The 240,947-nt window shown below is 45.5% G+C and overlaps 4 protein-coding genes across 5 annotated transcripts; 2 read left to right on the top strand and 2 right to left on the bottom strand.

Annotated features, from left to right (window-relative positions):
* Window positions 1–33,163: 33,163 nt before the first annotated feature.
* On the bottom strand, window positions 33,164–52,045 carry LOC119655979 (sialin-like). The gene is made up of 8 exons (XM_038062212.1): window positions 51,266–52,045; window positions 51,022–51,173; window positions 35,014–35,250; window positions 34,653–34,958; window positions 34,473–34,595; window positions 34,257–34,413; window positions 33,953–34,194; window positions 33,164–33,886 (listed from the first exon to the last, which is right to left on the bottom strand). The coding sequence occupies exons 1-8, from the start codon at window positions 51,282–51,284 to the stop codon at window positions 33,683–33,685; spliced, it is 1,440 nt and encodes a 479-aa protein (XP_037918140.1). The 5' UTR covers window positions 51,285–52,045; the 3' UTR covers window positions 33,164–33,682.
* A 14,111-nt stretch (window positions 52,046–66,156) lies between these two features.
* LOC119655051 (sialin-like) lies at window positions 66,157–72,205 on the top strand. The gene is made up of 8 exons (XM_038060737.1): window positions 66,157–66,275; window positions 66,333–66,493; window positions 67,258–67,494; window positions 67,555–67,860; window positions 70,742–70,864; window positions 70,926–71,082; window positions 71,615–71,856; window positions 71,919–72,205. The coding sequence occupies exons 1-8, from the start codon at window positions 66,272–66,274 to the stop codon at window positions 72,054–72,056; spliced, it is 1,368 nt and encodes a 455-aa protein (XP_037916665.1). The 5' UTR covers window positions 66,157–66,271; the 3' UTR covers window positions 72,057–72,205.
* A 7,430-nt stretch (window positions 72,206–79,635) lies between these two features.
* On the bottom strand, window positions 79,636–82,260 carry LOC119654366 (2-hydroxyacyl-CoA lyase 1). Its single transcript, XM_038059711.1, has 5 exons — window positions 82,210–82,260; window positions 81,479–81,674; window positions 80,416–81,419; window positions 80,092–80,327; window positions 79,636–80,022 (listed from the first exon to the last, which is right to left on the bottom strand). Exons 1-5 carry the CDS (start codon window positions 82,258–82,260, stop codon window positions 79,803–79,805), a joined length of 1,707 nt encoding a protein of 568 aa, XP_037915639.1. The 3' UTR covers window positions 79,636–79,802.
* Window positions 82,261–123,963: 41,703 nt separating this feature from the next.
* LOC119655727 (neuropeptide-like 1) lies at window positions 123,964–240,691 on the top strand. 2 transcript variants are annotated; one of them, XM_038061764.1, is made up of 5 exons: window positions 123,964–124,405; window positions 231,231–231,326; window positions 231,387–232,134; window positions 232,372–232,477; window positions 238,348–240,691. In XM_038061764.1, the coding sequence occupies exons 1-5, from the start codon at window positions 124,328–124,330 to the stop codon at window positions 238,811–238,813; spliced, it is 1,494 nt and encodes a 497-aa protein (XP_037917692.1). In that variant the 5' UTR covers window positions 123,964–124,327; the 3' UTR covers window positions 238,814–240,691. The 2 variants fall into 2 exon arrangements, with proteins under 2 accessions (XP_037917692.1, XP_037917693.1); XM_038061765.1 differs by lacking the exon at window positions 232,372–232,477 and having other exon boundaries at window positions 238,348–238,551.
* Window positions 240,692–240,947: the final 256 nt, after the last annotated feature.

The following is a 240,947-nucleotide window of genomic DNA, read 5'->3' as shown; positions in this document are numbered from 1 at the left end:
TCAGTCAAATTTTTGATTTTTTCAATTCTTAGCTTGGAACCGTTTGTCACATTATTTCGGGCTAGTTCCCGTGCTCTCCCGCCTTACAAAGTCTTAAAATCAGGGAATTCCTTTCACCAAACCGGAGGGGAGAGGAAGAAAGGAACTGTCCGTTCAAGGAACTCCCTCCCATCCGACTCCTCCATCGCTTATACTCAATCTTCTTTGCAAAGAGCAGAGCCCGAACATAATGCCCAACACGACCCCACTTCTTAGTGCTCCTCAGCATCTCCTCGAAAATGTTGTCTGGAGAGAGAGACCCCTTGTGTAAAGTTAACTGCCGACGAATCCAATCCCATCTTCCACAAGAAAGATAAGTGTGATGGTCGTCGTCCACAAACCCATTGCAAAACACACAATCAGGAGATCGTGCCTTTCCAATCTTATGCGGGTAAGACTTAAAGCCTCCATGCCCACTTAGGAACTGGGTGAGGAAATAGTCAGTTCTTCCGATTCAGCTATGCTCCTAAGTTGCTAATGAGACGCGCAGTTCATCTGCCTCTAGTCTCATTTAGTCAAGGTAGTTGCCACTCATCTAGTGTAGGTTGCCGTTCTTCACAATCAGCCACCTCTCTTGACTCTTCTCCCTTGCGCTTGTGTATTCCTTCACGCTCGTTATCAAGAAGAGCAACGGGGGTGACCACCATGACAGCCGGTTCAAAGACAGCGCGGCAGGCAGATGCCACTCGCAAAACTACGCGTCTCTGTACTTGTGCAAGACGCTTATGATATACCTCCTGACCAAGAGCGTCAGCCCATACCTCTGCGCCGTAGAGCAGAATAGACTGCGTTGAATTCACCAGGAGACGTCGCCTGCTAGACATAGGACCCCCAATATTTGCTATTAGCCAACTTAAGGCCAAAACTCCAGATGCAGCCGTATCCCGTGGTAGTCTGATCTGCTCGAAAAAGCTTATCTTTGAGTCAAGAGTCAGTCCAAGGTATTTCATCCTTGATTTCGACTCGATTATCGACTCGCCGATCCATATGGGATGCAGAGTCGGAATGCTCTTTTTATTCGGGATGACTACTTGGTTTTTTTCAGTGCATCGATATGTCAAGTCTGCTTTGCGTGCAGCAACAAGCGCCGCGGCATAATCTGTATAACCTCTCTCATCTGCATGTTGAGTCAAAGCAGACTATCATAGGAAGCGTTCCAGAGGTCCAGCTCTAGGATGGTTCATTGTGCTACCCCTCATGTGTCCTCCATTCTCCTTTGACCCTCTAGCGTCTCATGGAGCAGGGAGCGATTTCTCAGATAATCCCTCAATATCCGTAAGCGGTAGTTCGGTACGTAGAAAGTATTGCCTGTGTGCCTAGAATGCCTTTCTATCTTACGGAATTAAAGGCATTTCTGAGATCAACCGTTACGAGGAATACCTCCTGTCGAGGTCGGCGGCTGTGTACTTCCGCTCGACGAACGGCATCCACGAATTGCATGACAGCATCAACTGCGGATCCCCCCTGCTTTAAAGCCAAACTGCCCAGGAAATAAGTCCCCGGTACCTCGGCTGTTCACTTCAGCGAGTCTACTTCTGATGAATTTTTCGAGAACTTGTCCAGCAGAACCAAGCGTACAAAGTGGCACCTTAGGGTCTCCTTTTCCTTTGCTGATCAGCGCAAGCCTTGCCACCTTTAAACCAGGGGGAAAATGCCCTCTTTCAGGCAAGCAAGCGTTGAATGCTCCGAGCAGTAGGTCTGGCCGATGTTGTAGCACCAGTTTGTATACTTCTGCTGGGATGCTATCGGGTCCTGGCGTCTTCTTGCTGCTTCTTCCAACTCTTCTCCTCGGCGGTCTCCGCACTGCCATCATCATCCTGCTCGGGGTGCGCAGGGAATAGTGTCCGTACAATGAGGTCCATCTGTTCGGCCTTAAGTGAACAAGGTTTTTGCAGGGTCCCGATTTTCCAGGTTACCAGTTTGTTACCGAGTCCCCGTGGGTCCCTATTCACCTCGTCGATCAAATCTTGCCAGCAGCGAGCTTTGCTCTGATTGGTGATAGACGGCTTGCCACGGCCCGATGCCCTCCTGGGCATGGAAGCTCCGCGAGACATCGTTATCAGGTTCATAACTGAACTTACGATAGTCTCAGCTACAGTGCCATCTCCCCCAGGAAAGTCCTCCAGCGCGGTCTCACCTGTTCCAAGAGTTTCGATAAACTTCACGGTCTTCACCTTCGCGACGATCCATGCGTAGAAAGAGCTCCAAGGTGGCGTACACTGTGAATTTGTGTCAACCACCAATATATTGATGGTCATTAGCCGAAAAGTCTTCCAGATCTCGCGACCCGTCCACCAGTGACACCAGTGATTCCGACGCGAAAGTTACATCGAGTGCCGGGACGTTGAGGTGGATCCAGTATTTAAAACTACAAGTCTTCTTCTTGCCGCTATTTCGAGAATTCGTTTCCCTCTGGAGTTTAGCTGAGGCATATTCCATTTAAGTGGTCTGGCATTGAAGTCACCTTCGACCTCGATCTGCGCCTTTGTGCTCAAGATAGCGTCCTCCTGAGCGTCAAGTCTACGTCGAACGTCCGGCATCGTCTCGTTCGGCGTTAGATAGGTGTTAGATAAAACGTTACCTCCAAACATCGAATCCAGACAAAACCGTACCCACGACCCTGGGCAAGAACCCTAAAATAGGCGCCATTATAAACGCATATGGCAGCAGTACCTGTTATGTCGGGGCGCCATGAAGCCGGGTTCCTGTTTTGTTTTTGTTATTTTTTTACTGCTCACTGTTGAGCACTAGATCAGCTTTGGTTTTCGCAGCGAACTGCGCCAGCAACTCGTGAGTGGTTGCAATCCAGAGCATATTCATCTGTAGGATGCGGATCATGTTGATCAAGTCCTAGCTCTTTCCAGTTCTGCTCTGAAGACTGGATACCGTTCGAGCCCGCAGTGTGCGCAACGTTCTCACCTGACGCCCCACGATCCCTGCGTATCACGTAACTTTCCTTTTCGTTGCAAGTATTCACCTTACGGCCTGCCTCACTGCATCTGCGGCATGTTTCCCTCCTGCCCATAATGCAAAGATCTGTAATATTTAGTTGGGGCGACCCGGATTCGTATCGAACAAATCACCGAACCGATTCTGATTTTCCCGCTGTTAAGAAGCTTCCTGGCGTAATGCTCCACAAATTCCACCACAGCGAGTTTTTGACCCTGGGAGTTCGCAGAGGGGATACCAATTCGGATATTGGTCATTTCTGGACATTCGTGGTTGATGGATTCAAGAGAATACGTGGGTTCTAGGCTAGATACGAAAGCTTTTTCTCCAAGTATCCCCTTGACTGCTTCACAGAACGTACTTTTATCTGTTGTCCTTGGGCCTAATTCGACGAGGGCTGCACTACCCTTCGTTTTCTGAATGCTTCTTTGGGCTTGATGCTACGAAGGATTTCGTTGAGGACTTCTGCAAAAGTCGTCTTCCGTCGGCTGAATAAGCAGAGCTGGCGGTCTTTTTTCGGTCCTCCACCCTTCGTATCAGCCTTAATTTTAGACAGAGGGTTTTCTGATGGCCTGGTGTATTGTTGCCTTATATCCTCTTCGCTTTCTTATTTTGAGCCCTGAAGAGTACCTGAATGAAGTCTCCTTTAGATGCCCTTCCCCCTTTTGCCCCCCCCCCCTGTTTTCCGTTTGCGGTGTTTTCAGGGGGGGGGGGCGTGGTTATTTCTGTTTTTCGCGCATCTTCTGTTACACTCCATGTCCACCTGTAATACGAAATTCTGGCCAAGAGGTCCTTTAGTTCCATCAGCCCATTTTCACACTTTTGCTGATGTTTTTCTGGAGGAACGGCGCAGACCGCATGCGGTTCACAACTGCGACGCATTTTTTAATAAGCCTTTCCTCCTTGGCTTTCGCAGGAATTGTCGACAGTACTCTCACTCGGCTTATTTCCGAAGCCATCTGGTAGTTTCCACTGTACTTCTTTCCACGATAACAGCATTCCATGGTACGGTCTCGGTTGCCGTCTCCGTTGCAAGTGTCACATCCCTCTGCGAGTCTTCTTTTCTGTTTGCGTATCCCGATGTCTCATCGAGTATTTCAGCCCTTGCTGTGTCCTTTGCTGGATGCTGGGACGAGAGTCGCACTTTCGTGCTGCTTACAAACGCAGCCAACCCATTCTCCATTCCCACTACCTCCTCATCTATATTTTCTTTATTCGCTATTTAAGTTAGTCAGGAGCGGGTATACCCTCAGAAACAAAGCCCCTACCCCAGTTCCCTGGAACCCGATCTACGCTTAGCTAATCCCGAAATTCGCGGAGGGATCAGCGGTCGCTCGGAGCAATGTGGTCTTGAATACATCACAATAAGAAACTTCGTTTTAGTCCAATATAATTGGCAACCTTGTCGTGTTTTTGCGACGATAAAAGGAAGCGTTTTTCCACCTGTTGGCACTTTCGGTCACGCTGCTCCCAGGGCAGAGGTGAGGCAGCGTTTGATGAGTTGCCTCTGCCCTGGACGAAACCGAGAGTCACTTTCTGATTTTCTCGATTTTTAATGCTTGAGGTTCTACGCTCCGAACTAGGGATCCATGGACTAAAAAACGTGGGAGTAAGTTGCTCCTCATTTAGTCCGGTTCACCATCATGTGGACGTGGACTTAGGATCCCGCATATCCTAAACAACTACCTATGTATATGAACTTACCTAAAAAATCCTTGACCGTCCTTGACCGGACCATCAGAAGATTTACATCCACCTACACATTCTTTCGTGATGCGATATGCTGTGCCACTATTGTTTTTTTGCGGTGGCTTCTGGCTCCCTGAAATTCCCTTTTATAGCGGCACACACTACCTTGCACGAGATTTGACGTGGTACCGGAACTCAAGCGCATCGCGTTTGCCCTACTTGTAGCAGCAATATGAGCCTTAAGTCCCCTTTGCTTGACTTCATTTGTGCCAAAGAAAGGAACATTTTTGGCAGATATACAAAGATATACAAAAGGACGCAGATATAAGGAGAGATAGCCCGTTTTACACAAAATCCTAAAAAGCTCATTATTTAAAACAAAATTATGTACCCAAATTTTATTAGTTATGGTTGTTTGATTAAACAATGAAAATATCAAAAGCTCAAAACAGATTTGGTAAACATTACAATATTTATTATAACGGAATCCCAAAAGATCATAAATATGTATTAATTCTAACCATGTCTATTCCCAGATCAAAAGCCCCGATGACTTTATCATGAGATCAGTTGGGAATAGATTAAGCAAATAATCTTTGGTAAATATCGGATACATTATTTAGAGATACAATTTCCGTAGACAAATTTTAAGGAAAATCGGAACAGATCATTATTACCTATCGTGACCATGTCAGTCAATATGAATGATTGGGCAAGAATTGAGGCTAGAAACCTCGATGCATTCATTGTATAATTTTACACAGTCACGCTACACCTACTCTCATTTATGATAATCTCTGTTTCGACTTCTATCATAATTCGATAGTAATGGGCCAATGGTTTTATCGTCAAAATGATGAAATGGGATAGGTCGGAAGAAAAATTACAATGATTTTTGTTTGCATTCAATGAACATATGTACATTTACTGAAACTAAAATCGATCTTAAATGTTCAGATGTTTTTCCCTGTGCCTTTCGACAATTTTATGGAAATTATTTAAATTGCCGAATATTTCTGTTCGTCATACATTATTTTCGGAAGAAAAAAGACATGGCTCACAAAAGAATTTGTTTTCAGCGTCGCATTCGTTGAGTTAATCCACAACATCATACAATTTACTAAAAAAATAACGAACGAAAAACTTCTCTTCGTTTTAATATTTAACAGTGACGTTTATCATCAATTTCTCGAACGCAATACAAAAGACTTGGATAACAGATCATCAATCACACAAAAATGCATGCTTTCACCTTCCATTGATTCAATAAAGACACCACTTCCAAATCGACAACTACTAGCACTACTTTTAACTTTAAATCGGATCGGATCAGATCAATACACCGAAGCATTCATCCGCAATCAATTCTATTGCACCGGAGATAATTTTAAAACACCTCCAAGAGAATGTAGTTCATCCGATGGGCTCCATATTATTAATGAATTCGCGATGAACGCCCGTCAATGAAATGAATAGGTTTTAAAATGCCGCTCAAGGAATATGTATCATGAAGAAGACACTTTGTGTCGCTGCTCTGCTCTTCCTCTCTCAAATTCCTGTGTAGAAGCAACATTTGGAGCCGTGTTATGACTTTTACAGTAGCTAAATTTGTTAGATTTCTGTCATTCATCATTATCGGCGCAACAACCGGTATTCGGTTTAGACTTGCCTTAGTAAGGAACTCCAGACACCCCGGTTTTGCGCCGAGGTCCACCAATTCGATATCCCCCCCTCGTTTTCTTTTTCTAACAGGTTAAAGAGGACGCACGATAGGACCTTCCCTTGTCTTAGATCGTTGTTGATGTCGAATGGTTTCGAGAGTGATCTTCTGCATTTATCAAGCGTCCCACATTGATCAGGGTTAGCCTAGTCAGTCTTATCAATTTCGTCGGCAATTTTCTCATGGTCGTGTACAGTTGTATCCTGGCTATGCTGTCGAAGGCAGCTTTAAAGTCAGTGAAAAGTCATATTCCAACAGTTTTTCCATTGCTTGCCTCAGGGAGAAAACCTCATCTGTTGCTGATTTGCCTGGAGTGGAGCCTCTTTGGTATGGGCCAATGGTGTTCTGGGCGTATGGGGCTATTCGATCTAACAAGATAGCGGAGAATATTTTATAGATGGTACTCAGCAGCGGAACAGATAATGCCTCTTTGCCAGTCGTCAGGCATTGTTTGCTCCACACCTTGAACATCACTTGATGAACTGCTTGGTGTACAGAGTTGGCCGCCTTCATATTTAACCAATTGGGCTGTAATTCCGTCGGCTTCTCGAGGCCTTGTTCAATGCTTGGTGGTGGCAGCATTTGTCCGTCGTCTTCAGTTGGCGGAACCTCTATCTTGCCGATATTTTGGTGGTTGAGGAGTTCTTTAAAATATTCAACCCATTGTTCCCATATGTCCATTCTGTCGTAAATCAGTTTTCCCTCTTTATCCTGGCATCGAGGCTTCATCCTGCTGACTTGTTGGTAAAACTTCCGCGCCTGGTGCGGTTGCTGCCAGTACTTTTCGAGTTCATGGATCTGTTGGTTCTCCCAGGCTTCATTTTTCCGTCTGTGAAGTGACTTCTCCGCTTGACGAAGTTCGTGAAAAGCCTTTGCGAGTGCACGCGTTCGTTGAGAATCTAACATGACTCGGTATGCAGCTTTTTTCCGTTTCGGTACTAGCTTACATTCTTCGTCGAATCAGCCGTTCCGACTTTCCTTGTGGGGCCAAGTTTGTTTATGACCCTCTCAATGATAACGCCCTTCAGGTGGTTGTGAAGATCATTTGTTGATGCTTCATCTTAAGAATATCTGTTAGCTGCAATTATTGCGCCATCCACTTTTAACTTATAGGTGTTACGGAGGGCTGAGTTGTGAATGGCTTCAGTAATCACTTTCACCTGATTGTCAGAGGGGACTATTAGCAGTGTTGTAATTCGAGCCCAAAGCACAATGCCAACGAGATAGTGATCCGAGTCTATATTACCGCCCCCCCCCTATATATGTTCTGACATTCATCAAGGCTGAAAGGTTCAATCAGTACGTGGTCAGTTTGGTTGAAAGCGGCCCCGTCTGGAGAGGTCCACGTATGTTTGTGGACCGCTTTCCGGGCAAACCAGGTACTTCCAACAACCATTTCGTGCAATAATGCAAACTGAATAATCCGGAGTTTGCTATGTAAGCTATGGGAGCCAACGTACCGCCTGAATATGGGCAGCTCGCTACTCGCCGCATACCTCTCTTTAAAATACTTTCGTTTCTGCCCTGAGGACAGGCCGTTCACCGTGTTCATGGACCACAAGTCCCTTACTTTCGCGTTTAGACAAAAGCCCGACAAAGCGTCGCTTCGCCAACTTCGGCGGCTGAGTTGTATCAGCCAGTTCATTTCTGATATCCAACACCTATCTGAAAAATACAATGTTGTTGCAGTTCCCGCCGTGATAGATTATGCGGCAGCCGCCGAGGTACAAAAAGACGACGCACAGCTTCAGAGCCTCAAAGAAAACTCCAAATACAAGTTCGAGGAGTTTCCTATTTTCGGCTCAAACTCATATTTACTCTGCGAGACCTCAGATAAGGGGCCCAGGCCATTCATTCCGGCCGATTTTCGCAGGGAAGTATTTCATGGAATACACCATTTTGTGCATCCCAGGCATCAGGACGACGAACCGGTTAGTCACTGCAAAATACTTCTGGCCGTCCATGAGAAAGGACGTCAATTCCTGGCCAAACAGTGGATCGCGTGAGAGAAGTGCAAACTCACCGAGCACGTACATTATTGGCCGTTTGCGAGACTCGCACGGATTCAAGTATTCCCTCACAATCATCGACAGATGGCCTGAACATTACGGCGCAATCATGTGCTGAGACCCTCTGTCGAGAGTGGATTCCACGTTCGGTGTTCCATTCGCTATCATCACGGACCAGAGAATACAGTTTGAGTCTACTTTTTCCTCGGAATTAGGTAAGCTCCTTGGGTTCAAATGCCACAGGAGTACAGCAAACCATCCACAGTCCAATGGTATGTTGGAACGTTGGTACCGGATGTGAAAATCCACCTTAACGGCATGTGACGATCCGTCGTGGTTGCGGTCCTTGCCTTTCGCCCTTCTCAGCACAGCCCACCCTCCTCCCTGCGCCTGCCTGCCGACCCTGTGCTGGACATCAGAGCAGGGTTAAGCGCATCAGGAATGTTCTACCTACTCGGGGACCCGGTTTCGAAGATGCGGCCAACTCCACCGTCCCGACACGCGACATCGGAAGTCAACACCCACACAGCGAACGTCCTCATTCGGGTGGATGCTCCTCGGAGGCTGCTGCAACAAGTATACGAGGGCCCCTTTAGAGTGCTGGAACGAGGCGAGCACTCGTTCAATGGGGTCTCCTTGTCGAGGTTGAAGGCCTTCAACGAGCCGGTGGCGCGCTTCAAAAAAGCGCCCGTGGAGTGTCGGATTCGCTCAGTGACCCTTATTGGCGGGATCACGTGGTCGGATTGCTTCGCCGAACCCGCGTGGTTTCAGCTGGGGGCGAAGTGATGTGGCGGCATATCGTAGGCGGGAACCTGAGTATTATTTTGAATTCGCCTTAGCCGCTGCATTCAATGGCCATAGAAACAGCTGACGGCCTTGCACAAGACTGGGGTGGCAAATGTCAAGAATGACATTGGGACTCTCGAGCCCTGTCCGTTGACCAGTCAAGGTCGATAAAAATAAAGTTTTTCAAAAGTTAGTTTATCTAATTAATGAAATAGTAAATCTGTGTAGTGAAACATTTTACACTTAAAGAGTATCTCTAAAAGAAAAAAACGTTTCTTGTAGTTTACCGGGGGTAAATCAGTACGGACGACGAAATTAGGTGTTATGGCTTAGGTGGCCCTGAAATTCGCGGTGGGCTAGATGCTTCCTCCGAGATACTTGTTACTGTTGTCTCATGGTTGAGGCTAGCTGCTAGGCTGGTTTCGTTGAGGCGGCTGGCGTAGTAGTCACGTTAATTGATTCCGTCTTTTAAAGTTGTTGTTGGCGATGTCGTGGCTACTGGTGCGTTAATGGGCTGGAGGTTATTTTCGGACACGATCCCCCGAAAGTTGCCCAAATAGTTGCTACAAGGGAGGGAGGGAGCACCCGTCGTCGCATTCTTCAAGACCAGCTCTACCAGGAACTTTTTCCTGTCGAGTGCATCCTCTAGTTTCGCACTTTGTTTCTTCAGGAACGCAATTTCGTGGTTCTAGTGTTAGTTAAATAACCAATAATAAGGCAAGAGGTACGATCCTCTTTAAGTCCACCCAACTAGTGGCCTATGCTGACGATATCGACATCATGGGAAGAACCACCCGAGACGTACAAACTGCCTTCATCCAGATCGAGCACGCGGCAATCGGCGCGAGATCTTGGGCTGCACATCAATGAAGACAAGACAAAATATATGGTGGCAACGTTAGCACCGAAGACGAACCAACCAACAACATCAAACCGCACTGGTCAAACGGGAAGAATAAAGATAGGAGACTACAACTTTGAGACCGTTGACAATTTCTCCTATCTAGGGTCGAAAATCACAACCGATAACAGCTACGATGATAAAATCCGCGCACGGTTGCTGTTAGCCAACAGAGCCTATTTCAGCTTACAAAAACTGTTCCGCTCGAAACGTCTCACCATAGGGTCAAAGCTCTTACTGTACAAGACTATGATCTTGCCAGTCCTCATGTATTCCTCGGAAACTTGGGTTCTTAGCAAGAAAAATTGCGAACCCTTGGCCGCGTTCGAGAGAAGAATCCTCCGAAGAATTTTTGGCCTCCTACATGAGGATGGACGATTCCATGATCGTCCGGTTGTGGATAAAATCCGGCTCAATAGGTTACGGTGGGCGGGTCACTTAATCCGTATGGATGAGGATGATCCCACCCGGAAAGTCTATAAGGGCAATATCTATGGTAGAAAAAGAAGACGAGGCAGACCCTGCCTAAGATGGAGCGATGGCGGGCGTCAGGACGCCAGACAGCTTTTAGGGATATCGAATTGGTGGACCTCGGCGCAAAACCGGGATGTCTGGAGTTCCTTATTAAGGCAGGCCTAGACCGGATACCGGTTGTTGCGCCGTTGATGATGATGAGAGCCTCCGCCAGCAGCTTTATGCAGACACAGGGGAGCTCTCTCCAGACAACATTGTCAGAGAGATGCTGAAGAGCGCTGGCAGCTGGAATCGTATTGCGTACTATGTTCGGGCTCTTCTTATTACGAAGAAGATTGAACTCGATCGGTGGAGGGATCGGACGGTAAGGGGTTCCCTGAACTAACAACAACTCCCTTCCTCCCCTCCCCTCCCATTGGTGAAAGGAATTCCCTGACTTGAAGGCTCTCAAAGCCGGGAGAGCGAGAGGGCTAGCCCGAAGTAATGTGTCAAACGGTTCCAGGCTAGTTCTCTGATGACAGGGAGGTGTTTAGTTGGTAGTCCGCCAGCGTACTGTTGCGGGAGTCCAATACTCTGTGCGTAAACGCATTCACCTACCCTACTCCCAAAAAAAAAAACCATCGTGAATATGGCGTTGTGTGCCACAGAGAGTTCTCTATTATCGATCGTTATTGTCGTAAAGTTCTGATACGAATTTTTGTTTGTACTGCGTGTGACTGGAACTACCATCGAAATTAGGGTTAGAGAATCCGATGGATCTAAACTTTTAATGACATCCTTTTGAGCTGACAGTAGACGATAGGCAGTACTGTCTAAAATTGATTGTAATGATACCTCAGCTTCACTTTCTTTTAATGAAATGTTTCCTGGCTAACATTTTAATTTTTCATTTTGGACAAGTTTGTAAGGTGGGAATATTTGCTTCGCATAACTTCGGATTAAGTTATATTGTTTTCTGGATAACTCAACTTCAATTATCATAGACAGGACGTCAATTGCAAATATGTTGACTTTTGAGCATATATATCTTTTATATGTTTTTGAGCAAATCCAAGAATTTTGGTTACTTTCTTGACCACGTCTGCTTCAAATTTTTTACCCCTCGCCCTCAATTGCATTTGCATAGCATAAGCTAAAACATCCGGGTGATTTCCATCATGCAAAGCTGCTGTTTTCCTGCGTTTCGTCTAATCGCTACTTGCTTGGAAACTAATAGCGGCCAACTGCACCCACCTCTTGAATTTCGGTTGGTTTGAATACGTAGGACACTTCTAGCCATTTCTTTTCTGTTTGAAGAAATTTGTCTTTATGTCTATTGCAACTTATCCACTTTAATTTTAATTACCTTTTAAAAATTTTTGAAGTTATGACGTGCGGATTCAGGCAGGACTTCCATGCATCTTCAAACTTTTTATCAAATTGTGTTTGTCTAGTTTGGAAAAATATTTCGCACATTTTCTTTCTTGTGATGGAAATTTGAGTGCAAGAATCGTCTAAAATCGAGCAAAACGCTGCACAAACTTTTTTCCACTAAATTTATTTTTTTCAATTTTTAAATTTTGCGCAAGGGGATTTCACTTTTTCTTTCACATTTAATTTATTTGGACCTTCTATTGTAACACTATGTAATGATATGAGTGGAATTAGGCGATCAAGTCGATCATCCTGAGTGGCCGATAACGACCTAGAGGGCAGAGCTATCCCAAAAAGCTAAACAAATTGGCAATATTGACCGTGAAGGTCTGTCCACAAAGATTAAAGCTCTATCAAAGTGCTCGGTCGACACGTTCTTGCACGCCTCTGTGCTAGCTAGGCTCGGGAATGTGGGGGGGTCAAATCCGGGTAGGTCATATCTAGTGTATCGGACCGCTTCAATACGGTAACTTTAGGAGTTATTGTGGAAGACGTTGTCGTAACGCCTGCGCAGTCACGTGCGTCCAATGCAGGAACGCCCTGATGACTGGGGCTGGGCTCTGGAACTCGACAATTTGGACATACGGGCTTACGAGTGTTCGGGCGCCCGCAACCGAAACAAAAGACTTTGGGATCCTCCCAACAGTCCTCAAATAAATGTCCAATCTGCCGACAATTCCAGCAGACCAAGTCCAAATCACGATTCTGAATCTCAGACTGAGGATTTCCTGAGATGCTCTTTATGTCAACACCCTCTTCAGATTCAGCAGAATAGCTGTGTAATTGGTGAGAGAGCCTGCTTGAGAGACGCTCCTCTAAAATTTCGCTCTGCTGCACTAGCCTATTGGCTAGCGAATGCACAGCTTTATAATAACTGTCGAAATCTTCGGATGGACCTTGCATGCGCTCCCTCATCAGTTCAAGGATATCCCAGTCATCTAGAGAATCCTTAAACTCATGGCGAAGAGCCTCACGAAAAGAGGTCCACTCGATTCGTCCGACAGACTGGTGATAGTCCCAGTACCAATCTGCTGCTCTGTCTCTGAGAAGGGTGTGTACATAAGTACACAGCAGGCCGAAATCCCCCTGTAAGGTTGTGTTGGTCAAAGCCTCCACGCGGAACAAGAATTGGTTGATGGGCAAAGTTTTCGATGTGCCATCAAAAACCAAGTTCCAGGATGCCAAAATTGAATACACACGATCTGCTGATTTTGTATTAAGCGGTCGTGCCTGGCATCCATACGGCGAATCGTCCTCGTCAGAGTCGGTAAAATCGTACATATAGTCGAGTCCGGATCTGTCGTCATATCGTTGAAAGTTCTCGGATCCGGACCTGTCGTCAAGTCCGTAAAAACCAATGTCACGTCTATGGTCATGTATGTAAAAATTGTCATTATTCTGTCCATAGTCACGTCTGTCCGCAAAATGTACTGCACGAGTTGAAGCAAGCTGATGTTGAGCTGCCTGATGCACTGAGTGCGTGTTCTGGTTCGAGTCTCGAAGCGCAGCAAATTGCTCTCGAACCGATCCTTCAACTCGTGAAGCGACCGTCGCCCTAGTATCCCGCGTGGAAGGATCAACCCAACCCACAGGATCTCTCCTCGCCGCCTCATGCCACCGTCAGTCGTCACGGCATGTTGGCAGGTCAAGCTCAGCTGAGCTCCACTGACCTGGAGGTAGCGTGGAAGGAAGGCGATAAAGGTCGCGAGACCAGTGATCTCGTTGATGTGACATATCGTAAAAAAAATAAATAAACTTGGAAACTACCAAAAGGAAGTCCAAGAAAAAAAGAAAAAGAAGCGAAATTACAAGTTGCAAAAGCAGAAAAAAAAAAAAAACGAAGTATATAAAAGAAAGCAAGAAAAAAGTGAAACTTGTCGAATCAATCGAAAAGAAAAAGAAGCGAAAAAAAAAACAAAAACAAGGCAAAAGAAAGAGAACAGCGAAAAATAAGAAAGAAAAAAAAATGTATTACGAGGACTCCTCTCTCTCTAAATGTTCACTCCATATTCAACTCCCGCAGAACTCTCGGATGACTAAAATGCCATCCCAACCTCATAAATTTTCTCATCTGTGTGCGGAACTTCCACACACAGTGTTTTCCAAGAAGAGACAACAATCGAGTTGCTCCCCGTCGCGGAATATTAAATAAAAGAACACAAGCAAAAAGGAATCGCGAGAATTCAATCTTCCTCGTCTGGAGTCAGAGAACAAAGTGAAGATGAATCATTGAGGACGGAACGGCACAGCATATAGCCGACTACCTCCGTATTCCATCAAGGATCCATCTCACCCGTCACTTCATCTCTACGAAGAAGAAAGAATATTTAATTTTCTTCAAATGCTGAAACGAAGAGATAGCCATTTCACATAAAGGTAGGGAAGGACACTCCTCAGAAGCTCGGACGGCAATACCTTTCAGCTTATAGCCGCAAAGGCCCGTAGATCCAGAGGCTTCTGGGAGGCAATCACCTACGAGACGTTAAGTCTCAAGACAAACACAACAAACGACTAGCTCTTTTGGTATTCTACCAAGGATAGGGCAGGAAACTGTACGTTACAAGGTGGGAAAGGAAATTGAGGCTTAGGAACACTTGCTTCCGGGGAAAAAGGCGTGAAACCTAAGACTAGAAATCTGAAGACAAGTGTACGTGGAGCCTAGCCGGGAACAATATTGAGAATCTATTGATTCTCTATCCGACACCACCAAACGAAGTTGTGAGCCGGAATAGGCTATCTTCCACTTGATTCAGGAAACCTGTAAATAATAAATTAAGCCTGAATCCAGGAAATGTTTGGCCCCACGTTGGGCGCCATTTGTAATGATCTGAGTGGAAAGATTGGAGGAGGAACGGGATTGAATTTGGATGAAAAAAAGGAGACGAGAAGAAAAAGAGGAACAAAAAAGTGAATTTTTTAAAGTCTTGGAGAGGAGAGAAGAAGATCCGGAAGATGTGAAGGTTTTCGCGAGCGAAAGAAAAATTCCGTGAATAATTTCAAATCATGGACAAATCGTTCAATCGGTAACAAATGATAAATGCACAGTGATTTAGGGCAAGAAAGTAAAGTGCTTTGCGTTGTGTAACGGGATTGGTTCATTTTCAAACGTTGGGGATAGATTCCGGAAAGATTTTGATTAATAGAAAAAGACAGATTTTGAACGGCTGGGAAACGTGCGAGTTCGAGCATGGTATAATCATCGTTTCGGTGGGAGTTTGAGCAGTGCGCCTGCTGGATGACAAGTGTTACATATATATATATTAACACATATACACACATATATTTGTATTAATGATTAATTGTACTTAATTGTTTTTTTATAAAATTTTTTTTTAGAACCTGTTACACCAGCCGCCAACCGAGCTCGGAGGGACGACCTGGGTGAGTCCTGGTTGTTATTTTCCTTTTATTTATTTTTCTTTTTTTTTGTTTTTTTATTATTATTAGTTAAGTTCTCTTTGAATTTTACCATATTTTTTTTCATTTTATTTTTTTTATTGTTATGATAAATGAACTCTGATAAATAATGAAGATTGAATAATACTATCGTAGTTTGAGGACTTCCTCCTTTTCTAATCCTCCTTTCCCTCCCCGCGGAACTTTTATATGAAGGGACATCCTCTAAACGAATCACTGGCCGGAGGATGTCGAGGAAGGGCGGGAACCTCAGAGGCCGCGCCTCGCACAAGATCTGAGGCGGAAGAGACGGTGATCCATCGTGGATCTTCCCCTCCTTGATCGCGGCACTCGGGTCCGGAGACTTACGGCTCCACGCGCGCGGTCGAGCCGGTTTTTTTTTTTATTTTCCAATTTAGCTCGCGTTCTGGTTTTCATTCGATAGGCCGTCGCGAAATCCTACTTAGAGTCGAATTTAAAATCCGGTGCGAACCCACGCATCGGAAAAAGGCACGTTGTTTTTAGTAATGAAGCGTGAGGGATCAAAGCGCTCAAAGGACCCCCCCACATTCCCGAGTCTGGCTAGCACAGAGGCGTGCAAGAACGTGTCGACCGAGCACTTTGATAGAGCTTCAATCTTTGTGGGCGGACCTTCACTCAATTTTGCCAATTGGTTTAGCTTTTTGGGATAGCTCGGCCCTCTAGGTCGTTATCGGCCACTCAGGAAGATCGACTGGATCTCCTATCCACACTCATATCATTACAACTACATTGGCGGATTTGAAATCCCCTTGCGCGAAATTGAAATATTCACATTCAAAAATAAAATTGACTGGTCAGATTTGAATGCAAATTTCTCCCTAATTTCGTCATTAAAATTGTTTTTTTGTATTTTAATTTATTACATACCATTACTAGAACTCGCCATAGTAATTTGGAGCAGAACTTGTGAAAGATAAGAAACTGACGAATATTTGCTTTTGCTACTTCGAATATATGTAATAATTAAGTCTAATACCAGTGGGAAATAGCAAGGACTAAAAATGGTGAAAGTAAATAATTGAGACTAAACCTCTTTACTTGATGATTTGCCGAAATGTTTACATTGTTTCAGTCATATAATAAATTCAAAATAACATCAAATTAAAATTGAGGTTTTGAGCGCTATTTCCGAAGAAAAGGCCCCAGTGTGGCGTCGTAGGCGCGATAGAGCGAGACAGGATCGGAGGCTCGGTGGACTCGTTGCATGGGGGCCGCTGGATTAGGGGTGTAGAGCCAGTGGAAGCAACCCTGATGTAGGAGGGCATTGCAGGCGAATTCAATACAGAATGAGAGGCCTCTTCTGAAGATGTTGTTGGCGCTGTCATGGCTGCTGGATCGTGAATGGACATGGCATGGCATTCTTGAAGACCAGCTCTTTTAGAAACTTTTTCCTGTAGAATGCATCCTCTGGTTTCGCCTTCTGTTTCTCCAGGAACGCAACTTTGTGGTTCTAGTGTTTGTTAAGTAACCAGTAATGAGGGTTAAATATTGTTTTATTGGATTATGATAGAATATCAATTAGATATTATATGCGAGTAATATATATCGAAAAAAATATGACAACCTATTTGAGGATATAATTTCTGTCATTTCTTCAATTTAATTCGTTGAGATTGAAGAAGTCTATTTGAGGCACGAGGTGCAGATATGAATAATGATCGATTATTAATCATCAATTTATTCAGTCTAGTTGAGTAAGCATTCTATGATATTGATTATCGTAAATTTCGCAACAGACGATGAAAGTTATTTACGATGCTGTAAGTACAAACGATTTAGCGTGTGCATCTGATATTGAAAAGATTTCGATTTCACTAAAACCATTAACTTGTCGATATTGTGAGTGTCAATTAAACCTGAACAGGTAAAATTAGGAAAACTTGATTTGTGGTCCAAGTGTCCCCAATAATCATTCAACTGTTAGACTATCAACAAATGAAGTCGCAACCGATAAAAGGCAATGAGGAACAATTTTCACCTGGCATATTTCCCCACAATTTCTCACCTTTTCTCGTCAATTTATTATAGACATTATTATTTTGTTTATTTACCTTGGTAGCGTTTTAATACAAAGTACACACGTTTATAAGGTAGCACGCGCTGAAGACAGCGTTTGAGTTATGCTGAGAACCGCTCAGAGTCTCTTCCAACTGACAATAGTCGTGTTATCAAAATTTTATCACTTTGAAGGTAGCTTTAGCTTTAGATGTCGAGGTATCCGATGCTATGCTAGATAGATAAATTGTTGAGTGCCATTGTCAAGGTAAGCATCTGATAAAATTGTTTTTCACTGGATTAGGACTACTTATCTCAGATTGGCACGCGGATTTGAAAAGTGCTTCATGGTTTTTTTTTGCATGTTAATGGCGAGTTACAACGAATAATGTTGATAAATTGATATTTCAAGAATTCGAGAGGACTTTCTGACCAACACTAGAAGATATGCCTTCGCATACGTAGATCTGGCTTTGTCTTTTATCCGGAAGTAACGCTAACTTGTTCGAATAATTAAGTGGGACTGATGGGGATCGTGACACAATATTCATGTTTATACAACATATTAGATATAAATTACGTGAAGATATCTAAAATTTTTTCAGTTCGTTTCTATCCCCGTTTGTTTATACATTTCAGACAATAACAGAACAGATACACGTGATAGTATGAAAAGATAGTGACAAGTATGGCTAATAAACAATCAAAGTGTACCAATTGCTTGGAAACTACTATAACTTCAAAGCAGAATGTAATGCTTGTGGTAACGATTGCATGTCTGGAAAGCAGCACGTATAGATAAAATCGGGGGCACTTGCTTGTTAAATAATAATAAAATTTCCATTTTTACAACAGCCATTGGCAGATAGAGAACACATTTGATTCGATTCTAATTTTTATGTTGACATGAGACTAGATGGTGAAAGGATAGACAGAAAGAATGATTTTCAAAAGCCTCCAAAACTGATGCCATGCTAAAATCGACAACCAAATTTTTACAGACTTTCAAAAGGTTTTACCGATCACGAAAAAAAAATCTTCTCCCTCGACGATTACTTGTCTTGTGTAATGAGGTAGCTCAGTAAGGAGGATCCTCCGGGAAACCAGAGGTGACACCTGAAACTAAGTGGTAATCAAAACCCCAAGCCAAGGTGTGACTACCGTGCCGAGGGCTGAATGGTGTGAACGGTGAACTTTGGGTACCAGGGGATCCCTAGTTTTTACTGGCCACGTCTTGGCAAAAAGGGGTTCAACCGAGATCGACTTATCTTCCCCAGCAAATCTAAGGCCATGGCAAACAACTATGAAGAAATTAAAAACCTAAACAACATAATACAAAAGCACTTCAACCATGACGATCCAATCCTTAGTGAAGGCGCACTCGAGAATCTTAGTCCACACTCAGATTTTCCACTTATTCAAGTGAGAACAACCCCATTGTGACCCAATTCTTAACGGATGAGTCGAAGCAGGCCCCTTCTGCTAGCACTTCTGGTCCCGTGCTCCAATCGGCGCCACCTGCTGAGGCTACAGTCTTACCTACGGGTAAGCATTTGTCTTCGGGCAGCAAACAGCCTCCGACGAAACGGCCTTCAGAAAAAACAATGCCTCCGGGCAAAAATCATTCGTGCAAAACGCCTTCGTGCAAATCGCCTTCAGGCAAACCGTCTTGGAGCAAATCGCCTCCGGGCAAATCGTCTTCCGGCAAACTGTTTCCGAGTAAAACATAACCCTCGGGTTCTGCCAATGTTGAAGGAAAAGGATCATTGGGAGCATCTGCGGCTAAGGGCAAACTAAAGCGCCAGCGATCTTCTGACGATCCCCACTCTTCTGGTGAAGAAGGTTCGGCTAGCAACTGCCAAGTTTTCATTTGCACCAAAGGCTACCGAAGCCGATGGATGGGTCTTGTATAATGACACTAATCCATCTGGTGGCTTCCTCAGGGATCGTCAACGATCCTTCATGGGTCGTTTACGATACGGGGAGTGGCGTCCTCGAGGTGCCCGAGCAAGTAGTTCTGACCCCCTAGCTGGCATAATACTTGCGTCCTAGGTAGTAGCCTCGAGAAAGTTTCTTGGTGAAGAGCGAACTGCTAATGACCGATACACGCCGGGACACACTGGGAGTCCCCGGAACCGTCGACAACTCCCTGTCGACGTCGATGGGGTGATGTGAGCCTAGCTCTGCCAAGGTGGTAGTTGTGGCGTGTATCAGGAGCCAGCCCCTTCGGGACCCTGGTCGGGTAGTGTGCATTGAACCGGTGTTAGTAGACCGCGTTGCCCCGAGCGAGCGCTGATCCATCCGTAAATTCCGGGATCAGCTAAGCGTAGGTCAGGCCTCAGGGAACTGGGGTAGGGGTTGTGTCCCCGAGGGTATATCCGTTCCTGACTATTGCGGCCCGCTCCCTTGCACACGATGCGCTGGTAAACAACTCAAATGGAGAATAAAAACGAACGAAACGAGGAGATAGTGGAAATGGAGAGTGAGCTGGCTGCGTTTGTTCGCAGCACGAAAATGCGCCGTTCGCCCCAGCGCCCAGCGAAGGACGCAACAAGGGCTGAAATACCCGACGAGACATCAGGACGCGCAGACGGAGAGAAAGACTCAGAAAGTGATGCGGCACCTGCAACACAGATAGGAACCCAGATCATACAGCACAGTGCTGTAATTGGGGAAAGAGGCACAGTGGAAACTGCCGAAGCTAATAAAATGGTTTCGAATATAAACTGAGTGGGAGGACTGTCGATTACTCTGGCGCAAGCGGAAGAGGAAAGACTTATTAAAAAATGCACGGCGGTTGTGAAGCACATGCGATCTTCGACGTTCCTTCAGAAAAACGTCGGTAAGGGGGTGAAAAACGGGCTAATGGAACTGGAAGAGCTCCTGGACAGGATTTCATACTATAGGTGAACATGGAAAGTAAGACAAAATCCGCAGGAAGCAGAAGCAACCGCGCTTCCCGAGGGGAACACCATGAATACCAAACGGATCGCTGACAGCCGATTGCAGAGCGAACTTGGTAAAAAACGAAAGGAGGAAGGGACATCTGAAGGAGACTTCACTCAGGTACTCTCCAGGGCTGAAAAGAAGAAGGCGAAGAGGATCAAAAGGCAACAACACGTCGCGCCATCAGAAAAACCTCTGCCTAAAACTAAGGCGGACACGAAGGACGGAGTGCCAAAAGAAAAGGTGGGGAGACGAAGGAGGACTAGACCGCCAGCTTTGCTTATTAAGCCGACGGAAGGCAAGACTTTTGCGGAAATCCTCAGCGAAATCCGTTACAAAATCAAACCCGAAGACAACGGAGCGGAGGTGTCTTCCATACGTAAAACGAAGGGTGGTGGAGTCTTAGTCGAACTAGGCCCGAAGACTATAAATAAATTCACGTTCTGTGAAGCAGTCAAGGGGCTTCTAGGAGAAAAAGCTTTGGTTTCTAGTCTGGAACCCACGTGTGCTTTAGAAATACGAGACCTTGACTGTCTCACGGAAAAGAACGAGGTAGAAGAGGCCATCAAACGCGAATGCCCGGAGGTAACCAATGTCCGGATTGGTATCACCTCCGCAAACTCAAGAGGCCAAAAACTCGCTGTGGTGGAAGTTGCCGAGCAATACGCGAGGAAGCTTCTAAACGGCGGGAAAATAAGAATTGGTTGAGTAGTGTGTAGGATACGAATTCGGGCCGCCCCAACCAAATGTTACAGATGTTTGGATTATGGGCACACATCTGCAAACTGTCGGGGACCTGACAGAAGGGCAACATGCCGTAAATGCGGCCAGGCAGGCCATAAAGCGAACAGCTGCAATGAAAAGGAAAGCTGCGTCCTATGCATGGACCGTGGCGACTGATGAGAGCATTGCGCACACTGCGGGATCGGGGCGTTGTCGTCACCTGGAAGTTATTAGGCAGCAAAGCAGGGGGGAGAGCCGATAGGTTGGGAACGTTCCTCACTATCGGCTTTCCTGAACCGGATATTAAGAAAGTTCAGGACAAACGGGCTACCGGCTCTGCTACGGCTTAGGACCGTCACATTACAAGTGTCGGCTCCCAAAACCATCAAAGGGGACGTGCAGCTCATGGTATCTTTATCTACCGTAGGTGGGGTGCCATATCTCTCAGATAAATTTGTAGCATTGTAAAGCGGCGACTGCATTTATCAGTCATCGGATCGATGACTGCAAGACATTTATATACCTCATACAAGAACCATGGGTTGCTGGTGGGGAAATTAGTGGCTTAAACTTCCAATATGCTGACTTCTTGTCCCAATGAAAGTGATAGAACCCGCTTCTGCATGGTGGTTTCAAAAGACCTTCAAGCTATCTTGGTTAACTACCTATGTGATGGTGACACTATAACGATCAATTTGACCATAAAAAGGCAACAGCGAGAGAAGGAGATTCTATGGCCCTTGGGAAAAATTCATCAGAGCTCCCCAATATGCTAAAAGTAATGGCATGGGAATAATAGTAGAATGTGATGTTAACGCTTAGCATATATGCTGGGGAAGTTCCAACATCAACGAGAGAGATCGCAACTACTGGATTATCTTGTAGGAACCGAATTCAGATCCTCAATTTGGGCAATGAACCCGCTTTCTGCGATGTGGTTAGCCAAAAAGTCATCGACATCACGGTGGCATCCCTTGACGTTACGGCGCTTGTCCGAGAGATTGGGCGACGTACAAAACAGAATTAAGCGAAACAGAGGAAAATGACAAGGGTGCTCCTCAACCGAGCTCTAAAGCCAGATTCAGCCCCTGGCTGGGTTCCATTACCAAGAGGTTCAAAAAGCTCTAAAAAAGAACATAAGGTCGACCAAATGATCGTCATGGAGACGCTTTTGCGAAGAAATCAACTCTCTCGAGGAAACCCCAAAGCTAAAGCGGATCCTTGTCAAAGAACGTAGCCAACAGTTGGGTTATATACGTTTACAGGGTTATCTTATACAAACGCTACATAAGGTGATTGCAACATACAGCAAAAAATACTTGTAAACTTGAGTCGCCTAGCGCACAAGTAAAAACTTAGAAATTGCCTGCAGACATACTGCATATCAAATTTCACTTGTACGAATAACTTACTTAGAGATATTGCAAGTACAGAATTTTACAACCTGTGGAGAAAAATAACACCAGAGAGGTCGTTGAAATGAAAATCTACCTTGGGATAAAGTAAGTGTGAGAAAATTACTAAATGAGGAATGGCACGTTAGCGTGAGTTCGACGTGCCCATTGAACGGTGGATACAAAAAAACACCGTGGTGAGCAAGGCAAAAGATGTATTGAATTCTGATAGCTGCTGCATCGTGCCGATACTGTATGCCAAAAACGTATTCAACTCCGCCACTGGGGCTGAATTAAAGGAGCATGACTGACACAGGTGTTCCTAGATATTTGGCGAACCTTGCCGATAATTACCTGTCAGGGAGAACTAGCTCTTTGGTACAAGAGGGTGTGGCCTCCCAATAGCATATATTGACAGTAGGGATACAGCAGAGCTCGGTACTAGATCCCTTGGTGTGGAATGTCATGTTTAATGGAGCGTTTATTCTTCCATTCCAGAGGAAACTCCGATTCGACTGTAGCTGTTTGGGCACAGCACCAAGAGGATGTGGAGGTTTGCTCGACGGGGACATTGCGAGTGATAAAAGCCTGACTGGGAAGTGCTGTACTGGCGAATAAGAAAACGTAGCGGTTTTAATTGCAAACCATAGAAACAAGAACACTGTCAAGGTGAAAGTCAATGGGCATACGGTCGCCTCTAAGCTGACTAACAAATACCTGGGTGTGATGATTATTATCAAATTGAGCTTTTAATAATAATAATCGTTGGCGCAACAATCCATGTTGGATCAGGGCCTTGAAGTGTGTTAGAGCACTTCATTCAAGACCGTAGCGGTACACTAGGAGGCAATGTGGTCAGCATTGCGCTCGCCCGAGATTATTACCCTGATTTGACACAGGTACTCATTCACAGCTGAGTCGACCTATTATTATTCTGTTAAGGGGAAGTCGCACCCCGTCCTTATAGAACTGTTGTGCCCCTTTTAATCATCATCATCATCAACGGCGCAATAACCGGTATCCGGTCTAGGCCTGCCTTAATAAGGAACTCCAGACATCCCGGTTTTGCGTTATGTAGGCTCCGGAATCGTCCCCTTTTAATCATAGTATCCTATAACCGTTATTAATTTTAGTATATTCCTTACGTCCAAAATCTTTCATCTGCATCTGGTATTAAGTGTTCTCTCATATGCCTCGACCTACTTTGCACAAGTGCCGGACAGAACTTGCTAACAGTAGCCGGCGGTGACTAGTAAGAATTCACATTATGATTCGGAGGTTCTTCTTGGTGAGGTTTAAGTAATTCTTCGTGCGCTTGAGTTCGTATCCCCCAATAAGCACTCTGGATTGCTCCATTTTTGGTAAACCCGCCCAGTATACTTCTCTGAACCGTTTCTCTTAACTTTTTAAAGTCATAGCCATGAACCCATCTCCAATTTTACAGAAGTGTTCTGGCCGGTGTAAAGGTGTCCTTGCTCCCTTCTTGGCTAGTTCGTCCGCTGCCTCATTTCCTACCAACCTAACATGGCCTAGAATCCAGAGTATCCAGACCTTGTTGAACGAGCCGAGTGTATTCAGTCTCTCAAGCATTCCCATACCAGTTTAAAGTTCACCTGGTTGGACCTAAGTGCTTTGATCTCTGCTTGGCTGTCAGTCAGAATAGCAATGTTCTCCCTTCCTGTAGTTCCTTTGGAGATTAAAGGAGGTACATCTGTCTATGATGTATATTTCCGCTTGGAATATGCTTTTTTGCTAGTTTCCAGTTCTTCTTTCTTCCTTTTAATTCGTTGTTGGGGTGTTAGGCAGAATGTTGTCGCCCGCCGCCGTGGGGTAGGACCCCGGGAAAAGGTATACTCTGAGAAATAGGTATACTCTGTCCTCCTCATTCTCGGTAAATGTCCCATCTTTCTTCTTCGAGCAGATAGAAGATATTGCCCCGTCTTTGGCTACAGCTTTGTAAAGCCTGGTTGCTTCTGTGATTTGTTCGATCCCTTCACAGAATTCCCTGAAGCTGTTCCATTTTGCTTCCCTGGTCAGTCAGTGCATTTCTGTACCTCGGCCAGTCCCTGGTTCGTTTTGCCCGGTTGAAGAGTTTTCGTATCTCTGTTCTCATTCTGGCTAGGCTCCTGTTTCACCAGGGTACATCCCTTGATGACTTAATTGTCTTAGCTGGATAGCTGGCCTTATATGCATCAATGACGACTGTGTTGAGGTTTTCCACCACTGTTTCTAGTTCCAGTTCGCTCCTGATGCCACCACTTCCTTGAAGGTGAGCCATGTTGTTGCTCAGGTGCGTTGCATAGGAATCCCAATCCATTCCCCTAGGATTCCTCATCATTCTTTTTATTTCGGAGTTGCCCTCAATGTCGAATCTGATTATTTTGTGATGAGATATAGAGGGCTCATCCGACACCCTCCAATTCCTGACCAGCCCGTTCATTAGAGTATTTGCTAAAGTTACATCTAGTACCTCTTGTCTAGTGTTGGTCACAAATGTTGGAGTGTTCCCTATGTTATATATTTCTAACTTATTACTATGAAAAAGACAGGAAGGTAGGAAAGTACTGTTCGATTGGTGTCGATGTTTCTCCAAACTTCGTGATGGGCGTTGACATCGCAGCCGAGGAGAAGTGGTAACGCCCTCTTCTCACAGTACTGGTGAAAACCAGTTGAGCGACTAGCCCGATGTCGCGACTGCCTCTCGAGTGCTCCTCCCGGCTTTCAGTGAGATTTTGATAGCCATAAGGTCCTCGGGCAGGAACTCTGAAAGACATATATATTTTAAACCAAGAGCTGGTTTTTCACAGGAGAAGTCCCAAATTACCTGCATGCTTCCTCCTTACAGACCGCGAATCTGCCCCCCCCCCCCTGCCCACCTGAGCCTGCACTATTCCAATGTTCTCTTTGGAATTTGCCCTTGCAATTACATAGATGCAGCTTTCGCATGGTGGAGGTTTAACTGGGCTATCTGAGTGCTGGCCATTGGCCCCGTTATTGTTTCGAGCTCTTCTCCACTGTCGGAGTATCACCCTGCTGGCACTTTCCTGCATGTCGCTGTTCACCTTAAGCCTTAGAATATCTTCTTCTGTTCTTCACTGGGTAGCAGGTTTACTTCTCTAGCTGATCCAGTCCTTTCCGCCACTATGGCTTACGAGAGTTCTTCGGGGAACTTGGTATGCTTTCCATGCAGTATCTCCTCCGAGGGGTCTTTCCTCGAGTTTTCATTGTGCGCGTGCACTGGTATGTTGCCAAATCGGTAGTTGATATGGCAGGTCTTCGATAATTTCCTACTCCTCACGAGTAAGTATTTTCTCGGTAAACATTTTTGGCAGGGTGGCCTGTCGAATGCCATTGACAGCACTAGCATAGCTAATTCCTGATTCCTATCTTCAGCTCTGACCTACCCGGGTTTTCTCCCCTTTTGGGTTCAGGTTTGGATTTTTTGGGAGCATCCCCTTCATTCCCTGCTTTTTGGGCAGTGGTCTTTGTTGGTTGTTGTCTCTCGCAGTATTCCAATGTTGACCTTGGATTTACCGATTGAAATCCCAACTTCTCCCTTCTTGGGGGTAATCACCTGGCTCTTAGCATTGATGTGCCTCCGCCTGGTTAAGAATTTGGGGTGCGGTACGGGGTCAAACTTGTTTGGTTGTAGTTTTATTAATTTTTGTGACATTAGGAGGTTCGCCGTGCCATAGCCCTCGGTAGTATGCTAAGGTCGAACTTACTCACTGAGGCGACCAGGTATCAGTGAGGCTCCGTTGGAATACAGTCAGTTACCCCCGACTGCAAACTATCCAATGGGCACTATTCGTATGACACCCTGGATTGGGGGAGGTGTTTTTCGACTCTCCGGTTTAGATTCATAGCATTTTGTTAATAGTAGAGTCACTTCGTATAGTGTGACTATTACCACTCATTAACGGTTTTCGTAGACGAGAGGCATGGCCCTCGGAAAGCCACACATCACCCTAGAGGAGAGACAGCTCAATTTCAAAGAAAGATTCTGGCCGCAGCTATATTTCGCGTCAGTCTATCCTGTAGTGCATTGCTTAACTCCTGGTAGCACCTATAGTGTACGTATCAAGAGCCAGCAACACTACTATAGGCTTTTAGACAGAACGTAGGAATGCGGCAAGATCAAATTTGTATGGCCTCTGGCAGCACACATGAGACGAGTTTTTGAAAGGCTGGCCGTACAGATTCATTCTCAATATTAGGGTGTGGTGCTTGTACGGAAGCACGGATAAACTAACTATCACGGTGTTTGCCATAGATAGTGTTTGCACCGCCTTAGGCTGGATGATTCGTCGAATTCTCCTAGATGCCTTTGCCTAGTGCAGGATGCAGTGTATATCATGTTTCACTACCCATGCATGGAGAAAAGGAACCTGGATCGCTGGGAAGGAATGAGAGCCTGGAGAGTATTGTTTCGAAGATGCTGAGGAGAAAAGTTCAAAGGGCGACAAGTACGAGTGCAAGCCAAACCCATCCCGCGAGTACCTAAATGATGTTCCCGTTGGGATGGTCCTGAAGAGACAGGGGTGGTTTTAGCTCAGATAACCTAAGGGCGTCCTGGAGTGGACGTGTTTTTCTAAGATTTTTACATCTGCGTGTACGAACAAAAAAAAATTAGAAAGTTTGGGGGGAATCTTACTAAAACTAACAAAGATATAGTACGTCGAAGTTGTCTTTTTCATGTGAGTTTACTTTACCCTAAGAGGGTAAAGAATGCCATGTATTAGATTTATATTCAAATTTTAAATTTATATACGTGTTAAGCAATATTCTTATGCATGAATTACACAATACCTTTCATACCTGAAGCGCCCATTTTCCCACTTGTTAAGGTTTTTACCCACTAAAACCACCCCCGACTCCCTCCCTGCCCCGCGGGACCACCATAAGGTATTACATCACGGGGCGGAGTCAGCTCACTCTAGCTTTGTCACCTTTCTTCCACACGCGGCGCACGTGACCGCGCTTTTCTCCTTTCCCCTGCCTTTCGCAATTTATCTTGAATAGATGCGATCGTGGAGTTGACCGCATCCCAATTCTCTTGATGTGCTAGCATAATCGGCACTAGATTTTCTGGTACCAGCACTTCTCCTAGCGTCTCCTCTAGATTCCTCTTTTCTTCCACAAATTTCGGGCAGTGGAAGAATACATGCTCTGGGTTCTCTGGAACTCCATCACAATTTGGACAATCGGGTGAGGTCTCCAATTTAAACCTGTGAAGGTATTGGAGATATCCTCCATGTCCCGTGAGAAGCTGGGTGAGATTATAATTAATCTCGCCGTGTCGTCTCTCCAACCACTCCTTGATGGCAGGAATGAGTATATGAGTCCACCGACTCTTTCTCGAGCGTTTCCACCGCTCTTGCCATCTATTTATGATCTCTCCCTCTCAGTCTTCTTCGTTCGCGATGATAAAGAGGTTGGCTTCGCATTGTATATATTCGCCATCTCATCTGCCAAGATGTCAATGGGCATCATTTCAGAGATGACGAATGCTGCATCATCTGAGACAGTCCTGAAGGCAAAGCATACCCTCAAGGCTGTCCTCCTGTATACTGCACTCAGTTTGTTAGTGTTAACTGACATCTGCAGTGCCTCCCTCCAAACTGGGGTCGCATAGAGCATGATTGAGGCCACCACCCTGGCTATAAGCAACCTAGAGGTATGCCGTGGCCCTCCCACGTTCGGCATCATCCTCGCCAGGGCCCTACTAGCAGTGGACGATCTATCGCAAACATACTGCACGTGTTGCTTATAGCTGAGCTTCCTGTCTATCACCACCCCTTAGAAGTGATGATATGATTCCCGATTCTTATACAGGCCTAATTTCTCTTCCGGCGCTTCGTGATGAGGACCGTTTCAGTTTTTTCCTCCGCCAGTGTCAGACCTGAGCTCTTTAGCCAACTTTTAGCAGCACTGATTGCTTCGCTTGAGTATAACTCAGCATCTTCGAAAGGATTTGCGGCAACAACCAGTGCAATGTCGTCAGCGTAACCCACCACTGTGGCTTCCTCCGGAAGGAGAAAATTAAGTATATCGTTGTACATGATGTTCCACAGTAGTGGGCCCAATACGGAACCCTGCGGGACACCCGCGGAAACGACGTACTCCTGCGGTCCGTCATCAGTGTCGTACCAGAGCCTCCTTTCAGTTAAATAACTATCGACAATTGCGGCGAGATAGGCGGGAATATCAATCTTCGCTAGGGGTTTCCGAATTAGATTCCAATTGGCCGAATTGAATGAATTTTTGACGTCCAGGGTTACTACCACGCAATATTTGCTGGTACCACCCTTTCCGTGAATTGCATCTTCGGCCAAGCCAGTAACCAATTTGATGGCATCAATGGTTGATCTGGCTTTACGGAACCCATACTGCCGATCTGAAAGGCCGCTTTGGCTCTCAACCACCGGTAGTAATCTATTATACATTACCCGCTCTAACATCTTCCCCACCGTGTCCAAAAGACATATGGGTCGGTATGAGGATGGTTCACCTGGAGGTTTATCAGACTTAGGCAGAAGCACCAACTTCTGCCGCTTCCATACCGCTGGAAATATTCCCTCGGACATGCACGCTTCGAACAACTCAGCGAACATGTCCGGCCTGGATTTCACGGCAAGCTTAAGGGTACTCCGTCGGTATTCGGTACTCCGTCCAGACCCGGTGCTTTATTGTCTCCTATTCTGCCGCAGATCTCCAGCAGTTCGTCTCTGGTGACTGGAGGAATTGCCGTCACATTCAGAGGTGGTTGGAATATGTCGGTGCTCTCCTCTTGCCGGGGGAATAACCCCTGGATGATTTTCAGCAAGAGGGTGGGGCACGTGATCTGCGGAGAGGAACGGCCTCTGAATCGTCCCATCACGATTCTTTAGGCACTTCCCCACGGGTTTATGTCCGCTTCTGAGCAGAGCTCCTCTTGCTTCGCTGGATGGCGAGCTTGAGGGTTTTGCGGGCTACTTTATAGGCGCACTCTTTCTGCCTCTGATCGCCTCTACCTACCGCCCTCTGGGCCGCTCTTCTGGTTCGGTGGCAGGCTGATTGAAGGCCGGTCAGTTCATGATTCCACCAGTAGTTTGATCTTCTACTGGCGAATGAGCACCTCCTAGGCATGGACGCGTCACATGCTTTGGCGATGCATTGAGCTAGATGGACGGCTCTTTCCGTAGAGGCGACTGCCTTATCAGGTTGATCTAACCACACCTCTATGAAGGTCTGCTCATCTAAAGATTTTGCAGACCAGCCTGAAATCTTTTTCGGTTTCGGGCATGCTAGCTCTTTGCACTGTGGCTCGACACATGTCTCAAAGAAGATTGCCTGGTGATCGCTGTGGGTGTAGCGTTCACTGACGCACCAGGACATACCACGTGCTAGCGCAGGGCTGCCAAAGGTCACGTCTATAACCGAGCCTGACCCCCCTTTCTGAAAGGTGTTTACAGCACCTTCGGTAGCCAAGACCATGTCCACCTGCGCAAAAGCTTCTAATAAATTGCGACCCCCAGGGATTTGATTCTCTGCTACACCACTCTAGGGCCCAAGCATTGAAATCACCAGCAATCACCTTTGGACTTCGTCCCCTTGCGTCGAGAACCAGATTATCAAGCATTTGCTCGAATTCCGACAGTGTCAAGCTTGGTGGGGCGTAGCAACTGTATACACCACTTATTTTCGCCCACACAAAGCCACTGGCTGCCTGACTTGCAGTACATTGTATGGCCTGTCGACCGCAAGCCCATATCGCCGCTCCACCAGTCGAATCTGTGACCCATATGCCACCGTGACGGTTTCTATACGGTTCACTTATGATGGCAACTTCCATCTCAGATTCAAACGTGGTCTGATCAAGTAAATCCTGAGCGACACTGCAATGATTGAGGTTTATTTGAATAAACCTCATTTTCTCATTGCAGTGAGCGCCTTCCTAAACTCCGGACATTTGGCACTTCCGGCAATGTGTCGGTTATCCTGTCCCTCCTTCACCTCGCACAATAGGCATCTGGGGTCCCTATTGCACTCTCTGGCAATATGGCCTTTCTCCCCACACCTTCTGCATCGATCGGATCGATCAATGCTGCTGGTGCATGCCTTTGCGAAGTGCCCAAACATGAGGCATTTAAAGCACCTCTTTAGTGAAGTTTGTTCTCTTAAACGGCAGACAACCCATCCAATCCGAACCTTTCCGGCAGCTAAAAACATCTGCGCTGCCTCCGCTGGTACTCGTATTGTGGCCGTTTGAGTGCCACCATAGGCTTTTCGTAGGCCCACAACAGACTCCTCTGTAAAGTCTTGCAACTTGAATTGCTCCTTCAGAGCAGTACAAATTTCTGCTTTTGATGTTATTTCATCAAGATCCTTACATTTTATGTAGATCTCATGTTTTTGGGCACGCAATGCGGCATTCTTCTCAAGTGAGTCACCCGAGTGCGAAAGTCATCAGCCTTGCCACGCTGGATCTCTTTAGCTCGAACATGAGATCCCCTTTCTGGGTTCTTCGGATTCGATTCACATTTCTGCTCATATCTTTTAGGTCGGGATCTGCTTTGACCTTTTTAAGTATCTCCGCGTAGGACAGATTGCCCTTATTGGAGATAACAATCGCATCTGGACGAGTTCGCACTTTCACTTTTCGTTTCGCTTTTTTGTTGGTAACTTTAGTCCATCCATCGTTTTCGTTGGTCTTGAGCTTCGCAACGCTGGTCGGCTTTTCTACATTCGCTGTACGCTTTCATCCTTCTGAGCTGTTGGTGCTGGTTTTTAGAATGTCCTGTCCACCTTTTTTTCTCTTAGGCGCCTGCTGGTTATTTATAGGATCCCCCTCTTTTTCACGTACTCTTTTATTTCGCTGTGATTCGATAACAGTACGGTTAGGTGTCACTTGGGTCGCTTGTGACACTGTTGGCACAGCAGGGTTCGGCGTATCCTTATTATTCCTTTCCTCCAGAGGACTCTAATAGCCCTAACCATATTTTTTATGGCTTGGTGCACGTTGTGCTTATCCTTGATAAACTTGGACAGCTCAACTATCTTTGCCCCAAGCTGGGTGAAGGGTAATTCCTCCGGATCGGGACTCTGCTCCCTATAAGCCCCGACAGGGTGGCTCCTTTTATACGCTCCTTCACTTATGGCGTTTATTGACCTTGCTTGCATTTTATCCTTTATCATCTTTGTCGTTGGTGGAGATCTTAAAGTTGACGAGCTTCTTCTGAATGGACCTCTTCCTTGTCCCTGGAGCACCTCTTGCTGTCGCGCATCTTGAACATATGCGATGGGTGTTATCATAGCTTTCGTCGTCCAACGGTCCGTCTTCAGTTCATCCTTGGTTCTTCTTGCTACTGGCGTTCTCGGTGAGGTCGTACTTCGTTTGAACACTTCCTTCTCCAGATCCAAATCACTTGTAACATGATATGCCAAGGTGACCAAGTGGTCCACCACCGAGGCACTGCGGTCGAGGGATATCGACGGCCGGGAGCTCACTCCTAAAAGCCGCCGGTACTGGGGTTCCGAGCCCCTGCACCGTAAGTTTACTCCTTCTCTCGTCTTCCATGGTGGTTTTATGTTCTGGGTATTCTTCCCATAGCCATTTTGGTCCGCGCACCAGAGATGAGCAAACACTAACCCATACACAGTCAGAAAAGAAAAGTGCATGAACACATATTTACATCAATAGGTATGCCAATCCGCCAGCTGGGGTCGCGCCTGATGGGAGATCTGGCCACTCCTCACAGGCTCTGTCCGTCTGTCTATCTGCCTGTTAGTCAGTCACACGCATTTTTCTCGGAAACGGTTATAGCGATTGACACCAAATTTGGTAGAAAGGTGGGAACTGTGAACGCTCACGCATACAGTTAGGTACATCTCTGTACGTTGAATTTAAGGGGGGTCCCCACACATGCAAAAGTGGGGTGTGAAATTTTTTTCATCAAATATAGTCATGTATCAAATTAAAGGTCTCGATTAGTACTTTTCAAAGCCGATCTTAGTTTTGACATTCGTTGGAAGAGTGGGGAGCGCGGGGGGTTGATAGTGATCACTTCTTTAAGGGGGCCATTCTCAGAAACTACCAAACCGAAAAATCTGAAAAAAATCAGGAGGCTGCCACTATATGGTGCCTGGGCTCCGAAATACCTTCCATGCCGATATCTGTTTAAATAAAGTTAATAATAGTATATTACTACAATTTTTTGTAATTGGTTAAAAACCCCCCTTAAGTTCATCCTAGTACCATTGCAGTGATATAGGCTATAATATAGAGCATGATCTTACCAAGTTTGGTGGAAATCGCACTATTACTAACAAAGTTATAATATCTCAAATTTGTTGCTTCTTTGAGAATTGAAGACTATGAATGTCAATATTTTGCATGCGGTATAGTTGCTACCCCATTGTTACGGTTCATATTACATTTGTAACTGGCTACACCAAGCCACAATAAACATTGCTGTTCTAGGAAAGCTAAAAAGTAATACCACTTACCTTCATGGATGAGTGCAGGAAATCTTCCCATTTGATGAAAATATCTTAAATCCCCCTCATCATCAACATTTTTTATCTGGTGACTTCTATGTTTCAATATCTTGTTCAAAAAAACAAAATATCTTCAAATTCTTATTACTACACGACCTTGAAGGGAACCTTCAGACTAATGGGAAAGAATCAAAACATAATTTGCAGAATCACTTAAATCTTTAATACTGTTCCTTAATATTGTTCGTATAAAATACAAAGATACATAATTAATCTATGGTTCTGAGTGGCACTACATAGAGGAAAATTACAACAAAAGTGTTTAGTAATCTGAATTTTCGATGATGTCTGAATTGAAAAAAAACTGTAGATTTAAATAACATAAATTATTTCATCTTTTATCTTTCAGGTTGTGTATCTAGTTTTTATGATACTGTTCACAATCAATACGAAAGAGCCTATAAAACATCTTTTGATTTTTTTTCCTGATTTTTTGTTTAGTTCTGTGATCGTTTTCGATCGTCATCCACTTCAAATCAATAAATTAAACTATTAATTAGACAATCACACATTCAACAACTAATCTTACGTCAATGTACATTTACATATTCACACTTATCTTTATTAATTAATATTAATAGAATTAATCGAAAATACTATAGTTTAGCGAACTTGTTCATAATTAATTGAACATATTTGTGCATTCCTCCTTGATTAGGTGAACAATCTAGAATTTTGTATCTTTTGATTCGTTTTTAGATGTTTGCATTTTATTTGCTTCAAGTTGCACTACTGGTTCTGGTTTAGAAGCAGGTTCGTCGTCGTTCCAAGGTTGTACCTCGCCACTGCCGAAAATGGCGAAAAGAATTGCTGGCGCGATATAGATTACGGCACCAACTAGGAATACTTTGAGCCATTCGTCAAGAGTATTCTGGAAGAAAAGTTAGGATGCATTTTACGAATGAAGTGAGATAAGATAAAGATAGTTTACACTTACTTGTTCTTCGGTAAAATAGGCAACCAATATCGGTGCAAAGAATCCTGGAGTCACGCCTACGAAATTGATGAAGCCGTAAATAGTTCCAGCGTAGTTTGGGGCAAGATCTTGAGAATTTTGAAGATTTGTGACTGTTGTTGCTCCATTCAGGCCAAGCGATAAGGTTATTATACCCACACAGATATAAGGATCACGTACTGCATACGCGAGGAAAATCAGACACACTCCAGGCAGTATATGTGCTAGAGAATTAATAAGGAAGCTAATAAATTCAGTAGAGGTACATCAACTTTTATTCGCTTACAGAATATACAAAATGTTTTACGAATATTTGTTACAGAGAGTAACTGCCGTCGACGTACTACATCTCCTAGTGTCCCGAATACAAAACCAAGCAGAATTCTTGCTAAATGAGGGGCACTTGAAAGGAATCCTGCCTTCGTTAAATTGAAACCGAGAACCTGAAGAAGGATAGCGTTCATTTTTTAAGGGATTCACACATATTGAGAAAGAAAGTTACCTCGCTCAGGAATTTCGGAGTTGCAGTGAGCGAAAAATGAAGACCCCACGTACTTCCATAATGTAAAACTAACAGTGCCCAGAATGGCATAGATGTCAGGACACTTTTGAATGGAGGCCATTTCTACAAAAAAATGTTTGAAAAGTACACTTTTTAGCTAACTCTATTTTTCAAATTTACCTTTGAATTTCCACTAACGTTGCCTAGGTTCGCTTTGATATACTCAACTTCCTTTTGCTTAATATACTTATGTTCTGCAGGCGTATCTGTAACGCATAAGAACCATAGTACAACCACTGCAGCACTTATCAGAGCCGTGATGTAAAAGGCCCATATCCATCCCAATGCTTCCACAATTAATCCGGAGAGAGGCCAAGTTATGACTGTCCCAAAGGTTCCACCCATAAGAGTAGAAATAAATTTTCCTTTTTCATTTCCCGGTGCCCAACGAGCGATTAAGTAATGATTCGCAGGATATAGGACGCCCTGCAAAATTATTATTTTATCCTGGACAAATTCAAGTAGGAATTTTTATACGAACCCCAAGTACTCCGGTTAAAAATCGTAAACAGAAAATCACCCAAAAATTTATTGATGCTGCAAGTGGTGTTAACGCTGTTAAGATGCAACTGAGAAAAAGACTGTAACCAACTACAGATTTTCCACCAAATCTTTCAGCTAGAACACCACCCGGTAGAGATGATATCAGATAACCCCAGAAGAATGACCCCAGAAGGATACTTTGCTCTTTATTCGTCCATGCGTAACGAGGTCCATACTGAAATGAAATAAGTTTTGGTTTGTAATAAATATCTTAACTAAATGTTGCCATTAATATCTTAATTTGTGCCTACTCGACTTCATGAAATCTTTTATTGGGGACACTCAAGAATTTAAATTGGATTGGCCATGGAAATATATAATTGCTAAGACATTATGCAAGTGGATTAGCGTAACATGCGCACTTGTCGATTATATCCTCATAATTTGTATTTATTTCCGAGTTATCACAATCTCGGCAGATGCCGGATTTTACCTAATACTAGCACTAAGTGCCAAGCATTTACGCTCGGACGATCCTACCTACTTAAAAACTAAAAGGGGCACTGGTGGTGGTGGCCGGTGATAGGTCAGTGGGAGAATCCGTCGAGTACTCCCCGCAACATCGAACACGTATGCAGAATGGTGTACTTCTGCATGATTTGAACCAGACTGTGCGAAAGTCCCAGGACATCAAGGGAAGCCGTCAGGGATTTAGGTACAATACCTGTAGCTGACAATATTATGGGAACTACAACCACCCGCTCGAGACGCCAAATTTCTTTGATTTCCCGAGCCAATGGCTCATAGTTCACCTTCTTCTCCACGTATTTCCGTTCAATGTTGCTATTATGGGGGATAGCAACATCAATAATATACGCGGAGCGACCCGTCTTGTCAACTAGCAGTACGTCAGGCTTGTTGTGTGCGGTATGGCGATCAGTCAGAACTTGCCGGTCCCAATACATGTTGTAAGCAGAACTATCAAGTACTGCTTGCGGCTCATATCGGTAAACCGGACATGTCCCCGTGATCAACCCATGTTTGTATGCAAGGTTTTGATGGATAACCTTACATACAGCATTATGCCTGGTGATGTATTGCACCGGTGCCATAACAGTACAGCCAGAAATGAGATGGTCCAACGTCTTTAACGCCGAACCACACATTCTGCGCTGGTCGTTCTCCACCCGTTCTTTCATGATGAGCTTTTTATAAGCTCGAGTGGCGACCACGCCATCCTGAATGTCACACATAAACCCCTCCGTCTCAGCAAAGAGCTCCCCAGCACACAGCCATCTGTTCGACAGATGCAAATCGACAAATGGCTGCCAAAGACAATTCACGTGTTTACCGTGCATTGCCTTCGACTTCCATTCATCGATCCGCTCTTGGTCCAACTTCACCCCACTCAGAGGATTGAAGGATCGATCCTTCAAGTTAAGTGGAGTCAGTCCGCAGTCTGCCTTACAGACAGCCGCATGCAAGGGACTCGCCTGCTCTTTGCTGTAAAAATAAGCGCGCAGCGAGTCGACTTGGCGATGATGTTGTGCCGCCCCGTCAACCACGCCTCTACCTCCGATGTCACGAGGCAGGTTCATCCGCTCCACGGCAGACTTTGGGTGATGCATTCGGAATTTGGACATAGTTGTCCGTATCCGCGGCTGGACGTTTTCCAGATCGGTCTTCGTCCACGGCAATATTCCGAATGCATAAGCCAGTGAAGGGATAGCGAATACGTTCAACGCGCTTATTTTATTCTTCCCCGAGAGATGCGATTTCAGCACCAGCTTTACACGTCGCAGGAATTCGGACAGCAGAGCTTCTTTCAGATCACCAACTCGAGCGTGGGTTCCTTGCAGAATTCCTAGGTACTTGTAGAAGTCTGTCTCGGTCATAGCTTCGATGTGGAGGTCATCAATGCTATGTCTGGCATGTGGCTCGTGATGACCTTTGCGGATGGCTTGGATTCGACATTTGTCTAATCCAAACTCCATCCGAATATCACGGCTGAACATGTCTATTATTCGCAACAGTCTTCTAAGATGGTCGTCAGTACCAGCATACAGCTTGATGTCATCTAAGTACATCAAGTGTGTCAGTTCGCACTTAGCACGTAGGCCATACTTTATTGCAAAACCATGTCCTTTAGCATCATTCAGTAGCCATGAAAGGGGGTTCAGTGTCATACAAAACCAAAGGGGACTCAATGAATCCCCCTGGAAGATGCCCCGCCGTATACGGATGGGCTCTGAGGTATTAGCACCCTCAGATGTACGGACTGATAAGGTGGTATGCCACCCTTCCATGACTGTCGCCAAAAACTTTATTAGTTTCGGATCAATGCGATACAGATGTAGGATGTCGATTAGCCAGGTGTGCGGAACGCTATCAAAAGCCTTGGCATAATCGATATAGCAACTGAAGAGGTTTCTTTGGCCTCTAGTTGCTTGTCCTACAACTACCGAGTCGATAATGAGTTGCTCTTTGCAACCCCTTGACCCAACTCGGCAGCCCTTCTGCTCCTCGGACAGAATGTTGTTGGTCTCGAGGTGCGCATTGATCCTTCCACTAATAATAGACGTGATGAATTTGTAGAGGGTTGGTAAGCAAGTGATCGGTCTTGTGTCTGCGGGGTCCTGCACCGTGTCCTTCTTAGGGATAAGGTAGGTAATCCCCGCAGTGAGGAAAGTTGGAAATTCCTCCGGCCGACTCATGACCTCATTTATACTGCGTGCCAACCGACTGTGTACGCTGGTAAATTTCTTATACCAGAAATTCTGCACCCGATCCAGACCTGGGCCCCTCCAGTTCTTCGAGCTGTTTATGGTTCGTCGAACTTCCTCTTCGGTAACATCCGCGAAATTCATGCCAGGTGTATTGGCATAGCGGGTGCCTTCGACGGTGATCCACTCAGCATGCTCAGCATGCTGGGCAGGTAACTCCCAAAGTCCACCCCAATACTCTTTCGCTTCCGTCACCGAGAACTGTATTGTCTGGGCGCTCTGTTGGGATTCGTTGAGAGATCTGAAAAAGCTCCGCTGGTTCCTCGCGTATGTTGCATTCTGGACACGTCTGGAATAACTTTCGCCATACCGTCGTAACCGACTGCATATGACAGAAAGTTTCTGTTTTAGTGTGTCCAGAATTTCAACAACGGGTGTCTCACAGGGGATGGCATAGTTCCGGTAAACCCTCTGCACTTTATTTCTCACCCGTCGGCTGGCACTGCCAGTGCTGATCTGAATCAGTCTAGCAATGTCCTGCCTTAGTGAGTCCCACCGACGTTCCAGACGAATTTTCCATGGTGGATCTCTTTTGTCACTCAAACCAATAACGCGAAAGCGAATCTTCTGCACCACAATACACAAGTGATTGTAGTTGCAGCAACGACATATCCGCACACAGTCGAGATGCAATCTCATCATTGATTTGAGATAGAATTCCCGGAGTTGCTGGAGATGCATAGAGCCTGGGAATACCTGACCTATGCAAAGGATCCATATCCGAGAATTCCATACACGCTCTTTGGAATTCGTCCCGAACCTCAGCGGAAACCTCAGCTGGACGGTGGAGAAGAGTGCTTCGGCGAGTACTGAAACTGTTGCCTGCAGTGCGGCGTGGTGTTGTTGATGCCGCCGCCTCTGCCCCCATCGACTCTCGGTCACCAGTTTCCCCGATGACTTCAAGTCGAACACGCTCCCTGATGGTGGCCGGGATTGTGTCGCTGCGAGTAATAAAGCGGTACTGGTCTGCGACTCGCTGCACAGTCACGTGCGCGAATTGCGGGAAACGCTCGACGAATCTCTGGTGCAGCAAGGGGCGGTAAGATGTTGTACCTGCCCCCGCCGTTATTTCGTAGTAGGAGCGGATGATGAAGAGGTTCATTTCTTCAGTCCATTTCATCCGCTTCCTACGCGAACCTGCTGAAGTGGTCGCCACAGGTTGTGGCGAAACAGCTGCAGTAGGCGGAGCTGTGCTCCTGGTCGTCGTGGCGCCTAGACGTCGAACCGCCCCACGACTAGCGGTTTCGACGCCGTGCTGTCCATTACGAGAGCCCGACCCAGTCACCAAGTCAAACGACTCCCGCCGGTTATCCGTACTGGACCTCAAATTTCTCCTTCTTCTCATTGTTAATAATAATAAATGCCTTTCACAACCTTTCCTTTAATATATAATTTACGGTACTGAGCAGTGGATCAAATTCATTTAATGATATTTTGCACACAGACTTAATTTTTTAAGTTAGAACAAGCTGGGAAACCGGATGCTGGGCGCTTCAGGTATGAAAGGTTTTCAGTAGTTCTTTTATAAAACTGTTTGAGTAGACATTTGTCCCATTAGAACCTAGCACGTAATATATGCATATGTTAAGTGAGAATATCCACTTTCGGGGGATACTGACAATCAAAGTCTTGAAAACTTTGACATTAATAGTGCGTTTTGCACCAAAGTTGGTAAGATCATTGGTCCGTAAAAGAAATTTCGACTCTCCGAAACCCGCACCTTTTCAACGAATGTCAAGACTAAGATCGGCTTTGGAAAGTTCTAACCGAGATCTTTCATTTGATACCCCACATGACTATATTGATAAAAAAATGTACAACCTCCTTTTACATGTATGGGGATCTCCCCTTTAAATTAGACGTAGAATGGTGTAACATCAACCGTGTATGTGTAAGAGTTCACAGTTCCCACCTTCCCACCAAATTTGGTGTCAATGGTTACAAGCGTTTCCGAGAATAATAGAAAAATGCTTGTGACAGACAGACAGACAGATAGACATATGGATGGACTTACAGACAGTACAAAAAGGAAAAAAAGAAAAACAGATTCCGACGCAACCAAGGAACTACAGAAGCTTATCTGGCCATGCGAAAAAGGCCACCAACAGCACGTGGTCTGCACGTTAGCGAGGACTACGCCAACAGCGACCAGTAGGCAATCATCTTTGAAGGAGGAAACCCTAGACCCGGAAAACTGGATACTTCAAGCCGAGAAGGCATCACGCTAGTTTACAAAAGTATTGGAAAAGTAAGCTTTTTAGAAGCGTGGTTGAGCAGACCTACTAAAACAGGCAGCCCCACGGAGAGACCTCTTCATGTCACCAAATGCATCGCCAAGACAAGCGCGTCCATGCCTAGAAGGTGCTCATTCCCTAATAGAAGACTCAACTACTGGTGGAATAGTGAATTGGCCCTACCGAACCAGACGAAAGGCTTAGAGGGCAGTAGTGACAGTAGTAGGGACAAAAGGAGCATGTTTACAAGGTATCCCGCAAAACCTCAAGAGGGAATGTTTTAAGGAGCTCTGCTCAGAAGCGGATGTAAATCCGTGGGGGAGAGCCTATAGAATCACTTGTCCTATTCTCTTGTTGAAAGAAGGGTGATTCCCCCAGCAAGAGAAGGACACTGACACATTTCAATGTAATGGATATTCCTGCAGTAACCGCGGACGAGCTTTTGGAGATCTGCATATCCGAGAGGATATTCATTACAGCACGGAAGGGGCAGAAGCTGGTACTGCTGCCTAATGATGGTAAACCTCCAAGTGAACCACCCTCCTATAGACTCATATGTCTTCTAGGCACTATGGGCAAAGTCTTGAAGCGGGTAATTTACAACAGATTATTCCTGATCTCGAGCAACTTGTCCAAAAATGGAATTATCACCTCATGCAAAACAGTCCATACCTCGGGTCAACGCTATCAGCCAATGGAGAACTGCGTTATAAAATTGCTTCACGCATTAACGTAACCTGGATGAAGTAGCGTTCTATAACTGGTGTACTTTGCGACCGACGTATCAGCGAACGTCTCAAATCTAAAATTTACCGGAATGTCGTCCGTCCAGTCACCCTCTATGGTGTTGGCCAACTATAAAAGACAATGAACGGCGTCTTGCGGTAATGGAGACGAAGATGTTGCGTTGGGCTAGTAACGTGACGCGTTTTGATCACATCCGAAATGAGGATATCTGCGATCGTTATGGGGTTGCACCGATCGTGGAAAAATTGCAAGAGAGTCATATTCGATGGTCACGCAATTCGTGCTAACAAGAATTCACTTGCTAACAAGGGTCTGAACATCGAAGTCGGTGGTAAACGATCAAAATGCAGGCCGAAACAATGGTGGCTTGATACGCTGGATGGGGATTTAAAAGCCTCGAGATTGCACCCAGATCAGGCATTCGATAGAAGCAAATAGTGAAACCGATCACGACGAGCCGACCCCGCTTGTAGACGGGAAAAAGGCTGAAGAAAAAGAAGAAGAAGACTAAAATTGATAGACCAGTAGCTTACTCCAAACTACAATTTTTATTTTACTATGTAGATATATATATATATATATAGCTACTTTAAGTAGCTTTGTACTGATGAAGGGGGTAAGTTGCTCCCGAAATATATATCCACATAGTAAAATAAAAATAGTATTATAGTTTGGAGTAAGGTACTGGTCTATCAATTTTAGGCTTGACTACAAATAGAAGATAATATCTAACCTCTAAGAAAAAGACTCCCGATCGTTGAAAGCCAATGAGGCCTTCAGATCGGTTTGGGCTCCGTGATGCCAGATCAACCATTGCTGTCATCAAAATGGGTACTGGATTGGCCGAAAATGCAATTCAAGGAAGGGGCTGTACCAGAAAATCTTGCGTGGTGGTTACCCTGGAAGTGAGGAATACATTTAATTCGGCCAATTGGAACCTTATACGAAAGTGCCTCGCGAAGATTGGTGTTCTCACCTATCTTGCAGCCATTGTCGACAGCTACCTGTAAGAATGGACGCTCTGGTATGACACCGATGATTGACCCACGGAGTTTCGTTGGCTCCGCGGGTGTTCCACAGGGCTCCGTATAGGGCCCACTACTGTGGAACATCATCTACAATGATGTACTTAACCTTCCGATTCCGAAGGAAGCCACTGTTGATATAGCATGGTTATAATCGCAAAGCGTCTATAGGATGCTGAATTATGGCCCTGGCAAGAATAATGCCGCACTGGGTACTTGTAGGCTACTACGATTTTAATAAGGGTTTCTTTTACAAACAAAATCTTAAAACGCAGTTTCGCCGGTCGTATAGAACGTGTTCAATGATTGGTATCTGGATCGTTTCATTCCTGCTGTAAAAAGATGCTGCGAGGAGAAAAGCTTACACTATAAAAGGCCCTGTTAGTTTTGGACAATACACCCAGGCATTATACTAACTTAAAAAACCTAGAAATTGATTTTCTCGTAGAATTTGTATTTTTTCTTCTCAATACCATTTCATTAGTGGACGATTATGGAATAACCGAGATTTTGAAATCATCGTTTTTCAGACAAGCGGTCAATCAAAGAATGGTGGATTTGATCTTTCATGGAAACAAGTTACGGAACGAAAAATAGTCGCGGGAAAAACTGTGGCCTGGAGTGAACGAAAGTAGCCAAAATTGCTCAAGTGACCTCAAGTTTGGCGATCAAAGGGTTGTATAGGTCCCATGCGAAATGTGGATTGCTACCCATAATGGATCATAAAACCTGGAAACGTCTATTGAACCAACACCAACAGCTCTACTACCAAACCCTCACCCTATCACCTTCGCGTGGTGATCGCTGGGAGTTAATTCTTAATGAAAAACTGCAGACGGAGAAGGATGAAAGCGAGTCTCCTGCGCCTAAAAGCGGGACAAATTGAACCAACTGGTTCTCCGGGTTGGGGACTGGGTAGAGCGACGAAATTAATAAGACTGACTAGGCTGACCCTGACCAATGTGCGAGGCCAGAAAAAAGCATCAGGATCACTCTCAGGACCATTGGACATCAACAATGGTCTACGATAAGGGGATGCCCTATCATGCGTCCTCTTTAACCTGGCCCTCGAGAAAGTGATTCGTGATGCTGAGGTAAATGCTAGGGGTATGATCCTCTTTAAGTTCACCCAACTACTGACCTATGCTACCAGTACCGAAAACCAACCAACCAGCAATATCAAACTGCACTGGTTAAACGGGAAGAATAAAGACAGGAGACTACAACTTTGAGACTAGGGTCTAGGGTCGAAAATCACAGCCGATAACAGCTACAACGATGGAATCCGCGCACGGTTGTTGTCAGCCAACAGAGCCTATTTCAGCTTTCAAAAACTGTTCCGCTCGAAACGTGGGGTTCTTAGCAAGAAAAATTGCGAACTCTTGGCCGCGTTTGAGAGAAGAATCCTCCGAAGATTGGTCCCCTACATGAGGATGGATGATTCCGCAGCCTACATAACGACGAAATCTATGAGCGATATCACGAAGCCCTGCTTGTGGATAAACTCGGCTCAACTGATTGCAGTAGATGGGTCACCTAATCCGTATGGGTGAGGATGATCCCACCCGGAAAGCCTATAAGGGTAATATCTATTGTAGAAAAAGAAGACATGGCAGACCCTGCCTTTGTTGGAGCGATTTCGTAGGTCAGGACGCCAGACAGCTTTTAAGGATACCGAATTAGTGGACCTCGGCGCAAAACCAGGGTGTCTGGACTTCATTACTAAGGCAGGCCTCGACGAAAAAATGTTCACAGAATATGGTCATGTGGAGTATCAAATGAAAGGGCGCAGCTAGTACTTTTCGAAATTGATAATATTTTTGATGCTGGATAAAATGCAGGGGAGTGATGGCTCAAAATCTGTGACCCAAAAAGTGTTCTCAGAGCCTACTCCTATGATAAAATCAAGAAGTTTTTGGATTATTAGGGGTAAAATGTAAGAAACCCCGTTTAGCGCCAGCTTCGCTTGACACAAATTCTTCTGGAACGCATTAATCGCGTTATCCAAGGTATGCCTGTACCTGTAAATATCGCTCTGAGAATGGTGGCATGCCATATGATCACGTGGTTATCGGATCCATTCAAAGTAAACTGAGAAAAGAGACTGGGAAAGCGTGGTTACGTTCTAGACAGACATGCGGATTTTGGACAAAATCCCCAAACCAAATTCACTATTTAAAACAAAATTATATACCCAAACATTATTAGTTATTGGTGTTTGTTTAAGCAACGAAAAAATCGAAAGCATAAAAGAAGTTTGGCAAACATCACAATTTCTATTATAACAAAATCTCTAAAGCTCATAAATATTTATTCTAATTCGAACCATATTCCTAAATCAAAAGCCCAGGAGACTCCACTATCAGATCAGTTGGGAATAGATTAGGCAAACAGTCTCTGGTAAACAACGGATATATTATGATATTTAGAAATACAATTTCCGTAGGCAATTTTTAAAGAAAATTAGAATGGACCATTATAGTCCGTCGTGACTATGTCAGTCAATATGAATGATTCGATTGATGTGGTTTTGCACGTACAGGATTGCCTGATCGCAAGAATTGAGGGTAGAAACCTGGATGCATTTGTGGTAATATCTCCCTTGTGCAGTCACAACACATCTACCCTAATTTATGTTAATCTTTGGTTTTCTGCTTCTAATTAGGAAGCGGTCAATGGTTTTATCACAAAAATGAGGAAGGTGATAGGAGCACATTTTTGGTCAAATCAATTCCCGTGTTTTTTGAGGTTTTGTGTAAAACTGTCTGTCCGTCTGTCTGTCTGTCACACGCGTTTTTTTTTCGTTCACTAAACACTTCCCCCTTCAAAGGGTAGTATAGGTCCCAGGGCGAAATGTGGATTGGTACTCACGATGGAGCATAAAACCTGGGAAATGCCTGCTGAACCAACACCAACAGCTTTATTACCAAACCCTATCTCCACCTCCACGTGGTGACCGCTGGGAGCTCTTTCGTAACGAAAAGCTGTAGACGAAGAAGGATGAAGGCGAGTCTCCCGCGCCTAAAAACGGGACAAACTGTACCAATTGGTCCTCCAGGTTGGGGTTTGGGTAGGGTTGACAATCCTACACGGAAAACCGATGTTACGGAGCCACGAAAGGAGCCTCGGACAGGATGGACTTTAAAACGACGGACCCGGCAACGACAACGAATCAACCATTTGCGCATTTTCTCATGGAACGTGCGCTCCCTGCACAGAGATGAAGCTGATGAGCAGCTAGCCGATACCTTGTCCCAATATAGGGCTGATATAACATTGTTACAAGAGATGCGATGGACCTTTTTCCTGGAGAAGAGCTGCTACACCATATATTATAGCGGTCATCCAATGAACCATGTGCTCGGAGTAGGTTTCCTAGTCAGCCAACCAATGAAACCTGCTGTTATCGGCTTTGAAAACATAAGCGAACGGCTATGCACTCTGCGCTTGCGAGGCAAGTTTAGATCACAGACGGAAAAAGGAAGCCTGGGAGAACCAACAAGTCTGTGAACTGGAAAATTACAGGGAGCAACCGCACCAGGCGCGGAAGTTTTACCAACAAGTCAGCAGGATGAAGCCTTATACACCTCGATTCTCATCCTGCCGAGACAAAGAGGGAAAGCTGATTTCCGACAGAATGGGCATATTAGAGCGATGGGCCGAGCACTTTGATGAGCTACTGAACAACCAGAACATCGGCGAGTTGGAGGTCTCGCCAACTGAAGACGAGGGACAAATACTGCCACCACCAAGTTCAGGAGAAACAGTCCGTGCAATTCATCGGCTAAAAAATCATAAGTCGCCAGGAGCCGATGGAATTACAGCCGAATTGGTTAAATATGGAGGCGACCAGTTACACCAAGTGGTTTATCAACTTGTGCTCAAGGTATGGGACAGCGAATCAATGCCTGATGATTGGCAACGAGGCATTATCTGTCTCATACATAAAAAGGGAGATATCACGTTGTGCAGCAATTATAGAGGTATCACGTTGCTGAGTACCATCTATCAGATATTCTCCGCTATCTCGCTAGGCCGGATAGCCCCATACGTCCAGAACATCATTGGTCCATACCAAAGAGGTTTCACTCCAGGCAAATCAGCAACAGATCAGATTTTCTCTGAGCGGCAAGCGATGGAAAAACTATTGGAATATGGACAACAGTTGCACCATCTGTTCATCGACTTTAAAGCCACCTATGATATCATAGCATAGCCAGGGTAAAACTGTACACGGCTATGAGAGAATTCTGTATCCCGACGAAAGTAATTAGACTGACTAGGCTGACCCTGACCAATGTGCGAGGCCAGATAAAAGCAGCAGGATCACTCTCAAGACCATTCGACATCAACAACAGTCTACGACAAGGGGATGCCCTATCATGCGTCCTCTTTAACCTGGCCCTCGAGAAAGTGATCCGTGATGCTGAGGTGAATGCAAGAGGTACGATCCTCTTCAAGTCCACCCAACTGCTGGCCTATGCTGACGATATCGACATCATGGGAAGAACTACCCGAGACGTACAAACTGCCTTCATCCAGATCGAGCAGGCGACAATTGGCGCGAGATCCTGGGCTGCACATCAATGAAGGCAAGACAAAATATATGGTGGCAACGTCAGCACCGAAGACGAATCAACCAACAACATCAAACCGCACTAGTCAAACAGGAAGAATAAGGATAGGAGAATACAACTTTGAGACCGTTGACAGTTTCTCCTATCTAGGGTCGAAAATCACAACCGATAACAGTTACGATGATGAAATCCGTGCACGGTTGTTGTCAGTCAACAGAGCTTATTTCAGCTTACAAAGACTGTTCCGCTCGAAACGTCTCACCTTAGGGTCAAAGCTCTTACTGTACAGGAGAATGATCTTGCCAGTCCTCATGTATTCCTCGGAAATTTGGTTCAACTTCCGGAGAAAACAAGCAAATGCGTTTTATAATTCTCTCAGAAAAGAGTAATGTAATGATTCATTAGAACGGAGCAGATAAGATTTGGTAATATTTGTATTCCAAAAATAAACACAAAAATTTATCTTAATTTAATGTGATGTTTACGCCGCCGCGGTTGGAAACAGAAGAGACCGGCTTATTTCCATGCGGTCCTTACTGTCCCAACCAACGGCATTTTTCCACCGCTAATTCTCCACTCCCCTGGTGCGTTCCGAAAATGAGTGAGTGGAGAGTTCCGCGCCATCTACCCGTCCGCATCCGCAACATCCGAAATAAATTTCGAATGTTGCAGATCCTGCCGCCCCACATCACTCCACTCCCAGACGAAACAAGCAGGTATGGACGAGTGTCGAGTGGGTGGTGGCGCTTTGATGCGTCGGAGATTGTCCCTCAGCAGACGCACCAACCCCGACTCCGTGAGACCCGATCTCTTGTCGAAGACCGGATCGCTTGGGAGTCTTGGGTTCTCCCCGTATACCAGCTCCGCGGGGCTGGCAGCAAATTCCTCTCGGCGGGTTGTACGAAGGCCGAGTAGGACGAGGGGCAAGACTTGAGTCCAGGACGGGTCGTCGCGTGCCATAATGGCGGCTTTCAGCGTCCGGTGCCAACGTTCCAGCATCCCATTGGATTGCGGGTGGTATGCCGTAGTCCGCTGGCGTTTAAAACCCAGGAGTTTGCCTAACTCCGAGAAAAGGGTGGATTCAAATTGCATTCCCTGGTCAGTGATGACCACTGCAGGGACGCCAAAGCGTGGTATCCACTCTCGGCAGAGGGCTTCGGCACAAGATTGCGCCGTAATGTCTTTCAGAGGTATTGCCTCAGGCCACCACGTGAACCTGTCGATGATTGTGAGGCAATACTTGTAACCGTGCGAGTCTCGCAAAGGCCCTACTATGTCGAGGTGTATCGTGTGGAAACGCTTGGTAGTGCGGTGGAATGAGCCCACTTCTTTCCTTACATGCCTGGAGACTTTACACTTTTGGCATGCGATGCACTCTCTGGCCCAGGAATTGATATCCTTGTTCATGGAGGGCCAGAAGTATTTTCCGGTGACTAACCGGTTTGTTGTCCTGATGCCGGGATGCGCCAAGTCGTGAACTGCGTGGAACACTTCCTTGCGAAATGTGGCCGGAATGTATGGCCGAGGTCCCTTTTCCGAGTCTTCGCAGCAGAGCGAGAGGTTTGAGCCGAAGATGGGCAACTCCCGAAATTTGTATTTGGGGTTGGACTTGAGGCTCTGAAGTGCTGCGTCATCCTCCTGCGCCTTGGCAATAGCCGAGAAATCGAGTGATGCGGGGATGTTAACCTCGGAGACACGAGACAAAGCGTCAGCAACTATGTTGCCCTTGCCGGAGACATGCTGGATGTCTGACGTAAACTGGCTTATGAAGTTCAGGTGTCGAAGCTGACGAGGGGACGCTTTGTCGGGCTTTTGTTTCAAAGCATATGTGAGAGGCTTATGGTCCGTGAACACTGTGAACGGCCTGTCTTCTAGGGAGAACCGGAAGTATTTGATGCTCAAGTATGCGGCGAGCAGTTCGCGATCGTAGGTACTGTAGTTCCGTTGAGCGGAATTCAACTGCTTCGAGAAGAAGCTCAACGGCTGCCAAACTTGATCCACCTTTTGGTGAAGGGCAGCACCTACTGCGATGTCAGAGGCATCAACAAAAACGGCTAGGGGTGCATCTTGCTGAGGAAATGCCAAAAGTGTAGCATCGGCCAGTTGCTGTCGGGATTTATTGAACGCGCGGACAGCCTCTTCAGACCACACAATCTCTCGTGTGTCTTTTGTTTTGGGGCCAGACAAGTACGCGTTCAAAACGGACTGGTGATGGGCGGCCTTGGGCAGGAAACGACGGTAAAAGTTTAGCATGCCCAAGAACCTCCTCAACTCCCTCATTGTTTTTGGACGCGGGAAGCTTGTGATTGCTTGCACCTTGTCTGGGTCGGGCTGTATTCCTTCAGAGGAAATGGAGTGGCCGAGGAATCTCACCTGTTGTTGAAGGAATTTGCATTTCTCAACGTTTAGGACTAAACCGGCCTCAAGGAGACGTTGAAAAATGCACTTGAGATGGGCTAAGTGCTCAGACTCAGTGGAAGAAGCGACCAAAACATCATTCAGATAGACGAAACAGAAATCGAGGTTTCGCAGGACTGAGTGAATGAACCTTTGAAAGGTTTGCGCCGCATTGCACAATCCGAAAGTCATTCGGGTGAACTCGAAGAGTCCAAAGGGTGTGCATATTGCCGTCTTTGGAATGTCTTCAGGAGCTACTGGGATTTGATGGTATGCCTTGGTTAAGTCCAAGGTCGAAAAGATGCGGCAATTCGCGAGGTGATGCGCAAAGTCGTGGATGAGTGGAATCGGATATCGGTCAGGAACAGTCTGTGCGTTTAGTCTTCTGTAATCCCCACATGGACGCCATTCGCCATTTGGCTTAGGGACCATATGTAAAGGGGAAGACCAACAGCTGTTTGAGGGCCTGCAGATACCCTGTTGAACAAGTTGTTCAAATTCTTTCCGCGCGATAGCCAGTTTCTGGGGTGGTAGAGGACGCACCTTCGAGAAAATCGGGGAACCAGTAGTATTTATGTGGTGCTGCACATTGTGCTTCACTGGTTTTAAGAGACTACACTCGGTAGTAATCTGGCTGAACTTTTGGAGGAGTGTCCGAACACGAGAGTCGGTGATGTCTTCCAAAAGAACAGAAAGGTTATTGTCAGCGTGAGATACCATTTGGCCCGACGAATTAAGGTTGATTGTGGGGTCTATAAGGGACTTATTTTGCAAGTCCACCAGCAACCCATAGTGACACAAGAAGTCTGCGCCTAATATGGGGAAGCTGACATCCGCCAGGATAAAACGCCACGAAAACGTCCTACGCAAGCCAAGACTCACGTCCACTTGCCTGTACCCGTAAGTATTGATGCGGGAGGAATTTGCTGCCGCCAGTTTGAGGGGTTGTGGATATAATCGATGATGCCGGGGTACGCAAAGAACCGAAACCTCCGCACCCGTGTCGACGAGGTAGTTGCGCCTGCTGAGGGGGTCGAAAATAGTTAGGCGACGTGGCGCTGCGCTCTGGGTGGCCGTCGCCAAGACCCCCCGCGGACCTAGTTTTTTGCGGTAGGCGTGACTTTACAAGGTAGCGTACATCTTGTCGCTTTATCACCGAATCTCAGATGGTACCAGCAAATACCTTTGTCCGCAGGCTGTCCCGACGACCTGCTACCCGAACGCCCTTTTCGTGTGGCAGACCGTGAGCGAGCTCGCGATCTGGCACTCGAACGCTGAGCGTCCAACGTCGCCCGCATCTCGGCCACACTGGCCGTTAAAGCCGCTATCTCGCGCCGTAAGTCGCTCACCTCATCCGACTGTGGTTGAACGGCCGCTATGGTTGGGCGAACGTACACCTCCTGTACCTGGTCGGCCGTCGCTGCCAGTTCCTCTAAGGAACCGGAAACGCAAGCTAGTATCGCCTGGGTGCCCTCCGGAAGCCGACGCAGCCAGAGCGACTTGATCAGGTCGTCGCCAATCTTGCTCCCACCCAATTGCCTCATTTCGCGAAGCAATTGGCTGGGAGTTCGATCACCCAACGTTAAACCCGCCAGCAAGTGGGTTCTTAGCAAGAAAACTCTTGGCCGCGTTCGAGAGAAGAATCCTCCGAAGAATTTTTGGCCCCCTACATGAGGATGGACGATTCCGTAGCCTACACAATGACGAAATCTGTGAGCGATATCATGATCGTCCGGTTGTGGATAAAATCCGGCTCAATAGGTTACGGTGGGCGGGTCACTTAATCCGTATGGATGAGGATGATGCCACCCGGAAAGTCTATAAGGGCAATATCTATGGTAGAAAAAGAAGACGAGGTAGACCCTGCCTAAGATGGAACGATGGCGTAGGTCAGGACGCCAGACAGCTTTTAGGGATATCGAATTGGTGGACCTCGGGGCAAAACCGGGATGTCTGTAGTTCCTTATTAAGGCAGGCCTAGACCGGATACCGGTTTTTGCGCCGTTAGTGATGATGATGATGAATTCGGAAGTGGTTAATGGTTGAGGAAGGTGATAGGTCAGGAGAGCACATTTTTGGTCAAATCAATTCCCATGTTTTTTAAGGTTTTGTGTAGAACTGTCTGTCCGTCTGTCTGTCTGTCACACACGTTTTTTTTCGATCTCTAAACACTTCCCACAGATCATACAACAGTAGTAGGCACATCTTTAGTATAGTAATAAAAAATTAAAAAAAGTTCTTACATCTTCCATAATTTCCGTTGAATTTCCACCATCGTCACTTTTCTGTTGAACCATTGCAATAATATTTATGGAAAGATTCACTCGCATCATGTATGAAATGAAACATGATAGAAAAATCATCAAAGCCACATTGAGTCGGGTCGGAATCCCGTCTGCAAACGAAAACGAAACATTTCTGCACTAGTAGTAACAATTCTCCTAAATCTTAACAAATCAGATACTTTAAGCATTTCCACAAACGTACCGAACTTTGGTAGAAACATTGCGCGATCACTTTAGTATTATTTCCCCAGAAACGTTGGATCTGCCTGTACTTGGTGAAATAACGAACAATGAAGGGGGTTGACTCCTTTGAGTCAGTTGATGCGACTGATCAGCTGTCCGAATCGTAGTAATTCAACGCTGTTGCTATGTTTGATGCACGCGAAAAAATCACGCACGAAAAGTATCTAGAATCTTTTGGTTTCGAGTTATATTATAGATGAAAAAAGATTGCAACCGATGGGTGGAAAGTTACAGTGATGACTCGAATAGTGCGGTCCGGTACCACGACACTAACTTGAGTTCGCCAGGCTCATCACGGTAATGGTCTGAATTAGGGTTGTAGCTGGTAGACTAACTGATATCGCAGCCTCGATCTTAACTACACGGACCTGAGTTTCCTTTTGGGCTCGCGCTCCAGCCAACCGCGAATTTATAAACTTCAGAACTACGGCCCGGGAGAGCTGGTTCCGATTCGGATTCACTACGCAACAAGTACAAATCAACTGTGTCCTTTCCAGTTTTCTAGCCGGGCTAGGTGTAGAATGGCAGAAAAAAACCAGAGTAGTTACATGACTAGCGAAAATAGATACGATACGCTTGGCGACGGTATGCTGGGCCCAGACTGAAGAGCGGTGTTCGATCTTATCAGATACTATAGTGCGATTTCTGCTATTGGTTTTTTCTATGCGTTTGGTTTATTGACCGATTCAATACTGATTTGCTTTCCTGACGAGTTTTCAACGACTCGACGCTTCCATTTCCGGAATTTTAATTATTCTAAACCCGTCATTAGTCGGCTCAAGCAAATCATCAGATAGTGCAAATTAGGTTGGTGGCATTCACACGAAAGCACGCACCATATCACTTAAAGATGGTAGCATTTCGGCTGAAGGTAGAGCAATACGTGGTTTTGCAACAAACTGCCAACTCGAGATCGCCATTGGTCATTAAAACCACCACCAATTACTTGACTGTCGAGTTATGTGTGGGAGCCAAATTCAATGTCATCATTTGACTTTGTTTATCATTTACTGTCGTCCCGGGGAGTTATGTATCTAAACCAGATAATACCACAAAATACGATGCAATAACAATACCTGGCTCAAGACAGACGATCATAAAGCACGCAAGCTGATCGTCTATCCATCAAATACCTGTGAGCATTCATTTCGTAGAAATAAAGTATTCAACGAGTCTTTATTGTTATTAGAATGTCAGTAAAGTTCTTCACTTAATTTCCAGTCGTTAATTGAACTAAATAGAAACAGTTCCGACTGAATCGACATTCCCCTTTCGTCTTTGCATCTGAATAATTTGTCAATCACTCATCATTCAGGAGATAATCTTGGCAATCATTGAGGAATACACTTAGCTTTTTTTGGGAACTGATCCGCTGAAAAAAAGGTGGGAAGCCCAGGTGTCAGGGGATTTATCATATTTTAAAATTATAGTTTTTTGTTATCCAGTCTGCTAGCACTCGTGCCATCAGATTAGATTTTTCTAGGTTTTTCGCACTTGTGGTGCAGTAATCTGCCAATTCACTCCAAAGTGACGATTTCCCAATTAGGTGAAAATTATTTCAGGTTGGAGTGATAATCGACGAGTTTTTCATTTCAGGAAAAATTATTACAAAAATAATATAAATGGTTGATAACTTTGGGGATCTGCCGTTAACTTTATATAATTTCATGGTAGTTTGGATTGATTTACTTTAATTTTTTTTATTGTAATTTGTGTGTGAAATACGTTAAACTTTCCTCTAAAGAAACCTCGTTAAAATCCCGTTTGATTTTTTCTATCTATCTGCATGTCCTTAAGTCCGTTTTTATCTATGAATATGGTTGAAATCTTATCTAAAGAAACACCTGTTTTATTTATAGCCTAAGAACTGATTGATACATTGCTTCAAAAAAAGTTTACCTGGAAACGGTTGGATTCTTGTCGATGAAGCAAAAACCCGTCAGGGGAAACGCCTACTGGAAGACAAGTGCGTGGATGAGCTGTCACACCTCTAAAATTTTCGGCAAAAAAACCGCGACAGCTGAAATTTTCCATAGATATCGAGCAAAGATTCAGAAATGGAAGAAAAATATTGTCCTAAGACTAAATGCAAGACAAAGGATTGGCAGAATTTGCATCTACAGTAGACCCTCAACATTCCCGGGTTTAGCATTCCTGGATTCGACATTCCCGAGGGCATTCCATTCTATAGCTTAGCTAGACGCTCCAGGTATGAGCTATTTCGGACCCTAGACACCATATAGTGGGGGCCTCCTGATGTTTTTTTCAGATTTTTCAGTAGGGTAGTTTCTGAGAGTGGATCCGCGAAACAAATGATTAATTTCGACCTCCCGCACTTTCCATCTTTCCATCAAATATTAAAACTAAGACCAGCTTCGGAAAGTACTAACCGAGACCTTTCATCTGATACCCCATCTGGCTATGGGGTAGTAAGGTATCAGTGGCCGCTCCGAGGAGCCCAATTGGGGCTTTTGTGCGCCGTTTTGATGCCACAAACTCCTAAGACCGTGACTGTTGTTATGGGAGCAGGGAGGCAGAGTCCAGTCGGCTCGGATCTTCAGAGCCAGCCCGTAGCATTCACGAAGGAAAGCAGCTCTCCAACCCTGCAGCTAGAAATCTCTCTGAGGTCCCCAAAGAATGGTTTACCCAGTGTCCGCAGCCTGACTCTAGCCAGAGCTGGGCAATTGCAGAGAAAGTGTATGAGGGTTTCCCTTCCTTCTCGGCAACTTCGGGTATGCAAGTTGTAGGGTATGTCGAGCCTAGCGGCATGGTCCCCTATGGGCCAGTGCCCCGTGCAGACCGCCGTAAGCTTGACTGCATTTACACGCGTCTGGCACAGGAGCTCTCGTGATCGGGCTATGTTATAAGCGGGCCAAATTCTCCTTGACTTGGCACAGCTTGTAAGCCTTCGCCATCTCAGGCCCGCGGCTGCTAGGTAGTGCGAGTAGACTCGGCCCCCAACAGTGGCCAGCGGAACACCGACTGTATTCGCCGAGGGACTGCCAAGAGCAGAATCTTGCCTGGTCAATCCGTCAGCTCGCTCATCCCCCTCTATGTTCCTACGCCCGAGAATCCAGAGGAGAGTGACCTTGAGCGTGCTGCCCAGACGGTTGAGCGCGTCTCTGCACTGCCCCACCAACCGGGAAGATGTCGTCGTTGAGTACAAGGCCTTGATGGCCGCTTGGCTGTCAGTCAGAATGATTATGTTACGCTTGGGGCTCGAATCACGCTCCAGCCATCGACAGACTTCCAATATCACCAGTACTTCCGCCTGGAATACACTGGCGAAACCTGGAAGATCATACGACTTGGATATACCGTGCGTATTCGAGAAAACCCCCGCGCCGACTCCATAGGGCATCTTTGATCTGTTCGTAAAGAATATTGCGTCATAGTCTTGCAACACGCCGCCGGTCTTCCACTTTGTCCTAGTTGGAAGGTCCACAGCAAAATATCTCGTAAAGTTCAGCTTGCGTGTGGCAGAGTCCGTGGGGGATGTCCAGATTTCCCGAGGTATTTCATCTAGGATGTTGCTATGGCCGTAGGACTTCGCTGCCCAGCCTCCGGACTCACGTAGTCTGACGGCACTGCACGCTGCAACATATTTAATGTGGAGGTCTAAGGGGAGGAGATGCAGGGTACATTGAGAGCATCTGCCGGGCAGGACTGCAGAGCCCCAGTAGCACCCGCACACGCGGTTTTTTGAATCCTATTAAGCTTCGTTCTATTGGATTTTTTCTTCAAAATCTGCCACCATACAATAGAGCCGTACGTTAGGATCGGATGCACTACAGCGGTGTACATCCAGAGAACCATCCTCAGCTGGAGACCCCATTTCTTTGCAAAGGTTCTCTTGCAGGCATAGAAGGATATATAGGCCTTCTTAACCCTCAGTTCTATGTTCAACCTCCAATTTAGCTTAGGATCCAGGATTACACCCAGATACCTTACATTAGAGGAAAGAACCAATCTTTGTTCATTCAGCCGTGGTAGATGGAATTCAGGTATCCTTGACTTGGTAGTGAATGGCATCAGTTGCGTTTTGGTTGGGTTTATGCTGAGTCCACGTCTTGCGGCCTACAGGCACACCTTTCGCAACGCTCCTTCCGTGATGTCGCTCATAATGGACAGAAACATCCCTGATACTATTATCACCAAGTCGTCGGCATACGCCACCACCTTCACCCTGCTGCTGTCCAATGTACGTAAAATTTTGTCCATTACTATTAACCAGAGCACCGGTGAGATGGCGCCAACCTGGGGCGTGCCTCTGTTCACAGCTCTGGTCAAGTGGTTGCCTCCCAGATCCGACTGGATTATTCTGGTACTCAGCATGGATATAATCCAATGCGTGAGATACCCCTCCAATCCAATACCGGTCAAGGCTTCCTTGATGGCGTTGGTACTGACGTTGTTAAAAGCTCCCTCTAAATCCAAGAAGGCAGCAAGGGTATACTGCTTGTACTGCAGCGACCGCTTAACCGTGCCAATTACCTCGTGGAGGGCGGTTTCTGTGGATTTTCCTTTGAGGTAGGCATGTTTGGACTTAGAGAAAGGCGTTTTCTCCATAATCGTCCTTAAGTGAATGTCTTGGACGCATGCTAGGGTCTTCAGCATGAAAGAGGTCAGGCTAATTGGTCGAAAGTCCTTCGCGGACTCATGACCGCGCCTGCCCGCTTTCGGTATGAAAACCACTCGTGCGCGCCTCCAGGACTGCGGTACGTATCCTAAAGAGATGCAGCTCCGGTAAATCTCAATAAGCCACGGCACAACCCTTTCCTGCTGCTTCTGTAGCATGACTGGCATTATGCCATCTGGGCCTGGAGGCTTGTATGCGGAGAAGTTGTTTATAGCCCAGCCGATCCTAATCTCGGTAATTACCGATTTGATAGTCTCGCACAGCTGGGGTTGCCGCAAACCCTCCAAGCAAGGTTCTGACTCACCGTCTTCCTCGCTGGAGGGGAAGTGCGTTTGAACCAGCAGCGCCGAGGTTTCGCTAGAAGATTCCGTCCAGGAGCCTTCCGACTTTTTAAGGAAGGATGGGCTCTTATGTTCCTTGGACAGAATATTACTGAGCCTCGCGGATTCACTAGTGCTTTTAATGTTCTGACAATAGTCCAGCCAAGACCACTTCTTGGCGGTCCTGATGGCCGACTTGTACTTCTTCAGGCAGACCTTGTATGGCTGCCAGTATTTTTGCCTGTAGATGTTGAAGATTTCTCTGGTCAGCTTCCTGAGACTAGAGAGATTTTCATTCCACCACGGTGGCAGGGTCTGTTTGCTGTACTTAGTAGGGCACGAGACTTTAAAGGCGGTATCGAATGCCTTCTCCGGAACCCCGACTCCTACTAATTTGCGCACCGGAGAGTTTGTTCTTTATTACCTGACCAAACTTTCTCCAGTCGATCCTCCTGGGGTCCCTGAAGGGTTTGGAGACCTCTGCGGCGAGATCTAGACTGAAGAGTATCCAACTGTGGTCAGAGAAGGATCTCTAGTCAGACACTTTATAGTCCTCTACCCTAAGAATCCCATTGTTGGTTATTAGGGTGATATCAAGGACCTCTTCCCAACCGTCACAGTTCTCCGAGCAGGGGAAATGGAAGGTTGGTGTACTGCCCCTGTTACACACTGATAGATTTGAAGTAATAATAAAATCAAAGAATGACTCACCCTCTTTCGTTGATTTCGGAGCTGCCCCAAAGCCTTGCATTAGCGTCGCAGCCTATCAGGAGGTTGGCTCTCTTTGTTGCTATGGTGTTCGTCAGATGTTGTAGTTCTTCTGGCGGAGCTGATCGGTCATGAGCCATGTAAGCCGAGGAAATATACACGTTCTCTGCCCCCGCCTGCTCCAGCTTGCCCACGACTCAGATCCGGGCACAGGAAAGCGTGCCGATTCTTCCTCGCAAGAATACATGCTCTAGGTCTATCCTGATCAGCGTTTGCTGTGCTGTGGAATAAATTAAAATATTTGCTTTGAAGCCCTTTGATGGTTTGGTCGCTTCCGACCCAGGGCTCCTGTATTAATGCGATGTCGATATCTTCCTCTATGAGGAAGACAAGCAGATTAGCCGAGGCGCACTTCGAGTGCTGCAGATTTATCTGCGTTACCCTCAGCATGATCTGCTTGCGTGGGGGGTTCGTCAGCCCCCGTCGGACCGTCGATCGTCATCTCCTCCAACAGATCGTTGTCGGCGTCGATTGGGTCTAGGTTGTCGTCCGGTTTTGCATAGCGGAACACTTTTACCTTTGTATTCCTGACTCCGAACCACACTTTATAGCCGGCCTTTTTCAGTGCCTCCAGGCACGCCTCGTTTATACGGAGTAGTATAGGCTGGCTGTTTGTCTGAGGTTCCTCCTCCTTGATAAGAACCCAGTCGTCCATGGGAATCCCGGGGTTGTGAAGGCGCAGGAATTGGAAGAGCTTGTCCTTATCGATGCAGATCTTCGGCAACTAGATGCGAGCGACCGGTCTCCTGAGAATCTCGTCGTAAGGGATGATCTTGAGCTTAACGCCCTCCCAGGCGTCGCTGATCTTAGCGACACAGGAACCGAGAAAGTCCTTAGATAACTGGTCCATACAAGCTATTATGTGGAACCCACGGACCACCTGAGATGAATCAAAGTGGGGGATGGGTCCCGGGTGTTTGCCTTCGGTATCCAGGAGATGCTCATGGACCATGCCCGACAGCTTAGTCTCAACACTGGTCCACACCTCCAGCGTTAGTTTGCCGCTAGCAGAATTGAAATCCGCCAGCGCCACACGTAAGTGACTCCTGGCCACGTCGCTGAAGGGCTTCGCAGTACGTGGCCTGTCGGCTGACGGTTGCTGTGCAATTTCCTTCGAATGTTGCTTAGCGTCTGCGCTCTTGCCCACTCTGCTCCGCTTCTTATCTTGCTTAACCTCGTCTTGAGATCGATTGCGTTTTAGAGCGATTGGCTTCGCCTTCTGCTCGTCAGCCAGGCGTTTGCTATTGTATTCATAAACAATCGCCTGGTATTTAGCGAGGTCTTTTTATCCCGCTCGTCGACAGTACCGGCTTCCTTATTCTTAGCAATCTTGCTGAGAATATGCATGGGCTTCTGGTATTTGCTCTTGAGCAGGACACCCGTGGACCTTCGCTTCTTAACCGGTTTCCGACACCGACATTCTTGTCGATTTTCGCTTTCGAGGGATCCCCCGACGCTGAGGGCTTCGGGTTAGGAGTACTATGTCTGGTACATGCTACAATCAGCTTGACGGCAGTAGGTTTCAGGCTGGAAGCCACTAGTCCGTCTACCGCCTCGCTCCGGGAGGTCCCTGCGGTTGGTTTCAGCACAACGGTGCTACGGCTGGCACCGAGAGTACTGCTCTTGACGGCTACTGTTTCCTGGCTGTAGGCTCGTCCTCCGATGCGCCTGCCATCGCCCCCTCTTCTTCTACCGTCGTTTTTGGGTTTGGTTTTTTGATAATTGAGTCCATGTCTTGGTCCCACGAGTAGACCGGGAAGAATGTCCACCCTGGCTGGCCCGGCCACCAGGGTAAGAGTCTTATTGGAAACTGAAGGTGCCCAAGGTAATCAGAGTTCGCATACTAAAGACCAAGCTCCCCATTGACCACGCAGCTCTCGGCGTATGCTGTTCCACCTTGGCTTGGGGTCCTATTAGCACCTTCTCCGGTGCAGGGAGGACGATCCCCGGACTGTTGCTTCAGTCCATCCCCTCACCAGATCTACTTGCTCCTAACATATGACCAGCAGACAAGCAGATCCTCGTCAGTTGGATGAACCTACTCCCAGCCCGGCCCTACACACTCTTGGTCCGTCGGAAGACGGTTTCCAGCGGCTACCACGCGGAGGTCGTGTGAGAACTTGCCGAATTATGCAACTTTAACCTGAAGCATAATCAGATCAGCCCGCCCATCTGGCTATACTTGGTGAAAAAAAAATACAGCCCCCTTTTGCATATATGAGAAACCCCCCCTCCCTCCATAAATTCGACGTAGAATTATGCAACTCACTGTATACGTGAGCATTCACATTTTCTACCTTTCCACTGAATTCGGTGCCAATCGCTGTAACTGTCTCCGAGGAAAATGTGTGTGACAGCCAGACAGACAGACAGTAAACCGATTTTAATATGGTTTTGTTTTACACAGAACCTTAAAAAGTGGATTCTTCATGAATACAATTTTAATATTTCACTGGAATGTCAATTATTCTCTTTAATTATGATGTCAACATCTTATTTGCACTGCTTATGATGTAGTAAATTCGCACGAAACTGAAAAGTTTGAACTGATATAACTTTGACACTAATGGTTGGATTTTCATGAAACTTGGCAGGCGTTTGCGCCATACTGTCTTCTATGCTGGTAGGATGCACTTAATGGGGTTTTCCGGACAAGTTGATAATATACCATTTATACCATTTGTAAGTTTATTTGAGTAGATATCGGAATGTGATATATTTTGAGATCTAGATTTTTGGGTTGGATAGTTTCCGAAAGTGAGTCCTGTTTCACTTTAAATGTGCAGATTTTGACTCCTTACTAGCGCACTTTACAATTCACATCAGTTTCAGAAAGTACCAATCGAGAGCTTTAATTTGGTACCTCACATGACTATATTCGATGAAAAAAATGTGATATCCCCTTCGCGTAAGATTTTATAGTTCCCATCTGTCCCCAAATTTCGTTCGCATCGGTTTAGCCGTTTTGTAGAAAAAAGAAGGTGACAAACCATCCCAGCCTCATGTCAGTCCGTCAGCTGTTTCTACGGTCATTGAATGCAGCGGCAGAGGCGAATTCACAAAGGGGCTCAGGTTCGCGTCCCCGATGTGCGCCACATCACTCCGCCCCAGGTGAAACCGCGAAGGTTCAGCGAAGCAAACCGACCACGTGATCCCGCCAATGAGGGTCACTGGACGAATCTCACACGCTGAGAATGCTTTTTTGAAGCGGCCAAGCGGACAAGGAGACCCAATTGGATCCTAAGCAGGGAATCCGCTCTCGACACAGGGCATCGGCATACGATTGTGCCGTAATATCGGACAAAGGTATTGCTTCAGGCCACCTCGTAAACCTGTCGATGATTGTGAGGCAATGCTTGAATCCGTGCGAGTCACGCAAAGGTCCGATGATGGCGATATGAATGGTGTGGAAGCGCTTGGTTGACCTAGTTAATAAACCTACCTCCTTTCCAACGTGGTGGTTAACCTTGCACTTCTGGCATGCAATGCACTATCCGGCCCATGAGTCTACGTCCTTGTTCATGGAGCCCAGAAGCATTTTGCAGTGACTAACCGGTTTGTCGTCCTGATGCCCTGAGTGCGGAAGATTGTGTATTGCATGGAATATTTTCCTGCGAAAATCGGCCGGAATGAATGGCCTGGGTTCCTCATTTTAGGTCCCGCAGCATAAATAAGAGTTTAAGCCGAAAACAGGAAACTCCTTGAATTTGTATTTGGAGGCATCGACGAACACAGCTAGGAGTGCATCTGGTTGAGGAAGTGCCAGCAATGTTGCATCAACAAGCTGTTGTTTGACCGATTCAAAAGCATGGACGGTCTTAGCACACCACGCAACCTCGCGGGAGTCTTTAGTTTTGGGCTCAGACAAGAAGGCGTTCGGGATTGCTTGGTGGTGAGTGGTCCTGGGCAAGAAACGTGGAGTGACCGCGGCTGCGCGACGGGAGCGGAAACTCATTCAGCACTTTCTTAATTAATTTTGCTTAAACAATGCATTTAATAATGTGCAATTGCCCTAATGTTCGCCGCAGATTGCACATTATTGAATGCATTCGGGCGAATTGATCTTGACAAGAGGCGAATGATTTGTCGCATCTGCAGGCGCATGCGCATGTTGCCGCAACATTGACTAGAGAGAGTGGAAGGCAATGCAGCGGCAAATGAAGCGGTGCTGGAGGAAAGAGGAGGACCGTTGTCTGGCTTTTTGCGGTTTTTTTGCTGAGGAGGGGAGGAGGTGACAGTTGGGTTGCAAAGAAAAGAAGAAGTCGTTTTGTTTGAAAAGAAGGTGTAAAGATTTTCGCAAGGGAACAAGAAAAGCGGAAGGCCGAGGGCCAGGAAAGGTTTTTTTTTTTTTTGCTTGAAGAAGCAAAGGAGTGATTTTCGCTTGTTGGTGGAACGTTGGGAGAAAAGCGGGAAAAATTGTCGTTCGTAGAGTGACAAGTGATTAATGCACAGGCAAAAACGAGAGTGCTTTGTTTTGTTGGAAGTTTCGAACGTTGGGGAGAAATTCCGGAAAGGTTGTCGTTCGTAGGAAACGACAGATTTTGAACAGCTAAGAAACGTGTGGATTCTAGCATAATATATTAATCGTGTCTGTAAGAATTTAAGCAATACGCCTGCTTGGTGCCAAGTGTTTCATATTTTGCACGAGAAGGGATCGTCAAGTTAGAATAACATAAATAGATACAGATGAATTAATTTTTTTATAATTGTTTTTATAAAATATTTTAGAATTTGTACACCAGAATCATCCCGAGCTCGGAGTGAAGACCTGGGTAAGTTTTTTTTTCAATTTTTTTTTTTTTTTTGTTTTCTCCTTTAGTTTTTTTTTCTATAATTTTTGACTTCAATTTAATTATTTTTTTTTTATTTTTATTTTTGTTACTATTTATGTTTATGAATTTGTTTTTATTTTTTTTGAATGATAATATATAATGACGGTTGAGTAATTCTGTTGTAATTTGAGGACTTCCCCCCTTTCTTTTCCTCCGTGCTCCCGCGGAGCTTCTAATAAGGGACATCCTCAAAAAAGACAAACTGGCCTGAGGATGTCAATGAAAGGTGGGAGCCTCAGGGGCCGCGCCTCATTCAAAATCTGAGGCAGAAGGGGCAATAATCGGGGCTGTGATCTGTCGTGGATCTTCCCCTCCTTGATTGCAGTACTCGGGTCCGGAGACTTACAGGTCCACGCGCGCGGTCGAGGTTTTTTTTTTATTTTTCAATTTTAGTTCGCGTTCTGGTTGCTATTCCATAGGCCGTCGCGAATTCCCTAGTATTGTCTATTTTTCACTTTAAGGGGTATCTTAGTTCTTTTGCCCCTTAAAATTTTGCTTTCCATTGCTTTGTTTATTTGGACTTCCTTTTGGTCGTTACCAATTTTAGTTAATTAACGACATGTCACATCGACGACATCACGGGTCTTGCGACCTGAATCCCCTTCCTTCTACGCTACCTCCAGGTCAGTGGAGCTCAGCTGAGCTTGACCTTCCAGCACGCCGTGACAACTGACGGTGGGATGAAGCGGCGAGGAGAGATCCTGTGGGTTGGGTTGATCCTTCCACGCGGGATGCTAGGGCGATGGACGTTTCACGGGTTGAAGGAATGGTTCGAGAACAATTTGTTACCTTTCGAGACTCGAACCCGACCACACACTCAGTGCATCAGGCAGCTCAACATCAGCCTGCTTCAACTCGTGCAGTACATTTTGAGGACAGACGTGTCTATGGACAGAATAAAGACAATTTTTACACACCTGACCATAGACGTAACGTTGATTTTGCGGACTTGACAGCAGGTTCGGATCCGAGAACTTTCATCGACATGAGGACAGACGATGGATGCCAGGTACGACCACTTAATGCCAAGTCAGCGGATCATGTTTATTCAATTTTGGCATCCTGGGACTTGGTTTTTGATGGCACATCGAAAACTTTGCCCATCAACCAATTCCTGTTCCGCGTGGAGGCTTTGACCAACACTACCTTACAGGGGGATTTCGGCCTACTGTGTACTTATGTACACACCCTTTTCAGAGACAGAGCAGCAGATTGGTACTGGAACTACCCAGTTTCATTACACAATGTCATACGAAAATGAAACTAGCTGGAATACCGGAAGCTGGACACGTTAAATATAATGACTTTGTGTTCATCTTGTGTTAGAAATTACCTATTTATGTTTTCCCATTGATATATACCTCAATAAAAAATATTCCTTGATATTCATAAGTATTTTGAAACTTTAACTCCACCGTTCATATGAGTTCACTTTGTCATACATATATGAGGATGCCGTCATACACATCTGAGAGTTCGTAAAATACACAATTTTGACTTTCTATAACTTTGTTAATAATAATTGGATTTTTGTAAAACTTTCCAAAATTGTGCATTATGTCATTGCTTCTAACTGTACCAAATTTCGCAATTCTAGGGGGTTTTCAGATAAACTTTGAAAATATTTTTAACTTTATTTGTGCAGATATCCAAACGGGATGTATTTTGAGACCTAGATTTCATTTAGATGGTTGATTGTGATTTTTTCAGATTTTTCGGTAGGATTGATTCTGAGAACGAGATCTGTTTCACTTTTTGAGCCCTATCTTCCCTATGTTTCACCTAATATCAGAAATAAAATCAGTTTCGAAAAGTACTAATCGAGCACTTTCATTTGATACCCCATATGACCATGCCTTGTAAAAAAATATACAATCCCCTTTCCCGCCTTGAAACTCAACACAAAATGGCGTCACTCGCTGCATGTAAAGGGACATACAGACCACATGTTTTCAGCGCTCCCCACCGGTTACTTGTCTCGAGTTGTTGCGGAATTTACTGAACACTCTGTTCCCAGCAGATGAGAACTGTACTAGTCTTCCTGCTGTACACTTAAAGCCTGAAGAAGTTCCGATAGTGGTAAATGAGGCAGTTCTTGAGGTAGTGAAAAAATTCACTGACAAAAAGATCCTAGGACCGGATGAAATCCCTAATATTGCCCTGAAAGTAGCCGCCAGGACAGCACCAGGTATGTTTGCCTAAGTTTTCACGGCATATGCCTTAGGCAAGGAGAATTCCCCGTGCAATGAAAGTTATAAAAGCTCATCCTCATTCCGAAAATAGGTAAAGCATTGGGTGACCCCTCCTCATGTAGACCGGTATGTCTGGTCAATATCATTGGCAAACTATTTGAGCGTGTAATATACAACAGACTTCTCACTGCTATGGAAAAGGGAGGAGGCCTTTCCGACACATAATTCGGATTTCGTAAGGCGGAATCAACTGTGCAATCAACATGGTGACTGGCTTGGCTCAGGCTGCAAAGCAAGAAGACAAATACTGCGCAATAATATGTTTTTTGTCTTTTTTTGACAGCTTTATGGATATGACTTGAGATTTCGTCCTGGCCAGAGGCAACTTATCAGACGCTACCTCACCTCTGCCCTGAGAGCAACGTGACTGAAGTGAATACACGTTGGCAATTGCTTCCTTATATTAATTCAAAAACAAGACATATGCATGAATTATAATGAGGACGAAAACCAGGAGACGCACTGACATGGGCCTCGAAAGGAGTCATCATCTCATGGTTGCTTACTTTCGCTGTCGTGTCTCATTCATCACTTCTAGCAGGGTTGGGGAGCTGCGGCCGCCCAAATTCAACATTGACCGTTTGTATAATCCAGCTGTCGCTCGACAGAGAGAAAATGATCCTGCTGATCGGACGGCAAATACATTGAGTAACCCATCCGACAATATGGATGAGCATTGGGCTGCCATCAAAAATGCTGACACAATAAGATCTGGCTGACTACGGAAAGCGGATCGATGAACGGATTTGAGTTGGGCTCTATTGACCACTGCGAGTGGTGGCTCGCTTGAACCTTCTGATCTCGTTAAAACAGAATTTTTGATGATCGATCCCCATGAAACAGACACTACCACTGTCAGAAGCAGTGTCCTACCCAGAGCTGAGCGGTTTAAAGATCTTGATTCAATGCTATAAGTCAATGGAGTACTGCGTTATGAAATTGCTTCACGCACTGGCGCAACCTGGATGAAGTGCCATTCCACAACTGGTGTTCTTTATGATCGACAGATTAACGAACGTCTCAAATCTAAAATTCACCCTAATTTCGTCCGCCCTATCGTCTTCAATGGTCCTGAATGTTGGCCGATTATATGGTAATGGAGACGAAGATGTTGCGTTGGGCTAGTATTACTAGTTTTGGATGTGACACGCCTTGATTAGGTCCGCAGTGAAGATATCCGCGATCGATATGGGGTTGCACCGATCGGGAAAAAAATTACAAGAGAGGTATCTTCCATGGTATGGCCAAGTAATTCGCGCTAAAGGGATTGCTAAGATTGGTCTGAACATGGAAGTTGATGGTAAGCAACCAAAAGACTAGCCGAAACAACGGTGGCTTGATTCATTGCAAGGTAATTTGAAAGCTTCGCTTGAATGTTTGTTGTTTCTACCCCAGTTTTGACGAAAGCTTTAACGCTGATGACAGCGGATGCTCCTTGCGACTTCAGTACTCCAGTGATTTTTTGAGCCGAGAAAGAGTAATCAGTTGTTTGATCCTGTGCTTTGGGGTAAATTGCTCTATTGTGATCCAAAAAATAGAATTCGAAACGTGGAAGGTATATCAAAATCGCTTCATGTCTCTGCCTGGGTTCATTATGGAAGCGTCCTCTCACCGCTCCTCTTCTTCTTGTCACGGACACTGTCATACGGAACATCCAATGTGCAGCGCTGTATACACCGTTCTAAACAGATGATGTTTTTCTAGCGGCTCACAATTCAGGCGATCACGAGCATCTTGTCCAAAAGGGAATAATTGCTTTGTGCAACGCGATTACATTCGCGATCGTAGACAAATTGCACGAGAGGCATGGAAATGTAATTTGTGCTGACGAGAGCTCATCTGCTAAGACTGAACATCGAAATCAAAGAGGCTGGCCGAAACAAGGCTTTGTATACAAGATGGCGATTTGAGAGTCCCTCCTTTCAGATCAGACCTGTGACCAAGCAAAATAGCGTAATCCGGTAGAACTTCTAAACGGTACAAGACTGAGGAAAAAGAAGAAGAAGAATGCTGAAATTACTTTAAAATTTCGTAGGTAGCAACACACATAGGTAGCATTGCGTTACTTGTCAGACTCAACTATGCTTTCAATCTAGGTAGAATTAAGTTTTTGTATACATCCAAAAATCCATAAAAAAATTCTAGTAAAGTAGAATGGGTAAAGCTTGCTTTATTGGCTCCACCCATATATATAAAACTATTTATCTTTTTTCAGCTTTTATACCGGTTCGATTTCAAATTGCAGTGATGTTGTTTTGGCATTGTTTTGTCATATACATGGTCAGGGTAAACTTATCTGTGAATATACTAGCGATGAGCGTCGACACAATTCAAAAATCTTCTGGAAATAAAACAGATTCTATAGAAAAAAGGGTGGTAAGATATGGAAAATTAGGTCACAAGAACTGTTATCCGTTGCAGTTGTAGATACTTAACAGGATCTCAAATGTATCTGAAGTCATTGAGTAGTTTATAAAGTAATCGGTTTGGACTAGTTCACCTGGGCTTTTTTAGAATGCAAGGGATGACAAACTCAGTGTACTTGGCTTGTTAGTGCTAATTTTTCTAAGGTGTCTGGAAAATGTTAGAACGACTAAAATCGGTGAACAGAGTAGGGTAGTTTGGTAGGTATCATTGGCCGCTCCGAGGAGCCCAATGAAAGCCCAAACGGCGCACCACGTTTTGATGCCGCAAACTCCTAAGACCGTGACAGCTGTTATGACAACAGAGAGGCGGAGTCCAGCCGGCCCAGATTTTTAGGGCCAGCCCGTAGCATTCACGAAGGAAAGCTGTTCTCCCACCATGCAGCTAGAAATCTCTCGGAGGTCCCCAAAGAATGGTTTATCCAGTGTTCGTAGTCTGATTCTCTGATTCTAGCTAGAACTGGGCAATCGCAGAGGTAGTGCCTGAGGGTTCTTTCCCCCCTTCTTCGGGTGAAATCTCTCGGAGGTCCCCAAAGAATGGTTTATCCAGTGTTCGTAGTCTGATTCTAGCTAGAACTGGGCAATCGCAGAGGTAGTGCCTGAGGGTCCTCCCCCCCTTCTTCGGGTGAACAGAGTATTTAAATCCTGATTTTTTTAAACTTGGTTATTCCTGCTATTTTTTGAAGTAACAGTTTAATTCTATTCCCATTTTTTTAGTATCACTCCCATTATGTGTGGACACCCCAAGAAGAAAGTACCCTTCTAGGAGCCTACTATTACGGTTATGTGGCGACATCATTATTCGGAGGAGTAATTTGTGAGAGGCTTGGTGCGAGAATAGTTAGTGGTGTATGTCTAGCTATCAACTCAGTGTTAACCTTCTTGACCCCGGTGGCAACAGGAGTTCACTTTGCTTTTCTGTTCACCATACGTTTTATGAACGGAATGTTTGCGGTAAGTAAATGATTTCCATATTGCCCGCTATATATTTGTATAAACTGAAAACCTCTGCAGGGAATAGCATTTCCAGGAAATCAGTTTCTAATTGCGAAGTGGTCGCCCCCAAACGAAAGAGCAATATTCACTGCAACAATTATAGGAAGCAGTATCGGAACGCTTCTTACATGGGTTATGAGTAGTCTACTTTCGGAAGCCTATGGATGGGACTGGGCGTTTTATGGAGCTGGCTTTGTCTCCACTATTGTAATGGTATTCTGGTTTATAATTGTTTTCGATGAGCCTGCAGACCACTGGTACATCCGGGAGGAGGAGCGTGAATATATTCAGGAATCAATGAAAGGATTAATAATGCGCAAAAGGGTGAGTGATATCTCTATGTTACATTTTATGGAATATTGCTTTATTGAACGGTAACATTGCTATGAATGATCTGAACTCCAAGGTAAGGTCTGACAACACCTTCTATGGTTCATGTAATGGAGGAATATAGCAGGTCAGTGGCTTGGTGCAGATCCTAGAGCTTAATTTTAGGCGCATACAGTTCGAGCGCGAGATCTAAGTTTAAATTTCTATTATGGGAGGAGGAAATCTTGTGTGGGATTCTCACCTACTAAAACCACCTCCACTTCTGCGCCCATATTCCCGCAGGACACCGTTCAATCTGACTTTGCAAGGAGGGCTTTGGTTTACACCAGCACATCTAATTTACGCGTCCGTCGCGCTTTCTGGGCTCGTTCCAGTTCTTGCAGCTTTTCCTGTATTGCAGTTGCTGTTGCGTTTATCGCACTTAAATTTGCGTCTAACCTCAGTATCTCTTGGCGAAATGATGGGGACCAATAACTGCGTTAAGGGCTTCGTTTAACCCCTCTCTTTCCGTCGTGAATTTCGGACAGAGGAACATAACTTCGGGGTTTCTGTAGCTACGCATTGGTGACAATCTGAGCATCAAATCCGAAACGACGCAAGCACATCCTATATTCATGGTATTCCGTAAGGTCTTGTGGTAGGTTATAATTCAATTCTCCATGTTTTCGCTCGACCCATCTGTCAATACACGGAATCAGTACATCTCCTGTTCAGCTCGTTCCTAGTGGCTTTTCGGAAGCTGGCAGTCACTTCGACCGGATTCATCCGCCTTCTCCGGTAAAGACAGTGTTCCTCATTTGATAGAAGATCCAAGGGAATTATTACTATGATGACACACACTTCCTCACTAGATACCGTCCTATATGCGCTGCACACCCTCAGCGCGATTGGCCGGCATACCGAACTTACCGTTCCCTGGTTCACTGTATTATCCAGTGCCAACGTCCAGACAGGAGCCGCGTATAGCAGGATAGATTTCACCACCCCTGCAATAAGCAACCGGCGGCTAGACTTTGGCCCTCCAATATTAGGCATCATCCTTGCTAGAGATGAGCTACTCTTTGCTCCCTTTTTGCGGGCATAGTCCAGGTGCCCCTAGAAACTCAACTTAGCATCGATCATTACCCTCAGGTATCTAATGATCGATTTTGAAACTAACTCGTGATTATCAATCCGGATTTTGATAGTGTTGTTTTTCCTGCGATTGTTAATAAGAACCGCCCCTGTCTTATCTTCCACCAGTTCCAGTTTCACCATTTGAAGATGCTTTGATGGCATGATTGGTTTCATTTGCATACAGTTCCACGTCGTGTGGTGTTTCGCAACTACTGCCGCCACCAGTTCCTTTGGCACGCGAAGGCCGAGAATTCTGTCATACATTATGTTCCATAGCAGGGGCGCCAATACGGAGCCCCTGCTGTAGGGAGTGCAAGATCGGCGGCGTGTTACAAGGCAATAGTATTTTTGACCGACAGATAAAAGACAGTTGGTGTATCCGAGCCGTACGGATGCTAGGATTCGCTAGTGTCAATGAGCGGGACATGATCTGAGTCCCAAGCGTAATATAGTCATTCTGATCGTCAAACAAGCGAGCATTAAGGCTTTGTATTCCGGATAGCTAAAATAGTTAAAGCACTGGGCTGTCGTACCGGAAGGTCGCGGTTCAAATCTCACTGGTGGCAGAGAAATTTTTTATCGTGACTGGATGTCGGATATCGGTTGACTTCGCTGCGAATAAATCACAGTATAGGTTCCGAAGGCGACTGTTACGGGTGGAATCTACTCGCACTACTTAGCCGCCGTAAATTTCAGGTGGAGAAGGTTCACCACCTACAGCCAGACTCGGCATACCTTGCGACTGCCCAGCCCTAGCTTAAGCCCGGCTTAAGGCGACGGCTGCTTTCTTTTTTTTGTTACATCAACCCTCTCTTCTCACAGGCCCTTTTGTGCTTTATGAGGTTTTTTCATCTGTACCTTCACTTGTAGATTCTGTCAGTGGAACTAAGTCACCCTGGTTCGCTGGTATTCTATGAATAAGTGGAATATGGAAGCGATACTTAAGGGTCTTATGGCTGCTACGAGGTTGAATGCCTTCCCAAAGGATGTCATTAATTTAACTGACTCCTGGGACTTGAGTGGATTGACAAGCATGGAGACCTGAAGGACCTTATGGCGCCTGGGAGGTCGAACTCCAACACCAAGAATTTGCAAGTCTTTCAACGGTCTGCCATCTGGTGAAATTCTACCTCTGGTGGAAAAAATGACTAGGCCCTGTAATGCGAGGATACGGAATGTTTCTGCAAACAAGGATGAAATAATCTCGGCCAAAGATACACTCAAGGCTAAATGGTCTCCACGCGGAATTGGTCCTTGTATCTCCTGTAGTCGTTGAAGAGTTGTTACTTCCACTTACCCACACTGGAATCTCTCAAAGGATACTTGAAAGGCTTGATCGACCGTGTGAAGTCGGTTTTCTGCTTTCAATTCTCCTTAGCTGATGTTATCTAGGAGCAGTCGAAAATGGTCACCAGTGTTACTCGAAAGCTCCAAACTGTAGTCAGTACTCCTCGGCGTAGTGTACTCTGGTCTGACACAATCTCGAACGAAGAACTACGTCGGCGTTCAGGCCAGATACTGTTCGATATATTGATTAAAAACCAGAAGTGGCAATGGACAGGTCATACTTTAAAATAGAGGGATAAATCTACTGTCCTCTATGTCATGCAAAGGATTTCATCAGTGACCGAGGATAGAGGACTCCAGCAAGATTCATCTTGAATTGTGAATTAATACAATATGCTTTCGATCTAATTTTAAGTTCAAAACATTCACTCCTTCCAACTACTTGGTATATAAAGATACTTTATCATTGCAGGTATGGCCGCCTTTCAAGCAAGTTGCATCCTCCGTACCATTCTACGCTGCTATTGTGCTGCATTATGGTCATATGTGGAATCTGTATTTCCAGTTGACTTCTTCACCAAAGTTCTTTAGGGAGGTGAGTTTATTTTGCCCAAGTTTAACCATTGTTCGTTTGCTACCTTTTTTATGGACGACAGGTGCTGCATTTTCGATTATCAACAGCTGCATTTTACGCCGGTTTACCATATTTAGTGCGATCAATTACGGTTTTTGGGTTTGCCGCGGCTGCAGATTTTATACGACGAAATAACTTGTTGGAAATAACGTTCACAAGAAAGTTTTTTTGCGTTTTCTGTAAGTATGGTGTATATTACTTCGATCAAAAGTTTTTGTAATTTATTTAATCCACATCAACTCTTATCAGCAGAAAATATGCCTAACACTGAACATCAGATCTTATGCGCGGAATTTTTTTCGCGCATTTACCGCAGGTGGTCGAACATGCGCAATGATTTTTCTCCATCATAAAATATCGAACAATGCGCTGGGAGTTGAATCTCCTGCGATCAGTCTTCCTGTGGTAGACCAATCATTCGAAACAAACTTCTGCCTCCGAATCCTAAACTCTCTAAATTGTAATTATTATTTGGACTAAGGTTAATGTAGCTTAAACTTAGATTTTCCATGAATTGAACATTTCTGTTAGCTAAATTCGCTAATAGTAAGCTGACGATTATTCTCCTAATCTAGGTTATTGATTTTATTGTATGCACATGGTTAGGTGGCTCAGTTGAGGGATAGGGTTCATCCTGACCTCTTAGTAGGTCATCACAAACCTATATGTCCTTTTTAAAAATGCTTAACCTTCTCTTCATAATATTGTTAGCGCACATCCTGCCAGCGTTTACACTCCTTATTATGGCGGCTTTTTGTTCCAACGCGTATATTTGTCTGGGCCTAACCACTGTCTGCATGGGGTTCAATGCAGCCGCTGTTGCCACGAATTTAATAAACGTGCAGGATTTAGCGCCGAATTTCGCAGCCACATTGTACGGTATAATGAATTTCTTCGCAAATACGGCAGGATTTCTAGCACCAATCATGGTGGCAGCTATAACTGCGACGAAAGTAAGTAGTAAAAAGATAATTGTATGGATTTCAGAGGTGGTTTCATGTATTTCCAATTCCAGAACACTTTGGTCGAATGGAGGTTAATATTCGTCATCAATGCATTTTTTTACCTGATCCCTGGTTTCTTATTTATTATTTTCGGCTCTGGCGAACTGCAGCCTTGGAATAATTTACAGAAACCTGCTGCCTATGATTAGCTATAAGGACATATCATAGATTGTAAACTTATTTATGTAGTTATAAGAAAAACAAGAATAAGTACCAATAATTACCAAGCACTTATCATGGACTCAAATAAGAAACCAAAGTAAACGCGTCCAAGTTAATAAATCGAACGTAATAGAAAGTACGGGTTTGATTTTATTTTGTATCCTTGAGGATTGGCTGTGTTAAATTTAAGTTTTCTTATCAAAAGGGCAGAGATTTTCTTATCGAAAAATTAATTACCAAAGATCACGCAGGTATATTGCAAATGAGGCGGACTATAACACATCGTTCAATAAGTCCCGGGACTAGCGTAGAAATGGCGCTAATAATGCCATCTATATACCAAGGTTCAGAAGTACCAACCTTCAGATAAGATGTGTCAAAATTTGATGTAATTCGAAACATAATCAAGAAAGCTATAGTAGTTAAACTGACGCTACCTTTGCAATCGTGAAAAAATGGACCACAACGAGTTTCGTGTGTTGATAAAACATTGTTTTCTAATGGGGAAAAAACACTGTTCAAGCTCAGCAATGGCTTGGAAAAGGTTATCCGGACTCTATTCCGTCGAAAACAACCATTTGTCGGTGGTTTTCGACGTGAAACGCGGTCGTCCTGATACAAATGATGCGAAACGTTCGGGTCGGCCAAATTAGGCAGTAACTCCGGAAAACACCAAGCAAGTATTGAAAATCGTGATGGGTGACCGTAAAATGAGAATGCACGAGATAGCTAAGATGGTGAACATATCAACTGGTAGTGCATTTACTATTTTGCACCAAAAATTGACTATGAAAAAGGTTTTTTCCAAATGGCTGCTGTGTTTGCTCACAATGGAACAAAAGCAACAACGTATCAATGATTCGGAGGGCTGTTTGGCACTGTTTACTCGCAATAAACAGGATTTTTTGCATCGATATGTGACAGTGGACGAAACATGGATTCACCATTTCACTCCGGAGTCAAGTCGACAGTCAGCTGACTGGCATACGACCGGTAAAAGCCGCCCGAAGCGTCCAAAAACACAACAGTCGGCCGGCAAAGTGATGACGTCCGTATTCTGGGATGCGAATGGTATAATTTTCATTGACTACCTCGAAAAAGGAAAAACCATCAATAGCGACTACTACATGGTGTTATCGGATCGTTTGAAAGCCGAAATAGCTAAAAAACTCCCACACATGAAGAAGAAGAAAGTCATCTTTCATCAAGACAATGCACCGTGCCACAAGTCAATCAAAACGATGACCAAATTCAACGAATTGGGCTTCCAACTGCTTCCTCATCCTCCATACTCGCCGGATCTGGCCCCCAGCGACTGCTGGCTCTTTGCGGATCTCAAAAAGATGCTCCAGGGAAAAAGATTTGGCTCAAATGGAGAGGTGATCGCTGCTACTGAGGCTCATTTTGGGTCAAAAGACAAATCGTTCTACAAACATGGCATTGAAAAGTTAGAGAAGCGTTGGAATGATTGTATCATATAACCCTTGAAGGAGATTATGTTGATGAATAATAAAGAATTTTGCCGATAAAATGTTGTTTTCATAGTTAGTCCCGGGACTTATTGAACGATGTGTTATCTTCTTAAGACGTCGGCATTTGATCACCGTCACTGACTGCAAAATCGCTCCCTATGAGACCACCGCATCTCAGGATTAGCCGTTGATTTTGGCTTTGCAAATCATGCCGCTGATAAAACAGCGTGGGGACGCGATTACCAACCATTACGAATGTCGAAAAAGCGTGGAACCAAGTTAAAAACACAATCCACAAAACGGTCTAAACAACTCTCAAAGTCATCAAGCCTGGCAAGCTGTTCATCCCCCGAGCCACTTGAGTGTGAAATGACTATGTCAAAATGAATGTCTGTGACAAGAAACGGATCTACCATAAGTTTCTCTTCGGCAAATTTACCAAAATCTAACAGGGAAACAAACAAAGCGATCGCTGTCACCCGAGTGGTCCATTACAAAGATATGGCGAGAGGGACATATATCGGCTTGTCAAAAATCGAGGCTAATGCACACATAATATCGTGCACTCCTGTTGCATTAATGACAAGAACGATCAATGAACCACGACGATAGATGTTTAGAATATTTCGAGCAGATATCAACGGAAGAATTTACTCGTCTTCGATTTTCACAAATGCTGCTGATATTTGGAGCAGTTCCACCTGTCAGCGTAGCTGAACTCGAGGAAGCAATTAAACGAATGAAACCGTGGGAAGCAGCAGAACCAGACAACAATGTTTTCCTAGCGTCTCTTAATAAAGTTGATTTCGAGCATATTGTTCAACAACGGAAAGGTCGCCTCATGCAACACAGTCACAAACTGAATCTAAACAAAACCAAGTTTTGGCAATCGATACTAGTGAAACAGGCACTACCAAGGCCGGCAGCAGTGATCTGCTCAGAACCGAACGATTTAAATATCTAGGATCCATGTGATCAGCCTCTGATGAGAGGGGACATGGAAGAAGGATTTCTCCGGTCTGGAGTTTGGAGGCTCGCAAGGGAAATTCCCAGGCTATGGATGCAGATATTAAGCTAAGCTATGTGCCCAAAGCATGACTAGCGTCCAACTTTCCCCTTGCCCATCATCTTCTCTCCTACAAAAAAAAAATCCCCCGCCATGTTGCCCGGCAAAGCCGAAATTTGACCTCTCAGATTTGAAATTTCAAATTTAAATCTCCAAACCTTGAAAGCTGGGAGGAAAGTTACTTCCATGTAACACCATAGTGGACACCAGAAATACCACAGCTGGACCACTAGCGGTGACGTTGGCGCGATACTTACACTACATAAAGACAAGCATCTGAGCATCCACAATTCTAAAGGTCTAATCAAGAAACTGTCCAAGATTAATATCAAGGGGCCTCATTAGAGGTTAAAGGTGCGTTATGTATACAAACATACAACCGTAACGATACAACATATCATTACTTATAATGGTACTAAATTTTGTACTTTTAGGATGGACGTATTATTATTTCCGAGTTATCACAATCTCGGCAGATGCCGGATTTTACCTAATACTAGCACTAAGTGCCAAGCATTTACGCTCGGATGATCCTATCTACTTAAAAACTAAAAGGGGCACTGGTGGTGGTGGCCGGTGGTAGGTCAGTGGGAGAATCCGTCGAGTACTCCCCGCAACATCGAGCACGTATGCAGAATGGTGTACTTCTGCATGGTTTGAACCAGACTGTGCGAAAGTCCCAGGACATCAAGGGAAGCCGTCAGGAATTTAGGTACAATACCTGTAGCTGACAATATTATGGGAACTACGACCACCCGCTCGAGACGCCAAATTTCTTTGATTTCACGAGCCAATGGCTCATAGTTCACCTTCTTCTCCACGTATTTCCGTTCAATGTTGCTATTATGGGCGATAGCAACATCAATAATATACGCGGAGCGACCCGTCTTGTCAACTAGCAGTACGTCAGGCTTGTTGTGTGCGGTATGGCGATCAGTCAGAACTTGCCGGTCCCAATACATGCTGTAAGCAGAACTATCAAGTACTGCTTGCGGCTCATATCGGTAAACCGGACATGTTCCCGTGATCAGCCCATGCTTATATGCAAGGTTTTGATGGATAACCTTACATACAGCATTATGCCTGATGATGTATTGCACCGGTGCCATAACAGTACAGCCAGATGGTCCAACGTCTCTAACGCCAAACCACACATTCTGCACTGGTCGTTCTCCACCCGTTCTTTCATGATGAGCTTTTTATAAGCTCGGGTGGCGACCACGCCATCCTGAATGGCACACATAAACCCCTCCGTCTCAGCAAAGAGCTCCCCAGCACACAGCCATCTGTTCGACAGATGCAAATCGACAAATGGCTGCCAAAGACAATTCACATGTTTACCGTGCATTGCCTTCGACTTCCATTCATCGATCCGCTCTTGGTCCGACTTCACCCCACTCAGAGGATTGAAAGATCGATCCTTCAAGTTAAGTGGAGTCAGTCCACAGTCTGCCTTACAGACAGCCGCATGCAAGGGACTCGCCTGCTCTTTGCTGTAAAAATAAGTGCGCAGCGAGTCGACTTGGCGATGATGTTGTGCCGCCACGTCAACCACGCCTCTACCTCCGATGTCACGAGGCAGGTTCATCCGCTCCACGGCAGACTTTGGGTGATGCATTCGGAATTTGGACATAGTTGTTCGTATACGCCGCTGGACGTTTTCCAGATCGTTCTTCGTCCACGGCAATATTCCGAATGCATAAGCCAGTGAAGGGATGGCGAATACATTCAACGCGCTTATTTTATTCTTCCCCGAGAGATGCGATTTCAGCACCAGCTTTACATGTCGCAGGAATTCGGACAGCAGAGCTTCCTTCAGATCACCAACTCGAGCATGGGTTCCTTGCAGAATTCCTAGGTACTTGTAGAAGTCTGTCTCGGTCATAGCTTCGATGTGGAGGTCACCAATGCTATGTCCGGCATGCGGCTCGTGATGACCTTTGCGAATGGCTTGGATTCGACATTTGTCTAATCCAAACTCCATCCGAATATCACGGCTGAACATGTCTATTATTCGCAACAGACTTCTAAGATGGTTGTCAGTACCAGCATACAGCTTGATGTCATCTAGGTACATCAAGTGTGTCAGTTCGCACTTAGCACGTAGGCCATATTTTATTGCAAAACCATGCCCTCTAGCATCATTCAGTAGCCATGAAAGGGGGTTCAGTGCCATACAAAACCAAAGAGGACTCAATGAATCCCCCTGGAAGATGCCCCTCCGAATACGGATGGGCTCTGAGGTATTAGCACCCTCAGACGTACGGACTGACAAGGTGGTATGCCACCCCTCCATGACTGTCGCCAAAAACTTTATTAGTTTCGGATCAATACGATACAGATGTAGGATGTCGATTAGCCAGGTATGCGGAACGCTATCAAAAGCCTTGGCATAATCCATATAGCAACTGAAGAGGTTTCTTTGGCCTCTAGTTGCTTGTCCTACAACTACCGAGTCGATAATGAGTTGCTCTTTGCAACCCCTTGACCCAACTCGGCAGCCCTTCTGCTCCTCGGACAGAATGTTGTTGGTCTCGAGGTGCGCATTGATCCTTCCACTAATAATGGACGTGATGAATTTATAGAGGGTTGGTAAGCAAGTGATCGGTCTTGTGTCTGTGGGGTCCTGCACCGTGTCCTTCTTAAGGATAAGGTAGGTAATCCCCGCAGTGAGGAAAGGTGGAAATTCCTCCGGCCGACTCATGACCTTATTTATACTGCGTGCCAACCGACTGTGTATGCTGGTAAATTTCTTATACCAGAAATTCTGCACCCGATCCAGACCTGGGCCCCTCCAGTTCTTCGAGCTGTTTATGGCTCGTCGAACTTCCTCTTCGGTAACATCCGCGAAATTCATGCCAGGTGTATTGGCATGGCGGGTGCCTTCGGCGGTGATCCACTCAGCATGCTCAGCATGCTGGGCAGGTAACCCCCAAAGTCCACCCCAATACTCTTTCGCTTCCGTCACCGAGAACTGTATTGTCTGGGCGCTCTGTTGGGATTCGTTGAGAGATCTGAAAAAGCTCCGCTGGTTCCTCGCGTATGTTGCATTCTGGACACGTCTGGAATAACTTTCGCCATACCGTCGTAACCGACTGCATATGACAGAAAGTTTCTGTTTTAGTGTGTCCAGAATTTCAACTACGGGTGTCTCACAGGGGATGGCATAGTTCCGGTAAACCCTCTGCACTTTATTTCTCACCCGTCGGCTGGCATTGCCAGTGCTGATCTGAATCAGTCTAGCAATGTCCTGCCTTAGTGAGTCCCGCCGACGTTCCAGACGAATTTTCCATGGTGGATCTCTTTTGTCACTCAAACCAATAACACGAAAGCGAATCTTCTGACCGTGCAATCTGATAGCCGCAACTGCACCACAATACACAAGTGATTGTAGTTGCAGCAGCGACATATCAGCACACAGTCGAGATGCAATCTCATCATTGATTTGAGATAGAATTCCCGGAGTTGCTGGAGATGCATAGAGCCTGGGAATGCCTGGTCTATGCAAAGGATCCATATCCGAGAATTCTATACACGCTCTTTGGAATTCGTCCCGAACCTCAGCGGAAACCTCAGCTGGACGGTGGAGAAGAGTGCTTCGGCGAGTACTGAACCTGTTGCCAGCAGTGCGGCGTGGTGTTGTTGATGCCGCCGCCTCTGCCCCCATCGACTCTCGGTCACCAGTTTCCCCGATGACTTCAAGTCGAACACGTTCCCTGATGGTGGCCGGGATTGTGTCGCTGCGAGTAATAAAGCGGTACTGGTCTGCGACTCGCTGCACAGTCACGTGCGCGAATTGCGGGAAACTCTAGACGAATCTCTGGTGCAACAAGGGGCGGTAAGATGTTGTACCCGCCTCCGCCGTTATTTCGTAGTAGGAGCGGATGATGAAGAGGTTCATTTCTTCAGTCCATTTCATCCGCTTCCTACGCGAACCTGCTGAAGTGGTCGCCACAGGTTGTGGCGAAACAGTTGCAGCAGGCGGAGCTGTGCTCCTGGTCGTCGTGGCGCCTAGACGTCGAACCGCCCCACGACTAGCGGTTTCGACGCCGTGCTGTCCATTACGAGAGCCCGACCCAGTCACCAAGTCAGACGACTCCCCCCCGGTTAAACGTACTGGACCTCAAATTTCTTCTTCTTCTCATTTTTGGTGGTGCACTTTATCCCTAGCTGCCAGGTGTGTAGATAGCTTCCTTAGTGAGTAATCTGCAAGACTGCAAAGTTCCTGCACTTTCCTCACCTACCCCCTGAGACGCTGCGGTGGCGTACAGCCATTCAGACTGAAGCTATCCATCCCTCCTCCTTTCACAACCGGGCTTGGGACCGGCTTCGGCGGAGTTATTATTATTTTTATTTTCATTTTTTTGTTATAATTATTGTTATGAAGTTGGCTGAACAAAGATGCGTGAATAGTTAAATCGTAGTTTGAGGACTTCCTCCCTCTCTTATCCTCCTTTCTCCCCCGAAACTTCTAAAAGGGACATGCTCAAAATGAATAACTGGCCTGAGGATGTCGAGGAAGGGTGGGATCCTCAGAGGCCGTGCCTCATACAAGATCTGAGGCGGAAGAGACGATCATTGAGACGGTGATCCGTCGTGGATCTTCCCCTCCTTGATCGCGGCACTCGGGTCCGGAGACTTATGGCTCCACGCGCGAGATTTGTATTTGCGTCACCGAGCAATGAAAAATAAGAAGAACTTCCACGTTCGCAACATTAAAACACTTTTGCACTGCAGGAGCTTCAATCTTTGTGGGCGGACCTTCACGGTCAATTTAGCCAATTTGTTTAGATTTCTGGATAGCTCTGCCCTCTAGGTCGTTATCGGCCACTCAGGATGATCGACCTGATCTCCCTATTTCCACTCATTACATTACAATGTCACTAGAATTCTCGCCTGAATCAGAGAAGCGAGGAATCCGGGGGATTCTCGATGAGCGTGCCGGGATGTGCGCACACTAACCCATCATAAGTCAACTATACTGAACATGGTCCACATGAGAATGGCGGCAGAAATACATTCGTTTCCTTTACAAATAAATTCACCGTTAAATTTTCCTTTATTCCACATATACAAAATGTGCGTTACAAAAAAATATCACCAACAAAGAAAAAAAACACAAATGGAACCAAGTAGTTGCGTGGACATTCAACTTAACAATAAATTTAAAACGGGAACTCCCTGTGCGCGCAATTTTACAATTTCGATTCCGTCAGCCAGTTGAATGCTTGCGGTTTCCTGTCTGCTGATGGGTTGATCGCTACGTTGATGATGACTGGTCGATCCTTCAGAGTCAGTGCTTCCTTCAAGGCATCCTGTAATTGGGGAATTTCCCTGGCAAAGTATCCTTTCATTCCGAACATCTCCATCATACGCTCGTAACGGGTTTCAACGGTGAGTGCCGAAGGGGGTGTACTGGGGACAAAAAACGGGGAATGTGAGGGAGCTTAATTTTCAGCAAAGGATTCTTAGCTTTCGACTTACACTTGCGTAAGGTCGCCATCGCTTCGTATTGCGTCGAATGTGTCCTTTTCGAATCCTCCGTAGATGCCACTGTTGTTCACGATAAGAATGGTAATTGGGAGTTTGTAGCGAACCATTGTCTCCAGTTCCATTCCCGAGAAACCGAACGCCGAGTCGCCTTCTACGCATATCACTCGTTTTCCTGGGTAGCGGTCTCGGCAGACTAGAGCGGCGGCAATTGCGAAACCAGGTCCAACCTGTGGGGAAAAATCAATTGTTTGAGGTTATAAAGTGTCTGGTGGAAGATGAAGGACAGGATGCGGGCACTGTGAAGCAGACACTTACCCCCATTGTTCCGAATGTCCCGGCGTCCAAGCGATGTCGAGGGAGTGTATTCAGCAGCATCGAGCGGCCGATATCCATCGTATTCGCGCCTTCACTCACGATAATGGCATCGTCGGGTATGATTTCCTGCACGTGATGGAATACGGTGTAATAATTCAGGGGTGGGCTGGTGGTCATTGCCATGCTCCTGATCGTAGTCTTGTTCTTATAGCATTGCTCCTTGAGCAACTTCCACCAGTCCGAGTTGTCCGAAAAGTTGAAGTTCACAGCATTTAATTGCTCGAAAAGATGTTCAACAAACGGATTTATGTCGGCCTGGACGGCCACAGCGCTTCGGACGCTGTTGTGCAGCTCCTCGGGGCACAAGTCCACTTGGATGATTTTCACATCAGCAGAGAATCGTGGCGCGCGTCCGAAGTGCAGGATCCAGTTCAAACGGGCACCAAGGAGTAGAATAACGTCCGCTTTCTGTAATGCCGCAGTCCTTGCCGAAGCTACGCATTGTTTCGCCTTGTCTGAAACGACACCTTTTCCCATTGGAGTCGCCAGGAATGGAAGATTTGTATTTTCAATCATGTGGCGGAGGATGTTCTCGGAATGTGCGTAGGCAGCTCCTTTGCCAATGATAATCAAAGGCCGTTGCGCGTGGGTGAGGAGTTTGAATGCTTCGCGGACACACTCCGGGTCGGGGTAAGTGAGTGGCGGCGGTGGGTGCGTCAGTTCGAAATTTATCTTACTTTCAGGAGCGCTGGCCTGAAGAAGGTTGGCTGGGAAATCGAGATAGCTGACGCCGGGACGGCCGTAGGTGGCGTACCGCACAGCCTTCTCAATGTGCAGCGGAATTAGGCTAGCATTTGGTGGGCGAACAGCATACTTGCAATACGGACGACTGGCCTCAACCTGGAGGTACTCCTGGAAGCCGCCGATACCTTCGTGGTCCTCGGACGTTGCGCCGGCAATAACAACCAGCGGCCAGCAATTCATCTGGGCGTTTGCCATGCCACCTGCAAAATAATTGATGTAGCGGACATTTACTTCACAATACGGAGTTGAGGGGATTTACCGGTAACGTGAAGAAGGCCGGGTCCGGAAACGCAAAGGCATACTCCAGGCTTGCCCGTTAGATAGCCAACCGCCTGGGCTGCGTAGCAAGCGGCCTGCTCGTTCCGCATTCCGATGTATTTCAGGCCGGCGGCTTGCATCGCCATCGAGAGTTCAATGACTGGAATTCCGATGATGCCGAAGACATATTCAATGCCCTAAAACGGATAGAATCAGAACAGAAACTACACTTGGCGAGTAATCTAAGGGTTTTGCAATAAACAGTTGCGTGTTGACATGTCAGACAAGAAAGAGAAGTAAAATCACGAAAAGTGAACTGTTAGCGGCATGTTTTCTGCTTAATCACTTTGTGTCCAGTTAGAACGGAACGGATTGATATTCGCATTGTCTTGAGCGTAATTTTCTGGCTCCGTAGAAATCACATGATCCATTTGCGACCACCCAGACTCCATAGGATAATTAGACACGCCTCGAGCGGCTCTCAGGCGTTGGCCAAGAGCCTCCGATTCCAATTGGCCTCTCTAATTTCTTATCGCAGACAGAGCTCTTCCAGATTATCTTTCACGGTCTCATGTCCAAGGTTTAAAATCCAAAACTTCTTATCTTCTCTCCGGTTTGTATGTTTTGTCCGACGTCACACATTCGCCTCTAATTACTTGATTTGAACTTCGAACTCTCGCGAAAACTGTGGCAAATCGGAAAAAGGACCAACTGGGGTTGGTGCGCGCTTACCTGTGCCTTTAGACTCCTCGCGATAATCGTGTTCACGTCTAACGTAGCCATCGCAGACACCGGCTTTTCTCACCTTTGTTTGGAAAACTCAAAATGTCTATGAATTGTGAGACGTCAGACACCCAATTGGGTCTTTTGACACTCAACAAGTGTTCAAGTGTTCACTCTGCAGATGGGAGTGCAGCGGGCAAACGTCAATTGGTTCGCTGATAAGAAGAAGATAAGGAGATTCTAGCAGAACTGCAAGAATGGGTAGTTGGGGTTTACCGGAAATTGAAACTGTTCAAGATGGCGCTTGGATAGAGAAGATGAATTTGGTCTTTTATACTCGTTTTTTGGATTGATGGTTGCATCTGGGTAAATATTTCGCATTTATTCGGGTGTATTCTTCCTTTGTTTACACAGTTCCATTAAGATACTCAATAACTTCTCAAGTCCAGATCAATTAATAACGAGAAAACTGACACAATATCAGTCTTTATTTTGAAACATTCGCCATTGTGAATGGACAAAACAATGTAGAATTGTCGTTATTTTCACAGTTGTAAAATCGTATTGTTATCAGGGACTGATTATTTATATTAATTATGCCGTCGAATCATTATGCATTCTCAAAGAACGGCACGTGCAGAGACTTATGACGAACTCCGTCGAGCGAAGCGACTTCACAAACGGAAAAAGGAAGCCTGGGAGAACCAACAAGTCTGTGAAAGAGAAAAGTACAGGGAGCAACCGCATCAGGCGCGGAAGTTTTACCAACAAGTCAGCAGGGTGAAGCCTTATACATCTCGATGCTCCTCCTGCCGAGACAAAGAGAGAAATCTGATTTCCGACAGAATGGGCATATTGGAGCGATGGGTTGAGCACTTTAATGAGCTGCTGAACAACCAGAACATCGGCGAGTTGAAGGTTTCGCTAACTGAAGACGACAGACAAATACTGCCACCACCAAATTTAGGAGAAACAGTCCGTGGAATTCATCGGCTAACAAATCATAAGTCGTCAGGAGCCGATGGAATTACAGCCGAATTGGTTAAATATGGAGGCGACCAGTTACACCAAGTGGTTCATCAACTTGTGGTCAAGGTATGGGACAGCAAATCAATGCCTGACGATTGGCAACGAGGCATTATCTGTCTCATACATAAAAGGGGAGATATCACACAGTGCAGCAATTATAGAGGTATCACGTTGCTGAGTACCATCTATAAGATATTTTACGCTATCTTGCTAGGCCAGATAGCCCCATACGCCCAGAACATCATTGGCCCATACCAAAGAGGCTTCACTCCAGGCAAATCAACAACAGATCAGATTTTCTCTGTGCGGCAAGCGATGGAAAAACTGTTGGAATATGGACAACAGTTCCACCATCTATTCATCGGCTTTAAAGCCGCCTATGATAGCATAGCCAGAATTCAGTATCCCGACGAAACTAATAAGACTGACTAGGCTGACCCTGACCAATGTGCGAGGCCACATAAAAGCAGCAGGATCACTCTCAAGACCATTCGACATCAACAACGGTCTACGAGAAGGGGATGCCCTATCATGCGTCCTCTTTAACCTGGCCCTCGAGAAAGGGATCCGTGATGCTGATGTAAATGCAAGAGGTACGATCCTCTTCAAGTCCACCCAACTACTGGCCTATGCTGACGATATCGACATAATGGGAAGAACCACCCGAGACGTACAAACTGCCTTCATCCAGATCGAGCAGGCGACAATTGGCGTGAGATCTTGGGCTGCACATCAATGAAGGCAAGACAAAATATATGTGGCAACGTCAGCACCGAAGACGAACCAACCAACAACATCAAATCTCACTAGTCAAACAGGAAGAATAAGGATAGGAGAATACAACTTTGAGACCGTTGACAATTTCTCCTATCTAGGGTCGAAAATCACAATCGATAACAGCTACGATGATGAAATCCGCGCACGGTTGTTGTCAGCCAACAGAGCCTATTTCAGCTTACAAAGACTGTTCCGCTCGAGACGTCTCACCATAGGGTTAAAGCTCTTACTGTACAAGACTATGATCTTGCCAGTCCTCATGTATTCCTCGGAGAGTTGGGTTCTTAGCAAGAAAACTTGCGAACTCTTGGCCGCGTTCGAGAGAAGAATCCTCCGAAGAATTTTTGGCCCCCTACATGAGAATGGACGATTCCGTAGCCTACACAATGACGAAATCTATGATACCATGACCGTCCGGTTGTGGATAAAATCTGGCTCAATAGGTTACGGTGGGCGGGTCACTTAATCCGTATGGATGAGAATGATCCCACCCGGAAAGTCTATATGGTAGAAAATGAAGACGAGGCAGACCCTGCCTAAGATGGAGCGATGGCGTAGGTCAGGACGTCAGACAGCTTTCAGGGATATCGAATTGTTGAACCTCGGCGCAAAACCGAGGTGTCTGGAGTTCCTTATTAATACAGGCCTAGACCGGATACCGGTTGTTGCGCCGTTGATGATGATGAAATGCAAACTCAAGTTAGGATTCACATAAGCCTATTATGAAAACGTATCCGCATAGTACGACTCTGGTCAACTGCTTTTAGCGACTCAATTTTTAATAGGGCGGTCAAAGCGTAGTATAGGTCCCAGGGTGAAACGTGGCTTGATACTCATGATGGAGCATAAAACCTGGGAAACCTGCTGAACCAACACCAACAGCTCTACTACCAAACCCTATCTCCACTTCCACGTGGTGATCGCTGAGAGTTCTTTCTTCATGAAAGACTGACGAGGAAGGTTATAGGCGAGTGCCTTGCGCCTAAAAACGGAACAAAATGTGCCAACTGGTCTAGCAGGTTGGGGGTTGGGTAGTGCTAACAACCCTACTCGGAAAACCAAAGTTACGAAGCCACGGAAGGAGCCTCGAACTGGACTTTAAACACAACGCTAAGGAGCGTCAGGCCATATACAGGTGCAAGGGAGATGAGCCAAGGGAGGTGGTTGCTCGCGAAGAACGGCAACGCACTCTAGACGAGTGGCAGCTCTCGTGGCAAAATGAAACTAGGAGCAGATGGACTGCGCGGCTCATTGGCAACTTAGGTGCATGGCTGAATTGGAAGCATGGTGAGACTGACTATTTTCTTACCCAATTTTTAAGTGGGCATGGAAGTTTTCAGTCTTACCTGCACAAGATTGGAAAAGCGCGTTCTCTGGATTATGTGTTTTGCAATGGAGTTGTGGACAACGTTCACCACAATTTTTTTCTTGTGGAAGGTGGGATGGGGTTCGCCAGCAGCTCTATCCTACGGATCCTTCTCGTTGCTAAGAAGATAGAACTCGACCGGTGGAAGAGCCGGATGGCAGGAGGTTCCTTGAATTGACAGTTCCCTTCCTCCTCTCCCCTCCCGTTGGTGAAAGGAATTTTCTGATTTGAAGGCACCGCAAGGCGGGAGAGTTCGGGGACTAGCCCGAAGTAATGTGACAAACGGTTCAAGGACAAGGCTAACTCTCTGACGATGGGGAAGTGTTTAGTTGGTAGTCCGATGACTTACTGAATTGGGAGTCCAACACTGTGTGCGTAAATGCTTTCACCTACTCTACCCAAAAAAAAAAAACGCAACGACGAATCTGGCAACGTAAACGGAATAACGATTTGGGTATTTTCTTATGGGACATGCGCTCCCTGTACAGAGATGGAGCTGCCAAAAAGCTAGTCGATACGCTGTCCCAATATAGGGTTGATGACCGGTTTCCTGGAGAAGAGCCACTACACCATATATTATAGCGGCCATCCAGTAAACTATGTGCTCGGAGTAGGTTTCTTAGTCAACCAAAAAATGAAGCCTGCTGTTATCGGCTTTGAAAATATAAACGAAAGGCTATGAACTCTGCGTTTGCGAGACAAATTTAGAAATATAAGCCTCATAAACGTTCACGCCCGTACAGGGGAAACTGCAGAGTCGGAAAAGGGTACCTTCTACAAGGCAGTTGAGTGAACCCCCGAAGCCTGTCTCAAGTATGATATCGAAATCATACTTGGAGATTTTAACAGTCAAGTACGGACGGAGCTCGTATTCAGGCGATACGTCGGCTCCCACAACCTAGATAGGGATATCAATGATAATGGACTGCAAATTATTCAATTAGTAGTATCGAACGAAATGGTTGTTGGAAGTACCTGGTTTGGGCGGAAAGCGGTCCAACAACATACGTGGGTCTCTCCAGACGGGATTACTTTCAACCAAATTGACTACATGCTGATCGAACGCCGCCACCTCAGCTTTGATGAATGTGTGGCGCGGCAGGATCCGCAGCATTTGAAATTTATTTCGAATGTTGCGGGTGCGGATGGGTAGATGGCACGGAACTCTCCACTCTCCACTCATTTAAGAACTCGCCACGGGAGTGGAAGATTAGCGGTGAGAAAGTGCCGTTGGTCGGGACAGAAAAGATCGCATGGAAATAAGCCGGTCTCTTCTGGCTCCAACCGCGGCGGTGCACAACTGAATTCTTACCAAACTAAAATTTGGAGAAGCTTTATTTCGTTTTGAAACAACCGTTAAAGTGGTGACCCCGACGTGATTGAGCATTGAGCGATGTAATGTGTTCGAAGAGTTCTTCTTTGGTCTTGATGTTGGGTAGGCCTCGTCGTGTGAAAAAGGAGATAATATTGTAGCAATCGCGCATCAGGAACTCCAAAGCTGATGGGTGGCCAGACTCGACGGATTGTGCGACGTCAATAAACCAACATTTTCCGTCGTACCACAAAATATTGTACTCCGACAAGTCGGCATGGACCAGATTCGCTTCGTTGTACATTTTATACATCATATCCACGACTTCCTCGTACGCTACGCTCAGTTCTGCGTCTGATAGTCGGGCGTCCTTAAGCTTCGGGGCTGCTAGATGATCCTTACCGATGAAAGACATGACCAGAATATGCTTTTTGAGTATCACAACGTCTGGTGTCGTGTTTTCCTTTTCGGGGTCACCACTTTAACGGTTGTTTCAAAACGAAATAAAGCTTCTCCAAATTTTAGTTTGCTGCCAGCCCCGCGGAGCTGGTATACGCGGAGAACCCAAGACTCCCAAGCGATCCGGTTTTCGACAAGAGATCGGGTCTCACGGAGTCGGGGTTGGTGCGTCTGCTGAGGGACAATCTCCGACGCATCAAAGCGCCACCACCCACTCGACACTCGCCCATACCTGCTTGTTCGCCCAAGGAACTGGACACATGCACGCACGTGCTGATCAGGACGGATGCCGTCCGGAAGCCGCTGCAGCCTCCATATGAGGGCCCGTACCGCGTTCTCGAGAGGGGAGAACATTTCTTCCAGCTCGAGATCGGCGGACGCAAAAAGGCGGTCTCTTTGTCCAGACTGAAACCCGTGTCCGCCCCGAAGCAGCGTCGTGTCCGCTTTGTGGATTAACGGGGAACGGAGTTCCGGGATCGGTCGCCGAAATCCCCCTAGGTTTCGTCTGGGGGCGTAGTGATGTGGCGCGGCAGGATCCGCAGCATTTGAAATTTATTTTGAATGTTGCGGGTGCGGACGGGTAGATGGAGCGGAACTCTCCACTCTCCACTCATTTTAGAACTCGCCACGGGAGTGGAAGATTAGCGGTGAGAAAGTGCCGTTGGTTGGGGCAGAAAAGACCGCTTGGAAATAAGCCGGTCTCTTCTGTCTCCAACCGCGGCGGTGAATTCTTACCAAACTAAAATTTGGAGAAGCTTTATTTCGTTTTGAAACAACCGTTAAAAATGTCAGAACATATAGGGGGGCCAATATAAACTCGGACCATAGTGCTCCGAGCTCGAATTAGGACACCACCTACAATCCCCTTTGACAGTCAGGTGGGAGTGAATACTGAAGCCATTCACAATACATCCCTCCGTAACACCTATAAGGGGGAAATGAATGCCGCAATAATTGCAGCTAACAGATGCCCTGGGGATGAAGCACCAACAAATGATCTTCACAACCACCTGGAGAACGTTATCATTGATACGGCCACAAAGGTACTTGGCCCCAGCCGGAAGAAAAGTCGGAACGGCTGGTTTGACGATGAATGTAAGCTGGCAACGGAACGGAAGAATTCCAAATACCGAGTAATGTTGCATTCTCAAAAAACGTGGGCACGTGCAGATGGTTATCACGAACTCCGTCGAGCGGAGAAGTGACTTCACAAACGGAAAAAGGAAAGGTAAGGAAAGGAAAGGCCAAGTCTGTGAATTCGAAAAGTACAGGGAACAACCGCATCAGGCGCGGAAGTTTTACCAACAAGTCAGCAGGATAAAGCCTTATACAAGAAGAAGATGCTCTTCCTGCCGGGACAACAGAGGGAAATCTGATTTCCGACAGAATTTGCATATTGGGGCGATGGGTTGAGTACTTTGATGAACTACTGAACAACCAGAACATAGGCGAGTTGGAGCCACCACGGAGTATAGAAGAAACAGTCCGTGCAATTCATCGAATGATCGTGCTGGAAATGAAAAAAAGGAAAAAATCGCTTGAGTAATAGCTTTGCAAGCACATGATCGATTGGACATCATAGCAATCAGTTGGATTTTAATCAGATTTATTAATTCTTAGCACTACGAAATATTCATAGTAATAAGATCCTAATAAGATGCCTAGTTGTTAAGTTTTTCAAAAGTGAAATAGGATCAATGAAGCTATCACATCCGTCGAATATGTCCACTCATAAAACACCAGCACTAAATAGATTTTGGGTTAAGATACAAGAAGAATGGTAGTACTATCATGGCGAGGGTGTGTTTAAAAAAAACCCTTTATTAGGTTCATATATTTTTTTAATAATAATAATAATAATCGTTGGCGTAACAATCCATGTTGGATCAGGGCCTTGAAGTGTGTTAGAGCACTACACTACACTACAGTACACTATAGGAGGCAATGTGGTCAGCATTGCGCTCGCTCGAGATTATTACCCTGAGTTGACTCAGGTCCTCATTCACAGCTGAACCGACTGCTATCCGACATTTAATTATGATAACAAATCCCTCTGCTACCAGTGAGATTTGATCCGCGACCTTCCGCTGCGACAGCCCAAAGCTCTGACCACTTGAGCCATCCGGACACATACTTCTTTTTAACTGCAGATGAATCGCAGATCTCTAAATAGATGGCAAGAGCGTTCCGAACGCTCGGGAAAGGGTCGGTGGATACACAGGTTCATTCCTGCCATCAAGGAGTGGTTAGAGAGACGGCACGGTGAGGTTAATTATAATCTCACCCAGTCCTTCACGAGCATGGCGGATATCGCCAGTACCTGTTCAGGTTTAGACTAGACACCTCACCCGATTGCTTAAACTCCAATGGAGTCCCAGAAGACCCAAACCACGTATTCTCGACTGTCCATGATTTGTGGAAGAAAGGAAGACCCTAGACGAGACTTTACGAGACCTCGTACCAGAAAATCTGGTACGAGGAATGCTAGCATGTCAAGAAGACTGGGAAGCCATCAACTCTATGGTCGCATCTATCCAGAGCAAACTGCGAAAGGTAGAGGAGACTAGATTAGCGTGGTTACGTACGCCGCATAGAGACGAAAGGTGACTAAAAAGTGGGTTGATTCCGCCTCATGATTTAATACATTATGGTGGTTCCACAGGGCTTGGGGGAGTGTATGCGAGTTGTACGATCTCCCAGGTTTCGTCAGTGTATTCCAAGAGGAAGAATTGGCGTCATTGGAAGCCTGTCGATGGCTGGGACATAATTCGAGCACCAAGCGTAACGTAGTTATTCTTACTGACTGTAAACGGGCCATTAAGGCCTTGTGCTCAGCGACAATATCCTCCAGGCTGGTGGGACAGTGCAGAAACGCACTGAACAGTCTGGACGGTATGCTCAGGGCTACCCTCCTCTGGGGTCCCGATCATCTATTCGCACCACTTAGCAGCTGCGGAGTTCAGAAGACGAAGGCTCACCACCTGTGCCAACCCAAGGAGGGTTTGGGCTGCCTATAACAAAACTCGATCCGGGCTTTTCTTGCGCGTGGAACTACATTCAAGTTTACGGGGTGCATTCGTTTCAATCACGGGGTCTAAATTGTCGATGAGCCGCACAGTCCATCGGCGCCTTGACTCATTTTGCCAAGAGAAATGCCACTCGGTAAGGGAGCGTTGACGTTCTTTACGTGCAACCACCTCTATTAAGTTTTCGCCCTTATGGCGGTAGATAGCTCTACGTTCCTTGGAACGGAGGGCAACGAAGATCACTCCTGCAATTACCATCACGGCAGGTTCTGAGACAGTGCGATAAGAAGAGGCCACTCGTATAGCTCCGCGTCTCCGGACTTGAGCAAGGCGCTTACGATGTACCTCTTTGTTAAGAGTATTAGCCCACACTTCCGCGCCATAGAGCAGAACCGACTGCGTTGCTCCTATAAGGAGACGTTACCTAGTAGATATAGGACCCTCAACATTCGCTATTAGTCGACTTAAGGCCGAGAGTCCAGCTACAGCCCTGTCCGCAGCTGCTTCGATTTGCTCGAAGAAGTTCATCTTCGAGTCGAGCATTAAACCAAGGTATTTAACCGCTGCTTTTGACCCTATAGTCAACTTGTCGATCGATTTGGGACGCAGGGTTGGGATTCTCTTTCTGGTCAAGATGACTACTTCGGTTTTTTCCAGCGCAAGCTTAAAATCATGAACAGTCATATATCCGCTTACCCGTGGCATCAATATGCCAAGTCTGCTTTGCGCCTGTTCAACAATGCGTCTGGCAACCATTGTTGCAACGTGTTCTGCATAACAGTCCAGGCGCGACTCTTTGGGCATGTCGAGCCTCAACATACTATTGTAGGAAGCGCTCCAGAGGTGCAGCCCTACGATGGATTTCTGTGCTACTCCTGACGAGATTTCCGTCCTCCTTTGGCCCTCTAGCGTCTCATAGAGCAGGGAGAGGTTCCTGATATAATCCCTTAATATTGGCAAGAGATAGCTTGGCATGTGGAATGAGTTTCCAATGTGCCTAACATATCTGTCCATCTTATGGAATTGAAGATATTTCTGATAGAAGTCAAGCGTTATGAGGAGCACTATCCGTCAAGATCGGCAGCTGTGTGCCTCGGCTAGATGAACCGCATTCACGACCTCCAGAAGCCACCCACTCTCCCTGTTCTGAACCCGAACTGCCTTGGGGTTAAGTCCCCGGCAGCGCGGATCACTTCAGCGAGTCTACTCTTGATGAGCTTTTCGAGCTCCGGTCTCCTTTTTCCTTGCTAGCCAGCTCGAGTCTGCCCACCTTCCAACGACATTGAAGCCCATGGTGTTTTACGTAGGCACCTGTCGTGAGACTTAATCTTACGGTCCTCTTCAGACACGGATTGATTTTGTGACCACAATCAGAGCCCCGCCGAGACAAGCAACAACGGTACCAGTCTATACCAAGTGCATGACTTAGCATTCATACTGGTGGATGCAAGAATTACCTAAATCTCTACCGAACTATGGAGTACGGCACCCGTGTTGATACGCAACACCACGTCGAGGCCCGAAGGTCTCTTCTCGCTTAAGCACAACCACAACCACCATGAAACTCCCAATAGGGGGGCCAATAGCAAATAACCGAGCTGTCCTGACATACAACAGGAGTTCACCCGAAGTATGTGAGTCCAGGGGCTTTCCCGGTTCCCATGGTACCAGTATACTCCTGGTAAGGTTTCGTGGCCAATTTGCCACTTCAGATGAGTCCCCGTGCAGACTCGGGTCTGATCGCCCTAATTAGGCCTCGGAGCATTCGCCTACTGCACCACGGCCGGCAAGCCAGTGCGATACAGCGTTTCCCGGTGCCACCACATGGAGGTTCTCCTGGGCCAATTGGTTTTGGTTCAGCCGACAGGGTTGCCGCCCCGTCTTCCTCCCCGCCACCTCAGAGCACCACCTTCCAACGACAAGGAAAAATGTCTTCCTTCAAGCAAGTGTTGAATGTCTCAAGCGATAAGTCTGTCCGTTGGTGGAATACTCGTTTGTAAACTTCCGCCGGGATGCCATCAGGATCTGGCGCCTTCTTGTTTTTCATAGTGAGAACCACTTCTTCGAGCTCTTTCATTATGAGAAGGGGGCAATCCTCGAAGTTTTCCGCGCTATTGACATCAACCCGTACGGGATGTATGGGGAATAATGCCCGTACAATGCGGTCTATCTGGTCGGTACTTAGTATGCAGGGCTTCCACAGAGCCTCGATTTTCCTGGGGACAAGTTTATAGCTAGGTCCCGACGGGTCCTCATTCACCTCGTTGGCCATTGCTTTTATTTATCACGCTGCGGAGTTTCCTTTTTGTTGATCTATACTGTGACTTTATGGTGCATGCCTCCTCGCTGGTTTGTAAACGTTGCGCCAAACGGTTCTTAGGTCGGCAATTTCTGCCATCCATCAGTACATAGAAGACTTGTCATGGTTTGGGCGCCTCCGGGGCATGTCGATTTGTCCTTCCATGCCCGAAACGGCGTCCTCCAGAGCATCAAGCCGAAGCCGAAAGTCCGACATCGTCTCATTTGGCGTCAGGTAAACGCTAAGAAACGTTTTCCCTAAATATCGAATTCAGACAAACTCATTCCTTCAGCTTTGGGCAAGAAGAGGAAGTCGAACGTCGTCCCGAACCCAGATGGCAGTGGTACTCGATTAGTCGAGCGGGTCCCTGTTTCGATATTGCTCGTTGATGAGCACTAGATCAGCCTTTACCTCCGGATCGAACTGCGCTAGCAACTGGTGAGTGGTTGTACTCCGGTGCACGTTACGCTGCCTCCTCCACTTCGACTTTTTTCTGTGATCTCGGATTTCTAGAGAGCACATAGGCTCTAGACTAGAAACAAGAGCCTTTTCCTCCAATAACCCCGTTGACTGCTTCGCAGAACATATTCTTACTAGTCGTCTTCAGATCCAGTTCGACGTGGACTACACCACCCTTCGTTTTCCGTATGGAAAACACCTCTGCTCCGTTGTCTTCGAGTTTCATCCTGCAGCGGATTTCAATAAGGACTTCCAAAAATGTCTTGCCTTCCGTCGGCTGAATGAGCGGAGCCGTTACGGTCTTCTTCCTTCCTCGCCGTTTCTGCTACTAACTTTTTGTTTGCAGCCTCCTTGTCTTTGGATAGATGGGTCGCTGGTGACATAGTTAGTTGTTTCCTTTTATCGTTCTTCGCCTTCTTTTTATGGGCCCTGGAAACTACTTTGGTAAAGTCTCCTTCAGGCACGTCTTCCTTTTTCCGCTTTTTCTTCAGTTCACTTTGCAATGGGCTATCTATCGGTTCGTTTGGTGCTAGCAGTGTTCCCAGCGGGGTATGTGGCTGTTCCTGCTTTCTAATTGTCTTCCGCTGCTCTCTACGTTCGCTTGTAGAAGGAAATGCGGTCCAATATTTCCTCCAGTTGCATCAGCCCGTTTTTGACGCCTTTGTTGACGTTCTGCTGGAGGAACGTTGCTGATTACATACGCTTCACCACTGCTGCGCATTTCTTGATGAGCCTTTCCTTTTTGGCTCTAGCTAGGATGGTGGACTGCACTAATACTCGGTTCGTATCCGAATCCATCTACTCAGGATTAGCGATTCTGACTGGGCTTTTTTGGAACAGTTGCACTAGAGGGTATTTGGAGTTGCCATCCCCGCACCGTCAGTCGCATCACTTGGCAATTTATTTAGGTGTCCCGGTGCCACATCGGGTATATGAGCCTTCACTGTCTCTTTCGCTGATCGTTGCGGTAAACGACGCATTTTTGTGCTGCGCCCAAACGAACTCAGCTCCTCCTCCTTCCGTGCCATTTCGTCGGTTTAGAGTTATTCCCCGTGGAAAATTCACCAGCGCATCGTGTACAAGGGAGCGGACCGCAATAGCCAAGAACGGGTGTACCGTAGGGGACACAGCTCCTACTCCAGTTCCCTGAGGCTTGGCCTACGCTTAGCTGATCCCAGAATTCATGGACGGATCAACACTCGGTCGGGGCAACGCGGTCTACTTACACCGGTTCAATGCTCACTACCCGACCAGGGTCCCGAAACGATTGGCTCCTGACACACGTCATAACTACCACCTTGGCAGAGCTAGGCACATCACCCCAACGACGTCGACTTCCAGTGTGTGTCGACGTGTACCGGTCATTCGCGGTTCGCTGTTCACCGAGAGGGTTCCTCAAGGCTACTACCCAGGACGCCGATATACTGCCAGCTAGGGGGTCAGAACCACTTACTGCGGCACCTCGGGGACGTCACACCCCCGTATCGTAAGCGACTCGTTGAAAGTTGCTGGCGACCCCTGAGACTTACCATACCCTACAATTCGCATTGCCGAAGCAGCAGAGGAGAGGTACTTCCTTTGCTAGAACCAGGCTTCGGAAACTAGGTAAATCATTATTTGAGGCCCTCAGAGAGATGTCTAGCTGCAGGGTGGGAGAGCTGCTTTCTTTCGTGAATGCTGGAAGCTGGGACTGAAGATCCGAATCAGCTGGACTCTGCCTCCTCGCTCTTGTCACAGCAATCATGGTTTTAGGAGTTTGTTGCATTAAAACGGCGCCCCATAGCGCTAATTATGCTTCTCAGAGTATCCACTGACGTACTGGGGACAGCAAGGCTCCGGGATTGGACGGAATTCCGAACAAGGCTCTGAAGGTGGCGGTCAAGGCCAGACCAAGGTGGTTCGCAAGCATATTCGAATCGTGCATGGCGGATGGAGTGTTTCCCGCCCAGTGGAAGAGGCAGAAGCTGGTGTTGCTACCGAAGCCCCAAAAACCACCCGGCGTGCCCTCTTCATATCGCCCTATTTGTCTCTTAGACACCATGGGGAAGATGTTGGAGAGGGTGATATACAACAGGCTGCTCCCGTTCATCGAGCTTGCGGGTGGTCTTTCAGAGCGGCAATATGGGTTTCGTCGAGCCCGTTCTATGGTCGATGCAGTAGCAAAGGTCGTGGAATTGAATCGAAATGCAATGGCCATGGGCAAATGCTGTGCTCTGGTGACGCTGGACGTCAAAAATGCTTTTAACTCAGCCAACTGGGGCTGGATTAAGGGCGCTTTGGCCAAACTGGGTGTTCCTAGCTACTTGGCTCGGCTCATCGAGAGTTACCTTTCGGACAGACTTCTCTGGTACGAGACGGACGACGGGCCGATGGAGTACATTGTGACAGCAGGTGTGCCTTGAGGTTCTGTATTGGGACCGCTGCTGTGGAACATAATATACGACGGAGTGCTTGGCCTTCGCGTGCCGGAGGAGACAACGCTGATTGGTGTTGCGGACGACCTGGCGGTAGTTGCAATTGCAAAGCATCCCGAGGACGTGGAGCTTTATGCAAATGAAGCCATTCATACCATCAAGTACGAATGGCCAAGTTGGACCTGGCGGACGAAAAGACGGAGACGGTCCTCATTACCAATCGTAGGAAGAACAATACGGTTACCATCCGGGTTGGTAATCGTGAGGTTGTTTCAAAATCGGTTGTCAAATATCTGGGGGTGATGATCGATGCCAAGCTGAGTTTCAAGGGACACTTGGATTATGCGTGAGAGAAGGCAGCAAATGCCAGCTCATCCCTTGCAAGGATGATGTCTAACGTGGGAGGGCCGAAGTATAGTCGCAGGCTACTCATCGCGGGAGTGGTGAGGTCGATCCTGCTATACGCGGCTCTTGTCTGGGCGGGAGCGTTGAACCACGCTGTCAACCGGAGGAAGTTAAGTTCGGCATACCGTTCACAGTTCCTTACGGGACACGGTGGCTATAGGAAGTACTTGCATCGCTTCGAGTTGGACGAGTCTCCCAACTGTCCTGAATGCGGTGCTATAACTGAGGACCCGGAGCACGTTATGTTCCATTGTCCCAGATTTCTGCAGCAGAAAAGGAGGTTGAACAGCATCTTAGGGGCGGACATAGAGCCCTCCAACCTGGTGGAAGAGATGCTGAAGTTGGAGGAAAACTGGGTGGCGGTAAATGAGGCAGTAGCCGTGGTGCAGACAAAACTCCTGGAGTTGGATCGAGTTCGGAAGGCGGCGCGACGGAGACGCGACATGGACGAGCTGGTATAACGAACCAGAGCCTCCCCCGCGAAGTAATACTTCACGGTGGTCCCGCGGGGAGGGGCGAAAGAGTGGGGGTGGTTTTATGAAGCAAGTGTGAATAATCCAGTGGGATTTTCCTTCATATGAAGCAACAAATTATTTTTATCCGGCTTAAGAATTTGTCAGGACATTTTCTCTTAAATTGACTCCTACTGTATCCACCACTAAAAGAAAATCTTGAGTGAATTGATATTCAAATGCTAAATAAACTTTTCAACAACATAATTGAACAATGTTCCTACGTAAAAAATGTCTTTCCATTATTCAACGAATTAAGAAAAAACGCAAAAACGTCTTCCAAGATTTATTCGCAAGGATATTTTATAAAAGCTTTTGCGAGCGATAAATTTCGGAAAAAAGGAAATTCACAGAAATAATTGGTTAGATGAGAGAATGCGAGTGACGAGGAAGCAGTTTGCTTGCTTTACGATGCAATTCTATGCTAAAGAATTACCCCCCGGGGATGATGTGTGACTGGCAGTCGCATGGGGTGAGCTTCTGTCTCGTCTCCCACACACTGTTGGCAATAGTATCCCTGAGTTGTAGGTACTATTTTGTAGTAGCCACTTTGCAGATTTCTCCGTAGGCCGGGCCACGCTCGACTCTTCCATTTAGCGCGCTTGGCATCCTCTTGAAATCCCTGAACGGATTACCATTTCATTGCGTGGAATTTAGTTTTAATGATGTCGAAATCCAATTTCAATTAGACGAGAAATCAACTGAGCCTATTGAATCGTATCGGATTATCCCTGGGGTGGTGGAGTGAGTGCGAAATTTTTGCGTGATGGAAGTCCTTTTTGGATGATAGGTGATTGGCACATCACTTAATTCGCAATGGCAGGGTCGTTAAATAGTTTCTATAATGGAGGATGGAGTGATAGAATCCCATTATTATTGTGTTAACGCGTCCTTAAAGAGCTATTGTGCTCCTTTTACTGGTTATAGTGTGCCCATTAACTATTGTATCTCAAGCATGCCTATAATCGTTAGCAACTTTAGTACAGGGTGCGGCAGCATAACTTCCTTTTTTAAAATGCGCGCCACTCAGTTAGTTGATGTCGTAGCGGAGCGCTAGTGGTCTCGTTCAAGAGGGGATACTGTAAAGTTTTGTCCCGACACGGTTCAGTCGCCATCATGCGTTGGAATAGTGAGGAGCGTACCTTCGCCGTTGAGGTTTACTTTTCAAGCGGATGTTCGGTTATTGCAACACAGCGTGCATTTCGGAATCGCTTTAATTTAGCCCCGTTGGCTCACGTCCCAGACCGCAAATCAATTGTTACATGGGTCACTACATTCAGACAAACTGCAAGTGCGACAAAAGGAAGAACTGGAGTCCCTCGGCCCGTTAGATCACCTGAGAACATTGAAGCAGTGAGAGCGTCAATGTTGCGATCGCCACGGCGTACTGCGCGCAAACACGCATCTGCCCTTGGACTATCCGATCGTTCTGTGAGAAGAATTCTTCGTGATGATCTTCATTTTCATCCCTATAAGATGGCGATAGTGCAGGAACTTTCAGAACGTGACTTCAATTCTCGGATGAACGCGTGTCAGCTTCTTCTTGATGTCGTTCCCGAGGGTACTATTGCTTTTTTTAGCGATGAAGCCCATTTTCATTTGTGTGGGTCGGTTAACAAACAAAACATGCGCTACTGGGCTGACACCAACCCTCGAGAATTGCATCAAAAGCCTTTGCATTCACCTAAAGTCACAGTGTGGTGTGCAATTTCCTCAGCTGGAATTATTGGTCCCTGGTTTTTTGAGGAAAATGAGGTTACAGTGACAGTGAATTCGGACCGGTATGTAAACATGCTACAGAATTTTTTTTCCCACGGGTAGAAAATTTGGATTTGGGGGACACTTGGTTCCAACAAGACGGTGCAACAGCACACACTTCAAGAGCATCGATGGCTGTTTTGAGGGAACACTTTCCAGAGCGCCTTATGTCAATTTGAGGCGATTTGGAATGGCCGGCACGCTCTCCCGATCTGTCCCCTTGTGATTTTTTTCTATGGGGTTTTTTGAAATCCCGTGTTTATGTGAATCGTCCAAGAAGCCTACAAGATTTGAAGACCAACATCCAAGAAGAAATTGCCAACATAACACCTGCTATGCTAACAAGAGTCATGACAAACGCCAGAAATCGGTTTACGCAATGTATGGAGAATGGAGGACGTCACCTAACAGATTTGATCTTCAAAACAATGTAAATAAAAACTTTAGACATGTACCTACATTATAAAAAATAAATAAATATTTTCCGATGCATACAACAGTTTTTATTGAGTTTTGAAAGAAGGAACTTATGCTGCCGCACCCTGTATATTTCCTACTTCCAAATCTGTTAACTTTGCATCTGGTGTTAAGTGCTTTCCCAGATACTTCAACCCATCTGTGAGGAGTGGCCAGATCTCCCATCAGGCGCGACCCCAGCTGGCGGATTGGGGCATACCTATTGATGTGTAAATATGTGTTCATGCAACTTTTCTTTTCTGACTGTGCATGGGCTAGTGTTTGCTCATCTCTGGTGCGCGGACCAAAATGGCTATGGGGAGGACACCCAGAAAGTAAAACCAAGATGGACGAATTGAGAAGGAGTAAAGTTACGGTGCAGGGGCTCGGAACCTCAGTACCGGCGGCTTTTGGGAGTGAGCAAGCGGGTTCCCGGCCGTCGATATCCCTCGACCGCAGTGCCTCGGTGGTGGATAACTTGGCCACCGTTGCATCTAATACTACAAGTGTTTTGGATTTGGAGAAGGAGGTGTTCAAACGAAGCACAACTCTGCCAAGAACACCAATTGCAAAGGCAAAGAATGATGGGGTGAAAGGAGATAGCTGGTCAAAAAAGGCGATTCCGACACCCATTGGATTTGATCAAGAGGTACTCCAGCAGCAGCAAATAGATCCATTCAGGAGAAGCTCATCAATTTTACGATCGCCTCCAATACCAAAGCCGGCAAAAGAGAAAGTCCCTGGGAACTCAGTAATTGAAAAAGGCGAAGGAGTCAGTAAAAGGAGTAATCTGGCCAAGACTCATCGAGAACAGAGCCCTGATCCAGAAGAACCACCTTTTATGCAGCTTGGGACTAAAATAGTTGAGCTGTCCGACTTCATCAAGGACAAGCATAACGTGCACCAAGCCATTAAGAACATGGTGAGAGCCATCAGGGTGCTTTACAATAGGTCCCAGGAAGAAGTAAGAAAGCCTAAGGAAAAGCCGGACATTCCAGCCCCAACAGTGTCGCAGGCGACCCAAGTGACACCAAAGCACAAGGTCACCGATCTTCGATCAAGTAAGCGAGTGCGAGACAAAGAGGGCGAAGCGTTGGTGAATCAACAGGCACCAAAAAGAAAGAAAGGAGTCGCGATCAGTCCAACAAACGGAACTAAAAGTTCAGAAGGGCCCAAAGTGGCCAAAGAAGGAACGTCGGCTAGGGAAGCGAAACCGAGAGAGAATAAGAGCGGTGGTTGGACTAAGGTCGTAAACAAGAAAAGAGACAAGAAACCAAAGATGCGAATTCGTCCGGAGGCAATTGTAATCTCCAGCAAAGGACATCTAACGTATGCGGAGATACTGAAGAAGGTGAAATCTGACCCAGACTTAAAAGACCTAGGCGGAAACGTCAGCAAAATCCGGAGGACCCAAAAAGGGGATCTCATGTTTGAACTGAAAAAATCCAACGTGGGGAAAACTGACGGCTTTCGTAACCAAGTTTTAAACTCACTTGGGGAGAATGTCGCGGTTCGTTCCCAAAAACATGAGATTTATATCCAGTGCAAGGATCTCAATGAGGTTACATCCAGAGAAGAGATCTGCATTGTCTTGAAGGAACAATTCAAGTTGGAGGAATTCAGCGAAGAATCTATCGTGAGCCTAAGAAAAGCTTATGGTGGTACTCAAACGGCCACAATACGACTGCCAGTGGAGTTAGCGCAGAAGTTGTTGGTGGGTTGATGGATTGTTTGCCGACTAAGGGAACAGATCTCTTTGAAAAGGTGCTTCAAATGGCTAATGTTTGGACACTTCGCAAAGGCATGTACTAGCGGCATCGATCGGTCCCGATCGATGTCGAAGGTGTGGGGAGAAAGGACATATTGCCAAGGAGTGCAATAGAGATCCCATATGCATTCTGTGCGAAGAAAAGGAGGGAAGGGATAACCGGCATATTGCCGGTAGTGGTAAATGCCCAGAACTTAGGCAGGCGTTAACTGCAGTGAAAAAATGAGGTTAATACAAATAAACCTTAATCATTGCAGGGTCGCACAAGATTTGCCTGCGCAGACCACTTAAGAATCCGCGATGGAGATTGCTATCATTAGTGAACCGTACAGAAATCTTGACGATGGTGTATGGGTCACAGATTCGACTGGTGGAGCGGCGATATGGGCGTGCGGTCGCCAACCCATACAATATAGTATGCGTCAGGTGGCTAGTGGCTTTGTGTGGGCGAAAATAAGCGGTATATTCGTATGCAGCTGCTACGCTCCACCGAGCCTCACACTTCCTGAGTTTGAGGAACTGTTAGATGATCTTGTTCACGACGTAAGGGGACGAGGTTCAAAGGTGATAGCCGGTGACTTTATTGCGTGGGCTATCGAGTGGGGCAGCAAAGAGACTAACGCAAGGGGGCGGTGCTTATTAGAGGCATTTGCCCAGTTAGGTGTAGTTCTGGCCAACGAAGGCGATGAAAACACTTATCGGAAAGGGGGAACTGGTTCAATTGTAGATCTGACTTTTGTCAGCCCTGCGCTGGCACGTGGCATGCCCTGGCAAGTTAACGAGGACTTCACGTACAGCGACCACCAGGCAATCACCCTTGAACTAAGGACGGAGCCACAAGGCAGGAGACCCGCACCCAGGAAGCCGAAATCCAAAAGAACACCAGGTTGGTCTGCAAAAGCGATGGATGAGCAAACATTCATGGAAGTGTGGCTAGACCTGCCTAGCAAAGCAAGCACCTCCACGGATAGAGCTATCCATGTTACACAAAGCATCTCCAAAGCATGTGACGCGTCGATGCCTAGGAGATGCTCATTCTCCACTGGAAGACCCAATTATTGGTGGAATAGTGAACTTGCCAGTCTTCGATCGATTTGCCACAGAGCCAGATGAACGGCTCAGGGGGCAATAGGTAGGATCGATCAAGGGCAAAAGGAGCATGCCTATAGGGAAGCCCGCAAGAACCTCAAGCTCGCCATCCAGCGGAGCAAGAGGGAATGTTTCAAGGAGCTCTGTTTGGAAGCAGACATAAATCTGTGGGGCAGCGCCTATAAAATCATGACAGGGCGATTCAGAGGCCGATCATCTCCGCAGATCACGTGCCCTATACTCTTGTTGAAAATAACCCAGGGGTTATTTCCCCAGCAAGAGCGGGGTACGAATACTTTCCAGCGTCCCCTGAATATGACGCTGATTCCACCAGTGACCAGGGACGAGCTGCTGGAGATCTGCAGTCGAATAGGCGACAGCAAAGCCCCGGGTCTGGATGGCATACCCAACAAGGCCCCCAAACTTGCCGTCAAATGTAGACCGGATATGTTCGCGGAGCTGTTCGAAACGTGTATGCCGGAGGGTATCTTTCCAGCGACGTGGAAGCGGCAGAAGCTGGTGTTGCTGCCTAAGGCTGGTAAACCGTCAGGGGAACCGTCCTCCTATAGACCCATATGTCGTCTAGACACTATAGGGAAAATGTTGGAGCGTGTAATTTATAATAGATTACTCCCGGTCATCGAGAGCCAAGGCGGCCTTTCAGATTGGCAGTATGGGTTCCGTAAAGCCAGATCAACCATTGATGCCATCAAAATGGTTACTGGCTTCGCCGAAAATGCAATTCACGGAAGGGGTTGTACCAGCAAATATTGTGTAGTAGTGACCCTGGATGTGAGAAATGCATTCAACTTGGCCAATTGGAACCTTATACGAAAGCCTCTGGCGACGATTGGTGTTCCCACCTATCTCGCCGCTATTATAGATAGCTATTTGCATGAGCGAACATTGTGGTATAATACCGATGATGGACCGAAGGAGTACGTTGTCTCCGCGGGTGTCCCACAGGGCTCTGTACTGGGCCCACTACTGTGGAACATCATATATAATGATGCATTTAAACTTCCGGTTCCGGAGGAGGCCACGGTGGTGGGTTACGCCGATGACATAGCACTGGTTGTGGTCGCAAAGCATCTCGAGAATGCTGAGTTGTACTCAAGCGAAGCAATCAGTGTTGTTAAGGCTTGGCTGGAGAGTGCTGGACTGGCACTTGCGGAGGAAAAGACGAAAGCGGTCCTCATCACTAAGCGCCGGAAAAGAAATTACGCCTGCGTCAGAATCGGGAATCGTATCATCACTTCCAAGCCGGCCATCAAATACTTGAGGGTGATGATAGACGGAAAACTCAATTTTAAGCAGCACATAGAGCATACTTGTAAAAAAGCATCCACTACGAGTATGGCTTTGGCAAGGATGATGCCGAACGTAGGAGGACCGCGGGAGGGTGGTGAGTTCTATCATGCTGTATGCAGTCCCAGTTTGGGGAAATGCGCTGCAGGTTTTAGGCAATGCATATAAACTGAATACGGGTTACAGAAGAACAGCTTTAAGGGTGTGTTCTGCCTTCAGGACCGTTTCAGACGATGCAGCGTTCGTCATCTCGGGAATGATGCCAATTTTAGTGTGTAAAAATCTCACACTCTGGCGTGCCCAGGCCAGGGCCCTTCTGAAGATTTCCACCTCCTTAAAAAAAAAAAAAAAAATACCTCAACCCACTTTATACAACTACTGGACACTATCCCAGAATGCGTATAGAGGTTTCATCACACCCCGCCCAGAACCTGCAGGCAGTGTCCCTAGATATTCCTAGCTTCCCTAGGTGATAGTTTAGCCGGCAGTGACCAATGAGAATTCCCATTAGGATTCAGAGGTACTTCTTGGTGAGATTTAAGCAATCCTTTGTGTACTTCGATTCGTATTCCCCAATAAGCACCCTGGAATTCTCCATTTCTGGTAGAGCCGCTCAGTATAGTTCCCTCAACCGTTCCTCCTCATTTTCTAATGTCATAGCCATGAACCCATGTCGGATTCCACAGAAGGGTTCTGGCCCGTGTAAAGGCGTCCCCGTTCCCTTCTTGGCCAATTCGCCCGCTGCCTCATGGCCTTCCAACCCAACATTGCCTGGAATCAAGGGTATCCAGACCATATTGAACGAGCCGAGCGTATTGAATCTGCCAAGGCACTCCCTTTAGTTTAGAGCTCACCTGGTTGGACCTAAGTGCCTTGATAGCCGTTTGGCTGTCAGTCACAATAGCAACGCTCTGTCCCCTGTAGTTCCTTTGGAAATTAAAGCAGGCACATTCCTCTATGGCGTATATTTCCATGTTAGCCTGCTTACCCATTGGTTCTAAGCAAATTTTTCTTGGACCAATGACCTTTGCCCCCGTTCCCTCTGCTGTGAGGGATCTGTCAGTGTACCAAGTAATCAGTTGCTGGTTTAAGTCGTCCAACGTGTTTCAAACTTCTTGTCGAAGTGAAACCTCGTTGTCATGTTATCCTTTGGTATCAATAATTCGGGGTACCGCAAGAAAGAATATCAACCTTCTTTCGATGTAGACAGCTCCCCGCCTAACTGGGACTACTGCCAACTTGAAGATGGCCCTCTTTGAATACATCTGTATGTGCAGTTGGGGGGGGGGGGGTTAATCCCAGAAGGACCTTCACGGATGCATGTCCCCATTGCCCCCATTGATACACATGCAAGACAGTCTGTGGAGTTTGTGTAACTCCCTGACTTGTGTGCTTAGGTCAGTTCTTTCTGCCCAGATTGCCGCCCCATAGGTAATCATTGGCCTTACTATTGCAGTGTATATCCAAAGTAGTATCTTTGGGCTGCAACCCCATTTTTTCCTGCTATGGACCTACAAGTCATCAGATTCCTTGTAACTTGCCGACAAGTGTTTCCGACATGTGTCTTCCAGAGTAATTTTTGGTCTAGCGTAATTGCAAAATATTGGGCCTCTGTTTTTCGTTTCACCTCCATGTCATGTAAATTTATGGCTCTCATGTGATCAATCTTACGTTTTCTAGTGAATGATACTATAGTGGTTTTGGCTGGATTGATCCACAGTCCCACCTTCTTACACCAGGCACTAGTAACCCTTAATCCAGTTTGGATTCTATCACATAGAGTATTCTCATATTTGTCCTTACAGATTAAAAGAATGTCGTCCGCGTAACCCTGGACCTGTATTCCAGTATTTGTTAGCACGCCCAGGAGCTCGTGTATTATCATACTCCACATAAGCGCCCACTAGTACCCCGCCCCTTTGCATCTGTCGGTACTTCTATTTGCTTGCTTTCTAACATTTGACACCCAGAAAGCCAGGGTGCCAAATTTAAAATTTACGGCAATGTCGTCCGTCCTGTCGCTCACTATGGTTCTGAGTGTTGGCCGACTATAAAAGACAATGAACGGCGAAATGAGGATATCCGCGATCGATATGGGGTTGCACCGATCGTGGAAAAACTGCGAGAGAGGCGTCTTCGATGGTATGGTCATGTAATTTGCACAAACAAGGATACCCTTACCAAGATTGGTCTGAACATTGAAGTCGATGGTAAACGACCAAAAGACCAGTCGAAACAACGGTGGCTTGGATGGGGATTTAAAAGCCTCGAGATTGCAACCAGATCAGGCATTTGGTAAATTGAATGGCGAAACCGAGTACGTCGAGCCAACCCCCGAAAAAGAGCTATACTCTGTACTCCTCATTCTCAGTAAATGTCCCATCCTCCTTCTTCAAACAGACAGAAGAGATTGCCCCGTCTTTGGCTACAGCTTTGTAAAGCCTGGTTGCTTCTGTGATTTGTTTGGTTCCTTCACAGAATTTCCTGCAGCTGTTCCGTTTTGCTTCGCTGATCGCGTTGCTATACGTAGTCAGTGCATTTGTGTACCTCGGCCAGCCCCTGGTTCGTTTTGCCCGGTTGAAGAGTTTTCGTATCTATGTTCTCATTCTGGCTAGGTTCCTGTTCCACCAGGGAACATCTCTTGATGACTTAACTGTCTTGGCCGGATAGCTGGCCTTATATGTGTCAATGACGAATTTATTGAGGTTTTCCACTATTGTTTCCAGTTCTACTTCGCTTCTGATGTCACTGCCCCCTTGAAGGTGAGCCATGTTGTTGCTCAGGTGTATTGCATGTTAATCTCCATTCGTTCCCTTGGAATTCCTTATTATTATTTTTATTTCGGAGTTGCCCTCAATATCGAATCACAGAATAATCATTCTGTGATCAGACATAGAAGGCTCATCCGACACCCTCCAATTCCTGACCAGCCTGTTCATTAGAGTATTTGCTGGAGTAAAGTCTAGTACCTCTTGTCTAGCGCTGGTCACAAATGCTGGAGTGTTCCCTATGTTACATATTTCTAACTTATTACTATGAATAAATTCAAGATGGAACTCACCTCTTCGATTGGTGTAGGTGCTTGCCCTGACTTTGTGATGGGCATTGGCATCGAGGTGAAGTGGTAACGTCCTCTTTCCACAGTACTTCACCAGATTAGCTTGGTTGGAACCCGGAGGCCGGTTTCTGCTCAGTGCCACGACTGCCTCTCGAGTGCTCCTCCCGGCTTCGAGTGACACTTGGATAGCCACAAGGTCCGCGGTCAGGAACTCTGAAAGACATAACATATATATGTATTTTAAATTACGTTTAAGCATTATGCCAGCTCTTGGGTTTTCACAAAGGTAGTCCCAAATTACCTGCATGCTTCGTCCTTGCAGACCACGAATCTGTCCCGGTACATCCAGGGCTCTTGAGCCAGCACTATTCCAATCATCAAGTCGTTTTCGCTTCTATGGTTTACCAGATTTCTTTGGAAACCTCGGTATGCTTTCCTCCAAGTGTTTTCTCCGGGAGAAACACTGTTACCATGGGTGCTGCTGGTATATCATCCCCAGCACTTGTTGACAGTTCTGCTCTTTCCCAGCTTGGCAATTTAGGAGCTATGGTCCTAAGCCACTTGGTAGTGTCTTTCGTTGCGCAGTCCACCAGTATATGATCTGGTCAAAAGCGTATCCTGGTGAACACAAGTTTCTCAGTCCATCCCATGCACATCTGCCTGATGACAAGGTCTTCGATCTCAAGAGTGAGTGAGCCGATCATCAAATCGTTCGACTTTTTTAATGGCATCACAGAAACCCTCTGAGGTGGGAATGCCAACACGATATTGAGTGTGTGAGTTACCAAAATAGAGGAGTTTATAGCCATTTTTACTCCTTTCGCGTTCAATGTCGCAGCTTTTGGCACCAGATGATCGGGTTTCTTGCAGAGCGCAGATATCAATGGGTTTTTTCCGAAGGGCTCTTGCGAGTTCCTCGGTCTTTCCAGTTAGGGTACCAACATTTAGTGTGCAGACATGCATTTGTTTTGTTCGTTTTGTTCGGACTAATTTGCTTACGTCCTGATGCCGTCCATGCGTCAAGAACCCTTGCCCATTTCTTGACAGGACCGGGGCCCGTCCTGCCGTGTCCACTGAGCTGAACGGCCTAGCGTTTCTCCGAGGCTTGTGACTCAACCCGATCCGATCATCATGTTTGTAACGACATTGTATGCATTTTCTTGGTCGGCCTGTCGCGGGACCTGTCACCAAGAGAGATCAGGTAGGATTTAGCATAGTGGAATAACTCCAACTATACTCTATTTATCTCTTTCCCTGATCTCAGCATTTTATTTTTGTTTTACTGAGGATAGTACAGAATAAGTTACCTCAAATCCTCCTCCTTTTCCTGGGGTTGGGACCTGCATACTATGTTGATAGCATGGCGGAGTTGATCTCAAGAGTGAGTATTTGCTCGAGAAACTTTTTTGGCAGTATGGCCAGTAGAATGACCTTGTCTGCACTAGCATAATTAATGGCAGGCTTCCTGAGTTTCACCTTCACCCCTGATCTGCCGGAGTTTTTCCCCTCTTGGGTTCAGGTTTGGATTTTTCGGGAGCATTCTCTTTGTGCGGGCCGTTTTCTTGGCTTCGATAAAGATGCCGTCTAAGGGCCCCTTATGGTTTCAGGCTTTCTTTCAGATAACCTAGGCACCCTTTGGCACCTGCGCCACTGAGACCTGTCTCCTTCCTGACGTCTGATATATTGATCTCAGACGTGCTTTTGCTTGTGCCTGCTTTGTGAGCAGTGGTCTTTGTTGGTTGTTGTCCTCGTAGTATACCAATGTTGACCTTGGATCTACTGCTTGAGGTCCCAACTTTTCCCTTCTTGGGTGTAATCACCTGGCTCTTAGTGGTTCGGAGATGTGCCTCCACCTGGTTAACTAGTTTGTGTGCGGTACGGGGTCCCGCTTGTTTTGTTATAGTGTTCTTTACTTTTGTAATGTTACTCATTTGCTTCCCACGAGTATGAGGGTTGGGAGAACCGCTGTGATATAGCTCCCGCAGCACGGTAAGGTTAAATTTACTCACTGAGGCGACCAGGTATCAGTGAGGCTCTGTTCGAATGCAGTCAGTTACCCCCGAGTGTAAACCATCCAATGAGCACGGTTCACATGACATCCTGAATTGGAGGACTCCCCAGTTTAGATCCGTAGCGTTTCGTGAATAGAAGGGTCACCTCGTACCGGGTGTGGCTATCACCACTCATTAAAGGTCTTGGTAGACGAGAGGCTTGTATACAGCTTGTATACAGCTGCTACGCCCCGCCAAGTTTGACACTGTCTGAATTGGAGCAAATGCTTGATAATCTTGTTCTCGACGCGAGGGGATGTAGTCCAAAGGTGATTGCTGGTGATTTCAATGCTTGGGCCCTAGAGTGGGGTAGTAGGGAATCAAATGCAAGGGGGCGCAGTTTATTAGAAGCTTTTGCGCAGATGGACATAGTTTTGGCCAACGAAGGCGCTGTAAACACCTTCCAGAAAGGGGGGTCAGGCTCGGTTGTAGACCTGACTTTTGTCAGCACTTCGCTGGCGCGTGGTATGTCCTGGTGCGTCAGTGAACGCTACACCCACAGCGATTACCAGGCAATCTTCTTTGAGACATGTGTCGAGCCACAGGCCAAAGAGCTATCATGCCCGAAACCGAGAAAAATTTCAGGCTGGTCTGTAAAATCTTTGGATGAGGAGACCTTCATAGAGGTGTGGTTGGATCAGCCTGATAAAGCAGGCACCTCTACGGAAAGGGCCGTCCATCTGGCTCAGTGCATTGCCAAAGCGTGTGACGCGCCCATGCCTAGAAGTTGTTCATTCCCCAGTAGAAGACTAAACTACTGGTGGAATGATGAACTGACCGGCCTTCGATCAGCCTGCCACCGAGCCAGAAGAGTGGCTCAGAGGGCGGTAGGTAGAGTCGAACAGAGACAAAAAGAGCGCGCCTATAAGGCAGCCCGCAAAAACTCGCCATCCAGCGAAGCAAGAGGGAGTGCTTTAAGGAGCTCTGCTCAGAAGCGAACATAAACCCATGGGGGAATGCCTACAGAATCATGATGGGACGATTCAGAAGCCGTTCATCTCCGCAAATCACGTGTCCCACCCTCTTGCTAAAAATCATCCAGGGGTTATTCCCCCAGCAAGAGGAGAGCACCGACACATTCCAACCACCTCTGAATGTGGCGTCAATCCCGCCAGTCACCAGAGACGAGCTGTTGGATATCTGCGGTAGAAGAGGGGCCAACGCAGCGCCGGGCCTGGACGGAGTACCGAATAAGGCCCTTAAGCTTGCCGTGAAATCCAGACCGGACATGTTCGCTGAGTTGTTCGAAGCGTGCATGTCCGAGGGGATATTTCCAGTGGCATGGAAGCAGCAGAAGTTGGTACTTCTGCCTAAACCAGGTAAACCTCCAGGTGAACCATCCTCATATCGACCCATATGTCTCCTGGACACGGTGGGAAAATGCTAGAGCGGGTAATTTATAATAGATTACTCCCGGTTGTTGAGAGCCAAGGCTACCTTTCGGATCAGTAGTATGGGTTCCGTAAAGCCAGATCAACCATTGATGCCATCAAATTGGTTACTGGCTTGGCCGAAGATGCAATTCACGGAAAGGGTAGTACCAGCAAATATTGCGTGGTAGTAACCCTGGATGTGAAAAATGCATTCAATTCGGCCGATTGGAATCTAATACGGAAATCTTTAGCGAAGGTTGGTATTCCCGCCTATCTCGCTGCTATCGTCGATAGTTATTTAACTGAAAGGAGGCGCTGGTATGACACCGATGACGGACCCCAGGAGTACGTTGTTTCCGCGGGTGTCCCGCAAGGCTCCGTATTGGGCCCACTACTGTGGAACATCATGTACAACGATGTATTTAATCTTCCCCTTCCGGGGGAAGCCACAGTGGTGGGTTACGCTGACGACATAGCGCTGGTTGTTGCCGCAAAGCATCTCGAAGATGCTGAGTTATACTCAAGTGAGGCAATCGGTGTTGTTAAAAGTTGGCTAAAGAGCTCTGGTCTGACATTTAATAATAATAATCGTTGGCGAGCACTTCATTCAAGACCGTAACGATACACTAGGAGGCAATGTGGTCAGCATTGCGCTCGCCCAAGGTTATTACCCTGATTTCACTCAGGTACTCATTCACAGCTGAGTCGGCTGGTGTCCGACGTCAAATCACGATACAAATTCCACTGCCTTGCGCTCTAACCACTCAGCTATCCTGACATTTGCGGAGGAAAAAACGGAAGCGGTCCTGATCACTAAGCACCGGAAGAGAAATTACGCCTGTATTAGAATCGGGAATCACATCATCACTTCCAAGCCGACCATCAAATATCATACTTGGAAGTGGTGATAGACAGGAAACTTAGCTATAAGCAACATGTGCGGTATGTTTGCGACAAATCATCCACTGCAAATATGACCCTGGCGAGGATGATGCCGAATATTGGAAGGCCACGCCATACCTCTAGGTTGCTTAAGGCCAGGGTGGTCGCCTCGATCATGCTCTATGGAACCCCAGTTTGGAGGGAGGCGTAGTGGATGTCAGGGAACGCTACCAAACTGACTTCAGTCTACAGGAGGACAGCCCTGAGGGTATGCTCTCCCTTCAGGACTGTCTCAGATGATGCAGCATTCGTCATCTCTGGAATGATGCCGATTGACATCTTGGCAGATGAGATGGCGAACATATACAATGTAAAGCCAACCTCTTTCTCATTGCGGACGAGGAAGACTGAAAGGGAGAAATCCATAAATAGATGGCAAGAGCAGTGGGAACGCTCGGGAAAGGGCCGGTGGACGCACAGGCTCATTCCTGCCATCAAGGTGTGGTTGGAGAGACGACACGGTGAGATTAATTATAATCTCACCCAGTTTCTCACGGGGCACGGAGGATTTCTCCAATACCTTCACAGGTTTAAATTGGAGACCACACTCGATTGTCCAAATTGCAATGGAGTCCCAGAGGACCCAGAGCATGTATTCTTCCACTGTCCGAGATTTGTGGAAGAAAGGAGGAATCTAGAGGAGACTCTAGGAGAGGTGCTGGTACCAGAAAATCTGGTGCCGAAAATGCTAGCACATCAAGAGAATTGGGAACTCCATGATCGCATCTATCCAAAATAAACTGCGAAAAGCAGAGGAGAGGAGAAAAACGCAGTCACGTGCGCCGCGTATAGAAGAAAGGTGACAAAACTAGAGCGAGCTGACTCCGCCCCGTGATGTAATACCTTATGGTGGTTCCGCGGGGCAGGGAGGGAGTCGGGGGTGGTTTTAGTGGGTAAAAATCCCACACGCCAGACCAGTGTCTTTTTGAAGATTTCCACCTCCTCAACAAAAAAAAAAAAAAGACGAGAGGCTTGTCCCCCGAAAACCCACAAAACATCTTAGAGGAGAGACAGCTTACTCTAAAAGAGAGATAGGTTGGCCCCAGGGAGCTATATTCTGCGTCAGTCTAACCTGCAGTGCACTGTTTAATCGCGGTATAATCCCAACACCTTCAAGTGGATGCAAAGTTGATAACGTTGCTTTTGAACGTTTTAGACCCAATGTCCTTTTGTTTAATCGATTTTCTCCTTTGCTGAATGAATGTAAAATAAACGGTCGACGAAACAAACTCTGTTTGAGGAATCGACACAAGTATCCTTACTTGCCCAAGTCCCTGTGTAAAACGTGCTCGTGTCCCTTCTAGTTGGAAGATAAGCAAGATAATTCGCTGTTGGTTGAAAGAATTTTTCCAATTTATCACTCTTTGTCGGTCGACATCCTGACAATTCGTTGGATTGTGAAATATGGAACGGAAGGCTGACGGGATGGTCGCGTGCTTCCTCGGTTGCTACTTATCAATTCTCCATCCGTTCTTTTCCTTCATATGCAGTCCGGTGCTACCCGGGACGTAAATTCTTTCCATATGAAAGTTGAACGCAATCAATTTGTTTATGTAGTCCAACTTGCCAACAACATCCCATATCAAACCGATTTTCCTGAATGTTATTCGTCCTCTGAAATGAAAAACAGAATACCGCAAAGTACATAGAAAATATGGCGGTTGGGATCGGAACCAACCTCTCGTTACATGGCGATGGGAACGAATGAATGGCCTGGAATACCAACAATGAGTGACACATTTGTAGGCTTTCTTGACTACCGTCAATTTCAACAGGCCGTTGTTGATAGACACTATCGCCCTGAAGGGTATCTCAGTCATTGATTTTCAGGAAAGCTTCTTGATTCTGTGGGGGGGGGGGAATTGTTTTTCCGAGGAAGTAAAGTGATTGACCTGGGTCGTTTTATGTGCCTGCACAAGTCCTGTAGGAGAAGCTCATGATCTAAGTGTATTAAATGCTATGCGTTAGCCTCGAGGTCAGGAACGAAGGGAGTTTCAAGAAGAATGCTGTGGGGAATCATGCACTAAATGCGGGATGAGAAAAGTATGTTCGATATTTGCTTCGAGGCATGAAGCAACTGGCAACGCATAGAAGTATTCAATCTCTTTAAAATTAATTGAATTAAGCAAGCCTACATAAGCCTACTTAATCCTTGGTAAGTATGCGATATTATCCTAGTTCAGATGCAGTGAACGTTACTCATTAAAACTTCAACGAAACTCCTTAATTATATCGCTTCATTTCATTATAGTTCCATCTTCTTCTCATCAAGAAATACCCAGCAGTTGATGGGGTGGAACTAATTATCGGGATTTACATGATTTATATAGTTAAGGACTCTCCTACTACTTCCTGTGGAAATTCCTGAAACTAATCTGTTCCAAACTTCAAAGCATGCAAGAAGCTGGGAATGGGAACCTGCGTTCCTCGCAAGAATAACTTTGGCATTCGGCATAAGAGTCCACAATTCAACGCCAAGCATTCGTACAAGTCCTGGGAATGCCAAAGGTGAAGGACTCAATAATGCTCAGGAGCATGTAAACTAATATTATAAATATGTGTTTGTCGTTCCGCTAGATACACAGTGTAATGTTACTTTGATCTGAATATATCTGGGGAATCACCGTGCGAGTGTCGTATAATCTTACAAAACACTCTCAAAAGTATAATCCTTTCGCTAGGTGCAAGCATTCTCTGGAAAATGTCCTCGTAGAGATTCTTGTTTCTTCTAAAATCCTTACGTCGCATATATTAAATTCTTGATTTTGTTTACGGAGGTTATGCCGTTAGCTATCTTACGCTGAGCAATTGTGAACAAAGGAGCACAATTTATGGATTCATATTAAATTCACGTCAGACGAAGTAGCGAAATCGATTTGCAGGCATAGGTGCGCGTTTGAAAGGATCACGTCCATGAAGATTTTATGTGCATTGTATGCTAGATCGTTTTGCTTTTGAAAAGTATATGTGTTTATCTTTATTTTATTACAGTTTGTAAGATATCAGTAGAGCTGAAAATAATAAGGGTTATTCGAGATGGGTCTGCATATTCGCCAAGATTGGTGTTTTCCATTTTTCGACCATCAGGTCCAATTTCATATTATATGGGAATGAGGTATTACTTCGCGGGGTAGGTTTGCTCTTAGCCACTCATCCTTCTCCTATTTGCAGCTTTCCTCCTTCTTTGTTCCTTCAGCAACTCCTCCTGCATTTGGATGATTGCGGAGCCAACCGCAAGCTACTTCTCCTCGGACTCCAGCACCTCAGTAACCAAGATCTCCGGGGTCGCGCTCCTAACCCAGCACCTGGTTTAAGCTCCTTCTCTCCATCGCAAATCGTGGGCAGTGAAACAACACATGCTCTGGATCCTCCGGTATGCCATCGCATCTGGGACAGTTCGGAGAATCATCCAACCCAAAGCGGTGCAGATACTGCCTGTAGCAACCACCGTGTCCCGTGAGGAACCGGGTAATGTGCTAGTTGGTCTCCCCATGTTTTCGCTCAAGCCACACTCTAATGTTGGGAATGAGCCTGTGCGTCCACCGACGTTTCGTACACTCGTCCCATCTGCGTTGCCTGAGATCAAGCGATTCTGACCTTGCCGCATTTCTACGCTGTGCATGCCCTTCCATATGTCTTGCATTGTACAGGACACTCATTTCTTTGGCCAGAATGTCAACCAGAATCATGCCTGCCACCACCAATACTGCCTCATCTGATTTGGTTCTAAAAGCACTGCAAACCCTCAAAGCCATCCGCCGGTAAACCGAGTTCACCTGCTTCCGTCTCTGAGAGTTTGCAAGCGCCTCTGCCCACACAGGCGACGAGTAGAGCAGGATGGAGCGCACCACTCCGGCTAGCACCAACCTCCGGCAATGTTTCGGTTCACCAATATTTGGCAACATTTTTGCAAGTGCCGTGGTGGCACTGGCTGGCTTTTGGCATGCATACTCTAGGTGTTCCCTAAAACTCAATTTGGTGTCAATTATTACCCTCAGGTATTTGACACGACCGTATGTCCACCGACCTCCACTTTTACCGTGTTATTTTTCTTGCGTTTCGTTATTAAGACCGCTTCCGTTTTCGCGTCCGCCAAGGTCAGCCCGGCCTTTTCTAGCCAGGACTTTACCGCTCTCACTGTTTCTGTTGCGTAAACCTCTACATCTTCTGGGTGTTTTGCTGCAGCAACCACAGCTAGGTCATCAGCAAAGCCGACAATCGTAGTTCCCTCTGGGACGGATATTCCACAACAGGGGACCAAATACCGATCCCTGTGGTACCCCGGCTGTGACAATGTACTCTTTAGGGCCCTCATCCGTCCCGTACCAGAGAGTCCTCTCTGAGAGGTAGTTTTCCACCAAATTTGCTAAGTATCCGGGGACACCTATGTCAGCCAACGCCCCTTTAATTCTATTTCAGTTGGCCGAGTTGAATGCGTTTTTCACATCCAGCAGCCGTCAGAAATCAGTGCACCTTTTGCCAGGTTTACCACCATGCCAATTGCGTCCACCGTAGAGTGGGCGCGTCGGAAACCAAACCAAACCGACAAACCATTGCTGGCTTCGATGATGGGCAGGAGTCAGTTGTAGATGACTCTCTCCTTAATCTTCCCCATTGTATCCAACAGGCAGATAGGACGATACGACGCTGGGTTTCCAGGTGGCTTGCCAGGGTTCGGAAGCAACACCAACTTTTGCTTTTTCCACTGGACAGGGAATATTCCTTCTTTTAGGCACGCCTCGAAGGTGTTGGCGAAAAGGTCGGGCCTAGTCTTCACTGCCAGTTGCAAAGCTCGGTTGGCGATGCCATCCAAACCTGGGGCCTTGTTGTCACCGAACCTACCACATATTTCCCGCAACTCCTCCACAGTTACAGGCGGTATTATGCCGTCATTTAGCTGGACAAAAATTTGCTTTCCCCTATTTTCGTGGTGAGGGAACAGAGTGGTAACAATCTGTTTCAGGAGGCGCGGACAGGTCACCTGGGGTGATTTCCGCAGCCTTTTCATCACCACTCTGTAAGCATCGCCCCAAGGGTTTATGTCGGCATGGTCGCACAGCTGTTTGAAGCAGTTCTTCTTGCTCCTCCGAATGGCTTCCTTTAGGCGGCCACGCAATTGCTTGTGTGCCTCCTCTCGACCGTCGCCACCGGGTTTTCCCCTGAGCCTCCTTGCTCGAAAACATGCGGCTCGCACACTTGCGATTTCGTTGTTCCACCAGTAGTTGGATTGCCTACTGGGGAGCAATCGCCTTCTGGGCATAGTAGCATCGCATGCTTCCGTCACCCATCGAGTGATCTGGGTGGCTTTCTCTCCAGCCGTACCATTCAGGGATATGTCGGGTTTGAGCACAGCGGAAAGCGTGTCCCCCTCGAAAGCTTTCACTGTCCAGCCAAGCATACCACCCGGCATTCTGCGAAAACTCTTTTTCGAGCTCGATCCGCCCTTAATCTCTATGCAGATTGCCTCGTGGTCGCTGTGAGTATAGTCCTCACTGACATGACAAGCGATTCTATTGGCTAAAGTGGCACTCACGTATGTCAGGTCCACTATATATCCCAGGCCCCTTCCCCGGAAAGTGTACGAAGACCCAACTTTCGCCAGTACCACGTCCAGCTCCGCGAATGCTTCGAGGAGAACACGTCCCCTGACTTTAGTTATCCGGCTGCCCCATTCAAGAGCCTACGTATTGAAATCGCCTCCTATTATGATCGGCCAACGTCCTCTTGCATCCAAAACAAGAGCAGCAAGCATCCGCTCATATTCGACGAGTGTAGCGCTGGGTGGAGCATAGCAGCTGTAGATGTGGATGCCCTTCACCTTCGCTCTGATGAAGCCCTCCTCCGGGTGCTCCATTATTTCCTGGAAGGCTTGTTCTCCACAAGTCCACAGCGCTGCTTGGCCCATTTGGTCTTTGACCCAAACGCTACCACCGCGGTTTCGGTATGGTTCACTTAGTATGGCCACATCGATGTTTTTCTCGCGGATGGTTTACACGAGTAGATCCTGCGTCGCCCCGCAGTGGTTGAGGTTGATTTGTACCAACCTCATCTGCGATTTGTGCTAAGAGCTCTCCTGTATTCCGGGCACCTGCTGCTGCCCGCAATGTGCCGATGGTCCACACCCTCCTTTCCTTTGCACAGTAGACAATTTGGGTCAGCTCCGCAGTCCTTGCTGATATGGCCTTCCACTCCGCATCTGCTGCATTGCTTTGACCTGTCTTTTGGGTTAGTCCATGCCTTCGCGATGTGACCAAAGCCAAGGCATCTAAAGCACTGTTTCAACGCCACCTGTTCCCTAAGGTGACACATAACCCAACCTATTCTCACTCTCCCTGCTGCTAACAGTTTGAGTGCGTTCTCCACTGGTCGGCTGATGATGGCGGTTTGTGTTCCCTCATAGGCTTTCCTTAGCGTTTTCACCACTGACTCTTGTAGTTCGGCAAGATCGAACTGTTTCTCCAACGCTTCGCGAACCTCCTCCTTCGTCGAGATTTCATCCATATCTTTGCAGATTATAGTGATCTTCGGCCGGCTAGCTCTTATGTCGGCTTCCTGCCCTAAAGTCTTCCCGATTTAGCTGAAGAATTTGTCCGCGGTTACATCCTTGGATTTCTTAAGTTCCAACGTAAGATCTCCCTTCTGGGACCGTCTAATGCGACTGACGTTGTCTCTCAAATTGATGAGTTGGGGGCTGCCTTCACTTTCCTGAGAATGTCGGCGTATGACCCTTCGCCCCGTTTGGAATTGAAAATCACCTCCGATCTAATCTTCCTCCGATAATTTCTTTTCCGCGGTTCTACCTTCCTCCAAGCTTCCGCATCCGCCTTTGAAGGTTCGATCCCTTTTCTCGATCCCACTGCAGTATTTTCACTGGCAGCTTCAGACGTACTTTTCATGAACTCCGCCTTTTTGGGAGTTGAGTCCTTTTTTCTTTTCGGGGTTTGCTGGCCTGTTGAGTCATTCAGCTTCTCGCGCAGCCTTTTTTCCGGTTTCTCCCCTTTTGTGTTTTGAACCGGCGTTACTTGAGTTGCTTGGTTCACTTTTCCAATCGGCGACTTCCCTACTCGTTCAACCTGGGCCTTGCCGTACGTCAAACGGATGCGTTTTAAAATCATGGCCCTTATATTCTGGTGAATGTTCCTGCGCTCTTTTATAAACTCACACAGCTCTATGATCTTTTTACCGAGGGCAGTAAAGGCAGCTCCAGACTGATCATTGCCCAAAACATCGCTCGGGTGAATCGGCGTCAGTGATTCTTCCTCATCGAAGACTCCCTCTATACGCTTCCCACTGGGGGTAGCGATCGTGGGGGCTTGTGCCCGTGCGGGAGGGGGTCTGCGAAAAATCGAGCTCCTTCTGAACGGGTCCATCATTGGAGCCAGTTCAAGTTCCTCCCGTTGGTGGGGTATAGTGCGACAACTGTCGCGATTACCTGAAATGCGCTTTAGCTCCCCCCACGACATCCCGAGAAGTTCGCACTCCTTCTCTACTGTTCTGTGCCAAGTGCCTTGGGGCGACCCACTCGGCGGCCATCTTAGGAGAGTGGATTTCTCTGCATCGCGTAGCCAGTAATGCAATGCCACTTCCGTCTGCCGTGCTGACCAAGTTTTTCTCTGAGATAGTGTCAAGCCGATGTATTCCGGTGATACCACGCAGAGAGGTAATGACGATAGTTTGGAGCTTTTGAGAAACCGTAGAGTTCACTTTCCTTGTGTGACTCCCATATAGCAATACAGAAAGAACACTAGCACAGAACAGTATCAACTCGATTTTCATCATCATCAACAGCACAACGGCCGGTATCCCTCTAGGCTATCTTAGTAAGGAACTCCAGACACCCCAGGTCTAACAATTCGATATCCCTAAAAGCGGTCTGGTGTCCTAACCTACACCATCGCTCCATCTTAGGATGGGACTGTCTCGTCTTCTTCTTCTACCATAGATATTGCCTCACCGCCTTCTGGCAATCCTACTCCCAGAGGAGGACTACGAGATCAAAAAAACACTAGATTATGGACACCGCAAGGAAGAACGGGTACAACAGCACCACCATAGATACGATGATCAGGAGACACGCACGAAGGATAGAACATAGTAACCTCACTACACTGTACAGACAACAATCGACTTCTACCACATTAAAAAGGTCAAGTGTCACCTTCTCTAATCTTTCCAAGCATATAAAACGCACGTTAAAAAGGTTGGCTTGCAACTGGTTAGATCAAGTCGTATCTACCAGCTGAAACTTCAGCTTGCTAGAGAGAAGGGCCGAAAAACCGTAGAGGAGATGAGCAATATTTATAAAATCGCTTGCTTAGACTATCCGAAGGTGTATATCGGACAAACGAAAAGGCTGGTAACCACTAGATTTAGGGAGCATACGAAGGAGGTAGAGTTGGCTATCAAGTACTCCCGAAAACCCATAAAATCTGTGGTGGCTAAATCATCTACCATACGGTGGAATGCGGCCATAAACTAAGCACCGACGATCTGAGAGTATTGTGCGTGTGTGTGAGTATTTGGAGTGGGGGAGAGGTAAAGCCTCTGAGCACTCAGATCTTATTGGTCCATTATACTCGATTCTCCGTCTAATGGAATATCCCGGATTCGTTTATATCGTAGGATTTCCATTAGTTAATGTGATGCTACCCGCTGCAGTTGGAGCACATCAGTACTAAAAATCTGATGTCTAATAATTCATAGGCGGGGCACTCACATAGAAAATGTTCCTTGGATGGACACGCATCATCGTGCATAATTCCTATTCTGGCCAGTCAGAATGCCCGCAATATTTCTGCAAGTCTTGTTGCTTTTCGACAGGATAAACTTTGCATTATGTTTGTTTGGTTCTGACAGGAAAAGTTTGGTGTGTCTAGCAGCATAAAGGCTTCTCCACCTGTCATTATGGGAAGGTTGTTCCCAGTTTTTGATAGCAGCATCAGCCAATGCTACTGACACCCCAATTGCTGGTTCCGGTCCGGGCATGGGGGAAGTTGAAGCCTCTTTTGCTAAGGCATCCGAGATTTTATTTCCCTCTACACCATAATGACCAGGTACCCTGAGTAATTCCACCGTATTACGAATCGCCGATATTCTAGATAGACCTAAATCCCCATGTCGAGGCAAATGTCCGCCTATACAGTCCATAAGCTGTCAATCAAATCAACGGCGCGTGGTGTATTTCTACCCACCGTTCTGAGATCTCGACCAACAGCTAGCACAGGTTCGTCATCCGCATAAGCTTCAGGGTGTAATGGCAGATTTTTCAATGCACATAGTAGTGAATTTATCAGCATACTTCACAGAAGTGGCGATAGTACACCTCCATGAGGGCAGTCTTTCGTCGCTTCCGTTATTAGGTAGCAATAGAAACCCACTTCAACACACAGCAATTTCTGCGTTAGTATAATGTAGATCCACTTAATTAAAGTTTCCTCAACACCATACTCTCTGGCAGCATCAGTGAGCTTTTGCAAGGATGCACAGTCCCTTCAATGTCCACCAATACCCCCATCGCGAACTAGTCATTCAGAGTTACGTCCTCTATCTTTGTAACCAAAGAATGAATAGCAGACTCATAGAACTTCACGTTGGTTAGCCTTCTCGTGAATGTGACTCTTAACCAGTTTCTACAGACATTTCAGCGAAAAGGATATTAAGCCATTAAGTTCTTTGGAGTCATCTTTCGCAGGCTTTGGTATGAAGACCACCTTAATCTTTTCCAAGAGGAAGGCATGTAGCCCAGAGCAAGACATCCACGAAACATATGTCTTACCAGTCACTCTAAGTGCTCTATACCCTCCTTTAGTATCACTGGCTGCCATCCATGTCAGGTGCTTTGAAGTGTAGAAATGATGGTATAGCAGCTCTCGCCTTTTCACTGGTAACAACCGCTCTCACAGTGTCCCAATTCCCCTCCAACACCTTCGTGTTGAGAGGTTTGCAGAAATCGCCAATTCTCTTCCTCCCACTTCTGAGACCTGTTCTCCCGGGTGGTGTACTTCCAAGGCAGTCTGTATAGACTCAACTGAGTTCGTGGAAGTACCATCCGGTTTTCTAAGGCAGTCTAACCTGGCCGACTCATCCTTAAGAAGGACTCTGCACAGCCTGGAAGTCTCCCTTTCGCATTATGCTCCTCATAGATAGCTCTAAAAGAGCCTCTTTCGAACTTTTTACGAGCCTCCTATATTCACGCTGTGAGTTCTGGAAGTTTAACTAGTTTTTATTCTTATTGCTTTTGTAAGCCCGATTTAGGTGTCCAATTGATCTTCTATCGCCAAAGGAGTCCTTAGTAGCGTAGGAAACTCCACTTTATCGCCAAGAAGTTCATTGAACTTTGTTCAATCTGTTTTCCAAGGATTCCGTCTTTGTATTACCGACTGTTCGTCTGCAATAGTCAGACTAAATTCTAAGTAATTCTAAGTGATCTGAGAGTGTGACTTCATCTAGCACTCTTGGCCCCACGAACGTAATGGCACACGCGGTCATCAGACCAGCTAAAGTGAAAAAATGAAATAGCTACCCCCTCTCACTTGATTCTGCATACACTATCAGAAGCCTCAAACAATCATAGGGTAAGTGAGCAGAGGCAATTATGACATTTCTCTTCTTACCACTAACCTGGTATTGTAAGTTGATCAAGATCCTGGGAACAGGATTGTCTCAGCATGGATGACTATAACAATTTTCACATCACAACGCAGGCCTCGGCCTCGAGGACCTTCCATCGAAGAAGATCCTAGTTCCCTTCACTGATCCAATACCAGAGAGAGAGAGAGAGAGAGAGAGAGAGAGAGAGAGCATTCCCGCCGCTGTCAGCCAACAGAGCCTATTTCAGCTTACGAAAACTGTTCCGCTCGAAACGTCCCACCATCGGGTCAAAGCTCTTACTGTACAAGACAATGATTTTGCCAGTCCAGAGAGCGCGAGAGACAGACTCTTGAACCAGAAATATATAAGGACAGTCCTGCGACTTTACCAGTCTTGTCGCCAGTATATAGGAAGAGGCTGCATGTTAATTTGACTAACTCTTATGTTTGCAGACATGAGTGTAGTCTAATATGAAACCTGCCACTAACTGAAGAGTTTGCTGCTTTTAGTGCGGACCTCACCGGGGTTACTAGCTTGTCCTCACCTTCCGCCGAAAGTTCCGCTTTTTTGCGTATGATTTTTCTGGACATCGCCACACTTGGCAGTGTCCTCATTCCCAAGAAATTTCGCCTTCTTTCGTAGTGCCATTCATTGTGGTCGGCTGGGAGCCCTCCCAGGTTCACGGTATCCGGGCCGTATAGATCTGTTTCCAAATACAGGAATTAGACCAGATGCGTCCTGGTAGAGGCAGAGGAGAAGGTTCTGACAGCGAACCTGTACTCCCTTTTCTTTTGCTGGAGTTTCCTTCTGTACAGCCTTCTTCTCTCGTTTTTTGGAAAAGTTAGGAAATAGTATAACCGACAGGCAGGCCTAGTCAGGTTTTCAGTTTCTCTCATTAAGGGTGTTGCTGTACTATCCTTTCTGGCTGACCGCGTCATAGAAACCGAAGGTAGGTTTTGCACTGAAGTGGAGAGCCTGTCTTCCACAGATTTCCCCGTGGGGGATCATGAATGTGGTAAAGCCACTAAAATCCGTGGCTCGGCCACAACCTGATTTGTCAAAGTCGCGGGTGGATTCGAAGTCTGTGACTTCTTACTACTTGGAGAGGAGTTACAATCCTTTATTTCCATCTTCATGTGTTTTTGGATACCCTTAGTGTTGTAGTAAACTACTGCAGACTACTCCATCGTGACAAGGTGGTGTTCGAGAGGGAGCCGGCCTATAGAGAACCATGCCGCCGCACTCGGTGTATCCTACAATTCGCATTGCTGGAAAAGGAGGGGAGAAACCCTCAGGCACCTCCTTTGCGATTCCGAAGCTCTAGATATAACCAAGGAACGGACGCTAGCTAAACCATTCCATCTTTGGGGACCTCAAAAAACATCTCTAGTTGCAGGGTCGGGGAGCTGCTATATTTGGTAAATGCTATGGACTGGCTCTGAAGAGTTGAGCCCGCTTGACTCTGCTCCCCTTGTTATTTCTGAAAGGCAGTACTTTACCAAAGTGGAATAGTAAACTGTGTGCTTTGATATTTCAGCTTGTAGTGACCGCGGCTGCGCGACGGGAGCGGAATCTCATTCGGTTCTTTCTTAATTAATTTGCTTAAACAATGCATTTAATAGTGTGCAATTGCCTTAATGTTCGCCGCAGATTGCACATTATTGAATGCATTCGGGCGAATTGATCTTGACAAGAGGCGAATGGTTTGCCGTATCCGCAGGCGCACGCGCATGTTCCCGCAACATTGCCTAGGAGTGAGAAAGGTTATGTAGCGGGAAGTGAAGCGGTGCAGTGAAAAAGAACGGGGAGTTGTGGTTGGGCTTTGTTTGAAGACGGAAGAAAAGAAGAAGTTCTGGATCGAGAGAAGTAAAAGAAGAGTTTCTTGTGGAAGCGGATGAAGCTGTGCGGAGGTGAAGAAGAGAGTTTTGGTTTGGCTTTGTTTGAAGGCAAAAGAAAAAGAAGAGTTTCTTATGGAAGCGGATGAAACTGTGCGGAGGTGAAGAAGAGAGTTTTGGTTTGGCTTTGTTTGAAGGCAAAAGAAAAAGAAGAGTTTCTTGTGAAAGCGAATGAAGCGGCAGAAGAAAACATTGCTCTGCATTGTTGTGACGGGATTGATGGTGATTCTGCAAGAATTTACGCAATACGCCTGCGGAACGGCAAGTGATTCATATTGTGTCCAGTATGGAAGATTTTTGGGATAGCTCTGCCCTCTAGGTCATTATCGGCCACGCAGGATGATCGACCTGATCTCCTATTATCACTCTTATCATTACAATCTACTGACCGCTTTTGTAAAATAGCTTCTATTTTCCTGCAAACAAATGGTCTACTCCTTGGTCCACATAATTTTCCGAAGTGTCCAACAGTTGGAATGCATTCGCAAGTATTCTATACATTTTTGTTATGAACCAATTTAAGGACTCTTGCTCGTAAAATTACCACTAAGTGCTGAAGTGCCATTGAAATGCTGTGTAAAACATCATAATTCTCTCCCCCCCCCACGAAACGCTCAACTTTTTCCCTCCCACTATAAATCGCGTCCTTTTATGAATCTGTTCAACGATTCCATAAAGTGAAAAAAATCCCTAAAAAAAAAATTATATGAGTCCTAAAACTTATTAGCTTGGAAAAAATTTGCTCCCTCGGGCAATCAATTTAGCAGTTATCACCCGATACGAAAAATACAGGACATTGATATATGGGCCAACAATGCTATCTGGCCAACGTATAGTCAAAAGACGCTACTCCTTCCATATTTCATGGTTAGCTATTTGGGCTGCAATAGTGACGAATAAAGTGAAAGAGTCTACTTGAATGTTTTCAACTTGCATGTATACTTTGGGAGTATCCTTTTGCCGGGATTTTGCCCATAATGACGCTTTGGGTTTAGGTATTATGATGGTCATAGGGGTTGCGGGTTCGTGGGCTTAGTTAGTCCACCGTTTCTATCATATTAAGTGCCTTAGCTTTTGGTTTTGGGAAGAGGAATTAAGTGATGGGGTAGGTTATAGGTTTGGCCGTACCTGGCGATTATTACGCCGACTGTCTTCAATCTAGTTTCTTTAGCTACAGTGCAATGCTATGGCATTTTCTTCAACGTCTCAGGGCAGTCCTATACTATATCTTCCTACATAAGCCTATTTGTGTAGAAGATCCTCCTGTGCAATTATATTTGAATCAAAACGGACCCCCTTCTTCTGTACAGCTTTCTACGCATGTCCTTGCCGGGAGCGTGCAACATGTTCGCTTTCTATGCAGTCGGTTCTCCATAAAAGGGATACCGAAGCACGGAGCTCTCTTAGAAGTAAACGGTTCGTGTAACTTGTTTCGCTATAAGAGTCCTGCAATTGTTGCTTCCTTCTTCAGTGTCCTTTTGGCTTTTTGAGGCGTCACATAGCTCCAAAGTTGAAGTGCAACATAGTCTCAGAAAATTTCCGTTAAAAATAGTTCGCGTGAGAAAAGCTGGAACGTCGTTGTTTTCACTCAGTTTGCTTTAAGGACATTCAATTAGTGCTTCCCTTAATTGCTCCTCTGCTGACATACGAACAATTCTACAGAATAATTATTTTCTTACAAGTGCTGTGCTGTGTACTGCTTATTCCGCTATCACTGGGCAAATAAACGGGTTGTAAAATAATTTGTTTGTGACAGAAAGGACAATAAAAGGACAGCAAAGATGGGAAGAGGTGGTGATTTGTGCCGAAGAAAATTATTCCTGAAAGCCTGGATCTTCCTGTGCATGCTCCTGAATGCAGTAAGTGGATTTAGTTTATAAATTTAAAAGTATATATATATATATATGGAGTTTATGTGCTGGTGAGGGATCCATTATTTATTTGGTGCTGTTTGACTTAGTCCGATCGTAGGACTGTTGACCAGAAGAGCATTTCAACGAGAAATATCCTTGCCGTTCGTGGGGCTTTTTGAAAGAAGAGTCATTGAGTCATTGAAAATTTTACTTGCTTGGATAGTCCCATTTGTAGTTGGATAGTATGGGAAATTGGCATATTTCCAATAGTTGGGCTTCTGGAGCTTCGTCCAGGTATACTAGTTAATATGTTGCGCCAGGATGTGCCCATTACTGTTCAGTGCTCTATGCATTGTCTATGGTTCAGATTCAATTTGAGAGATTACCATTGAATGTATTTGAGCTCTCTGTGTATTGTATATTGGAGAAATTGATCATTCTATGTTTTTCAATACCCAAAAGGACACCGATTGAGTTTCAGGTCCTGGAGGTAGGCCTCGGGATAAATTGAAAACTATATGCTTACTAATCCGAATCCATTTATTCGGATTAACAATTGTAGAGTTGCTCTTGTTCTATAGCAATATTTTTGCGATTAATTGAAAGAATTATGGAAATGAAATATGCCTGCAAGTACCGAATAGATTTCTAAAATTGGTAGTTCCTCCGTACGAAAACATTTACACTTGGATTTTTCTGGATAGATAGTCGAATATTAAATGGGGTGAATGGGAATTTATTTCGACATCTATAAATCGTTGTAGTATACTACCTTCTTTGGCAATACCAGTGATGCAAGCTACTTGATCAGACAGTCGTCCTTCCAGAAGCTAGGGCAGACCTTGGCACCATAGCCGGTGTTTCAATAACTCAGGGGGTGTGATGCCTCTCGAAACGCAGTCGGCAGGATTCTTCTTTGATTTGATGTGACCTCACATCCAGGATTCTTTACTGAACTTTCGGATTTTTTCAACCCGGTTTGCAATGTTTTGTGTAAAGCAAAACCTAATTGAAATCGGTTTACTGTCTGTCTGTCTGTTTTTTTTTTCGAGGAGGTGGAAATCTTTAAAAGACTCTGGCCGGGGACCCCAGAGTGTGGGATTTTTACCCACTAAAACCACTCCCAACGTGGAACCACCTTTAGGTATTACATCACGGGACGGGGTTAACTTACTTTAGCTAGATCTCTTTTTGTCTATCTGCGAGGTTCGTGACCGCGCCTTGATCACTTCTTCTGTTTTTCGCAGTTTATCCTGGATTGCTGCGATCATGGAATTGATCGCATCCCAATCCTCCGGGCGAGCTATCATTCTTCGGGCAACATTTTCTGGTGATAGCACTTCACCGAGAGTTTCCTCCAGGTTCCTCCACGAAAGTAAGACATTGGAAGAATACGTGCACTGTATCGTCTGGGACCCTATCGCTTTTTGGACAATGGGATGTGGTATCGAATTTAAACCTAAACAGGTATTGACGGTATCCTCCATAGCCGGTGAGAAACTGGGTGACATTAGAATCGATCTACCCATGCCACTCTCCGATGGAAGGCATAGAACGTTGCATCATCTGAGATGGTCCTGGCGGTAGAATGCACCCTTCTATAGACCGTAGTCAGCTTATGTGCATTGCCTAAAACATGCAGCGCTTTTCCTAACTTGGGACTGCATACAGCAAGATAGAACTCACCACGTTGGCTATGAGTAGCCGGCAAGTATGTCGCGACCCTCCTATGTTCGGCATCATTCTTTCCAGTGTCTATTATCACTTCCAAGTATTTGATGGTTTGCTTGGAAGTGATAATACGATTTCCGATTCTAATGCAGACCGTGGCCTCCTCCGGAACCGGAAGGTTAAGTACATTATTATATAGGATGTTTCACAGTAGTGAGTCCAGTACAGAACCCTGTGGGACACCCGCGGAGGCAATGTACTCCTTGGGTCCATTATCGGTATTATACCAGGCGTCTGCTCTTGCAAGTAGCTATCGACAAGAGCAGGAAAGTAGGTGGGACCACCAATCGACGCCAGAGATTTTCGAATAACGTTCTAATTGGCCGAGCTGAATGCATTCCCTACATTATGCATTCCCTACACCCAGGATCACCATCATTTCCGCCAAGCCAGTAACCATTTTGATGGCATCAATGGTTGATCTGGCTTTACGGAACCCATACTGCCGATCTGAGAGACCGCCTTGGCTCTCGATGACCGGGAGTAATCTATTATAAATTACACGCTCCAACATTTTCCCTATAGTGTCTAGACGACATATGGGTTTGCCAGCCTTAGGTAGCAGCACCAGCTTCTGCCGCTTCCATGGTGCAGGAAAGATAATCCTCGACATGTACGTTTTGAATAGCTCGCAAGCTTTTCGAACGAGTCATCGTCAATAAGCTTGTACAAATTATAGAAAGGAAGGGTGGCCTCTCAGTTAGGCAGTTTGGATTCTGAAAGCCATGATATACGGTCAATGCGATCGGTATGGTGATGAAAATTGCAGTTTTGCGCGGTAGTCACTCTCGATGTGAAGAATGCAATATTGCAATATTGAGCAACAGCCTCTCCTATGAGAGGCTGTTGTGCTATAATTCGGACGATAGACATATAGAACAATCTGTGAGGTTCCGCAGGGATCAGTCCTCGGTCCTCTCGTCTGGATAATAATGTATGACGGAATTTTGAAGTTGCAACTACCGAAAGGAGTGGCAATCGTCAAGTTTGCGGTCGATATCGGAATGACTATCGTGGTACAAGATCGAGGTCCTCACAAACGAGGCTATTTTTGAAACTAGATCTTAGCTAGAAGCATAAAATCGGGGTAGTTTTGATCACCAAAAAAACTAAGCAGATGTCCATAAAGATCAGAATTAGCACATCATACGTTCGCAACAAACGCTTAAATACGTAGGAGTCACCATTGATCAAAGGCTGAAATTCAATTCCGGTGTTGTTACATTGTTGCAAGAATGTTGCCGAATATCAATAGCCCTAGGTAAACATCTTTATCTCGAGAGTTGTCAGCTCCATCTTGCTCTATGCAGCTCCAGCAAGAAGCAAATAGGAGAAAAATCGCAGTCCCATAACGATTGAGTGAACGTCGTGTGCTTACTGCAGAACATTAGACGAAGCAGGATGTATGATAGAAGGCATGGTCCCCACTGACATCTTGTCGAACGAGGGTTAACACCTATATGACCCATCATATGAAATCGGCGAGTCCTGTAACTGTCGTCCGCAATTAGCACGTAGTGAATCTAGTCTTTGGAGTGGCAGAAAATGAGATGATTCACCTAAAGGACGCTGGACTCACAGGACTATTCCTGGGAGGAGTGGCAGAAAATGAGATGATTCACCAAAAGGATGCTGGACTCACATGACTATTCCTGATGTCCCAAAATGGATCTAACTAAGGCACTGTGATGTTTGCTACGACCTGCCTCAATTCCTAAGCGGACACGGAGGGGACCGTGTATATCTTTATCGCTTAGGGAGTCACGATTCCCCATATTGCCTGACATGCGAGATGATTCCGGAGGATGCGGAGCATGTTGTTTTTAACTGTCCGAGCCGAGCCGCACACAGATCTGAAGCGGAATTTGACGCCGGGCGTGGTTGTCACCCGAGCATACTGTGGACCATATGCTAGCTTCTGAAACAGCTTGAGGGGGGATGGAAAAATTAATGGAGGCGCCCCATGACCTGCTAAGGAAGGAGGAGCTTCGGAGGGAAGTAGGAAATAACTACATGAGCCGCAGTTCGTAACTGATCCTGGCAGTCCCGCAGGATAAGCGAAGGATAATTGAGGTGATTTTAGTGGGGAAAAGTCTCATGGGGGAGCCAGCGGTTGTTTTTGAACCTTCCAACCCACAAAAAAGACGGACAGACAGACAGACGGTTAGACGGACAGACAGATTTTGTTTCACTCAAAACCTTAAAACGACTCAGCCGCGCACGTGGAACCGTAAAACTCCCGACCCTAGTGCTGCTTTCGAGAGGGAAGATCCTTGATGGATCAGATTCTCAATGGATGCTTCTCCCGCCTCAGATATTCATGCGGAGTAGAATTCATTTCACTTTCGATAATGCTAAATCTTTGGAGTAATTGCCTCTAGCAACTTGAGATCATAAAAAGGTTCTCGAAAGCCTAATGTAAACGAATTTTCAGAGAAAACTTAATTTCAAGTTAGATTACATTGCAATCGATATAAATAGGGCACAATCCCAATTTTATGAGGATATGCTTCTATGTCTTACTTTAAAGTGGATTTCGCAAGTAGGGAAAACAAAATTAGCACACGTTCACATATCTGATCGAATTATGATACTTTCGGTTCAAGGTCTTGGCGACAGCGTTGCAGATAAATGCACAAACGACGATTCCTCCTGTCCTCCGGTAGTTCCGCCTGGAGGTCTGTAAAGCTCACTTAACAACTTTCGATCGTCGCTAAATCCTGACGCAAATCCTCTTCTTTTTTTTCGTTTTCTCCAGCCTTTGTCCCATTCACTAACAGGGTCGGTTCGTTGCGATCGGTTTCGTCATTTGGCTGTATCAAATACCTGATCTGGATGCAATATCGAGGCTTTTAAATCCCCATCCAACGTATCAAGACATCGTTTTTTTCGGCCTGCCTTTTGGTCGTTTACCATCGACTTCGATGTTCAGACCAATCTTGGCAAGTGAATTCTCGTTAGCGCGAATTGCGTGACCATACCATCGAAGACGCCTCTCTCGCAATTTTTCCACAATCTGTGCAACCCCATATTGATAGCAGATATCCTCACTTCGGATGTGACCAAAACGTGTCCAACGTGTCCAAGTCCAACGCAACAATTTCGTCTCCATTACCGCAAGACACCGTTCATTGTCTTTTTTAGTCGGCCAACACTCAGAACCATAGAGGGCGACAGGACGGACGACATTGCGGTGAATTTTAGATTTGAGACGTTCGCTGATACGTCGATCACAAAGAACACCAGTTGTGGAACGCCACCTCATCCAGGTCCCGTAATGAGTGAAGCAATTTCATAACGCAGTTCTCCATTGGCTGATAGCGTTGACCCGAGATATTTAAATCGTTCAGTTCTGGGCAGATCACTGCCGCTGACAGTGATTGTGCCTGTTTCATGGGGATCGGTCGTCAAAAATTCAGTTTTGTTTAGATTCAATTTGAAACCATGTTGCATGAGACGATCATTCCATTTTTCGACAAGTTCCGCGAAATGATTTTTGCTATTAAATGCTAGGAAAACATGGACCGGGGCCCGTCCTGCCGCGTCGACTGAGGTGGGGGCCCTAGCATTTTTCCGAGGCGTGTGACTCAATCTAATCATCTTGTTTCTAACGACATTGTACGCATTTTCTTGGTCGGCCTGTCGCGCGACCTGTCACCAAGAGAGATCAGGTAGGATTGCTTGTTGCTGCCAGCCTACGCCAACCTTTTCATTGCTAAGTACCATCCTCAAACAGAGTTTTATTTGTAAATTATCGTCCAAATTAAAACTGAGACAATTCATGCGAATTTCCTGAGCACTAGATTTCTATTTTTTGAAAATTTAATGGCAAAATTACAACTCACAATGCCCACCAACACTGCTTTTTTCTTCTGTTTAGATGCACTCGCCGCTACTTCTAACTTAGTTATAAAGCACTAGCTGAACCGCCCCTCACCCAAAGATGGCCCTGCTATATCCCATAATTCGGAAATGCACACACAAAATTTCTCTTTAGGCAGAAGCAAGCGTTATTAATGCATTTCGTAATATGCAGCATTACTAAATCTATGCGCAAACAAGAACAAAAAAGGTCAATGATCGTTTTCCAAATGATAGAAACTTTTTATATTAATTTTGGAAATATTTGAATGAATTCTAGAGTTCTGTGGGAAGTTAAAAGGTGAGAGAGTTTTCTGTATTAAATTACAATTGGGCACTATTTCTCGAGACCCTTTTATATAGTTCATTCGTTCTGGCCACAACAGGAGCCTCGGACTGGACGAATTATACAACGACGAACCCGGGAACGACAACGGAATAACGATTTGCGCATTTCCTCATGGAACGTTCACACCCCTACAGTGGAGACTGCAGAGTCGGAGAAGGATACCTTCTACAAGGCAATAGAACGAACCCTCGAAGCCCGTCCCAGATATCGTATCAAAATCATACTTTGGGATTTTAACAGCCAAGTAGGGAAGGAGGCCGTATTCAGGCGATACGTTGGCTCCTATAGCTTACACGAAAATACAAATGATAACGGACTGCGGATTATTTAAGTCGCAGGGTCACACGAAATTGTTGATGGAAGTACACTGGTTTGCGCGGAAAGCGGTCCCCAAACATACATGGGCCTCTCTAGACGGGATCACTTTCAACCAAATTGACCACGTGTTGATCGACCGCCGCCACCTCTCAGCCTTGATGAATGTCAGAACATATAGGGGGGCCAATATAGACTCGGACCACTATATCGTTGGCATGGTGCTCCGAGCTCGAATTACGACACCACCGTCAATCTCCTCTGACAATCAGTTGAGAGTGAATACTGGAGCCATCCACAACACAGCCCTCCGCGACACCTATAAGAGGGAAATGGATGTCGCAATAACCGCAGTCAACAGAGGACCTGGAGATGAAGCATCAACAAATGATCTTCACAACCACCTGAAGAACGTTATCATTGATACGGCCATAAACATACTTGGTCCCAGCAGCAAAAGGAGTCGGAACGGCTGGTTTGACGATGAATGTAAGCTAGCAAAGGAAGGGTCGCATACCGAGTAATGTTACATTCTCAAAGAACGCGGGCACGCGCAGAGACTTATCACGAACTCCGTCGAGTGGAGAAGCGACTTCACAGACGGAAAAACGAAGCCTGGGAGAACCAAGAAATCTGTGAACTAGAAAAGTACAGGGAGAAGCCGCACCAGGCGCGGAAGTTTTACCAACAAGTCAGTAGGATGAAGCCTTATACACCTCGATGCTCATTCTGTCGAGACAAAGAGGGATATCTGATTTCCGACAGAATGGGCATACTGGAGCGATGGGTTGAGTACTTTGACGAGCTACTGAACAACCAGAACATTAGCGAGTTGGAGGTCCCGCCAACTGAAGACGACGGACAAATACTGCCACCACCAAGTTTAGGAGAAATAGTCCGTGCAATTCATCGGCTAAAAAATCATAAGTCGCCAGGAGCCGATGGAATTACAGCCGAATTGGTTAAATATGGAGGCGACCATTTACACCAAGTGGTTCACCAACTTGTGCTCAAGGTATGGGACAGCGAATCAATGCCTGACGATTGGCAACGAGGCATTATCTGTCTCATACATAAAAAGGGAGATATCACACAGTGCAGCAATTATAGAGGTATCACGTTGCTGAGTATCATCTATAAGATATTCTCCTCTATCTTGCTAGGCCGGATAGCCCCATACGCCCAGAACATCATTGGCCCATACCAAAGAGGCTTCACTCCATGCAAATCAGCAACAAATCAGATTTTCTCTCTGCGGCAAGCGATGGAAAAACTGTTGGAATATGGACAACAGTTGCACCATCTATTCATCGACTTTAAAGCCGCCTATGATAGCATAGCCAGGTAAAACTGTACACGGCCATGAGAGAATTCGGTATCCCGACGAAACTGATAAGACTGACCCTGACCAATGTGTGCCAGATAAAAGCAGCAGGATCACTCTCAAGACCTTTCGACATCAACAACGGTCTACGACAAGGGGATGCCTATCATGCGTCTTCTTTAACCTGGCCCTCGAGAAAGTGATCCGTGATGCTGAGGTAAATGCAAGAGATACGATCCTCTTTAAGTCCACTCAACTACTGGCCTATGCTGACGATATCAATATCATGGGAAGAACGAACCGAGACGTACAAACTGCCTTCATCCAGATCGAGCAGGCGACAATTGGCGCGAGATCTTTGGCTGCACATCAATGAAGGCAAGACAAAATATATGGTGGCAACGTTAGCACCGAAGATGAACCAACCAACAACGTCAAACCGCACTGGTCAAACACAAAGAAGAATAAGGATAGGAGAATACAACTTTGAGACCGTTGATAATTTCTCCTATCTAGGGTCGAAAATCACAACCGATAACAACTACGATGATGAAATCCGCGCACGGTTGTTGTCAGCCAACAGAGCCTATTTCAGCTTACAAAGACTGTTCCGCTCGAAACGTCTCACCATAGGGTCAAAGCTCTTACTGTACAAGACTATGATCTTGCCAGCCCTCATGTATTCCTCGGAAACTTGGGTTCTTAGCAAGAAAAATTGCGAACTCTTGGCCGCGTTCGAGAGAAGAATCCTCCGAAGAATTTTTGGCCCCCTACATGAGGATGGACGATTCCGTAGCCTACACAATGATGAAATCTATGAGCGATACCATGACCGTTCGGTTGTGGATAAAATCCGGCTCAATAGGTTACGGTGGGCGGGTCACTTAATCCGTATGGATGAGGATGATCCCACCCGGAAAGTCTATAAGGGCAATATCTATGGTAGGAAAAGAAGACGAGGCAGACCCTGCCTAAGATGGAGCGATGGCGTGGGTCAGGACGCCAGACAGCTTTTGGGGATATCGAATTGGTGGACCTCGGCGCAAAACCTGGATGTCTGGAGTTCCTTATTAAGGCAGGCCTAGACCGGATACTGGTTGTTGCGCCGTTGATGATGATGATGATGATGGAAATAGAATATGCTTGGAGGCACAGAACAGGTTTCTAAAATTGGTAGTTCCTCCGTAGGAAAAAATTTACAGTTTGATTTTTCTGGAGAGGCAACCTAATACTAAATGGAGTGAATGGGAATTTACTTCGATATTTTTAGAAAGATTGAATGAACGGGAACTTATTAATAAATATCAGAAAAATTGGCATGAAATGGTGATCATTGATCATGTAGGTAGGTAAGGATCAGTGGCCGCTTCGAACAGGCCAATTAGCGCTGTGGTGCTGAGATGAGAGCGGAGAGGGGGGGGGGGGGGAAGGCTGCGTCTAGCCGGCTGAGATCTTCAGAGCCTGCCAATACCATCACCCTGTAGGTAGGAATCTCTCTGATGTCCTCAAAGAATGATATACCCAGTGTCCGTAGCCTGACTCTAGCTAGAACAAGGCAGCCGCAAAGGAAGTGCTTGAGGGTTTCCCTTCTTCGCTGCAGCTTCGGAGGTCCCCTATGAGCTACAGACCACCGTGACCTTGTATGCATTTTCACACATCTGACGCAGGGGCTCTTGTGATCGGGTCTTGTTATAAGCGGGACAAATCCTCCTTGACTTGCATACGTGGTCCCTTGACAGTCGCCAGCGAAACACTGACTGTACCCGCCGAAGGACTGCCAATAGCAGAGCCTGGCCAGTCCGTCAGCCGATCATTTCCCTCTATGTTTCTATGACCGGGAATCTAGAGGAGGGTGACCTTAAGCGTGCCGCCCAGACTGTTCAGTGCGTTTCTGCACTGTCCAACCAGTCTGGAGGATGTCGTCGCTGAGTACAAGGCCTTAATGGCCACTTGGCTATAGGTCAGACTGACTATGTTACGCTTGGGGCTTGGATCATGCCTCAGCCATCGACAGGCTTCCAGTATCGCCAGTACTTCCGCTTGGAATACACTGGCAAAATCTGGGAGACCATAGGACTTGGATACACTGTAAGTATTCGAGAAAACCCCCGCACGGACTCCACAGACTATCTTTGATCCGTCGGTGAAGAATAGTATCATAACCTTGCAACGCGTTGTCGGTCTTCCATTCTACCCTGGTTGGAAAGTCTACAGCAAAATTTCTTGTCAAGTTCAGCTTGCGTGTGGCATAGTCCGTGGGGAATGCCCAGATTTCCCGACATATTTCGTCAAGGATGTTACTATGGCCGTGAGGCTTTCCTGTCCAACATACGGACTCACGTAGTCTGACGGCACTGCACGCTGCAACGTATTTAATGTGGAGGTTTTAGCGGAGGAGGTGCAGAAGCACATTGAAAGCGTCTGTCGGACAGGATTGAAGAGCCTCGGTAGCACCTGCACATGCGGTTCTTTGAATTCTATTAAGCTTTATTCTGTTTCAGTTTTTGCTCAAAACCTGCCACTATACAATTGAGCCGCACTGGATAGGACGCATCATAGCTGTGTTCATCCCGAGAACCATCCTCGGAGTTGGAGTCTGTTCACAGCTTTGGTCAAGTAGTTACCTCCCAGATCCGACTGGATTATCCTGGTTCTTAGCATGGATATAATTCAATGCGTTAGATACCCCTCCAATCCAATACTGGTCAAGGCTTCCTTGACGTTGTCGGTAATAACCTTATTGAATGTTCCCTCTATGAATATCCAAGAAGGCAGCTAGGGTATACTGCTTGTACTGCAGTCATCGCTTAACCGTGCCAAGGTCTTCATCTACCACGGTGCCAGTGTCTCCTTGCTGTATTTAGCCGGGTACGAGACTTCTTAAAGCGGTATCGAATGACTTTTTCAGAACCCTGACTTCTGACTCCAGTTCGTTTGTCGTACCAATTTTGCCAATTTGTGCACCGGAGAGTTTGTTCTCGATAACTTGACTAAATTTCCTCCAGTTGATCCTCCTGGGATCTCTGAAGGGTTCGGAGACGTCTGCAGCGAGATCTAGACTGGAAAGTACCCAACTATGATCTGGGAAGGATCTCTGGTCGGACACTCTTCAGCTCACCATTCCCATTGTTGGTTAGTTGGGTGATATCAAGGACCTCCTTCCAACCGTCACAGTTTTCCGAATTGGAGAAATGGAAGGTTGGTGTACTGCCCCTGTTACACGCCCATAAATTGGTATTAATAATATAATCAAAGAATGGCTCACCTCTTTAGTTGATTTAGGAGCTGCTACAAAGCGTACTATTTGCATTGGCGGAGCTTCTTTGTTGCTATGATGCCGTCAAATATTGTAGTTCTTTTGGCGGAGCTGATCGGTCATGAGCCATGTAAGCCGAAGAGATAGGCACGTTTTCTGTCCTCACCTGCTCCAGTTTCACCAAGACTAGGCCACTAGAACCCAGGTCCCGACACACAAAAGCGTGGAGACTTTTCCTCCGGGGATCTATGGCCAAGGTTTGTCCTGATCAGCGCATCCTGTGCTGTTGAATGAATTATAATATTTGCTTTGGAGCCCTTCAATGATTCGGTCGCCTTCGACCCAAGGCTTCTGTACTAGTGCGATGTCGATCTCTTCCTCTAGGAAGAAGACAAGCAGATTAGCTGAGGTGCATTTCGAGAGTTGCAGATTTATCTGCGTTACTTGATGATGATCTGCTTGCGTGGGGCTTTCATCAGTCCCCGTCGATACCCGTCGATTGGGTCCACCTTGCCGTCTGGTTTCGCAGAGCGGAACACTTGCATGTTTGCATTGCTGTCCCGATTCGCACTTTGTAGCCCAATTTTTCAGTGCCTCCAGGCACTTTCCGTTTATAAGGAATAGAAAAGTTTCGCTGTTTGTCTGACCTCATCCATGGAGATTTTCGGCAACCAGATGCGAGCGACCAGTCTCCTCGGAATCTTGTCGTAAAAGATGACTTTGAGGTTTACGCTCTCCCAGGGGTTGCTGATCTTTGCGACGCACGAACCGAGAAAGTCCTTAGAGAATTGGTCCCCGCAAGCTATAAAGGAGAAACCACGGACCACCTGAGAGGAATCAAAGCAGGGGATCGACCCCGTGTGTTCGCCCTTGGCGTCCAGGAGATGCCCAATGACGATTTCCGACAGCCCGGCATCAACACTGATCCACACCTCCGGCGCTAGTTTGTGCTATTGGAATTGCTATCCGCCAGCACCACACGTAAGTGGCTCTCGGCCACTTTGCTGAAGGGTTTCGCAGTTCGTGGCTCGTGGACCGGGTGTTGCTCATTCCCCCGTGTAAAAGTACTTGTGAAAAGTCCCAATCGAAACTTTTCATCCAATTCCCCACATCACCATATTCTGTGAAGAAAAAATTCTCTTTCGCATATGTCGAGAGCCTCCCTTAATCTTTACGCAAAATAATGCCTCCCGATGCATGTAAAAGAACAAACAGACCACATATTTTCATCAAATTTAGTGACAATAGGTTCAGCCGTTCCGGAGTAAATTTGGTGTGACGGACAGACAGACGGAGAGACGGGCAAATGGACAGATAGATATTGAACTGATTTTAGTAGGGGTCACAAAACTTCAAATCGAGGGGGAAGATCCCTGACGGATCAGATTCTCAATGGATACTTCTCCTTCCTCAGATATTCATGAAGCGTAGCCTTACGTAGAATTTATTTCACTTCCGATAGTGCTAAATTTCTTGAGTAATTGGCTTTAGCGACTTGAGAACATAAAAGGGTTCTCGAAACCTCAATGTTAAAGAATTTTTAGAAAACACTGAACTTTAAATTCAAATTGCGACACAATCCCAATGCTATGAGAATATGTCCTTCAATGTTAATTTGAAGTGGATTTCATAAGTGGAGAAGACAAAATTAGCACATGTTCACATATATAGCCGAATTCATCGTTATCATCATCGGCGCATCAGCTGGTATCCCGTCTAGGCCTGCCTTAGTGAGGAACTCCAGACATCCCGGTTTTGCGGCATAAATTTGGTATCCTTTAAACCTGTCTGGCCTGACCTACGCCATCGCTTCATCTCTGCATCTGCATAGTGAATCCCACTGAAAAACGACGATCCTTTCTGGCCTCGGTTAGCTCCGCCTGGAGGTCTGTAAAGTTCGCTTAACAGCTTTTAATTGTCGCTGAATTCTGGAGCAAATTCTGTCAAAATTCCCCCGAAATGGTGTCTTTTCAATTTTACTAGAAGTTCAGGTAAAAGACTGAATAAAAGATGCTAATTCAGCCGCGGTCTCGAACTAAAACATAAAAATCTCACCTTGATGGAATCCGTACGTTAATTTTAAACAGGAAATACTTATCTCCTTGTCTCCAGGAAATCCGGGCCCGGAATGAGAATTATACGGGTCTGACGTGGAGATTGTGTGGGCCATATTTTATCCCCTCTTTTCATTATCATTTCTATTATGGGTCTCCGAGAAAACTGCGGGTCCAGGGGGAATCTCCCCTTTCCACTCCCTCTCCTCAACCATCCCATCATTCGGAAATGCATACACAAAATTTCTCTTCAGGCAGAAGCAAGCGTTACTAATGCATTTCGTTATATGCAACATTACCAAATCTATGTGTAAACAACAACAAAAAAGGTCAAGGATTGTTTTTCCATTTCTATATTATCTTTGGAAATATTCAAATGAATTTTAGGGTTTTTGGGCAGCTATTATTATTATTCTGTTAAGGGAAAGTCGCACCGCGTCCTTGAAGAACTATTGTGCTCCTTTTACTGGTTATAGTGTACCTGTTGATCATAGTATCTCAAGCAGGCCAGTAACCGTTAGGAACTTTAGTATGTTCCCCACTTCCAGAAGTTTCAGCTTTGCATCTGGTATTAAGTGTTCTCCCAGATGTATCGACTTACTTTGCACAAGTGCTGGACACTGTCCCAGGACGTGCATAGAGGTTTCGTCCTCCTCCTCACAGAACCTGCAGGCAGTGTCCGTAGATATCCCTAGCTTCCCTGGGTGGTAGTTCAGCCGACAATGACCAGTGAGAATTCCCACTATGATTCGGAGGTTCTTTTTGGTGAGGTTTAAGCAATCCTTTGTGCGCATGGGTTCGTATCCCCCAATAAGCACCCTGGACTGCTCCATCCCTGGTAGGCCCGCCCAATATAGTTCCCTCAACCGTTTCTCTTCGTTTCTTAGATTCATAGCCATGAAACCGTTTCCGATTCCACAGAAGGGTTCTGACCCGTATAAAAGCATTCCTGCTCCCTTCTTGGCTAGTTCATCCGCTGCCTTATTGCCTTCCAGCCCAGCATGGCCTGGAACCCAAAGTATCCAGACCTTGTTAGACGAGCCGAGTGTATTCAGTCTCTCAAGGCATTCCCATACCAGTTTAGAGTTCACCTGGTTGGACCTAAGTGCCTTGATCGCTGCTTGGCTATCGGTGAGAATAGCTATGTTCTGCCCCCTGTAGTTCCTTTGCAGATTAAAGGAGGCACATTTGTCTATGGCGTAAATTTCCGCCTGGAATATGCTAGTGTACCTGCCCATTGGCTCAAAGTACATTTTCCTTGGACCAATGACACCGGCACCTGCTCCCTCTGCTGTGAGGGATCCGTCAGTGTACCAAGTAATCAGTTGCTGGTTTAAGCCGTATGTCGCAGCCACGCTCTCCCAGTTTGCCTTGTTACTCCAACGTGTTTCAAACTTCTTATCGAAGTGAAACCTCGTTGTCATGTTGTCCCTCGGTATCAGTAATTCGGGATACCGCCTAGAAAGGATATCAATTTTCCTTCGATTTAGGCAGCTCCCTGCCTCACTCATGCTACCGGCCATCCTGAATATTGATCTCCTTGCCTGCATATGTATGTGCAGATGGAGAGGGGTTAATCCCAGAAGGACCTCCAGGGATGCCGTTGGGCATGTCCTCATTGCCCCACTGATACACACGCAAGCCAGCCTTTGGAGCTTATGTAATTCCGTGGCTTGTGTGCTGAGTTGGGTTCTTTCTGCCTAGATTACCGCTCCATAGGTAATCATTGGTCTTACTATTGCAGTATATATCCAAAGTAGTATCTTCGGGCTACAACCCCATTTTTTTCCTGCTATGGATCTGCAAGTCATCAGAGCCCTCGTGGCTTTCCGACAAGTGTTTCTGACATGTGTCTTCCAGAGTAATTTTTGGTCTAGCGTGAATCCCAAGTATTTGACCTCTGTTTCTCGTTTCACCTCCATATCATGTAATGTTATGGCTTTCAGGTGATCCAGCTTACGCCTCCTAGTGAATGGTACTATGGTGGTTTTGGTTGGGTTGATCCGCAGTCCCACCTTCCTGCACCAGGCACTAGTAACCCTTAATCCAGTTTGGATTCTATCACATAGGGTATCTTCATATTTGCCCCTACAGATTAGAACAATGTCGTCCGCGTAGCCCTGGACTTGTATTCCAGTATTAGTTAACACGTCCAGGAGTTCATCCACTACCATACTCCACATCAGCGGCGATAGTACTCCGCCCTGTGGACAGCTTTGAGTGGTGTTCATGATAATAGAATTTGTACCTGTTTGTACCTCTATTTGTCTGCTTTCTAGCATTTTGCCCATCCAGAGTGCCAGGGTGTTTCCCACTCCTTTGCGGCTCAGGGCATCCTGTATCTCTGTGTGCGATGTGTTGTCGAATGCTCCTTCGATATCCAAAAACGCGCACAGTGCAATTTCTTTTGTTTCTATGGCGTCCCGTAGTACCTCTGTCAGCTGATACAGAGCAGTTTCAGTTGACCTTCCTGCCCGGTAGGCGTGTTGACAGTGATGTAAGGGATTACGCTTTAGAACGTTAGTTCTAATATAGTTGTCTATGACCTTCTCCACCGTTTTGAGTACGAACGATGTTAGGCAGATTGGTCTGAAAGATTTAGGGTGAAAAGGATCCTTTTTACCCGCCTTCGGAATAAAGACCACTTTTGCCCGTCTCCATGCCCTTGGTATGTAACCCAGTGCTTTGCTCCCCCTTACCACCCTCAGAAGAGACTCTAGGATAATTCCTAGGCCTCTCTGGATAAGTGCTGGGAAAATGCCATCTGCTCGGGAGATTTCATTGGTTGAAAGGTTCCCACTGCCCATCTTAGCCTAGCTTCTGAGCATACCTCTTTTGCTAGTTTCCAGCTCTCTTTCCTTCCCCTTTTATTCGTTGTTGGGGTGTCAGGCAGATTATTGTCGCCTGCCGCCGAGGGGTAGGACCCCGGGAAATGAGTTCTGGGAAGCAGGTGTACCCTGTCCTCCTCATTCTCGGTGAATGTCCCATCTTCCTTTTTCAAGCAGACAGAGGATATTCTCCCGTCTTTGGCTACAGCCTTGTACAGCCTGGTTGCTTCTGTGATCTGTTCAATCCCTTCACAGAATTCCCTAAAGCTGTTTCGTTTCGCTTCCCTGATGGCGTTGCTATACGCAGTCAGTGCATTTTTATACCTCCGCCAGTCCCCGGTTCGTTTTGCCCGGTTAAAGAGTTTTCGTACCTCCGTTCTCATTCTGGCTAAGTTTCTGTTCCACTATGGTACATCCCTTGATGACTTGACTGTCTTGGCCGGACCGCTGGCCTCATATGCGTCAATGACGATTGTGTTGAGGTCTTCCACCACCGTTTCTAATTCTAATTCGCTCCTGATGTCACCGCTCCCTTGAAGGTGGGCAATGTTGTTGCTCAGGTGCATTGTGTAGGATTCCCAATCCGTTCTCTTGGGATTCCTTATTATTCTTTTTATTTCGGAGTTACCCTCAATGTCGAATCTGATTATCCTGTGATCAGACATTGAGGGTTCATCCGACACCTTCCAATTCCTGACCATCCCGTTCATTAGGGTATTTCCTAGAGTTATATCTAGTACCTCTTGTCTGGTGCTGGTCACAAATGTTGGAGTGTTCCCTACGTTGTATATTTCTAGCTTATTACTAAGAATAAATTCGAGAAGGTACTCACCTCTACGATTAGTGTCACTGCTTCCCCACACTTCGTGGTGGGCGTTGGCATCGCAGCCGAGAAGAAGTAGTAACGCCCTCTCCTCGCAATACTCCGTCAGCTTTGTGACTTGTTCCGGTGGAGCCCGGCTCTAGTCTCCTGGGAAGTATCCCGATGCTACAACTACCTTTCGAGTGCTCCTCCCGGCTTCCAATGAGACTTGGATAGCCACAAGGTCCCCAGTTAAGAACTCTGAAAGACATATGTATTTTAGATTACGTTTGAGAATTATGCAAGCTCTTGGTTTTTCACAAGAGGAGTCCCAAATTACCTGCATGTCTCCTCCTTGCAGACCGCGAATCTGTCCCCGGTACATCCAGGGCTCCTGAGCCAGCACTATTCCAATGTTCTCCTTGGAATTTGCCCTTGCAATCACTGCAGATGCAGCTCTCGCATGGTGGAGGTTTATCTGGGCTATCCTAGTGCTGGCCATTGGCTCCGTTATTGTTTGGAGCTCTTCTCCACTGTCGGAGTGTCACCCTCCTCCTCTGACATGGCGCTTTCCTGCGCGTCGCTGTCCACCCCGAGCCCTAGCAGTCCTAGGTCTAGGTCGTCCAGCTTCTGCTCTTCACTGGGCAGCAGGTCTATTTCCCTGGTTGATCCCGTTCTTTCCGCCTCTATGGCTTCCGCGACTTCTTCAGGGACATCGGTAAGTTTTCCACCCGATGCCTCCTCCGAGGTCTCTTTCCTTGGCTTTTCCTTGTGCACATGCACGGGTATGTTGCCAAATCGGTAGTTGATATGACAACTCCGACGTTTAATTGCCTCTAGGGATCGATTATCTACCCCGATCGTGAGGAGTTTACCCTTTCCCTCCACCTTACTTCTGAAGACTCTCCATAGTCGAGTATGGAGATCTTCGTTCTGAGCAATTAGGAGTCTCATAAGGTCTTCTGTTACTATTGCCGCGGCCTTTGGGAGAAAAACTGTCACCATGTGGGCTCCTGGTATATCATCTCCAGCACATGTTGATAGTTCCACCCCTTCCCAGCCTGGCAATCTAGGAATTATGGTTCTAACCCATTCTGCGGTACCTTCCGTCACGCAGTCCACCAGTATAAGGCCTGGTCGAAAGCGTATCCCGGTGAACACCAGTTTCGACGTCCAACCCTTGATCATCTGCTTGACGACAAGTTCTTCAATGATTTCCTGTTCCTCCCGAGTGAGTATTTGCTCGGGAAACCTTTTTGGCAGTATGGCCAGTCGAATGCCCTTGACCGCACTAGCATAGCTAATGCCGGGCTTCCTGGGTCCTGCCTTCACTCCTGACCTGCCCGGGTTTTCTCCTCCCGTGGGTTCAGGTCTGGGTTTTTTGGGAGCATTCCCTTCATGCGGGCTGGGAAGTTAAAAGGTGAGAGAGTTTTGTACATAAGATTACAATTGGCCACTATTTCTCGAGACCACTTTATATAAATCATTCGTTCTGGAAAGTAACGTACGCCTATTAGTCCAGTTAAGTTAGAATCCGGCTTCCTTTTATTTGGTTACATGCACGTTCAATAGCGGCTTTTTATCATACATAACAGGCTTCATGTCTGAAGCACGCCGATTTGCTTTCTCTTCGGTAACCACCAATTTCGTGGTTCAAATATCAATTTACTTTCGAATATATTTTGATCTTTCGTTTTTACTCATGCTTTGTATTGTAACGGCATTATAGCGGAGATATTTGAATCTATTCCCATTCGGAAATTGAAAACATATCAAAGTAATATCTTTTAATATCAGATCGCAGATTGTAATGCAGCTTTTAGAAATACCTCGCCTTTGTGAGTATCCTTCGCATGCCAGGATATGTGTATTTTTCCCAACATGCCAATTGCCTGAGTATGCCCTCGTTTACATATTTTAAAGAATCCTCAAGCACATATCCTGTCACTGTTGAACTCTACATGAACAGTACCCGGATCTGGATAAGGTGGCGTACAGTGTTTGGTATCGGATGTTTATTCTTCGGATGGAAAAGTAGAGAATACACAGCTATTTACATGTTCGCAATCATTGTTGTGTATACATATGCATACGTATGTGGATATAGTTATAAAGGCTCATGCAAGGAGAATACAGCGCTTTTTTCAAATGTAATTTTCATACACAACATATGGCTTCAATGGTGCACGTATCCTGTGAGAACAATTTCACACATTTCAAATCACATACATTTCTGCACATCTCTATATATACATATATATATATTTGTGGGGTGACAGCATTCTGATTCATGAAATCTGTTTTTATACCCAGAGACAGATACCTTCTCTTTGAATGGAATTATATTTTAAATCGTAATTATTTATTCTTTACTCCACACTTGTTGACATTTTTAGGATTCCTTGTGGAAGGATATTCGTTTTTATAAAATGAGCGGAAGGATCCTTTGATAAAGGTTAATGTATAAAAAATAGGTTCATAAGCTATCTTGACTTGTTTCGTTCGACAGGTTTTTTGGAGATAATTTTATGATTTCGTTTAATACCTTGTCAAGAGTTTGGACACACCAAATCATACTGTGCACTTCCAAGTGCATGCGACGACCTTCATCCCACGGCTATACGCCCCTTTAGACAAAGAAGGTCCCTCTGCCGAAAAATGAGACAACTGCGGGAACAACGTCGACCAAAAGACCCTTAAAAGGCGATCTAAACCAAAAAATTGTTTCCTGCTCTCCGAACAGACTTGTGCCTATTATAACCAACTCGACCTTGTCTCATGCTGATACTGTGAAATTCAATCGTCTCGAATCAACGCAGCGAATTGAATCAGCAACTAATCTAGAATCTATAATGGTACAACTCATTCAAAGCATGAATCTATTCTCGGCATCAATGGAAAATTTGATGCAAGAACTGATGCGAAACTAGATGCTGATTCTCCAAATCCTTCTTGCAAAAAATGAGCTCAACTACAATCTGACACTGTGGCTCCTGGAGGACAAAAAAGTCTTCGCGCAAGCATTTGCGGACGACCTAGCCGTAATAATTACCGGCAAGTTTGCGGACACAGTATGTGACCGCTTGAATGCAACTCTGCATGTAATCCACAGCTGGTGCCTCCGCAATGGACTCACGGTGAGCGCTAGGAAGACTGGACTAGTTATGTTCACTAGGAACGTCAGGTGAGGCAGCTATACGCTACCCACCTTAGCAGGGGCGGAAATCCTGGCACAAACAGTCAAGTACTTAGGAGTACATTTCGACTCCAAGTTAACGTGGAAGCATCATATACAGGAACAATATCAGAAATCCTGCAGATTGCTCTGGTGCTGTAGGAATGCGATAGGTAAGACCTGGGGACTTTCACCTAAACGGATATATTGGATGTATACATCCATAATAAAACCCATTTTGATGTATGCATGCATCGTCTGGTGGCCAAGACTGAACTTTGCTAACAGCAGGAAGCTGCTAACGCAGATTCAAAGACGGCACTTGAAGCTATCCTAAATTTACCCCCCATTCACTTGGAGGTGAAACGGAAAGCATCCAACGACGCATATAGGCTCGATACCATTGGGACGTGGTGGCCGCCTTTCCACGGGCATGCGTCTATCTGGAAATTCCTTGAAAAACATCCGGTAGCCCTGATGCCGACCGATCATATGGTTTCCAGATTCGTCTTTGAAAAGACATACACTGTCGTAATCATCGAAAGAGAGGAATGGTCGACAAGTGGCCATGAGTCTTTTCAGATTACAGACCTAATAATCTTCACCGACGGGTCAGTCACGGAGAATGGATCGGGTGTAGGTGTGTTCTCGGAGAATCCGATTATAGAACTGGCCCGACCCCTCGGAAAAATGACGACCATATTCCAGGCGGAGATATATGCCATTTTATTGGCAGCAGAAGAATGTCTGCGACAAAAATGTAGGGGTCGCACCATTCGAATCTGTTCCGACAGTCGGGCGGCATTATCAGCACTAAATGGCAACAACATGTCAAGCCAGTTGGTGTGGAGTTGTCATCAGGTGCTGCTGAAACTTGGCCGACTGAACGAAACATTCCTGATGTGGGTGCCGGGGCACTCCAGCATCGCCGGTAATGAGGAGGCTGATAGACTGACTCGCCGAGGGTCTGGATCCACAATGGTGGGGCCAGAACCAGCTCTTGGAATCCGATCATCTACTGTCAAGTCTACTCTGAAGGGTGAAATTGCAAGGATTCACGCAACCGAGTCGAGAAATTTGGACTCTTGCCGGCAAGTGAAAATCCGTGTGAAGGGGCCTAGGGCTACTAGAGCAGCATTTTTGTTGTCCCTTAAGAAGTGGGACATGAAAACCCTAGTAGGGCTTTTGACGGGACATTGCCCCTTAAACTACCATATGGAAAAGATTGGCGTAGCGGTTTCGGCTGTGTGCAGCCAATGTGAGGAGGAGGAGGAGACAGCCCTGCACTTTTTATGCAGCTGCCCGGCATCCTCAGATCTCAGACGAAGCCACCTTGGCAAGGTTTTCTTCAATGAAGAATCTGCACACTCTCTGCCTTTTGAGAATGTTCTCAGATTCGCTAAAGTCTGCGAACACCGTAGGCGGGAAGCCATTGAATAGGCAACTTACGGGGATAGTACAATGGGCCTAATAATGGCCTGAGTGCTCGGAGGTGCGGCTCCCCCAGTTAACAAAACTAACTAACTAACAATCGGACACTGGAATGCCAATAGTATTAGCCAACATAAAACGGAATTACAAGCATTCGTTGTCAACAGTGGAATCGACATCCTCATATCCGAGACTCATTCCACTGACAAATCTAATATATATCTGGGTACAAATTCTATGATACTAAGCACCCGGATGGAAAAGGTCAAGGAGGTTCAGGAATCCTCATTAAAAATCGTGTAAGGTATTGCGTCATGGAAAACTTTGCTAGGGACAATATGCAAGCCACATCTCTATGCATAGTAGAATGGAGGGGATTCGGTTACAATTTCTCCTGTATACTGCCCTCCGAGATTTACCATCCCTGCAACCTTGATTTACCACCTCTGTAACTAACTTTATTTGAATAGATGAAGGTATGAAGGGTATTTCGGAGCCTCAGAGTTTCTAACGACGAGTCCGTGAAAGAAGTTTTTATTTTCGATTACATCACCTCCACCTCCCCCCCCCTCTCCAACTTTCCAACAAGTGTCAAAATTAAGACCGGCTTCGAAAAGTACTAACCGAGATCTTTCATTTGACATCCTACAAGACCATATCTGGTGAAAAAACTTTACACCCCTTTATTGCATGTAAGGGGTCCCCCACCCCTTTACGATCACAGACAGACAGGCAGAACTCCGGTCAACTTTCTTCTTATAAAAATGGGGGTGAGAAGTTCCCAGCGGCAACTCCTGCAATTGACCCATTTAGGAAGAGCACCAAGTTAATTTTATCACCAACAGTTAAGGCCGACGAAGGCTAGAAAATTAATTAAGATCCATCGGTGAAGGATGCGAATAGTAAACCTGAGGCGATAAACAAATTTGACACAATGATTACAAATCTGATGAAGTATGTCAATGTGTGGCGCGACAGGATTCGCGGCATTCGAAATGGTTCAGTCTCTCAGGAAGAAGCGACCAAAATATCATCCAAATATACGAAACAGAAGTCGAGGTTTCGCAGGACCGAGTGGGTGAACCTTTGAAAGGTTTGCGCCGCATTGCACAATCCGAAAGTCATCCGGGTGAACTCGAAGAGTCCAAAGGGTGTTCATATTGCCGTCTTTGGAATGTCCTCTGGAGCTACAGGGATTTGATGATAAACCTTGGTTAAGTCCAAGGTCGAAAAGATGCGGCAATTCGCGAAGTGATACGTGAAGTCGTGGATGAGTGGAATTGGATATCGGTCAGGAACAGTCTGTGCATTTAGCCCATCTCGAGCGCATTTTTCAACGTCTCCTTGCGGTCGGGTTAGTCCTAGTGTTGTCGGAAAAAGTGAAAAGATTCCTATACAAAGTTTCTATGAAATTCATCCTTTGTTGAAGTGGTCAGTGCCATTGTTTTTATGAAATAAATGAAGTGTTATAACCAGTGAACATCGTTGTTCTTAACTTCTGAAAATGCTCGACATAACGCACACCATGCGATTAAAGATTACCTGCGCGCCATTAGGACTGCATTCCTAGAAATACGGGATGTACTGAAGCTATTTCAAGAAGGACGAAAACCAGCAAAAACTTCAGTGGTGTAATTAACGCTAAGAGCACTCTTATCTAGGATAAGCTCCCGTACTCTTGTAGATGCCCATTGTGACCGCCGTTTCGTGACGGGAGCGGGATTTTGCTCGCCTTTTTCGGAATTAATTTGGTCAAATAATGCATTCTCTAGTGTGCAATTACCTTAAATTTCGCCGCATATTGCACATTATTGAATGTATTCGGGCGAATTGATCGTAACAGAGGGGAATGATTTGCTGCATCCGTCAACGCTACTGTGTATGTTGCTGGCAACATGAACTCTAGAAGTTCAAGGCCAAGTTTAGTGGGACCGGCTGATCGACAGGCAGTTGATGGGCTGGGGAGAACGTCAGTTTTTCGCAAATGAGTTAACCGATGGACGGCTGATGAGGAACGGGAAGCGGCGATGACATTTGATATTATGACTGTGGTGTTCAGTGAACGTGAGTTCTTGTCGTTCATCAGGACAGTCGTCGCATTTCCCTGTAGTGTATGTGAGCTCCAACGTCTGCGAGAGTATTCGATTGTAGGAAGGCTCCATTATCCTGAAAGCACCGCAATTTCAGTAAACGGAAAACTTAGCGAAATTTGGATAAAAAGTGCGCACCACAAATACAAGAGTTATCAAGCGCATTTCCCACAGTTAAGGCACTGAAGGATCCTGGAAGGAAGAGGAGTGAAATTCGTGCAATGCGAACAAAGGGTGATAAAAGGTGAATTTGAATTAAGGGATACTGAGGACCGGATTTTAAACAGTGACTGTGCAGGCTGCCTTTGTGCCTCGGAAGAGACTCCAGGTTAAATCGTTTATAATCAGACGTAAAAATGTCAGTGAAGAATGTTTCGGAGTCGGTTGAGCGTTTTTTTTTTCAAGTTTTAGCTCGCGTTTTGGTTTACTTCGTAAGGCTTACGCGAATCCCTATGTTTGTGCGATTATTTCAAGATTCGGTGCGAACCAACGCACTGGTATAGACACGTGAATTTCGTATAATGGCAAGTGGGGGATCGTAGCACTCAAAGGACCCCCACACTCTCGAGCCTGGCTAGCATAGAGGCGTGCAAGCACGTGCCGACCGAGCGCTTCGATGGAGCTTCAGTATTTGTGGGCGGACCTTCACGGTTAATTTCGCTAACTTTTTGGGGTTTTTGGGTTGGGGTTTGGGATAGCTTTTCCCACCGTTTGACCATCACTCATCCCCTTTAGTTCATTACAAGCCCTGAAAAAGACTGGGAGAGTCTAATGGGGAAGTAGAATCTTCTTCACTAAGTCGAAAGCAAAAAAAGAAAAAAACTCCTCCAGGTAAAGCAAGAAAGTTCTCCAACGGAAGACTACCAGTTCCCACGCAAAAGATGGCAAGAGCTTTGAAGGTTCCATTTGTAATAAAGTCAGGCACATGACCGATGTTAAAAAAAGCGATCAATACTATGTTCAAATGAGGTTCTTACAACTAGATTTGAGCCATTGTCAAGCAGCTCAGGGGCTGCTTTCCCAGACGATACCTAAAAGTAAAATTGGCATCGTTCTTGTCTGCGAACAGTACAAAGACCTACACAGTGAAATTTGGGTTGCGGATAAGAGCGGAAAAACGGGGATTTGGTCATGCAGAAATCGTGCTATAGAAGGAACAGTAAAGATCATCGAGTGTGGTTCCACGCGAGCGAAAATAGGTTGTACATCCATCTATAGCTGCTATGCAAAACCAAGTCTTACAAGGGAGGAGTTCCAATCAATATTGGAGAGGCTAGCGAGAGATAAAAGGCTGAAGAATGGGGCAGCCGAGAAACGAACGCATATTGCTTGAAGCTTTTTCTGGATGCGTCAACATTTTCCGAAGAAGAGAAGTGAGGTCGGTGATAGATGTCACATTTGTTAGTGATATTTTAGCCAAGGATCTCTAGTGGCACGTTAGTGAAAGCTACATACGCAGTGATCATTAGACCATAATTTTCGCGATGAAAAGCAAAATAAATTGGTTCCGAAAGATAGTTGTAAAGTGGACAGTGAACAGATTCGACGAGGAAAATTTCAAAGAGGTCCTGCTGCAAAAAAACAAAGCTAGAATGAGACGGAAGTGATAAGGCTTGCCAGATTAGCGAAAAGTTATGACGAGCATGGGGTGCGTCTATGTCAAGGTGTACTGACTCCTAGAAATGAGGACCAAAATACTGGAGGAACTCTGAACTTGAAGAATGCTGCAAGATCTGCCTCAAGGCAGTCAACGAAACAGGAGCCGATCTGGACACTACAAAGAGGCGCGGAAAAAATTGCATGTGGCTATAGTAAGAAGTAAAAGCGAACCCTTCAAGTGGTTGTGAGAGGAAGCTGATTCGGACTCCTGGGGCGGCGCCAACAAAACAGTGATGTGCAAAATCAAAAGCAAACGCTCTCAATCGATTACTTGCCCTAACTTGCTAGACGAGATAGTGGAGAACCTTCTCTCACAAAACGTAAACGCCGCAAGTCTTCCAATTGTCCAAGTAGATACCGTCGAAATCCCAATGGTAAGCGATAAAGAGGTCCTGGAAGCTGCGAAAATTAGTAATAAATAAGGCTTGGATAGTATCCTCCTCAAAGCCATTAAGGGAACAGTGAATATAGCGCTAAATATGTTTGCCGAAGTATTTACCGCATGCCTTAAGAAGGGAGCATTTCTCACAGACTGGAAAAAGCAGAGGTTGGTTCTCATACCATAGCCTAACAAGCCTCTCGGTGAACCTTCATCATACAGACCGATATGCTTTCTAAATAATACTGATAAGTTATTTGAACGAATAATCAACAATAGATCAGTTCCGATTGCCGAAAAGGATGGTGGCCTCTTTGAGAACCAGTTTGGATTTCGAAAAGAAAGATGTGGTTAACCTGGTGGCTTACATAGCAAAAGCCGATCTCGACGGGGACAAATGCTGTGCAGTGATAATACTTGACGCGAAAAATGGTTTCAGTTTCACCAAAGAAGGGTTGAAGCTCCTGGTGCGTATTATTGGCGACTTTTTAGTTGATAGGCTTCTGTGCTGCGATTCTGATGCGGGAGTTAAATCTTACCAAACAACAAGCGGAGTTCCGCAATGGTCCGTCCTAGGAGCAGTCTTGTGGATAATTATGTATAATGGAGTGCTGACGTTAGAACTCCCTACCAGCGTGGTCACCATCGGTTTTGCGATGACATTGTGCTGACGGTTGTTGCATGTCACCTTGAAGGAGTTGAGATTGCAGGCCTATCGCTCGTAGAATATAACATGGAACTGATATTTATCACTAAGCAAAGGAAGAGTACGTCTATGAAGATAAAAGTGGGGACACAGATATTACATTCCCAGCCTGTGCCCAAGTATTTAGACGTAATGATCGACCAGAGGGAAGGTTTCAGATTGCATGTGGAGAGTGCAGCAACTGTTGGCGAGAATGTGATCGAATATAAGTGACCTAAGGCCGAGTCGTTGCCTCCTTGTTTTAAAGGTGGTAAGCTCAATCTTACTATATTCAGCCCCAGTGTGGGCAGATCCACTGAAAAAGGAAATGAATAGAAGAAAAATGGGAGTTGCATATCGCTTAACTGCACTTCGAATATGTTGCGTCTATCGAACAATATCCGACGAAGCAGCCTACGACGCTAGCAGGGATGATTCCAATTGACATTCTGGTGAAAGTCCTGGGGGTTTAACGTGAGTACCTGCCGTGAAGGCTTAATCCCACGGTCCTCTTCGGACGCGGATTGATTTTGTGACTACAATCAGAGCCCCGCCATGCAAGCACAGCGGTCCTGATTTATACTGAGTGCAGGCTCAGCATTCATACCAGTGGATGCGAGGCCTATCTAACACCTCCGCCGCAACTAAGGGGTACGGCGCCCAAGTTGTATAGCGCAACTCCACGCTTGAGCTCCGAGGAGCTCTGCCCGCGATGTAGGCATAACCACAACTCTGAAACTCCCACTAGGGGGCCAACCCCAAATAACTGGGCCGAGAACACATCCTCCAGGAATTCTCCTGGAGCATATGCTCTCAGAGGGCCATCCCGGTTCCCATGGTACCAGATAACCTCTGGTGAGGCTTCGTGGCAGAGCCACTTCAGATGAGTTCCTTGCAGACTCGGGTCTGATCACCCTCCTCGACTACGTGGGGACGGAACTCCCCAACGGGTTAGCTGGAACCAGCCCGAGGTGGAGAATGAACGTGTCTCACCAGAGAACCTTTAACCCGTCGGTGGTAGTCGCGCGGAGTGGAACTACCGCCAAGTGGTAGGAGAGGTGGAACTAGTTAGAGAAAGACCGATGGCCACACGGACATATGGGATATTCGGAAATGGATCGAGCGACCCCAGAGAAAAGTAGGTTTTGACCTAGCGCAAGTTTCCAGCAGACACGGAAGTTATAGAGCATGGCCCTATCCCCCCCCCCCCATTAGAAGCTAAAATTAGGGAGCACTTCACTCCGGAAAACGTGTTGATTCATATGTTGAAATCGTTGAAATCGGTGGAGATATGGACTGCAGTCAAAAAAGTAATCGAAACTATCCACAGGAAGCTTAGACAGGAGTAAGTCAGCCGGAAGAAGGAATGAGCGAGGACAAAGTGCAAACATGAGTGATGGATAAATTCTGATCCAGCCCCGTGACGTAATACCATACGGGAATCCCAAGGGTAGAGTGGAAGGAGAAGAAAGTGGTTTTAAGATTTGATGAATTGAATGGTGGTCAAAGAGTAGTGCAGGTCCCAGGGCGAAATGTGAATTGGTACCCATCATCAAAGCTCTACTATTTAACTCTATCTCCACTTCCACGTGGTGACCGCTGAGAGCCCTTTCTCAACGTCTTTTGCGCCTAATAACGGGACAAATTGTACCAACTTGTCCTCCAGGTTGGGGGTTGGGTAGGGTTGACAACCGCACACGGAAAACCGATGCTACGAAGCCACAGAAGCAGCCTCGGACAGGATGGACTTTAAAACGACGAACCCAGCAACATAAATGGAGTAACGATTTGGGCATTTTCTCACGGAGCGTGCGCTCCCTGAACAGAGATGAAGCTGCCTAGCAGCTAGCCGATACCTTGTCCCAATATAGGGCTGATGTAACAGCGTTGTAGCGACCCGGGTTCTTAGCAAGAAAAATTCGTTATCCTTTTTGCTATTACTAAACTTTTGATCGATTACTATCAATGTCTTCCACATTTATTCAGGAGCAAAGGGGCAAGCAAGGAGATGCAATCTAATCATCAATAAGTGATAACATAGAATAAACACTCTGGATTGATCCATGTCTTCCCCACGAATGAATAGTTGTCGTGAAATCAAAATATAAATACCTCACTTTGTACCATTTTCATGTCAATCATTTCAACATAACGGCTATTTTTAGATGGTAAGCAGAACATCTTTCCTGGGAAGGATATTCAGTTATCGTGGCTGCTTTCCTTTTTTCCGGTCGGTGAAAATCCAAAATTTCTTCGTGAATAACGTCATTCCTGCTCCCCCGTAGAACAAACATAGCGTGCCCTGCCCCATAGCAATCTTCAACACTTCATCAGACAAATTCCGACATAATTCAATTTGATGGATATAATACCAGCACCAACAGATTTTGATTCTATCCAATTTGAATAGGAAGTTGTGGAGCAATTTCTTAGACAAGCCACCCCCTGTCCTCTCGATGAAAGAATGGCAATTGGGAGCCTTGCTCCAAAGGAAGATGTCCCGATAATAAATTAAATTATACAATCGATAAATATTGAAAAAGTGCTGATTTTGTAGATAGGACTTATGAAAATGATTTTGTTCAAGGATTTTGTAAAAAGGCTGCGAAATAACGATGTTTATTGGACAGGTTTGGATGAAAGTTGGGGATTTAAGCTCCTTATGAAAAGTAAAGTGAAGATGTTTTCTAGAAATAATAATTGAAAGTCATTTTAAGTGGTTAGATGTTTTATTTGTACTTAGTCCTTGAAAGGTAAGACAAGGTGGGTTCAGAATCCTTCCAGGTAACAAATGAGGGCATTTTTGAAAAATATTTTCTGTGGGATGGTTCAGAAGTCGTAGTGCAAATTGATAATATTTTTTTCAGATTTGCATCTATAGAATAACTTTGTGAAGGCACTTCGGCCAATTAGTGGGACTTTAAAGGATGAGAATCAACCCAGAAGGGTATGCCTTTGTTTGTTTTCTCATTTTGAGAGAAAGACTTATTACTAACAATGAGTGTTCATAGGATTTTTTAAGTATAATGCAAGGGGAAGCCAAATTGTCGCAGTCAACCATGGGGGCATTATCGAAGAAGGTAGATCAACTCACTCGCCAAAGGACGTATTGGCCATCCAATAAGACTGGAGATTATCTTACGACGCGATTAAATCAACTTGAGTAAATATGGACTTTTATCAAGAAACGATGAACTGGAAGAGCTGGCGCATTGTTTTTCAGAGCACCCTTACTTCAAGGAACAATATTTGCCGTCAATGCAGCATGAGTACAACAAGTACTAGGATGACATAGTCCAATGACTTCGGAACTTAGAAGGCACGTCTAGAGAGAATACTGGACTTGGTATACCAACTTCGGTTACGTTAGATACCAAGGCTACCCAAGCAGAAAACAACGGCAGCCCACTCCAATCAGCAATCTCATCGTGCTAATATGGCAGTAAGAATCGAAGATATGAGCTGTGGTATTGATGTAGTTGAGCAGGCGCAGCCCAATTCATATTCCGAGCTGAAATCGGTTACGCTCTCCAAATATTGGGTAGAGTTGCGTCAAGACCATTATTATTATTCTGTTAAGGGAAAATCGCACCGCGTCCTTGAAGAACTATTGTGCCCCTTTTACTGGTTACAGTGTACCTGTTGATCATAGTATCTCAAGCAGGCCTGTAACCGTTAGGAACTTTAGTATGTTCCCTACTTCCTGATGTTTCAGCTTTGCATCTGGTATTAAGTGTTCTCCCAGATGCCCCGACCTGACCCACAAGTGCCGGACACTGTCCCAGGACGTGTATAGAGATTTCGTCCTTCTCCTCACAAAACCTGCAGGCAGTGTCCGTAGATATCCCTGGCTTCCCTAGGTGGTAGTTCAGCCGACAATGACCAGTGAGAATTCCCACTATGATTCGGAGGTCCTTTTTGGTGAGGTTTAAGCAATCCTTTGTACGCATGGGTTCGTATCCCCCAATAAGCACTCTGGACTGCTCCATCCCTGGTAGGCCCGCCCAATATAGTTCCCTCAACCGTTTCTCTTCGTTTCTTAGATTCATAGCCATGAAACCGTTTCCGATTCCACAGAAGGGTTCTGGCCCGTGTAAAGGCATCCCTGCTCCCTTCTTGGCTAGTTCATCCGCTGCCTCATTGCCTTGCAACCCAGCATGGCCTGGGACCCAAAGTATCCAGACCTTGTTGGACGAGCCGAGTGTATTCAGTCTCTCAAGGCATTCCCATACCAGTTTAGAGTTCACCTGGTTGGACCTAAGTGCCTTGATTGCTGCTTGTCTATCGGTGAGAGTTCTGCCCCCTGTAGTTCCTTTGCAGATTAAAGGAGGTACATTTGTCTATGGCGTAAATTTCCGCCTGGAATATGCTAGTGTACCTGCCCATTGGCTCAAAGTACATTTTCCTTGGACCAATGACACCGGCACCCGCTCCCTCTGCTGTGAGGGATCTGTCAGTGTACCAAGTAATCAATTGCTGGTTTAAGCCGTATGTCGCAGCCACGCTCTCCCAGTTTGCCTTGTTACTCCAACGTGTTTCAAACTTCTTATTGAAGTGAAACCTCGTTGTCATGTTGTCCCTCGGTATCAGTAATTCGGGATACCGCCTAGAAAGGATATCAATCTTCTTTCGGTTTAGGCAGCTCCCCGCCTCACTCATACTACCGGTCATCCTGAATATTGATCTCCTTGCCTGCATCTGTATGTGCAGATGGAGAGGGGTTAATCCCAGAAGGACCTCCAGGGATGCCGTTGGGCATGTCCTCATTGCCCCACTGATACACATGCAAGCCAGCCTTTGGAGCTTATGTAATTCCCTGGCTTGTGTGCTGAGTTGGGTTCTTTCTGCCCAGATTACCGCTCCATAGGTAATCATTGGCCTTACTATTGCAGTATATATCCAAAGTAGTATCTTCGGGCTGCAACCCCACTTTTTTCCTGCTATGGATCTGCAAGTCATCAGAGCCCTCGTGGCTTTCCGACAAGTGTTTCCGACATGTGTCTTCCAGAGTAATTTTTGGTCTAGCGTGATTCCCAAGTATTTGACCTCTGTTTCTCGTTTCACCTCCATATCATGTAATGTTATGGCTTTCAGGTGATCCAGCTTACGCCTTCTAGTGAATGGTACTATGGTGGTTTTGGTTGGGTTGATCCGCAGTCCCACCTTCCTGCACCAGGCACTAGTAACCCTTAATCCAGTTTGGATTCTATTATATCACATTGGATATCTTCATATTTGCCCCTACAGATTAGTACGTCGTTCGCGTAGCCCTGGACTTGTATTCCAGTATTAGTTAACACGTCCAGGAGTTCATTCACTACCATACTCCACATCAGCGGCGATAGTACTTCACCCTGTGGACAGCCTTGAGTGGTGTTCATGATAATAGAATTTGTACCTGTTTGTACCTCTATTTGTCTGCTTTCTAGCATTTTGCCCATCCAGAGTGCCAGGGTGTTTCCCACTCCTTTGCGGCTCAGGGCATCCTGTATCTCTGTGTGCGATGTGTTGTCGAATGCTCCTTCGATATCCAAAAACGCGCACAGTGCAATTTCTTTTGTTTTTATGGCGTCCCGTAGCACCTCCGTCAGCTGATACAGAGCAGTTTCAGTTGACCGTCCTGCCCGGTAAGCGTGTTGATAGTGATGTAAGGGATTACGCTTTAGAACGTTAGTTCTAATATAGTTGTCTATGACCTTCTCCACCGTTTTGAGTACGGACGATGTTAGGCAGATTGGTCTGAAAGATTTAGGGTGAAAAGGATCCTTTTTACCCGCTTTCGGAATGAAGACCACTTTCGCCCGTCTCCATTCCCTTGGTATGTAACCCAGTGCTATGCTCCCCCTTACCACCCTCAGAAGAGACTCTAAGATAATTCCTAGGCCTCTCTGGATAAGTGCTGGGAAAATGCCGTCTACTCCGGTCCGTCTACTCCGTCTACTCCAGTGTCCCAAAGTCCTTAGGATACGATGAGACGAATTTTCTCAACATCGAAGAGCGGATTTAAGACGCCTTAATCTTTCTCGCTGAATGCCAAAACTAGAGTCAAGCTTAGCCTCTCCTAGAAGGGCTGCTCAGGCCATCAACTTGCCGCATGAACCTGTTTCTACTTTCAATGGCAACTATACACAATGGCGATCCTTAAACGATTTATTCCGTCAGACGATTCATGAGCAACAGTTGGGGACGGCTCAAAAAATGTCAAATCAAAAAAGATGAAGCAGAGCGGCTTATACGTCATTTTTTTTCCATTACGAACGAAAATTATAACGTAGTGTGGAAGACGTTGACAAATCGTTACTGTAATCAACGACTGATGGTATTCACGCTATTGGATACCCTAACTCAGCAACTTACGATTACTTCAGAATCCTCTAGTGCCTTGAAAAGCTTCATGATGTTACGAAGGAATGTTTATCGGAACTCAAGACCTTTAAAATCAATAACGAAAGTGACAGACCAACGCATGCTTTGTACGAACAAACCTTGGTTTCACCATGTGAACTGCAGCCAGTCTATACGTTTCTCGTCTTTCTGGAAAGACGCTTCCAATCTCTAGAAGCTGTGTGCAGTGAGAAGGAAACTACAGCTTAGAACAAATCCACAAACAATCGAACGTCGGCTCTAATATCCACTAAGGATAGTCAAACTCATCAGTGCAAAAACTGTCAAGGGCACCATTGCATCTATACATGCGTAACTTTCCGGAAAACAGGTTATGTTTGGGTGCCCACGCGAGTGACAACGAAGCAGTAGTGCAGGAAGTTGCCTTAAATGTGGGCAAAAGCATCATAAGCTATTAAGTATGGACGCTACCATACACCCCACACCCCACAGCCAAGCAAGGGCCAGTCTCACGTACTGTGAAGGTCGTAGACTCTGCAGATGCTAACCATTCCATTGCATTACCAGCTAAGATATCTGTACCAGAGGGATCTTCTCTCCTGTTAGCTATCGCACTCTTCAAGATAGTAAATCAAAAAGGAAAATCAGTGGAAATAAGAGCTTGCTGGATAGTGGCTCTCAAATCAACATAATTACAGAAACCGTCGTGAAAAATTGGAATTACAGCATACCAGGTACCACATACATATTCGAGGTTTAGCTGTCCGAATTGTCCATAAAGGGTCGCTCGCAAATATTGAATAATATCGTTTTGGTTTTCGCACAAATTAAAGCTGTTTTGGGCATTGTGCACAATTGCTTTCATGGCTGAATGAGATGCCTCTGAAAATACATACAATTTATCGGTAGGGTGGCTGTAGATGTTGGTCAACCTTGAAAGTGTGACACTGTCCAAATTACATAGACCTCTGATGTACACCCATGGTTTCTCAAGTGATTGTGGAATTTGTCACTCTAGGTTGTGTAAGTAGAGTTCATACAATAACATCTTTTCATGTAGGGATGAAAAACATCACTGCCTGTGATTGTCAAAAGTGTCCTTAGTTGAGTAGTGGTCACTGATCAAGCATTTTCAGGAAATGACGCTATCAAATGGGGAGAATTTGAAGTGTATTGAGATCTCATTGGATTCCTGTTGAAAGGATATTGCTGTTGGTTAATAATTGTTGACTGTATATTTACGATAAGATATTTTAAAATGCTCCAAAAACATGAACTGAGGCAGAGATCTTGTACACACCGCTCTTTTCGACACTTTCTTTTCATCCTCAACTTACTAAGGAGGCGGGTATATCCTTAGTAAGTAGGAGATCTCTGGATCATGAAACTATCTGCAGCCGTCATCCTATGATGAAAATTGTGATTTATGGTGAATGGGATTGAGTTAGATTGCTGTAAATGTGGAATGTGTCCTTTCTGAATTGTGTACCATATTTCTAAATCCAGGAAAAGTATCTACTCTTATTTTTTCATTTCCATGGCGAATTCTATATTTTTATGCGCTTTGCTAGGTTTTTCGAGAATCTTTGATGATTGTCACAGGAGTATGTCAGCTTCCGCGAGTTCATTTTAGAAGATATCCATGAGTATTTCACATAAAAGCGGGGAGAGATGTCCATTGGTGCCCCAGAACAAGTTTTGTAGTCAAATAAAGTAAGTTGTCTGTGTAGTTTGGCCTTAATTTTTTGTGGATCTTAACCCACTCCTGTAATAAGTATAGAGCATCCTTTATAGGTACTCTTGGGACCAAAGCTTTTATTTCAGAAGATAATAGTATTCCGTCATTTTGTATCCCCCGGCCTCGTTGAGTCTGTCGATAATTTCTCTGCTGTTTTTCGCTGGGCGCTCTTCGGTTTTTGGGCCTAACTCTTTTGTTTCTTCCAAAAACCACCGATTCTTTCTCTGACCTAGATAGTTTCTTTTTGAATTTTGGTCAGAAAGGAAGATTAGACATTTTCAGTTCGGAGGCTTTTATATTAATATAATAGGTTTGACCCTGCTAGACCCTTTTCTATTTTCTTTAATGAAGAAGGCTCTTTCCTAATAATCTGGAACTTACCTTCCTGTATGCATTTGTTGTCATAATGGCCACTATGTTTCCCTTGGCTACTGGTGTATTACTTACGGGGTTTATCTTGCAATTCGTTAATGATCTTCTGGTGGTTATTTGATTATTTCTGCTTCCAAGTCCTTCGCGTGGTGGGATCGTAGTCCCGTTTTCCCGAATACTTTGGTTTTTTTCTTGCGGTATGTGTTTCATTCCTGCTTCTCTGGCTATTATTATGTCTTCTTTAGGATAAGTAGGGCGGAGTTTAGTCCTTTGCTGAGTAGTGGTAAATTGCTCGTTAGATTGGATTATGTATGCATTGTCTGCTAGCATTTCCGTGTCATGCGGAGCGCATTTAGTTTTTTTTCCAGGATGCCCTTTTCCTAGCATTTTTACAGGAGTAGCCTCTGTTAATTTTCTCTCGTATAACGTTCTTTCTTCCGTGTCTGATCTTCCCGACCTTCAAGTGATGGAGTTTCAGAAATGATGTACTCACTGGTGCTTGCTATTGTTTTTATTAGGTTGTTGCATATGAAATAGTCGTTTTCGCAATCAAGTGAAGTTAGTTGCGATTTTGGTGCATCAAACCACCACCAGTTGGCGATGTTGGTGTTGAATATTGAAGTATAAATGCTTCTACATTTAATCAAGGAGTCATTTCAGTTTTGACCATCGTTGGGATAACAGGGAATAGAAAGGAAACAAGTCGGGAAACCGGAAGCTAGACGCTTCAGGCATAAAAGGTTTTGTGTATTTCTCTTATAAGGAGGTTTGAGTGTGCATTTGTCCCATTAGTATAATATGTAGCACATAAAATATGCATATATTATGTGAAAATATCCACTTTCAAGTGATATTGACATTCATAAACTTGAATTAGCACACCATATAGTGGCAGCGCTCTAATTTTTTGCAGATTTTTTGGTTGAGTAGTTTTGGAGAATGGGTTCGTTAAAAAAATCACCACTTTCAACCCCCCGCACTCTCCACCTTTCTAACAAATTTCAAAACTAAGACCAGCTTTGGAAAGTAATAATTGAGACCTTTTATTTGATACCCCACATGACCATATTTGATGAAAAAAAAAATTTACACCCCTCTTTTGCATGTATGTAGCCCCCTTAAATTCGACGTAAAAGGATGTTACTCACTACATGCGTGAGTGTTCACAGTTCCCACCTTTGTACCAAATTTGGTGTCAATGGCTACAACCATCTCCAAGAAAAATGCGTGTGACGGACAGACAGACAGTAAATCGATTTTAATAAGGTTTTGTGTTTACATAAAACCTTAAAAAAGGATGGAAAAGAGCTAAGAACGTATACTTTTTCTGTATGAGTTCAAATTCGGTCATAAAGCGGCGGAGGCGACCAAAAACATTAACAGCGCATTTGGAGCTGATATGATAACAGAAGGAACTACACGGCGGTGGCTCGAAAAATTCCGGTCAGGCGACGTAAACCTTCAAAGTGGGCCACGTGGACATCCAGGACCATTGATTGACAACGACGAGTTGCGTTTGCTAGTCGAATCCGACACACGTCAGTCTGTGAGGGACACTCCAGAGAAACTGGGCGTAGACTATTCGACAGTTTCACTTGCAAAAACTTGTAAAGGTGAAAAATCTCGACAAATGGGTTCCGCATGCCCTTACGGAGCAAAACATGGCGCTTCGAATGGAAATTTGCAGTTCTCTACTCACCCGCAACAGAACCGATCCCTTTTTGCACGGAATAGTGACATGTGATGGAAAGTGGATATTATACGACAATCGTCGCTGATCAGCTCAATGGCTAGATGCTGATGAGCCACCGAAGCACATGCCGAAAGCGAGCCTCCATTCGAAGAAGGTAATGGTGAGTATTTTGTGGTCTAGAGTTGGAGTGATCCACTATTCTTTCTTCACACCTGAAGAAACGATAAATGCACAGAAATACTGTGCCCAACTCACCAATGCACCAAAAAATTGAGTATTCAACGGCCGAGACTGGTCAACAGAGATTCCTTCACGGCAATGCACGACCTCATGTTTCCAGAACAACAGTTCAAAAGTTGAACGAATTGCAGAATGAGACTCTGCCTCATCCACCACATTCACCGGGCCTTTCGTCAACCGACTACCACTTTTCTAAGCATTTAGATCATTTTTTGGCGGAAAAACAATTTAGGAACGAAGAGACTTGTCAAAATTGCCTTCGACGAATTTATCAACACCCGACAGTTTGACTTCTACGAAACTGGCATACATGCTCTTGAATCTCATTGGGAGAAGTGTCTTCAATCGACTGGCACCTATTTTGATTAAATAAATAAATTTTTGCAAGCTTTACAGTCGTTTCAAATTTTAGTACAGAAACGGCCATTTCATTTGCAACAACATAATACATACCAAAGGAGGGTGTTGCACCAGCACAACAGTTGCACCATCTGTTCATCGACTTTAAAGCCGCCTATGATAGCATAGCCAGGGTAAAACTGTACACGGTCATGAGAGAATTCGGTATCCCGACGAAATTAATAAGACTGACTAGGCTGACCCTGACCAATGTGCGAGGCCTGATAAAAGCAGCAGGATCACTCTCAAGACCATTCGACATCAACCAACAACCTCAAACCGCACTGGTCAAACACAAACACGAAGAAGAATAAGGATAGGAGAATACAACTTTGATACCGTTGACAATTTCTCATATCTAGGGTCGAAAATCACAACCGATAACAACTACGATGATGAAATCCGCGCACGGTTGTTGTCAGCCAACAGAGCCTATTTCAGCTTACAAAGACTGTTCCGCTCGAAACGTCTCACCATAGGGTCAAAGCTCTTACCGTATATGACTATGATCTTGCCAATCCTCATGTATTCCTCGGAAACTTGCGATTCTTAGCAAGAAAAATTGCGAACTCTTGGCCGCGTTCGAGAGAAGAATCCTCCGAAGAATTTTTGGCCCCCTACATGAAGATGGACGATTCCGTAGCCTACACAATGACGAAATCTATGAGCGATACCATGACCGTCCGGTTGTGGATAAAATCCGGCTCAATAGGTTACGGTGGGCGGGTCACTTAATCCGTATGGATGAAGATGATCCCACCCGGAAAGTCTATAAGGGCAATATCTATGGTAGGAAAAGAAGACGAGGCAGACCCTGCCTAAGATGGAGCGATGGCGTGGGCCAGGACGCCAGACAGCTTTTAGGGATATCGAATTGGTGGACCTCGGCGCAAAACCGGGATGTCTGGAGTTCCTTATTAAGGCAGGCCTAGACCGGATACCGGTTGTTGCGCCGTTGATGATGATGATGAATAATGGTATCCCCACTTCTTACAACCCACCGTCAATGTCAAAGCAATTGGGTTCGGTTCTGGACATTGCTCTTGTTAATTCTGCCAGTCAATGTTGGCAGTGGAATTTGATTACAGACAAAATATTTAATAGCCACCACACTCTCATCTGCGTCTCTACCCAGGTGCTTAATGTCTCTCCTAAATTCAAGATTGATTTGAGGCGCAGCTCAGCAATTTAGCGCCATAAGAGGATATTTCCACTTCAACGAACCTTTTGAAAAGGAGAGTTGCTGATGCAACTAATCGCTAACCACATTGGCCAGCCAAAGAGTTTAAGTTCTACGTTAAAAGGAAACAAATCGCCTATAGGCGTTTTAGGACTAGGTCCAACACTACAAATCTTATCCTTTTTTAGGAGGCCAAATGACTGTGAAAGATGGTGGTTACGAACGCGATGCGCAAGCTTTGGCGTGAAATTTGTTCTGATGTTTCTGAGACAAAAGATGTTATATCCTCTTGGGAATCCATGAAGGGATTTCGTGGCTATCTTAGTGACAGGCCCCTTGGGGGATTGGGATCTTAGAAAGAATTTGAAATATCTTGATTATCTTACTGGGTAATAGAGCCTCACTCCTTCTATTGTTGATGTCCTCAAATATCCCACAGTATTCCTGCCTTTCTTTCTAGAAGTGCTTACTGCTGTATTTACTTTTGTTCAAGCATAAACGTGCCCTTGCCCTTGGTCATAGCAACATCACTTATCAATATGTATGCTGGTTGGCGCCTGAAGCCCACTCGGCTTAGCTACAGGGGCTTAACCTCATCTGGTGCAATTTGCTCCCATCTGAGGATTGGTCCATTATTCGGCAAAAAGCTCTTAAGGACCCTGAACTTTTGACGAATTACCGCTGCTGAAGGTATTTTTTGAATTCGGTGGAGGACAAAATGTTATTGTTTACACCAGTCGCAGATTGGCGTACCTGCGGTGATGAAATAGAAGAAATTGGTTGGTTAATTGAGGTTTTGGTCGAGTTTTAAGCTGGCAGTTCTCACGAAATTGTTTCCGATGCTTGCGTTTCATTGAAGGGGAGATTTTGTTAAACACGAATGCGATTTTCCTTTTAGGCTTTGCACTTACCGGTGAAGCGTCCTCGGGTGGGGAACGATCAGCGCAGAAGGTGTGGTTCGGCATTCGCGTTAGTTGATAAGACGGGTGGCCCCACGTATATTATTGATGTTGCTGTCCCCCATAATAGCAACATTGAATGGAAATCTGTTCATTTTTCTTTGCTGTGTCGATTAGGTACTTTATGTATTTTTGTCTCCTCTTCTCACTGAGTGGTTTTGTAACCATCCTCTGGATCATGAAACTATATGCCGTCATCCTGTGATGAAAATTGTGATTTGAGGTGAATAGGACTGGGTTGGATTTCTGTAAATCCGGAATCCAAAATGTCCTCGTTTCTGAATTGTCTATTTTGAAATCCAGGAAAGGTATTTACTCTTGTTTTTTTCATTTCCATGACGAATTCTATGTTTCTATGCGCTTTGCTACGTTTTTCGAGAATCTTTGATGATTGTCAGTATATCGTCCACATATATGATGTAGAGTCTTAGGAGTATGCCAGCTTCCGCGAGTTCATTTTAGAGGTTATCCATGAATATTTCAGATAAATGCGGTGACAGACATTGTCCATTGCTGTCCCGGAACTAGTTTTGTAGAACGCATTCGTGAACTAAAGTATTCCTCACTTATAAGTGTAAAAGCAAGTTTTCTCTACAATTGGGACGTCCTTTACCAGTTGGCTGAGTTTTTATAGATCAAATGAAAGGTCTCGATTACTACTTTCCGGTATCAGTTTTGCCATTAAAGGGAGGGAGTGCGAGGTCTAAAGAGTGAACACTTATTTAGCGGCACCATTCCCAGAAACCACCCGAATCGCCTAACCAAAAAATATGAAAAAAAACTAATGAAACTGCTATTATATAGTGTCCTGGGCTTAAAATACCCTCCATGCCGATATCTGCATAAAAAAGGTTAATATACTTAGTATATTACAATATTTTTGGTAAATTGTGTGGAAACCGACCGATCCTAGTGTGGTGACACATCGGAGGTACAAACCACGATCGCATCGACTTGGCGAATTCGCCTCTGTCCACGCTTTGACTGGCCGCGGGCACAGCTGATGGTTAGAATGGAGGCTGAGGCGAGAAAATGTCAACTGACTCACATTTTCTCTCGAGATTGAACCGTCGGCAGGAACGGCAGAAAGTGGGAAGCGAAAACTATTATTAGTTTCGTCTGAATTGTATAATTTTATTATATATTATTCAACTTTAAAATATCCTTTTAAAAAAATGCGATTATATAGTGACGTAACTATTGTACATTAAGACAAATAAAGTGTTGAGTCATAAAAATCAAGAACAAAAGGCTAAAGTGGTGCCCCGACGTGAAGGCGAAACTACAATTATAAAATTGTGCAGTAATATGAGCTATGATATAAAGCAAGATGACGCCAAGTTTGGTGGAATGGCAAATAGCGTCTTGTAAACATGGGCAAGCAGTTTTGTTGCACAAAAGATACACTATGGATGAAGAAAGAGACATTTTGTCCATGTTTCTAGGTGGAACCCCAACTCTTTCATTCTCTTTGTTAATTCAATAATTTGCATGTTTTCGGTGTAACGCAAATAATCTATGAATTTATTTGATGTATCTATCTGTGTATATTTAGAAATAAACTATCACTTGCAAATGTAATCTCTGATTATTTACTCGGAAATTAATTGATAATATCATCCCTGATATTACCGCCAAAGGCAGAAGCTTCTACGCTGCACGTGCCTCATTTATTAGCCATTCCATCTCCCAATACCAGGGTAAATATCATTTGATACAAAGGAAGTATTCCAAATAGTTGCGGCTGTCCAAAGCAAAATATGTGCCTGCATTTTAGTAATTAATTCCGAAACATAACAAACAACAGACCGAGTGACATTTGAACTTTCCCAAAAGCTTGAACCTACAATAATTCACAGAAGACAGGAATGTCCTTTTTTTTGTGTGCGTGGCACCTGTTCGCTTTTGATAGTGTAAATTTATTCTAGCGTGTGAACATGAACTCCCTTTTCATGTCGATAATCCCAACAGATATGTTCGAGCATCTGGTGCACTCGACACTTGTTGACATATACATAAATACATGGATGCGAGTATTTAGAAACTATAATGCTATTTGACTAACTTTGAAAACTTTCCCCTCAGGAATTTTCGAAGCGTTCGTTTAAACAAAGTCTGCCCTCCTCTGGGTGATACTGAAACAATTTCCATGTCCAACTTTTACAGCATTTTCTCCATTCCACAGTTCTAAATGGCGCAAATGAGGTTCCTGTTCATGCCCTTCCTCCCCATGGTATTGGCAAGCATATTCCGGTGGTTGTTCCCTTTACAGACCAGGAGCACCGTCACCGACTATTTGCCCGTCAACGGAAAGTTGAAACTATTTCTGGTGGTTTTCAATTTTCAATTTCCCGTGAAATTCCATTTCCACTTTCTGTCGTTGGTGATGATGTCGGTGTTTGGTCACGACCAGACTGCAGGATATTGCAGACTAAATTTAATAATAGTTAGATTTTCTCTAAATGGAAATGGTGGTTTATGCTTGCAAGGTGTTGCAAGTGGGATGCTGAGGTTTTAGGTGTTTTCACTTGAAATTGAGTTTCTGCTTCTGGAAGTCAAGGGTAGTACTCGTAGGTGGACGAAGGATGCTAGATGTGGGAAAATCATTGTCTTTTCATTGCGCTTTATCGTGAGCCCACGTAGCAACTACACCTAGCCAGTTTTCATAATTGAGAAGTTAACTTCAAATTTCTCTCCATACCGATTTCATTATGAAAAGCAATTTTCATTTCAAACTAAACAAAAAATATTTTCGGATTAGTGTTCTCTAAAATGTGTAGTATGCCTTAGAACCCCAGCTGCTCTGTAGCATACGTGGTTTTAGCAGAATGCAGATTATTTCGTATCGTCTGAAGAGTGGACGAGAAAATCCGCTCGCTTCTATCCATCACATTTCCTTTCGCTTCTATCTAGCGTCCTTCTCTTTTCAAATTCCTAATTTCTATCCCAACTTTATTATGTAAAAGCGTTAAGCGATTTCAAATCTCAATTTATAAATGATCATTTAATTTCCCTTTTGTAATGTTAATCATTAAACCTTCTCACCTTTTAGATTTCCTGAAACCCTTAGAGCTATTTAAATATTTTTAAGTTATAGGACGGAATTTTTCGAATATTCAAAAATGATCATTAACCTTTTTTTGATGCTGTTTTCTATATGCATTGCATGGCGCGGCCATATCGCGGCCGAGTTGTGTCCTAGCAAATGCATATTTAGTATTTGTCTCGGGCTATCGCGAAACTTTATGCATGGAAATATTCCTGCTGACAGTTAATGTTGCGTGGATGATGGTTGTCGTTGAACGTGGAGGCTTGTTGGCGGAAAATACTCATCATCATCATCATCATCATCAACGGTATCCGGTCTTGGCCTGTCTTAATAAGGAACTCCAGACATCCCGGTTTGCGTCCAGGTTCACCAATTCGATATCTCTAAAAGCTGTCTGGCTCCTGACCTACGCCATCGCTCCACCTTAGGCAAGGTCTGCCTTGTCTTCTTTTTCTACCATAGATATTGCCCTTATAGACTTTCCAGGCTGGATCATTCTCATCCATACGGATTAAGTGACCGGCCCACCGTAACCTATTGAGCCGAATTTGATCCACAACCGGACGGCCATGGTATTGTTCATAGATTTCGTCCTTATGTAGGCAACGGAATCATGCATCCTCATGCAGGGTACCAAAAATTCTTCAGAAGATTCTTCTCTTGAACGCGCCAAGAATTCGCAATTTTTCTTGCTAAGAATCCAAGTTTTCGAGGAATACATGAGGACTGGCAAGATCATAGTCTTGTACAGTAAGAGCTTTGACCCTATGGTGAGACGTTTCGAGCGGAACAGTTTTTATAAGCTGAAATAGGCTCTGTTGGCTGACAACAACCGTGCGCGGATTTCATCATCGTAGTTGTTATCGGTTGTGATTTTCGACCCTAGATAGGAGAAATTGTCAACGGTCTCAAAGTTGTATTCTCCTATCCTTATTCTTCTTCGTGTTTGTGTTTGACCAGTGCGGTTTGATGTTGTTGGTTGATTCGTCTTCGGTGCTGACGTTGCCACCATATATTTTGTCTTGCCTTCATTGATGTGCAGCCCAAGATCTCGCGCCGCCTGCCTGATCTGGATGAAGGCAGTTTGTACATCTCGGGTGGTTCTTCCCATGATGTCGATATCGTCATCATATTCCAGTAATTGGATAGACTTAAAGAGGATCGTTCCTCTTGCATTTACCTCAGCATCACGAATCACTTTCTCAAGGGCCAGGTTAAAGAGGACGCATGATAGGGCATCCCTTTGTCGTAGACCATTGTTGATGTCGAATGGTCTTGAGAGTGATCCTGCTGCTTATATCTTGCCTCGCACATTGACCAATGTGTCAGCCTAGTCGGTCTTATCAATTTCGTTGGGATACTAAATTCTCTCATGGCCGTGTACAGTTTTACCCTGGCGGCTTTATAGTCGATGAACAGATGGTGCAACTGTTGTCCATATTCCAACAGTTTTTCCATCGCTTGCCGCACAGAGAAAATCTGATCGGTTGCTGATTTGTCTGGAGTGAAGCCTCTTTGGTAAGGGCCAATGATGTTCTGGGCGTATGGGGCTACCCGGCCTAGCAAGATAGCGGAGAATATCTTATAGATGGTACTCAGCAACGTGATACCTCTATAATTGCTGCACTGTGTGATATCTCCCTTTTTATGTGTGAGACTGATAATGCCTCTTTGCCAATCGTCAGGCATTGATTCGCTGTCCCATACCTTGAGCACAAGTTGATGAACCACTTGGTGTAACTGGTCGCCTCCATATTGAACCAATTCGGCTGTAATTCCATCGGCCCCAGGCGACTTATGATTTTTTAGCCGATGAATTGCATGGACTGCTTCTCCTATACTTGGTGGTGGCAGAATTTGTCCATCGTCTTCAGTTGGCGGGAGCTCCAACTCGCCGATGTTATGGTTGTTCAGTAGCTCATCAAAGTACTCGACCCATCGCTCTAATATGCTCATTCTGTCGGAAATCAAATTTCCCTCTTTGTCTCTGCAGGATGAGCATCGAGGTGTATAAGGTTTCATCCTGCTGACTTGTTGGTAAAGCTTCTGCGCCTGGTGCGGCTTCTCCCTCTACTTTTCTAGTTCACAGACTTGTTGGTTCTCCCAGGCTTCCTTTTTCCGTCTGTGATGTCGCTTCTCCGCTCGACAGAGTTCGTGATAAGTCTCTGCGCGTGCCCGCGTTCTTTGAGAATGCGACATTACTCGGTATGCGGCATTCTTCCGTTCCGTTGCTAGCTTACATTCATCGTCAAACCAGCCGTTCCGACTTCTTCTGCGGCTCGGGCCAAGTATGTTTGTGGCTGTATCAATGATGACATTCTTCAGGTGTTTGTGAAAATCATTTGTTGATGCTTCATCTCCAGGACCTCTGTTGACTGCGGTTTTTGCGGTACCCATTTCCCTCTTATAGGTGTCGCGGGGGGCTGTGTTGTGGATAGCTTCAATGTTAACTCTCACCTGATTGTCAGAGGGGATTCTGGTTGGTGTTGTTATTGGAGCTCGGAGCACCATGATAACGAGATAGTGATCCGAGTCTATATTGGCCCCCCTATATGTTCTGACATTCATCAGGGCTGAGAGGTGGCGGCGTTCGATCAACACGTGGTCAATTTGGTTGAAAGTGGTCCCGTCTGGAGAGGCGCACGTATGTTTGTGGACCGCTTTTCGCGGAAACCAGGTGCTTCCGACAACCATTTCGTACAGCTAATTCAATAATCCGCAGTCCATTATCATTTGTATTTTGATGTAGGCTATGGGAGCCAACGTATCGCCTGAATACGGGCTCCTTCCCTACTTAGCTGTTAAAATCCCCAAGTATGATTTTGATATCATATCTGGGACAGGCTTCGAGGGTTCGTTCTACTGCCTCGTAGAAGGTATCCTTCTCCGACTCTGCAGTCGCCTCTGTAGGGGCGTGAACGTTAATGAGGCGTATATTTCCAAACTTGCCTCGCAAGCGCAGAGTGCATAGCCGTTCGCTTATGTTTTCAAAGCCGATAACAGCAGGTTTCATGTTTTGGCTGACTAAGAAACCTACTCCGAGCACATAGTTTACTGGATGGCCACTATAATATATGGTGTAGCGGCTCTTCTCCAGGAAACCGGTCCCTGTCCAACGCATCTCCTGTAAAGCTGTTACATCAACCCTATATTGGGACAGGGTATCGGCTAGCTGCTCATCAGTTTCACCTCACTCCAGGGAGCGCACATTCCATGAGAAAATGCGCAAATCGTTATTCCGTTGTCGTTCCCGGGTTCGTCGTTGTGTAATCCGTCCTGTCCGAGGCTCCTGTTGTGGTTTCGTGACAAGTTGTTTTCCGTGTAGGGTTGTCAGCCCTACCCAACCCGCAACCTAGAGGACCAGTTGGTACAATTTGTCCCGTTTTTAGGCGCGGGAGACTAGCCTTCATCCTTCTCCCTCTGCAGCTTTTCGTTAAGAAAGAGTTCCCAGCGGTCACCACATGGAGGTGGAGATAGGAGTTGCTAGTAGAGCTGTTGGTGTTGGTTCAGCAGGCATTTCCCAGGTTTTATGCTCCATCGTGGGTACCAATCCACGTTTCGCTCTGGGACCTATATTACCCTTTGACCACCGCGGAAAATATGCTCTTGCTTTTCCATCTTTCTGATAAAGGAAGTTGGTCTATATTTTGTTTGGAAGGAGTTGAGTTTTGGACCCGGAAACAATGAGAAGTAGTTCGGAATCATGGTATGAACCAGGATAGTCGAACAGAAAAAAGTTTGGGGGCGGAAGAAGCCGATATGATGTTCTCATACGAAATTAGATTGCCACCAACGAATACCCATCTGAACAAAGAAGTTTACCAGCGGAGTATGCAAAATAGTACTAACGACAAAATAACGAAATGTTTGTTTGTAGGAAAAATAAAGATTGAAAATGACCTTACAGAGCCTGAGAGTGAGGTTGACAATAATAAAGTTATAATTAAATTTAGCAAATTTGGGAAATTTTAACCCTAGATTGAGATCGAGTATTGCAACAACTATGGCGCACCGCATGTTCTGTCGCCCATGCAGGAGCTTCAGCTGCAAACTGCGACACCGATGTTTCCCTCTTTCATGAAACAAGGACTAGGGCGCACATCGTTGATATCGCATTACATTGATGTAGGCGATGTCAAATCGATCTAACAACGTCATTATCCGGAATTGCCAGCTGTGGAGAAGCTTTTGTATTCAGTGTTTGATCGGCAGTTGGAAATGAGGATCATTGAGAAGCTTCAAAGCGCTTGGGCTTCTCCGGGGTTTACGTTGAAGTAGGCCCATGAAGTCAATCTCTGCACGGTAAAGAGTGCTTATCCCATGCCCTGAGTCAATTGCCTGAGGCTCAATACATTTCCGGTATTGACCTTAAGGACGCCCTTTTGCGGATACCCATCGATGAGACGTCAAGAGATAAGACCGCCTTCGTCATCCCAGGTTGACCCTGGTACCGGTTTCGAACAATGCCATTCGGATTGTGCAATGCTTCATAGACATTGTGTGAGTTAATGGACAAGGTGTTTCCAGCTCATCCCAGGAATCAAGTATACGTCTATTTGGATGGTCTGTTTGTCGTGCCTGACACGTTCGAGGACCACATTCTCATCCTTCAACAGATTGCGGCTCATCTTAAGAGTGCGGGTTTGACTATCAATATGGAGAAGAGCCATTTCGCATGGAAGCAGGTGAAATACTTGGGGCATATCATCGGACATGAAGTAGTTTGGATGGAACCTGATAAAACAAAGGCTATTGTGGAGTTTCCGCTGCCGAGATCAATGGGACAGTTGCGTCGTTTTTTGGGTGTCTGCAGCTTATCCGCGACTTCGTAGCTGTTACAACTCCTTCCACCTATATGCTATGTAAAGTTCGGTGGTCAGAATGGACCAATGATGGGCTCCAAACGTTTCATCGACTGAAGTCGGCGCTTGCTTCCGCTCCGATACTGCATAATGCAGATTTCACCATATCGTTTTCTATAGATTGCGACGCCAGCAAAAATGGTGTAGGTGCGGTTCTCGTCCAAGTAACACCTGAACGAGATTTTGCTTTCATATCGCAGAAACTTAACACTGCACAACACAAATACTCGGTGACGGAGGAAGAGTGCCTGGCTGCCTGCTGGCCATCAGGAAGTTCCGGGCCTACGTGGAGGGACATGAATTTGAAGTGCTTACTGATCACGCTTCCCTCAAATGGTTGACGAGCCAAAATGATTAGAGTGATCGTCTTGCACAATGGGCGTTGAAGCTTCAAAGTTTCAATTTCACCACCAAGTATGGCAAGGGGACACATAATCTCGTTCGTGACACTCTGTGCCGTGTTCAAGGCAATGATACCTTGGAGCTATCATGGGGAATACCTCCTATTGATAGCCCGAATCCAGGACAATTCTCATCAACTTCCGGATTTGCGTGTGCTCGACGGGTACATCTACAAAAGAACAGAACATTCCTCGGGAGATGCTCTACAGGAAGCTTCGAGTTGGAAAATTTGGGTCCCAGGGAAGTTAACGGAGGGTTTGATTGAGCAACCTCATGTCCGCTCCCTGTGTGCTCAGGGGGGCAGGGGTTGCTAAAACCTTACATCGTGTAAAAAGCGCGTATTATTGGCCCCGTATGGCGTGAAGGCTATAAAATACCGCCCATGCTTTTTCATTATTCTGATAAAGAAAGTTGGTCTCTATTCTGTTTGGGTGGAGTCGAGTTTTAGACCTAGGAGTAAGGAGAAGTAGACCTGACAAAAGGAGAGAGAATTGGTTGAATTGTGGTATAAGCCCGGATAGGTGGACAGAAAAGTAGTTTGGGAGTGCAAGAAGCTATATGAAATATAATTATTGCTTCGGTATAATGTTCTCATAGCTTAATGTCTGTCTGTCCGTCTGTCCGTCTGTCCGTCTGTCTGTCTGTCACACCCGGTTTATTCGGAAACGACTGAACCGATTGTCATGAAAGTTGGACAGAAGATGTGGTCTGTGTCTCCCTTTACATGCAGCGAATGGCGCCACTTTGTGTTCAGTTGAAGGGGGCTTCATATATATGCGAAATGGGGGTTTCAAATGAAAGGGCTTGATTACTACTTTTCGAAACTGATCTTATTTCTGATATTAGGTGAAAAATAGGGAGATAGGATGTAGTGGGAGCGAGATTTTATGCGCCTTTTTCGAGATTAATTTGATCAAAAAATGCATTCTATAGTGTGCAATGATCTTAAATTTCGCCGCATATTGTACATTATTGAATACATTTGGGTGAATTGATCGTGACAGAGAGGAATGATCTGCCGCATCCGTCAACGCTACTGTGCATGCTGGCAGCATGAACTTTGGGGCCAAGTTTAGCGGCACCGGCTGATTGAAAGACAGCTGATGGGCAGAGGAAATCATTTTTGGCTCAGATTTTAAACTTGCTGGAAGAGAGTGTGATTTAACAGTTGTGCTGTTCTTTGTGCAGACAAACGAGAATTAGGATTTTGACCGTGAGAAATCACACTTGGAAGTGAAGGAAGTGGATTGAAATCTCGAGATTTTATTGAGAGGTTGTCATTTCGAAGCGCATTTTATTTTTTATAAACATTTTTTTAGATAACTTCTCGTAGACGTGAAAGATTGGTAAGATTCGGTAAACATTGTCCGGACGGACCGAAATCGTCCACCAAGCGTGGTGAAAGTACAACATTTTGTCTTTGTCGAGTGGAAAATTTGAATCGCAAAAGGGCCACTTACAGTGTTAAGTTTCTTATCTGCGACAGTTTCGCTTGTAGTGTAGCAATTATAGAGCAATCACGTTACTGAGTAGCATCTACAAGATATTCTCCGTTATTTTGCTAGACCGGACAGCCTCATCATGATCATCGACGGCGCAACAACTAGTATCCGGTTTAGGCCTGCCTTAATAAGGAACAACAGACATCCCGGTTTTTCACCGAGGTCCACCAGGTCCCTAAAAGCTGTCTGGCGTCTTGACCTTCATCTTAGGCAGGGTCAACCTCGTCTTCTTTTTCTACCATAGATATTGCCCTTATAGACTTTTCGGGATGGATCATCCCATCCATATGGGTTACCCGCTCACCGCAACCTGTTGAGTATCGCCCATAAATTTCTTCTCGCTGTAGGCTACGGAATCGTCCATCCGCTCCTGGCGTGAAAATCATTTGTTTATCTCCAGGATCTCTGTTGACTGCGGTTATTGCGCCATCCATTGCCCTCTTATAGGTGTTATCGGGCGCTGTGCTGTGGATGGCTTCAGTAATCACTCTCACCTGACTATCAGAGGGGATTCCGGGTGGTGATGTAATTCAAGCCCGGAGCACGATGCCAACGAGATAGTGATCCGAGTCTATATTGGCAACCATATATGTTCTGACATTCATCAAGGCTGAGAGGTAGCAGCGTTTGATCAACACGTGGTCAATTTTGTTGAAAGTGGTCCCATCTTGAGAGGTCTATGTATGTTCGGCCACCGTTTTCCGTTAAGAAAAAGCTCGCAGGGGTCACCACGTGGAAGTGGAGATAGGGTTTCGCAGTAGAGCTGTCGGTGTTGGTTCAGTTTTATGCTGCATCGGAGGTATCAATCCACGTTTCGCCCTGGGACCTATACTATCGTTTAAAAATTCGAATAACTTTTCCGTGCGCCATAAATATAATTGCCATAACTTGTTTGATAAGCATTTTTTTCCCAAATTATAATTTTTAGAAAAAAATGCTGACTACTAACCGAACTTCCAATTATACGTAGTATACCAGCATCACCCTCCTGTTTTAGTTCCCACGCCTTATCAGTGTCCTTGGATCTACCCATACATTTATCAGCGACCACTCTGAATGAAATTCGACCCCGGGATCCTTCTCATATTTTTGTTTTCCATTATCCAACTTCTCACCAGGAGCAAACACAATTTTCGTTGATTCGAACTAGGAGACATAAAAGTCTTAAGTGTTAAGTGGTGAAACACACATAAAATTGTAGGACGAGATTCTCTGAACGATGTGGGAAGAAGCACAGGAAGGACATTTTCTATTTCGCGAAACATCCGTGCACAGCTGGCTACGGAAGGAAGCGTGCTTCGATCTTAAACTCTCATGCTCTATTGCAGCATTTATTCCTTGATGAAATCCTATTTTATGTCAGGAGAAAAGCAAGCTCTCCGGTTCGTGGGTATCAGACGAGGAGCAGGAATCTTTTTCCTGTCTAGTTTGGCCTTTCGATATATAATGTGGTAGATAGCAATAGATGAATGCGAGCTTCAAACCGCGATTGCTGTCTTTCGGAGATGATTTAAAAGTGGGTTTTATCGGTTTGACTAATTGGAAGTGTCGTTTACGTCGACATGTTCTTTGCGAAATGGCTGACATTTTGAGATATGTTGAAGAGTGAGCGATTAGCTATTGGAAAAGGTGGTAGAGATACGTTAGTTTGAATAAAACAGATGATCTATTAATGGGTGAATATATGTACAGATGTATATAGAGTCTTGAGTTTATATGAATTTCTCGCTCAGGGAATGACAACATGACGGTCTAAGGTATGTGGTACGAATGGTATAGCACTTTAGATAAGTGTAACTTTATCTAATTGTAGGTCTGGAAAATCACCAGAACTAACAATGCTCCGTTCCTCAAATATCGAGAAATAACACCTACTTAAATTCGTATCACTACTCATCACTGCATGAATTTGTCTCCGAGTCCCCGAGGTCGTGGTTCATGCTTCCAATGTGCCGCCACAGCACTCCGTCCCAGCAGAAACCGCGTGGGTTCAGCGGAGGAACTTGGGACTTAATACCGCTAATGGAGTTACCGAGTGAACCTCACGCTTCGAGGGTGCTTTTTTGGAGCATCCCTCGGTTCGGCGAAGGCCTTCAGCTTCAACAAGGAGACCTACTTGGGTCTGCCCCAAAAGTCGAGCTTGAAGGAGTGCTCCTGTCGCTTCAGAACCCAACGGTGGGTGCAACGCCTTCCGAGGAGCGTCCATCCTAATGAGGACTTGCGAACATGTCTCAAGGTTCCTGGGGGTGTCGTCAAAGTTGAGTCGGCCGCAGTCTCGAAATCGTGTCCTTGAGCAGGCGCACCATGCTGGAGTCCCTTAACCCTGCTCTGATATCCAGCACAGGGTCGGCGGAGATTCGCAGGTTATCCCCGTACACCATCTCCGCAGGGGCGGCCGTAAATTCCTCTCGGTGAGCTATGCGGAGGTCGAAGGAGACTAAAGGCAAGGACTGTTACCATGACGGATCATCGCGAGCCATTAAGGCAGCGTTTAGTGTCCGGTGCCACTGTTTCAGCACCCCATTGGACTGCGGATGGTATGCAGTAGTCCTGTGACGTTTGAAACCAAGGCGCTTGCCTAACTCCGAGAAAAGAATAGACTTAAACCGTATTCCCTGGTCCGTGATGATTACGGCTGGTACATCAAAGCGCGGGATGTATTCTCGACAGAGGGCCTCAGCACATTATTATATCATAATGTCAGTCAGAGGTATTACTATGTCGATGATTGTGAGGCAGTACTTGTATCCGTGCGGGTCTCGCAAAGGGCCGGTGATGTTGAGATGGATGTTGTGGAAGCGCTTGGTCGACCTAGGGAATACGCCTACTTCCTTTCATACGTGCTTGTTGATTTTACACTTCTGGCACGCCATGCACTGTTTGACCCAAGAGTTTACGTTCTTGTTCATAGATAGCCAAAAATATTTTCCGCAAGATCGTGCACTGCATGAAATACTTCCTTGCGAAAATAGGCTGGAATGAATGGCTTTGGTTTCTTGTCTGAGAATTCCTTAAACTTTTATTTGGAGTTTGCCTTCAGGTTCTGAAGCTCTGCGTCGCGTTTCTGCGCCTCGGCGATTGCCGTATAATCGACTGCGTCGGGGACTGTGACCTCCAAGATTCGAGACAAAGCATCTGCGGCGACGTCGTCTTTTCCAGACACGTGTTGGATACAAAAAGTGAACTGGCTGATGAAGGTCAGTTCCTGAAGTTGGCGAGGAGACGCTTTCTTGGGCTTTTGTTTAAGCGCGAAAGTAAGGGACTTGTGGTCCGTGAACACTCCGCACGGCCTGCCCTCAAGGGAGAAACGGAGTTATTTGATGGAGGGATACTCGGCGAGTATCTCACACTGTAGTTGTGTTGCACTGGGATGAGTTGTTTCGAAAAGAAGCCCAACGGTTGTCAAGTTTGATTCACTCGTAGGTGAAGAGCGGCGCCTACAGCTGCATCTGAGGCATCTACAAACACAGCTAGGAGAGCATCTAACTGAGGAATTGCAGTAGTGTAGCGTCAACAAGCTGTTTTTTGACCGTTTCAAACACTTGAACAGCCTCAGTAGACCATGATACTTCGCGGGTGTCGTTGGTTTTGGGCCCATAAAAGTAAGCGTTGAGGATCGCTTGGTGATGAGCGGCATTGGGCAAGAGACGACGATAGAAGTTTAACGTGCCAAAGAACCTTCGAAGATCCTTCACCGTGGTTGGCAGGGGAAAGTTATTAATCGCTTCAACCTTGTCTGGGGCGGGTTGAAGTCCGTCAGGGGTAATCATGTAACCGAGAAATTTCATCAGTTTCTGTAGGAATCTACATTTTTCACCGTTTAGAACGAGTGCGGCTTTAAGGAGACGTTGAAAAGTGCACTCGAGATGGTCCAAGTGCTCAGATTCGGAAGAAGAAGCCACCAAAACATCACCCATGTATACGAAACAAAAGTTTAAGCTTCGCAGAACAGAGTGGAAGGATCTCTGGAATGTCTGCACAGCATTGCACAAGCCGAAAGTCATCCTGGTGAATTCAGATCAGATCAGATAGATCAACTAGCTTCTGGGTTGATAGAGGACACACCTTTGAGAAGATTGGGGAGTTGGTACTGATATTGCGGTATTTGCTGAGGAATACGTAAACGGCATCGTCCTCGAAAATAATCGAAATAGTGTCGTCTGCGCAGGTGGAAATTTTCCCTGACGACTTTAAAGAGGTTGCGGGGTCTATTAATGCCTTGTTCCGCAGTAAGTGCGGATGGGAGAATAAGCCTTGTTTTTTGGTGCATTAAAAGTGCATTTAGTCGTTTGAGCTCTGAATTGTGGTACCAGCAAATCGCCGAGGCCGATGATGGTCTCGGCGTGCGGCTACTTAAACCCTCCTTTCGGGAAGCGGACATTGACGGTGACTGAGATCGAGATCTACTTCCCGGACGCAAAGTATCTACCGTCGTCGTATGCTTTGAGGCCGCGTTCGGCAGTGTCGTTATTAGCGTGCAAAAGTGGCGTTATCGATTTACTGGTGCCAATTCTTTTGAGTTTCGCCGACGACATTGCTCGCAATTTGCGTACTTGGGAATTCGCTGAAATTGTTTCGTCACTGTTTGCCGATGTGCTATTGCGATCTGTTAGCTGCTACTGGGGTCACCATTTTAGATAACTGTAGCTTTATGTAACTGGAGGTCTGGAAAATCGCTGGGATTATCACCGCTCCGTTCCTTAAATCACATGAAATAACACATCCTTGAATTCGTATTATAGCCATCTTACACGCGCCGGCGGTCTGATCTGGAAGAAGGAAGTTTGCGGGTCGGCCTCGTGCCAAGCTGCCAGCCGCGGCGGCGATAATGTAGTGCGACGGTAGCAGTGTACTGGTGAAATCACCAGTGCAATGCGGTCGTGGTTCATGCCTCCGATGTGCCGCCACACCACAATGATGATATTCTTATGATCAAACACCAAGTGCAAACTGTGCCACTTACTCACGCTCAGAATAGAAACCAACCTACGTTTTCCGTGACACTACCTATATTTTACTTCCGCTAGATTCATTCAGGCAAGTCGATTTTTCATTACGTGCGTTATCAAAATCATGATTCAATTTATCTTAATCTTCTAATCCTTTATATAATATTTTACCATTTTATAGAATGAATAAATTCCTTTCTATCCTCATGTTTCAAACGTTATTATCAGATATTTATTGCGGTCTCCCGATCTACTGAAGGCTGAAAACTGCCAAAGTATCCTGGGCAGCAAGGACACTGAAAACAATACAACAATCAGTTTGGGTCTATGTTAAATGGACGCTTCAGAAACACATAGCCTTGATGTTACTGGTGGATCGCTCTATGTTTTATTTCCATTATGTGAGGAGGAGGTGGGGGTTATTAATAGTCGGAGCAGCTGCTGGTGCAATATATTTTCCATTGTGGGTAAAAGGACTTTTTTTGATGGAGTGTGTTCCGCCAGGGGCTTCATTGAGAAAATTATAGTTAAAGCGTAAAGTCGACTCGTATATTTGAGATGCGTTGTTATTCAATAAACTTGATAGGTAGGAAGAGGGCCCCAATAACCCCATTCTAGTTGGTTAATAATATAACCTTGGTCTGGTACTAGGTGGTGTTTAAAATAAATAGGATGCAATGAAACCACTGATTTATCGTCTCCATACTTATTTGTATTTTGTAGCTCAAAAGTAAATTGTGGAATGGAGCGCCAGGACTAACCGTTTTCTGATTTAATTTCCCAAAATAAAAAAATAGGGACGATAACTTCCCTTCGATTGCTCTTTAATGTGCACAATTTCATCAAGGCTAGCCAGAGGTTCAATCGGCAAGGCTTACTCCAAGTGTCATGTAATAACAATTGACCTTTCACTGCAATTAATAGCAACGAACGATTGCGCAAGTTTTATGGCTGATTCAGTTGCACTGCAATTAACGTATCGTTGATATTGCAACTGCAGAATCATTTCCGCTTAAGTTATTGCTTCGAATTCATTACTTGAATATAATAGCCATCCAGAAACATTCGATATTTTGTAAAGGGTATAGTATAGTGGTCATGTAAATACCAGGGACGAAGGGATTGCTTGTTATTGAATGTGTGTATGTCTGCTTGTTTTGTTATAATGAAAATTGAGCACAGTAGGAAATATTGAATTAGGGGCGATCCTATTGGTGAGATGAAGTATTAAGTGTCCTCGAAAATGAAATAATACTGAATATCGCTTAACTAGGATAATCACTTTATGCATGATGAACGAATGAGAAGAATATTTTTAGACCTGGCGGTTTTATTTAGTATCTACGGAATGGCTGTGAATTATTTAAGTAAAAGTAGGGGCACTGGTGAAATTCTAGACGAACGCACAGCGGTCGAGGAGCTCCTCTCATGAAGGAACAAAACTCGCACCTCATGAGGAAACTCGATGAGGCACCCTCACGAAGCATGTCCCACGAGGATCTAATCCGGGGGCTTTAAGCGACCATCGTCTCTATTGGCAGCACAAGTTCGTGCTATTATTATTATTATTATTTGTTAAGGGAAAGTCGCACCGCGTCCTTGAAGAACTATTGTGCCCCTTTTACTGGTTATAGTGTACCCGTTGATCATAGTATCTCAAGCAGGCCAGTAACCGTTAGGAACTTTAGTATGTTCCCCACTTCCAGAAGTTTCAGCTTTGCATCTGGTATTAAGTGTTCTCCCAGATGTATCGACCTACTTTGCACAAGTGCTGGACACTGTCCCAGGACGTGTATAGAGGTTTCGTCCTCCTCCTCACAGAACCTGCAGGCAGTGTCCGTAGATATCCCTAGCTTCCCTAGGTGGTAGTTCAGCCGACAATGACCAGTGAGAATTCCCATTCGGAGGTTCTTTTTGGTGAGGTTTAAGCAATCCTTTGTGCGCATGGGTTCGTATCCCCCAATAAGCACCCTGGACTGCTCCATCCCTGGTAGGCCCGTCCAATATAGTTCCCTCAGCCGTTTTTCTTCGTTTCTTAGATTCATAGCCATGAAACCGTTTCCGATTCCACAGAAGGGTTCTGGCCCGTGTAAAGGCATTCCTGCTCCCTTCTTGGCTAGTTCATCCGCTGCCTCATTGCCTTCCAACCCAGCATGGCGTGGAAACCAAAGTATCCAAACCTTGTTGGACGAGCCGAGTGTATTCAGTCTCTCAAGGGATTCCCATACCAGTTTAGAGTTCACCTGGTTGGACCTAAGTGCCTTGATCGCTGCTTGGCTATCGGTGAGAATAGCTATGTTCTGCCTCCTGTAGTTCCTTTGCAGATTAAAGGAGGCACATTTGTCTATGGCGTAAATTTCCGCCTGGAATATGCTAGTGTACCTGCCCATTGGCTCAAAGTACATTTTCCTTGGACCAATGACACCGGCACCCGCTCCCTCTGCTGTGAGGGATCCGTCAGTGTACCAAGTAATCAGTTGCTGGTTTAAGCCGTATGTCGCAGCCACGCTTTCCCAGTTTGTCTTGTTACTCCAACGTGTTTCAAACTTCTTATCGAAGTGAAACCTCGTTGTCATGTTGTCCCTCGGTATCAGTAATTCGGGATACCGCCTAGAAAGGATATCAATCTTCCTTCGATTTAGGCAGCTCCCCGCCTCACTCATGCTACCGGCCATCCTGAATATTGATCTCCTTGCCTGCATCTGTATGTGCAGATGGAGAGGGGTTAATCCCAGAAGGACCTCCAGGGATGCCGTTGGGCATGTCCTCATTGCCCCACTGATACACACGCAAGCCAGCCTTTGGAGCTTATGTAATTCCCTGGCTTGTGTGCTGAGTTGGGTTCTTTCTGCCCAGATTACCGCTCCATAGGTAATCATTGGTCTTACTATTGCAGTATATATCCAAAGTAGTATCTTCGGGCTACAACCCCATTTTTTTCCTGCTATGGATCTGCAAGTCATCAGAGCCCTCGTGGCTTTCCGACAAGTGTTTCCGACATGTGTCTTCCAGAGTAATTTTTGGTCTAGCGTGATTCCCAAGTATTTGACCTCTGTTTCTCGTTTCACCTCCATATCATGTAATGTTATGGCTTTCAGGTGATCCAGCTTACGCCTCCTAGTGAATGGTACTATGGTGGTTTTGGTTGGGTTGATCCGCAGTCCCACCTTCCTGCACCAGGCACTAGTAACCCTTAATCCAGTTTGGATTCTATCACATAGGGTATCTTCATATTTGCCCCTACAGATTAGAACAATGTCGTCCGCGTAGCCCTGGACTTGTATTCCAGTATTAGTTAACACGTCCAGGAGTTCATCCACTACCATACTCCACATCAGCGGCGATAGTACTCCGCCCTGTGGACAGCCTTGAGTGGTGTTCATGATAATAGAATTTGTACCTGTTTGTACCTCTATTTGTCTGCTTTCTAGCATTTTGCCCATCCAGAGTGCCAGGGTGTTTCCCACTCCTTTGCGGCTCAGGACATCCTGTATCTCTGTGTGCGATGTGTTGTCGAATGCTCCTTCGATATCCAAAAACGCGCACAGTGCAATTTGTTTTGTTTCAATGGCGTCCCGTAGTACCTCTGTCAGCTGCTACAGAGCAGTTTCAGTTGACCTTCCTGCCCGGTAAGCGTGTTGACAGTGATGTAAGGGATTACGCTTTAGAACGTTAGTTCTAATATAGTTGTCTATGACCTTCTCCACCGTTTTGAGTACGAACGATGTTAGGCAGATTGGTCTGAAAGATTTAGGGTGAAAAGGATCCTTTTTACCCGCCTTCGGAATAAAGACCACTTTTGCCCGTCTCCATGCCCTTGGTATGTAACCCAGTGCTATGCTCCCCCTTACCACCCTCAGAAGAGACTCTAGGATAATTCCTAGGCCTCTCTGGATAAGTGCAGGGAAAATGCCATATGCTCCGGGAGATTTCATTGGTTGAAAGGTTCCCACTGCCCATCTTAGCCTAGCTTCTGAGCATACCTCTTTTGCTAGTTTCCAGCTCTCTTTCCTTCCCCTTTTATTCGTTGTTGGGGTGTCAGGCAGATTATTGTCGCCTGCCGCCGAGGGGTAGGACCCCGGGAAATGAGTTCTGAGAAGCAGGTGTACCCTGTCCTCCTCATTTTCGGTGAATGTCCCATCTTCCTTTTTCAAGCAGACAGAGGATATTCCCCCGTCTTTGGCTACAGCCTTGTACAGCCTGGTTGCTTCTGTGATCTGTTCAATCCCTTCACAGAATTCCCTAAAGCTGTTCCGTTTCGCTTCCCTGATGGCGTTGCTATACGCAGTCAGTGCATTTTTATACCTCCGCCAGTCCCCGGTTCGTTTTGCCCGGTTAAAGAGTTTTCGTACCTCCGTTCTCATTCTGGCTAAGTTTCTGTTCCACCATGGTACATCCCTTGATGACTTGACTGTCTTGGCAGGACAGCTGGCCTCATATGCGTCAATGACGATTGTGTTGAGGTCTTCCACCACCGTTTCTAATTCTAATTCGCTCCTGATGTCACCGCTCCCTTGAAGGTGGGCAATGTTGTTGCTCAGGTGCATTGTGTAGGATTCCCAATCCGTTCTCTTGGGATTCCTTGGATTATTCTTTTTATTTCGGAGTTACCCTCAATGTCGAATCTGATTATCCTGTGATCAGACATTGAGGGTTCATCCGACACCCTCCAATTCCTGACCATCCCGTTCATTAGGGTATTTCCTAGAGTTATATCTAGTACCTCTTGTCTGGTGCTGGTCACAAATTTTGGAGTGTTCCCTACGTTGTATATTTCTAACTTATTACTAAGAATAAATTCGAGAAGGTACTCACCTCTACGATTAGTGTCACTGCTTCCCCACACTACGTGGTGGGCGTTGGCATCGCAGCCGAGAAGAAGTGGTAACGCCCTCTCCTCGCAATACTCCGTCAGCTTTGCGACTTGTTCCGGTGGAGCCCGGCTCTCGTCTCCTGGGAAGTATCCCGATGCTGCCACTACCTTTCGAGTGCTCCTCCCGGCTTCCAATGAGACTTGGATAGCCACAAGGTCCCCGGTTAAGAACTCTGAAAGACATATGTATTTTAGATTACGTTTGAGAATTATGCAAGCTCTTGGTTTTTCACAAGACGAGTCCCAAATTACCTGCATGTCTCCTCCTTGCAGACCGCGAACTTGCCCCCGGTATACCCAGGGCTCCTGAGCCAGCACTATTCCAATGTTCTCCTTGGAATTTGCCCTTGCAATCACTGCAGATGCAGCTCTCGCATGGTGGAGGTTTATCTGGGCTATCCTAGTGCTGGCCATTGGCTCCGTCATTGTTTGGAGCTCTTCTCCACTGTCGGAGTGTCACCCTCCTCCTCCGACATGGCGCTTTCCTGCGCGTCGCTGTCCACCCCGAGCCCTAGCAGTCCTAGGTCTAGGTCGTCCAGCTTCTGCTCTTCACTGGGCAGCAGGTCTATTTCCCTGGTTGATCCCGTTCTTTCCGCCTCTATGGCTTCCGCGACTTCTTCAGGGACATCGGTAAGTTTTCCACCCGATGCCTCCTCCGAGGTCTCTTTCCTTGGCTTTTCCTTGTGCACATGCACGGGTATGTTGCCAAATCGGTAGTTGATGTGACAACTCCGACGTTTAATTGCCTCTAGGGATCGGTCGTCTACCCCGATCGTGAGGAGTTTACCATTTCCCTCCACCTTGCTTCTGAAGACTCTCCATAGTCGAGTATGGAGATCTTCGTTCTGAGCAATTAGGAGTCTCATGAGGTCTTCTGTTACTATTGCCGCGGCCTTTGGGAGAAAAACTGTCACCATGTGGGCTCCTGGTATATCATCTCCAGGACATGTTGACAGTTCCACCCCTTCCCAGCCTGGCAATCTAGGAATTATGGTTCTGACCCATTCTGCGGTACCTTCCGTCGCGCAGTCCACCAGTATAAGGCCTGGTCGAAAGCGTATCCCGGTGAACACCAGTTTCGACGTCCATCCCTTGATCATCTGCTTGACGACAAGTTCTTCAATGGTTTCCTGTTCCTCCCGAGTGAGTATTTGCTCGGGAAACCTTTTTGGCAGTATGGCCAGTCGAATGCCTTTGACCGCACTAGCATAGCTAATGCCGGGCTTCTTGGGTCCTGCCTTCACTCCTGACCTGCCCGGGTTTTCTCCTCCAGTGGGTTCAGGTCTGGGTTTTTTGGGGGCATTCCCTTCATGCGGGCTGATCTCTGCTGCTCCCCGCTTTCTCGGCTCCGGTAGAGATGGCTTAGGTCTGTCCTGAGCCTTCTTAAGGGCCTCTTCTGGTTTCAGGCCTTCCTTCAGATAGCGCAGGTACCATTTAACCCCGGCGCCACTGAGACCTGTCTCCTTCCTGACGTCTGTTATATTTATCTCAGACGTGCTTTTGCTGGTCCCTGCTCTTTGAGCAGTGGTGTTCGTTGGCTGTAGTCCATGCAGTATACCAATGCTCACCTTGGATCCACTGCTTGACGTCCCAACTTCTCCCTTCTTGGGTGTAGTCACCTGGCTTTCAGTAATTCGGAGACGTGCCTCCACCTGATTAACCAGTTTTGGTGCGGTACGGGGCCCCGCTTTTTTGGTTTTTGTTTTTCTTTCTAATTTAGTACTCATTTGATTCCCACGAGTATGGGGGTTAAGAGGTCCGCCGTGCCATAGCCCCCCGTAGCACGGTAAGATCTAACTTACTCACTGAGGCGACCAGGTATCAGTGAGGCTCCGTTCGAATACAGTCAGTTACCCCCGACTGCAAACTATCCAATGGGCACGGTTCGCATGACACCCTGGATTGGGGGAGGTGTTTTTCGACTCCCCAGTCTAGATCCGTAGCGTTTTGTTAATAGTAGGGTCACCTCGTACAGGGTGTGGCTATCACCACTCACTAACGGTCTTGGTAGACGAGAGGCTTGGCCCCTGAAAAGGCACACACCGTCCCAGAGGAGAGACAACTCATCCTTAGACAAAGATAGGTTGGCCTCAGGGAGCTATGTTCCGCATCAGTCTATCCTGCAGTACACTGCTTGACCCCAAGTTCGTGCTAAACCAACTACAAACCAAGCAGGGATGATCAAGCAGGCATCGACACAACCGCCTGCAACACAACCATCGGCAACTAAAAACAAGGAGACAGGTCGAAAAATTCCACCACTCGTTGTAATGGAACCTCTGAATGATTTTAAACCCATCAAAGAGAACATTTCTCGCGCCCTTCCCGATAATTAATTAAAAAGTCAGATAATTCTAACTAAATCATTACCAAAACCCCCGAAGACTACTCGAAGGTCAAGCAAATCCTGGTGGAGAACAATAATAAGTTCTTTACCTACACCATTTCCTTTTTAAACCCAACTAGTCTTATCCTCCGAGGCCTTGATTCCACCCCCTCATCTAGAGAAATCGCTGAAGAACTGAAGGCGCAGGGAGCGTCCAACGTTATCAGCGTGAAACCTTTCGTTATGTATAATGACTAGTGTAGATAGGAAGATCAGGTCGGTCATCCTAAGTGGCCGACAACAACCTAGAGGGTCCGCCCGCAAAGATTGAAGCTCCATCAAAGTGCTCGGTCGACACGTTCTTGCACGCCTCTGTGCTAGCCAGGCTCGGGAATGTGGGGGGGTGCTTTGAGCGCTTTGATCCCTCACGCTTCATTACTACAAAACAACGTGTCTATTCCGATGCGTGGGTCCGCACCGGATTCCAAAATAGACATTAAGAAGGACTTCGCGACGGCCTATCGAATGATGATCAGAACGCGAACTAAAATTGGAAAATAGAAAAGAAAAAAAAAACGGCTCGACCGAGCGCGTGGAGCCGTAAGTCTCCGGACCCGAGTGTCGCTATCAAGGAGGGGAAGATCCACGACGGATCACAGTCCCAATTATTGACTCTTCTGCCTCAGATTTTGAATGAGGCGCGGCCCCTGAGGTTCCCACCCTTCCTCGACATCCTCAGGCCAGTTTATCAGTTTTGAGGATGTCCCTTATAGAAGTTCCGCGTGAGAAAGGAGGAAAAAATAGAGAAGGAGGAAGTCCTCAAATTACAATAGAATTACTCAACCATAATTATATTATAATTCAAACAAAAGAGAATGAAAACAAATTTATAAACATAAATAATAAAAATAAAAAAAAAACAAAAATAATTAAATTGAATTCAAAACTAAAGGAGAAAACAAAAAAAAATATGTATCGAAAGCAAAAAGAAATTAAAAATAAATAGAAAAAAAAAGACTTACCCAGGTCGTCACTCCGAGCTCGGGATGATTCTGGTGTACAAATTCTAAAAAAAATTTTATAAAAAACAATTATATAAAAAAAATTAATTCATCCTTATCAATTTATGTTACTCTAACTTGACGATTCGTTCTTGGACAAAATATGAAACACTTGGCATCCAGCAGGCGTATTGCTTAAATTCTTACAGAAACGATTAATATATTATGCTAGAATCCGCACGTTTCTTAGCTGTTCAAAATCTGTCGTTTCCTACGAACGACAACCTTTCCGGAATTTGTCCCCAACGTTCGAAACTCCACCTGGCCCTCGGCCTTCCGTTTTTCTTCTAGACAATCTTTTCCTCGGGAAGATCTTTTTCTCTTCTTTTCACTTTTTCTCAAACAAAACGACTTTGCTTTCTTCCATCCCAACTGTCACTTTTTTTTCACTCCTCCGCCAAAAAAAAACACCAAAAAAACCAAAAATTTCACTTCTTCCCACTTTTTTTTCGTTTTTTTCCACTCTGTCGTCTGAGCGGCTTCGCCTCCTCTTTGTTCCTCCTCCTGGCTCTCGACCTTCCGTTTTTCTTCGAGAAAATCTTTTCACCTCCTTTTTAAAACAAAACGACTTTTTCTTTACCACCCAACTGTCCACTTTTTTCCTCCTCAGCCAATCAAAACACCCAAAAAAACCTAAAACTTCACTTCTTCCTCGTTTTTTTCGTTTTTTTCCACTCTCTAGTCTGTGCCGCTTCGCCTCCTCTTTGTTCCTCCTGGCCCTCTAGGTCGTTGTCGGCCACTTAGGGTGATCGACCTCATCTTCCTATCTACACTAATCATTACAAATGGCGCCCAACGTGGGGCCCCATTTGTAATGATTAGTGTACTTAGGATGATCGACCTGATCTTCCTATCTACACTAATCATTACAATGACCTGTGGAAAAACGATGAATATCCAGTTGAACTTCTGGCTGATGACATGTGACTCAACGTTCTCCGAAGAACATATCAAAAATACAATATTAACGTCATTGAGCAAAGCATAGGTCGCTTTGAACAAATTAAGAACAAACGGGTATTGCAATGCAAGAACTGCCATCATATCACTGCGTCAAGTGTGACCACGTTCACGGTCCGGGCGAATGCTCCAAAACACAGGAGCTGATGCCAATGTGCATTATTTGCGAGAACAACGACCGGTTTGCAAACTACCGAAACTGCCCAAGCTTCGCTAGGGGCGTGGCCATAAGATATTCTTAAAAGCGAACACCACCTTCACGTCTCTCACCAATCCGGCTTTCGCAGGTCCGTCATATCCTTCGCGGAAGGGGCACCACATCACCCGCCCAGTCTCACCCAGTAAGTCACCCGTGCATGGATTTCATCGTCGTACCTTATATCGGTTGTGATTTTCGGCCCTACACTGAAGAAATGTTCAACGGTCTCAGAGTTGTAGTCTCCCATCTTTATTGTTTCGTTTGACCAGTGCGATTCGATGCTCATATCGGTATCGGTAAACCTGTTCCCGTGATTAACTTGTGTGCGAACAACACATTCTGTACTGGTTGTTTTCCACCTACTCTTTCCTTATGAGCTTTTCTTCAGCCTATGTGGGTTACAGGCTACGTCATCCTGATTGGAACACATAAATCCTTGGTTTTTAGCAAAGAGTACCTCAGCAGTTAAGTGGAGTCAGCCCGGAAGTGCCTTACAAACAGTTGCATGTAAGGATCGCGCCTGCTCTTTACTGTAGAAATAAGCCCGTAGCAAGTCAACTTGGTGGTGATGTTGTCCCCAACATCAACCACGCATCTGCTTATGATGGTACATGACACGTTTATAACTTCCATTGCAGAATTTAAGTAATACGCTCAAGATTTGGACATAGTAGTCTGTTTTCGTCGCTGGAAGTTTTCCAAGTCAGCCTGCGTCCACGACAATACTTCCAATGCTTAAGCCAGTGAAAGGATAGCGAATAAATTCAGTTTGGTTGTTTTATTCCCCTTCGAGAGACAGGAATTCAGCACCAGCTCCCTGTGTCGTAGGAATTCGGACACGGCAGCGTCCTTCAAATGACAAATCCGAGCATGGTTCCTTGCAGAATTCCTAGGTACTTATTGAAGGTTGTATCGGTTATAGCATGGATATAGAGGTCGCCAATTTCGTGTCAGGCATGCGGATGACTTAGATTTGACACTTATCTAAACCAAAATCTGTCCAAATGTCAAAGCTGAGAATGCCAACTATGTGAAACAGACTTCTAACATGGTCATTACTACCAGCATACAACTTGATGCTATTTAAGTTAATCAAGTTGTCTATATTTGATTGCGAAACCATGCCATTACTCGCACCGGTCAGAATAGTAAAGCTGTAAATCTGCCGTTCGATCAACAATATAGCACTCCCGTTGGCCAGCGGCAGCTGGTTCGTACAAGCGGTCGATGTTGAATTTTTTGGGTCGCAATTCCCCAGCCCTGCGAGAAGTGGCATATGCAACAAGCAAGCGAACGTAAGCGATTATCAGATGTCAGCGCGTCTCTTGCTATGCACATCCAGAAGACAACTCCTATCCTAAATTTACTACTAATCGCGTAGTGGTCCGTCTGAGCGCTCGTATGGCGTCGGTTAGCTGAAACCCAACTGACCTTAAGACAGGCTCTATGCTTGAATATTGTGCCACCAATGAAGAGGCGGTGGAAGTTGCAGAAATCCATGAACCTCCCACCATTACCGTTACGGTTGCCAACACCGTGTTTCCCTATCACCGACAGCGGATTCGAGTCTGATACTACTAGGCTTTCTAGAGTATAAAAGCAATTTGCCGCAAGAGGGAGAGGAGTTCTCTTCTCAGAGTACCACTATCTTACTTTGTTTAGGTCTAAAATGTCCAGTTTATATCGCTGGAATTCCCTTTCAGCATTCTGAGGACCCTCGCTACCATTGTTGGGGAGCGTGTGCACATTCGAAAAACCAATCGTAGTCCGTTTTCGATAGTCAAAGGTTGTTGCCATGAGGTCAGTCCCTGTTCGAGGCGTTGTTGACGTTTCGGTAGCAATACAGTTTCAAAATTTGCAGGTTGCTAGCCCACAAATTTCTATCCCTTTTAGTCATCTCTTACGACAAGCAGAGAAGGCTTTGAGTGTATTCGTAAGTCTCAACTCAAAGGGTACTCCGCAGGTATTTTGGAAAATGATCGGGTAAAACTATTGTGGGATCACACTATTGCCATTGACCATAGTGTTGATCATAATAGTCCCGATCCAGTTCTGCTTCTCGAGGATGAACGAGGGTGTTTCATAACCGATGTAGGCGCTCCATTGGACCAGAGCACTGTTGAAAAACAGCAGAGAAAACAGGAAATACGACTCCTTTGCGGATCATATGAAACAAACATGCAGACTCCAAATAGTCCGGCTGCGATTTCAAGGGTGTGTTTAGTCCCGAAAACTTTATATAAACCGCTGAAGGGCCGATCCATACATGGAAATACTGTCATCCCTCCAATTTGTCCTATAGTGCGTACAATTCAAGCTCAAGTGGTGAGCATTTTGTGTGGCAATTACTTGTCTTTCTTGTTAGGCTCACTCTACCAATGTATCCAAGTATTTCCACGAACATAGGCAAACGAAGATGCTTTCCTATGGAATTTAAGGGCGGTTTGTTTATAAATGGAGAGAGTTTAAATCAATTAAAATTCCTTAAATGTACTTTCTCAATTCTGGAGTTAATCGATTTTTAATTGATTCCCTTTCACGAACCTGGTCATGGAAGTCAATGGGTGCCTGTAATTCCAATGAAATAAAGTTGGGGAAGAAGCTGAAGTTGAAATTCTGTAAAAGTGGGGAACAATGGACTACACCCGGAGGTTGTTCCTCGGTGTACAGTTTTATTGTTTCAAACGTAATCCAAGGATATGAATGCAGTAAATTATTGTCGGTGCTTGTCCACCCCGCTCGTCCCCCCAGTCTCTTTTGAAAATAAATTGAACAATTTCAATTGAAGTGTCGAAATGCAATTAAAATTTTAATTACTCCATCAGAAGATGTTAAAATACTTGGATGAAAATGCTGGTGAAAATGGTGTCGCCTCTCTTCTGACTAAGAGACTGATCGGGACCAAGCAAGATATTCTGCCAAATGGACCGATACAAAATTCAGTACCAGCACGGAGTGGTTTTTCCTTTTATTTCTACCATTTTGTGAAAAGCGTATAAATTCGCCAGGGTAATAAACGAGGAATGAAGCACTCGAAATCGACTATAAATTTACCTAGACATGGCCGCAGATTGGAATTTTGAGAACGTTATCTCACTTCCAGTTAAGAATGGATAGTGTTTGAAGCGAGAAGTACTCAAGGATGAAAGAGTTTTTCCTGTCCGTCATCGTATACATCGTCACCGTCATCGGAGCAATACGACGCTATTATTATTTACATCGATTAGGTTCCTTCTCGACCATGCCAAGTCTTTAACTGTTGCTGGCTAGTATTGCTATTCCCCTGGAACCTGGCGAAGTAATTAACTTGAAAGTGGTATCTTATATTTCATGGATGCAGGAGGGCGTTCAATATTTCCGAACATTACTCCTCGAACTTCGACTATCTTAAAACTTAAAACAGCTAATCCAAGCTGGGCCACTATTTCGATGGCTTTCAATCTGATAGAAAAAACAGATAAAGTTGTATTCAGATACAAGATGAAACCATATTCAGTACTACTCCGGGTATAGGGATGTTGGGAAATCATCCTCTATGTATAAGAAAGGAGTTGAATAGCTCTGCAAAACTGTCTGGAAGAATATCATAAAGTACCCGATATTTGATCGAAAATAGTATAAATTCCATAAACCTATCTACAAATGGCTACAGACGAAAAGATAAAACACAGAAATCGACAACACTAAGTGAAATTGGCAATCTTTATTGCAATAATGACTGGAATGGCATATTTTCAATACGACCTCGAAGCAGAATGGAAACATAAATGGTGGGACCAAAGCTAGAGCCTCGCGGATGTGTATTGGAGTGTGATTTAGCAATTTCAAATAAAGAAATTTTCTTGTTCATTTGACTTTGATGGATGCCGAAGCAAAATAGCATCACTTATTCTGGAACATTAAAGGAATGCGTGGCTTCATGCTTACCTGGACGAATATAGTGAAAATTTAACGACTTGAAAAAATCGGAAATGAAAGATATTTATATTGGGTTGACTTCATCAAAGCGGACCAGGACCGGTTGCGCGGTGGAGTTGCTCCTCAGATATACTAATAAAATGTTCATTTAGGACAATCTACAAATTTTCGATAAGCATTGCCTTCAGTTAAAAGATTATTACGGTCAGGCCTGACGAAAGGGGGTGGAAAGGAGGGTATTCACCGCAATAGAAACTTATATGGAACCCGGAAGTTCAGCGCTTCAGGTATTATTGTTATTCTGTTAAGGGAAAGTCGCACCGCATCCTTGAAGAACTATTGTGCCTCTTTTACTGGTTATAGTGTACCTATTGATCATAGTATCTCAAGCAGGTCTGTAACCGTTAGGAACGTCCCTAAACGTTCCCAAACCACTCGTTTTATGGCTTGCCTCTTACCTTTTCAACCGATCCTGCCGCGTCTCTTTTGACGGCTGTACTTCCCGCTCCTTCTCCCCCTCTTCTGGCGTCCCACAGGGGTCTATTCTGGGTCCTTTGCTATTTTTATTTTTTATTAACGACCTTCCTCCTCTCCTTACTTGTCCCCGTTTGCTCTATACAGACGACCTTAAGCCGTTTTCCGCTATATCGTCGCCTATGGACTGTGTTTCCCTTCAGAATAACCTGGACACTCTGGTTCGTTGGTGCTCGACTAATGGTTTAGCGCTAAACGTCAGAAAGTGTCACTCTATGTGCTACTCCATAAAATCCTCACCCACTTCTTTCTCCTACTCGTTTGACGGACATTCCTTATTCTGCTTAAATTCCACTCAAGACCTCGGAGTCACTTTCGACAATAAGCTCCGCTTTGACCCCTATTGCCTCGATGTCATCAATCGAGCAGCAAAATTGTCAGGCTTTGTTCTTCGCTCCTCCTCTGATTTTGACTCCATCCAACCCTCCTTAGCTCTCTTCAATTCCCTCGTAAGGAATACCCTCGAGTATTGCCCCGTGATCTGGTCACCCTCCCGTAACTGTGATTGTCTTGCCCTTGAAAATATGCAACGTAAATTCACCCGTTCCCTCTTCTTTAAGAAAAGCTTCCCTCGTGTGGACTACCCCTCCCATCTCCGCTTTCTAAACCTTCCCTTCCTACAACAGCGTAGATCCTATCTAGATCTATGCACATTTTTTAAACTTTCCTCGGGTCTGATGGACTGCTCCGCCACTGACGAGATCACCTGCCGTCCTGCGTCTTATAACACACGTAACACAGATATTTTCAACGTGCCCTTCGCGGAGCTCGAAGTCTATTTTCATTCCCCGATTCCCAGGCTTTGCCGAAATTATAATGCAAATCTGCTTGGTCCTTTTAACTTTCCTACTTTAAGTAGTTTTAAACGTAGGATAAGTTTTTTGCTTTCTCCTCCTCCTCCTGAGGACAATAATTAATTGGAATTCTCTCTGTTTGTTGCCCGTTAATTAAATAAATAAATAAATAAACTTTAGTATGTTTCCTACTTCCAGATCTTTCAACTTTACATCTGGTGTTAAATGTTCTCCCAGATGTCTAGACCTAATGCTGCCGGACACTATCCCAGGACGTGTATAGAGATTTCGTCCTCCTCCTCACAAAACCTGCAGGCAGTATCCGTAGATATCCCTAGCTTCCCTAGTTCCCTAGTTCAGACGACAATGACCAGTGAGAATTCCCACAATGATTCGGAGGTTCTTTGTGGTGAGGTTTAAGCAATCCTTTGTGCGCATGGGTTCGTATCCCTCAATAAGCACCCTGGACTGCTCCATCCCTGGTAGGCCCGCCCAGTATAGTCCCCTCAACCGTTTCTCTTCATATCTTAGATTCATAGCCATGAAACCGTTTCCGATTCGACAGAAGGGTTCTGGCCCGTGTAAAGGCGTCCCTGCTCCCTTCTTGGCTAGTTCGTCCGTTGCCTCGTTGCCTTCCAACCCAGCATGGCCTGGAACCCAAAGTATTCAGACCTTGTTGGACGAGCCGAGTGTATTCAGTCTCTCAAGGCATTCCCATACCAATTTAGAGTTCACCTGGTTGGACCTAAGTGCCTTGATCGCTGCTTGACTATCGGTGAGAATAGCTATGTTCGGCCCCCTGTAGTTTCTTTGCAGATTAAAAGAGGCACATTTGTCTATGGCGTATATTTCCGCCTGGAATATGCTAATGTACCTGCTCATTGGCTCAAAGTGCATTTTCCTTGGACTAATGACACCGACACCCGCTTCCTTTGCTGTGAGGGATCCGTCTGTGTACCAAGCAATCAGTTGCTGGTTTAAGCCGTATGTTGCAGCCAACTTTCCCAGTTTGCCTTGTTACTCCAACGTGTATCAAACTTTTTATCGAAGTGAAACCTCGTTGTCATGTTATCCCTGGGTATCAGTAATTCGGGATACCGCCTAGAAAGAATATCAATCTTCCTTCGATTTAGGCAGCTCCCTGCCTCACTCATACTACCGACCATCTTGAATATTGATCTCCTTGGCAGCATCTTTTTTTTTTTTTTTTTGTACGTACACGGAGCGGGCGCGTGTGGGATTCACACCACATTCCCCTAAAAACCACCCCCGGTCTCTCCAGCCCCAGCCCCGCGGGACCACCATTGAGGTATTACTTCGCGGGGTAGGTTTGCTCTTAGGCACTCATCCTTCTCCTATTTGCAGCTTTCCTCCTTCTTTGTTCTTTCAGCAACTCCTCCTGCATTTGGATGATTGCGGAGCTAACCGCAAGCCACTTCTCCTCGGACTCCAGCATCTCAGTAACCAAGCTCTCCGGGGTCCCGCTCCTGCCCAGCACCAGGTTTAAGCTCCTTCTCTCCATCGCAAATCGTGGGCAGTGAAACATCACATGCTCTGGATCCTCCGGTATGCCATCGCATCTGGGACAGTTCGGAAAATCATCCAACCCGAAGCGGTGCAGATACTGCCTGTATCACCCACCGTGTCCTCTGAGGAACTGGGTAATGTGGTAGTTGGTATCCCCATGTTTTCGCTCAAACCACACTCTAATGTTGGGAATGAGCGTGTGCGTCCACCGACCTTTCGCAGACTCGTCCCATCTGCGTTGCCAGAGATCAAGCGACTCTGACCTTGCCGCATTGCTACGCTGTGCATGTCCCTCCATATGTCTTGCATTGTACAGGACACTCATTTCTTTGGCCAGAATGTCAACCGGGATCATGCCTGCCACCACCAATACTGCCTCATCTGATGTGGTTCTAAAAGCACTGCAAACCCTCAAAGCCATCCGCCGGTAAACCGAGTTCACCTGCTTCCGTCTCTGAGAGTTTGCAAGCGCCTCTGCCCACACAGGCGACGAGTAGAGCAGGATGGAGCGCACCACTCCGGCTAGCACCAACCTCGGGCAATGTTTCGGCCCACCAATATTTGGCAACATTTTTGCAAGTGCCGTGGTGACACTGGCTGCCTTTTGGCATGCATACTCTAGGTGCTCCCTAAAACTCAATTTGGTGTCAATTATTACCCCCAGGTATTTGATAGCCGGCTTTGATACGACCGTATGTCCACCGACCTCCACTTTTACAGTATTATTTTTGTTGCGTTTCGTTATCAAGACCGCTTCCGTTTTCGCGTCCGCCAAGGTGAGCCCGGCCTTTTCTAGCCAGGACTTTACCGCTCTCACTGTTTCCGTTGCGTAAACCTCCACATCTTCTGGGTGTTTTGCTGCAACAACCACAGCTCGGTCATCAGCAAAGCCGACAATCGTAGTCCCCTCTGGGACGGGAAGAGCAAGCACCCCATTATACATGATATTCCACAACAGGGCACCAAGTACCGATCCCTGTGGCACCCCGGCTGTGACAATATACTCTTTGGGGCCCTCATCCGTCCCGTACCAGAGAGTCCTCTCTGAGAGGTAGTTTTCCACCAAATTCGCTAAGTATCCGGGGACACCTATGTCAGCCAACGCCCGTTTAATTCTATTCCAGTTGGCCGAGTTGAATACGTTTTTGACATCCAACGCCACCACGGCACAGCAGCCGCCAGAAATCAGTGCACCTTTTGCCAGGTTTACCACCATGCCAATTGCGTCCACCGTAGAGTGGGCGGGTCCGAAACCAAACTGGCGTTCCGACAAACCATTGCTGGCTTCGACGATGGGCAGGAGTCTGTTATAGATGACTCTCTCCATCATCTTCCCCATTGTATCCAACAGGCAGATAGGACGATACGACGCTGGGTTTCCAGGTTGCTTGCCAGGATTCGGAAGCAACACCAACTTTTGCTTTTTCCACTGGGCAGGGAATATTCCTTCTTTTAGGCACGCCTCGAAGGTGTTGGCGAAAAGGTCGGGCCTAGTCTTCACTGCCAGTTTCAAAGCTCGGCCATCCAAACCTGGGGCCTTGTTGTCACCGAACCTACCACATATTTCCCGCAGCTCCTCCACAGTTACAGGCGGTATTATGCCGTCATTTGGCTGGACAAAAACTTGCCTTCCTCTATTTTCGTGGTGAGGGAACAGAGTGGTAACAATCTGTTTCAGGAGGCGCGGACAGGTTACCTGGGGTGATTTCCGCAGCCTTTTCATCACCACTCTGTAAGCTTCGCCCCAAGGGTTTATGTCGGCATGGTCGCACAGCTGTTTGAAGCAGTTCTTTTTGCTCCTCCGAATGGCTTCCTTTAGGCGGCCACGCAGTTGCTTATGTGCCTCCTCTCGACCGTCGCCACCGGGTTTTCCCCTCAGCCTCTGGCTAAGCCTCCTTGCCCGAAAACATGCGGCTCGCAAACTTGCGATTTCATTGTTCCACCAGTAGTTGGGTTGCCTACTGGGGAGCAATCGCCTTCTGGGCATAGTAGCATCGCGTGCTTCCGTCACCCATCGAGTGATCTGGGTGGCTTTCTCTCCAGCCGTACCATTCAGGGATATGTCGGATTTGAGCACAGCGGAAAACGTGTCCCCCTCGAAAGCTTTCACTGTCCAGCCAAGCATACCACCTGGCATTCTGCGAAAACTCTTTTTCGAGCTCGATCCGCCCTTGATCTCTATGCAGATTGCCTGGTGGTCGCTGTGAGTATAGTCCTCACTGACATGCCAAGCGATTCTACTGGCTAAAGTGGCACTCACGTATGTCAGGTCCACTATAGACCCCAGGCCCCTTCCCCGGAAAGTGTACGAAGACCCAACATTCGTCAGTGCCACGTCCAGCTCCGCGAATGCTTCGAGGAGAACACGTCCCCTCACATTAGTTATCCGGCTGCCCCTTGAAGAGCCTACGTATTGAAATCGCCTCCTATTATGATCGGCCAACGTCCTCTTGCATCCAAAACAAGAGCAGCAAGCATCCGCTCATACTCGACGAGTGCAGCGCTGGGTGGAGCATAGCAGCTGTAGATGTGGATGCCCTTCACCTTCGCTCTGATGAAGCCCTCCTCCGGGTGCTCCATTATTTCCTGGAAGGCTTGTTCTCCACAAATCCACAGCGCTGCTTGGCTCGTTTGGTCCTTGACCCAAACGCTACCACCGCGGTTTCGGTATGGTTCACTTAGTATGGCCACATCGATGTTTTTCTCGCGGATGGTTTACACGAGTAGATCCTGCGCCGCCTCGCAGTGGTTGAGGTTGATTTGTATCAACCTCATCTGCGATTTGGGCTAAGGGCTCTCCTGTATTCCGGGCACCTGCTGCTGCCCGCAATGTGCCGATGGTCCACACCCTCCTTTCCTTTGCACAGTAGACAATTTAGGTCAGCTCCGCAGTCCTTGTTGATGTGGCCTTCCACTCCGCATTTTCTGCATTGCTTTGACCTGTCATTTGGGTTAGTGCATGACTTCGCAATGTGACCAAAGCCAAGGCATCTAAAGCACCGTTTTAACGCCACCTGTTCCCTAAGGCGACACATAACCCAGCCTATTCTCACTCTCCCTGCTGCTAACAGTTTGAGTGCGTTCACCACTGGTAGGGTGATGATGGCGGTTTGTGTTCCCCCATAGGCTTTCCTTAGCGTTTTCACCACTGACTCTTGTAGTCCGGCAAGATCGAACTGTTTCTCCAACGCTTCGCGAACCTCCTCCTTCGTCGTGATTTCATCTATATCTTTGCAGATTATAGTGATCTCCGGCCTGCTAGCTCTTATGCCGGCTTCCTGCCCTAAAGTCTTCCCGATTTGGCTTAAGAATTTGTCCGCGGTTACATCCTTGGATTTCTTAAGTTCCAACATAAGATCTCCCTTCTGCGACCGTCTAATACGGCTGATGTTGTCTCCCAAATTGGTGAGTTCGGGGTCTGCCTTCACTTTCCTGAGAATGTCGGCGTATGACCCTTCGCCTCGTTTGGAAATGAAAATCACCTCCGGTCTAATCTTCCTCCGATAATTTCTTTTCCGCGGTTCTACCTTCCTTCAAACTTCCGCATCCGCCTTTGAAGGTTCGATCCCTTTTCTCGAGGTAGCCACTGCAGTATTTTCCCTGGTAGCTGCAGACGTACTTTTCATGAACTCCGCCTTTTTGTGAGTTGAGTCCTTTTTTCTTTTCGGGGTTTGCTGGCTTATTGAGTCATTCAGCTTCTCGCGCAGCCTCTTCCCCGGTTTCTCCCCTTTTGTGTTTTGAACCGGCGTTACTTGAGTTGCCTGGTTCACTTTTCCAATCGGCGACTTCCCTACTTGTTCATCCTGGCCTTGCCGTACGTCAAACGGATGCCTCTTATCATGGCCCTTATATTTTGGTGAATGTTCCTGCGCTCCTTTATAAACACACACAGCTCCATGATCTTTTTACCGAGGGCAGTAAAGGCAGCTCCAGACTGATCATTGCCCAAAACATCGCTCGGGTGAATCGGCGTCAGTGATTCTTCCTCATCGAAGACTCCTGCTATACGCTTCCCACTGGGGGTAGCGATCGTGGGGGCTTGTGCCCGTGTGGGAGGGGATCTGCGAAAAATCGAGCTCCTTCTGAACGGATCCATCACTGGAGCCAGTTCAAGTTCCTCCCGTACGCTTGTAACATTAGATGCCACAGTAGCCAAGGTTCCCACTACTGAGGCACTGCGGTCGTTGGATATCGACGGCCGGGAGCCCGCTTGCTGACTCCCAAAAACCGCCGGCACTGGGTTTCCGAAGCCCTGCACCGTAACTTCATTCTTCTTCTGCTCCTCCATGTTTGGTTTTATTTCTGGGTATCCTTCCCATAGCCAATTTTTATCCACGGGTGGGCGTTTACTTCCCACCTACCCGGCCTGCCATAAACATGCCCATACACGCACATCTCCGGATGCGTGCATGTGCATGGCCATGACACATTCGCCGAGCATTCCCTTATCCGCACGAAGGGACGCGCCTGATGGGAGATTTGGCAACTCCACACAGGCAGCATCTGTATGTGCAGATGGAGAAGGGTTAATCCCAGAAGGACCTCCAGGGATGCCGTTGGGCATGTCCTCATTGCCCCACTGATACACACGCAAGCCAGCCTTTGGAACTTATGTAATTCCCTGGCTTGTGTGCTGAGTTCGGTTCTTTCTGCCCAGATTACCTCTCCATAGGTAATCATTGGCCTTACTATTGCAGTATATATCCAAAGTAGTATCTTCGGGCTGCAAACCCATTTTTTCCTGCTATGAATCTGCAAGTCATCAGAGCCCTCGTGGCTTTCCGACAAGTGTTTCCGACATGTGTCTTCCAGAGGAATTTTTAGTCTAGCGTAATTCCCAAATATTTGACTTCTGTTTCTCGTTTCACCTCTATATCATGTAATGTTATGGCTCTCAGGTGATCCAGCTTACGCCTCCTAGTGAATGGTACTATGGTGGTTTTGGTTGTGTTGATCCGCAATCCCACTTTCCTGCACCAGGCACTAGTAACCCTTAATCTAGTTTGGATTCTATCACATAGGGTATCTTCATATTTGCCTCTACAGATTAAAACAATGTCGTCCGCGTAACCCTGGACTTGTATTCCAGTATTTGTTAACACGTTCAGGAGTTCCACTACCATACTCCACATCAGCGGTGATAGTACTCCACCCTGTGGACAAGCCTTGAGTGGTGTTCATGATAATAGAATTTGTACCTGTCGGTATCACTATTTGTCTGCTTTCTACCATTTTGCCCATCCAGAGGGCCAGGGTGTTTCCCACTCCTCTGCGGCTCAGGGTATCCTGTATCTCTGTGTGCGATGTGTTGTCGAATGCTCCTTAGATATCCAAAAACGCGCACAGTGCAATTTCTTTTGTTTCTATGGCATCCCGTAGTACCTCTGTCAGCTGCTACAGAGCAGTTTCAGTTGACCGTCCTGCCCCGTAAGCGTGTTGACAGTGATGTAGGGGATTACGCTTTAGAACGTTAGTTCTAATATAGTTGTCTATGACCTTCTCCACCGTTTTGAGTACGAACGATGTTAGGCAGATTGGTCTGAAAGATTTAGGGTGAAAAGGATCCTTTTTATCCGCTTTCGGAATAAAGACCACTTTTTCCCGTCTCCATGCCCTTGGTATGTAACCCAGTGCTATGCTCCCCCCCTTACCACCCTCAGAAGACACTCTAAGATAATTCCTAGGCTTCCTGCCTGCCACCGATGGGTAGGACCCCGGGAAATGAGTTATGAGAAGCAGGTGTACCCTGTCTTCCTCATTTTCGGTAAATGTCCCATCTTCCTTTTTCAAGCAGATAGAGGATATTCCCCCGTCTTTGGTTACTGCCTTGTACAGCCTGGTTGTTTCTGTGATCTGTTCAATCCCTTCACAGAATTCCCTGAAGCTGTTCCATTTCGCTTCCCTGATCGCGTTGCTATACGCAGTCAGTGCATTTTTATACTTCTGCCAGTCCCCGGTTTGTTTTGCCCGGTTAAAGAGTTTTCGTGCCTCTGTTCTCATTCTGGCTAGGTTCTTGTTCTACCATGGTACATCCCTTGATGACTTGACTGTCTTTGCCGGACAGCTGGCCTCATATGCGTCAACGACGATTGTGTTGAGGTTTTCCACCACCGTTTCTAATTCCAGTTCGCTCCTGGTGTCACCGCCCCCTTGAAGGTGGGCAATGTTGTTGCTCAAGTGCGTTGTGTAGGATTCTCAATCCGTTCTCTTGGGATTCCTTATTATTCTTCTTATTTTGGAGTTACCCTCAATGTCGAATCTGATTATCCTGTGATCAGAGATTGAAGGTTCATCCGACACCCTCCAATTCCTGATCATTCCGTTCATTAGGGTATTTCCTAGATTTATATCTAGTACCTCCTGTCTGGTGCTGGTCACAAATGTTGGAGTGTTCCCTACGTTGTATATTTCTAACTTATTGCTAAGAATAAATTCGAGAAGGTACTCACCTCTACGATTGGTGTCGCTTCAGGTATGAAAGATTTTGTGTTTCTTTCAGGATAAACATGAAACGACAGCTCATAGTGTATATGTGAGCATGGGCAGGTAGGTAGGTATCAGTAGATACTCTGAGGAGCCCAATTAGAGGTGTTGTGGGCGGTTTTGATGCCACAAACTCCTAAGACCGTGTCCGCTGTTTTGAGAGCTGGAAGGGAGGGTCCAGCCGGCTCGTAGCATCCACGAAGGAAAGTAGTACTCCCATCTTGCAGCTAATCTCTCTGAGGTCCCCAGAGAATGGTTTACCCAGTGTCCGTAGCTTGACTCTAGCTAGATCTGGGCAATCGCAGAGGAAGTGCCTGAGGGTTCCCCTCTTTCTCCAGAGCTTCAGCAATGCGAATTGTAGGGTATGCCAAACCTGGCGGCATGGTCCCCTATGGGCCAGTGCCTCGTGTAGACCACCGTAATCTTGAATGCACTTGCACGCGCCTGGCACAGGAGCTCTCGTAATCGTGACTTGGCACTGGTGGTAAGCCTTCGCCATCTAAAGCCCGCGGCTGCTAAGTAGTGCGACCAGACTCAGCCTTTGACAACCGCCAGCGAGCCACCGACTGTACTTACCGAGAACTGGCAAGAGCAGAGTCCCGCCTGGCCGATACGTCAGCCCGCTCATTCTGTTATGTTCTTATGCTCGGGAACCCCGAGGAGTTTGACCTTTTTGTGCATCGCCCAGAATATTCAGCGCGTTTCTGCATTGCCACACTAGCCTGGAGGATATCGTCGCTGAGTAAAAGGACTTGATGGCCGCTTGGCTATGTTACGCTTGGGGCTCGGAACATGCTCCAGCCACCGACAGATTTCCAGTATCGCTAGTACTTCCACTTGGAATACACTGGTGAAACCTGAGATACTATACGACTCAGACATACTGTGTGTATTCGAGAAAACCACCACGTCGACCATCTTGCTCTCTTGCGGATTGTTTGCTTCGGTCATGATGTCCAATGGAATAGAGGTAAGTCTCTCGGTAATTGCCATGGCTATACGGGTGCTGCGTTTTTACGTAGGGGCCCGGCAGCGTGGTTCGTCCAGCTTGAAGCACAATTCGCTTTGGCTGGTGTCACAATGGATACCGTTCGCTTCAATCATGCGCTGGTCGGGCTAGATGAGGGGACAATTGAGCTTGTCTCCGACGTTCTCGAGAATTGTTCTTATAAGAGACTAAAAGAGCAGCTAATAAAACGCCTGTCAGTAAGTGAGGCGGCTTAACTTAACCACTTACTGACAGAGCTAACGCTAGGTGACCGTGCACCAAGCTAACTTTTGCTTGAAATGAAACAGTTGATAAAGTCGCAACCGAGTTGCTTCAGCCTTTGTGGCTGCAGAGGCTTCCGGAGAGCACACAGGCTATTCTGGCATATGTGGATTCGTTAGCCGTCACCGCGGCCAAATTCATGAGGTCCACGTGCGACCCATGGTTGCCGACGGGTCTCGTCTTCCGAAATGGGCGATCAGATAGTAGATCGTGGGGACCTTCGGCAATGTACTAGCCCCAGTAATTTAAAAATCAGACTTGTCGGAAGTTCTGGCAACTGTTACCCGAAGTGCAACACAACGTCGCCTGACAATCTATGACCCGTGGAGCCGGCAGCAAATTCTTCGTTGATCCGCACGTATGGTTGCAGGCAGGTGGATTTCAGTTTAGGACTTCGACAAGCGTTTTCTTGGCGCTTCTTTATCGCGGATATCAGCATTCCCACCTTAAATGCCGATTTCGTGTGCCACTATGGATTACTTATGGGAAGCAGAATTTCTTCTTACAGACCTTCAGACAATTGTTGGTTTTCACTTCACTTCACATAATCCCTAAATCCAATGGCGAATGGAGACCTTGTGGTAACTACAGACATCTAGGTGCTCAGACGATTCTAGACCGTTACCCTATCCTACTCATCCACGACTTTGCGCACAACCTTGCTAACTCCTGTATTTTCTCAACCATTGACCAAGGCATATCATCAGATCCCTGTAGCTCCTGACGACGTTTCGAAAACGGCAATATGCACACCTATCGGACTCTTCAAGTTCACTAGGATGACTTTTGGACTGTGCAAAGCGTTGCAAATCTTTCAGAGGTTTATTCACTTTGTGCTGCGAAATGTCCACTTCTGTTTCGTATATTTAAATGATGCTCTGGTCGCGTATTCCTCTGGGTCCGTGCATTTAGGGCACCTCAAGTGCATTTTGCAACGTCTCCTTCAGGACGATCTGGCACTAAAGGTTGAAAAATAGAAATTCCTACAATCGCAGCTAAAATTCCTTGGCCACCTGATTACCCCTGAAGACATCCAACGAGGCTCAGTTAAGGTTCACGCGACTTCGAGCTTCACACTTCCAAAAACTGTTAAGGACCTCAGAAGGTTCTTGGGCATGTTAAACTTCTATCGTCGTTTAGGCCGCACTCCATCACTCGATTCTTAACATTTTCTTGTCTGGGCCGCAAACCAAAGACTCCCGTCTGATTGTGTGGTTCTCAGAGGCTGTCCAGGCGTTTGGGTCCACCAAACAACAGCTGGTAGATGCTACACTTCTGGTATTTCCTCAGCAAGATGCACCCGTAGTCGTATTCGTTGATGCCTCAGACATTGCCGTAGGTGCTGCTATTCACCAAAAAGTAAATCAAATCTGGCAGCCTTTGAGCTTTTTCTTCAAATAGCTCAATCTCGTTTAACGGAACTACAGCACCTATGATCGTGAGTTACTCGTCGCGTACCTCGCAATTAAACACTTTCGGTATTCTTTTGAAGGCAGGCCGTTGACATTGTTCACGGACCATCAGCCACTTACTTTTACTTTAAAACAAAAGCTCGACAAAGCGTCCCCTCGCCAATTTTGGCAATTGATCTTTATCAGCCAGTTCACTTCCGACATTTAACACGTGCCTGGAAGAGATAAACTGGTTGCTGATGCTTTGTCATGTATTACAGAGGTCAAGATCCCGTCACCGTCGATTTTCCGCCAATCGTTGAGGCTCAGAAGGACGACGCAGTTCTTCAGAGTTTGAGGACCAACTCCAAATACACTTCTAGGGAGTTTCTTATCTTCGGCTCAACATACAGTATATACTGCGATACCTCAGACAACGGACCAGGAGCGTATACTCCGGCCAAATTCCGAAGGGAAGTATTTCACGCCGTTGACGATCTGGCAGACGCATGCATTCGGACAACAAATTGGTTAGGTACCGCAAAGTATTTTTGGCCGTCTATGAACAAGGACATTAATTCTTGGGCGAGCCAGTGCATCGCATGTCAGAAGTGCAAAACTACAAAGCATGTGAGGAAAGAAGGAGGAGCGTTCTCTTGGTTCACCATGCATTTCCACGCAATTCACCTCGACGTCCTTGGGCCTTTTGCGAGACTCCCACCGTTTTACGTATTGCCTCACAACCATCGATAGGTTCACGCTGTGGCCTACCTCTGAACGACATTACTGCACAATCTTGTGCGAAGGCCCCCTGTCCAGAATGGGTTCCACGCTTTGGTATGCCGGCAGTTATAAGCACCGACCAGGAAATGCAGCTATAATGGCCCAAGACGACCCTTCTTGCAGGTCTCGCCATTCGTTCGGAACAGCCAATTCCGAAGAATTTGCTGGAAGTCCCTTGGCGCTGATATACGGGGAGAACCTGAGACTCCCCAGCGACCTTATTCTCGACAACATGTTGCGACTCAACGATACTGGGCGGTTGGGTCTGCTCAGGGGACGCGAAATCGTGGCTGACGTACACAGGGATCTCAAATCCTGGCTACACGTCCTAATTAGGACGGACGCTCCTTGGAGGTCGCTGCAGCCACTTTATGAGGGTCCCTTCGAAGTTCTCGAGTGAAGCCAACATCATTATAGCCTCAACGTCGGGGGCACGCTCAAACGAGTCTCCTTGGCTCGACTAAAGCCCTTTGTCCTGCGAGAAAATGACAGCGAAAAACAATTTTGAACAGTGAAAATTGATTTTTGGTGTCAGTTGAAGGTCGAGACAAGACGAGCCGGAGGAGAGAGAGAGTGTTTAACACAAATTGTTGGAAGATCCTAGTGCCACTTTTGTTCCCAGTTGCCAGGAGGCATATGAAGTGTTGTGCTCGCTTGGTTATGTCGTCTGGATCTCTGGATTGGTAAGGGCAGTACTGGTAACCATGGACGATCCAGTGATGATTGACCCGGCTGTTAGTTCGAGGGTTAGCGCGATGGAAGGAGGGATAAAAATTGACTGGGCATTCATAGGAGTTGCTACTAATATAGTGAGTCTCCGCCTTGTTTGCCCACGCAGTCTGTTCGGAATGTAGTACAGTTTGGGATGGAGAACGTGTCCCTCGAATTCAGTTTGATTTCATTAAGGAAAAGAGTTTCGGCTAAGTGTGTATTAAGTAGGATGAGAAGTCCATGTCTCTTGTGCCTACTTATGATTGGCTTGACGTTGTGCAATACAACCTTAGTAGTCATTGGCTGGTGACACTTGAGAGGTGACAATGAGATGAGAGGTGACAATGAGATGAGGCCTGGCCTTTTCATGGATAGGGAATTCTAGGTGGGTAGGAAGGGGTTTAGTTGGGCGGCTAAATCGGAGGTTGTTATATTGAACAGGAATTGTATTTCATTGTCCAAGGTTAATGCGGCTGGTGAGAAAAGTGCATGGAAGGGTTGATCATTTGGGTAATTTTTAGGTTGAGGGTTACGTTTGGTGGATGGGTTGGGGGCTTATTTAGTGAGTTCTGTGGTTTGAGTTTGTCGAACCTGAACAAAAAACAGGGAATTACTGTAGGTTGCCGAAAGTGGTCTTGGAGCCACAGTTGATGTACCTGGGAGCTTTCTCCTTTTTTTTTTGTCATTCCCCAAGGGCCCTTGGGCCGTTACATTTAACCCAATGATAAGGTAAATCGTCCTCAACAAAGTTTATTAAGCAGTAAAATGCCGTCCTAGCTTTTGTAATAGTTCGCTGCTTAAATTTCGGTTAGAAGGTAACCTGGAAGAGTTGGACTATGCTTGGTGGTGGTCGTCTCGTACGAGCAGACACTGATAACATCGGCGACGTCTAAGCAACGCAACTCATTAAGCATTTCCTAGGTAGTGCTCGAGCCCTCTTAGTACCAGGCTTCTAGTGTGGTAGCATGTATGTGACAGAGGGATGGTTGTTCTACTTCAGAATTTATTTGACCCTATCATATTTCCCTTGTGTCGAAGCGAGCACGTGAGCCATCTTCTTGAGGGAGATGTCGGATAGGGTGGGCTTAATTAATTCGATTGTACTATTTTCAGATGTTATCGGGTCAGCGGGAATTATAAGGGAAGATAATTTTTCATTAATTATTGTGTGATTGTTTGTGCGATTGTTGCTGCCTGCTTTTGCTGTCGTAAGGGCGCGATTTTGGCTATGGCTCGTGGTTGATTGTGGGCTGCTAGCTGTGTTATGAGAATGTGTTGAAATTGCTGGTGAACGTGTTAGTGAAGATGAATTAGACTGGCCCGGATGGAGTATCAGAGTTCGATCCGGCGATGATATTTGGTATTGGATAGTATCTAGAATGTCTGGGTTTCGAATGTCGGAAAGAACAACGGGCCGTCCTTTCTCATTGGTTGCCGTGATTCCGCCTATCCCCCTCCCCTTACTCCCGTCACATAGATTTGTAAAGAAACGAAGTGAAATATCAACAAATTAGTTAGCTTGGTAGCGTGCGAGAAAACTATACACAGGGGTGTCCCGGCACATTTGTTTGAATGTGTATGGTCGGAGAAAAGCATTGCACATATTCAGAGTTCTTCAATCATTTGCGCGTGAAAATTTTCGCGAATTCTCCCCGTTGTTAGCATACACAAGAAGATTATCTCTAGCTGTTTCGTACCTTTGAAAAACCGAAAATGATATACGGTTATGGGTAGAAATTCTTTGAATAAGTTACATCCCGTTTTGCACCTTCTTTTAATTTTATTTCTATGTCCACTAACTCCTTACCTACTATGATATACTGCGTGGGTAGACTGAATTTCACCATAAAGCTATTGCTTGACAATCCATTTGTCGTCATCAATTTGAATACCCATTGATGTCCTCAAGTTATTTATTCATTATATGGATATACATGCCCACTTGGAGCCTACGAAGTTTTATGTTACCCTATCTACCTCCTGTCACTTTCATGCACTCCTCAAAGGGTTTTTGCTAGGATCTTGCTTTCAAGTACCTGGAGTGCTTGTCCCACAGTGTAGGCTTGGCCTACTCTTTGTTGTCTAGCTTTGAAACCCGGACTCCTAATTTAAGACCAGCATCGTTGCCATTGGTCTGACGGAGAAAATAAGGACAACGAATACATGTATGAATTTCATTCTTATCTGACTTATCCCAATCAATTTAAGTCGATATGTGACTTTGAATGTCTTTTCCACCTAAAGTAGCTCTTCCATTGTAGTTTCAATTCCCGCTTCAGTGCTTTCTCTTTCTTCGATTCAAATAATGGAGCAACGTTAATCGTCTCCAACAGAGTTGGTCCCCAAGGCATCCCTTGCTTTCTTTCTGCTAATGACAGCATCGCTTTATTCATATCTTTCCATTAGAATGGAGACTCCTTTCGACAGAAAATATTTTGCATGCTTCGTCGTTTGGGAATCTTCGATCCTTTTGTTATGCTTCTCAATGACGCCCTCCTGTGCTAGCATTTGAAAGAAAATCGACTGGCTCGAATATCCACTCTCTATGTGATGTCCCTGCGAAAGTATATTATATCTGTATCTGTCATTCCCATTCCCAAACGCTCTACGCAATGTGCAGTCTTCTTGAATAATCTGCAAACCGCAGTGCATCGAAAATTGTTTCCCTAAAAGTCTGCTTTGGGTGTATTATATGAGGGAATCACGGATTCACTAAAGAAAAGTTTAAATCTTAAGTACGTTTCCTGCAGTCCTTTTTGGTATTCCTGTATTCTCCTCTTTAATTCTGTTCAGCGCATTTGTTTCGTGCATTCCATACCTACAATATTTTGCTAATTTGGGACCATGTCGGTACTATTTCTGCTGAAGCTTTAAGATGGTGGACATCTCGTAACCTACCTGTCGGTCCTTAATTTGTGGACGGCTTCCATATTGGTGGTAGAAGGATTGGGTGAAATCTCTGAAACGCTGTCCTGTTTAGGGAGTTTTGGGAATTTTATTACCAAGGATAACTTTAATCAGGGTAATTTCAAGACGTCCATTTTCCTTGGTTGTCCCTACTGGGTTGGCCGGCACGGGGGCAGGGGTCATAAAGAAGTTAGTGTAGAATTGGGATAACTAATGGGTCTGGGTCAAAAAAAGTTATCCGAGAAATTGTCAATTTGTTTTAGATATAGAGCAAGGGTACTTTCAATATATTCAGAAAAGAGTCTAGTTGGCGTCGAGACGCTTTCACCCTTTCTGCTACTGCCCATTTGGTGTTCATTGGTACGGTCATGGGGAGCAACAAAACCATTTGGAGAAAGGGTGTGGTACTTTCTGGTGCAATTCTATTATTTCTATTTATCCTTCCCTTGCCAATGTCAGAGATTTACAAGGATATTTAACTGTGCATCATCATCATCATCAACGGCGCAACAACCGGTATCCGGTCTAGGCCTGCCTTAATAAGGAACTTCAGACATCCCGGTTTTGCACCGAGGTCTACCAATTCGAGTCGTTGCCGGGTTCGTCGTTGTGTAATCCGTCCAGTCCGAGGCTCCTGTTGTGGCTTCGTAACAAGTTGTTTTCCATGTAGGAGTGTCAGCCCTACCCAACTCCCAACCTGGAGGACCAGTTGGTACAATTTGTCCCGTTTTTAGGCGCGGGAGACTCGCCTTCATCCTTCTTCGTCTGCAGCTTTTCTTAAGCAAGAGCTCCCAGCGGTCACCACTTGGAGGTAGGGATAGGGTTTGGTAGTAGAGCTGTTGGCGTTGGTTCAGCAAGCATTTCCCAGGTTTTATGCTCCATCGTGGGTACCAATCCACGTTTCGCTCTGGGACCTATACTACCCTTTGATTGCCTGAAAAACCTCAAGCTTGCCATCCAGCGGAACAAGAGGGAATTTTTTAAGGAGCTCTGCTTGGAAGCAGATTTAAATCCGTGGGGGAGCGCGTATAGAATTATAATGGGACGATTGAGAGGCCGGTCATCCTCACAGATAACGTGATCACGTGAAAATCATCCAGGGGTTATTCCTCCAGCAAGAGAGGAGCACTGATATATTTCAGAGGTCTTTGAATGTGACAATTCCTGCAGCAACCACGGACGAATTGTTGGAGATCTGCAGAAGAATATGTGACAACAAAACTGGCGGTCTTGACGGCATACCGAGCTCTTAATCTCGTCGTATGCGTCAACTCTGGAATGATGCCAATTGACATCTTGGTGGATGAGACGATGGATATATATATAATCTGAAGTGAGACGAAGAACACCGAAAGGGAGAGATCTGTAAATAGATAGCAGGAGTGTTGGTGCCATTCGATAAAGGAGCGGTGGACACATAGGCTGATCCCTACTATCAAGGGGTGGCTGGGGAGACAACATGGGGAGATTAATTATAATCTCACCCAGTTTGCATAAAATCACCGAAGTATAGCATAGAATAACCAATTGGTTGGTATCCTGTGCGGGGTTCCCAAATGTCTCATCAGACGCGTCCCCCTTTGCAGACTACGGAACGCTCGACAGATCTAGAAATGTACGTGTATGAGCATACTTATGAGCACACCCGATAGGTGAGATAGGTGTGGCTATGGGAAGGACATCCAGGATTAAAACCGAACATGGAGGAAAATAGTAGAGAGGGTTTCTTAGACCCAGTACCGTTAGTTTTTGGGAATGGCCAAACGATCGTTGAGATCCAACAACCTGTGCCTCAGTAGTGGTAACCTTAGCTACTGTGGCGTCAAATTAAATCAATCAATCAATCAAAGCCCACGGGAGAGAGTAGAGCTGATTCCATCGATGGACTCGTTCAAAAGAACTTCAATCCTTCGAAGCTCCTCACCTATAGGCGCAGAAATGACCATGATGGAAAGCGCTACTCCCTGTGTGAAGAGTGTAACGGGAGGATAGGGAAATGAAGAAACTTCGACGATTGACCACCCAAGCAATGTAATATGCGGAGGCCAATTGGAAGCTTCCTTTATCGTAACAACAAGATCATAGAGTTGTGCGAGTTTATTAAGAAACACTCAAATATTAGGCATCAAGTTGGCGTATAGTAAGTTCCAGGAGTGGTACACATTCGAAGCACAGGAGAGAGGAAACAAGGATGGGTTGAATGAATCAACATGGCATGAAAGCCCCAATCGAAAAAATGGTGAAAAGGACGACTGGAATTTCTGACGGGTCCGTAATTTCGGAGAAAAAGAGTAGGCTCCTCTAAGAGGATATGGAGGCTTAGATAAAGGTTTCACCTCAGAAAAGGAGAGGTCGGAGAAGAAACCAGCCGGAGCTTATAATCATCTCTAAATGAGGTGTAGAGTCACACGTGACATTCTTAGGAGAGCAATGGAGGAAATGTGGAGCGGAATGAATGTGGAGCTGACTCAAATTGGATATTGCACCAAGGGAGGAATCTCTGGATTATCGCAACATTGCAGGTATCCATAAGCGCCTGCAGTGTAAGAGAGCCCTTAATAGAAATCGCAGATAAGGTTAATACAAGTCGAGTCAAACCATTTCGAAATGATACAGAACTAATTCTCGCGGGAAAGATATCGATGTGCCCATAATTAGTGAGTCATATCGAGTGGTGGCATATGAACAATGAATGTGAGAGGACATCTTCTGCTCCGAGCATTCATGGAGATGAATCTTACATACGTGGGCGCCACATTCACCAGAAGAGAAGAGTTGGCAGGTTAGAGAGGAATAGACTCATTGTGATCGCCAATCTGCATGGAGAAAGAGCTCTCGAAGCTTTCTACGGGGACGCTTTTCCTGCGGTGTTCGAACCAGATATATCCCTGAGTGGTACACCCAGAGAAAAAGTCACTCAATTTGTGAAGCAAGCATATGATTATGGTATGCCCGGAGTGTAACTGCTTCCCTGTAGGTAAGGCAGTTACTAGTGGGAAAACGAAATTACAACGTTGCAAACTGCATTTTTTGGAGCAAGGTGGATTTATTAGAGGCTCAGGTACCAGCAGCGAGGATGATAGAAAACACAGAGACGATTATGGAGTCGTGAATTGTTCTGAGGGGAATTGTGATTGTCAATCAGTCGGTGAAAGACGACCTAGAAGGAAGAGCTATCCAAAAAAAAACCCAAAAATTTGGCGAGATTGACCGTGAAGGGCCACCCGCAAATACTGAAACTCCATCTGAGCGCTCGGTTGACACGTGCTGGCACGCATCTATGCTAGGCAAGCTCAGTCGGTTGAGCGATACAAATGGCGCCCAACGTGGGCCTAACAGTTCCTCGATTCAGGCTTAATATTTCTTATTTACAGGTTTCCTGAATTAGTGGAGGATCGCCTATCCCGGCTTGCAGCTTCGTTTTGCGGCGTCTGATGGAGAATCAATAGATTCTCAGCATTGTTCCCGGCTAGGCTCCACGTACGTTTGGCTTCACATATTTAGTTTTAAGTTTCACGCCTTTTCTCCGCTGGAAGCAAGTGTTCCTAAGCCTTAATTTTCCTTTCTGACCTTGTAAATTAGAGTGTCCTGCCCCATCCTTGATAGTATACCACATAAGAGTTAGTTGTTTTTTGTGCTTGTCTTTGAGATTTAACGTCCCGTAGGTGATTGTCTTCCAAAAGTCTCCGGATGTACGGGTCCTTGCAGCTATATGCTCAAAGGTATTGTCGTCTGGGCTTCTGAGGAGTGTCCTTCCCTACCTTGATGTGAATCGGCTACCTCTTCGTTACAGAATTTGAAAAAAAACTAAATATTCTTTCTTCTTCGTAGGGATAAAGTGGCGGGTGAATCCTTGATGGAATGCGGAGGTAGTCGGCTATATGCTGTGCCGTTCTGACCTCAATCATTCATCTTCACTTTGTTTTCTGATCCCAAACGAAGAAGATTGAATTCTCGCGATCCCTTTTATGTGGTTTTATTATCTAATTCTCTGCGACGGGGAGCAACTCGATTGTTGTTTCTTCGTTAACAAGCACTTTGGACGGAACTCTTTCTGCACACTTGTGAAGTAATTTTCGAGGTTGGGATGCCATTTTGACAATCCAAGAGTTTGCGGGTACTTGATAAACAAGTTGAACATTTAGGGGCATCCTCTAGAATAATGGCTTGAGGATGTCAAGGAAGGGAGGGAACCTCAGGGGCCATGCCTCAATAACCATCTGAGGTAGAAGAAACACGGATCGAGACTGTGGTCCTTCGTGGATTTCCCCTCCTTAATCGTGGCACTTGAGGGATAGCTCTTCCCTCTAGGTCGTCTTCGGCCATTTAGGATGGTCGTTTGACCTTCGGAATTCCCCACCGAGCATTACAGTCGCTTAAAAGTGGGGATTCGAGCAAAACAAACTGCTGCAAGCAGTTGCATAAACCCTAGGAGTGGAGCTTAGAGAGTGGTAATGAAAAGGCTGTTTAGGTAGCCTAAAATAATCTGTACGTACATTTTGAAAAAAAAAGAATGTTGCCACTCTTTTTCGTTACCACCAGGCTAGCGAAATGCTCAACGAGTAAGTGTTACCTCGAGTTACAGTCGATGGATTTCAGGTAATGTGGTTGGTGACAACAAGGCCTCCGGTTTGGATAATATCCCTAATAGAGTTTTGAGGCTGTCAGTGAAGATTAGGCCCGACCTTTTCGTCAACACTTTCGAGGCATGCCCTAACGAAAAAATATTCTCAGGTCGTGGAAAAAATCAAAAATGGATGTTGCTTTCCAAACCCAATAAGCCACCTGAAGATCCAACATTGTATCGCCCAATCTACCTCTTGGATTCAATAGGGAAGATGATGGCGAGAGTCGCCCAAAACAGGCTTTGTCCATCGTCGGAATGCCATAATGGATTTCGACACACTCAATAGTAGATGGAATATACGTGATTATTGCAAAAAACGCAGTCATATCTGATGGGCTATGCACAAGGCAGGCACATTGACCGGCATAGCTATTTCTAGGTATTTGGCGAGTCTGGTTGAAAATTACCTATTTTGTGGCGTGGATAAGGTCCTAAAGAGTTCATCGTTTCAACAGGGTATTGGGTCCCCTGCTGTGGGATGTCATGTATAATGGACTGCTTGTAATTTCCGCTTCAATCACTGGCTTTGCCGATGACATGGCTCTAGTTGCTATATCAAAGCAAAGGATGTAGAGCTCAATTCGACGAAGACATTGAGAGCGATAAGGTCCTGGCTGGAAAAGGATGGGCTATCCTGGTCGGTTAGAAAACGAAAGCAGTCTACATAACGGACCTTAGAAAGCAGAACACTGTGAAAGTGGAAGACGGTGGACAAATACCTCTGGGTAACAGTTGACGCCAAATTGAGATCTACGGGGCACCTAGACCATATGCAAAAATTTTATCGAATATACCACAGTGGTTGAATCCATTCTGCGTGGGGGTTTGCAACACCTTTAGAACTACATTGGATGAGGCAGTACTGTTGGTGGCGGGCATGATTCCAGTGGGAATTTCTGCGAATGAGCGAGGCTGCTGTGGTACAGCAAGAGGTACATGTAAGAGGTATGGAGGGGCACACAGAATGCAGGAATACAGCACAGTCAGAGACGTATGATCTTTGGTGACGAAGATGGGAGGAGTCTTCGAAGAGTCGGTAGATGCATAGGCTCGTTTCAAAAATTAAAGATTGGTTTGAACAGAAACACGGGGAAACAAACTACCACATTACCCAGTTCCTTGCAGAACTTGGTTGTTGTTACACAGAGTATCCGGGTCGTTTGGGGTTGGATGATTCTCCGATTTGTCCTGTATGCTCTGCGTAATCAAAGGATCCAAAACATGATACTTCACGGCTTGAGGTTCATGACGGAGAGAGGAAGTCTGAAGCAAATGCTGGAAAGGAGCGTGAGCGTGGAGAGTATGCTTTTCCCTCCACTATTATAAAAATATAAGAAGAATTGCTGAAGGACGGATGCCTAAAGACAAACTTACCCCTGGAAGTATTCTATAAATGGTGACTCCGAGGGCTGGGACTGGAGATACCGGAGATGATTTTTAATGGGAGTGAATCCCAAGTGCGTATATGTAAGTATCCTTCTCCATAACAAGGAGTCGTTTAATCATTTATCATATCGTCCTGCTTTCATGGTAATCCCTCTGAACTGAGGTTTTCACTGACTTAATCTGCTTATTCTCATTCAAAAATTAAGGCGTATTCGTACGAATACGTACTATCCTTCAAGTGAAAGCAACTATGAGATATCACCACTGCCAACACATCAAACATTTCTTTCACAAATCATTTTGTCCTTAAGCGTGGTAAGCTGAGTATGAACATTACTCATATTTCCACATTTCAAGTGAATTTTCCTTTCTGGAGCAGGAAACCCGCCATATACTGAACATCATCAAGGATATGCAAAAGATATTTTTCAGAGAAGTCGTAAAGTTTCCCATTCTGTGGACAACGTGTTTAAGCCTATACAAGCTACTTAAGGCTACTTAAGGCTACTCAAGGCTAGTTGCATAGTAGAACATTTACAATTCCATTTGCGAACGGATAGTAGCATTTCAGAAATCTTTACTTTGAAGAGTTTTCCTCATTAAATTTGGTTCAGATAAAGCTTTTTTTCTGTTAGAAAAGTTTGTTGAAATTGAGGTAATGGGAAGGGAAAACTTTCTGCAAATAATTTTTGCACCTAACGGAAATGAGATAGAAAGTTTACACCGTCCATGGAAACTGTGAATACAATTCATTTCGCTGGAAAAACTGGCAGCAGTTTACCGCACTGTGGATGTTATTAATTAGTTTCCACAACTTCTAGGTAACAACTGGTTAGAAGTTAAGGTAGTTTTTGTAGAACGCGTTCTGGCATTTAAATGCGGTAAGCTGGTTTCAACTATTTCATTTATGGTCTGTGAGTTTGGAAGGATGTGGGAGGACACTAAAACAATTGAATTTGATGTGACTTTTAATACGGAAACATTAAGAGGTTTATGTACAGGGTGCGGCAGCATAACTTCCTTTTTTCAAAACTCAATAAAAACTATTGTATGCATCGGAAAATATTTATTTATTTTTTATAATGTAGGTACATGTCTAAAGTTTTTATTTACATTGTTTTGAAAATCAAATTTGTTAGGTGACGTCCCCCATTCTCCATACATTGCGTAAACCGATTTCTGGCGTTTGTCATGACTCTTGTTAGCATAGCAGGTGTTAGGTTGGCAATTTCTTCTTGGATGTTGGTCTTCAAATCTTGTAGGGTTCTTGAACGGTTCACATAAAGACGGGATTTCAAAAAACCCCATAGAAAAAAATCACAAGGGGACAGATCGGGAGAGCGTGCCGGCCATTCCAAATCGCCTCTAATTGAGATAAGGCGCTCTGGAAAGTGTTCCCTTAAAACAGCTATCGATGCTCTTGAAGTGTGTGCTGTTGTACCGTCTTGTTGAAACCAAGTGTCCCCCAAATGCAAATTTTCTAGCCGTGCGAAAAAAAAATTCTGTAGCATGTTTACATACCGGTCCGAATTCACTGTCACTGTAACCTCATTTTCCTCAAAAAACCAGGGACCAATAATTCCAGCTGAGGAAATTGCACACCATACTGTGACTTTGGGTGAATGCAAAGGCTTTTGATGCAATTCTCGAGGGTTGGTGTCAGCCCAGTAGCGCATGTTTTGTTTGTTAACCGACCCACACAAATGAAAATGGGCTTCATCGCTAAAAAAAACAATAGCACCTTCGGGAACGACATCAAGAAGAAGCTCACACGCGTTCATCCGAGAATTGAAGTCACGTTCTGAAAGTTTCTGCACTATCGCCATCTTATAGGGATGAAAATGAAGATCATTACGAAGAATTCTTCTCACAGAACGATCGGATAGTCCCAGGGCAGTCGCGTTTGCGCGCAGAACGCCGTGGCGATCGCAACATTGACGCTCTCACTGCTTCAATGTTCTCAGGTGATCTAACGGGCCGAGGGACTCTAGTTCTTCCTTTTGTCACACTTGCAGTTTGTCTGAATGTAGTGATCCATGTAACAATTGATTTGCGGTCTGGGACGGGAGTCAACGGGCCTAAATTAAAGCGATTCCGAAATGCACGCTGCGTTGCAATAACCGAACATCCACGCATGAACGCATGATGGCGACTGAACCGTGTCGGGACAAAACTTTACAGTATCCCCTCTTGAACGAGATCACTAGCGCTCCGCTATGACATCAACTAACTGAGTGGCGCGCATTTTAAAAAAGGAAGTTATGCTGCCGCACCCTGTACTATTCACCATGAAGCAGTTATACATGAATGTATCTAGGCTTGAAAATGAGTTTATGCTGAAAGAAGTTGGAATTTGATTTCTTGTAGCAAATAAAGCGGTTCATGCTAAACAAGGAGCTTTGAGGATCGTCTTTCATGACAGATTAAGTATTGATCATCTCATGCTCTTTCAGGTGAGCTTTTGAGATTGGAGGTTGGATGGTTCCAATAAACATCAATAGTGATTCGGTTTCTTGTAACGTAGGTTAGACTTCCGCCTCTGAACCCATGAAGGATCTGATTCCAAAATCTTCTACTTTTATTTTTGGGATATGAGGGACCCTAAGTCCAGATTTACTTGTCGGTGGATCCGACCAAATGGAGAGCAATTTTTTTTTTCTACAGACCCCTCGTTTTGGACATAGTACCCAAGTATTCGAAAAAGAAAGAACAACTAACTGTTTCGTCCAGTGCAGAGATGACTCATCAGACGTCTCACTAAAATAAGGCCAGATTTGAAAAGTATTGATCGAGACCTTTCATTTGATACACCACATGAGTATATACGATGAAAAAATTCTCCCCCCTCTCCCATTTTGCATGTATAGAGACTTCCCCTTAAACAACTTAAAAACACACTGCGTGCGTGGGCTGGTAGTTTAAAGGATTAAATTCTGTTGGAAATGACCGGAATGTGTATGATGTGGGCCAACTTCTACGAATTAACATACAAGTATACTATGGAAACTGGAAAAATCAAGAAGACCCGTCTAGCTGAGCATAGTTGTCATTGATAAAAAAAAAGTTGTCTCTGCTGAAATAGCAAAAAGGACAAGATTGGGTTGAGAAGGATACCCATTGTCCCAAAAGGTAATGTCATAGGATACAGTTTGCTGTATATTGTGCATTATACAGTTTGGTAGTAAAACCAACTTCCACCTTCTCCATTGAGCATAACCAAAGTCCTGTCCACCGATGCCTATACACAAGTCAAAAGTAAGAGTAAACCATTTGGCCAGTTTGAGAACTCTATTCGAAATTTTATCTAACCAAGCAGTTTTATTGTCCTCAATAGTTTCAAATATCGCCCGGCGTGTTTTTCCAACATTTTTATTATCAAAGAGGTTTGCCCTGCGTCCAGCTGAATTATCGTGTCCCTTGGGCGGTTAAAGAATCTTTACGGTATCTCAACTGGTTCTATAACAAACAAAAGTCCGGGGATTTTGGTCATTACTAACCATTTCATGTGGTGTTAAATGTCATAATTTGCCAGGTGTAGTTTGAAGTTAGGCACAGACGCTGGACAATGCATGGGAACATGGCAGAATAACTATTATGGATCTAAGGTACCCTCCTCTAGGACTTTAGTTTACATGTTCCCAGACTGTTTTTTTCCTAGTAAGCTCGCGTATGTTTCCCTACAGCTGAATTTTGTCTTTCTTGCATATAATATATGTGACGTCCTTCTCAACTGCACAGCTAGTTTGTCTGCTGTTCTATTGCTTTCTAACTTAATGTAGCCAGAATTGTTTGTTGTGAAATATAGCACTTGTCTGTTGGACGCTCAGCGTTCGAGTGCCAGATCGCGAGCTCGCTCACGGTCTGCCACACGAAAAGGGCGTTCGGGTAGCAGGTCGTCGGGACAGCCTGCGGACAAAGGTATTTGCTGGTACCAGCTGAGATTCGGTGATAAAGCGACAAGATGTACGCTACCTTGTAAATTCGCGCCTACCGCAAAAAACTAGATCCGCGGGGGTCTTGGCGACGGCCACCCAGAGCGCAGCGCCACGTCGCCTAACTATTTTCGACCCCCTCAGCGGGCGCAACTACCTCGTCGACACGGGTGCGGAGGTTTCGGTTCTTCCCGTACCCCGGCATCATCGACTATATCCACAACCCCTCAAACTGGCGGCAGCAAATTCCTCCCGCATCAATACATACGGGTACAGGCAAGTGGACGTGAGTCTTGGCTTGCGTAGGACGTTTTCGTGGCGTTTCATCCTGGCGGATGTCAGCTTCCCCATATTAGGCGCAGACTTCTTGTGTCACTATGGGTTGCTGGTGGACTTGCAAAATAAGTCCCTTATAGACCCCACAACCAACCTTAATTCGTCGGGCCAAATGGTATCTCACGCTGACAATAACCTTTCCGTTCTTTTGGAAGACATCACCGACTCTCGTGTTCGGACACTCCTCCAAAAGTTCAGCCAGATTACTACCGAGTGTAGTCTCTCGAAACCAGTGAAGTACAATGTGCAGCACCACATAAATACTACCGATTTTCTCGAAGGTGCGTCCTCTACCATCCCAGAAACTGGCTATTGCGCGGAAAGAATTTGAACAACTTGTTCAACAGGGTATCTGCAGGCCCTCAAACAGCTGTTGGTCTTCCCCTTTACATATGGTCCCTAAGCCAAATGGCGAATGGCGCCCATGTGGGGATTACAGAAGGCTAAATGCACAGACTGTTCCTGACCGATATCCGATTCCACTCATCCACGACTTTGCGCATCACTTTGCGAATTGCCGCATCTTTTCGATCTTGGACTTAGCCAAGGCATACCACCAAATCCCAGTAGCTCCTGAAGACATTCCAAAGACGGCAATATGCACACCCTTTGGACTCTTCGAGTTCACCCGAATGACTTTCGGATTGTGCAATGCGGCGCAAACCTTTCAAAGGTTCATTCACTCAGTCCTGCAAAACCTCGATTTCTGTTTCGTCTATTTGGATGATGTTTTGGTCGCTTCTTCCACTGAGTGTGAGCACTTAGCCCATCTCGAGTGCATTTTTCAACGTCTCCTTGAGGCCGGTTTAGTCCTAAACGTTGAGAAATGCAAATTCCTTCAACAACAGGTGAGATTCCTCGGCCACTCCATTTCCTCTGAAGGAATACAGCTCGACCCAGACAAGTTGCAAGCAATCACAAGCTTCCCGCGTCCAAAAACAGTGAGGGAGTTGAGGAGGTTCTTGGGCATGCTAAACTTCTACCGTCGTTTCCTGCCCAAGGCTGCCCATCACCAGTCCGTTTTGAACGCGTACTTGTCTGGCCCCAAAACAAAAGACACACGAGAGATTGTGTGGTCTGAAGAGGCTGTCCGCGCGGTCAATAAATCCCGACAGCAACTGGCTGATGTTACACTTTTGGCATTTCCTCAGCTAGATGCACCCCTAGCCGTTTTTGTTGATGCCTCTGACATCGCAGTAGGTGCTGCCCTTCACCAAAAGGTGGATCAAGTTTGGCAGCGGTTGAGTTTCTTCTCGAAACAGTTGAATCCCGCCCAACGGAACTACAGTACCTACGATCGCGAACTGCTCGCCGCGTACTTGTCCATCAAATACTTCCGTTTCTCCCTAGAAGGCAGGCCGTTCACAGTGTTCACGGACCATAAGCCTCTCACTTATGCTTTGAAATAAAAGCCCGACAAAGCGTCCCCTCGTCAGCTTCGACACCTGAGCTTCATAAGCCAGTTTACGTCAGACATCCAGCATCAGGACAACAAACCGGTTAGTCACCGGAAAATACTTCTGGCCCTCCATGAACAAGGATATCAATTCCTGGGCCAGAGAGTGCATCGCATGCCAAAAGTGTAAAGTCTCCAGGCATGTAAGGAAAGAAGTGGGCTCATTCCCCCGCACTACCAAGCGTTTCCACACGATACACCTCGACATAGTAGGGCCTTTGCGAGACTCGCACGGCTACAAGTATTGCCTCACAATCATCGACAGGTTCACGCGGTGGCCTGAGGCAATACCTCTGAAAGACATTACGGCACAATCTTGTGCCGAAGCCCTCTGCCGAGAGTGGATATCTCGCTTTGGCGTCCCTGCAGTGGTCATCACTGACCAGGGAATGCAATTTGAATCCACCCTTTTCTCGGAGTTAGGTAAATTCCTGGGTTTTAAACGCCAGCGGACTACGGCATACCACCCGCAATCCAACAAGAAGAAAGTTTAAATTTGCTGGTTACTAGTGCATTTTATGATAAGTACAGAATACCGAGTCTCCATCTCAACGGGGTCACTCTATTAGGAGAGTACAGTCGGACACCGGTAAACTCAGCTGTCAATCAGTCGTCGTCGAAGCTCTACTGCACATTTTAGGCTTAGAACTTTAGTATATCCTTCTTTCAACCATCTTGACTCATCGAACGCGTCTTCCAATTTTGAAATCTGAGGAATGATGCGCTGGTTTCGTCAACAGAATCTGCCCAGTGCTGTCGGGGTTTTCTTACCGGTCTTTATGCTCCTGCCCTACCTTCAAATATTAATTTAGATATCCGAATGTCGTTCATTCGCTGAACAGCCCATTGCAACTTTCGAGGTTTCATTAATTTGGATACTTCAAGGTCCAAAAAGTTGACTGACGGTTTCGTCAAGGGCAAGGAACTCATCAGACGCTGCCTCACCTCTACCCTGGGAGCAGCGTGACCGAAGTAACGACAGATAGCAATTACTCCACTTAAATACAATATAATCGCAAACACATAATGGGTACAAATTATATTTAAGTGAAATCAGTCCAGACCTAAACCAGGCCGAAGTAAATATTTTTTGTTGAGGATGCTGGGAGTCCTGAGTCCGCACCCACTTAGTGATTCGGTCCGTCATTAAGTGGGACTCCCAGCATCCTCAACAAAAAAGGCTTCAAGGTCGTCAAATATCTGATAGAACTCGTGGTTGTATCTGATTCGTCATTAGTCGTCCACTATTATTGTTTTCAGCACCCTCTTCTCGAAGGTGTTGGCCAGTTTTTCGGAAGTTTCTGTTAGGGTCCATTATTCACATTTATAGCATAGTACAGGTCTTATTATAATGTATACTGTGTATAAATCTATACCCGTAGTTTTCCTTCCTCATAGGCGAAGGCATTGCGAAAACAAGATTCAGTTCTACCAATAACTGTTTCAATGCTCTGTGCCCCCCACATTCATTGCTTTCCCATAGATCTAATCGAAATAGTCTATGACCTACTCTCATTGCAGTGCTCTGAATAAACAAATCCAAGGGCTGTGTCCGGATGGCTCAAATGGTTAGAGCGCTGGGCTGGCGTAGCGGAAGGTCGCGGTTCAAATTTCTTTGGGCGCAGAGGGATTTGCTATCGTGACTGGATGGCGGACACCAGTAGACTCAGCTGTGAATGAGTACCTGAGTCAATCTCGGGTGAACGTTACCTTACGGTCTTGAATGAAGTGCTTTAACACACTTCAAGTCCCTGACCAAATATGGATTGCTGCGCCAACGATTATTATTTCCGAGTTATCACAATCTCGGCAGATGCCGGATTTTACCTAATACTAGCACTAAGTGCCAAGCATTTAGGCTCGGACGATCCTACCTACTTAAAAACTAAAGGGGCGCTGGTGGTGGTGGCCGGTGGTAGGTCATTAAGGGCTGTAAATTGAGTAATAGATTCAGAGCTGGACCGGATGCCAGTGCTCATGACACCGGCCATGCCCAGAGCGACAGTTCTTTGAAGTGTGGTTAGTTTACAGCGGAAACTCAGTTATTTCACCTTAACTCACTAGACCACGGATGCATAAGCGAACATTGGCTTAATTATGGGAACATACGAGTACTACCTGAAGTCTGAGTCCCCATGTCCAGGCAAAAATCCGCCTACACAACCCATGTTTGTCACAAATAAGCTTCTTGTCAAGAATAACTCGCAGATATTTCACTCCTTCGGAGAGTTGAAGGGTTGTACCCTTCATCTCTGGAAGGCAAAGACTATTCAGTTTCCTCCGTTTTGTAAATAATACCAAATACCAAAATGTGATTTTATTTGGATTTACTGAAAGCGCATGTCTGAGACATCAACTGTCAATCAAATCAACGGCGCGTTGTGTATTTCTATACGCCATTCCGAGATCTCGACCAACAGCTAGCACAACTACGTCATCCGCATAAGTTTGAGGGTGTAATGGCAGACTTTGCAGTTCGCATAGTAGTGAGTCAATTAACACATTCCACCGAAGCGAAGATAGCACACCTCCTTGAGGGCAGCCTTTCGTCGCTTCCGGTGTTAAATAGTGATCAATGCCCACTTCGGCACACAGCAATCTCTGCGCGAGCATAGCGTAGATCCACTTCATGAAAGTTTCATCAACACCATGTTCTCTGGCAGCATCACAGCGCTTTTGGAAGCGCACACAATTAATGTCCAAAAACACCCCCGTCGCAAACTCGCTTTTCAGAGTTGCATCCTCTTTTTTTGAAACCAAAGAGTGAGGAGCAGACTTACAGAACTTGCTACGTTGCTAAGCATGTTGGTTTTCATTTAGTGGGTGTGATCTTGACACCTTCTCGGCAATGTGACGCTTAACCAGTCTCTCCAGAAATTCCAGAGATAATGATGTTAAGTTGATTTGTCTGAAGTTCTTTGGATTTTAATAGTTGCCTTTCCCAGGCTTAGGTAAGAAAACTACTTTCACCTTCTGCCAGCAGCTCTCGCCTTTTCATTGGTAACAAATGTTCACGCAGTGCCCCAATTTCCCTTGCAATAATTCCGTGTTGAAAAGTTTGAAGGACCAGCCAATTTTCTTCCTCCCACTTTTGAGAGCTGTTCTCCCGAGTGGTGTACTTCCAAAAGAGTTTGTATAGATTCAACATTGGAGTTCGTGAAAGTACCATCCGGTTTTCAAAGAGAGTCCAACTTGGCCGACGCATTCTTATTAAGGACTCTGCACTGCGAAGAACTCTGCCTATTACCTTCCAGTTCGTCACAGTATTCTCTAAAGGAGTGTCGTTTCGAACGTTTTACGAGCTTCTTATATTCACGCTGTGAGTTCCGGGAGTTTAACCAGTCTTCATACTTACTGTTGTCGCAGGATTTAGAAGCTGTCTGCTTGATTTCTTGAGTTTTTGTAGTTCTCGGTTCCATCATGGAATCGTTTTACCGCATTGTCCTCGGGAAATAGGATAAACCCCTTCGAAGCACTCTAAAAGTGTGCGATTCAGAGTTTCCAATTGATCTTCTATCGCCAAAGGAGTCCTTAGTCACCTAGGGAGCTAGACTTTGTCGCCAAGAAGTTCATTGAACCTTGTCCAATTCGTTTTCCTACAATTCCGTCATGAATTTGGTAATTCTTCTAAAACTCGTGCCTCGGCCACGATCTGATTTCTCAAGGTCGCAGGTGGATTCGAAGTCTGTGACTTCTTACTTCTTGGAGAGTTACAATCCTTTGTTTTCATCTGCATGTGTTTTTGGATATCCTTAATGTAGAAGTAAACTACCACAGGCTACCCCACCACGACAAGGTGGTGTTCTAGAGGGAGTTGCTGTATGGGAGTAACACATGGAGAGTGATCCCCATTGTTACTCAAAAGCTCCAAACTTTCGTCAATAACTCTATACATTGTATCATCAGAGTACCCTGGCCTGACACTATCTCCACTGAAGAACTTGGTCGTCGCACAGGTCTTTCACCCTTGAGTGATATGAGGCAGAAGTGACAGTAGACCTATCTACTGTACACACATTTTGCTGGTTACGCGATGCAGTGGAATCTACTCTCCCACCATGTTCGACGATTGGGTCACTTTAAGGACACTTAGCGCAGAACAGCAGCGGAGGCATGCGAGCGTATCGGGAAGCTCCTGGTGGAGCTGAAACCAATTTCATGTAGCCACTATACCCCACCAAAAGGTAAATGGCAACCATATAACATCCGTAGCCGCTTTCAGCGACACAGCCCCACAGGGCAGAGGTCAGGCAGGGTCTAATGAGTTTGCTCTGCCGTAGCAGATGAACCCATGTGCTATGCGTTAATTTTCAAATCACAGTACCAACCAGAGTATGGTTTCCAAAGATGTCCCACAAGGTCTGTTTAGTACTTGCCTACCCACTCATTTTGAGCCTTGCATGATAGCAGTAATATCCATCTTTAATTTATATAAAGCAGGCAGACAGGCTATTGATATACTTCCCCTAACTACCTTATTTCCTCGCCTGAGAAAAATTTCAATTTTCGCTAAATATTTATTTAATGGGGGTGGGTGGGTGTGATGTGATTGAGGATTGAAATGAGAAAGCCAAGCGGAGAAGTTTCTGGCTGGTTTCCAATTTCTCATACGTCCGCATCACTTGGAGTTGGTTCCTTCTACGGTAAAACACCTGCGATTCAATTATGGCACTGCCCTTCCAGACTTCTCCACCAATTTACTGTTTTGTTGCCAGACGCACCTGATTTCTTCAAACTTATAATTTGCTTGTTCGTCCTTACATTGAAAAGTTTAAATGAAAAACGATAATGGTACCTACTAGGGAGGCGTTTTAGAGATGACGAAGGATTTTTTCATATCGTCCTTGACTGTGAATGGGTCTTACGAAGGAGTAGATAGGAACGTGCGGAAGATGAGAAGAGGGTCATGATGAATAGTGTAAAAGGCTTTAATGTAATTATCAGGATCATACTAAATGGAGGTGTCTAGTTGCGAAGGAACGACTATCTGCAAGGCATTGAGTAAAATGGAGATTCATCCTAGTCAGAGTTTGATATGATTAAGACTTACTAGGCCATGCGCTGTTTGTTGCCTGTTGCCTTTTAAACCCCACAACTGAGCGTGTACACGCGGTCCTGCTGATGGTACTCTGTAAAATGCTATACACTCGGCAGGCAACCAAGCAGGAAATTCAATAATGAAAAGTCATATAACAGCTCCTAGCCGGGATGCTGGAGTGTTGTGATTACGAGGTGTATGGAGAAGGTGGGGGAAGCACTGGAGAGACCGTACATGAGCGAGACAAGGTTGATTGTGTTTTGCGTAGGAAGGGGTGACGTGGCTCACTTAGAAAAAAGTAACAGACTCATGATGGAAAATTTAATCAAATTTCGTTGTCATATTAAGGATGACTGCTTGAGTTTTCAATGATATTGTTCATTTGGAAGTCAGCAGATAGGCAACTCTGAAGCGCAGTCATAACTCGATGTCATGATTTCAACAGAGTGATAAGGTAGGCTGGATAATATCATGGCGTATAGAATCATTACATGATAATGGAAACGAGTTGAATGAGAACAATGAACGTGAAGGGATTATTGAGTTATGTGGAGTTGCTGATGAAGCTGTTTGGTTCGTTACATTTCACTTCATCCATCTGATGTTCGTTTTGTTGCTCAATTTATCTAGTTGTTTTTAACTGTAACCACGATGATAGACTTCTAATCTGATTGGATAGAAAGTAGCTTAGCGGGGCTCCCCCTCAGACATCACCTTGTCCTGGTGGGGGAGCCTGTAGTAGTTTACTACTACACTAAGGGTGTCCAAAAATATGAATATGGAAACGATGGATATAAACTCTCCAAGTGGTAAGAAGTCACAGACTTCGAATCCACCCGCGACCATGAGCAATCATGTCGCGGCCGAGGCGCGGATTTTGGAGGCCTCACCACATTCATATTTGCCTATAGAGCAATCTGTAGAAGGCATGCTTTCCGACTCAGTGGAAAGTTTGCATTTAGTGCCTACGGCGAAGTTAGCCAGAAAGGAAAGTACGGAAACTCTCAAATTGGGAGAAACTGGAAATCCGACTACGGCCGGCCCGTCCGCGGTACTACAGCCCAAATCTACCCGCAAGCGGAAGAGGAAGGCCCGGCAGAAGGGAACTTCGGCCACTAAGGAGGGGGGGACTACAGGATGAATCCTGCCAGTCAGAACCTTCTCCGCCATCCTTACTGGGAAGAGCGGAAGAACTGGTGACGTGGACGCTACTGGTTCAACGCCAGTATGTGGAAATGGATCCAAGCGGTCCGAACACCGTGAACCTGGAAAGGCCCTAAGCCGACGGCAGAAGAGAGCACTGCGAAGGAAGATGAAGCACCTTGGTAATGAGGACATGGACGTGGCTGTACCACTAGGCGCGGTAACGCCCAGAGAAATCGGACGCAAGGAAGCGGAATCTTCGGCGGAAGGTGGGGATAAACTGGAAACCCCGGTAAGATCCACACTGGACGCACCAGACTCTTCAGTCAGCGGTAATGCGCGCAAGAAGCGTAAGACCAACACATCTGTTGTGGCCGACGCTTTATTGTGCTCCGCACCAGGGCTTACATCCACGCGTCTCGCGGGGATTAGGACCGGTGTGCCGGGAGGTGATCAAATCAGCGAGAGAGATCTTAATGAAGCTGGTCCCTCCCACAGGAATACGAACACGAAGGCGGGAAGGAAGAGGACGTATGCGCAAGCTGCGGCCTCTGTTCTGACTGCTGCCATGGGAGTTTCCTCCAAGGATGGCAAAATGTCAGAGGGACAATTTACCATCCTCCAGGAATGCCTGTGGAAGAAAATGATGGAGCCTGGAACGAAGCCACGATTTAACGATCAAGGTTTTCGGGATGGGCTTCTCCATTTGGAGTGTGCTGACGAGGCTGCCTTAAAGTGGCTCCAGCAGGTAATCCCAACTTTGAGTTCCGGCGGTCGGCCCAAGTTCACTATCGTGAACACTGAGCTACGCAGGACAGAACATGTCGGATGTTGACTACCGGGCCCTCGAAGGAAGGCAGAGGACATCATCCGCTTGCTGGGTGAACAGAACCCGGGCATGGACTTTGGGCACTGGAGGGTGAAGTTCATGAATGCCAGGAAGGACCAATCTAAAAACGTGGAGGGCTTCAACTTGGTGTTCGAACTGGACGAACAGAGTCTGAATGTGCTCAGGGGAAGTCACCATATGGTGCTCCACTTTTTCCTATATAGACTGAAATTCAGTCATATCAGGAAACTGTAGGGCAGCATCTCCATTTTGAGAGCGAAGAACAATGATGGTCTTCGACTCACACAACATAGAGCAAATTGCAGCATCTTCGGTGCGCTCTCCCACAATGGAGACGTGCGCGGAGGATAGTGCATACAGGGGCGGAACCCCCGTATGGGGGCTTGCACTGGGGAAGGGACTACAGAGTGAATCCTACCTGCTAGTAACTTCTCCTACACCTTCCAAGGAACAGGCGGAAGGAAGGGAAGCCAGAGACGTGAACGAAACTGACTTGATGCCAGTTCGAGTGATCGAATCTATGCAACCCGGACACCGCAAACCAAGTAAGGTGCTAAGTAGAAAACAGACGAATGCTCTGCAGGATGAGGTGAGATCTTTCGTGGATGAGAATATGGGAATTGCGGTACTCCCAAGTACGGCTTTTCTCAGAGAAATCAATCACGAGGGGATCCAGTCTCTGGCGGTACGGTGTGGGGGAAACCCCGTCATACGCGGACTGCCGCATACGCTTCTAACTGTTTTCCATAAGACAATAGACTAAGTTTATGTCGAAAAACATAAAGATTGGTCAAATCAACCTGCAGCATGCCAAAGCTTCCTCCTACCTGTTGGCAGCGAGAATGACAAAGCTACAGGATTTCCCCTATGTCTTTTTGGTGCAAGAACCGTGGGTTCGATTTAACAGAATCTGTGGCATTGGATCAGTAAAGGGGGCTAGGATCTTCTAAGACGAAAGATCCATAAGACCGAGAGCTTGCGTGCTGATGTCAAGACGGTTAGAGGCAACTATGCTGAGACAATATTGTTCCCAGGACTTAGCTACGGTCATCATACAATACCAAATAAATGGCGAGAGGAAAAACATCACAGTTGCCTCCGCTTATTTACCCTATGATTCTTTGTATCCTCCACCGACGCAAGAACTTAGGGATCTGGTGGCGTATGCAGAATCAAGTGGTCTCGAACTCTTAATAGGTTGCGATGCGAATGCTCAACATATTTGTTGGGGCAGTAGCAAATGCAATCCAAGAGGAGAGAAGCTATTTGATTTCATCACTTCAGCTGGTCTTATGACTGCAAACGTAGGGTGCGCCCCTACGTTCGTGGGACCGAGAAGAAGCGAAGTAATTGACCTAACAATCTGTACCTCAAAATCGTTAGAGTTGATTACACACTGGCGAGTGCTAGACGAGGTCTCACTGTCAGATCACCGATATCTTGAATTCAATCTGACTATTGCGGGCGAACAGTCTGCAGTACAAAGACGGAACCCTAGGAAAACGGATTGGGCAAAGTTCAATGAACTTCTTGGCAATAAAGTACAATTCCCTAGGCGACTAAGGACTCCTTTAGTGCTGGAAGATGAATTGAAAACTCTGAACTACACACTTTTAGAGTGATATGAAGAGGCTTGTCCTATTTCCCGTGGCCAAAGGGGTAAAACAGTTCCTTGGTGGAACCGAGAACTGCAAAAACTCAGGAAATCAAACAGGCGACTTCTAAATCGTGCTTGCAAAAGTAACAAGGACGAAGACTGGTTAAATTTCAGGAACTCACAACGTGAATATAAGAGGCTCGTGAGGTGCTCGAAACGAGACTCCTTTAGAGCGTACTGTGAGGAACTGGAAGGCGAAAGGGAGACTTCAAGGCTGTGCAGAGTCCTCAAAAGGGATGAGTCGGCCAAGTTGGATTCTATTAGAAAACCCGACGGTACTTTCACGAGCTCCAGACTGGACTCAGTACAGACCCTCCTGGAAGTACACCACCCGGGAGAACGGGTGAGAGAAGTGGTAGGGGGAGAGTTGACGGTTCTTGCAACCCCTTCAACACGCAAGTGTTGCAAGAGGAACTGGAACACTGCGAAAGCGGTTGTTACCCTTGAAAAGGTGAGAGCTGCCATAATGTCCTTTGAACATTTCAAAGCACCTGGCATGGATGGCATCTATCCGGCAATGCTAAAGGAGGGTATGGAGCATTTAGAGCGACCTCTAAGAAATATTTTTCGAGGATGTCTTGCTCTGGGCTACGTGCCTTCTTCTTGGCAACAGGTTAAGGTAGTTTTCATACCGAAACCTGGGAAAGATGACTATTCTAATCCAAAGAACTTCAGACAGATCAGCTTGATTTCATTCTTGTTGAAAGGTTTGGAGAGACTGGTGGAGCGTCACATTCGTGGAAACACACTTAGGTAACACCCACTTAGTGAAAACCAACATGCTTACCAACGTGGAAAGTCCTGTGAGTCTGCTCTTCATTCTTTGGTCACAAAGATAGAGGATGCAACTTTGAATGGTGAGTACGCGATGGGGGTGTTCGTGGACATTGAAGGGGCTTTTGACTGTGCGCCTTTTCAAAAACTTTGTGATGCCGCCAGAGCGCATGGTGTTGATGATGCTTTAATTAAGTGGATCCATGCTATGCTAATGCAAAGATTGCTGTGCGCTGAGGTTGGGGTCGATCGCTACCTGACTACGGAAGCAACGAAGGGCTGCCCCCCAGGAGGTGTGCTTTCGCCGCTTCTGTGGAGTATGCTGATCGACTCACTGCTATGCGAACTGCAAAATTTGCCAATACACGCTCAAGCTTATGCTGATGACGTGGCTGTACTTGCTGTTGATCGGGATCTTGGAACGGTGTGTAGCAATATACAGCGTGCCGTTGATTTGATAGACAGCTGGTGCCTTAGACATGGTTTGTCAGTTAATCCAAATAAAACCACAATGGTTTTATTCACAAAAAGGAGAAAACTGTATGGACTTTGTCTCCCTAAGATGAGGGGTACTACCCTTCAACTCTCCGAAGAAGTGAAATATAAATAAGTGGGGGTCACTCTAGATAAAAGACTTCTTTGAACAAACATGTAGAGGTAAAGATGAAACGAGCTCTCACAGCTTATGGGCTGTGCAGACGGACCTTTACCTCGACATGGGGACTCAGGCCTCATGTGGTAATGTGGATATACGTTGCCATCATTAGGCCGATGTTCGTATATGTATCCGTAGTGTGGTGGGTTAAGGTGACACAAAAAGGTTTTCACCGTAGACTAGCCGCACTGCAAAAAACTATTTGTCTGGGTATCACTGGTGCCATGAGCACGACATCCGGCGCAGCTCTGAATGCACTACTAAATTTGCAGCCACTGGATATATTTATTCAAAGCACTGCAATGAGAGCAGCTCGTAGGCTAATTCGATTAGATCTATGGGAAAACAACGGATGTGGGGGGCACAGAGCATTGGAAGAGTTACTGGGAGGGCTGAATCCAGTTCTTATAATGCCTTCCGGTTCTCGTGTCCCCATACATCTGTTTGGTAGAAGATATGTAGTTACCCTGAAGCGTAGAGAGGACTGGGAAGACCCAGAGGAATACGTGGCGGGATGTACGGAAGTCTTCTTCACCGATGGCTCAAAAACAGAAGAGGGTTGTGGAGCCGGAGTCTACCTCTCGAATAAAAACGACAAGTGGGCTTTTCCTTTGGGACAATATGCAACGGTTTTTCAAGCCGAAGTTTATGCGATCCTAAGGGTGGCAAACTGGGTGATTGACGAGCGGTTGAAGGGCAGGCGCATCGCAATCTGCAGTGACAGTCAAGCTGAACTGAGGGCATTGAGCAGTCCTTTAATCACCTCGCGAATCATTCAGGAATGCAGAAACCGTTTGAACTCTATGTCTAGATTCAATACGGTGGAACTACTCTGGGTACCTGGTCACTGCGGCATAGAGGGAAATGAAATCTCGGAAGCTTTAGCGAAAGAGGGGTCAATCTCCCCTATGCCGGGACCGGAGCCAGCAATTGGGATTTCAGTGGCATTGGCCAAATCTGTTTTCAAAAACTGGGAACAAGTTTCCCATAATGACAGGTGGCAGAGCCTAAATGCTGCTCGACACACCAAACTTTTCCTGCCAGAACCCAACATACGTACCACAAAGTTTATCCTGTCGAAAAGCAGGAGGACTTGCAGGTGTATTGTGGGCATTCTGACAGGCCATAATTCACTAGCTGGGCATATGTTCAGAATAGGAATTACCGAAGATGATACGTGTCCCTCCTGTAATGAGGAAGCGGAATCCACGGAGCATTTCCTATGTGAATGCCCCGCCTATGGACGCATCAGGCATCAGATCTTTGGTGCCAATGTTCTCCAATTGCGACGGGTAGCATCACATCCACTAACGGAAATCCTACGATACGTTAACGAATCCGGAATATTTCGTTAGACGGGGGACGCGAGTACAATGGGCCGACACGGCCTGAGTGCTCAGAAGCTATAGCTTCTCCCCACCATACACACACACACACACACACAGCTTAGCGGGGAAGTTTGTCATGGTTCAACGCAAGCAAAACCACTTCAACAAAAGATTCAGAGATATTAGGAATCTTGTATGAAGTTATCAAACAGGATCATAGATTGTGCTCTCATTTTGTTTTACTTGTTGTTTTGCTAACAGCTCTTCGTTTTACTCTTTCCAGGTTACTCCACAATCGGCAGAAGGCGGTCTCACACAATGCGAAATTGAAACCATCATTCGAGAATTAACCAACCCAAATCCGGAATATCAGATGCATGTATGTCGAGCCGTTTTAAAATAATTTCTTGGTGTTACCAAATAAGTATTCTTCCTTTAGATTGCTTCACTTCGAAATCAACTTCGTAGTCTCCTAGGGAGGAAACTACCTGATGACAACTTCTTGGATTCTGATGATTCTTTGGAAGCGGATAAACGGTCCATTGGGTCTTTGGCTCGAAATGGTTTCTTGAACAATGGCAAACGCTACGTCGGATCTTTAGCACGCTCGGATTCGCTACGTTCTCAATTTGACACAATTAAACGCAGCTTGGCTACTCTGGCCAAAAATGGTCAGTTACCATCTCGTGAGCCTGACTACAATGACAGTGCACAGCAATGGAGTGAAAAGCGAAATCTAGGCTCCCTTGCTAGATCTGGGTATTTGGCAGGAAAAAGGAATATCGGCTCTTTGGCCAGGGACTTTCAACTACCATCCTCTTCTACTGGCAAACGAAATATCGCTGCTCTGGCCAGAGACGGTTTGGTTCCTTCGCTAAATCCTAAACGTAATATGGCATCGTTAGCACGAACAGGTGCCTTCCCAGCATATAAACGTGATTTTGGAAACAATTATTGGTCAGATGACTGGAATAGTAGTGAGGTTGACAAAAGGAACCTGGGAGCACTGAAAAATTCGCCAGTACATGGAAGTCGTCAGAAAAGGGATATCGGCTACGACCTTGAGATCGCTGATCCTGTCATGCAAAATGCTGGTTCGGTCGACTATGATGAGTTGCGAAACGCGATAAACCAATTCTACAATTCATACCTTGGAGTTAATAACCATGAAGAGAAGCGTTTCTTGGGTAAGTATTCATACTTTGAGTAGATCAGAAAGTACATGAAGTCCTTGACATCAATGTGCTTTTGAATCAAAGTCTGGAAAATCTGATCACCAGATAAGTGTAAAAAAACCGATCTGGCCTCAAGGTTCTTACCCCTTCAGATACAAAAAGGCTTTGAGATATTCCAGACTTCGTTTCCTTTTAACCAATGTTCAATACCTTCCCATATACTATCTCGTATCCTTCGGAACATAAAAGGCTCTGTAGCTCGAAGTGGATGGTATCAATATCGACCGAGTTCTGTTGAAAAACGTAATCTTCAATCGCTAGCACGCAACGGTATGCTGCGCTCCGATTTGGCACGGTACGTTTCATCATTAAATGGGCGTGACCTTTATCGGCAACAGGAACAAAAACGCCATATTGGATCGGTTGCGCGTTCAGGATGGTTGCCAGCCTTTCGTCCCGTACGAAGCGGACGATTCAGTCGTTCGGGCAGGGCGAGGTCTCAAACAGTAGGAAGTTGAAAATTGCTTGTAGTCTCGATGTTAGATGACATATAGATTGTGGAGTAGTTTTTTTTTTTAATGAATGGATGAATGTGCATTAGTAGATTTTCCGAATCGTGTTCGGTATGGTTACTATTGTGACCGGCAGTTAATTTTCAGGTGTGTCTTCTTCGATGATCTTTTGGCTGAAGCTTTCCTATACCTTCAGATCAAGCGTGATGCAAGGATTTTGCGGTTATCTTTGACTAAGCAGCTTTACCTCCTTGCCTTATAATGGAAGTTTATCTTTTATTTTAATAGGTTTCTTCGACGATAAGTTTTTCAATGTGTGCCAAAGATATGGAACAGTGAATGCCACATGCTAATTGACGGGACCAAATAGCGCTATTGGTTGCATTTGGCATACTCAGCAGGTTTGTGTTCCCACGGCACATCGGTTGTACCAAGGACAAGCACAATTTTTTTTTCGTTCTGCGCACAGGTTATCCGTATATGGCACAATTGCAAATATAGCTTACTTTATCGTCAGCACCTATTCCTAGAACATGTACGCACTATCTTTTGCACTCTTTATACTAATTTGAATATTTTAGGTTCTACATGAAGTTGGGAAAGAATTAGAAGCGAATTTAACAATCTAACTTAGCCATGGTAGATGTCTTCCTCGGTGGTATATATCCGAATCCCATTGCCTTCTCCCCATTCCATCACTTTTTCACTCTTTTCTAATTGCTCCTGCTCAACCTACACAGAACTAAATAATTTTTTCGCAATCTGCATTATGCGCTATGCTACAGATGTGAAACAAGATCCCCAACTTAAACTTCAGAAAAACTGGTCAATACCTTCGAGAAGAGGATCCTGAGGAAAAGAATAGGAATCAAGCTAGCTCTAACTCCAGGCTGCTTTGAATCTCTGACCATTCCGCTCCATACCCCCTCCTTGGTTGAGCTCCTCATTGGTAATCTTGACCCAAATGTCGGACCTGGTTCCGATGAGCTTCCTAACCTCTTCCTTCTTAACTGTAGAAAACACATTTCACTCCGCTCCGATTTCCGTCCGATCTCCTGATTCTCTCTTGTTGCTCAAAAATCCTCGAAAGTTACGTCAATGACTGGTTGACCACACACTTCGTTCACCTAATTGTCAAAGAGCAGCATGGTTTCGTGAGACATAGATCGACGGCTTCAAACCTTCTGGTCTTTACCAACTTCATTGCTAAATGCTTTAATTCACGACAAGAGGCACATGCTATTTATACTGATTTCTGCAAAGCCTTTGATACCGTTGACCATAATATTCTCCTCTCTAAACTCTCTCTACTCAACTTCCCTCCTCAATCATCTCCTGGCTATCCTCCTATTTCTCACACCGTTCCTGCAGAATTTCTTTTCATGGTTACCCATCTCGTTCCTTGTCTTCTTACTCTGGGGTTCACCAAGGTTCTATACTTGGCCCCTACTCTTCCTATTTTTTATCAATGACCTTGCCTCCATCCCCCCAGCCCGTGTTTGCTTTACGCAGACGACCTTAAATTATTTGCCTCTGTTTCGTCTCTGCTGGACCGTTCTCTCTTGCAGTCCAACCTTGATAATCTGGTCTTTTCGTGTTCGGTCAACAAGCTGACTTTGAATGTCAGCAAATGTGTAGTGCGGACATTTTGTAAGTACCCTTCACGGGGCTCGAGATTTACTTTCACCGCCCGATTCCGAAGCTATGATAGCCCTACATCGCCCTACAGCTTGGATCCTTTGACTCTGTTTTCTTCTTCTTTGGTTTAAGCATAAGGTAAGCCTGTAGAATCTTGACTACGACGAGTCTGCATTACGCTTTCGTCAACGTAGCAGCGAACCAACCACACCAAGAAAAGCAAAGATTGGATAATACAATCTAGGACTATGTAGCCATTGGATGCCAGATTGTCCAGATTAGGCGTTTTTTTTTTGTGATCAACACATCAACAAACGTGACTCTGAGTGCTGACTAGTAAAAAGCAATGCACGGCGTCTCGCATTAATAGAGACGGAGATGTCAGCATCCGAAATAAAGTCATCCGTGATCGATATGGAGTTGCATGGTGGCATCTATCATTTAAAAATTGTGATTCAATGGTTCGGTTATTTTATTCGCAGTATAGAGGATTCACTAGCTAAGATTTATATGGGTATCGAACCAGATGGGAAACTTCCAAAAGATCTTTCGAAGTAACAGCGGCTTAATACATTAGATGATGATTAGAAAGCATCTCGGCTCTAACCGTAGCAAACGCATGGTGGAGAAAAATAGCGCATTTAATCAAGACCAGCAGATTATCATCATCATAAACGGCGCAACAACTGGTATCAGGTGTAGGCCTGCCTTAATAAGGAACTCCGGACACCCCGGTTTAGCACCGAGGTTCACCGATTCGATAGTCTTAAAATTTGGCCTACGCCATGGCTCCATCTCAGGCATCTCTTCAAACTTTTTCACGGACCAACACTGATCGCCGCATGAGCCATATTCGATCTGGATCACTAACAAACCAGACGATCCAGCTCGCCAATGTGGTACATATACCAGTTAGCCTATTGAGTCCGAACCTGTCCCACGAAAAATGGATCCGGTATTTGCATGCACCAAGTCTAGCGCCGCGAAAGCGTCGAGGAGAATATGGTCCCTGATGTTAGTAGTTTGACTTCCCCAATCGACAGCCTATGCGTTGAAATCATCCGCTAAGATTTTGGGGTTTCGACTTTTTGCATCCGAGACGAGAATACCTAGCATTTGGTCAATTTTCGGCCCGACGAATCCCAGTTCTGGAAACCCCATCACTCCTTAATGTTTCTTGTTCACTCCTTGGTGAAGTCTAGGGCATCCATACAGTTATATTGTGCTTCAGTTTCATTATCATTACACTTAATGCTGTGTAAGTAATAAACTCGGAGCAGTGAGACAAATGCAAGACAAGGCTGACGCACCACCCTCTCAATTATCACGCCCTCAGTCTTCTTGGCCTTATCAATTCTTGAATGATTCGATTTATACACGCCCAGGTACCACTCTTATTGCTTCGATTTCCGTCTCATATATGTGATAGTCTATAAGAGTCTTGCGCTGCTTTGCAATGGTTCAGGTGGATTTGTATCAATCTCATTCCTTTACTGCATCTAAGGCTCTCCTAAATACTGGGCATCTTCTGTTGCCTGCAACTAGCCGATAATCGACGACGTTTTTCTCCTTGCAAAGCAGGGTTAACCTGAAAATATGACCCTCCCCCCATATTTTCTGCATCTTTTTGATCTGTTATAGTCATCGGTGCATTCCACCGCTATGTGGTCAAATTCAAGGCATCTAAAGCAGCGTTTGAAGGACACCTGAGTCGTCACATGACCCAACCTATTTTTATTTAACTAGCCGCCAATAGTTTGAACGCTGATTTAGCCTTTGTGTGCCTCTATATGCCTTCCTCAGTTCTCTGATCGCAGAATGTTGTAAAACGAATGATCGGAACTGTTTTCTAGGTCCTCATCCTTGTGTGATTTCACCTATACCTTTACATTTCATCACAATCTCCTGCTTTTTCGCCTATACTTGTGCCTCTTCCCCTAAGGGTTTCTCCACTTTCATGCGGAAGTTTTCATCCATTTTGCTCGGAGATTTCCCTAGCTGCAGAATCAAATCTACTTGTTGGGAGCGTCTGATTCAGATGACGTTTTCTCCCAGGTCCATGGATTTGACCTTCCTGAAGATATCGGCGTATACGTGCCGCACTTTTTTTTATGTAAGCCTTGGTCCATGCTACCCTGGTTCCTTTCTGGGGCTTTACCTCCCTTGAAACGAGCTGGCAAAAGCGCCAAAATTTTGGCCACTTTGTTGGCTTCCCCTTTATCCGATGAGAGATCTTCTTGCACCCTTCGCGACCTGTGAGGCTCCAAAAAAATTGTTCGCTGTCTCTCTATTCCGCTTTTCAAGTTTACCTCCCTTGGGATTTTGAGGGGGCGTCACTTATGTTGCGTGAGTGATGCTTGCTTTCTTCAATGCATATTTTCGTCCTTGGCACTGTTCTACAATACATAGATAGATAGATCATGTTTTTGATGAATTGATGAACATTGCCTGTCCTTTATGACAACTTTTTCCCTCCAAGTAGGTGAACCATAATTCTTCCGTATTTTGACACTGTTCCTCTACATGGTTTTGCCACTATGCACTTCTATATTTATTAACCTTCCGGGAGCTTCCCTGATTTTCGTCCTTCACCAATGTTGACTTCGGGGGAGATCGCAGGGTTGTTCAGCTTCTGTAGTCAGAGAACTGACGAATGACCAGCCTGTGAAGTATCTTTCCGTGTTTTTGGAACAGGCGTCCTCGGAAGTGAAGCACTGCTTCTAATTGCCTCTTTCTCAACGCAAATTGATGTATTCGATGCAACGGTGGCCAAGTATCCATCCCGGAGGCAGTGCAGTCGCAAAGTCGTCAAAAGCCGCCGATACTGGGGTCCCTGAATCCCTGCACCGCACAGTTTTCTCTTCTTTCTTCCTCTATATTGGTTTCTTGTTCTGGGTACCCTTCCCACAGCCATTTTTGTGCACGGGCGGATGTTTTTCCACCACCTACCATTTGGCAACTCTACACCGGTCTGTCAGTCAGTCTGTCACATCCGGTTTACTCGGAAACAGTTGAAGATATTGTCACGAAATTTGGTGAGAACGTCTGATCTGTAACGTAGAACTAGCGACATCACTGGACTTAATGGGTGTGGGGGGGATGTTGGGGTGTCCCCGAAAGTACGAAAGGGAGGGGTGTACTTTTTCTTTTGCACAAAATATAGTCATGTGGGGTATCAAATGAAAGGGCTCGATTAGTACTTTTCGAAATTGAACGCTTCTCTGCTACTGGGTTAAATGTAGTGGAGTGAGGTCTCAAAAAGTGTATCTTAAAAAGTGAAAAATCTGGAAAAATTCATGACGGTGCATTTATACGAAATCTAGGTCTCAAAATACATGCCATTTTGATATCTACGCAAAAACAGTTATTAATAGCATATTACCAGATTTTAAAAATTTACCCGAAACCACCCCCCTTATACCATTATAAGTAATAATATAGTACACAATTTTGGAAAGTTTGAAAAAAATCTAACTACTATTAATAAAATTATAGAATGTCAAATTTTGTGTTTTACGTGGATTTATTCTATTCTAAGACGTGTATGACGTTATCATCATATAAGGTGATCTCATAGAACGACGGAGATGAAGGCTCCAAACACAAGGATCTGCTATTGTCTTTCGTATCATTTTTGGAATAACTGCAGTGGAAAATGTGACTTCTCTTCAATAAATAGATGTTAGAATGGTACCGTGCGCGTCTCTGTCAGATTGTTTCTGTGTTAGAACTAAGACCAGATTCACAGAGAGGACAGTGAATTTCATTGCATGCGAATGTGGAAACAATTTAGATCGTTTTTTTTTTCTGTAAAATATGTGTATCATGGAAATTCAACTAGCTACATCCGTGTCTGTATAAATGAATGTTTCGTTTCTTTCTTGAAATGAAGAGAGTCAAAGGATACTAAAGTACTATGTGTCCTAGTGATAGAATCACTTACGTAGAATCATTTTAGCTTGATAGATACCATATGTATTTATAGTTTTCTGAAAAATATTTTGGTTTTTTTTTCTCGTTTTCTTCTGTCTCTCGTTACTTGATGAATTCTCACAACAACAATTTTTGCATGAAGGACGGATTCTTCCTCCCACAAGAGCGACTTCGACAACCCATCGTGGGAGATTGTAGACGATGCGACTCTGGCTCACGGTTACTCGGAAACACCCTTAGTTGGGGTGCACCCGGACTACAGAGCACCTGGGGCACACCACCACGACTCACAGCTCTACACTGGCGAAGTTTACGACGTACCGAACCTTATTATTAATTCTATTGATGATAGCAACAATAATAAACACAACAATGACAATTACTATAGTAGTGTTAGGCATCCTCTTGATTTTCAATTAAGGCAACTTGAAGAAGCTCAGCAACAACTAGAATATGGACTGCAGGATCAGGAACAAGATGATAACGACAATAATCTTTTGGAAAATTATGTATATAACGTAGTAAACAATAATAGCCCTTATGATGAGAACGAAGAGATTAACGATAAACTTTATGAATTCAATGTGAATGCCAATTATTTGTATTAACCGGTGTTGTGATTTCGTCCTACTTTCATGTAAATTATCAAAGTACTAAACAACCATATCTGAACCCCAACTTTATCTTGCGGACAAATACAAGAAACATTTAATCATATCAAGAAGTAAGTTCATATCTGAAATCATATCTGATGTAAAAGTGTAGTTAGGGATGGGGAGTTGTTTGATGAACTGATAGAATCTCATTTTATGATGCTTCACCACTGCGAATGGATGGAAATTAGAATTTTCTCATTTGTCCTTCTTAAATTCCATTTCCTTTTGAGACTAGACTTTGTAAATAAGAAAAGGAAAAATTTAGTTTAATACTTCAACGCTCGGAACTTTATAGAACGAACTCAAAATTGCGGAAAATTATTTGAAAATTCTGATTAGAATTTCTTTATGCTATTTATATTGAAAATTAGATGGGATGTTTACTAATCAACAACAATTAACTTTTTCTGTCCATTGCATACTCCAACATCAATTTAATTGAATTGGATTGATCAGAAAATTAATTTATATTTTAGCACGTTCAATGAGGAAATCTGCACCAAAAGTAACTTTCCTGCATTTTTATGAAACTAATTTAATTTTTTTTCCTCAAACAACTTCTTGTCCGCTTTTTTGTTAATTCTGTTCCAATTAATCTATTTTTATTCAAGTTTACAATATTTCCCCTAACCATTACTCATAAATGCGTTTCTATAATTGTCACTAACTTGGCTGGCTTTGTGATAATTTTATAAACGTATTTTTGAAAAAAGATACTTTAATGGTACTCAATCAGATTAAAAGACAATAAATAGTTTTAATACAAATTAGGCTTTTATTATTCATATAGGTATCACTTGTACCCTTTTACATTATATACTTTCTCAAAAACTATTTGAAATACAAAAGATGACAATAATAATCATCTCCGGTTGAATAGTTGGTTCAACAAACTTACTCGCTTCCAAAAACTGTATTTATAAATATGCATACGTACATATATATGGATTTAATTTATCCGAGTGAAAGTTATATAGTAATGCTGTGCACGACAATTGATTTTTAATATAAATTGATACCTTTTACATAACAACAATTCCGGAATCTCATTTTAAATAGTCAAAACTATAAGAATCCTCTTTACAGTTATTGCTATATTCTACAAAGGAAACTAAATTAACATCAACAATTTTAAAAGTATTATAAACTATGTACATTATCAACTTCCAGACTTCCTTTAGTGTCTTTATCAGAAAGAATACTTAAAGGTTTACATACTATAAAAAAAATAACATCTAAAAGTGACAATAATTTATTCAATGTTAAATATATATTTAAAAATAAACTCAAAGTTGATTCTTAAATAAAGTTGATAAAATTGAGGAAAAAAATTATTTTGAATTTGGAATTATATAACTGCTATATTTTGGACAATAATATTTACATAAAATATAACATATACTTCATAAATGATGATAATATAAATAAATATAGAGTAAATCAAAGTAAATTATAACTTTCATTCCTTGTATTAATATAACAGAAGTTGTGAAAAATATACTTATGGCAAACATAACATCAATCATATGCAATTAAATATTACACCAATTTTCATGAATGATTCATTAACATCTATATCAGAATCTTTCAAGACTTCTCAATGTCTAAAATGTATTTTATTAATTTATTCATTATTATATTAATTTGTCCCTTTGAATGCTGACATATTTTATAATTTAGTTTATAATTATTCAGTGGAGTTTCCAAATAGTATTAAACATTACCTTTCCCTAATACGAAAACAAATTCTTTGCACTTTTCACTAATATTTTCACATATTTATGGGATAATTTAAAGAAAAATAAAGATATTTTGCTCTACTTGGTTAACATCGGACATAATGTGAAGTTTCATTTCATCAAGAGGAATTAAAGCTTTGAAGAATAATAACTAAGGATGAGTATATACTTGTAAAATGTGTAGTGAAATAATGAGTTTTCAAAGAATACCGGACAGCGCGATGATTGATGAGATAAAACACTATCCTTCCAATCTTGTTGCCCTGTGTTCAGATCCTAGTGGTCATAGATATTTGTGTTCAACTTGGTGCTTGTCTTGCTGCCGTGGGCTTATCACTTGCAATGCG

This window comes from Hermetia illucens, chromosome 4 (genome assembly GCF_905115235.1).
Source record: "Hermetia illucens chromosome 4, iHerIll2.2.curated.20191125, whole genome shotgun sequence".
NCBI lineage: Eukaryota > Metazoa > Arthropoda > Insecta > Diptera > Stratiomyidae > Hermetia > Hermetia illucens.
Note: the sequence above shows the minus strand (reverse complement) of the source record. Positions and strands in the feature narration are given on the sequence as shown.

Coding starts and splice junctions, on each gene's coding strand:
- LOC119655979 (XM_038062212.1), bottom strand. Junction 34,959..35,013: donor TTTTAACCGGAGTACTTGGG/GTTCGTATAAAA, acceptor ATAATTTTGCAG/GGCGTCCTATATCCTGCGAA. Junction 34,414..34,472: donor CTCCGAAATTCCTGAGCGAG/GTAACTTTCTTT, acceptor ATCCTTCTTCAG/GTTCTCGGTTTCAATTTAAC.
- LOC119655051 (XM_038060737.1), top strand. Junction 66,494..67,257: donor ATTCTATAGAAAAAAGGGTG/GTAAGATATGGA, acceptor CCATTTTTTTAG/TATCACTCCCATTATGTGTG. Junction 71,857..71,918: donor CAGCTATAACTGCGACGAAA/GTAAGTAGTAAA, acceptor TTCCAATTCCAG/AACACTTTGGTCGAATGGAG.
- LOC119654366 (XM_038059711.1), bottom strand. CDS start 82,260: ATGGCTACGTTAGACGTGAACACGATTATCGCGAGGAGTCTAAAGGCA. Junction 81,675..82,209: donor CGAGGAGTCTAAAGGCACAG/GTAAGCGCGCAC, acceptor TATCCGTTTTAG/GGCATTGAATATGTCTTCGG. Junction 80,023..80,091: donor GATGGCGACCTTACGCAAGT/GTAAGTCGAAAG, acceptor TTTTGTCCCCAG/TACACCCCCTTCGGCACTCA.
- LOC119655727 (XM_038061764.1), top strand. CDS start 124,328: ATGGGAAGAGGTGGTGATTTGTGCCGAAGAAAATTATTCCTGAAAGCC. Junction 124,406..231,230: donor TGTGCATGCTCCTGAATGCA/GTAAGTGGATTT, acceptor TACTCTTTCCAG/GTTACTCCACAATCGGCAGA. Junction 232,135..232,371: donor TGAAGAGAAGCGTTTCTTGG/GTAAGTATTCAT, acceptor GGAACATAAAAG/GCTCTGTAGCTCGAAGTGGA.